At 39.3% G+C, this 288358-nt stretch overlaps 9 protein-coding genes across 10 annotated transcripts; 3 read left to right on the top strand and 6 right to left on the bottom strand.

The window, feature by feature from the left end:
- The first annotated feature begins 33592 nt into the window (after positions 1 to 33592).
- On the top strand, positions 33593 to 52644 carry myocd (myocardin). The gene is made up of 14 exons (XM_053341691.1): positions 33593 to 33614; positions 40229 to 40384; positions 44018 to 44202; positions 45556 to 45563; positions 45759 to 45852; positions 45976 to 46304; positions 47037 to 47193; positions 47301 to 47813; positions 48457 to 48954; positions 49579 to 49725; positions 50153 to 50281; positions 51769 to 51826; positions 52031 to 52320; positions 52372 to 52644. Exons 1-14 carry the CDS (start codon positions 33608 to 33610, stop codon positions 52642 to 52644), a joined length of 2844 nt encoding a protein of 947 aa, XP_053197666.1. The 5' UTR covers positions 33593 to 33607.
- A 2598-nt stretch (positions 52645 to 55242) lies between these two features.
- Positions 55243 to 69859, bottom strand: map2k4b (mitogen-activated protein kinase kinase 4b). 2 transcript variants are annotated; one of them, XM_053341693.1, is made up of 13 exons: positions 69663 to 69859; positions 67651 to 67686; positions 66199 to 66231; positions 64806 to 64908; positions 63619 to 63793; positions 62507 to 62626; positions 62280 to 62399; positions 62130 to 62181; positions 61720 to 61847; positions 60628 to 60705; positions 60361 to 60509; positions 60125 to 60170; positions 55243 to 59036 (listed from the first exon to the last, which is right to left on the bottom strand). In XM_053341693.1, exons 1-13 carry the CDS (start codon positions 69778 to 69780, stop codon positions 58923 to 58925), a joined length of 1272 nt encoding a protein of 423 aa, XP_053197668.1. In that variant the 5' UTR covers positions 69781 to 69859; the 3' UTR covers positions 55243 to 58922. The 2 variants fall into 2 exon arrangements, with proteins under 2 accessions (XP_053197668.1, XP_053197669.1); XM_053341694.1 differs by lacking the exon at positions 66199 to 66231.
- Positions 69860 to 71202: 1343 nt separating this feature from the next.
- On the bottom strand, positions 71203 to 74531 carry adprm (ADP-ribose/CDP-alcohol diphosphatase, manganese-dependent). The gene is made up of 3 exons (XM_053341695.1): positions 73679 to 74531; positions 72713 to 72835; positions 71203 to 72322 (listed from the first exon to the last, which is right to left on the bottom strand). The coding sequence occupies exons 1-3, from the start codon at positions 74250 to 74252 to the stop codon at positions 72030 to 72032; spliced, it is 990 nt and encodes a 329-aa protein (XP_053197670.1). The 5' UTR covers positions 74253 to 74531; the 3' UTR covers positions 71203 to 72029.
- Positions 74532 to 77184: 2653 nt separating this feature from the next.
- rsph1 (radial spoke head component 1) lies at positions 77185 to 80803 on the bottom strand. The gene is made up of 7 exons (XM_053341127.1): positions 80753 to 80803; positions 80495 to 80608; positions 80054 to 80159; positions 79776 to 79866; positions 79324 to 79459; positions 78042 to 78113; positions 77185 to 77328 (listed from the first exon to the last, which is right to left on the bottom strand). Exons 1-7 carry the CDS (start codon positions 80801 to 80803, stop codon positions 77185 to 77187), a joined length of 714 nt encoding a protein of 237 aa, XP_053197102.1.
- A 3283-nt stretch (positions 80804 to 84086) lies between these two features.
- Positions 84087 to 100043, top strand: LOC128381178 (myosin heavy chain, fast skeletal muscle-like). Its single transcript, XM_053341126.1, has 39 exons — positions 84087 to 84138; positions 84583 to 84788; positions 84880 to 85023; positions 85948 to 86104; positions 86201 to 86228; positions 86310 to 86418; positions 86533 to 86625; positions 86860 to 86923; positions 86999 to 87097; positions 87188 to 87291; positions 87377 to 87515; positions 87679 to 87797; positions 88208 to 88357; positions 88437 to 88607; positions 88702 to 89008; positions 89086 to 89168; positions 89285 to 89372; positions 89465 to 89582; positions 89648 to 89771; positions 90252 to 90388; positions 90522 to 90777; positions 90887 to 91129; positions 91209 to 91385; positions 91466 to 91611; positions 91694 to 91784; positions 91858 to 92247; positions 92331 to 92457; positions 92546 to 92664; positions 92931 to 93127; positions 93222 to 93405; positions 93692 to 93857; positions 93948 to 94072; positions 94177 to 94485; positions 94589 to 94792; positions 95890 to 96015; positions 96155 to 96325; positions 96420 to 96620; positions 96737 to 96868; positions 99990 to 100043. The coding sequence occupies exons 1-39, from the start codon at positions 84087 to 84089 to the stop codon at positions 100041 to 100043; spliced, it is 5910 nt and encodes a 1969-aa protein (XP_053197101.1).
- Positions 100044 to 107793: 7750 nt separating this feature from the next.
- On the top strand, positions 107794 to 180638 carry gas7b (growth arrest-specific 7b). The gene is made up of 14 exons (XM_053341692.1): positions 107794 to 108001; positions 129657 to 129774; positions 138160 to 138237; positions 139582 to 139670; positions 140835 to 140885; positions 143468 to 143557; positions 145919 to 146034; positions 146259 to 146333; positions 153286 to 153364; positions 157842 to 157970; positions 159278 to 159401; positions 165905 to 165984; positions 166242 to 166340; positions 179727 to 180638. The coding sequence occupies exons 1-14, from the start codon at positions 107822 to 107824 to the stop codon at positions 179838 to 179840; spliced, it is 1422 nt and encodes a 473-aa protein (XP_053197667.1). The 5' UTR covers positions 107794 to 107821; the 3' UTR covers positions 179841 to 180638.
- Positions 180639 to 184066: 3428 nt separating this feature from the next.
- Positions 184067 to 219643, bottom strand: LOC128381177 (putative uncharacterized protein MYH16). Its single transcript, XM_053341125.1, has 23 exons — positions 219494 to 219643; positions 216631 to 216858; positions 214253 to 214357; positions 212057 to 212143; positions 211449 to 211594; positions 209197 to 209287; positions 196629 to 196685; positions 191254 to 191340; positions 190634 to 190879; positions 190424 to 190541; positions 188969 to 189096; positions 188650 to 188846; positions 188429 to 188561; positions 188129 to 188345; positions 187903 to 188039; positions 186980 to 187083; positions 186597 to 186789; positions 186305 to 186508; positions 186094 to 186219; positions 185831 to 186001; positions 185492 to 185692; positions 185242 to 185388; positions 184067 to 184655 (listed from the first exon to the last, which is right to left on the bottom strand). Exons 1-23 carry the CDS (start codon positions 219641 to 219643, stop codon positions 184503 to 184505), a joined length of 3426 nt encoding a protein of 1141 aa, XP_053197100.1. The 3' UTR covers positions 184067 to 184502.
- A 29016-nt stretch (positions 219644 to 248659) lies between these two features.
- pts (6-pyruvoyltetrahydropterin synthase) lies at positions 248660 to 253531 on the bottom strand. The gene is made up of 6 exons (XM_053341758.1): positions 253348 to 253531; positions 252266 to 252345; positions 252132 to 252154; positions 251380 to 251436; positions 249164 to 249234; positions 248660 to 249080 (listed from the first exon to the last, which is right to left on the bottom strand). Exons 1-6 carry the CDS (start codon positions 253422 to 253424, stop codon positions 248957 to 248959), a joined length of 432 nt encoding a protein of 143 aa, XP_053197733.1. The 5' UTR covers positions 253425 to 253531; the 3' UTR covers positions 248660 to 248956.
- A 1769-nt stretch (positions 253532 to 255300) lies between these two features.
- Positions 255301 to 264841, bottom strand: LOC128381367 (glucagon-like peptide 2 receptor). The gene is made up of 13 exons (XM_053341373.1): positions 264464 to 264841; positions 262148 to 262244; positions 261957 to 262061; positions 261277 to 261398; positions 260996 to 261102; positions 260035 to 260191; positions 259763 to 259922; positions 258343 to 258403; positions 258184 to 258250; positions 257771 to 257859; positions 257253 to 257391; positions 257111 to 257152; positions 255301 to 256225 (listed from the first exon to the last, which is right to left on the bottom strand). Exons 1-13 carry the CDS (start codon positions 264548 to 264550, stop codon positions 255857 to 255859), a joined length of 1602 nt encoding a protein of 533 aa, XP_053197348.1. The 5' UTR covers positions 264551 to 264841; the 3' UTR covers positions 255301 to 255856.
- Positions 264842 to 288358: the final 23517 nt, after the last annotated feature.

The raw sequence follows: 288358 nt of genomic DNA, 5'->3' as shown, positions 1-288358 counted from the left end.
TATCTGGAATGTACAGTTAAAATTGCTTTGCAGCTAATATAAATACAGGCAGCGTCTGTTGTAGTGCAGAGGGATGGCAGGCCCTTGTGTGGAGTGAGAGCAATTCTTAGTCACAACCTCTTCCAGTGAAGTAAAAGGTGGTCATGTTCAGTTTTTATGTTGATGAATCTGCGAGTGTATGTGTGTATGCGTGTGTGTATATGTGTGTGTTCCACTCCTGCCCTCGATCACTGACAAGTAATTAAGAAAATGAGGTCACTGGCGAAAACGCACCAGTGTGTGTTTGTGATCGTGGATGACAAAGCGGCTGCTCCTCGGACACTCACACCTCCCAGAGAGCCATCGCTGCACTGCTTTTCTCTATTCTCCGAGCCCCAAAGTGCTCAGTATTACACAGATAAGTAACTTTTAAATAAATAACCACTTGAGTAGATTGTGTAATATGTAGAAATAATTTGTGAAATGATTTAAGAAAGAAAGAAGTCCAACACATTATGAAATCATTCTTATTTATTTTGCTGATAACTTTTATTATAGTTTATTTTTATTTCCTAAGAGCTCTTTTTTAAAGGCAATTTTTCAAGAGGCTATTTTAATAGTGTCATTTTTCCCTAACAACTATTTGCATGACAGTTGTGTTATTACCGCCCCCTCATCTTTTAGTCTATCACATGCCCTGCCTCTCTTAAATCAATGTAATCAATATTTTTTATATTACCAATGGATCACGTGATTACTCATATATAAAATTGGTCCCTTTTAGTCATGAACCCACAGAAAATAATCCCCCCACTCCTCAGTTCCACATTTTCAGCTCATTGTTGTGGTTTTCCAGCCTCCAACTTAACTGTTGTAGTTCACTCTCATCTAATATTGTCATTTTTTGGCAGCTTTTTCTATCTAAAAAAGTTCTCAAAACCTACTGTACACTACTTGCCTTATACCTCACAGCAGACACACTTTATTAGCAGCTAGCAGGGGAAGTAACACAGCTAACAGAGCCGTGTGAAGTTAGTGGAGACTAAGACAGGACTGAATGAATACTGGACTTCCAAACTCAAATATAATACTGATTATACATAATGTTGCTTTGTATCTGCTTAAAATCATTTAGACCTAATGCAACTTCGAGCAAGCTAAAGCAACAACTGCTATCAAGTTTACCACGTTAGTGCCTGTAAGCTAGAGCAACAATGGCGCCTGAATGCTGAATTATCCAAATAGAGTTAATTTAGAATTTTATTAGCTTAACAAGGCTGCACATGCTAGATAGGTAGCAAGTTAGCTTAACAGCAGCAGCCAGTTGGCTAATTGAGAATAAACTCAACAGCTTTTTTTTCTATAAATGTTCCTCACAGACCCAGTGACAGTCTTCCCCTGTGGAGAAGCTAGCTTACAACCTAGCCTAGCTACTTAGTTGGCTAAGGTAAGTGACGTGTGGAGCCATGTTTGTCAGGTTAGTCACTGTGTCTGTGTGCTGTTCATTTACAACTGCAGCCTCTAGTTGAGCCAGAATTATGTTGGCATAGTTGTTAGCAGTTGCCAAGGTTGCTTTCAAAGAGGCTGGCTATATGTGGCTAAAAGGCTAAAAGTGAGCTTCAAAAAGGGCATTTGAAAGTAAGAATATCTATAATGAAGTATAAGTGAACACTAAAACTCAACAATATGTTCAGGTTTAATCATTTTCTTGAATTATTTGTTCATTTAGATGTCTTGCACAGTTTATTCCTTTGATTATTTCTTTTATAATTAATTTAATTAACTTAATATCAACCACTTTGGGGCTCCATATTTAGTCAGCAGGAGAAATGACACTGTACAATCTCATCGGCTGACTCACAGTTGGACAGTTTTCGGCTGTTATTATGATTTCATGGCTTCCATTATTATGAGAAGGATTTTCAGATTTGAAGCTACTGTCCACTGGAAACAAAAACTCAGCTGGGCGGCTATTAAACTTTCCGTGATTGTCGCTAATATACGCTGTGGATATGAGCAAAGGACAAATGTAATATAGAGGGAATTAAAGGCTTACTTCAGAAGCTTCCATTCAAAGTTTTCATTATTTGGAAGAGTCTTCACGAAGGCAAGCAATTAAAGGAGTGCCCTCTATTATCTGTCACCACAGATACCAACCGTATTTATTATAAAAGCTTTAAAAGCTTCCCTGGGATTAATGTGGATACAGTAACACACACACACACACACACACTGAGGAGACAGAATAATAGAAAGTCTTCATAGTTTATTATATAGACTATATATTCTCAGAGGTGTCAGTAAACGAATGATTTAGCACTCTTAAGAACAACCTTGACAGTGATCAAATCTGTGGTCTTCTGTAATTATTCATTCATCAGCTGTTAGCCCTGAAGTTAAAGACCGTCTAGGATTATCTATTTCTCCTTAACTCCGGAAAAGATTAGGTCATTGCATCCATGGGGCTATTTTTAGAGCTCTTTAACGGTGGCATATTACACAAAAAACGCTTCAAAATTCAATTAAGAAACCACTCGGCCACAATGACCTGAAAATAACCCAGAGTTATTCTAAAACAAAGGCTCTGCCGACAAGCCGCTGTGCCGCCTCACATGTGGTCTGGAAACAGGAGTGCTTAAAACCACAGATTCTTAGGGGCTGCGGAGATTAATGAAGAGTTTCTTTTTCCAGGTGTTGTATTGTGGATACAAGAGATTTGGGCGATGAATTTTTAACCAAGGAGAGAAATCCTCACGGTAGAAATGAAAACAGTAACACAATATACAGCTCTGATCCGACTCACGGCTCAGATGCGAGAGCAGGAGCGCATTCCAGACTTTAGAGAGAAAAGGAAGCGAGAAAAGACAGATCTGGATTGTTCTCAGATATCGATCACATGTACTGTACGTCTTTTATGTGAGTGAGGGTCAGGCGATTCAATGCTATACATTCCCACAGGAACCATTGGAGTGTAGGGAAATGTTTTACTGGTTTTCACAACCTCTTTCCCCTTAAAACCTTTTAATAACACTGTCTGACACTGTGACATAAATATCAATTAAAGAGACATCGTAGACCATCCTGTAATTCTTTATGTTTTGGTCTGTCACCATCAACTTTTCTACAGGCTATAATTCATCTACTATTGCTTTCATTGGCAAAGCTTAAAGCTGCCACATACGTTTTAGATTTTTACGTAAAATTACACTCAGCCCACATAATTTTTCAGCTTAAATGACAAAGTGAAGCTGCAACTGTGAAAAGTTCATTTGTCATACTGGCATATGTTTAAGAATAATCATTATGAAACTGAAGTGCAAACAAATCAAATTCAATTTAAACGGCGGCATTCAGCCAAGCTTGACTTTTACTAATTTCACTCATTAGGGTAAAGTACAAGTGTACCTCGAGACGTGAATCTGGATCTGGAAGTGGGATACTGCTAGATGCCCAGATTGTGGTGTAGCAGTCAGCCTGTTGACACAGTTATCTCTGTTATACAGGAAAATCTACCTAAAGTTTGCTAATATTATCCACCATAAGCTACTTCTCATACCAAATAACGCTAAGAGTATTGAGCTGAACAGTATGTTTGTACTGCTTCTGAATTCAACTTTAAACATTGTCTTGTTTTAATGTGCCATCACACATCTCAACTGCATCTTTCGAAATGAAAGTTTTGTTGGAAATGTTGAATTCATATGCTGTACATTTAATGAGGGACCCAAAACTGGGTTTAGATTCAATCAAATAATCTCAACCCCCAACCCTACATAGAAATAATATACCAGGGTACACACGATCTATTACATGTTATTCAGTTGATTTGACAGCAGTACATATACATTTCTCTTAGTTTACCATATAAATTGGGTGAAGATGATGACTCCAAACACAACGTTTAGGACTTAGAGACTTGGCTGTCTTGACTCCAGACTTGATATGAAACATAACTGTCTTGACTTGAAACTTTGCATCCAAGAGTAGAGATGTGTGACTATAATGGCAATGAGCCTCCAGGTTTCATCAGTATGTTCTTACCTGGATTTGTTCTTATTCTGTGAACAAATTTAGAACTGGCTCAAACCATGCGTACAGTGTCTTAAAACATGATATAGTCAATATTTATTCAATGTTAATGGTATATTAGAACCACAATTATTTTAGAAAATGATTGTTACTATTTATAAAATAAACAGCAAAGATGTTGTAATCCATAAATCAATATCAGTTATATATGGGAACTTCCATATTGGAACATGACAGGAATCATTTCCCCATCAGATTTGGTTGTGATATATGCAGCAGGTTAACCAGCAGCAGCAGACAGCTCAGTATTGGCACACGGAGGCGCTCTGCTTTCATTGATGTGCACCTGGCTCAGCAGTAGAGATTTATTTAGATCATTTTCACAGATCTTCACATTTAGTTACTGACCTACTGTGTGGTAGTGGTGCAACAGGTCTGCAGGCTGTACACAGGATTCACTATCAGGCTCCAGACACTTGTGCCAATGACATGTTCACTATGCAAATCTGCCTTTTCTGACTTCTACTTCTGAAACTATTGTTTGCATTTTACTAGCAGTAAAGTTTTTCTACATTTTTACCCTCATGGCCTTCGTGGCAATGACTGACAGCCCTCTCCACTGCTGCACCACTCCAACAGAGCGTGGTAGTATGTTAAATACCTGTCAATTTAGAATGATTCTGATTAACTAACATACACGCAGTGGTAGGAACATAATTGGTCCATGTGCACGTGCCATGAGTCCAACAGTAATTTCTGCACACATATTAGTAAATGAGGCCCAGTGTCCCATCTCTCCACATTAAACTTTTCACCTTTCAGTGCCATTTGCAGCTGCTGGGGTGAAAAAACGCAGACTACATCTTTGTTTTTGTTGAACATACCTGTTTAACTGCAATCACAGATCATGAAAATATCACATTAAAGCCTTTCTGCTCATGTGTTATTGCACTCTTTCAAATACAACCAATAACCCAAATAACACACCAATGAAAAAAAAGAAAAGAAATTGGATCAGCCAAGTACAATAGGCCCTGCTTCTAATAACTGTGATTCCAGTCATGTATCAAGGTACACAATACCAGCAGAGGAGAGTTGCATGCAAGGTGAAATCATTCTCTGCTCTGTTCCACCTTGCTCTCTCTCAACCATCCTCATGTGTTGTGAATAATAAAAAAGAAGAATTCATTTTACGGTTTTACTAGTCAGCAACCCAGGTATGCATTTGTCAAAATAGAGGGAAAGTTAGAACCATATGTTAATTTGAATGGGAGACACCTGGTTGTTATTAGGGCCATGCCGCGGATGATAGAAACACACACTGGGCTGTATTCAGGGAGAACACAATGGACAGGACAACACTGATTCAAATCAGTACAAAAACATTAATGGGATCTAAAGGATTGATTTTAATGAACAGGCTGGCAGACAGGATTACTCAAGCCACATATGCCATGTTTATAAGCAGAGCAGTGTGATGATGGACAGCACAGAACCTCCACACAAAGAACACATTTTCCATAAATTATAATGTAATTAATTTTACTACTTCCTTCTCAGTATGTGGCCTTGTTTGAGCAGAGTTGTGTTCTTATTTCTTAGAGGCCTCCTCAGACTTTATTACAAAGTGTTTTTTTAGGTGTTGTTCATTTCAAATATCAGTATTTTTTGTCAGAGACAAAACTTTAAACAGGTGTTGGAAGTAAATAGCTTATGTCAAACATAAGCTTTTTGTTAAGCTGTTTGTTTTGTGGATCTAGGCAATCTCAAATAATAAGAAAGTAAGGTTAATACAGAACAAGCCATTGAGTTCATAGTGACATGTCATTCAGCCAGGTGTTTAAGTATCATGCCACATTTTTGGGGGATTTTGGGTTGTTGGTCCATTTAACCGATGAGTAATGAGAGCACAGACAGCAAAATCACCCATGTGTCTGTAGTTAAGCAGAGGCCTCAGTGCATACAGAAGCTGTTGACTTCACTGTAATGGAAATAGAGAGAAAAATTATGGAAAACTGCCCCCCCCCCCCCCCCCCATACTCAGGGATTAAAAAAGGGTGAAGTCTATGAAATCACATCTATTATGCTCATTTGTGGCTGTATATTTTTATTCTGGGACTCCAATAGATCAGATCTGCATGATTCATAGTTAAAAAAAACTCCCTTTATGCAGCCCCTCAGTTCAGCCTCTGTCTCTAACAGGCAGTGTTAGACCCCCCTGTGCTGACCACTGAGTTACTGCTGCCTTCTGTAGCTGTTTGCTGGGTTTAAAATTCAGTGATTGAACCGTAATCCATCCATGCTGGCAATGTAGACATGAATGACAACAGTATTTATCCACTTTATTTTCAATATAAAGGTTTAATAGAATGTAGGCGTGACTAGTTCTGGGCTAGTTCTGGTTCTATCAGGTGTGAAATACTGTATTTCCTCAATGTAATGGATGACTTCATTGGCAATGCTAACAAAATGTATGGTCCAAAAGGCACAAGGGTTGTTACACTCAGATCAGTTACTGTTCATTTTATGTCAAAATTTAGCAGAGGGGGAGAACTGTTTTTTCAGTGCCCAATAGCATCAAGAGTAAAGGCTATTGACTTGTTGGGTTCTGTAAAAGCTTCTTTAACTTGTTCTTTTTGGCTCCTTGAGGTCAAAGGAACTCTATAACAAGCTAACAGAGACTTAGCCGATATACTGAACTTGCAAACAATTTTCCGTCTTTACGCATTCAGCAAGCACAATATTAGCATTAATTTGAAGTCAAGTTTAGCCACCTTTAGAGTCATTGTCAGGGAAAATTTCATTTCATTTATTGTTAACATTTAAAAAATGGATTAATGAAGTGTTACGAATTACGCAGTGGAAACAACTGCTCTCACGTTGAACATTCCTGGAATTGTGTAACTTGGCAGTACAAGTGAAGTGGCATCCAGGTGCCTTATTACACCGACCGCCTGTAATTAAACAATGATATAAATTTAGTAACCCAAACACGTTGAACCAGAGCACCAAAAGATGAATTGTGCTCACCATGTGATAATATACTTTATGTACAGGTTCTGTACAAGTTGTTGCTAAGCCTTACCATGTATTGCTTAGATTCTGGCCTTTGCCCTCTTGTGCTGGGGTGAAGCAGAGAATCCATCCAACGTTGCCTCCAAACGTCTCCTAAATGCTGCCCATCCCAAGGCCAAGTATAACATGACACCGAGGGTCATATTTTTAAAGTTTTCAGTTGACATACCAGAAGCTATGGGAATCAGCTTCAGCAAAAACAACAAAATACCAACTTGTATATAGAGATCACGCTTGAGCCAATCATATGGAGATCCTATCACGGTCAAGTATGCCTTCGTTACAGATGTTCAATTAACAGTCAGGACAGCAATCTAGCTTGATCATTTTCTGTTTATGTACCTTGTTCTTCATTTTCAATACACCTTGGAAATTTCATTAAAATGAAGAAGAGCTAGAACAGGTATCTGGCTTTTGATCCACTGTTTGCTTTGGTTTGATGTGGACGGCTGTCGAATGATACTAAGCATTGTGCTAGTTGGCTTTACTGCAAAATTACAAACTGGAAAGACTGGGCTAAGAGACTTTGCACCTAATAAAAAAGGGAGAGTGGGGTGAAATGAGTCCACTTTATATTTAATGTTAATACAGAAAAATAAGTATATTCTTATTGAAACTCTGTCTACAATGTCTATTTATGGAATCTTTAGGGGGAGAATGTTAGGCTCCTTTACTTTCCATACAACCTTCCCAGCATGTGTCAGGTTGTCTTATTTACATTCACAGCATGGTTCTCTCAATGGGCAAATGTTCTTTCCGACCATGTCCATCTGTCTCCATCTCTCCATCCATTTTATAACCTCTTCCTGATACTTCTCTTTTTTCATTTGACAAAACGTATGCATAGCCAACCCTATCGCCTAACAGGAATGTTCATATTAGGTGATTTTGCAAAACCCAGAATTACAGTCAACTTCTTTCAACTTTCGTTTGCAAGTTTTAAAGGACATGTAATTGCTGCCTGAAGTATATTCTCTAGTAATGTTTTTCAGGTCAAGGAAGTGTTTTATCTTTGCCCTACACAGAGGTCAAAGCATTAAAAATCAGGACTTTGACACCAGTGACTAGACTTTCATGTCTCCTGAGGGAACTGGTTGAAATCTGACAAATTGCCTCAAGTGATGTCACTTGAGTCAACGTTGGTTGGGGCAAACAGTTTGAAAATGAAAAATCCGGGTGTGTGGAGTTACAAAAGAGTGAATTCACCAGACCTCTGTACACCACTCATCATCTCTGCTTAAGGCTAGCAGATCCAGGCTACAATAGCTGTTCCTAGCATAACACACATGACCCAATCGCTGACCAAACTGTTGTGGTCAAGTTGCATTGTAAGTAATGTAGGCGTCAGATTTTGCCCAGGAACGATTCCTATTTTAAACAGTGCTTTTTGAGTCTAACAGTTTTACAGGAGTGCAATGCAAAATTGTTGTAGTGATGTTAAGATTAATGCATGGTTTGCGTTAGGTAAAGATTGTGGTAATGGTTTTAAAAGAAGTGACCATTGATTGCAGGTTTCTGACAACTCGGAACTCCAATGTGAAGTTTGGATAAACATCCACCCATCCACCAGCCTGACCTCAACAACTTTCAATGGCTTCTATATGTTTGAAACATTTGCCTTCCAACATCTAAAGGCAAAAGTATTTATACCTATTCTGAATGGCACTCTAAGGCATGGTACATTGTGTCCCTGATGTCTCTACAAGAACTTTAAATCTATGCTCCACATACCTGTCTAATTTCTATGTGAAGTGAGCACACCTATGGGATTGTCAGTTTCTGAAAGTTACCATACTTGTCTAGATGTAAGGAGCGAGGGGTTTCAGACAAGTACTTCTTCATGAGCATACTGATACCCTAACTTTCCATTTGGCTACATAAAGGGCACACTACTTCCTCCAAAGGCACTGAACATTGGCACAAGCTGTATAGTGTAAGATGTGGAATCATTCAGTGTGAATTTCATTGGCAGGCATCAACAATCAGACCCAGAGTACGTCAAATGCATATGGAATTAGCTTCAAATGTACTTATAGTTATTCCAGCTCTCATACAGCATTGCCCAACCTTCTCTACATGAATATGCTGTCACCTGTCCAGTACATTTGAACAAGACATCTACTCCCAGTTTTTTTTTCCCTGTTCATGAAATTCCAACTGTGGCCAGGTAGTGCTTCCACAACCTCTACCCTCCTGTTTCCGCAGTACGTGGCCAGTGGCAGACATGATCTCTGACCTGAGGAGTCTGAGCCAACAGCAGACCGCTCCAGAGAATTTCAGGCAGCCATCCCCACAGGCCATGAGTGTTCCCGTCTCTGACAGACAGGAATGATAAGAGTCGCCAGGCAGCACGTTCCCAATCACCAGGCAGCCAAATCCTGCAGTACAATACAAGGTCACACTTGAAAAGGCTCCCTCGTTATATTCAGTCTGCTCATTTTTTCCTGTACAACCTCTGACATCCCACATGTTTCCTGCATTCCCTGCAGGTTAAATGTGAAGCTTCACAAAACAGCGAAATGAAGAAGTAATGTTTTTCTTCATCATGAAAGTGACACATAAAGAGGTGAAAACGCTCAGATTCTCAGAGAGAGAAAAAAACAAGCCGTCTGTTATCTGTTTCACTAATGGCCTGATTAGTGAAAAGGACACACTGACAGAGATAACACCAGCGATATGTCTGTTGCTTTCACTTTCCTCAACATGCTGTCTTCCGCCTATTCTTCTGACAAGCCAGTGGCTGTCTGCTTCTGAGAGTTGTTTATCTGACAAATTGCGCCCTCGGACATGTCAAGAAGCCCAAACATTTCCCAGCTGTCAGTCACGCTGATGAACAGTTGAGGAGTGCAGTGGACAGATTGCAGGCTCCTGTGAAGTATGCAGCAAGTTAAAGTCCTTCTTGTTAGTGCAGCAGTGAGATGTCCACCATCACACAGAAATACAGAGCACGACTGATGCTGGTGTTTAGGATATGTGTGTGTGTCTATGTGTCTATACATATGTAGAGCATCTGTGAGTGCAGATGTCTGTTTCTACCGAGCAACCACTCCACAGACAGCTGTCATTTATCAGAGGACTGGTTGATGGTAGAATAAACAAGTTCTCACTGGCAACCAATGAGTGCAAAATCTGTAGCCACAAACCCTTTTTCTGTGCCTACGAAATGATTTTAAAAGAGCAAGACAAAAGAAATAGAGGGTTTCAGCAGAGACAATGAAGGGCCACTTTGTGCAAACACTACTACTAGGAGAAATGACATTAGCAACACCTGTGTAATTACTGCTTACTGCTGCTTTGAGCTAAATGTTAAAAAATTAAAGTCAGCATGCTAACATGCTCACAAAGAATGCTTATATTGAGCGCCTATCTGAGTTTACCTGTTACCGTGCTAAAATGTGCTAATTAGCACTAAACAGCTAAGGCTAAGGTTGGTGGTAATGCCATTAGATTGGCATGTATTTGCTCATAACCCTAAGAATTTTGACCTGATGAAGGTGCTAGATGAAAAATTAGATGATCACCCACAATTTGTCTTGAGAGGAACATAAATTGTTATACCGTGCTTAATGGCATGTATCTAAAAGTAGTTGAAAGATTTTGCTCATAACCACAAATGTCAACTTGCTGGTGGAACTATAAGGCAAAGTTACATATAGAAAAGTCACTATAGTCATTAGGATTCATCTTCAAATGTCTGTACAAAACAGTTGATAAATTATTTTAGTCTGGGTCAAAGAGGTGGACCGACATTGTCATCTCTAGATGGTGTAAGTATATTTGAGTATTTACAGTATTTCCCGCCTTTTAAATTTATAAATAACATATATAACTCACATCCTGCACACCTAATCCATTACACCAAAACTGAATAGAGCACTTCAGGGAGCCCTGGTTTCAATTCATTCACCATGGCAGCAAATTCAAACATGTCTGAGAACATCTCTTACAGTGACGCTTTTGTTGATGTCATATCAGAGTTAATGTGCTTTTGTCATGTGAGACTGTTATAAACTGGGACTGTTCAAAAGATGATTCTTAACAAGCGTTTAATACAAGAAAAATCCAAATTTACATTATTTACATAATTCACAAGGTCTATCTAAATTGTTTGACCCTTGAGGGTTTGATTAAAGAGCTCAGCAGTAATGTCAATAGCTTAAAGTTACTTAAAATATGCAAAAGGGACAACAAGATGTGCTTATCAGTGCAATATTACAGTGTCAGTGAAATTCCCCAAAAGGCTGAATGAGGTAATGAGATGTTCCCTCCTGATTTGATAAGACATGTCTAAGATGTCATAAGTGATAAGGGAATGATAACAACCAGAAACTGTTTTAAGAGTAATCAGTGGAAGTCTCTCTGATTCGAGCATCATTTCTGTGGAGTTGTCTCTAGCATTTCTTTCCTGCCTTTTACCCTCCCTCCCCCTCGTCTCCTCCGGCTCGTGTGGAGCCTGTGAGTCGTACAGCCTGTGATCATGGCGCTAGTCCATGACTGAGTGGACAGGCAGCCAATGACATCATACTTCACTCTGTGTGTGTGTGTGTGTGTGTGTGTGTGGTGGTGGGGGGGGGGGGGGGATACAGAAAGTGACACCTCTGGTCACTGTGACACACTATCTGTCTCACCAAGTTTGTACAGTGAGTCAGATCTAATTGTGGTTATGAGAAGATCTGTGCAGTTTCTCTGCAAGACCTTTATGTTGACTTCACTGTTATGATGATACTTAAGTACTAGACTCACTCCGCTAAGTAGAGAGGGGAATAAATTATAGCGGCATTGAATGTAGCATGGAGAAAATTGAGCCGTTTGATGACAAGTGCTATAAAAAATCGAATGAAATATAATCTACTGAATACGTATTTCTTTGAACAGAATCCACATATTAAAAACTAATTTTCTTAAACTGAGTCTTGATGTTTGGAGCATTTCACTCCTCACCAGAGAGTGTATATACAAAGTAATAAATGAGACAACCCTCTCATCTCTGATCTGTGTGGCATTTAAAATAATTTGGACTGGAACTACTGTCATTTCAATGGAGCAAATCCATAGACGGAGTGTGGACACTATGACCGTACACAGGGTAATCATCAAGGGATATGGGAGCGTTATGTGTTTCAAAGCTGTCTGCGCTGCGATGAAATAAAGCTCAGTTGGGGGTAAAAGCTCAGACAAAACTCCTTTGGATCTCATAAAGTTAGCTGAACAGAGCTAAGACTTGCCATTGATGGTTACAGATTCAGTTATTTAGAAGTAGAGTAGAGGTTTCTGGCACAACTTCACCTACTTCCTTGGTGCATGGAGAAGGGAAAAAAAGCCTACAAAGGTCAAAGCTCTAGCAACACTTATAGTACACTTCACTGGGATGACCCCGATGAAGGCTGCAAGCTGAAATCCGTTGGTCTAACATTAAAGTTGTTGAGTATACTGAGTGTTGCCAGAGCTTTGACTTTGTTTTTTTTTTTTTTTTTTTTTACAGGTCTTTCGTGTGTTGTTGAGTTTTGGCATTCTCAATTAGCAGTGTTAAGTTAGACAAATGGAGTGGTTATCATCATCACGGCAGTCACATACTAGTTTATGCCATGTTTATGTTATTGGGATGGATGGTAGGAGACAGGTGGGAAAACAACTAGCTAGCATTTATGTTTTCGTCTTCGAACCACTCAAAATGGCTAGAAGAGTTATTTTGTGATGGTTAAAAGTATTCTGTATTTACATTATAGCAGTGTATCCATTAAATTTGGGTTTAATTTCCTTGAATATTTGCTTGATTTACAGGCACCCCTGGATTCCAAGAAGTGCCAAATCCATATACAGTATATCAGAGCATTTTGAAAAATTCAGGTTTCTCAGCCTTAATTATGCCTTGGCACATTGACGCTAACACTGTTTATAAGTCAGAAACTGGTAATTATGAACGTGGCCTTCATGCCGTAGTTTTGTTTTGGCAACAAACTTACATGCAACCATCTGGAATAATTCCTCCACCTGTGTTTCCAGGGAAACATTAAAAGGGGATTTCCAACTTAACTTTGGAAAATGACCATTGAATTTGGCTAACTCTTGACTACTAGTTCACTGCCAGTGTTTTTTCCCAGCAGCAATAAACCTATATGCCACTGCCAGAAAGCTTTCGTCCACCACAACTCAGCTCATCCCAAAGAAACTCTGTCTGGGGAAACACGAATAGAGAATGTTTGACAAAAATCTTGGAAAATACTCAAGCAATTAGGCTAGTTTGCACTGTTAAGGCCAGCAGCTACTAGCATTAAGAGCTGTGCGATTATTAGGCAGTATTCCTTCGGCATTATTAAGCAAGGAAACACCGTCTGGGTAAACATGTAAAATGGTCATTTGGGCCAAAAAAGTTAAATTGGTGTAGTTGCTATACAAAAGTATGGCCTTACAAGCGAAATAGTTACATCTACCAATAATGAAAAGGAGGCCCATGTGCTAAATTAGGCATTCGACTTGAGTCCCGTACTACAGTATCTCACGAAAGTGAGTACACCCCTCACTTTTTTGCAAATATTTTATTATATCTTTTCATGGGACAACACTATAGAGATGAAACTTTGATATAAGTGTACAGCTTGTATAGCTTATAGATTTACTGTTACATTGTATCAAAGTTTCATTTCTATAGTGTTGTCCCATGAAAAGATATAATAAAAGATTTGCAAAAATGTGAGGGGTGTACTCACTTTTGTGAGATACTGTATACTTGTATGGTATCCTCATCTTACTGCGGTATATGTATCCAACACACCTTCACAAACACTCACCTGAACACTATGCTGACACTTGCTGCTGTTCATGCATCATTTCATAAGCCCCCCCCCCCTTCCAACGCAACAACTACATGTACTGTAAGCTCTGGGTATACCTTCCCCATACTGGTACGTTTTATGGTCAGAGGTTGGTGTTTCCTTTTGGGGGTTAATGAGATCGGAGATAATCTATTCCACACTCCACCAATGGCATTTCAGTATTGTATCTCTTGAAAACATCAGAACCTGTACTTTACCATCATTGAGTTCTGTTTTAGTTTGGTTTGACTCTTTCATTTACTGTCTGGCCCTCGCTGTAGACCGCCCACCCTACTCCTTACCTAGCCTGCCTCCAGGGCATGAAAATTGCCATAAAATGAGGTAAAGGCAATAGTTTTCCACAGTTCATAATCCTGTTAGCGGCATCAAGAGCATCAGCTTCGGTTTATCCTATTACTTTCAATCATTTCCATGGAAAGGTGCGCTGGGGTTAACACTCACAGAGACCACAGAGATAGGAAAAAAGACAGCAAGAAACACACATATATGCATGTAGCCCCTTTCAGAACCCTAGAACAACATTTGATCATGACCCACTGAGCGTCCCTGGGGTGTTAAAAGCAAGCACGACCATGTAGCTGTTGGTGCCCCTTTGTTGTTTCAGCTTTCAGAATTGGGCAAAAGGAAGAAAGGAAGGTTTGTCCGTCTGAATTACCTATCGCAGGAAAAATAATAAAAAGGCAACGTACCGAATCAATGGGTCAGCGTGACGATAGGGTAATTTCTTACTGACAAGTCGCATAAGTCAGGCCTCTCAACATCCCGCAGGGCGGAGATAGCACATGTAGCCGTGTGTTTGCTTTGAACGGGGAATGGCAGAAAATGTCACCCCTGATGAATGCACCGTAGTGCTGATAAGACGTACTCCCCTCTGGGTGAGCGTGCAAATACATATGACACACGTGCACACACAGGCAGATAAACACGCGTACACACACAGAGAGACTTGGTCCTATAAATAAATCTTTGGTTCCTGAAGGGTCAAGTGGAGTCCAGCCCCAGCAGATACCAACCCTGTACCCAGAGATCAGTCTGCAGCCCCTGGCGACCCCTGTGTCTGCTCTCTGTCTGTCAACCATCTCAAACACTGTACCCAGATCAGATTACACAGCGGTGCAACCTCGTTGAAACTGTTTTTCATGTGAGGACTCAAATCTGATCTGGTATCAGTGTCTGGAGCAGCCATGCATGTTTTACGCTGTCAAATAGACGTCAGCGGGGGGGAAGGAGGGGTTTGCGGGGTTGTGGAGAGGACGGGAATGGGAGGGGTAGGGTCATACCAACAAAAACATGGCTCTGGTCGGTCCTCATTGGGAGAAAGAATGTGCCGGCTGACAGCCCATTTCAGTAAGGCCATTTGGAAGTGCTGGAGCAGCTCGGTAGATCCAGATAGCTAAATATTTGCACTGTTGGTTATTTTCTGTATGTCATCTATAAGTTCTGTAGTGATGTGGTGGTAGGCCTGCATCACAGTGACTCACTGTCAAAGTCATGTGACAGAAAAGCAGATTTATCCTTTGAAGCCCAGGCTGTTTTTTATATTAACAGTACATGGGCAGTATGTCGTACTTTTAGGAGCCACTAAGACAGCGTCTAGGCCTGCTAATTTCTAAAACACCATATTCGAGTAGAATGAAATGCCTTTACAGCACGAGTTTCAGCTCATTTCTGCAAATACCTTTGTCCATATTAGAACGACCAAAAAAAAAAGTTTGTTATTGTCAATGCGTTTCTTCTTCCACTTCTTCCAATGGAACACCTCATTACTGCCACCATCTGTTTTGTCGCAGATACAACAGCATTTATATAAAGCTCTGTTTTCACACACCAGAACCAAACCGGCATTTTCAGATTTACACACTCTGTGGAGAAAGGTGCTGTTTCGATCTTGACTGAGGGCCAAAACAAAGAGAAAAAGATGCTCATACGAATTTAGCTCATTTATTCATTTTCGTACGTTTTCATAAATTGTTCACTACTGTAAAACAATATGAGTAACACATTTAATGAAAGTTGTTTTCAGATGTTGCCACTAGTGTTCCCAACATGCTTACATCATACTTCATGTTTTGGTTGATGTAACAGGAAATAAAGAGCCTTACTGTGTTTTATCTAACTTTCTTTAGATTTTGACATTATTACATTTTGACATATTGGTGTCTAGCTGCTCTGGCTGGTAGTGGTGGTGTATTATACTGTATTGTAATTATAATTTTGAGGTTCTTATCTTCACTACATTTCACAGACAAATCAGTGACGTGTGGTCAGGGGAGGCAGGTGAGGCCGTGCCTCACCTGTTATCATGGAAAAAGACTTAAAAATGAAAAAAAAAAAAAAAAGTTATATTTGTCCAGTGATTTGCACTATAACGTTATTTTCTATCTAACTTTACCAGTTTCGGATTATTTTTAATTCAAAATCGCTGAATTTTCACATGTACTGATCAAACACTGAAAAGAGACGCGCAGTGAGGCAGCAGCGAGACGAGCCTCACCATGGATTGCGCAATGACTCGGCTTACTGCGCTGACATGCTATGCAGTGAGACAGTACAGCTGTCTCTCTGTATGTCGCTATTAACATGTTCAAACACTTTTACTATATGAACTAAATTTCCATAGTTTAGATGATGATATAATGTACAGTGTTTGTAGCGTGTTTCGTGTGCTGAGCATAAAACGGCTGCAAAAAGTCACTAAGTGAGGCACGCAGTTCTCCGGCCTCATGGCAGGGGGCGCTCCTGATCCCAGGGATTCTTATTACGACTCATTAGCTGCAGAATAAGTGACAGTAAGCTACAACTACAGTGAGCAAGTCAGCAAGTCATCCGTTTTTTTTCCTTCTTGTCTGGCCTTTTTTCAGTATGGAGGATTACATAGCAAAATTAAAACAGTCTTGTAAACTGGATTTTCAAGCGAAGCAGGAGGTCAAATATACTGGTGAATAAGCTACTCTGTAGGGTTCATATTTGTAAATCTGATTGTGATGAAGTCAGTGCCTCACCAGACATGAACCTCACCGCACGTCACTGAGACAAATGTAGTTTTAACTCCACTGTGTGTGTGTGTGTGTGTGTGAGTATGTATATTTATGTATATATATATATATATGTATATATATATATATATATATATATATATGTATAACATACAATATGTGCATTCAAAACCAGGCCTTTTGAGTGCAGTAATGATTTTTTTTTAAAACATTATCATATAAACACATACGAGGATAATTATGTCAGTTCCCACCTTTGGGTCAACTATGGATAATACAGCATTGTATTATGAAGCAAATAACTAAGACTTTTAATAATGACAATCACTATGAGTCCCTGCAAAACATGTAATACACTGGTAGATTAAACAGCCCAACAATATATAAAGCTGTTAAAATGGCCACCTCCACCAGCTTCAACATTCAATGCAATTTACATATTAATGCATTAGCATTAATAATCCAATAATGTATGACAATATAAAATTGAGGCAGGGATAGTAAATAATGTAATGACAGAGGAGAGGAGCTGTGAATCAGGTTCAGATGCAGTGCTGCTTTACTGTATGTCCACACAGCTGATCATCTCCGAACCTACCACTGTAACAAAACCAGGCTTGCAGCATGCCACAGTTTTATACACACTGTTTCCCCAGGAATTATTTCAGCCAATATTACGTCATTTTATTTCAGTTTTAATAATTATTTACTCAATTGGTTCCTCTTTTTAAATCTGTCAAGCATGATGAAAGACATTTGCCTGGCACGGATGACAGTTTCTCTCGATATGTCTTTCATCTGGCCCCGTTAGTCACGGACACACACATTAACAAAAACAAAGTAGACGTTGAGTTATTAAATTTCTGATAGTGAAGTTTTGGGAATACCACATAAAGCCGGCCCATAGCCCTTGGTAATAGGCAGGAGTTAGGACTTAAGCTGTGGTGATGCAGACCCGTCTCTGTGCTGAAGCCTCACAGACATGCATCCCCCCCCTCCTTCTCCTCCTCCTGCCCATGCTTCTGTGGCCCCCATCCAGCTGCTGCAGACTACAGCAGAGGCAAAGTCAATTGCCGAAATCTAAACAACCACAAAAACACAAAACAGTGTCTCCCCCCTGTGTTTTTGGTTTTTACATGATGTGGAGGCAAACCAATCTCCCTCGTGCTCTTACTGTGTTTTGGGATTCCATTTGGAATCGGCGGCAGACATGCGCCTCTCGGACCCCTTGGCCCACAGAGGCCTGAGGAGTGAATTCAGAGTGAAGGTGACCGAGCCACAGACAGAGCAGAAAAGGAGGGATGTAAGGGGAGACAAGAAGGGAGGCTTCTGGCTCGGGCTCGTCTTTCTGTCACTTCTGGTTTGGACTCTGCTTCCTCCCCCTGGAACTTCTTCATTATAAACCACAGCAAAACCTGACTCTGAACCTGACTCCACGTCTGGCTCGGTCCACGTCTCGCTCTCGCTTTCCCACCCTCCTTTAATTCTCCTTCTCCTCTCATAGAATATTTCTGGCTCTTGTTCATACACCATGCCCTCGCGCAATCTCGTTCTGTCCTCTTATATTTTTTATATTTCACTCGCTTTGTTTGGCTTCCATGATCCCCCCTTTTCTCTTGCGTCTTTTTGTTTGGAGCCAGCCGGCTTGTGTCGTGGGAAACCCCCGTGTTTTCTGATAAGACTGATTGGATGCTGATAAAGGACTCTCAAGTCTCTCTGATGACGAATCCAGCTTCCATCATCTAACCCCGCATTGCCCCAATGACTTCCTATTTTTTTTTACAGTGGAGCTAAATGACAAATGATAGCTTACAAAAACATAGCTTTAAGGTTGCTTTAACATTAATTCAAAATACATCAAGGAAACAGGCAGCAGGACGAAACCAAATGGCAGTTGACCACTTGCTGAGCTCTTCTTATTTCTTGCAGCACCTGTTATTTGCTGGCTGAAATGACAACTGCTGCTGGCAGATTTTATCAGCTTTACCTAGCTTTACTAATTAAGCTAACAATAGCTCCAAGAGCTGGCTTGGCCAGCCAACAGTTATGGTTGTTCAGCTTGATGTACCACCACTGTTTGGAGGAGGAATGTAGCTAACAGTCAGTACGGGTATGTAATGCTTTGGTCTGCATTCTCTTGAATTTTCATTTAAATGTCATTGCTTACCTGAGAGCAGAGGAGAGAGCTGCTATCTGAGGCAAAGCAGCGTGGCGGCACTCAGACTGATACGACACAGCTGTTGTAGCTGAGGCCACAGAGGCCACTATGTCTTCCTCTTAGCAGTTATAATCACACACACACACACACACGCACACACACCAGATATGCCCTCCAAGACCTCCCACCCATATCCTGTGCACTCCTGACCTGACAAGCTCATTTCTTGTCGTCAAACAAACTCTTTACCGGGGCTCTATCAACCCTCTATCTCCCATCTGCCTCCTCTTCAAGTGCAACCACCTCACACTCACACTCTCTCTCTCACACACACACACACACACACACACACACACACACACACACACACACACATACACCCCTCCTTACCAACTCTCCAGTCCATCATTTGCTTCCAGTACCTTCACTATCTACATTGTCTCCTTAAATCATCCCCCTCTCCACAGCCAGATTACATTTAGGGGCCCCATGACAAAAATGTACCCTAATCAACACCCCCCCCCCCCCCCCCCCCCGACACAGGGTACACAGTATATGACATGTGGCCACTTCATTATATACCCTAAAACCAACCAGTACTCCTATGCTAGGACAGTACCTGGCCCCAGTACCTGGCTAATTTGATGAAACACAACTTCAGAGCCACATGATAAGATAACAATGCAAAACTACTATTTAGCGTGCTTTAGGGATGCAAGTTTTCAAGGATATTTGGATTTGATCCAATGACCAAAACCCCACTGACATACTCTGTACTTAGACATTTTTGGGGACCCTGTTGGTCTCAGGGTTTGGGATTTGGGAGAAATCCCAATGGGCTGGTACCATTCCAGGCTGACTACTTACTTCTTACTGTATCCTCTTTTTCCCCTGTGGGACATAACGCCACAATGAACTCCCTTCATCGTTCTCTGTCCTTGGCTAACTGTTGAGCCATCCCCCAAGTGAGGTTCATTGGCGAGGATGTTCTTGCTTTTGGTTCTAATGTGTAATTCCATGGTTGTCATTTTGTTTGGCCAGAAGATACCACATAACCTTTTCAGGCATCCATTGCAAAATCTTTTTCATATTATCTTTGGTTTCCCACCACCATTCAGAGCTAGACATTAGGTTGGATTTGATGTGGCTGTTAGATAGATGCACCTTTGCTTTAGGCTGCATTGCTTGGACTTCCAGGTGTTGTGGAGTTGGAGGACACACCTTTGCAATTCTCCAATCTTGCCTTGACGTCCTCCTGTATACTGCTGTCCTCAGTAAATGAAGTTCTCCACACTAAACTGGCTCACCTTTGACTAAAACTTAAGCAGAAGGTGTTCTATTAATGTACATCACCTGGATTTTAGAGTAGATTGTGTTGAGATCTTCTGTCCTGTCTTCTCTTGTATTCTGTGGTAGTAGGTAGCAATTAAGGCACACTAGCACAGTCCAACTCTTCCAGGCTGATTATTGTGTGTTAATTTAGAGCAGTTCATTTTTTCCTCATATACAAAGACTCCATAAATGGAGCACTTGCATAAACAGTTGATGCTGACGTTTTTCTTGGGAGGACAATCTTCATGTTTTAGATAGCAGAGTTTCTGTTTTGTTTGTATTTTCTTGTGGTGACAGACGATGCGACTTGAGAGTTTAGTTGTAGGTTAAAGTTTAGTTGGGAAAGAACAATGTTTTTTTAAGAGTGTTTCTTTTTTTAAATATTTCTTTTTCTTTTTGCTTTGGAGATGTGTGAAGTACAAGGTTGTATTTGTGGTAGGATCTCTCTACTTTGACTAAAACATAATAGCACATTTATAGATTGTCAAAACCCTCACTGGTTAAAAAAATGCTCAGATCATAATTTACAGGCATCAGATGGGCACATTGGCCAGCCAAATTTTCCATTACTTCAGTACTGATTAAATATTGCTCCCTGTACACTCACTTCCAAAGAAAATTATACAATATGTGCAACCTCACATGAGAAAACTACCACAAAAATACCCTGTTGTGCCATGAGATAAAAACAGGATAATACAAAATAAAACAAACAATACATAAAGTGAACAAGAAACAATGGAGAGAGAGGATAGAGAGAGAGAATTACTTCCACTCTTTGGTCATCATACAGGTTGTGTATCTTCAACACTTTGGTGGCTCTCCATGTCGTTATTGGATGTGATCTGAATTATATTCACACACCCTCGTTCTTCATAATGTGAACTGGCCTGTAAACTGTAGCCACACATTTAGTTATTGCTGTTACAAGCTTGTTGCTGGTAGGTTTGCTGGTAGCTAACAAGGCTGCCAACAAGAGCATCACCTGTGTGTTTCGCTACCATTTATTCAAGACTATTTAAGACTATATGGACTCCAGTAACTACAAATAACTTTGGTCTTGTCAACAGAATGATCTGACAGGTCTTTGAAGCTTAACTTGTCATACTTGCTGTACTTTCATTATCCACTGTTCCTTGTTAGTTGCTATCCAATGTAATACTAGAGGAAACTACAGGTGAGGCAACAGGTCATCATAACAGAACCTTGGTGAATGCTGTCAAAAAGAGCATTGTAGGCCCCCGTAGGCCTCTGCCCTGGTTTACTAAGGCAACAAGGTGGCCCCTACCAGTAGCACCCCATCTTCTCCTCCTGACCACCATATATCGTTGAGTCACACGGCTCTGGATGTCTAGTACAAAATGGAGGCAGGCAGGGATGATGCAAAAACAGGAGGGATGAAATTGGCGAGATGAAGGAGGATAAAAACCATCCAGTTTCCTTTCATCTGCTGCAATATAACAGCTGAGCTTCATGGTGTCCAGCACATGCTCCAGTCATTCTACATGGAACAGTGCATTCCAGTCCACTTCCTCCTGTGACACTCTTTCAAGGCAAATGGCAGAGGGATAGCTAGATTCCACAGATGGCACATGAGTAGAGATATTCAAAGCATTTAAAATACGTGGCTGCTCCTATCAGCAGCCAGGGGAGCTTACATTCCTCTGATCCATCATTTACTGGAACCGATGGCAACAATGATACAATCTCGTTGAGAATTCCACACAAAACATATGTGATATTGTAGTGTTGTAACTGTTTGCAATTCTCTCGTTGAATTTGGATATCATTTTTATGATATTTTGAGCAGTTTGCCTATATCAGCGAGTCGCATCTGCTTCATTCAAAACACAAGAAATCACATAAAACAATAACAGTCATTTTTTGATATAGATGTCTGCACAGCCGGCCAATAAACAAGTTGTGCTGAGCTGTTGTATTATGAAATATGTGTTTTTTAACACAGTCTATGCAAAGCTGTATGACTTATTGCAATAGACAAGCATTGTTTTAAAATATGCATCATACAACGCAGTGAAAAGGCCTGTACCATGACACCCTGCTACATGCTTATTGTATATAATGTACAGACTGCACTCAGAACTGTCTAACTGGTATATGAGCATCAAGTTCTGTCTTTTTATCACGCACACACACACACACACACACACACACACACACACACACACACACACACACACACACACACACACATATACACACACATGTAAGGCTCCAGACAGTTCAGATGAGACTTGTCACGTCCATTGACAGAGGGCCCAATTAAAAGGGGAGGATTAAGCCAGGGCTGGGTGACCTCTTCAGGAATCTCTCTGAGACGCTGTGTGTACACTGTCAAACCCTCTGACAGACTTTCCCTTTAAGCACTTTCACCTGCTAATTAAGACGCCTGTGCACCGCTGTTTTTTTTTTTGCAAACGTGTGCATGTGCACCTGTGTGCCTACATGTGTAATTTGCACATGTGTGAGTGTATCTGTGCGAATGTTTTTTCGTTCACGGCGCGCACAAGACAAGACAAATGTACCAGCGAACGTCAGCCGTAGATTTGCAGCCCAAGAAGCTTCTATGTAAATATTTGACTTGAGCATTGTATGGGTTTTTGGGAGCTCGCTCCAGCACACGTCAGCTCACAGGCTAACAGCAAACAGAAAGGGCGTGTCATTTATTACATTAAATTATTGCGTTTTGGTGTGTGCATCTCTCTGGTGCGTGTGTGTGTATGTGTGTGTGTGTGTGTGTGTGTGTAGAGGCTCCTCGGCAACAAAAGCTGAGCAGTGTTTATGGTGTGGAGAGATTAAAATGGATAGGTGCAGTGAGCTGTTGCTGGACAAAGCTCTCTATGACTGATTAGTGCTGTGTCGCGGCACCTTTTCATAAAATGTGGCCTGCGGGAATCACACACTTCTCCTTTGGTTTTTATTTAGCAAACTGAAAAGATAAAGGGTCGGACGTTAGAGGAAATAATAACTTTGAGAACAAAGTCTGGCTCAAGGCTCAAACCAAGATGGAAAAAGTAAAAAGGGAGGAAGAAGAAGGAGACTGGAGACCAAACGGAGGGAAGTAGGACCTGAGGAGAGATTGCACTGCGAAGAAAATCCAAGAAAGTTGTTTAATTTAAACCAGTAAGAAGATTAAAATTCAAGAAAAAGTTGTTAAACATAGATGAGGTGAATTCATTAGACTTGTGTGCTTCTTTACATGTGATAATGAGGAGCTTCATTGATATTTTGCCATGCATACAGAGAGCCAGGAAATGAATCCTGTTCTCCAGAGATGTTGTTAGCATCCTCAGCCCAGCACAGAAACCTTTACATTTTCACCCATTCATTGCACCAGTTATTTCACAGTGAAATGAATATAAGGTGTGAGACACTGTACTCTACCAAAAGGTTAGGATGGCTCTCACAACATAGAGCTGTAACAGTCATATCAATCAATCAGACTACATTTGTATAGCACTTTTCATACGAATGCACATATGAAAAGTGACTCTCTTTCATCACTGTATGTGTCTATCTGAGACTCTCCTCTTCTTCACCCCCTCAGCTGCTCTTTTGTTAGCTTATCTATCTGTCTCCTCTTCCCATTCCTCCTCTTCTCTCATGTCCTGCTCATAAAAAAAGATGCAAGCAGTTTAGATTAGTTAAGTATATTGTGGTCATTAAACTCAAATACACATACTGTATATAAATAAAGTAAATAATCACATACCCTTGTTCCTTGTACTTCATCTCCATTAGAAATAGTGACAAGCCAAAAGGGAAAAATAATAGTATAAATAAATAAATAAAGCAGTTTCTGACTGAAAATGTGCAGGCTGAAGCATTTGCTTATAACACCGACCCTTTTTACATTAGTCATTCAATAGATCCCAATGTACATAACAAGTCAGCACATGCCAAACTAAATCTAACTTAATCTCTCATTTTGTGAAGTCAAATTTAGATCATGGACACGTTATTTATTGCTTTATTTTGTACATAATTATTTTCAACACGCTAATGTATATGAGATTATACTGAAGTAAACCTTAAGTGCACGATTCCATCCTACGGGTTGCAAAACAGTCTTCATATGTAAAGGTGTGCCTTGTGTCGAAAACATTTGAGGGGCACTGAGCTAGGCTAGCTAGCTAAAGAGCCTCTTTTTCATTGGTTTGCTTGTAGATGAGCAACAAATGGTAAATGGACTGTATTTATATAGCACTTATAGTCTTCTTGAACACTCTAAGCGCTTTTGCACTACATGTCACACCCTAAGCCTACTACGCAGAATGTCAGGATCTTGCTCAACGACATACCAACATGTGGACTGGACCGCTGATCTCCCAATTGGTGGACGACCACTCTACCTCCTGAGCTACAGCCACCCCAAACTTTAAGAAGGGAACTCTTCTTCATCTTCTCCATCCTCGCTTGTCCCTCATTGCCATCATCCTTTAATCTCTTTGAAAAACGACTTGTATCCAAAACTTCTCGTCTTGCCTTAGTGGATGTACTAACTAGCTACCACCAGATACCAGCAATGACAAGCCCTGCAAACAGTGCTCTCTCTTTCCCGCTCATTGACTGTGAAGTAGTTGAATGACACATGGAGGATCCAAAACCTCTTGACTTTGAAAACGTTCTTTGAGAAATGTACAGTGTATTGCAAAGTCAAGAGTTTGTGATATACAGCACAACAGGGTAGCAAAACACTGTAAACAGAAACCACTTTGCCTCATGCACAGAGGCGTCTGCCTTACACAAAACTACTCCTCAGAGACTGCAAATATGATTGCTGTTGTTAGTCTTTGGAACTGTTCCTAAGTAACTAATTTTTGTGGCAAAGAGCACGCAACAGTACATTTATTTAATAGTTTTTGGACGACAGTGACTCTACAGCACAGTGGAATAAGATATATCAGAGTTTTGATATACACTCAATATTTGTGAGTAGGATGAGATCATTGTTGGTTTTGGCTCTGCATGTATTTATTAAACACAGAAATATAGAAAATAGCCTTATCCTTCAAAACTACATTTTGGCCACTTGGGGAAAACATTAACATTCAAGGGTGTTTGGTGAAAGTTTAACATTCATTCTCTGTTTTGGTTTCCAATTTTTGAAAAAAAAGGTTGCAAAGGAAAAAAGCTCTTAAGAAAAATAGATTCAAATATCTTAGAAAAGTTAAAATGATCTGATTCTAATTTGAGATACTCTTACTTTCTTTAATTGCCTTGGCATTATACAGTTCAAGGACAGGAAGCCAGACGGACACATACTGTATTTCACCATTTAGCCTGTCCACATTCTCAGCTGTAACCATTGAACCCTTTAATCTGGTTTTAACGGAGACAGTAGCCCCCTCTGGAACAACAGCCATCACCGACTGTGACACCTGCTGTGCAACAAAAACAAGACACATACATGACATTCCCATGACAGCTCACTCAGTGGGATTTCTGGATTCATCCTCATGTTTTTTGGGGGTGTTTATGTTGTGTCTAGTTTACATTCACATTCCATATTCCGCTCAAATAAAGCCTCGAAGTAAACAACCACAGAGAAAGCCTTGGCACGGTCCAGCTGACGTCCTGTGTTGACGGACGGTTAGGAGGCTCTGCGACGTGCTACGGTAACAGAAGAGTGCGAGCAGAGAGACAGAGAGAGAGTGAGAGAGAGAGCGTAGTTCAACTCTGACAGATGTCCGACTGGTATGTGGGAGCTGGAGGAAGGGATGCCTTGTTGAATACAGGCTGGAGAATCTGCTATCATGCTGCTGATAAGATAAACCTCCTGCTTCTCAGTTGCTGGGTGATTGACTGGACTCAACTGATCACTTACCATACTGTCCATCGATGAACAGAGCATGACCGAGGTTTACTCAGAGTGAGGTTTTTACTGTTCACCAGTCATGTATAAGACAAATATCTATCAATATGAACAGAATCATTCATTTATGCTGTTATTCTCTTAATTAACATTGGTTTGATACTTAGCCCTCCAGTAATTATATATCTACTGATTCAACACATACAAGCACACTTTGTACTCAGCTGTACACATTCCCTTTAATACACTATAATAATGCAAAGGTTTTTAATTACACTTTAATGCTATATTAAATTTGAAGAAGTTATCAAGTTGTAAAACCTTGTAAATTTGCCTGTTTACACATTCAGTAGACACTGGCAGTCATTTGGCATTGTTACATAAAGGGCCAGTTCATCCAAATGATTGACTGTGTGAGATCTTTGTATGGGTCTCACCCAATGAATGTTTGTCTAGCATTCACTCTCCTTTGAGCTCTGTTTTGGTCTCCACCAACTACTGAGAAAAACTTCTTTAAAATATCCGCTCTGGATACTGTGTAGATAAAAGTATGAGAATAAACAAAAACATTAAAGGGTCAACAGGTGAAACTAAAACAATGAGTCAAAACTGTAGAAGCTGAGGGGAAGTTTTATAGACATGGGGCGACTTTCACAGTATGTGTAATAATTTGAGCCATTTTTAATATAAGACATATTTGAAATATAGAGTGCCATTAAATTACGAACTCAAGACTTAAGTTGGAAAGTTTTCCTGATTTATGTCAGGAAATATAATAACTGGAAACATTTGTGATACTAAATACTACATACACATTCTACTTAGTGGTCAAAATGTATTATTTTATACCCAGCTGTACTGTCTTCTAGAGTTATGACCATGAACTGTACATCCAATCTGCTTGTAGAAATGGATTCAAGTCAGAAACGATAAAATGTTTGGCATGTATAGCAGTCAGATGTACACTGATAGATCATTCATCAATCTTGTCAACAAAGTGAGCGAAACTTGTTGATTGTCCCTGCTTTTCCCGCTCTCTCCCTCCTGGCTGTACTGCTGCTCCACTATCTGTCCCTGCATCTCTATCTCAATCTAACTCTGCCTCCCTCTTCTCTAATGACAGTCGGCAGGGCTGATAGGCAGATATATTTACACTGGTGGCAAGGGAGGAAGAAGTGAGCAGCCAAACCCTGTCCAGCCTCCGGCTCTGGCAGGCGGGGCTTAGAGGAAACCCTGGCCCGGGTAGCCCCTCCCCGAGCAGGGCATATCTCTCTGTGCTTGTCCCTGGCCCTGCTCAGAGCTCTCAGCTAGATGGGACCAAAGCCTCGGCGGCCCGCAGACTTCACACACACTCCCACACCAGCCCCTGGGGGAGACAGCAGAGAAGAGAGAGCAGCATAGAAAGCTAGAAGGCTGCTGCTAGAGTACACACACTGGCTGAGAGAGATACAAGAAAGCCAAGTGTGTGTGTGTTTAGTTTTTTCTTTTTAGTTTTTTTTTTTTTTCTTACACTAGCTGTCTTGTAGAGCTGTTGATGAGGCAGGCTGGGTCAGCTCCATCTCATCTCAGTTTGGGGTCCAGAGGCGGCCGGCGGGGGGTCGAAGTGTGCGTGACATTATTTTGCAACTTGTGAACACTGGAACTGTACTGTAAGCATTATGACTCTTCTGGGCTCTGAACACTCCATACTGATACGAAGCAAGTTCAGATCAGGTAAGTCCACTGACAATGATGATGATGATTGACATGTCATGTGTGTTGCATCCCTGTCGAGGTTATTAGTGGACGTTTTCTGTGCACGGCTGTGTTTATTCTCAAGAGCCTCGCCAAACAGTTTGTCTGTCAACACTTGGCATTTATAGGCGACCCCGTGAGCATCATGTCATTCATCTGTCTTTCGGGGGATGAGTTGTGTTGACACTCGCGACGTGCTCTTCAGTAACACCAGCCAGAGTGACAGGTGTGCGTAATATACTGCGGGGCATGTGATGTGGTGCGAGGAATACCAGAGAGAGGCCAACATAAGTCAGAAATCCTCCCTCGTACCGAGCCCAACGACGCGGCCCATCACCGTGTGATGGATTTACCGCTGGGCGTGTTCTTTGATGTTCGTCCGCCTCCTCGTAAAAGCACGACATGTGAGGGTGATGTCTCGGGCAGGTTAGTGCACTTGTTCCGTGCCAGCCGCCAACCTGCTGCTGCTGCTGCTGAGGGAAGCCAGTGAGACTTTCTCACTGTGGCTCTGTACACACTGATAAAGAGAGATTAGACACTGGAGAGGGGTCGAAGGTTATCTTAATATGGCTGAATTGGAGCTCTGTGTGTGTGTGTGTGTGTGTACCTGGGCATATCAAAGAGGGAGGGAGGGTACGGACTACAGCACTGATTTAAACTCCCCTTAACACACAGCAGCTGTTGCAGCTTTGCATCCATCTATCTCCTCCACATACACACACACACCCTTTAATTCCATCACTCTCCCTTTTTTTCATTCTTACACACACACACACACACACACACACACACTTTCTTGTCTCATTTTGAAGATATTTGCTGTGAGCCTGAGCATGTGTGTTTGTACTACAGTGTGTGTAGTCTGACCAACACTGCCACCTCCCTGAGGAAAATGTAACTGATGGTGTCAGTGATCAGAGCTCGTATCCGTCTCTCTCTCTCCTCTGTAAACCCTGATGTACATGATCGCCCTCTCAAAGCAGCGCCTCACAGTGCTGCGAGCGCACAAACTGGTGACAGGAGTGGCTTTGGCCTCTTACTTACTGTTTTTGCCTCTGAGCTGTAATTGCGTTCCAGGAATGGCGGGGTAAATTACGCTTTTCCTTTGAGTTGTTTAGAGCTGATCGGCAGGGTGGGAAATGACCCCTGGTGCTCCGGGGAACATGGGAGGGTGGATGGCTGTGTTAAAAAAAAAAGAAAAAAAAGAAGCAGTTTCACCAGGGTGGCTCAGGTTTTTGTATTGCTCTAACCCACATGCTCTAGCTGGTTAATATAGCACAGATGTAGAGATGCTGTCTTTATTACCGTAAAGGTCATCGTCTTCCAAGTCTGCTTGATGTTACAGTCAGAGGGATTAATGCTGAGTGATACAAGTTACATCTGACAAGACTGCTCCAGCGAATTTATTATAAGTGCGTGAGTGAAATATTGTGCGTAAGCGAAGTAAGACAGCCTGTAAATCTCTGTGTGATAAACGCTGATGACAGGGGGAGTCTTGGTCGATCTGGTTGTTGTGGATTTACAGTTTTCTGTGAGCTGCAGCAGCTTCAGTTACACCGAGCGTTTGTGAAAAGCAACGGTCGCTCCGTTTTGCACCACGCTTCAACTACATTATCAAAGCCATGGGAACCGCTGCTGCATGGTTGAAGCTAAAAGGAAAGATACAGATCTCACTTAAGTGGTCCCCGCAGACCCGTCTGTTTTGGGAGTGTGTGTGTGTTGCTGACTGGTTCTCATGCCGATTTGATTAACAGCTCAAAGGGCTCTCAAGCCGACTGCCATTATCTAACAGTATGACAGAGGTGTCAAATATGAATTAAATCCATGCTACAAGGTGTCAACCACATGTTGAATGGTAAAACTAAACCACACACAGGCGACGTCTACAGAAAACACCTGCTTTGTATCAGCCACCACACCCAATCCAGAACGTATCACGCTAATGATGCTGGATAGTTTTACCTGAGTATCTGAGTCACAAAATGGAAAAATATGATAAATATATTATGCAGTGATTCTTGAAAACATTCTACATTTTATTTGCCCCAGGTTGCAATCACTTCTTACTCATAATTCAAGCTACCATTTGAATGTCGGAAAAACAAAAAACAATTGCATCTTTAATTATCTGCTCAAATTTCAAATTTTCCAGCAGGGGGCCACCGTCCATCTGATACACTGCACGCCCTATTGTCCTATCAAAAACTAGCAATGAGCATGCTGTGCTAAAAGTATAATGACACTTAACCATCTGAAAAATGATGCATGGAAGCATTTTGGGTTCGATGCTATACAGTAGACATAAAATCGTGAGTAAAAGATAAGGCCATTAGCTAACGTGAAATTCAACTGCCTTATCGTAACGTTAGCTAAAATTGTTACTCAAGTGAGCCAGTGACAGCACTGCAAATCGTCAATTTTACAACACAGTTTACTATTAGGCTACATGGCTGGTGTTCAGATTAATGTGAATAAATGCATGTTATTTTTAATTAGTTTTTACACAACTTTCTGAAGAAGAGACAGCCCTGTTGGACATTGCAACAAAGCTGTCACACTCAAAATGAAAAAGAAGCTGGTCCCACTCCATTTTTTATTTGATGTCAAGTCTATCATGTGGTGTTTATCATTATAATTGATTCTCTAATGAATAAAATAGGCTGTGAGACCAAATGTTATTCCAGCGATCCTGGCAGGCTCTGTATAGGCATTAATACTTCTACATTGGATGATAATAAGTAATAATATCAGAGACAAAACCTGGACATCCTCCACTGACAATGAATGGCACTCTGGCAACGGATAAAAAAACACTTACCAGCGTTCTTACACTCAAGTGAGCTTTTTTTCTTCTGCAACACAAATCCACATCACCAGAAAATCACCCTACTATCCCTCTGTTGACTATCAGTCACTGTCAATGGAGCAGCTCCAAAAACTGTATCTTAATGGCAAAATGTTGGCTCTTCTGCAATCTGGCTCTGGCTCGCTTTCACAAATCTGCTGCGAACTGTCCAAGACCATAGGAATAAAATATGAGAGTTCTGTTTTAAGGTGGATTTTCACTTTATGCAAAGGTATTAGACTAAAATAAACCTAATACTTCATTTAGGAATACCTGTTTATTAGAAGTTATACAGGCCTGCTCATACATCTGTCCTGAGCACATTCCTGCCTGTGCTGAAGGAAAGTTCAGGGGAATTGATGTAACAAATGCAATGCTCTTTAGCTAAGTTGTTGGAGTTTAAGTGTAAAAGCGAGGTGTTATTATTAGCTCGTTTCTTTTCTTGTATGGTGGCTGTGAGTGTGTGAGGCACAGGAGGACAATTAATCAGGATATCACTTCACTAGCTTGTGTAATTATCACCACTTCACCAGCGAAAAGCAGGCCAAATGATAATATATTTACACTATAAATCTGAAGGCTTGTAAATGTGGCTGTGCATTTGTATATTCTTTGTTGTCATGAAAGCTCGAGTTGAAAACCAATGTCTTGGATTTCAAAGTCAACAGTGAGAGAAGTAGAGTATCGTACGGTTCAGTGATCTGTGATTACACCACCTGGTCCTCTTTCTATAACGTGTACACTCTGCAATCAGGACAGACAACCCTCTGGTCCTTACGAAGCTTTTTAAAGAGAAAAGGCAGATTCTGTGGCAGCTGCTGTGTTTTCTCAGACAGAATTATTGATGACCCTGTCAGTAAAAGGCAAAATCAAAGACGCTCTGCAGAATTAGCGAGTGAGGCTGTTAGCGGATTCGAAATGCAACTGCACTACCGTGACGTTAGCTTGTCACTCAAGTTAGCAGAGGTACCGTAAATGGATGTAACAGCAGCAGTTCTACAGCATAGTTTAGAGTTAGGTTACGCTGGTTGCGTTATAATTAATGCATAGAGTCAGGATTTGTTGGAACTTTTTTCACTTGACAAGTCTGCCTTACTCGTTAGCGCTAGCAGGAAAACTTGTAACAATCAAATTGAGAAGCTACTGAGAAAAATAGATAATGTGATAGCTGCTGTGCTTTTTCAGGCAAAACTTTAATAATAATAATAATATATATCGCTATAAGGAGTTTCACACAAAGATGTTCCATAGAATTAGCAAAGTCAGACTGTTAGCTCACTCAAAATGCACTGCCTCACCATAACATTAGCTTGTCAGTAAAGTTAGCGGATGCACTGTGAATGCATGTAACAGCAGCAGTTCTACAGCATAGTTTAGAGTCTTGGTTACATTATAATTAATTAATAAAGTCAGGATTTGTTGGAACTTGATATTTTTTTGTCTGCTTTACTGGTTAGCCCGTGCAAGAAAAGTTGTAACAATCAAATTCAGAACCTTTTATGAAAAAAGAGATCATGTGGCAGCTGCTGTGCTTTTTCAGACAGAATTATTAATAATAATATTATATATGTTATTATAAGGAACTGTCCCTTGTGTTAAAGACAAAGATGCTCCACAGAATTAGCTAACATAACAGCTACATTCATGTTGTTGCCTTGTTTTTATCTGTAACCAAAGACACAAAGTTTGCATTTATGTGCCTGGATGCGTGTTGATTATTGGAAGGGATCAGAAAGACGAAAAATGATAGATGTTGTATCAATTACATGTTTTGGTCAGCTTTCAGTCAGCAACTAAATCCTACATTTGCTCTGTGTGATGTTGTAACCAGCAGGTCACAACCCCCCACTGTAAACTAAAGCAGATGTCAGATGAAGGGAAGGGCCTGCTGTTACATAATGGAGGTGATCTCCCACTAGAGCGCTATGATGCAGCAAAAAGTCATTACACCAAAGCCGGAGGATTTGAAGAAATTCATAAAACGCTCAAATGTAAACCACCTGAAGGAGATAATTAAGAGTCGGAAGACAGTTAGAAAGTGATTAGGGCTTTGCAGTAAAAGGAGGAACATTTCATACTTGTGCGTCAGGTCCAGGGTCTCACACAGAGACCTTGAGATAACAGCGGGGAGGAAAAACACAAAGACAAAGAAAAAGAAAGCAAAAGAGTCACAGACACAAGCAGACCAACAGACATGGAGGAGGATCTATGTTTATGACCCCGCACTCCCACCTCCACCGGCTTCTACACACACGCACATGCACACACACACATACACACTGAGTATGCAGAAACGTGCGCACACACTGCGGACCACACACTGCCGAGCAGATCTGTTTAAAAGCCAGGAGCTGTGTTTATCATTCCCTACATCCTGCTCGCAGAAATATTTGTGAGCAAGCAGCTTTGTTTTATTCTGTGTTTTCTGTATGCATATGTACATACGTATATTAAAACATACATGTGCTTGTGTGTCTGTCACTAGAAGTCACTAGAAGTTATCAGCTTTGTTTCTTAACAAAGCAAAGTAAAATGATGCTTAAACTAAACCTCTAGATCAAACTTGTAGTTAGTATTATGCAACAGCAGGTACGCTGCTTTATCAAAGTGAATTCTGAGTTTCTTCCTGCTTTTTTCTGTCCCGTACCTGTCTTTCCACATCTCTTTCTCATCTTTCCCCCTCTTTTTGCTCTTATTCTCCTCCTCCTCCTCCTCCACCCCCCAACTTCAGTCCTGCAGTTAAGACTTCAGCAGAGGAGGACACGAGAGCAGCTGGCAGACCAAGGCATCATGCCTCGTGAGTAACGCCTTCCAACACCGAGCTGACGCACATGCAGAGATATACACACACACACACACAAACACACACATCCACTAACATGCTGTCAGACTGCAGTTTAACAAAGACAGGGAGAAGAGTGTGAGAGACACAATGAACAAGCAAAGGAACATAAAATATAAGCTTTGGTCCAATGACTGATAAGATGAACGAGTATAAAATACTGTACGTATCTCTTTTTTTTTTTCCCGTTAGCATCACAAACAAAATTCCACTCACTTGAAGTGTATTGAGATGACAGATATCTCACACCTGGGTGAATAAAACCAAAACCATATTTATGGTCTGATACCAGATGAAAGAGAATGTTTTTGAAAATTGAGTTATTAGACATTTGTGTTTCACTACTCTGGCTTTCCCATTAAAATATGAGCATAGTTCTCCATATTTACTCAAGTTTGACCTCTCTGGGGACACTGTAACAATCTGTAAACACAACATGGACATATTAGCTTATAAAGTTCATATGGAAAGTGTATAGCATGGCCACCTGTTGAATGTAGGTCCAAAATTTACTCCTCTTTCCTTTTTTTTAGCTCTGTTTGGTCTCTTTATCTGATTCTTTAGTTGCTTATTGCTTCGCTGTACACTCACCAGCTACTTAATGATTTCTATCTGCTGTTTGGTGCTGAGCAAGTAGTGAGCTTTTTCACTGACACAGCTCCTTGTTAAGTGGGAACAGCTGCCTGCTGATGCTGGACAGTAAAGACAGTAAAGTTTCTGGCCTTAAAACCAAAACAATGAGCTGAAAGATGCTAAAACGCAACTGCAGAGCTGGGTAAGAATTATAACATTACACATTCATTTATTCCATTAAGAATTATAAAAAAGCAGCTACTAAGTCAAAAATAATGAGCTTAGTTACAAATGCAATATGTGTTGATATAAAGGATGTAAAGGTTCAAACAACCAGTGTGGGAAATATGAGCATTTATGACCTTTAATTGAGGGTCACCTTGGCTCAATCAGTAATCTGTGGAACATCTTGGACTGCATCATTTCAAGTTTGAAGCAGATCATTGAATCTGACATTGACTTGAATGAAAACAACTAAAGAACTGATTGGTGATCATCTGTTGTAGTTTTGAAACGAACCAATAAGATTAGATGCCAGCCAGCTTCCTGAAAACCACCAACCAATCAGCAGCCAGTCAGTCAGATCAGCTGCTACATGTTTTTTTTGTCTTGGAATCAAAGCTGCACTATTCTTCTCACACATGTCATGCCCACATTGTAAATGAGCGTAACCCGAGTCAAACTGTTCTAAGAAGTGGTGTCTCTCTTTACACTCCACATGAAAGCTTTAAGGACAGACGGAGAGAGAGACACAGGTAGGAAGAAAAGAAAACAGTTAAGATGACAGACGCTCTAAAGAGAAACAGACTCCACACTCCAGAGACGGATAAATCCACAAGGTACTGACAAGACACAAAGGTGGACGTAGAGGAAGCAGGTGGATATATGCACCCGGCAGTGAGAGAGAGAGAGAGACAGGCAGACAGTGCAGCCAGCGGGTAGGCAGACAGGTCGGTGAGTGACCGCAGAGGAATGCTCTCATGCTGGAAGAGGCTCAACGCAGCCAGATTTACATAGACAGTACCTGTTTACAGCATCAAAGCATGAGGCTCGCCCCCAAACACAACAACGTCCAGCCCGAGCTGCCATTTCTAAGACAGAGGCTTTGCACTTTTTAATGTCACGTAAGGCATAGCGACGAGAACATGAAGACCTGAACTACTGCACTGAGCGTACTCTTAAATCCTGAGGCTGTCCCTCAGATTAACAGCCTCTCATGTTCTGTAGGTCAGGGCAAACGCTTTGACTGCCAGCACACTACATGACACGGATGTTATACACCACTGAATATGTTCTGCATCAGCGGCTCATACAATGCTACAGTTCAGATAGTCATGAGAAAGCAAGAACGCTCACTTTGTTTGGAATGAGACGTTACACAGCAGACATCCACTTCTAAACTGAGATCTTATCGATTCCTCGTACTTTAAAGCAGCAATGTGTCGTCTTGGCAAACATTGGAGAAGTGAGCCATGCCAGTGTGTAGTTTTCTTTTTTTTTTTCTTTTCTTTCTTTTTTTTTCTTTTTGGGTCACTCGCCTGCAGGAACAACAAGAGAGGGCGACTTGGACACAGGCCAGGGATTTGTTGAATGATATCTCTGGCACCGTTTGCCATTTTCAGAGAGGCTCCAGCCTCCAGATAAAACTGCTGGTAAGTGTACGGGGGAACGGAATCCAGAGGCCCGGCGAGGCCCTATCAGTTTCTAGGAGTCTGTCACAGATAAGGCCAGCAAGGAGAAACGCAATTGGCCGACCGGGTTTTTTAAAAGAGAAATTTCAATTGGTTGTTTATCTCTTGATTGCAGGCGGTGGCGCAGATGGAAAGCGGCTCGCAAAGAGTTTGGTTTGTGCTGTTTGTTAGCACCCACGCACTCACCGTCTTATCACTCTCCAAAACATCATCCGTCCTCCCTGGCTCTTTGTGCCCCCCCCACACCACCCCCACCCCTCCATCCACCCCAACTATCAAACAATATTGGGGGGGCGACGCAGCGTCCTCCTCCGTGCTGCCGTAGATGTGATCCCTCACATGCTGGCTGGCTGTGCCTGGCTGTGTTATTCCTGCTGGGGAGATGGACACGGCACAGGGTCTGTGTATATATTACCCAGGGAACATCTGGTGTTTATTAGGCTATTCAAGAATCCACCCCAGCCTCTCAGGGCCGACTGGCGTGTGGCCTGCATAGGAGCACACTGTCTGCCTGCCGGCCACAGGTCTGCCTCTGCGCACACACACACACACACACACGTATGCTATCTAATATTTCCTCATAAAGATAATAGGGCTGTAGCTGCAGGTTTACTGTGCTTCTTCCTGCATGCTGCATAAAAACAGGCCATTTTCATTTCCACAGCAGCGGTGCTTTAATCCTCAGTGGATGGAAACACAAAGGGAATTATTCCTGCCTTAATGCACCATACGTCTTTCCTCTCACTGCACTGTTTATATTTGACAGATACAGTCAGCAGGTATATGTATTGCAATAGGTTTAAAGTGCGTTTGTGTGTTTTAATACTGCTGGAGAATGTTTAAAAGTGTTGTAAGCCAGCTTGGGACTCACAGGATCACATTACGTTATGAACGGCGCAGGGCCGGAGCGGCCGCGCTCAAAACACGTTTTCAAGCAGTTTGGTTACACAGTTTAAACACACTTAAAGCTCTATGTATGCCTGTGATGTCAAATCAGGTCTTAAATCAGGCCGGTCACTGACAGGAGGGGTGTTTGGGGGGAGGAGGGGAGGAGGGGCAGGGGACTGAGTGGGCAGCTCAGTTATAAACAGATGATGATGTCACCCTGCTGGTGGACAGAGACAGCGTGCCAACATGACCACTTCCCCTCTGAGGAAGAGCACACTGGACCATCCCCTCTGTCTGTCTGACTGTCTGTGTGGCCCTCAGTGCTGCACCGCTCTGTTACATCCCTCCATCCTCACTTCTCTTCTGTCTCCCTTCCTTCTTTCTTTCTTTCTTTCTTTCCTTCCTTCCTTTCTTCCTTCCTTATTTCCTTTTCCAGCATTTTTTTACTACTTTACTTGATCTGCCTACTTGATCTGCCTATCTTATTATTCTTTCAACCTTTCATTCTCTTTCTTTCATTCTTCTACTGTTCTTCTGTCCTTTTCTATCTTCGTTTTTCAACCTTCAACCATCTTTTTTATTATGCTTATTTTTTCTTTCTTACCTTTTTTTTATTTTCTCTTCCTTCCTTCCCTCCATGCTTTCTTTCTCTTTCTTTCTACTGTTCCTCCCTCCTTTTCTCCCTTCATATTAATACTTTCATATCTACTGTAAATATATCTATTTTATTATTGTGCTTATTTTTTCTGTTATCTCTTTTTTAATTCCTCTTCCTTTTTTCCTTACTCCATTTTTATTTTGACTGACTCAATCTTAATCTATACTTCCAAATTTTTCCTTTCCTTCCTTGTTTTCATTTTTCTATTTTTCTTCACTGTCTTATTTAAACCGTCATATCTATTCTAAATTTCTCTCTTTCTTTCTTTCTTTTGCACTCTTTGCTTCCTTTCTGCAACATCACATCTATCGTCCGTCCCATCTTCCTTTACTCTTTGTTCTTTAGCTCATTTCCACTGTATTAAAGCCACAGCAATCTTTAATTATTTCTTCTTCTATCCATCTATTATCTACCTGCTTATCTTGTTCACTGCATAGCTGGGTAGGAGCCTTTCCCAGCATGCATTGGGCAGACTGACACATTCCGACTCCTGCAAGTTATTTAGAATTCCCAAATCAAAAGGAATCCCCGTCTGTCTGTCTCTCTTCATCCCTTCTTCTTATCCATTTTTCCTTTCCTTCCTTAATTTGTTGTTTCATCCTCCTTCCCTAATAGTTATCCCTCCTTCTGTATTTTCCTCCATCCTTTCATCCTCTCATCTGTCTCTATTCCTGTGTTTCATAGAGAATGATGTGTAATGTGAGTATTTACTGTATTTGGAGATTAAAAGTGATTCATACTGAGCAATCTAAATTTAATTTTCCTGTAGGTTTTTTTTGTCTTTTAAAGCATTATTTTTCAGATCCATTTTTCATCAAGCAGTCTCTACCTGAGCTGTCCAGCACAAAGCTCCATATCATTCATTTCATTTTGGCTCTGAATCTTATTCCATCCCTCAGATTTGCCCTCTGAAAAATCTGACTCAAATTATATTTGACCAAATAAGTGCTGTTGCTCATTCTTGAACTCAGATAATCAAACTGATTTCGGTGTGCTCGGCTGGGTAATCAGTCCTGCGAGCGCTGCGGATAGATTTTAGGCCAGGCCAGGTTAGCTCTGGACATGATTATTTATACTGGATTTCACAGTGAGAGATTGTGGAAGGTAGAAAATCTCACCCGCTGGAGCCCTTTAATTACAGCCACTCCATTTATTTTTTTAGTGCTCAAAAGTGTCTGGCTGGACTGAGAGTAGAACAGCTGGACAGATATTAGAACAGCTCCAAACCTGAAATACTGGCTGAGGGTAGCAATGATGGAAACAACAGCTGAATGCTACACAGGGAGCTAATGGCTAGCTGTGCATCTAAATACATAGATTTTGTAGATTTAGAGTTTTTTGTTGAACACATTACCCAAAATATGAGACAAGAAATGACATTGACATCATTTAGTGTAAATGTAAATAAAAACATCATCTTGATTGATACACTTTGTAACTGAAGTAGCAGAAAACAAGATAAAACAAATACTGTATATAAATGATGATTCAGTCTTCTAGTTGAAATGTTATTATAGCAGTGAAAATACAGCATCCATGTCATTGGAAATAGAGTTTATCCACAGAGTACTGACAGCTTTGACAAAGGCTAACACATACAATATATCAGTGATGGATTCACAGTCTCTAGGGTGAGGTTCAGTAGAAGTTGTATATTTTTAAGCATTTTGTCCTGTATTTGATGGCAGATAGTAAATGAAGGGAGAGAAAGAGGGTACGACACGCAACATGAGTCCCTAGCTGGAATGTCTCAGTTATGTGCCTCAATTAGTCAGCTATCAGGCCACCCTCAATAAATACACAACATTTATTAAACTAAAAGTATTATCTGCAGACTGTTCTCAGAGTATCTCAGGTTGCTTTGCTACTCTGCTTATTTAAAAAAAACATTTGAATGTGGGAAAATATTTTTTTTTTTTATCAGTTAGTGTTAGTGATAAAGTGGATGCCGCGCGAATGAACAGAACATGTCTGATTGGATCCTGGGCCTGGTGAAATGTACTCGTTAATGAACTCAGAACTCAACAGAGTTCTTTCTGTTATTTCCCTCCAGTCTCCTTCTTCCTCCTTCCTTCTCGCCTCTTTGTATGTGCCTCCGTTGTAAGCACAAACTAGCAAAAGTATGTTAGCTGTAGGCTAGCTAGCAACTGACGCACTAGCCGTTTCTGTTATTTCCCACCACTCTCTCTCCTTCTGCCTACATGTACTGTTTGTGCCACAGTTGTACTCGAAAAAATACAGTGTATGTTAGCTGTAGGCTAGCTAGCAACAGAATAACTAACCATGTTGAGTTTAACTTCCGACTGAACTGAGAACTCAACAGAGACTCTGGTTCATTCTATTTACCTTCAGTCTCTCTCCTTCTACCCCTTGCCTCTGTATGTGCCACGGTTATCAGTGCAAAATACAGAGTGTATGTTAGCTGTAGGCTAGCTAGCAACAGGCCCACACTTCTCCCCTTAGCCTCTGTTTGTTTATGAAACAGTCATAAAGACCCGGAATATGCGCACATTTTTTGCTAATGTTTACCTCACGTGGACTCATCTTTATGCCGCGTCTTTTTTACTTCATATGAAGTAGTGCTGCCTAAAATATGGTTTTCCTTTAGTCTGAATGCAAACCAAATCACCTAAAGTTCCCCATAATTATAGCTAACTTTAGTAAATGTACTGACCCCCTCTATGTACAGACTTGTATATCAGTGTTTCCCTGGTGTGTCCCGTGTTGTTGATGGTGTGGTCCTGCTGTGTGTTATCCAGACCTGGTCTCAGACGGCTCCTCTCTAGAGGCCCAGATGAGGCTAAAGCGAGCCCGGCTCGCCGAGGACCTGAATGAGAAGCTGGCTCTCAGGCCGGGGCCCCTGGAGCTGGTCCAAAAGAATATCATTCCCCTAGACTCTGCCGTCACAATGACAGGTATCAGCAAAGAGATGCTACAGTGCAGTATAACACACCTTTATGCACATGCATCTCACCCTGCCAGACTCCGTGTGTGTGTGTGTGTGTGTGTGTGTGTGTGTGTGTGTGTGTGTGTGTGTGTGTGTTTGGTAATCCCACAGCGTTGGTTTGTTCTAAGTAGGAGAGCATGCCTCCTAATTGTGTGTGTGTGTATATTAACAAAACCATTGTTCAGGTCAGTTACTCAGCAGTACAAAGCACTCTGTTGGAGATAGTAATCTAACCAGCATGCACTTTAAAGACTGCACTGCTGGACTTCAACACAATCACGTCATTTTGTCAAACAAGCACCAACTAAAAGTAGAGTGTTTATTGTAGAGTCTTTTATAAACGTGATGTTCCTCCTTCACAGAGAGCTTTTTCTGACAACAGCATGAATTCTCTATCACTTGAAACCATTAATGCAAGTAAATATCGTTAAAGACTTTGATGATCCATTGCTGATATTGTTATAGTAACCAACAGGACCCTCAAATCCCCTACAGTACATCTCACTGTTAATGTCACCAAAACTACAGCTAAAAAAAGATTGAGTTTTTAACTGAATCTTAAATTGTATTGTAATCTAATTTTTTGCCTGTGGTTGCATTAGAACCATTGGTACCATTTTCTTATAATGCACCCTTTATAAAGGATTTATAAGCTGGAGCTATTGGCTTTGTTAAACCATTTAATAATGCTGTATAGGTCAATTATAAGCTATTAATAAACAACTTCAGGGTTCCTGAATCCCTCTGAGTGGTTGAACCATTTGATCACTTAGAAAGTGATTTATTACCACTTTAACATTTACAACTGCAGACTTTATGGATTAAAAACCCTTTGTTATTACAGTACTTCTTAGCATTCATAACTGCAGACCAGGTGACCTATCATAAAATAAGTAACTAATAAGCATCAATTAATGCTGCATGAGGAACACAAGCCAGCAGCCCCAAGTTTGTTTATATTCATGGATTAAAACTGATATAAAGCATTACAAGTTATTTATTAACCATTAATAAACTTAGAAATCCTTTGTAATGGGGGATTTATTTAAAAGTGTAACCAAACGACCAGTTTCCTGTTGTTCCCCTTCAGTGTGATTTACTTTTTCTTTTTTTTCTTTTTTTTTTGGCAAGGAAAGCTATTTATTTGTATCTCTTACTGAAAGAATGTTATTTGTATTTTTAGACTTTGTGCTCATTTCTAGAGATTACCAGAGGTTAGTTCAGATCTCTAAAAATGCACTTATTTTAGCTCAGTAAAGGCACATTTTCTTCAAAAAATAAAAGAGGTGTTTTGACATCAGGATTTATACAGAAAATGTATATTACAGATTGAAGTGTTTGGGGAGCCCTCTTGAAATATTCCACTTGTCCAGTGTTTGATGTCATGAGATATAAAGCTTGGACACTGCGTTGATTTACTGCCAAGCGGAGAGAGTCAGGCCTCGCACTGTTTGTCCTCTAGTGCCCAACATGTTACTCACTGTCTCTATATCATTCCTGGCAGTGCATGTAGTGTGTTTTTTTTAAGACTCGGGGTGTTTTAGCGGTTTTATGTTTGCCCCCTTGAGCTTCCAGTAAACATGTTGCGTAAAGGCTGCAGTCAGCTGGTTTACACTACCTCTGCAGGAGGAGGGGAACACGCTTTATTGAGATGAACAGCAGCTGTATTTGGTTCCACCCTTTTTCTTTAGAAGTGTGTTTGCAAGTAAGTGTGTGTTTGAGTTTTTGAGTGCATCCTCGTGTGTGTGTGTGTGTGTGTGGGTGTACCTGTGTGTATGTTTGTACCCTCTCTCTGCTTTGTGTCTCAGCTTTAACTGGGCCGTGCGGCTCCAGGCAGCCACCTACAAAGCTGCGTGACAGGACCAGGCTGCTGCCGTTCCCCCCTCGCCTGCAGCATTAACCCCTCACCTTAAAGCTCCATATCCTCCAACACAACACACACTCCCAACAATTGTTTCAACCCCTGTTCTGTACTTTTGGAAACTATGTGACCCGTCGTAACTCCTAAACCAGCCACTTGAAAAGCGGAAGTGTCCGCGGCTCGCAGATTTCCTGTAATTCTGCCAGCTCAATCTCCCGGTGACATCAAATTGACTTAAAGACTCGTGGAAAACAGCATGTACTGGACTGTATATAGCTGAGAGAAAATGCATGAGCCATCAGTGTGTGTGTATCTGTGTGTGTTGGTATGTATGTGTGTGACAGAGTGATAGGAGGGGAGAGGGAACCAGTGATTAAGGAGTTAAACATGAACAGGTGGGAGGAAATGGCATTTAGGACAATGATCTAGATTAAGCTGTGTGTTAAGCTTTGTGTGTGTGTGTGTGTGTGTGTGTGTGTGTGTGTGTGTGTGTGTGTGTGTGTGTGAGTGTGTGTGTGTGTGTGTGTGGAGGTCATTGAGTTGCACAGAATGGGGCTGGTGCTGTGATTGAAACCAGGGTCTGTTCCTGCCTGTCACATGTTTGGATGCAAAAAGAGAATCTTATACCTCTACACACACACACACATCAACACTCACACAACCCACACACCAATACACTCCAACCTTTACCACCTCCCTCTCCGGGCTCTCTCCCTCCGGCTCCGGTTTAGATAGGCGCTCTTAGCTCCTCCAATCGAAACTGTGCCCTCTATCAGTCCGGCCAATCAGGAGGTAAAGCGAACGTGTCGGTCTCTCACCCACACAGCGTAACACCTCTGTGCTGAGTGTCAGTGACAGACGGGCAGTGTGTGAATACCACTTCTCACATAGAGAACATACATCATAAACAACATGCATCCTTCAGTGACTGTGTACAAGAACATTTCATTCATTTCAGCTGTGCTCCGTTTTCATTTTACCTTCAAATAAAAAGCTTTAGATCATTTCATTCACATCCTGTCTGATATCATCCAACTGTTTGCGCTTCTTGCCCCATTGGACTTCTTTTTAGCAGTGTCAGCATGTTTTCACATATATCAATCAATCAGTTACACAATGTGGTGAGAACTTCATCATACTTATTAAAAATGATGTTTAAAACTACAGCTGGAACCATCAGTCGATTAACCAGTCAGCTGAATGGTATAAAAAATAAAATGGTTATTCATTTAATAATTAATCATCAGTTTTATTGGTCATAATTGAGTCTATTTGTGTTTTGGACCACTGGTCAGACCAAACATGCAATTTCAGTACTTTATATCACTATGGGCTTATTCATTTTCTTGCATTTTGCAGCCCAAAAACACAAGTAATCAAGATAATTTTCAAATGAAACAATTATTATAATCAGTAGTTGCAGCCCTAGTGGAAACTATGAGGTTCTTTAATTCATATTTATTGATTTTGAGATGCCACGTAATGATGAACCCTATAATGATGATTTCAGACAAGGTTAACTTCTAACTGACTAATCCAGGCTTTAACAAACCTGCTTCCTCACTGTTATATTAGTCTGGATTATACCTGCAGCTGTACAGTTATCTATTATTAGTGGCATGTATGTACACAGTCCTGGATTGAAGGAAAAGCCGATGTTATATTTGACTGGACTCGTCCTTTAAAAGCATGTTATGTGTTACTCCTCCTTCTCATCTCTCTCTTTTGTCCTCCTTACAGTAAATCATGGTAAGTTCCCCAAACAAGAGGACTCGTATGCGTTTGAGGAGGACAGCAGCAGTGAGAGTCTGTCTCCAGAGCAGCACCACAGCGATGAGTCTCAGGGCTCGGCCTGCCCTTCGTCCGAGGCCGTCGGCAGTACACCCTCCTCCTCTTCCTCACCTGCCCTCACCAGCACACGACAGGTAACCACCCCCTTGCCCCCAAATCCTCTTTTTTCCATCTGTTTCTCCCTCTATCTTCCTGTTGCACCTCTTGCAGATCTGTTTCACTGCTCCATCAATGCTTTGCTCGCTCTGCCCTCCGGTGGCGTCAAGCGTGAACTACACCTTCATCCTCAACGTCCTCTTGTTATCGGCTGACCGTTGGACTGAGTTGAACTAAGCAGGTGTCACATTCCAGCAGGCCGCGCCATCTTGCCGGCACAGCTGCCTTTATTTCCCTAACTCCTTACCTTTCACTCACGATGACCTCATTCCAACGGTCGCCGTCAGCAACGGTCACTCTTTAAAAATTTATGTTGTTTATATGTGTTAGACTGTTGCTCTCTGACTGGCTCCAACTGAATCATCCACTCACAGTTTCTAGTGTCGGTTTGAAATGTCTGGAGCTTTTTGGAACACTTTTTAGAAGCGAAGCGGCAATACATGTGCATTTTTTCCTGATAATTACTCCATTTGGATTACAAACCGTCTGTCTTACTACAGTCAACACCTCCATGCCTCAATTAAACAGAAACATTTAGACCAAAATACATAAAATCTAGGACAACAATAGCACTTTTATATGTCATTGTTTAGTTTTGTTTGGCACAAGTCATTCATCAGTGGGAGGAGATCATAAAACAGCTGGATGGATAAACCTGTTTCACTTCTAAACAGACCAGTTCATCAAATGTAGCGGGGGGGGGGGGGGGGGGGGGGGGTGTAAAATATACTCTTTGTGTGCAACTGGATGATGCATTCAGGTTGTATACTATATCTTTATTCTGATGTTTATGTGCAGTTGTAACTCGTCATTTTGGACATGCCAACAATTTTTGAGTAATTAATTGCAATTAGTTGAACTGCTGTTTCTGGTTCTAGTCTTATCCTGTTGTGTCTTTGTTGTTTGCATTTGTTCCATAATTTACAATTCAAACTTGAAGTAGACAGTGATATTCAGCATTTGCCTATGACCGAAACTGATGTTTATTGTTGTAACAGATTAATCCATCATTTTCTTTTCTACCCATGTTAGCAGTATGACCCTAGGGATGTCAATTTCAATCTGTCAGTCAGCTCACCCCTTTGGTACCAACTGAAATATCTCAACTATATATGGATAACATTCGGTTGCACATATAAACATATGTTCCCCACAGACAGTTGTGGAAATATGTTTTCTTTTAAGTCTTGCATTCCAAATGTTACTACAAGTAGAACATGCAACATGTGATTTTGATTCTGACAGAACCTCTGCACTGATATATTATAGTATTGGATTATAACCAATGCATGAACACCTGAGCACCATTTGAATGATACATCTGGTTGCAGTCGAGCCAGTTCTACCTATTGTATATAAACTGTGGTTTAATTTACTGCTTTAAAAAAAATGTCAGTAGAAATGTGAATGAACTCTCACTGGATATATTGGTTTAAACACTGTCTCATCACATACTCATTTTAAAAAGATACATTTGAGTGGATTGATAAGAAGAGACTAGAAATCATTGTTTTTGTGTACAGGGGGGCACAAGCAGAGACCCACCTGATCAAAGCCAAGATGAAGGACTGTCTGGAGCTAACAACAGCCAGGCGACTCCCCCAATACCTGTTCCTGCTATTGTCAAGGTCAGTCAGTCCTTAACTATTGATTGTTTTTTTACTTTAAACACATTGAAAACTAGTGTAAACGTCTTGTTAACACCATAACCTGCATATTTATTACTATTTCACCTTCCTTCCTCTGAACAGTCAAAGACGACAGACAAGAACCGACACAAGAAGCCCAAAGATGTGAAGCCCAAAGTGAAGAAGCTCAAGTACCACCAGTACATTCCTCCGGACCAGAAGGCCGAAAAGTCGCCTCCGCCCATGGACTCGGCCTACGCCCGACTCCTCCAGCAGCAGCAGCTCTTCCTGCAGCTGCAGATCCTCAGCCAGCAGAAACATGCTCACACACACTCACAGACGCAGCACTCGCAGCAGCATACACACACTCCACAGACACCGGCCCAGGTCCAGGCTCAGCAGAGGCAGCCCACTTTCAGCTACCAGCCCCACCCACCAGCACAGACCCAGAAGTGAGTCACACCACTGGACACATAATGACTCAAGATACACCTTACTCTCTTTTTTTAAGGGGCTTTCAATCTCATGATCTCATTATCTATCAAACTTTATATATATAGCATCTTTTATACAGGCTAATGTAGTTCAAAGTGCTTTGTAGTTGATTGACAAGCTGATAATAAGATAGAACAAGTGACAACATAAAGAAAAGGAATAAAAATGAAAAGGAATAAAAATAAGAAAAATAAGGATGATCAAATAATTAGAAAACTTAAATAAAATAAATTAAAGAGAATAATAGAAAATGTTTATTTAAAGTTAGAGTAAAAAAACAAAGTTAAAATAGATTAAAAAGACAAAATTAAAATGAAAGAAATGTCATTACAGCTTCACACTTTATAATACCAATTTTACAGAAAAAAGATGGATTAAAAAGTCTTATTTCTTTTTACACTGTATTTAAATTATTAACTGTTTAATTTATTGATTATATCTGTTCTCATTTGAGTCCTCCTTCTGTTTGTTTTCAAGTTGGATAATGGAGGATAAACTGAAACCAAAGAAACACCTCACTTCTTACTAATGTTAAAAAACTGATTTATAATGTATTAGTTAAAGTTTTAGTCCTTTATAAATGGTGCCTAATTCAAAAGTAGTGCTGAGCTGATGTATTTTATTGTTGTTGTTATTATTTTACTATGTGTTTCTATGAGAGACTGAACCATTGATTTGTCCCTCTGCAGAGGAAGCAGTGAGCAGATATCAGCTTGCAGCTCCAGTGTTCAATCCTGCACAGCCAACAGCAACTCGTCCTCTCCGGTCAAGAACACATATCCCAACCAAAGCAACATCTCACCGGTCAAACCTGGGCCCCTGCCAGCCAACCTGGACGACCTAAAAGTAGGTGTTGATGGAAAGAAATGTCAACTACAGTACACTAGAAATTACTGTATGTGTGTCCACGTGTTGTTGAAATCTAAGTAATGTTTTTGTTGTTGCTATGTAAGGTATCAGAGCTCAGACAGCACCTGCGTATCCGTGGCATGCCTGTCTCTGGCACCAAAACCGCCCTCATTGAGCGACTCCGACCCTTCAAGGACTCCAATGCAGGGTCCTCGCCCTCGGGCTCCTCTGACATCACCACTGTGACCTTCCCCGTGACTCCAACGGGCTCCCTGTCCTCCTACCAGTCCCCGTCCTCCTCCAGCGCCCTATCCCAGGGAGGCTACTACCCTTACCCCAGCACCTCCTCCACCCCTCCCATCTCGCCGGCTTCCTCCGAGCTGTCCCTCAGCGGCTCGCTCCCCGACAGCTTCAGCGACGTGCCCATGTCTTCGCCCACGCAGTTCGCCCTGCAGCCGTCTCCGGCCCAGCTCGGCATGGAGGACGGCCTGGGAGGACCGAGGGCAGGGGAGGGCGGAAGCATGGACGGCCTGGAAGCGGAAAAAGATAAAATGCTGGTGGAGAAGCAGAAGGTGATCGAGGAGCTGACGTGGAAACTGCACCAGGAGCAGAGACAGGTTGGTGACATCTGTGTGTCCGTCTAATAATAACCTATATTAAAGATTCTAACTTTAATAGGCTGTAACCCCAACACATAGACCTTTATGACGGAACACATTTGGGCACGTGACAGTTGGAAAATCACAGGTGTCAATACTAAAATGAATGATGACTGAATTCCACAACCACATGACGGCTTACTGTCATGGGACACTCAAATAGAAACATGTAAGCAGTGAGTAACACCTGTGATTTTACTGCTGTGTCAAGAAGTTATTTATGGCCCTCACATGTATCATATAAATTGACCATACTAGCACGATCATTTTCAGATATTTAGTTACATTAGTTTGTTAAAACTTTTAATATATAAGAGGAATATAGAATTTGCTTCTGAAGTTGCTCGTCTCATTTAATAAAACTGAATGTGAGACTTTTTCTCCTCCACCTAAAAAATGTTGTATCATTTATCAGTCTGACAATAATGACTAGGGATACTATTTACTGCACTACTGGAACTGGTCATCTACAGTGTCTCATTAAGGGGAAATAGGAATTCATGATACAAAATGATACATGTTGCCATTAACAAGCTAAAATCTTGCCAAGTGTTTGTAAGAAGTATATTAAAGTGCTTATTGGTATATTTATCTTTGCCAGGTTGAAGAGCTGAAGATGCAGCTCCACAAGAGGAAACGCTGCTATGGAGCAACGCAGGACACCGTTCCTCCTCCATCTCAGTCACACCACCCCTCCATGCACCACCAGCAGACTACAGCCATGATGGGCCAGCATTTTTTTGGGGTGACAATCAAACAAGAGCCCATGTCCCTCTCCTCCAGCTGCCCTCTCTCCTCTCCCAAACAGCTCAAGAGCCCTCCTGGGAGCTGCATGGAAGACATGGGACACTGCAACGCTTCACTCTCCAATATGGGGGGCCATGGCGGGCCACAATGTATGGACACGGCCCCTTCTTCCGGCAGCCCTTCCACTATGTCTGCTTTCCTCAGTCCACAGTGCTCACCGCAAGACTCGCCCATTGGAAAGCCCTCTAGTAGCCCCCAGCCTTCTTCTCCTAATAACCCCTACCTGCTATCACCTCCGCTGGGAAGGGACGGCTGCGGTCACCCCCAGCCCAACAGAGCACGTAACATGCAGGTATGAGCCTGCCTAATCTGACTTAAGTAATAAATTATGTAATAAAAATGTTTAAAAGGAAAACAAATGGGTAAATTACTATTTTACTTTTTAATACATTTAAAAGTGGCTATTATATTATTAAAGAGCAAAGACTGGGATACCATCAAAACAAACTAGTTTTCCCCTCTCAGTTCCAAAATATAAAAAAGGTGTGGCATGTGGAGGGTTCACACAATGTTTGACCATCCATCAGCTGAAGCATATTCATTCCTTAGAGGACTAGTGTGGAGGATTTAGTGGCATCAAGTGGTGAGGTTACAGATTACAACCAATTGAATACTCCCTCCATCCCCTTCCAAGCATGTAGGAGAACCTACAGGCACCACAAAACTTTGGTTTGTCCATTCTGGGCTACTGTAGAAACATGGCTTGCTCCATGGAAGAGGACCCACTCCCTATGTAGATATAAAGGGCTCCTTCTGAAGTGACGAAAACACCATTCTTATTTCCGGGGGTTTACACAAATGAAAACGTACTTATGAACATTACATTCCATTTCTGGATGTTGCCTTAATGTACTGTACATATCTCTTTATTATGTATGTTTTCTAACACGTTTCCATCACCTGTGGCTAACTACAGATGCAGCAGAAGAGTGGTGGCCAGCCACTGAACTGTTCTTATCCTTCTGACCAAAGAGGCCTTCAGGGAGTCTTTCCCAACTCAGCTGATTGTGGCCTTAACCACAACGGCTCAGCCAAGGCTGAGAACCCTAATATGCAACCAAAGGTAAATAAAACAGCAACAGATAAAAGCAATGTGTTGTTGTCATGTCAATGTCATGTACTTTATCTGAATCACCACACGTTCACATAACCATTTTTCTCCTTCTTCCATTAATTTGTGATCTGTCTCTGACCCTCAACAGTCGTCTTCTGTTTTGAGGTTCATGTCACTCTTGTCATATCTCTGCTCTTTGAGAAAGAGTTCATCTGTCTTTATCACACATTCCTTCACATGTCAGTGACTTTTCCTTTACAAGAACACAACGCCGAGCCTTTTCCTAAAATATAATGTAAAGGTGATGAGTTTATTCAATCACAAGGGCCTCATCAGTTGTTCTCCATGCTTTTGTTATCTGTAATATACTCACATTCAGTAAGCACCCTACTCTAATTGGTAGGCTAATGTCACTTCTCACCTATTTTTCATATAGATGTCAGTATTGCCCTCTCCTCGTCATGCTGGCCAAAAGTGCCAGGTCTCTACCCCTGCCTTCAGTAGCTCAGATTCAGCTGCATCTGACTTAAGACAGCCCCCATGCTATGAGGATGCAGTCAAGCAGGTAAATTCAAGTCCATGCTAAAATTCCCTAGATAATGGCTGGACATAGATTTTATTTTACCTATCGGCGTTGGTCTAATTCCACTTTTTTTCTGTCTTCTTTTTGGTCTCTTGAATTCCATCACCTGTATTGCACCTCTTTTTTTCACCCATCGCTTTGTCCACCGCACTGACTGTTTTCAACCTTTACCAAGCCTGAAGCAGATTGTTTTTTAGACATATAAACATTTCTTGAGGGCAGATAAACTATTGGTTGAGTTAAAAGAACAAATAAACAAATAAGTGTAACATACATTGGCTCGACTGATACTATAAGTATCAGTTTGTATGTTGGCTGATAAGCAATAATAAATGTGAGTATTGAAATGTCAAATGTACTATACAATGTCTCAATTGCATAGTTTGTCCAACAGGAGGCACTCATTTTCAGCTGTAAAATGTCCCAATTAATACACACCTTGGTCACAATTCTTAAAAGAATCCTTATCAAAAACGTGTGTCATGAACTTATCCAACATTACTGGTTTGTTGTTTTTCTGTCCAATATCAATATTGGTATCAATCTCACCTTAAGTTTTCTCCATAATAACTTGCTGGTAACATCACTCATTCTTTCAAAATATATAAAACACAATGAAAGCTACTTTTTTTACACTGACATTCATGATGTTGCAGTACACATTATAATAGTTACACTGTACCCATTTGAAACTGGACAGTAACCAAAGGTACTAGCTTGCTAGCTAACCTAGAAAAGCTAATGCAGAAAACCTGTCAAGACTGCATTTTTAATCAGTCAGTTCATGCAAATTAGAAGGTAGTTTTGGTAGAGGAGGTAGGCAGTTTGGGTGTTATCTGATATCTGGAGACCCAGTACATTTTACTAAGAGTTAACAGCCATGCTAGCAGCTAAGTGAGGCTGTACCTAGGCACAGCAGTGCTTTGACCTAAATGTCTCACCTAACATCCTCCTCAGACCCTCAGTGACTGAAAAGGGAGTTGGGTGATCACCAAAGGCAGTGGGATCCATCTAATAGATCCCTGATAAGAGCTATCCCTTTTTCTTCTTTTTTTTTCTTCAAAAAAATCTAATTTGAAAAAACACTCAATGCTCAATTCGAACATAACCTTCAGAGCATAATTCAAAAGTATGTTGTAGAATTAATGTCCTGTTCTATTGCAATGCCTCTACTGCCTCACTTTATTGACAAAGTAATGTTTCTGGAAGGCACACACATTTACTTGAAAATCTAGCTAACTAGTAGACAGTGGTATTGTTGACTTAGATTTATCTCAACCAATAAACTGGTCTGTCTCCAAAAAATGTTTGTATCACCAAAACACTGTTCTGCAAGTCTGAGCAGACTGCTTGAAAGCCTGCATCTTTTTATGTAAACTCTTTAAATGTAATTGGATTGTACTTTTTATTAAAACATTCTTCACTTAATAAAAATAGTCACTTTTTGTTTACTTTTATTACCATTACAGCAACTGACCAGAAGTCAGCAGATGGATGAACTTCTGGATGTGCTCATAGAGAGTGGAGGTAAGGTGAAATTTGACAAAATTTTAGCGTCCAGAAATAAAACTGTAGCTGGCACAGAACATGCAAGTTGGTTTAAAATCTACTCGTGAATCACCAAGTGGATCAGTTTATAATTTGACCTGTCAGTCACAGTCTTACCTCACACATGGGTATCAGATTCCGCCACCTTTTGTGACCCTCCCTCCTCTCCTCTTTCTCTTCAAGAGATGCCAGCTAACGCCAGAGAAGAGGGGGAGAGGTCCTCTCTAACCAAAGTTGTGCCTCACATTACTGTGTCCTCAGGGTGTCCCAGCCTCCTCGTCCCGAGGTTCCACCGACACTACGAACACCTGTCCCCCACCCAGCTCCCTTATGACCACTCGGCCAATCACATCGCTGACAGCCATCTGGAGACTCTGCTGGGCAGTCCCATTGGGCGGGGAGGAGAGGTAACCCTTCTTAAAATGGCCACAGAGGAGGGGGGCCAGGAAGACGAGGGGAACAGAGACAGCGAAGTGTACGGCAGCCCCCACAATCACCACCGCCACCCTCACCATCCACAACAGGACAAACTTCTGACCAACAGAGATCTGATGGACACTCCTCTGTCGCCCATCAGCAAGGTGTCCGCAGTACCCGAGGTGCAGGGGATGGTCAGCATGACCTTCAGTGAGACACCTTGGGAGACGATGGAGTGGCTGGACCTGACGCCACCCAGCTCAGCCACAGCCTTCAGTGTCGCTCCGCCCAGCGGGCCCAGCATTTTCAACACAGAGTTCCTGGATGTCACAGATATTAACTTGAACTCTGCCATGGACCTTCACTTGGAGCACTGGTGAAAGCAGCACCACTACCCAAGTGCCTGCTGACAATAATCAAGCCATCAGCAGCCAAATAAAATACACCAGCTTGCAAGTAACTGTACGGACAGCTGATATCAGCTATGACCATACCAAAGAACTATTGAATTCTACTCATAGCAGCTTCAGTCCAAGTGCCAGAATCTGCTCGTTTGAATCCAGTGGGAAATGACATTATGCATAGACTATTAGCTTACATCCAAAGATTTATGACATTTTACTACAAAATTTTATTTTGACATTGTCTCCACTTCACTGAACTGAGTTTCTTATGTTGCCGTCATACCCAGAATCCAAAGACTAGGTGCTTTTTGACATGATCTTTGTCCTTTTTGGACGATGATGCGCACAACCGCCAAATGTGTATGACAGAAGAGACATGAAGGATTTTCCAGATAATGGAAAGACATTATTACAGTGCTTTATACCAACACTTTATGCAATATCAGTGTTACGCCATCTAGACTTGAAGACAAATGTTGACAATCATTGTATACTTTCTGAGTCTATGTGTGTATTACTGGAAAAAAAGGAATTACAAAGTGAATTGGATTGCTTAGTACGGCCATTTTGTAAATATCATAACTGTACTGACAGAGACAAGTTGACGTCTGCATATTTTGTCAGTGGTGTGGGAGAAGACACAAACCACAAATCAAGTGTATTATGTAATCAGTTCATCATTTGATGTAAATATGGAAAAAAAAAATCTCACCGTGCACCTTTAGCTTAATACACATTTGTCACAGTTTGCTTGAGCTTAGAGTATGTTTGTAGAAATGGTTGTCATTCCTTTGAAGGGCCTTTTTTTATACATGTTTCTTTTCACTATTTGGCGTATTTATCCACAGAATGAGATTATGGAGAGACATTCATGTCTTTAAAAAATCTTTGGTCTTATTAGTTGTAATCGGCAGAAAAATGGTGCCTTAACAGCTTTCATCATACATTTTTTTATACCAATTCCCCCTTTTTAGTGTTAGTGATCTACCATTCCCTGGAAGATATTGATATATATTAATATAGGAAGCTTCAAGAAATGTCAGTTTTTCATTTTTGCGTTTACACAATTAAGATATTTTTGTGTTAATGCAAAGTCAGGCAAATGTTTAAGAAAAGTACATAAAATCTCATCTCTATTTTTTTCTCACCAAGTCCTTACAAATTGTCACCCTTTCTATTTCCAGGCCAATCACAGTTATTTATTCAGTGTTTTTATATTTGTACTTTATCCTGTATTTATACTGACATTCCTTTCTAATCGATTGGGGCTTTTTTTGATTTACCAGAAAACTCCAGTGCTACCATTTTGACCACGGACATTTCTTAGTAAATGAATTCTCTTTTTTTTCTTTTTTTTAAAAAATGTGACGCAAACTAAAGGAACCACTTTTTAAAAGCCATGCTTTCTTAAATCTACTTCTTTTCCTTTAAGAATAATAAGAAGCAGAAATGTCCATTATTAGCACTTGTGAATAGGAAAATGTAATATATTCAAATCTTTACTGTGAATACTGCCTTTTAACTCAGCACAAACTTGCACCAAAAGCCAGCCTATACACACAGTAGTTAAACTAAAAAAGTAGGTTTCAGTTTTGGTCAGTGAATGTTTTTAGCACATAACAAAATACTTTGACATTTTGGGAAATTGACTTTCTTGTTGCGGGATAAATAAGAAGATAGTTACTGCTCTCTTATCTGTCCGGTAAATATAAGTCGTTAATTTAGTTTAGCATGAAGACTGGAAACAGAGGGAAACGGCTAGCCTTCGTTGGAAGCTAATGGAAGCTAACGAAATCTGCCTACCATCAGCACCTCTTACTTAATCTTTCTTAACTGTGAGATATTAAGCCACAATGAGCTCCTACCGTTGTTCCCTATCCTTAGCAACATGTTTTTCCTCAAGTTAGTCTAGCTCTCTTAGCACTCATTAATATGTACGTTAAATCTAGCAAATAACCCCTCGTAAAATCGCAACTTGCTATTCTGTTCTTGTTCATGCTAGCAGCACTAGCCAAAAAATAACCCCGTTTCACCACAATGCTTCTACATTTTAGTTTTATATACATTAAACAAGTAACATATAAGGCATCAGCTGCTTCGCATTATTTCCAGTCTTTATGTTAAGTTAAAATAAGCTAGCTGTCTCCTAGCTTCAACTTCATACTTACTATACAGACATGAGAGTGGCATCAACTCTCAGAAAGAAAGCAAATGATGTCAAACTATTGCTTTAAGTGCTTTGGCCAATTCATTTCTTGCATTTACAATAATGTTCTCTGTACACATGGGTCTCACTCTCACTATGTGTTCTGTTTTGACCAAATACAGCTTATTTTCCTGTTAGCTATGAAGTGTTGCACTATGGGTTCCATTGCTACATGTAGTGATGCTCATTGTTTTGAGTATATGACAAAGCTGATGTTCTTTACTTTCTGTCTTCAGTTGTAAGAATATCTATCGGCCTTTTTAAAAATCTGTTTGGGTTCTTTTTTCAATCATTTTCCCCGTGGAAAAAAAAAACGTGACAGAAGCTTCCATGTTGCTTGGCCACCGACTTGCTTTACTATTGTTAAAAAAAAAAAAAAAAAAAACAGTATTTGCCTGCATCCCTGTATACTACAGAAAGAAGAGCAATAAACTTATCACAGCAAAATCATTTCCGCAGTTACCATTTTATTCATGTCTGATTCACAAGAAGCACACAATACAGGTTCTCAGTCTTTTCCATGGGAACTTTATTTGTAACCCTTGATAAAGATACAATATAATATTCATTGCCCTTAATATTATCTTATAATCTATTATGAACATTCTAGTAAATTGCAATTTGTACAACATGTACCCTGGAGATTCAGATTCACCAGTGGTAAGTTAGCTTCTTGGAAACATATCCCATGAGAGAAGAACAGATCTGGAGACGTGTCAAATGAGATTGTGGGCTTTCTCAGGGGTCTGCACCATTTCACATTACTGATAGAAACGGAAAGATCAGAGCTGACAGAATTCTCCTAATAAGCTAGACAGAGAATCGTGTCTGGTCTACAATACATCTCTACCAACTCTGTTGTAATGTTATAACCCTCCCAAATAAGCCACAAGTGTTCAACAAGTCTTGTTTTAATGAGTGACCCCAAAGCCCCCAACACACCCCAAAGATGGTGGCCATTTTTGCAACAACAGCTTACATCTGTAGTCATTGAAATTTAAGGAAAACATTAAGGGGAGCTCCACCGAAGTTCAGTTTTCTGATGATGTCAGTTTTGTTTCTTTAAGAATAGAATATCTTGGCCTCTACTGCATCAATTTTTATAATTCTTTTTTAAACATATTGCTCCCCACAACCTCAATGAAGTACAACACAGAATCGATAGAGTACCCCTTTAAATACAACAATACCTTTAATGTAATGAAACTAAATGTAATAATGCCTTACAGTCAAAGAAAATGCCAAAATACAATAAAAACCTGAATTGTGACTGTCGATCAAATTGATATATTTTTTTCCACATCAAGATATAAGAGTAACAATAACAGTAAATACTCTGGACAGTCCCATAAAATATCAACTGATCTTGTATTATGTGACAAAGTCAATAGCTGACTCATGTTACTATATATTCTTGGCTTATTCTTGTATAGGCTATATTACATTGGATTACTTTAGATTATTGGCATTTGCACATTTAAAGGATAAGACTGACTATAGTCTATTATTTTCATATTGTCAACTCACTTTGCTGTTGAAAACTACCCCTAACAAGTGCACTAGTTATGCTTGCTCAAAACTACCAACTGAAAAGATGATTGGTTTTGGTTTGGTCTTTTCAATGAATTTGTTGAATGTAAAAAAAAAAAAAAAACGGGGTGACCATTACTAGCCTTATCCTTTAAAATAATTACATTACAGGTCATTACAATGTCCCAACTTTGAAGGACCACCATCCATACAGTTTGGTTATGGAACTAACTCCTAGTTGTGTGATGTTTGTCCACTAACTTCCATTGTGCGGGTAGACGTGGCTTTCTGAGAGGGAATGAGAGTGGGTGAATCTCAATAGTCTCAAGTTGCAGCCTTTCCCTCGCCTGCCCCCTGAGGTCAGGCCAGAGGATGCCCTTTCAACTATAGGGACACATCCCAAAGTGTGATACATGTTTTAGCAGGGGGGGGGGGGACATTCTATCATCAGTGCAAGCCAGAAAAGAGACATGCCAAGTCACGGAGGAACATGCTGTGGTAACCTAAAAGGTCAAACAGCAGTAACCATGTGAGGAGTGGATCTTCTGTGTCGTTGGTACATAGGTGGACAGTTTGTCATTTAGCAGCATTTATAGGGTGTCATTTTTTAAAGATGTAGTTACTGCTGTTTGCCTTTGTATTGCAGCATGGTGGATCTGTGATCAGTGTGGATGAGCAGTTTAACTGTACAGTGCTATGACAGGCTGCTGGGGAGCATTAAGGCTCATTCTCAAACTGAAACCACATTATTATTCTGCGCCTAGCACTCTTAATTTGGTCACCACTTGATTTGATCATCTCCGTGTTTAGGAATGAGCCTTAACTGTCAAGCAGAACCTGCCAGGAACAGCAGATTAGATGTACTATATACATACACATTTACATCAGTGGAAATAATGTCCTGAAGTCACTTTACATCAGGCAAGGTAACATTGGATTAGCCCCAGTTTGTATCTCTCATGTATCGTCATGTCATTACATTTGAGCTACGGAAGTATCTTCTTTCCTAAAATATAAAACTATGATGCGGGATGTTTGAAAGTATTTTTAAAAAATTTTCAGACAGTCCATCTGGAATTATTATTTCCACTGCATAAGAGTTTTACTCGCATACCAAGTTCTGATTCCACGTCCAAACTAACTAACGTTAGCTTGAAGTGACATATCTCCTTGCCTATTCTGTATGTTTGAAAAGTTTTGTCAGGTATATTTATCTATATTAATGTTTTCATAATAACACATCTATGTTTTTGTACCGTAAAAAAATGAGAAAGGTCAGATAATTTCTGTAGCTGGGCCCAGTTAGCAAAATACCTGTATTCACTGAACTCCTATGCTAATGACACACTTCTATTCTCTCACTGAATCTACTGTTTACTTTTTATTAGTAATATAGAAAACATTTAGGTAGCAGGCATCATTCATCTTCATGCTAACTGAAGCTTTAACGGATGACGAACAGCTAATTATATCAGTTGTAGCTAATTAACGTTGATTTAGGAACAGCTAAAATGACACAATCTCCCAGTTGAACAACGTTCCTTCAGGTTCAGATTAGGTGGATATGACATAAAGCTAAAAAGAAAGCTAACCCTACATTTCCAGCTAAAAAAATTTTTTTTGATTAGGAAACAGGGTTACGATGTGGGACTCAATTTCCCCCCCAACCCTTAAAATCTTTAGTATTAGCTTTTTTGAATTAGGTTTGTGGCTCATGTAATGAAGTAACAAGAGAAGTGCAAACTGGGGCTAACATTGGAAGTGAGAATGTATATTGTCCTGTATCACGTGTCAAGACAAACTCTCACAGATTGCATATTGAAAACAAACCAAAAAAAAAAAAAGAAGTAAAGCCACGCTACCGAATCCATGAGCTTCCCAGATTCAAACATTTTTTGCATACTCATTCATTGACCATGAGTGAAGGTGCCCGCAACAAACTGCGTGATGATTAGAGTGTGTGTGTGTGTGTGTGTTTAGACAGTAGGTCTGTCGGCATACATCTGTACATGTCAACAATTCAGACGTGAACACACAAATGCATACACACAGTCCACAATGTACAATCCAATAAGTGTGTATTTTTGTTCATACGTCATGAGCATCACTGTCCAACATTTTATTTGGTAAATTCTGTTTGTGTACAACGAGTTCAAGTATATATATACATATACTCTGTTAATTTTTCCTCACATAAAAGGATGCATTGCATTTTACTAAGACAATGTTATGTCTTCAAGTTTTTCTGACTGAAGATGGATGATAATATTTTAGGTTTCACTGACTTTAAATGAGGTGATTGGAGGTGGAAGAGTTTGCTTAACAATATTCATCTCATTGCACTGGGCAATTTGGACTTAGTTCCTTTGTTCTTTGGAACATGTGATTAAACAGGTGATCCTACGTTAACTCTGAGGGCTAAGATGTCAAACGTCGCATCACAAAGCTTAGTGTCCCACCCACCACATGTTGGGTGACCCCGTCCCCCCACCCACCCACCCTTCCCTGCCAAACTCCCTCAGTCCACATACATAGGAGAGATGGGAGAGGCGGGGATCTGATCCAGGATGCGGCACACGTAACTGGCGACATCCACGAAACGCTCCTCATACATCAGAATGAAGGAGTGTTTCTGGAAGAGAAAGACAGGGCTTCAGGATGGATTGTGTGACATAAGGAACTTGAAATAAATGTTTAACTGGTTCACAGGAAAATAAGTAAAAAATACTGTATATATTCAACTGAAATACATTTTAACAATAGCAACATTCTGGAAAAGCCGGCATTTCCAACAATATATTTATCCTTGCTTCGTCTTGACTCATTTTCGCCACTTGGGGGCAGTGCAGCAAGCTGTAAACACAACACCTGATGTAACTTCACCTTATAAATTTCATATGGCAAATAGTTGCCTATTTACACATCCAACAGATGTCCAGGTTTCCAATATCCAATCCAATTCCAATATTCCTTTTAACTATAAAAATATATCGTTCTATCATTCTATTTTATTATATTCCATTATCTTTATGTTGTCTGGTGATGGGAAAATTTAGTAGTTTTAACGCTGAAAACTGCTGCTGCAAACTGCTGCTGCAAACTAAGAAGTTACAATGGAATTTATTTCTTAGCCAATCATATTTTAATTATTCATGTACTGCATTTTGATACACTGTTATACAGGAATGTCAAGTCGATGAGACTATTTCTTCATTTTGCTGACAGAAATATTTTGGGAAATAAGCTCATTAGCTTTCTTGCAGAGAGGTTAAGTTGGATACCACTTTCATATCTGTCCAATCAATACTGAAGCCAACAGCTGGTTAGCTTGGCATAAAGACTGAAAACATGGGAAAACAGCTAGCCTGGCTCTGTCCAAAGGTAACTAAATCTGCTTACAGCACTTCTAATCTAATCTCAACAAAAATGGATGTAAACTGAACTAACCACCTGCTGGCTGAAGCTTCATATTTAGCATACAGGCATGTGAGTGATATTGATCCTCTCAGCAGGAAAACGAATGCACAGTGCGCACCAACATTAAGAAGCTCTTTGCAAACAAATGCGTGCGTCCTGATTTGAGAAATTTCAGTTTAAAACACCTGGTATTAATGACACTTCATTGCATTGATATTTAACTTTCATCTGGGCATGTCAAAGGGACTGAAGAAAGGATCATTTTAATATAGTGTAAGAGTGTAGTGCGGTGTAAGAACTTACCAGAAGTTCCTTGTACTTTGGCCTTTTTGATTCATCCTTTGTAAGGCTGGACAGAAAAAGAAAGAAGTATTTAGTGGCAGATTAAACTCTACTTTAGATTAGCATGAAGAGAAGCACTGTGTGAAACACAGAGGGTCTCAAGGACCACTTAACTGAACTCCTAGGATTCTCTGAAACTACCTCTACTGATTGTATTTGTGAATATATGATGCAGTGTTTTATGTAATGGTGCTTACCATAGGTTAACAAAGTTGATGAACTTGGGGGAGAACTGCCTCTCCTCTGAGTTGCTGAGCTGAGGAGGCTCTCCTTTCACCACTTGTGTCAGCTGATCAAAAACACTGTTCCACTTGGGGTAAGGAAACCTTCCTGTGGCCAGTTCGTACTGAAAGCAAACACAAACCACGGACCTGTGATGGACTGACACGCTGGACTGTTGTAGTTCTGATGTTACAACTCTTTTAGACATAACAAAAGATGAAAGGCGACATTATTGGTCTTACCAGGGTGATTCCCAAGCTCCACACATCAGACCGGACATCGTAGCCTTGTCTGGAAGCACTGGGGTCTATCCTTTCAGGCTGAAAACACATAACAACAGACTCTGTGATACTGAGATACTTCACTGACCCCCACAGGGTAGGTTTTATGGCTTTCACCTTCCATGGGGAGGTCAGAGGTAAGGATCTACAAGGGAAAGATCTAACTTGTTGATTGATATGGGTGTTTAACTTAATCTAACACCCAAGACTTCTTGGAGTCAAGTGTTAGACAGCACTTGCCACTACTGTCATAAAACACCAAATGAGGGAATATCTTTTGGAAGAATGCTGTTCATCCCTCCAGGAGAATTCCACACATTTGAAGAATCTGTGCCATGGAGCGCTGAGCTGTTCTGAAGGCTCATGATGGAACATCTGACCCATAGTGTTGAGTGATTCTAGTATCTTTAAATTTCATCTTAGTCCTGAGATCAAAAGTCCATATGAGCTTCAGTTTTATTTAACCAAGGTCAACTTTTATTTTTTCAAATCAGTTTTTAATTGATGAAAACTGGATATTTCAGTCTCTTGGTAGTCAAAGAAAACGACAAACATTAACGTGACAACTACAAATGACGTTCTGTCTTAGAGCCTAAAACAAGACAAAGACAAAAACATTAAATCATTACATTAAAAAAGCGGACACCGCCTAATGCTTGGAAAATAGTGAAATTGTTTCCAATTAATTTTCAGTCGATCGACTAATTTATACCATTCTGAAAACAGTCTCAATGTGATATAACCTCCTTTTGATTTATCAATGGAAATATATCAAGACTTTGATTTAAGTTTCTTTCTTTCTATTTTATAACACATAAATTTTGTATGAGATTTATTCAGTTTTTGTTTCAATGGTCTGTTTCGTCTCATCGTCTTTGTCATGGAAAAAAAGATTGTTGCAAATATTTTTTCCCTGTTTATTTTGGGTTGTGAACAAATTTAAAACAACATAATTTTAGATTTTGTCACCAATTCTGTCTGACTTATCTGTGAAAAGCCTTGAAGCCTTGACCTGCAGTGACTGTGAAGAGTTATTTAGTGCTCATTACTTACCGCCATGTAAGGCCTGCAGCCTGCGTCTCTGGTCTTGGCTATGGAGTCCACCAGCTGACCGCTGATGCCGAAATCACACAGCTTGATATTTCCCCTTCGGTCCATTAGAATGTTGGAAGGTTTGATGTCTGAAATGGGAGAAAAAGGACAATTTTATTCAGTAACAGAGTAACATAAATGGAAATTGTGTTTGAAGGTAAATACCAACATGAATGTTTTGACATTTATAACCTTTGCAAGGATGTCAACATTAAAGCTTTTAGACGAGAGTACTCTATTCAAAGTCAATGAAATACTGAGGGACAGCACTACTACTCTACTACTATTAAAAGTACTAAAAATTATTAAAATTAAATATGTATGGGTGACACTCAAAATTCAGGTGTATAAAGTAAATGTGGTAATCTTACCTCTGTGAATTATTTTCAAGTTTTCTTTTAAGTGGTTCAGTGCTTTAACGGTCTGTTGTAGTAGAAATAAAACACATCATATTTAGTCAGGTTCTGATGGTACATGGTATGAAAATAAATGTGTCAATAAGAAGTGATTCATGTACTCACTGCTAATGTTATTTTGCCTAATATTTCCTCTGGAATGACATCATCTAATGCACAATATACATATTTGTAGAATTTGTCTAATGAGGTAGACATAAGCTCCATACAAATCCAACAGTCACCCTGAAACACAAAGAGGACAGTTAGTTTCTGATAACATCTGCTGGGTCAAATTATGATTGATCACATATCACTATAAAAAAGACTTGAGAATGCTGGGTGTGTCGGACCTCTCTGAAGAGAGCGCCGTAGAACTGAACGATGTAGGGACAGTCGCTACTCCTCATCACCACGTCGAGATCCATCAGCAGCTGTTTCTGCTCCTTCTCGTCCACAGTGGAGCGAATCCTCTGAAGGATGGAGAGCACACACAAGACATTCACATTTCCAAACACTGCACTCAACTCCATTATAGTATCTCTGGAGATCTGTTACAGCCATTAGTCCATTACAGTCATTAGTCCATGCATTCTTCTGTAATATAGGTACAAGAGGAAGGCAAAATTAATGTAACTTTTAGGACTTCTAATGCTTTTTAGAATGTTGATGTTAATACAGTCGAACTTCCTTACCCTGTCTGTGGCACTCAGCCTCAAGCCCATTGGTTCTTATTGAAGACAATCTTTTAATAACAACTCACAAATATAATTTCATTTTTTAATGAAATTGGCTCAGTAATTTTCTATTATCAGCTGGTCACTGTGGTTTTAAACAAATGTTACTCAAACAGCAAGAAAAAGCACATTTGTCGAGGACTATTTTCAGTGGCGGATTAATCCACATTTGTTGTTACTATGTGAACCTGTCCTTTGATTTTTTTGACAGTGAAAAAAAAACATCATCTGGGCCTTAATGGCATAACAACTATGGCAGTATGCACACTTTTCACTTCCCATCTTACTTCAAAAAAGAACCTGTCCTAGAAAGCTAAGACATTGTTACTTTCACTCTTCACTTCCTGAAACTACAGAACTCTGCTCTGAACATGACATAAAGATGAATAAAAGTGACAGTGAGCACCTCCTGAGTGATTTCACAGGAATCATTTAGACGAATTTTCAGGATTTCAGTATTCTGTGCTGCAGTATGGTTTAGTTTGCTTGGATGTAAACTCAAATAAGCAGTGTCTGATTCTATACGTTTATAAGTTTCCACACATAACAGATTGTGTCAATTTATCCAAAGCTAACACCATCCACCTGTCTTGCAGCTAATTTCCCTGAACTCAGTTTTGTCATAACTGTGCTTGGTGTGAGCATGCTTTCTGAACTGACAAATCTTCACGTTTTTGGTTGAAAAAAAATTACAAAAGCATGGAGTGTGTATTGGTGTAACGGGTCACCTTAACTGCCATGATCTGGCCCGTGGGCTTGTGGACCATCTTGTTGACGGAGCCATATGCCCCGCGACCAATCTCCCCGAGGTCTCTCAGGTCCTCTGCAGTGAAGTCACAATGCTGCTCTGGAGAGATCTTAAGCTTCCCCGACGACTCGATACTGTGTGTTCGCAGACGCTCTCTGGAGAATCGTGAGAAAGGACAGTGAGGGTTATGATCGAAGACAGAGCAGGAGGTAGGAAGAGAGAGAGAGAGAGAGACAGTGTGGAGCCATGATATGAACATTCATTACAGATTCGTGTCGATGTGTTAAATATTTTATCAGTAATTCCTGTGCTTTTTCTGAATGTGAAGCATTTAAAGGTTCCATGAAATTGTGGGACAGAGACAGTAAAATGGACAAAGACGCCACAGATTACAAAGGGCTTGAGGACACTATCATGTTTGAATCTCTGGCAGTACATACAGCAGGTGATAATGATGTGATTTTAATTTTAGGCTGCATTACCTACAATGCTGTAACAGTATGGACTGTTTTTTTTCACTCATGGGTGCAAGATTGGTAGATGAAATGAAGAAGGAAAAAAGTATACTAAACTGTTCTCTTAAATTAATGACAACCAACTGTAACAGCAGGAACTTAAGTTGGAGGTTAAAGGACCACCCTGAGTGTTAGCAGTAGGCTAGCAGCTGTTTGTTGTTGTTGAAACGCCTTCGGAATAGTAGTTTCATTCCTTGTATTTGTCCTGCATTTGTGATGCTAAATTGGACGTTGTTTCAGTGATACTGACCAGTTTTGGCTGCAATCAGTTAGCTATGCACGTGTTAATGCAGAACAAACCAATCAGGGACAGTGGTCAGACCATGAACAATATGATTTCAATGAGCTACTTGGATTTAATAATGTTTGTTTTTATTGTGAACAGAGCTACTTAAATATACTTTAGATTTTGCCTGATGAACAATGTTGCACATCTTCATCATCCCTTTAACATGTGTAACAAGTGGGTTAACCAAATTTCATGGCAATCCATCCAACAATCATTGAGACATTTTTACTAAAACTACTACTACTAATACAACTATTACTATTTTTTTCCTCTTGACACCTGCCTGGGTCTGTAGGATAGGGCTTACATGTAGTTCATTAAAGGTGTCTAGTAGGACTGTGATTGGAACCTATCTCTACTCACATGTGAGGGTTCTGAAAAGAGGGGGGCGTTGGATTGAGCGGGAGCCTGGAGGCCGGTTTCACTGGAGGGTTGGCGAAATTCAGCTTCAGAGCTTTACGTTTACCTGGCAGGACAAAGAAAGAAACAGATCCAAATTCCCACAACATGCACACCACACTGTGGGCTCTACCAGCTGGTGCAAACAGGGGCGGGGGGGGGGGGGGGGGGGGGGGCTATGTGAGGATATGCAGCAGACACAGTGTGATCAAATGCTCCTCTTACCTCCATATCTTCAATCTATATACACACTTGGGGTAAGCCTTCACATGTGCAATAGCTTAAGCAAAATTAATGATTTAAGGTGACTCCGCATGACTGTGAGATCTAGCAAACGAGTCTTTAAAGAATGATGAGGAGTAAACTGCTGTGGCATCAAGGTGATTTAATCTTCCCATGTTGGGGAAAAAAATCAAGCCTATAAGCGCCTCTATCACAAACAGAGTGACCTTTGGGTTATCTCAAGCTCTTATCAATATCAGAGGAAGCACAAAATGCATTTTGAACACAATCAAAGTGCCCACACAAGGGTACAAGGGTTCCCAATCATCAGACAAGACTACTGCTCCAGCTCTTTTAGCCATGTCGTTTACAATTTCTTCCCAATTATGTATTTGTGCAAGTTATTTGAATTGTTGGTTGCCAAAAAGAGCCTACTGCAGGGTAGTGATGTTGGGAATCCCTGTCCAAAACATTTCCATTGACAACTTTTTTTTTTTTTTTTTTAATGTGCAATTCAAACTTGAACAGTTCCCTTGAGGTATCAAAGTGACCCAACACTTAGCACTTCATTCAAAGTTAAGAATCAAGAGGAATTACACTCAATTACGTGACAGTTAAGATGATTCAGGTGCATTCTGACACCAGTGACACTATATCAAGACTATAATTGATGATCAGCTTTAGCTATTATGAAAAGTGCTGAGTTTAAGTATTGAGTCCACTTTGCCATGCCCCTGTTCAACCAGCTCAAAGTGCAAACAGATCCCTTAACCTTTAAAGCCCCGGTGCAAATTAATCTCTCTTGGCCATAACTGAATTGGTAACAGTTGATTAGCAGTGAACAGTGGACAGACTCCCCAACTACCAGAGCACCACACAGGCTATTTCAATAGTATACAGTGGCTTCCTTTCCCCTGTGTTACCCAATTAAATATGAGCATGATGAACACATCAATAATCTGGAGCTCATCATCATCATGGACCAGTCACCAGGCAACAGTACACCTAGCTGTCAGCCAATCAGTGAACAGGAGCTTAATGAAAGAGAGTGAGGGAATGAAACCACTGTAGACTACTGAGGTATACCCACAAAGAGTAGAGGTCGGTGTGCTTTGTGTGCGAGTCTATTGCTTACTTTGGGATACTCCAGACAGGCTTATCTGAAACCCTGAAGTAAAGAAAACACATACATTTTCTTAGGGTTTGTTTAAGTGTGAGTGCATTATTAGCAAGTGCCATCCCAGCATGTGTCTGAAAGTGGAATACAGGGCGGGTTACTTAGAAACTGATTTAATTGGTAAAAGAGGTCTGAGTCAGTGTGCTGCCAAGCTTCATTTGTGACCTCAGCACTGTGTACATTGAGGCCTCAGTATGCTGCAAATAAGCTGACTGTTGGACAGTCGAAAAGAGTGTGGCACCCCCTTTCCAATGGCATTATTAGGAGGAGCTATATTAGATCATTTCTGTAACTTTCTGAAACAGACAATCAACACAATCCCCAAGTAGGTAATATTTGAAGTTCTCTCATATTTTTTCCCCCCATTGTTTACACAATTACTTCCATAATTTGTTCCTGAGTACAACACCATGAACGCTTTCGTGAAAAAACTGTCCGAAAAATGTGTCATTATTCCAAACTGTCACAAACTAACATTTAATTCATACAAAGTTATTCAAACACATGTAGCTTAAACCCAAACTAATCCCTGAATTGTAAAATTGAAAGCATTTTGTTCATATTCGTTTCCCCCACTGCCTCACTTGAGTAACAAGCTAACGTTTCCGCACACTGGTTCTCAGATGGGTTGTTCCAGTGGTGATCTATTCAGCAAAGCTTGCAAACTTCCTCCGTTTGGCGTTAGCAAAGAAAACAACGATAACTGAGCACGAGGGGTAAAGTGGGTCAGACTGAAAATGAGCCTGTTGTGTTGCTTGTGGAGCACTGAACTCCTCAGTCATTGATTAGGTCATACATTTCTTATCTTTGGCAAATTGAGAATAAAAAAGAATCATCTGTAAAGTCACAAAAATATGTTTGTTTTTTCCTCCTAACATTTTCGTTTGGGATGCTACGTGACTGAATCACAACTGCAGAGTACTGAGGTCACAAAAGTGGGTTTTACACTGCAATTCAGCTTTACATGTGGTTTCATTGCATCCTGAGCAGAATGCTGCATAGTTATCTTTCAACATGTTTAATCAGTTCCAGCCAAATAACACAACACATTAAAATGACTATTTGATTATCTTGGCTCCTTACAGTTAGCACTTTAGTTGCGTTATTTATGAAACAACCAAAACACTCATAGAGGGGTTTGCTTGATGCGGTCTCATCAAATGGGGTCTGTCTACTGTGGACCTACACGGGTGTTTTTAATATATAAACATACTTAACATGCAGATATAGTGGATATAAATGCAGAATGAACAGAAATACAAAAAAAAATAAGTTTGAAACAAAAAAAGATAAGAGGGTGAATAGGGAACATTTCATTGGCCTCTTTGTAGAGATGTGGCCTAAACAAACACAATGTAAACAAATAACCTCCAACAGCAGAATAATACCTAGTAAAATAAATGTGAATACCTGTTTCATTTTGACATCTCCAGCAGGTGTTGGTTTCTGTAAGGTTTAGATAAAACATTTGATACTATACATCTGCCACAGAGTAAGAACATGCAACTCAGATCAGCTGACCACTGGATACACCACTGTGCTGCTGCTGTTATTAGGTTATAGGTGCTACAACTAAATCAATCAATGGAAAAGCCGTTACCCAGCAGCTATTAACACATCCATTATCGGACACGACCATGCCTGGCGTGCTCTTCGTCTGTTATTCACTACATTTTGAACACAAACGAAAAACCTACAGTATATCAACCGGTTTACCACAAACTAGATGTAATTTAGATGTGATTTATACATAGACCGTGTATGGAGATATAAAGATGGATACGGTCTACCACTAACGTTACACACACAATTTGATTCCAAATGGTCGTTAATGGTTAAATCAGCGACATGTGAAGGGTCCCTGCTGTTTACCATACTCCATTATGAGTCATATTAGCGGACATTACTGTGACTCACAGAATCTTATAGACAACTGCTGGGACAGAAATATCGTTTGTAAAAATATGATTTAACTTCTGGAGCTTTTGGCCGCGACGAGGCTTGGCTTCCTGTCCGATAATGGATTCAGAGTTTGGAGTCGGGAGGCTAGGTGTCTACACTAAAAACATGTCATGTAGCTAGAATTACAAAGCTGCAGTGTATCAATGAACACATGATAGACACACTGAAGGAGTCTTGTAATAAACACTGAGCTGTTTATTCTTTTACTCTCACTTCATGAAACGGGCACAAATCTCGACAGAACTAACAACAGTGACAGACGACTGAAGCCAATAATGAAAGCAGTGAACAATGAAGGTTAACACAGTGAATGTAGCAGTCATTACTGCAACACAGATAACGTTTATAGTCATATTTGAACACTTTCTTTACATTGACAGAGTAAATGTTAACAGTAGCAGGCTGAGGCCTGGCGTGCTGCTCGCTACTATACAAGACTAACTGTTCAACTGGTGCTTTTAATGTCGCTGAATAGACTTCAGTGAATGCATATTTACGGTGTAACACTTTTGGAGTTTGTTTCTAATGAAACTGAGGAAAGACAACACTTCACTATGCCACAACAGGCCCGGCTACACTCCAGCTACACTCCAGCTACACAGCAGCTACAGCATCACTGCTAACCTGGTAGCCTAATAGTTTCATGCAGTTGCTTCAAGCTCCACACAAGAAGATGCAGCGGCAGCGGAAACTGTCCCATTCTGCCTTCAGTATAAAAGCATAGAGCTGACATAAAGTTAATATATTACCAACACAAACACACATAATGTTTAAATAATAAACAACAGTTGTAGGTTGTGCGTGGCCTTACTTCTAAAACTGTAGTGCCCGTTCACAGTCTTGGTTAAGTTTCCATAAAAAGAGCCCACTACGTTTTCTAAAGCAGTGGTTCTCAAAGTGGGGTCTAGGGACACCCAGATAGGGTAATATAATTATATAATTATTTATCTATAATTAACCAGAATATCATTAAAAACAAGAGTAGTTGTTCCCAATCCTTTGTCTTGTGACCCCTTAAAATTAAACTAATTGTACCTGGGATCCTCATCATGTAGCATTGTCTACCTGTTAAAATGAAATAGGTCTGATTTCACTTTAAATTAATTGTAAAGGGTTAGAAATAAAGTACAGAAATTCATAAAAAATAAAGCAAAAAATGTGGGAAGGTTTCTTTTTACAAAGGTGTCTGAAACAGACATTTTTTTCTGTTGCCCTGTTATTTTACGACCCCTTAAGATCAATCCAGTGACAACTATTGGGGTCCGCCCCCCAAATTGGGAACCACTGACCGAGATCATGCAATGATTTTATTTTGAAATACTAACCGGAAGACTTGGGATTATTCTGCCTTTCTTGACTATAGTGTCTGCTTCTGGGAAGCTACAAGCTACCTTTTCTTACTAACTCCACAGTGTGGAGATAAAAGAGAAAAGTAGGAGATAAGGGCCGTGGCCGCCTACCTTGCATGCTGCTGCTTTGTGTCTGCTGGTGAAACTGATGCGACGTGGATCCTGCGGTGCTGCTACTGTTGGAGCTGCTGGAGCTGCTGGAGTTGCTGTCAGGACTGGGAGTCGCCATTGTTGTGTTGGATTCCGGCAGCAGCGCTCAGGCTGCAGTGCACACACTGAAACCGAGTGAAACTTCGCCCTCTCTGCCTGCGGACGGGACACTGCGCCACCTGAACGCAACAGCCGCACCACGGCCACGTCTGTGTCGGTGCTGCCTTCACGGGCTGTCGGAAACACACCTAATCACGATTTTTGCCTTCCGCTTAATTATAGACTGTACATAAATAATAAATACTTATATACAGTCTATGTGCTTAGTGCAAGATTGATCATATTTCTTTCATATGTGAAAATCAGCACATTCTACATATTATAACCCCATCTTTATCTGTGGTCACCACATTCCCATGTCTTACTATACTATACTGCACTTTGTCTTTCTTGGCTCATGTTCTCTTTCAATCATACAGCTAACATACTATACTTCATTTACACTTTAATCTATCTATCTATCTATTTATCTATCTATCTATCTTTTACCATCTTTTTAGATCTTATCTCACTATCTTCATTAGTGGATGGAGTTTGCTCAGTTGTCATGGAGATGGCTATATCTGATGTCTATATGTATTAGCTGAAACTCACCCATAATTATACATCATTCCAAACTTTCTGGCCTGACAAAGATCTGAATAAGATCAAAAACATCTTGATTTGATTACATTTTGTGGCTTGGGATAAGTGTGCAGACGTTACCTTTCATTGATACTGCTTTATAATAGCCTTGTATCTACATGATGTGTGAATAATTACTCAGCATACACAACTACCTGTTATAATGTGACCAAAGTTCAATATGTAGGTGACTCCATGCACTAATGAAGATTGTGAGATATGACGGAAAGTTCTGGAAAAAACTTGGACCATTAGTTGAACCAATTGCGTCTAGTATTGTTTTGCTTTTTGTTTTTTACTGTTCTTGACCTCTCCATTTTGCTAGTTGTATTTATTTCATTATATTTAGTACTGTCACAATAATTATGTCATCGACTTATTGCACAATAACACAATTATCAACATCGTGTCTAAATATGGACATGACCTTAATCATTTTTTGATGTCAGTATCACCACACTTCACATTAGCAGCTAAGAGGCTATTCATGTCACATTGGCTAAACAAGTAGTGTCCTCCATTCCTCACTGTGTACGTCTTGAGTGGAGACTGCAGAAGAATTAAAGGTAAATAACTCTGTCCCCAAACATAATAACCAGTCTGTGTTTTTACCTTTGTTTTATTATCATTATATCAGTGGTATAAAATTATCTTCATATGACAATTATGTTGTTTAAATATGTTCATTGTCAAGCTTCAAGCAACATTTCTCATCAAAACTCACAGAACGTGTCTTTGCTTTATTTCAGCTATAAATCTCTCTACCATTGTCTTGTGTATCTGCAATACTACATATGATGCCAGAGACGTGAATGTGACCTGCTGACACAATGATTTTTATTATTCATCATCATGTTTAACATTGTAAATCATACAGATTTGCACCTGGAAACTGGGTTATATATATAAATTATAAATGTCATATATTGCAATACACTGCACTGATCATATTTACCACTATGTTGTACAATGCTCAGCAAATAATGGTATAAGAAAGTCAGTTATGTGCAACATGCAAAAAAGGCAGTAATTCGGAATTAGAAAATAAAATTCCTAAAAAAAAAAAACATCTGCGTACAGATATGCAAACGTTATCATTCCACCTCCAGTTTAAAACACAACCAGTGCATAAGATAAGATATATTTCACACTTTCACTTCTTTTAAAAAGTAAAAACTCATAAGTGCCATAAATTACTTGAGGTACAGTATGTGTTCAACTGAGGTAAGTAGATGTGATATCTTGCATCTAAGAAACACATAGCAGACAGTCTGGGTTTTTGTAATAGTTGTTAATATTTTATCTTTTAGGTATTCTCACCTTGGCCTTTAAATATAACTAGTGTTGGTAACACAACTAATTCAGTGGTTCATTACTGGATACCTTTGGCTTGCTGACTACAGGGCTTGCTGTGGAAAACCTAAGCCCCCCAAAAAATTATGATGCAAGATAGTGGATGTACACATGTGCATTATTCTTATTCTCATAAAGTGACCTGTGTAAAATTCCCTGACTTACTTAGAGAATGGAATAAACATCCCCTAAATTTCCCAGTCTGGAATATACCTCTCAAAATGGCAATATATTCCATAAGTATTGCCTCCACAGCTAAAAAAGCCCTTTAGTAATAAATCTTGTGTGACATCATGGGAACAGAAACACTCTATCTGTGATCCTCCCCTTCCCTTTCAGAACCATCCTGTCCTCGTACACGGAGACCGTGCCGAAGGCATTGCTGCACGGTGGAGTCTCAATCACCCCCTCTAAGGTCAGGTGGTGCACTCCTGTCTGTTTATCCCGGGTGTATCCGCCATCGTGGTCGTGTCCAGCCATGAAACACACCACGCTGAAGTGGGACCGTATGATGTCCAGGAGCTCGTCGTGGTTCCAAGCTAGGCAGATTGGGTCTGTGGAGTCGGGGTGGACAGGAAGGTGACCTGACCAAAGAATAAAAAACATTATCAGCATTTTGACTCAGTCCTCAGTATCAGCACTTGCAGGACAGAATTATTATGTTATAGCATGTAACTAAAGGTTATTTTGATTTATGATCTACTGATTGGTGTTTTTTTTAAAAAGTTTGGTAGAAAAAAGGTAACCATTATGAAAATAGCTTGTGATTCATTTCCTGCTGATTTTGGCTTTGATACGGATATCCAAGGTAAACTGGACAATCCTTTATATTGGGCAATATTAGCTTATAGCAGAGAGTGTAGAACAGAAATGCTGAAGATATTTTTTTATGTAATTTGGTTTGCTGAGCTGACGAGCAAAGGGCCCATACCAAACAGCAAAATAGAATTCCTACAATAGACAGATTTACTTACTGACAATAGTGACTTTTTCCCCTTTCTCATCAGCAGAGGACAGAACAGAGTCTAGCCAGTCCAGCTGGTCCTTACTGAAGCCTCCATTGAACTTTGTAAACCTCTGCTCAAGACTCCAGCGTACTAAAACAAGAACACAAAATATGAAGGTCAACTTCATTTTTGAAAATAAAGAGGCAGATTCCCATTTAGAGAACTTTCGTGTTATGGTGTCATCGCTCAACCACTACTGCTGATTTAGAGTTTGCAATTGAGCAAGGCACTTAACATTAAGCTGCTCCAGTGGAGCTGCTTGGGACATGATGGTAAAAGATCATGATTTAACAGCTCCGGATCCATATGAAGCATATGTGACTTAAGTTAAAGTACATACGTATTATGAGTGATGTAGTTAAAATATTACAGTTAATGTACATAGCCTAAGTATTATGAGTGATATAGCTAAAGTATTACAGTACAAGTACATCAGTATTATGAGCTTGATGTTTGTCCCATATAAAATTCAAAATCCTACTCCTCACCTTCAAAGCCCTCCATAACCTGGCTCCTGTATACCTCAGTGAACTCCTGACCCCCTACTTTCCCTTTCGGCCTCTCAGATCTTCCGACTGCAACCTCCTCACTGTCCCACACACCAAACTGTCCACCTTGGGAGACTGGTCCTTCAACGCCATGGCCCCCAAGCTCTGGAATTCTCTCCCTCAATCCCTCTGTGACTGCCTGTCCTTCTACTGTAGGAGGTGGAGCTAGTTTCAGTTACTTATACAGTTATCAGTGCAGTCGTGAAAATAATGTAGTGAAATGTAGGCGGTTCAGATGATTTTCAGTCGGTTGCAAATTGCGACCTCGCCGCTAGGTGTCACTAAATCGTCCACACTGGACCTTTTAAATAGGGTATTATTATAGGGTAGAACTTCCAGGCTTCCCGGTGTGTCATCATAAAATAAAACAGTGACAACTACATACCTGGGGGACAGTTGAGGTCCTCGTTGCTGTTGTACAGCTTTATCAATTTCAAAGCAGTGGCATACTGTTCACTGGACTCTTCTCTACCCAGCAGACTCACGTCATAGGCATCCAGCACAACAAATCTAAACCCGGGGAACGGGCTGAAGTGGTAGGCGTATATTTCACCCCCGGCCTGGGCTCCAGTGAAGCTCCTGTCGACGTGGAGTGTGCTGTTAAGCTTTGAACGCAACAATACGCTCCTACTGAAGTTATAAAACTCGTGGTTACCCCACACATGATGGACCTCCATCGGGCTGGAGCTGAACTCTCTCAGCACGCTGTCCAGGGCCTGCTGGGACGCGTTGTGCTCCTTATTAAAGCCGTCGATAATGTCTCCCAGCTGGAGGATGAACTGAGGTTTGACAGCCGACTCGGTCCAACTTTCCCGGGCATTTCTCAGCAGTTCCAGGCTGCTCCGGTAGTAACGCTTCCTCGTCTTGGAGTAATTAAAGCCGTCGTCTATATCTGCGTACTGAATGTCAGCTATCACACCGAATGTAAACAGTGGGGTCTGCTGACAACAGTCGTCCATTCTCGGTGTTTGAGTGGAAGTAAGTGAAGCTGGAGAGTGCCGACTGTATCTAAAGAGAGAGCCCAACCTTCTCACATGATGACATCCAGCCAGGCCTCGTTGTTTGTTGAGGTGATTCACAAAGGGGACTTTTTGTGACAAGTAACGCAAAATACAAGCAACCACTTCCGGCTTTGTGCCTCAAAACAATGTTGTCAGCGAGCATGACAGTAAAGAGCATGAATCTTTAAAACACATGGATATGGAACAACAAAATGTCTGCGTATTCATTTAAACGCGATTTCCAAACCCGGCGTATGTGCAGAGGAAGTGCTTTTTCTCTTCCTGTTTGTTGTTCTTCTTTTTGGTTTTTAGTGGCGGCTGCTGTCCAAAATGTCGCATTACCGCCACCTACTGGATTGAAATAAAATCACTACTGGTAAAATAATAGTAACCCCTGCCTTCCTAGAGTGCCTAAAAGCACTCTACCTCTTCCCACCCATTTCCCACTCTGTTATAAATTCTCTATTTTTTAGGTGTCTAGCTGCTGCACACTTTCTCCAGACACTCCCACAACACCCACAAATCTTTCAAATTTCTTTCAACTTTTTTCCAAGGCCAAAAATGTCACTGGATTCTTGTAAAACTAAAAAAAAACTCATAATGCTTCCTGATTTATTTGTCCTCCTTAGCTTCTCATTACATTTCCTTCTTCCTCATGCTTAATCACCTTGCAAGGTTAGCTGGATTTGCTTCTCAGGCTTCAAGTTATGTGCTTGTATCAGAACCACTGATGGCTTGGACCAATCATTGAACAAATCCAACTACCTTACAAGGTAAGACAGTGTAGACAGTTATAGTTAGATGGTTGATCTGACTACCTGCTGGGTATTTTTGATACTCTCTGCCCTTTTCAAGCAGTTTCCAAAGATGGCTTCCCAGATGGTTCCATGTAACAAACCATCTGCTACATCAGGTAACATTTTTAAGTCATAGATCTGACCCTGATTATTTCTGCCTCCCTCCCTGTCTTTGGATAGTGATCCTCCCATGCTGCACGATTCCCTTTGCAAAGACACTGGATCCTTCACTCATTCTCCCCACATTAACCACATGTGGGGAGGGTGATTTTACTCATACATATAAACCATGACCAAAATTCCAACCATTCTTTCACTGGAAATGTGTTTGGGAACATACTGCTGCATATTACTTCGTACAATATTTGGTCCAAGAACACTATCAGGGAAGTACTCAAGATCAAAGTGAAGCATAACAGATTTAATTTCATAATTAAAAGAAAAACTTCTTTGTCAACTCTCTTCATTCTATAACTGTCTGTTATTACTTAACACTCTTTAAATCTACTTACATCCACTCTGTGTGAGACTCCATCAACAACACCCTACTATATATATATATATATATATCCATCCCAGAACCCAACACCAAGATTTTTAAGGCTTTTTCCATTTGTATCTTTGACATAGGTGACACTCAATGACTATCAACTGTTTAATGTTGATCAGCTTAACTTCATCCACTTTATTCTTAATCCATCTTGCCACAGTGTGCTTTTCTGACAGAGCTCCACATCCAGCACCTTCTCCCAAATCCAGAATCTTCATTCCAACCATGTAGGTTTCTTTTTCAAGACTCAATGAACCAACTTTCTTTTTCTTTCTGTTCCCTTTCTTCTAAATTCAAAATTACCATCCTTCCACTTGTCTTGTTCCTTTGCCATTTTCTGATTCAATTCCTCCATCCACCCTCTCTTCTTGTTTAGTTTCACATTAAGCAATTCATGATTTCTATAGCTGTGCGTGAGCCTAGGTTCTTACTTACATGTCGACAAATTAATGTAACACGGATCAAATTAAGTCAAAATAACCTCAAAGAAAACCAAAATGGTAACAGAGAACATTCTTAAATCTCCATAGACAAACAGAAAGACATGTTGACTTGTCACAATAGGAAACACAATAGAAAAATGTGAATTCCCTTTAGTGGTTTCAGTTTCAGGTTCCTGATATTGTGCACACTGGTTTTCTGGGACACTTGAATGGAACAGAGCTATAATTAATACTATGAGGAACATCTGTGATTTGGTTGTTGCATTTTTCTCCTTTTTTCCACTTAGTTGCATTATAGTTAGCCAAAAAAGGAATTTGTATTAGTAATTTGTACATTAGTAACACATGTGCTTTTCATGACAAGTAAAAATGTCAATGTGAAAATGCCTTTTTGTAGCATAGTAAATAAAAGTTTTCAGGAGTCCACCACAGAGAAGAACAAGAAGTGCTTCTGGAGCTAGTTACTGAAAAAAGCAAATAAGTGGACATGAGCTATGGTTTGTCAAATTACTGTTTCCAATAACTTTCATTACTCTAATCCATCATATGCAGGAATTTGTTTTTAGTCTGTAAGTGGCAGGGTCTGTTTTTATACTGCACTGTATGAAAACCATTAAACACACACGTTTAAGAGATCATATTCATACATTTATTCATTTTATTGTGCTGTTTAACCAGCGGCTTAAAGATAAAGGATTGTAGATTGATCACACCAGTCACTACAGTCAGTTGCCTGCCTCCCCTTCTGCTGAAGGCATTTCTGTTTCTGGGGCTGACAAAAGAAAGCAGACACACACACACACACACACACACACACACACACACACACACACACACACACACACACACACACTTCCTTTAATTCAGTGCAACAGATTTTCCTCCATTTTCCATTGTCATCTCACTGTCTGGCTGCTCCTAACCTCTTTATCAGAAGTATGTGACACTTGACTTAATTCCTCAGAAACTGCTAACAAACAATAAACTTCACCAGATTGGTATGACTAAAGAAAAGTGAGTTTGGTGGTTGGTTACACAAACATTCGTTTGGTGGATGGGGTTCTGTAGGACTTTGGATTTCTAAAATCTTGGCTACAGCCCTACATGACAGTCATTTTGGGTTGATAAAGTTCACCTGGAGTTTCTTTAACTGGAGTGCACAGTGTTAGGCCAGTGATACATTTGGGAATCCATTTGAGGATGGTGGTAGAGGCCAATTCACCCCACTCACCCTCAGCCCGGTCCTGCAAAGAGTGGATAAAGAGTTAGACAAATTAAAAAATGTACTATATTACTGTGACACTTTCAATCAAAATGTGGAAAGAAGTGTATTGCTTTCTTGCTGACAATTTCACTTTTTTAACCTCAGATAAACACAAATCTTGTAGATGAAACTCACTGCAACATCACCACACATTGCCGAGTTACTGACATGCACAGTCCCTCAAGATAACTGATTAGATCATGCTTGTACATTCAGAAATGCACTTAAAACAAGAAAAGAATACTTCTAGGGCTACTATCAACAATATGAGTTCAGTTTTATGTATGAAAAGACATTCTCATTACTGAAAAAATCCAAGATCATCATGCAAGAGTCTGATATGACTGAGTGATCAAGGCTTCTTGCAAACGGCACAGCACCAGCAGGTGTTCACAGACGCAAGCACCTCCTCTACGCCTCCTAATGCCCCAAAGTTGAGGTAACCTTCTCTGGAGCCCGGGTAGGGCGACTTCTGAGCTTTCATGTTTTTACCGTCCTCCTCAGCAGCCGCTGGCTGCAGTTTTAGTCGAAGAGAGTTATTATGGTTATGTTGCATCTCAGTGCACTATGTCAATGTCATGTAAGTCACTGCCTCCTGACAAACTTCCAGGCTTGGTAGTTGCACCGCAGCATTTTTACAGTAAAATGAGGAAGTAAAACCCATTGTATCAACTGGAAGTGTGTTGATGTTACCTGCTCTGTTTGGTGGTATCGACCATGCTGTTCACAGCCAATGTCAAACACATACTTCCCTGGACCAAACGGCTGTAAAATAAGAATGGGATGTTTACTTGATAATGACGATGTAACAAAAGGACAACGATATAAAAGTCACTATTGTAACCTACAGGTTCAAAGATATAATTGAGAAGAACTACATTGTAAGGCTGATACTGTTTAACTTACATTTTTATTTTTATTTGAACAGGGACACTGCGCAATAAAACATTAACCCTGTATAAAACAATGAGAGATGCATTGAACCAGATTTTAGCAAGTTGCTAATTTCCACCCGTAGTCCCTGGGCAGGTTGATGGAAAATATTTAATTTAAAATAAATTACAGATAATTTACATTCCCACATCATTAAAACAATTTGACCCCCACCAGCCAACTTTTATAAAGAAGAGGAGCAGCAGCATTATGAATGATTTTATGATTTGTGTGCATTATCAGATTTTCACAATTTTAAATACTTGGTATTTGGTGAGTATATGACAGTGTTGATACTGACATGTTTTTTGTTGTGGATCTTAAGGGCACTTTTATATAATGATTCTAGTGGTTTTTACGGCTGTTTTAGATGCCCGAGACCAACTTGTCATGCAATAGAAAAGATGTGGGAGAATCATTGCATTTAAATACGTGTGTGATGCTTCAATTGTAAGAGAGTTTCTTATGTGTCTGAAGTTTGTGAGGTTAACTTTCAGTGTGTTGCTCAGCTTTTTAACATGATTTTTAAAACTAAGAGTTTGATCAAAACTGGGCACTGTAGTTTTCAGCAGATTTTACTCAAACAGGAGGAAATAGTGAATTTGTTGGGAACTGTTTTCACTGGTGGATTAATACACAATTAGTGCACTGAAGATTACACATTTGATATTTTTTACGTCTTAGTTAATTGGCTGGTGTGTGGAGCAGCATTAACATTTATTTAGTCTCTATGCTATGTTCATCTGCTAGTTGCTAACTCTGCCTATCTGGTGCAGTGCCTTTATGACGGCTTGCTTGCTGAAAAAAGCTACCTGTTGAAATGAGGTGATGAGAGCTGTGAGACTCAGTCAAAACAGTGACATAGTCCATTGTACATATAAAATATTGATAAGTGTGGCTTTAAGATACTTTTGGGAAACAGTGTCTGGGCCAGTTAGACCGTCAAAGCCTACATACCCAGGTTTACCTTAAATAAAATATTCTATATCCAGTAACCACAAGCCAAGCCAAGATTTTTTATCGAATAAGTAGCATAACTTACATAATTGTTGATAAAATTACTCTTGTATCTGTGGTTAGAGTGGATGTACTCTCCAGCTGACTCCATCTTGCCATTCACCCATGAGCCCTTGAACTTAGAGCCAGTGTCGTGGTAGTGGTAAATGCCCTGGCCATGCCTGTCAATCAGACAACACAACAGACATGTGAGAAAAGATATCAATACCTACCATATTCACATTTACAGTAGTTATGGCCCAACTCTGGGTTTACACAACACAAACCAGAGTTACATTTTTCAACAGTTATTTCCTGACAGATAAGAGATAGATAAGACACACAGTATATGTGATTCAAATCAAGAAGGCACAGGAAAAAGAGGCTCCTTAATTCCAAGATTTGACACCAGCCAACCAGATGCATTTCATTAAAAAAAATCAAAGTTAAAAATCATCTTACTGACATGAACTTGTGATTATGAAGCTGCAGAAATACCTCATGTGTTGCAGCCACTGCCCATCATACGTGTCTCCGTTGGGGTAAGTGTAAACACCATGACCCTGTCTCAGGTCCTGAACCCATGACCCTGACAGACAAATGTAACATTAGGAGCCTGGTTTCTGAAGGTCTATGGTCAGACTCCAAGTGGACCTATGTATGGCTACAGATAAACTTTCACAGAATTGTGAACATATATGTTGATAGACACACTTAAATGAAATGCAGAAGTTGGGAACAATCTCATCTCACTTTTGTTCATGCTTTTATTATACCTTCATATTTAGACCCATCTGGATAGTAGAAGGTGCCTTGTCCATGTTTCATGTTCTGGTAATAGTCTCCCACATATCTTGCCCCATTCTTGAACCGATATGTCCCCTATGAGACAGAACAGTCAAAGACACAGTATATGAGTAAGTCAAAGAGGTGTTGTTACCAGTTAACATAAAGGCAACCTCTATGTCTATGACAATGATCAAAACACAATTTTCATCAGACATTGACATATGGATTTTTTAATTTATTTTTTTTCTCAGCAAGCATTGGCTGATTGACTGTGTGAATGTTTTGGATGGTAGAGAAGGCTGCAGAGACAAACTATTGTACAGTACAGACAGTATTGTTTGAATATGTACTTTTTAGAAAGGGATTTGGTTTGATCCCGCTGCTTTTTATATTCATTCAGCCCTATTTAAGCATTTCTAGTATCATACCTGTCCATGTCTTTTTCCAATCTCATACTTTCCCTGATAAACGTCTCCATTGGGCAGAACAGCTTTACCGACTCCATGCCTCTCTCCTGCTTCATTCCGGCCCCCTTCATATTCCTACACCAGTCCAATAAACAAAGAGAGACAATAAGACAGAACAGCAGGTATAACTATATACACAGGGAACGCAGCCAGCTAACTCTAACATTAACTACAAACCGAGTGTTTAACTGGCTGGCGTTACTTCTTATATTATCTCACCCCTAGTTTGCTGCGTTCATCATCAAACTCATCAGACCCTGCGTCCGACATTTCAATATGTGACGTGAAGTTGCGTGAGTTAGTCTGAAACGAAAGGTAAAAACCATAAAAACTGGAAAAATGGTGCTCTCTCGATAGTTTACAGTTGCCATGACAACCGTCAATCACACGTGACCAGTAGGCGGTTGTAGTGGATGCGCATCCTCTATGTGCTGATCACCACACCTGCTTAGATTAAATGTAACTTTTTAGTCTTAAAAAAAAAGTATAATGTAGGCCTATACAAAACTACAATAATTTCAATAGTACATGACAGCTTTTGTACTAGGCGTTTACATGAATGTACCACTTAGTGACTGAAGTTTTTGCTGAGAGAGGGAAAGGATATTTATATATTTATATGTCCTATATAGGCTACTAAAGGATATTTAACAAATACATATAGAATATATAGGTAGAGTATCAAGTATCAAGTTTATATGTATATATGATACTGATACTGATATATATATATATATATATATATATATATATATATATATATATATATATATATATATATCAGTATCAATTTTCAGAGGTGTACAAAAAAGTACCGTCTTATATCAAGATAACAAGGTGCCTGTAGATTCTAATCAGTGACACTGGGGGGCGCTGTGGTCTACCGCTCATTGGCAAGGAAAGGGACATTTCATTTTGTTTCATTTCGTTTCTTATGCATAATCACACAAGGACATACGGTTGCAATATTTGTATTGACTAATTTCCTAAATGCAATATCTAAAACAAATTTCTAATATAAAAATCTATTCAGTTTATAAAAACATGTTGCTTGCTGTGTGTTGTTCAGGCAGAAAAAATATGTTAATAGATGTCCATCAAATGGTATCAAAGAGCATTTCTGACAGATAATAGACTGTGACCTCTACTTAGCAGCCCTTTTTTTAGACAACTTGAACTTGACTTGACATTAACTTGTAAGCCATGAGATTTTGCCATCTGTTGCATTAAAGATTAGAATAAACTCTGGTTGCAATCCACTGCATTCAGATTGGCTTTCTCATACTCACGAGGAGGTGATATTGAAAATGTCTGGAGCAGTTATTCAATCAATAGAGACACACATACTAGTTGAAGGTTTGTGGCTGCGGTGATAATCCAAACTAAGTATCATTGTCCCTTTAAGGACAGTCCCTAAGAATATCTCACTCTAGATTAATTCCCTAAAGTAACCCATATTTAAGATGGAGGCAGTCTAAGGCAGAGGGTTCACTAGCTGCTTGTTCATGATTTAGCACCCCTCTTTTCAGTTTATGGCCATGTAATCTCCCTCTCATGACACTGACAGGAGATTTGAAATGAGTGACAGTTTGAAGACCTCAGCATGCTCAAAGTTGGCAGAGACGTCACCTTGGTACATGTAATTGTTGACTGGTGGCATCTGTCTGCTTGGGACACATTTTTTCCAATACTATTAAGTACTCTGTCTAAAAATTTTTAAAAACAACGACAAACTTAAATTTAAAGGGGACATGTCATGCATATTCCTAGTTCTATATTAGCAATCTCAACTGAAATATATTTACGTGATTTACGGTAAAAAAAAAAAAACAAAAAAAAAAACTCTCATTGTTCATCCTAAAGTGGTCCTTTGCACAGCCCCTCAGTTCAACCTCATTCTGAAACAAGCCATTTTAGCTGCTTTCTCTTTAAAGTGCCCCTCCTGTTCATCTGCTTTGTTGATGCAGGGCTCTGCTTGTTTACTTGCTAATCATTTTTGTCATTAGTCTTTTTTGTCAGGGATTACTTTTTCTCACCTTCTGTAAAAAACAAAGGGAACATAACTGTCGACTGTTAATTTCTCTGTTAAGTGATTGGTTTCCCAATAAACATATTTGAAACAATAAAGTGCCCCTCCTGATGGAATGCTATGATGGAAAGCAAGTCCATAATGCTTAGTTCCATTTAAATCAGACAATGTTGTTTAGATATTTATTTTGTGTATGGATTAAAGAAAGAAAGTTAATTATTTTATTTACCAAAATGTTTTCTTAATATCTTGAATAGGCCTATAAAAAAAACCTTCACTCTATTGAAAACAGAAAATCCTTATAGCAACTTTTCCCTGTGTGTTCCTGATTTTCTTTACTGTACACCAATATGTCCCTCAAAGTTAATCCTTTGGAAGATTAAGGCGGGAGAAAAAAGGGAACACAAAATGTCAAACAAGACCATTAGTCTTCTGTAATCTCTAAAGCCGCCCCAGGAGGATCCTGGAGGGAATTTCTATTGAGGGATTCATCAGACACGGCTTATTATTAAGCCTGTCAAACCAATCGCTAGGGTCCCAGATCCATTTTATCTAATATTTCAAAACAGTTTAATAAGCCTCTGAAGCAGTGGTATGTCCAACAGTGTTACAATGTGTATATGCACAAGGCATCCACATAATGTAGTGTCATATCTGAAATAACACAGACTATTAACCTGACAGTGATAGACAGCAATATTAACCTTTTTTAGTTTTATTGTTGTTGTATACATGTGTTTTTTAAAATTGTTTTTTCTCATATTGCTATCTTTTCTTTCCCCATTGTGGGATCAATAAAAGTTTATCTTATCTTAATAGAAATATTAGGCAGAATCTTTTTTAACTACTGTACACTACCCACTACCTGCAAACAGACACAGTTCACGTGTGTATAATGTGTGAATAAACATTTTTTGCAAACAAATTTATTATATAACTTAAAGGGTGATGATATGTCAGTGGTTCTGCTGTCTTCAAAATAGCAACAAACAAAAAAAAGTGCTTTCAGGTTCAAGTCTTTAAAGGAACCCTAGTTAGCCTAGCTTAGCATAAAGAGGCAGGGTGAAATGACTAGCCCAGCCAAAAGAACAAAACAAAACAACACAAAACACCATTACCTATCAACATCTCTAAAGCTAACTTATTAACATTTGTTTAAACAGGAATTTATAAAATTTGCAGTTTAAGAGTTTTGTGTTGGAACTATTTCTGGGCATGTACATTTGACAAAATAACCAATGTAAGTAATGAGCTTTTGGGGTAATCGTCAATCTCTCAGAAATAAATCTCCTTAAAACTGTTTCTTTTAATGACTGACTAATGACACTATGTTTGAATGGGAAAATGCAGTTGTTTTACTGTGTTAGTTCTTATTTGTTGAGCAATGTTGATTTTAAGGGACCATCCTGATTATATCAAGACCAAACATATAATCAAACTATATATATGTCAGTCTGAAATACCTACAGTCCTACAGTCCAGATGCATCCTTAACAGTATTGTCAGGTGATATTCAAGATCAAGATGCTTTACAATTACTCTATGTTGCCCTCTTGGAATATTACATCATCTACAAGTATGACTCTGGTAGTATCTCTGGCAGAGGTCATTCATTCTTTTCTTGAGTTGCAGTTGCTCCCGGCCAGGGGTTCATAACAAAAGCTCAGCAACATGTCCATGATATCACATGCCAAACTAATCACTTTTCTCCACCCACATTCATTGGGGGCTTTGACCTAAATATAGGTGTTTGCTGTCTTTCCTAATGTAACAAGAGGGGACCTTATAAAAGCAGTAAGGGTCAAAGCTGCCCACATATTTCTTCTGCTGGTGAGGACATTTCTCTGTTTCATTGTGTTGTTGTGACAGATCCTGTTTTAAAGTATCCTACTTCAGGTATTTCTTTAGTCAACAGAGATAAGAGTTAGCACAGATTTTAATGGTTGATATCTGTCCTGCAGTTATTAGAATCACAGTTCTGACATTTAACCCCGGACCTTTCAGTCCCCTCTGGGGTGAGTTGCAGAGATGGACTCTGAGATGGCTGTTTTCGGGGAGGCGGCCCCGTACCTGAGGAGACCTGAACGAGAGAGAATTGAAGCCCAAAACAGGGTGTTCGATGCCAAAACTGCAGTGTTTGTGTCAGATCCAAAGGAGCTCTTTGTCAAAGGCACTCTGCAAAGAAAAGAGGGTGGAAAAGCAACTGTTAAAACTGAAGCAGGACAGGTATAGTGTTAGCTGTCGAGGAGGCATATCAACCTCTCCATATCGTTTGGCTTTTGTTTAATGTAAGGCACGTCTGTCTTTACCTTTACAGGTTGTAACAGTGAAGGATGACGAAGTCTTCCCCATGAACCCGCCGAAGTTTGACAAGATTGAGGACATGGCCATGATGACCCACCTCAATGAGGCCGCTGTGCTGTATAATCTCAAAGAGCGCTACGCAGCATGGATGATCTATGTGAGTAATGCAACACTTACTGTAGTTGATGGTGGTCATTCTCACACAATGCCAGAGGAGCTGTTGCTCAACAGGAGCTATGCAAATCAACATAACATGCATGACAACAGAAAACATCAGTAACTGTTTTTAATGCACGTTAACAGACAAAGAAATTATCTTTAAATGTCAAGGAAAGTGTTCTTTTCTGCACAAGATAATTTCAGGATTGGAGATATTTTTTATTTTCATTTCTCATACAGCACTTCTCTTAGACATTATTTGGGAAGTATTGTACACCAATAAGCATTAATTTGGTGCAGTTCAAAAGATGTAGACATCCAGGTTAAAACCAGACTAAATTTGGCTGGAAAGTAGACCTTTTTATTTTAAATATTTTAGGAATGTTTCGTATATTTATTATTACTAATTTTTTTTAGAAGATAGTTTGAAGAGAGAAATAATTACAGGGAGTGGAGGGCATTAATTCAATAAAAGTTCATGGTCATAGTTGCCCTCCATTGAACACATTAAGATGGTGAAAATGTACACATAGACATGCTTTTAACATTTTATGAGGTCAGATTTGAACCTGTTTAGACAAAATATCCTGTTGAAGATGTAAAGATACTGTATAATAACACACATGATAGGGCACAAGTTTTGGACTGCAGTAAGTGCAACATCAACAAAACACTAAAAGGGGAAATATCTTTAGAAAGAATAGTATTCATCCCTTCAGGGTGACTGATTTCCTGAGACTTTAAGTATCAATAACACAAAATCTCCAGGAGGTTTGTGGAGTCAAAAGCTGTACAAAGACTCTAATTTGTCATCTGCATGCTGAAATAACTTTAATTTACCAACCAAATGTTGTCTTCTTTTAACCAACACGTCTTCACATCCATGCCTACTCAAAACATTTTTGATTTGATTTCATTGTAGACCTACTCTGGGTTGTTCTGTGTCACTGTGAACCCTTACAAGTGGCTCCCTGTGTACAACCAAGAGGTAGTGGTGGCCTACAGGGGCAAAAAGCGCATGGAGGCTCCACCACACATCTTCTCCATCTCTGACAACGCCTATCAGTTCATGCTCACTGGTAAACTGTGTCTGGAAAAACTTTGTTGATACAGTCAGTACTATGTTCTGATTTGATGGCTCTGTTCTAATATGACTGTGTTGTTATTTCTTTTAGATAGAGAAAACCAGTCCATCCTCATCACGTAAGCTACAAGTTTAAACAAATGCTACAGCCTATTTTTGCTACTTTTTATTAAAGTATGGGTGTTTCTTCTGTTGTTTAGTGGAGAATCCGGTGCAGGAAAGACTGTCAACACCAAACGTGTCATCCAGTACTTTGCGACAATCGCAGGGTGTGCAAAAAAAGATACTCCTTCCTCTGGCAAATTGCAGGTGACATTTCATACTTTTTCAAATGGTATTACTTATCCACTCATAACCTTCCAATGCATTTATTCGTGTCAAATCACTTTGCAATATCATATTTTGTTTGTTCTGTTGCTGTAGGGGAATCTGGAGGACCAGATTATCTCTGCTAACCCACTGCTGGAGGCTTTTGGAAATGCAAAAACTCTCAGAAATGATAACTCGTCACGTTTTGTAAGGGAAAAGATTGTGATTTTGTTAATATCAGATTTGGAATTTAGCACCAGCCACCAGCTAAAGCGACTGCTACTGTAAAACTATGAAAGTACCTGGTAGTTTTCAGACACAAAATAATGATTTACTACTAAGTGGCTGTTAGTTACTGTTAGTGGCTGGTGGATGTTCGTATTTTTCACAAGTCAATTTATTACATCTGGTTGACAATTAACTATCATCTTTCTATTACAGGGCAAATTCATAAGAATCCACTTTGGAACCACAGGAAAACTGTCTTCCGCTGATATTGAAACTTGTGAGTTAGAATACAATAGTGACATATAATGTTGCGTTTGCTTTGCTTTGGTGTCATCTTGTTTCTTTTTGCTAGATTTGTTGGAAAAATCCAGAGTAACGTTTCAACTGTCTGCAGAGAGGAGTTATCATATTTTCTACCAGATCATGTCTAACAAGAAGCCAGAGCTGATAGGTAAGATGCAGTATGTTAGTAATGTTCTGTACATAGTGTTGCTAATATTGTAAGGCTTGGATTTGACTGGTACATCGTTTTTTCTTCCAGAGACTCTCCTCATCACCAACAACCCCTTTGACTACCCATTTGTCAGCCAGGGGGAGATCAGCGTGGCCAGTATTGATGACAGTGAGGAGCTGATGGCCACGGATGTAAGTCAAATTTACAATCTTTTTTTTTTCATCCCCGCTAAGATGCTCTGGGACTGATACGAGCTCTGTCATAATGTGCTTTCAGAGTGCTATCGAGGTCCTAGGCTTCACTGGAGAGGAGAGGATTGGCATTTACAAGCTAATAGGTGCTGTGATGCATTATGGGAATATGAAGTTCAAACAGAAGCAGAGGGAGGAGCAGGCAGAGCCAGACGGCACAGAGGGTAATTGTTATTCATGAGATTCTACCTTAATCTTTTTATTTCTTTTTCTTCTTTTTATAATGATAATCTCAAAATGTTTGGTATATGTAAATATCTATCTTATCTTGTTTTTACCTCTTATCTATTAACATTTCTTCTCTCTTTTATCGTTGTTCTTTATCAGTGGCTGACAAAGCAGCTTACCTGATGGGTTTTAACTCTGCAGACCTGCTAAAGGTGCTGTGTTACCCCAGAGTGAAGGTCGGCAATGAGTATGTAACCAAAGGGCAGACTGTTCAACAGGTACAATTGTTTTGTAATAAAGTATTGTTAAGATTCCTATGCAACTAGATAGGTTTACATGTCTAAAATCTGTCTTAAAACAACACTCACATGTCCAGTGGTTATAATTGTTCCTATTTTCACAATGAGCTTGTGAAGAAGCCAAATATCTAGCAGCTAAAAAAGTGTTGGTAGACACCAAAACAGCAAAAAGGAGAATGAATGTGGGACATGGATTCATCAGGTGCACAGAAAAGCAACTGGTAGAATAACTTCATGATAATATGTCAAATGTTGTGGAGTTCTTCTGTCCCCAAGTGGCTAGAAATATGAATGGTAAATAATAATGGGTCATTTAATTTTTTGTTGTTGTTTGAAGATCGTACCCATCTAATATGTTGTGATTTGACTGCAACATATCATTATGTCAGGTCTACAATTCCATTGGTGCTTTGGCCAAATCAGTTTATGAGAAGATGTTTATGTGGATGGTCCTCCGCATAAACCAGATGCTGGACACCAAACAACCCAGGCAGTTCTTTATTGGAGTCCTGGATATTGCTGGGTTTGAAATCTTTGATGTAAGTTTTCACTAATCGCTGTATTCACTGGAATTGATATTGAATACTGTGGTCATGCTCAAATGGTTTTGTTTTGCAGTATAACAGTCTGGAACAACTGTGTATCAACTTTACCAACGAGAAACTGCAACAGTTTTTCAACCATCACATGTTTGTGCTGGAGCAAGAAGAGTACAAGAAGGAAGGCATTGAGTGGGAGTTTATTGACTTTGGGATGGACCTGGCTGCCTGTATAGAGCTCATTGAAAAGGTTAATTCATACAAATAAGATACACACATATACAAAATGTCTGAGATAAATGCATTTGAGTAAGTGAGATGTTTTGACTATCTGCCCTCAACAGCCAATGGGAATCTTTTCCATCCTTGAAGAGGAGTGTATGTTCCCCAAGGCGTCAGACATTACCTTCAAAAACAAGCTGTATGACCAACATCTTGGGAAATCCACCAATTTTCAGAAGCCCAAGCCTGTCAAAGGCAAGGCTGAGGCTCACTTCTCTCTGGTGCACTATGCTGGCACTGTGGACTACAGCATCACAGGCTGGTTGGATAAAAACAAGGACCCACTCAATGAAACTGTGGTCCAACTCTACCAGAAAGCAGGCCTCAAACTTCTGGCATTTCTCTATTGCTCCTATGCTTCAACAGATGGTAAAAACATGAGACAGGTGGTAAGCTGTTACAACTCTTTTAGCTTTATAATGCAGCTAAAAACATTGTTCTTTTAGAGACCACTGGAACTGGTGCTACTGCAAAGAAAGCAGCAAAGAAGAAGGGCTCATCCTTCCAGACTGTGTCAGCCCTCTTCAGGGTAACTGCTAAAAAATACTGTACAATCTTTAATTCGTAAGAGTAATTTAAAAAACAGATCAGCAACAACAGTTGAACCTTCTGTAACAAAGTAATGACACTGATTATCTCTGACAGGAGAACCTGGGAAAGCTAATGACAAATCTCAGAAGCACCCATCCTCATTTTGTCAGGTGTCTCATCCCAAATGAAAGTAAAACTCCAGGTATTACAGTGATATATCATTAACCTTCAACATCCAACCATGAATGGCATATCAGGCACCTTAATTGTAATATTGCTCTGGCTGACTTTTAGGGATTATGGAACACCATCTGGTTATCCATCAACTGCGATGTAACGGCGTGCTGGAAGGAATCAGGATCTGCAGGAAGGGCTTCCCCAGTAGGATCCTGTATGGGGATTTCAAGCAAAGGTAAGAAGCAAGGAGTACTTTTGAGAGAAATTTAAACTTTTCTCTAATGAGAGTTTTTCTTTTAGGTACAAAGTATTGAATGCTAGTGTGATCCCTGAAGGACAATTTATTGACAACAAGAAAGCTGCTGAGAAGCTCTTGGGATCTATTGATGTGGATCACACGCAATATAAGTTTGGGCATACAAAGGTAAACTACTTTGAGTATGACTAAGGGCCTCAGTGTGTTTCAAACTAAGTGCTTGTGAGACTGTTTGCCACGTCTGACTCCCCTTCCTACAGTAGGTTGGATTAATGGGTGGTATGCTCAACAATTCTTCTGGTCAGATGTGAAAGTAATCAGAGATTAAACTGCTCTTTCAAGCTTTCATTTATTTTTTTATATAATTACTACCATCACCTTGTGTGTGAACAACCAAAGATGTCTGAAAGTTTGTGCCAGTATCCCCATTTGTACGATTGTGGTGCTGTGGCTAAAGTATCCCAAAAGAGTATGATGCCTACAAATGTGACTACTTGAAATATGAGTATCCAGTGTTGCCTTTAGATGTAATACAAGCTAGTATGTTTAAAGCATACTGGGCCCTTTGTATTGTGAAAGTGATTTTAAAATGTTGTGGTTTATTGGTTTATCTGTAAGTATCTCAAGGTACATTTCTATTTCCTGTAGGTCTTCTTCAAGGCAGGGCTTTTGGGTCTACTAGAAGAGATGAGGGATGAAAAACTGGCCTCTCTGATCACCATTACTCAAGCCTTGTGTCGTGGCTTCCTCAGAAGGAAAGAGTTTCAGAAAATGATGGAGAGGAGGTAATCATAATTTGGTAGATTGATTGCAGATAATCTTACTAATGTCTGCTATATCATTACTGGTGTAGTATAATGCGAAATGTACTCATCACATTGAACCCAAGAACTAAACTTGAACCACATCACTTTCCAGAGAATCCATTTACATTGTCCAGTACAACATTCGCTCCTTCATGAATGTAAAGCATTGGCCATGGATGAAGCTCTACTTCAAGATCAAGCCACTCTTGAGGAGTGCTGAGACTGAAAAGGAGATGGCCATCATGAAAGAGGACTTTGCCAAGTGTAAAGAGGATTTAACAAAAGCTGAGAGCAAAAGGAAGGAGCTAGAAGCCAAAATGGTTTCACTGCTTCAGGAGAAGAATGACTTGTGCTTGCAGATTCAAACTGTGAGTAAAAAAAGACACAAGCACTTGACAATAGATACAGGCATTAATGTAAGTCATGATAAAGTAGAACAACATGCTACATAAATTAAATTTTTTTTTGGTTAAATAGGAAAGTGAGAGTCTGGCAGATGCAGAGGAAAGATGTGAGGGACTCATAAAGAACAAGATTTCGCTGGAGGCCAAGGCCAAAGAACTCAGTGAGAGACTGGAGGATGAGGAGGAGGTGAATGCCGAGCTTACCGCAAAGAAGAGGAAGCTTGAGGATGAGTGCTCTGAGCTGAAGAAAGACATTGATGACCTGGAGCTCACCTTGGCTAAAGTGGAGAAGGAAAAACATGCCACTGAAAACAAGGTGTGCCTTCTGGATGGTCATCTGAACATCAGGCTAAGAGACTCAAGGATTCACTTACACTTTTTGCTTCACACTTCAGGTTAAAAATCTGACTGAGGAGATGTCCTCTCAAGATGATACCATCGCCAAGTTATCCAAGGAGAAGTTGGCCCTGCAAGAGACGCACCAACAGACACTGGATGACCTACAAGCAGAGGAAGACAAAGTCAACACTCTGACCAAAGCCAAGGTTAAGCTAGAGCAACAAGTTGACGATGTAAGTCTATGGCCATTACCTTGTTAAAATCATAGCATGTAGTACTTGAGAATTTGACTGAAAATGTGTTTGTGGGTTAGCTTGAGGGCTCTCTGGAGCAAGAGAAAAAGATCCGGATGGATATTGAGAGGGCCAAAAGGAAGCTTGAAGGAGATCTGAAACTAACTCAAGAATCCATAATGGATTTGGAAAATGACAAGCAACAGATGGAGGAACGACTTAAAAAGTATGTATTGGTGCTGCAGTGTCTAGAAAATCTGATTAGTACTTTACACATGGTCTAATCACATTATGATTTTGCATATTAGAAAAGACTTTGAGCTGAATCAACTTGTATCTAAAATCGAGGATGAGCAGAGTGTGGCTGTGCAATCTCAGAAGAAGATCAAGGAACTTCAGGTAGTTCAAAAAATTTAAATTTAAATGAAAATGTTTCAAATCTATGGATCTTGAATTTTTGTTTCTTTGTCAGTCACGCATTGAAGAGCTGGAAGAGGAGATTGAGGTGGAGCGTGTTGGCAGGGCCAAAGTGGAAAAACAGAGGGCAGATCTCACCAGGGAGCTCGAGGAGATCAGTGAGAGGCTGGAGGAAGCTGGAGGAGCCACCACTGCTCAGATAGAAATGAACAAGAAGCGAGAGGCAGAGTTTCAGAAACTGAGACGAGACCTTGAAGAGTCGACCCTTCATTATGAGGCCATCGCTGCAGCTTTAAGAAAGAAACATGCTGACAGTATGGCTGAATTGGGAGAGCAGATTGACAATCTGCAGCGGGTCAAACAGAAGCTGGAGAAGGAGAAGAGTGAGTACAAGATGGAGATTGATGACCTCTCCAGCAACATAGAGGCCACGGTCAAGGCAAAGGTAAGATGGACTGGTGTAGAGAGTACATGCTATCAAAATATCATGGTTAACAGTTTCATCAACTATTTTATCAATGACATCAGATCAATTATGAGAAGCTGAGCCACTCTCTGGAAGACCAACTGAGTGAATACAAGGCGAAACAGGATGAGAACAACCGTCTGATTATTGAAATAACTGCTCAAAGGGCAAAACTCCAGAATGAAAATGGTAGGCAACTGAGTTAGACCTTGTTTAAATGACTAAAGAGTCAAGTGCTTCTCTGTTTTTAAATTTTTTGATGGAATCTCCTGACCAGGTGAGTTTTGTCGTCTTCTTGAGGAGAAAGAAGCAATACTCTCTCAGATGTCGAGGACCAAGCTTGCCTTCACTCAACAAATTGAGGAACTCAAGAGACAGGTTGAAGAGGAATCAAAGGTTTGTTACATTAAATGTCTGTAAGCTAACTGGCTAACGAGCCTATTGAATTGAATTGAATTGAATTGAATTGACTGTATTGTCCACCTTAGTGGAAATTTGTCTTTGGCTTCTTTCCAATACATTAAAAAAATACATTACATATCATGAAGACATTAAAAACATACACAGCATTCCCTTAATGAGAGGATTCAAAATAATAACAGAGAAATTTTGCCTTTAACAAATATTTATTTGACTACAAGCCAAATTTGCCTTTCTGTTAGGCTAAGAATGCCCTCGCCCATGCTCTCCAATCTGCCCGTCATGACTGTGATCTGCTGAGGGAGCAGTTTGAGGAGGAACAGGAGGCCAAGGCTGAGCTCCAGAGAGCAATGTCCAAATCTAATAGTGAGGTGGCCCAGTGGAGAACCAAATATGAGACTGATGCCATCCAACGTAATGATGAACTGGAGGAGGCAAAGTTAGAGTTGTTTTATATATATTTCAATTTTTTGACATATCTGCAATACGAGGAAATGACTGTCACTACTGATATGTTATTTTGTCATCCCCAGGAGAAAGCTTGCTCAACGTTTGCAAGAGGCTGAGGAGGCCATTGAGGCTGTGAATGCCAAGTGCTCATCTTTAGAGAAGACAAAGCAGAGGCTGCAAGGGGAGGTAGAGGACCTCATGGTTGATGTGGAAAGGGCAAATGCTCAAGCAGCTGCCCTGGATAAAAAGCAGAGAAGCTTTGATAAGGTGAGAGGGACAACCTGCAAGTCAAGTCAGTGTTGGTTGTTTGGAGCACTGTGATGTTTTATGGATGAATCAACTGCAGCTTGAACCTTGAAATATGAACAAAATATCTAACAGTCAAAGAACCAATCTTCATTTTCCTACTATCATTTTCTTTTAAATGATTGCAGCAACAGCAGTTTATGTAGAATCCATAGAAGAAGAAATAGATGACTATGTTTACAAATAATAAAGTAAAAGGTCTAAGATCGTAAGCGTTATACAATCCAATGTATTTTGTTACTTTTAGGTTCTTGCTGAGTGGAAGCAGAAGTATGAGGAGAGTCAGGCTGAGCTTGAAGGGTCACAGAAGGAGTGTCGCTCCCTCAGCACTGAGCTCTTCAAAGTGAAGAACTCTTATGAGGAAGCTCTGGAGCAACTTGAGGTCCTCAAACGAGAGAATAAAAACCTACAACGTATGTGTTTGATATCATAAGTATCGATTTATGTTTGTTTGATATGAGTGGTCATTCAAGAAGTGTGATTTTTGTTGTTGATGTTTGTAGAGGAAATCTCTGATCTGACTGAGCAACTTGGAGAGAATGGTAAAGCCATTCACGAGCTTGAGAAGACTAAGAAACAAACTGAGACTGAGAAGACAGAGATCCAGACAGCTTTGGAGGAAGCTGAGGTTGCTTAATGTGATAGAATTATTACTTACGTCTTTCAATCAGATGTCTTTTGGCACAATTTTATGTAATCTGTGAATTCCTTATATTTTCATTTTCCCCCTAGGCTTCTCTGGAGCATGAGGAATCCAAAATCCTTCGTATCCAGCTGGAGCTCACTCAAGTCAAGGGAGAGATTGACCGCAGGGTGGCTGAGAAGGATGAGGAGATTGAGCAGATGAAACGCAACCACCAGCGTGTTGTGGAAACGATGCAGTCTGCCTTGGATGCTGAGACACGCATCAAGAATGACGCCATGAGAATCAAGAAGAAGATGGAGGCTGACCTCAACGAGATGGAGGTCCAGCTGAGCCAAGCCAATCGGCAGGCCGCTGAAGCCCAGAAACAGCTGAAGAACCTGCAAGCCCACCTCAAAGTGAAATACTCTTCAAACAGCTTCAATACAAAAATATTAGTATTTGATTTCAAACCTTATTTTGGGAAAATCAAAAAACTTTCACCATGTTTTCTCTCTACAGGAACAAACCCATCACCTGGATGAGGCCCTGCGGAGCCAGGAGGACCTGAAGGAGCAGGTGGCCTTGGTGGAGCGCAGGTGCAGCCTGATGCAGGCAGAGGTGGAGGAGCTCAGAGCTGCTCTGGAACAATCAGACAGAAGCCGCAAATTAGCTGAACAGGAACTGACCGATGCCTGTGAGAGAGTCGGGCTGCTGCACTCTCAGGTCAGTAGCTTTATTACTGGCCATTGAAAATCTAACAGCCATCATCATGATGTGAGATATCTCAAATTCTCTCAAATTAAACAAATGTTAATAATATATCTGCACAGGCCTGATAGGGTTATTTATAATAGGGAATAATTAAGTATGCCATTATGGACCAGGACAGAGTTATTTACCTTTAATTCCATATAAGCGGTGCTCACTTCTGCAGTCTCCACTCACACTGAGGAATGGAGGCGACTACCTGCTTAGCCAATGTGACATAAATAGCCTCTTAGCTGCTGATGTGAAGTGTGGCAATACTGAGTAAAAAAAAAAAAAAAGGATGTCGATAATTACGTTATTGTATGACCATCAATCTCATTTCCAGCAGAGGCAGAAGATGGCTGCTTTTGTGGGAAAGCTCTGATGAACCAACTGTACACTACCTGCTCATCATCAAACAACAGAAAAACAATGTTAGCAAGTAGCTAAGGCATTTTAAAAGACAGATATTTTACTTGTGTCCATTTTTCTTAGGAGTTGGTGGAGACTAAAGCAGAGCCAAAATGACAAAGAATTTCATAATATAAATTGTAATAATTTGTCCAAATGAATGCTAATGTTGCTCTGTGTCTGTTGAATGTGTAAATAGGTTTGTTAATAGGAGTTTGCTAATAGTTAGCTATATGTGATGTTCTGGAGTTTTCCCACTAAAAGGTCAATACACCAATACAATTAATTAATTAATTAATTAAATGACAAATGCAGCTTTAATGACATTTTTGACAGAAGAGGACACAATTAGCAACATTTCAGCTAGATAGGCTATAAAATCTCAATATTGAGCCAAATGAGGGAATATTTGCATGGTAGTATTTCTTCTTCATTTGCCAAAATGAAAAAAATGATTGTGTTTTAAGAACAGAATGATGTAGTCCCATAAAGACAGGTGCATTTTGTTGGCAGCTCTGCTTGTGTCAGAAGAGATAAAGTAGATTCTGCTTGCTGTGAGAGTTGTGAAAGAGTTTGACTGTGCCTCTGAATCAATATTGCCCTTCTGTTTATGAGGATAACTCTGTAAATGATAGGCATAAGTTATTTTCATTTGGCTGCAGAACACTAGTCTTCTCAACTCCAAGAGGAAGCTGGATGCAGATGTCAGCCAGCTGCAGGGTGAAGTGGAGGATGCAATCCAAGAGGCCCGCAATGCAGAGGAGAAGGCCAAGAAGGCAATCACTGATGTAAATATTATACACTTTACATCTCTTCATATCCAGATATTATAGCTTTATATAATGTGATAAGTAACTGCAACAAATTAGTTACTTGCAGCTAAAAATGATAGAAGAAACATTAGCTTAACATGGCGTGTAAATGCAGGCAGCGATGATGGCAGAGGAGCTGAAGAAAGAGCAAGACGCCAGCAGCCACCTGGAGAGGATGAAGAAGAACCTGGAGGCCTCTGTAAAGGATCTGCAGCACCGCCTGGATGAGGCTGAGAACCTGGCTTTGAAAGGGGGCAAGAAACAGCTCCAGAAACTGGAGGCTCGGGTATCACACATTCGTTTATGTGAAATTTGAAAGTTGAGAACAAAAAAATCACATATGAGGATGGGTTTATGCAGTTTGGACTTTTATCTCATAGGTGCGTGAACTGGAAGGTGAAGTGGAGATTGAGCAACAAAGAGCTGCCGATGCCGTCAAGGGAATCCGTAAATACGAGCGGCGAGTCAAAGAGCTGACTTACCAGACTGAGGAAGACAAGAAGACTGTTCTGAGACTGCAGGACCTGGTGGACAAACTACAGCTTAAAGTGAAGGCGTATAAACGGCAGAATGAAGAAGCTGTAAGATCTTTTTCAACAGCCACAAAAACAAATGAGAGCTACTGTTTTTCATTATGATTGACATTGATATTTATGACATTATAGCTCATTATGTTTTGGGTTTTTTTCTGCTACAGGAGGAGCAGGCCAATGTTCATCTCACTAAGCTGAGGAAGGTGCAGCATGAGCTGGAGGAGGCGCAGGAGCGGGCAGACATTGCCGAGTCTCAAGTCAACAAGATGAGAACCAAGAGTAGAGAGTTTGGAAAGGTAACATTTAATCCATTTATAGTTTAATTTAAAGGTGCAGTGTGTAGAATTTAGTGGCATCTTATGGAAAGGACGTGGCAGAAATTTAATATAATATTCACAAGTATGTTTTAATTAATGTACAATCACCTGAAAATAAGAATTACCCTTTATGAACCCTTTATACCCATTTTTTACAGTGTTGCACCACCATGTTTTCTACATAAGCTCAGAATGGACAAATCAAACACTGGGTCTAGAGATGGCCATTCAGGGTTTTTTGCGAGTTTTGCGGCTACTTTAGGTTAACCTACACACTTAGAAGGGGAGGTGAAGAGGAGGGGTATTCAGTTGGTTGCAATTACCACACCACACCACAAGATGCCACTAAATTCTACACACTGCACCTTTAAAAAAATAATTTGAGTGTGAAAGTTCATTCTTGTCCTCAAGTAGGGGTTTGACATAATAATCTTCCACATGCATTCTTGCTCTTTCTGAAGCTTCCAATTACAGTCCTTACTCAGCTTGGTCAGATGTCATATAAAGGGAGTGTTCATCATTTTTCGAGTCTTTCTTAAAACAATAGTCAGGTACCTGACACATGTTTTTCTTGCTGTTTTGTGGGAAAATGTGTGCAAAAGTTTATCTGAAGCTAATATGAAGCTTCAACTGCCAAAATGAGTCAAATAAAGTAGATATCTTTCAATGTTACAGTCTTTTTATTGCCAAAGTCTTTCTTTTTGTTACTATACTTCCACCACAGTTGAACAGGGAAACATAAAGAGGCAATTTGATGCTAAATAGACTGTAAATGTGTCAGATATCCACTTGATATGACTAACTCAGACTGCTGAAGTCTCATATAAGCATCAGATATACCTTCAAATGCATTTTTCCTCAAAACAAGGACCGTGGACTTCATTTACATGGTAAGCACAGTGGGAGGAGTTGGATCTTCTAATGGTCAGTATGAGCAGGAGGAATGATTGCAGCAAGAATAACTTGTTTTGGTGTTCATTTGGGCTCCTGGCAGATTTGAAAAACTGTGTACATCTCCTTAAATTGCATTCTTTTAAAAATGAATAGAAACATATTACCAACATAACCAATAAAAATGAAATAAATTGAAACTGAATCAGTCAATCTGTGTTCACTAAAACAAACTCTTTAGTGCAGAAAACTAAATGGTTGCATCAATGCTACTTTTATAAATGACCATTACAAACTTTTGTCTGAGACTGCAAGTCGTTTTAATCATAAAAAAAGTGTGTAGATGTATTTTCCTTTAATTGTCTTTCCTTTCCTTGACTTCTATTTCCCTCTCTCTTTCCTGCTTTAGGTTGCTGAATCTGAGTAGACTTTGCAAGTAGAGGATGTCATCCTCTACTTCTTCAACTTCTTAGCATGAGAAAAACTCAAGAAAGTGAATAAGCCTTATTGTTTTGCTGTGAAACTGTAGCAGAATAAAGTGGTGTGAAGCATTAGTTCTGTCGTTTTGGTTTTTTTTTACTCTACATGGTGCGAGTTTATTGTGCGTCACATTGTGAGATCAATCAGCAAAATCTCTATATGAATCTATATTAATGTGGTCAGACTCTGGGATGAATGTGAGGTGAATCGTAGCACTCATATGTGTTTAAAATGCCCTTATCTATCTTTCATGACCATCTTTGTGACTAACAAAGCAGATGAAAGGATACTAAGCATTTATCTTAATTCTCGCTGTATTATCAGACTGGTATGAGCTTTGTAGTGCTAATTAGCGAGTCAGAGAACTCTCTGTGACACAGTTCTGTGGCAGGAGTATGCAGTTTATAGAAGCTCTAGCTGAACCCTCAGTGTGCAGTTTGCATCTAATTTGAGCAACTGTTTGCAGAGATCAGGGCAGATCCCCACAGAATGCCTGCTGACATTTACATTGTTGAGTTAAAATAGCTGTCCTCCTCAGTGTCACTCATCTACATACAATACCTAATGCTGGCATGAGAGCAGCGGATTAGCCATGATTAGACCAATATAATCAAAGGGCCATACGGGCCAATCAAAAAGCCTCCTGGGGATTCATTTAAGATGGTGCATGTATTTATCCATGCCACGCCATCCGTGAGCCCGTTTGTTTAGTGCACCAGACAGAGGGATTCTGTGCTGGCCTGTGTTGTTTTTTCAGTGACTCAAAGTCCTCATCATTACTGGAATTTCATTTGTCTGAGAGGCAGATTAGAAGTTGAAGTCTCTCATAGATCTGTGATGCTCATCAGCATGACTTTTATTCTTGCAGCTGTGCTAACTCGGAGTTTTAATTAGATTTCTGTCAAGATCACCAGCTTTTTGTCTGAGGAGGAAAAGCAGAAGCAAACATAAACAAACAGCTGATACATTTTGATGCTATGTTGTCTAATTCAACTCATTTAAACCAAAATACATAATAAAGAAGTTGATAAATTTGCAATTTTAACAGTTTTCCACATAGAAAATGTCCCCTTGCAGCCTCTGCTTTGTTCTTCAGAGGGGAAGTATTGATCTACAGGCTGTCCTATGGCTTTTCTGAGTCAACCATGAGCTAATATACAATTTATTACACATTGTTACAGCTGATAAAAGACATCAACAACTACAGAATAATATGAAATTTAATATATCTATAGTCAAATATGACAAAATAATCAGGGTGGTACAAATTCCCCAAAATGGTGATACATAGCAATCCAAAACCAGAATTACTGTAAATTAGCAGCCCTAATGAGTCATTTCAGCTGCTATTCAAGAGAGTAAATAGAATAAACAGGCAATCAAATAAAACATTAAATCTAGTCCCACATGTTAAGTAATCTGTTGAATACAATCAACCCCCTGACTGACTATTACAGCATATTATGTACTGTAGCCAACATAAAGTAGCTGTTATCAGTTTGTCTATGTACACTGTATCTGCCACAAACCTTGTGTACAGATTGTTTGTTCATCTGGGGTTTCCAAGGTCAAGAATGAACCTTCAAGATTAAGATGAGGCAAGTCCAGTGTTGGAGTGAGCAGAACATGTAAACCATGCTGCGGTGTGCTGTCAGTATGCAGCATATATATATCCAACACTGTATCAGTGAAGCATGGCAACGTGTGCTATGACCCCCCTGACCCTCAGTTTGACAGGTCGGAGGACACCTCTGTGAAGGCCAGGCTAGTCTCTCAGCCTTGAAAAGCATTATGAGCGATGATCTATGACAGCAGTGGTCGACCTTTGCTGTAAAGATGATCATGTGTGACAATGAGATTAATTGATGAGGTCGATTTATTGACCTCTCTGTGTGTATTCATGTGTATTTAGGCTCATACAAAGACCTTTCACGTTTTCTACATCTGTGGCAACCAGGTTGCTTTTACTCATAAAAACATAACTGAATAGAACTCATATTTATATGCATTTCTCACTGTCTCATAGTGCTACCCTTTAGCCTGGTGTCATCTGTAATAGTACAGTTACAGCAGCCAGAGGGCTCCCTTTAACAAGAGAAGCATGGATAGAGGAACAGAGAGTGAAATATGATATGTGTTCTGAAATGGAGACATCAAACTTAAAATACAGTCACTTACATGCAGCTCATATTTAATTTCTCTCCACAATGTGTATAATGTTGCTACTACCATTACATTATACTCATTCACAATCAGTCCAAACCCTATTTCTGGACACAACATAACAAATCAAGCAGAAATATGACTGTTTTCAATAAAGTATATATATCATTGTATGTTGCTACCAGTCAGAAAACAAACTAACGGCCATGACAATTCTATTAAAACAGTTTGGCATAAAGATGTTTCAGTGTGTTTGTAGGACTGGATTAATGTCTAAGGAACCACACAACAATCTGAGCTGTGGTGACCCGCCTGTTTCATCAGAAAATATATTGTGGTAGTGTGACAAAGAGAGCGAGACCGCAATATTTGTCCCTGTTACACTTGAATGTGTTTCTTCCCACACTTCTCATTTGTTTGTTTAGTCAGTTTAACATCTATTTGTAGCTTTCACATGCTATGCCAGATTTTGTTTGTGTTTAGCTTTGTTTTGTTATATTTACATCTGCATTTCTGGTTTATTCAAGAAAGACAAGTATTATTTAAGTTGTGACTATTCTGAGTCATAGATTATCTTAGGCCATAATACTTTCCAGGAGGCAAAGGGGAAGTCACCAAGTCACCATGTCATGGGTAGCACTAAGTTTGTCGGGGATTTCCTGTATTGAGTCAGATATTAGGTTTTTTAATGTATGTGGTTTGTACTTATTTTTGCTTATAGTATGGACTGTGCTGTGGATGATGTATGTGAATAATATTAACTGATTCAAGTGATTATTATATGCCAGTTGTTGGTATAAAGAAGAAAACCCCCTGAGAGAAATATGGTTCTGCTTAAATAGAATGGTCTATATGGGGAGGAGGGTGTTAATCAACTTTGTACAAGTCTCTGAGTCCGCCTCTCATCTCCTTCCTCTGGCTAAGCTACCACACAGATAACTTGATTTAACCTCCTGTAATTGACATCTGACATATTATTATCCTATAAAGTTGATTTAGCTAATATGTTAGCAGACTGTTGAGGTTATTACACATTCAGCAGTCACATAGCAACATTAGCATTCATTTAGTGTCATGTTTGGCCAACTCAAGTCCAATATTCACTCTCCTTTTAGCTCTGGTTTAGCCTTCTTTGTCACTTCAGCAGCTAAATGCTATGCTATGATCAGCAGCTAGTTGATAACTTTGTTTTTCTGCTGTTTGGTGTTGGCAGGCGGCTTTGTTATCTGTGCTTTTTCCTCTGAAGAAAGCTAACTGCTGCTGCTGAAGACAATGCTAACGAGAGCTGTGAGACTGAACCAAAACAGCAAAATATGTGTAAAACCAAAAAAATTAGCTGAAAGATTCTAAAATGTTCAGATTTTCACCGTAGCTTCATTATAACCATTGACCTCATTCAGTTACATGCAGTTTATTTCAGTTGGAAATATGAAAATACTTATTAGAGCACCCTTTGGGGCACCAGGGTAGCTGCCTGCTTTGTTATCAAGTCTTATAAATGACACATTAGTGTCATTCATTAGAGTCTTACAATGACTCATCGTGATGATAACACTCAAGCAAACTATATCCACCAATGAAGGCAGTAAAAAACAGTTGAAAGCTACAGAAAATGCTGCTACTACAGTTAATATTATGCTCCTTTTGAATTATTACAGAAAATTGCTTTTCAGTGGTTTTAGATTCACATTTAGTTGTTTGTCTCTTTTCTAACTTATATTTAACATCATTTCTGTGAAAATTAAACAGTAAATAATGACACAGCTGTTCCTTATACTTCTATTATTGTAATATAACATTTATTTAAATAAGTATGATTTATGATGTTGAGATTATTATAATCAGAGACCAGCTGGTGTGATTTACTCCTCAGTGGACAAGATTTTTTTCCACATTTGATTTAAGAAGGCCCACACTCCCTGCTTCTTCTTTCTGTCCTTATTTTCATCTGTAGAAGAGAAAACATGAGTATCAGTAGAAGTATTAGATGAGTCTGTCAAATTAGAACATTTATCCACAGCTTACCAGTTCTCTCTGCAGCAGCCACACTGCACACCTCTGGAGTCTGGAAAGATTATGTAGAAATCTCAAATTAAAGATTTAGAGACAAAGTATCTTGCTGTATCAGATATATAATTTGAGTATGATGTATTAAATACAATTACCACAGTGTACTTTACAGAAACCAGCTGATGCAGAGCCCGGCTGTACGCAGCAGCTCGCACTCTGTGGTCCATGTCCTGGACAACACAGATGATGCTCTCTCCAGCAATGACGAAGCTTTCATCAAAGTCCAGCATGTGGAAGGATTTGGAGCAGTCAACAAATCTTTTGTAAATGGCTTTGACCATGTTCTGGGCCACCGGCGTGCAGATACACAGGAGACGAGCTTTAGTGAAAGATGTAACCAGGCTGAAGCAAGAAGTTGTCGTGTCAGCCAGCTGTTTGACGATCTCAGATCTAGCAGCCTTGGCCCTGTTTCCCAGAGCGAGGGCCAAATTGGAGTCCCAGCTCGCAGTGGGACTCTGAGTCTGGGAAGGCTTGACCTCAGCAAGTGGCTCTGGCTTTTCCAGGAGGAACCTCAGAGCTAGTTCTACTATCGCTGGTGCCAGGGGTAAAGTGGTACGCTGGAGCTTGGTGAGCAGGGCTCGTTTGGAACGTCTGCTGAAGTGAGAGGCAGTGAAAGAGTTCAGCAGCTTGTTGGACAGGTGCCGGAGGAAGGCCCGTACATCCTCCTCTGCTTTTGGGTGGAAAATGGAGAGGAACATTCGAAAGCCCTCCAATGTGACCTTCATGTGAGAGAAAAGAGTTGAGTGACATTTTCTGAGTGAAACTGAGTGAAACTCAGAAAATGTAGGGATTTGTTCCTACCCTCCTCCTGAGCTGCAGTGAAATACATTCCTCCGCTTCAAGTTCCTCCTGGAGCTCCTGTTCCATCTGATTCAAACAGAGACGCCTCGCTGAGGTCCAAACCTGTACACATCAACTTCATCAGATATCACTTTATGTTGCAATTTCCCAGTCAGTTCTGAGGAGGACTCAGAAAGAACTATGCACTAAATGTACCAAAGAAATACAATACAATAAGTTGTTACTAATGGCTTTGTCAATGGTTAATAAAACATTTACTAATGCTTTATAGAGCAGCTGGAGCCTTTAATAAAAGAACTTCTGAGTTTTTTTTCTATTGATTTTTTCTTTTTAGCTTTCACATTCATCAGGAAGATTGTTTGGACACTTTGCTTTGACAAAAGTGCTGCAGACTTACTATAAGTTGTTTACATTTGCAGAATACTTATTTACTGACTAACTTTGGCTGTTGAAAATTCTAGGTGACATTACTACATGATTTATCAACTATTATTAAAGCCATTTCATACCACATAAAAAACCCTTTGCTATATTAGAAAAGTGATGCTTGTGTGACATCTAATGAGTTTAGTCAATAGTGTTGAGATTTTAAACATTAGGTTTTTATTTCCAGAGGAATTTACTTGAATGGACAATTTAAGGTAAATATTCATTAATTATTTATTAATTACCAGAAACTTTATTCTCTATATAAGTTGAATAGTATGATTGCTATGGGACACATTTGAAATGTTTAGACTTAAAAGACTCTTTAGGTTACGCAACCATCTGAATATATTAGTTAGAAGTGTACCAATCAAACAGTTCTTCTACTTTCCCATAATTTGTACCAAATTAATTTCTTGGGTATTACAAGACAAAATTGGACATGTAAAATAAAATAATGATATGTCACTGATAGAAAGATATATAATCTTTAAAGGCCCTATATGTAGGATTTACTGCTTTGGTGCCTCTAGTGGTAAGTCAGTCAGTGTTTACCAGCTCTGCCATGAGGAGCTTTCTCGCCTCTGTCTCTTCTGCTACTTCCTGAAACCTTAATGAAAAATGCCTCAGTTAGTCAACCATGTTGTCTACCTCTTGCAGCAAATTTTAATTTGACATATTTCTTCAATGACCAGTTTGCACTCACTCATCCAGGAAACTGCTTCTAGCCATCAGCCAGCCCTTCATTTCTTTAACAGATAGATAAATAGGAACTTGATGCTGCTGTTTCAGGAGCATAAACTGTCTCATGAGCATCTTCTACAAGACAGAGACACCACTATTCATAAGATTTCTCTATAGGAACAATGCACCTTTACATTTACATTCACATTTACAAAACTGACCTCTGCTCTGTAGTGAGGTTGCTCTCTCACTGAGAATGAGGGCGGTGTGCATTTTACTAGCTTAAGAATATCAGTGTCAGTGTCCATGTTGAACAGAGGTCAAACTCCTTTAAAAAAGCAGAAAACACTGTATTAGGTACTTCATTAAAGGAGCAGGTCTACCTTAAATATAAAGTACATCTTTTATTTGACATTTTTAAGAGAGAGGATCATGGAAAACAAGAATGATCTAGAGTTGGGATGGATGTTTGGATGTTGCCATTAGCAACAGTTTCATGGAAAAGCATCATTTGAACAAACCATTCTGAATTGCCCCTCAGTTTGATGCTCATTGCTTAGTAGTACTTTTTCATAATGAAATAAACAGCTTGATGTATTTGATGTTACTGTGTAGCACCAAATTAACTACAATCAAAACAGAACAACGCTTAGTAGAAAAAGGTCACCAGTATGTGTCAAATTGTAACAAAAAAACTTTAAGTTGAAGAAAAGGTTTAAAAGAGGCAATGAAGACAGAGACTTTACATACCTTCTACAAAGAGAAAGTTGCGGTTTGAGTGAAAGAAAAAGATGCTTTCAGATGGTTTCGAAAGCCGATTGTTCAGAGAGAAAAGATGAAGAATCTGAACTTGTTGACAGCGCGAGGAACGACCAGCACACTATCATCTGCATCATTCAGCTTCCTGTCAACAAAAAAGTCAAAACTAAACAGAATTATTATTATTCATCATAGCTGACCTTTTTTTTTCTTTACTGAAAGGAATCTGGGAGTTCACTGTCATGTTCTGTACAAACTTGGTTTAGTGAATATGTTTCTCCCTCTTGTGGAAGTTTTGAGTATTGCACTTATTTTCTCTTGCGTTTTCTAGCTTCAATGCTATCTGATGTATGTCAGGTGATGCTGCCAGGTCAGCCAGGTGTTTTCTTATTCTCTCCAGAAAGTTCCAGTCTTTTTCGTGATTGGTCTGCTCTGAGATTCAGTGACCTTTGTTTCATGTCCGTGCTTTGGAGATTAATGCTTGTAAGTGTTATTTGTATCATGTAAACATCATAGTATGCAGTTTGTTAAGTTGTGTTTATAATGTGTAATACTCAGCTAAATTCTCTGCTTAATCTTAGCTACACTGTTGTTACTGGGATACATTTATTAGCTCCTGGTTTCTGTTTCTATTTCATAGCTGAGTGAACTTTATAGATACTTTATATTATTTAAAGGGCACATTTGTATAATTAATGGGTTGCATTTGTCATTTGAACTTTTCTTTGTTATTTTGAAACTAAATTAAGACTTACAATGGCATTCATAATGTATGTGTAGCCTAACATACTACATACATAAATATTGTTTCAGAAATCTACAGTTTACTCTGTAATCCTGACTCGGGGTCAACAGATATTTTATTGTGGTGGAAAATGAGTTTGGTATTGAGTGTAATGATTTGGAACATTAACATTTAAAAAGTAAGCAAGACACAAGAAAGCAGTCAGTTAAAGTCGATTATGAGATTTCGCTAATGTTTTAGTGAGTAACACTGAATATAAACATAACCATTGTTTACAAGACAATGTAACAGGGGGAAAAATTGAGGTATCTTTTTATTTGATTCATTCTTGAGACTGGAACCAGCTGTTTTGACAGTAAATTGATAATTAATTGGGAACTTCAGTTCTTACAAAGAACAGATTTGTAGTGAACCTAGTGAACCCCTGTGGTGTTCTGAGAAAGTTGTGGTGTAATCCAAAACAGCCTCATTTGACACAGCATTTGCCTCATTCTAGTGGAGTTTATTAATCCCACATGGAAAGGGGGAAAGATTCTGCAGTATTACAAACCTCATTAGAGCCTCCTTATAAAAAAACTGATACGTGCAGCAGAGTCAACAGTGATGCGTCATAATACCAAGTAACACAAAAGGGGAACTATTCAAGTCAAACAAGAAGGATTGTATCCATTTTTAAATGAAGCTAATACTTCAGCTGTAAAGTAAAATGATAAATTGCCACTACTGTTATTTATGATTGTCATCATTATTCAGTATTATAATCACCCATTTCTTACTGTGATCAACTTGCCTGCAGGCAATAAAAGTAACACATTCCCCCTCACAAGGAGAAAGAAAAAAACATTAAAAGTGCCAAAAAGTAAACAGCAAAACAACTTATAAACCATGTGAGTAAAACAACATGAACAGACCATAAAACATACAGTGAACAAATGTTTCTACTTTAAATCATCATCGTATAAAAGTGAGGGAGTGTATGAAAAAGTAACAAGGAGCTGGAGGGGGTTGTGAGTTTTGACAATCCCACCAATGTCAAGCTTGTCACAATATTACACAACACTTCCGGATATTTATTTCAAATTAAAACTAAAAAGAACATAAAAATACCATTAATACAATATCACTGAAATGAGCCTAGATGTACTCATAAATTATTATAAATGGTATTGAACTATGGCATTTCAGTTCTGTGTAGCATGATTCTTACACCGAGGCAAAACGAAAAAGAAAACCACAAAATGAACTACAAGGAGGTAGTAAGGAGTAAAAATAGACTACTAATATAACTTTTTACAGTACTAATACTACAATATAACTTCTAGGCCTTCTGCTGACACCACTGTTGTTATTACCACTATATATTATATATAATATATTATTACCACAATAGTACTTTAATAATGGCAGTAGTAGTAATAGCTGGTGAAAGAAGAGTAATAATGTTGGTGTGAAAGTTTATTCTTGACTTTTATGATAAAAAAACAATCAAACAAAAATCTTAAAGATCCTCTTTCAAAAAAATAAATTACTATCAAGTGCCGCTTTGTGCTTTTACTTTGAAGGCAAACTGAATTGGTTTCCGTTCTGGGTGTGTTTAACCGTGCGTAGCTTAATAGCGGTCTGACCGGAGCCTCAGACCGAGCATGCAGGCTGGCAGGCGGGCTGCAGGAGCAGAGCAGAGCGCTGAGGGCCGTCCCGAGAACCTGTTCACCAACTTCACACAAGTTTCACTGCGCTCCTCAGCGGGCTGCTGCTTCCACACTAAACTCTCACCGGAGCTCAAAAGTTGTTGACTTTCTTCTGAGGAGCTGATCATCACCATCATTATCGTCATCATCATCACTGCTTGACTCTGAGTGTACGTGTATGTGCGTGTGTGTGTATGTGTGTGTGTGAGACAAGTTGCGCTGGCGATGTCTGGATCTTACTGCAAAAGTTTATACCCGTTCGGGGGAGAGCAGCACCAGCAGGGACTGAGCTTCGAAGTTGGGGAGATTATTAAGGTGGTGCAGCCTCTCCCTGGAGGCTGGTGGGAGGGAGAGAAGGATGGAGTCAGAGGATGGTTTCCCTCAAGCTACGTCCAGGTCCTGGAGGTAAGATTTGTAGTTGTAGAAGAATACATTTAATTGTTTAAATGTGTTAATTACTTGGACTGAATATTTGAACTCTAATGAACTCTTAATTGGTTCTTAATTGATTCTTCTTGATTTCTTTGTAAAAAAATCTTCTTATGGGAAACAAAGCAAAAAAAGAGTACATATTCTACTTTCTCTCTCATACACAATAACACACACACACATATACACACACTCTCTCTCTCTCACACACACACACACACACACACACACACACACACACTTGAAGATAAAGACTGCATTGACAGATGCACTAATGAATAGTTTTCCCGTGCTGCTCCTCTTATCAGATTAACTCTAACCTTCCCAGCAGTCATCTGGCTGCCTGGCTGAGTGTCTGCACACTTCCTCATTCCGCACACATTCCAGTCAAATTCTCAGGTCTCCTCTCAGTGCGCCCGAATGCACAGTGCAAGCTGCTCTCCCTCCTCATGGTCAACCCCTCCCATCCCCACCCACCCAGCCAGCCAGCCTCCCTCTCTGCCTCCTCATGTGAATTCAGACTCAGGCTCTGCTGCTGCAACTCAGAAAAACATCTTTTTTTGTGTGTATTTCTTTCTTTTAATTCAGTGGATTTGGCTCGCTGATTATGATATAGGAGCAGATTGAGTGTGTGGTGGAGTCAGTGCCACCACCCCGCATTCTGAGAGTTTGTCATAATCAGCTTGTATTGAAAGGGGATGGGCGCACTGCCAGCATTCTCAGCTATGGCACCAGTGCTGCCATTTTTATCACTTCTTCACTCTGAATGGGGGAAGAAGAACAACTTGTGACACAGTGACATCAGCATAATGACTCCCAAATCCGGGGTGTGCTGATTTAAGTGTGATAACAAGGAACAAAAGGGTAAAGATGTGAACTTGTGGCAGCAGACGGTTGAAGAACAACGTTTCTTATCTCTTCTCAGACCAGTTTAGGAATGGAGTTTGATGGGTGGGGCAGCTGGGAAGGTTTAAGCTTCAGGTTCATCAAGCATCCGCCCTGCTGCAGTGAACTTTAGAGGGCTACTATTGTGCAGGTTGACCTTTGACCTCTGTTCAGAGATTCTAATAGTAAAGTGTCTATCTTTTTAAGTAAACCTATTTTCCCGATGTATTCTTATTTGAATGATGCTTAACAGATTCTTGAAATACAGAGATCAATCTTTGCATTTGCTTCTAGTGTATCTTCATGTTGTGTGTATGCAGTGATTACTTGTTGTGAATGGTTCAGTTAGAGCCTCACAATGTGTAGAATGTCTACGTTGCGGAAACTGAGTCATTACAACATGCACACTAAGTGTATTTTTAGAAATTCATCGTATGGACAAAACAGCTCATCACTGAATCGAGAAAAGAAGCTTCAGATTACTCGATGTCCTACTAACTTTTTCCAGAGTTTTTAACCACATTTCACATTCTTCCTCTTTTCCGGTTAGGGTTAAGACAATATATCGTCCAACAAACGTGACACTTGTTAGTTGCAGCTGTAAAAGCAACAGAGATGGTAGAGTTTTTATGAATTAATAAGAGCAGGCACTCTCTGTTTAGTTAAATCACTGCCCTTCAGCAGGGTCCATGGACACTTTCTATAGAAACACTGATGGAAAACGAGATAACGGCTCAGCCCTTAAGCTCAGGCTAAATTAAGGCACAACAACACGCTTATCTGATGTTCAGTCTGACTTATCACAGTTCGATTCTCCGCGCTTTCATGCCAGCCCACATTAAGGGGAAAGTCTCTCTCAGCATCTGCCGCAGTCTGCAGTTCATGTCGGATGCTCGTCTGTGTTGTGGGTTTGAGTCTAGATCTAGATTCTCACCACTCACCCACTGTCACTGTCAGTCTCCTTCTCTTCTCTGCACTGGAGTGGAACCAGCCAAAAAGAACCATTAAAGATGAGGGAGGTGACACAGTAGTGAAGTAGGGGAAGAGTCAGGGTACTGTAGCTTGTTGATTTAGCTTGTTTTTTTTTTGGGGGGGGGGGGGGGGGTTTCTCGGCTTTACCTGTTTTACCAGGCTCTCCATTGATATGTGAATTGACTAGTTTCACTTCATTTACATTTAAAATGGTCAGAGGAAGTCAAGTACTGATTTTAGTCCTGGAATGTAGGAAATAGTTTACCAGTATTAGAGACATCTGATGTTGATACTTGAGAATACTAAATTATACTTTTTTTGTGATTAAGATATTTGTGAATAAAGGTATACATTACAAAAAATAAACGGGATGATCAGAGATGACATTTAAAACAGTAAATGTCATTAAAATATAAATGTTTTTAAATAATGATGATTCATAAAAACACATAAAACTATATTAATTCATTAGAAATTATGATTTAAATTGAAGCTAAATGCACATAAAGACACATTCCTCTTTATTTGCTGATATACAGTATATGTCAAATAACATGGATACATCTGATAATCAATATCTGTGAACATTATTACTTTTTGTATCATAGTATCAATATCAGTTTCAGTAAGATTTATCTGAGTGAAAATGAGTCACCTCCTACTACACATACGCTGAATAACACATATTGAAACTGAAGTTTTCCCCTAGTTCTCCTTGAATGGGTCATCTGTAGGTTGATCTGATGTATTACGGAGGCCACAGGATGGCAAAATGACTGATGGCGAAACAAAAAGCCACTTCTTATATCCTCTTTCTGGTCATTTATTATAAACAACACTAAGGAAGTCACCCTTGCTGCAGTTGACTCACTGTCATAATCTTAAAGGATCATCAACTTGGGCTGGTGTGCAGTAATCACCTCGACAAGGATTTCTATAACTGGGATAGTTGACAAGTTGAGAGCTCTGATGTGGCTTTGTTTTCATCTTCAGCATTGTGTCTTTGTTCTACAAACGGCTCCATTCTTCCAAGAATAATGAAACATTCAGAACCTGTTGCTGCCTGGTGCATCACACCCGTCTGTTTCTCAGACACCAACACTTAATGCTGCTTTAAAGTCAGATTATGGAGCTTTTGAAGGCAGAAATTACACCGTCTCCTTACAAATAGATCAAATTCATAAGCAGTAAACAGCTCTCATTCTTAGTTCACTTCTTCTGGTTTAGCCAGTAGCTTACGGTGGCTAATGGTAGCTAATGTTAGCAAAGTTTGGATAGATATTGCTGTTAAAATGACATTACTGAGTCACTCCTCTGATTGTATCTCTTTTTTACAAGCATTAGAGCCTTGACCACATTATTCTTCAATTGTCACTTAAGACTAAACTTTAGCCATTGCTAAACTGCTGTTCGTAAACAGTTACATAGTGTCTCTTTAAAGGATAGGTTCAAATGATAGATCTTAAGCAGTAAAAGGCTTTCATTCTTAGTTCAACTCAGAGACTACTATCACTACTCTTCATCTGGTTTAGCCCGTACCTTATGGTGGCTAATGGTAGCTAACGTTTGGACAGATATTGCTGGTAAACTGACATTGTTCAGTCACTCCTCTGATTGTATCTTTTCCTACCAGCATTAGCATTACCCACATTATTCCTCAATTGTCACTTAAGACCCTTTAAAGGATTTTTTTTTTGTTTTTTACAACTCTTATTTTTGTAGTTGTTTTTTGTAGCCATCATTTCAATCAATTAACTAAAGTAATTGCTACTTTGTGAACACAATAACAATGCCACACCACAGTCTGGTGGGATGAGAAACAAGCAGACACAAAATAAAACAGGTTGTAAATAAGCCAACAGGAAGTTGGTCTAGAGCAGTCGTCCACCAACTGAATGATTGGCAGCTCGATTCCTGGCTCCTCCAGTCCACATGTCGATGTGTCCTTGGGCAAGACACTTAACCCCAAATTGCTCCTGTTGCTGTGCCAACGGTGTATGAATGTGTATGAATGGTTAATTTCCTCTTGATGAGCAGGTTGGCACCCTGCGTGGTAGCTCCTGTCATCAGTGTATTAATTTGTGTGAATGGGTGAATGTGACATGTAGTGTAAAAGTGCTTTGAGTGGTCATAACGACTAGAAAAGCGCTATGTAAGTACAGTCCAGTTACTGTTTACCATGGCTGTTTATAACAGACAGTTTGGCTAATCATTAAACTTACTCTCTTAGCAATGTTGTTGTTCCCAGATTTGAGCAATTAACTTATTGAGTACAGTTTATTATGAGAGATGCAATGGTTAGAAAGGCCCAAGTTGTGATAAAGTTGAACATTTACAGTAGGGAAATACATGAAGACTGGAAGTTGAGTGAAACAGTAAGCCTGACTCTGGGAAGTCCCCGCAAATTGCTCATCAAGAAGAAGGAAGCCCTAGACTATTGTTTGTCTAAACTAAATAACAATAACAATGACATACAGCATGTTAATTTGTGAGCTTGTAAAGTTGTGGTTGTCATATTTTCGAACTTTAGACACAACCACAGTCTACAAAGTCTTTCTGCTATGCTAAGCTATTAGCCTCCTGGCTCCTGTTCTGAACACATACACATGACAGTGGTATAATCTTTTCATCTCACTCTCAAAAATGAGCCTGTCTTTTTTCTTTTAAAAAATTAGACATAAAAATGAGATTTTTAGAGTCTATAGTGTAATTTCCACATTATGAAAGGCTCCTTCATCCACTTCAGCAGAACACTGTATTTCTGCTGTGATTATGACAATCCAACAGGTCAAGAGCATCATGAATCATGAAGACAGTGAGTCATATCAGTGTTCACCTAATGAGGAGGAAATGAAAAGAAAGCATTATGAACAAAAGTGAGTTAAAGCGGCAGCTGAAAGCCGTCAACGATGACTCGGTTGCAATGAGTTTCTGCCTGATGACTCCATGAGGTCAGCTGGAGCAGTTCAATGGAAGATATTGTCCAAAGCAGACTTGAATGCTTTAATGTTTGAAAGCTTCTAAATGGACTGGTCTGATTCATTCATTCAACCTGCTGGCTTGAAAATGATTTGTCAGCCCCCCTGTGTTGTTTGGAGCTGTTAGCACTGTTTCCAGACAGATGTTTGAATATGTGCAGCCCTCCATGACCGAGTCTGAATCTGTGTTATTGTTGTGTTACTCCTTCATTCCATGGAGTAATGTCATATTACTGTGCTCCATCTTACTGTGCTTTATGTAATGTAGGAGCGCTTCCACTTTTACCTACGTCAAAAAGCTTCTTTTTCTCAGTTTTCATGACATTTTTGGGATAGATTGACCTTAGAAGAATATGGTCCCATGTAGGTGTTTACATTTTTCTAGAGTTTCTGTTTTTTAGCAACAACTGTGAAACAAATAGAAACCGGATTCTAAACCGTGAGGGATGGCTTCCTAGGGTCAATAAATAAATTCAGATTTATGTGATACAGCTGCGGTCTTTGGGTGCAGCAGCAACGTTTTGCATTCTCTGACTGCCATCTGGTTGCTGCTTTTTACTGAATCAACAGTGGCAGGTTTCTCAAAGCCTCTTGGCATTATAAATTACACCCTGCATTCTGCACTGCATGACTAAATGTGAACTACAGTATGTATCAAGACTGTGTTAACTGTTAAATATAAATGTCCTTCTGTAAGATGGCATTTTATATTTGTATTTTCTTCCTAAAGAAGTCCATTCCTGGCAAAAAAAAAGTAACAACATCAAGGAAAATTAGGAATAATAAAAATACAAAAAGGCAAAATGATGGGATACTCAGTCAGCATTGGGCTTTGTAAATCAAAATTGAGATACAAAGTGAAAATATGATATTACTACTTTAACTTTATAGTTTATACTATACTTTGTTTTTAACTTGGCATGTCTTAATTCAACTGCATTTTAATCTATTCTATATTGCATTAAACATTTTTTTTGATAAGTCATCATCTTAAGTAATTTTTCATTCAAAAATGCTCCAAAAGTCTCAAATGTCAGCATTTGATGTTTTTATGTATTTGTCTGTTGGTCTCTCTGCAATTTGAATGTGTTAGCTTGGTCTTTGGGATATTGTGAGTAGACTTAATAAACAAAAGATTATTATTAAAATTATTATTTGCAGCTCTAGCTTCCATATACTGTAAACATATGATTTAGATGTCACTCAACAACTAATGTCTCAATAAACACTGCACCGGCAGCTGGTGGGATAGAAACTGACAGGTCAAACTACAAGGCCATGCTTGAGGTTCCTAGTAAAACCAGTTTACTTCATTGAATTGGTGACACACACTGGGTTATAGCCTTTAACGACTGCCCAGAGAGCTGTTCTACAGTCTGGTTGCTCTGGGGCTACACATGACATTCCCATAACAAATCAGGACTCCCCAATAAGTGTTGAAACATCAACACGAGCAGTTGACATGTAATAGAAGCCTTGCAGCTGGGCCTGGCAGGGGCCATTATGGGGAAGGCTCCCCACCAACTCCATCACATGGAGGAAATAGGTTGGTGCAGTTTGCCACATAGAGTCAAGTGTGACTTTTTTCTTCCAGTTGAATTGAATTTGAAGTCAATTTGGTTATGATGTAATGTTGATTTTCCAAAATTTTAATACTGGCTTCACCTTATTATTATAACATCATGTATTCTCTCCTTTCACTGTGTCATTATGTCTTTGTGTAGCCAGGGGAACTACTGTAAGCAATTTGCAACGAGCTGTAAATTATGGAGAACCACTCTGTCTCCCTAATGCTTCTCCTGGTAGAGTGTCAGCTGTGTTTATAGTGAAACTGTAGAACTGAGAATGAGTGGGGTTGGGGGGCTTCTCGCAGAGGTTTGGATGGTGATTTAGCCTGGCATAATCCCTATAGTGAAAAGTTGTGGGTCAGATCACTGCTGTAGAGCCTCCAACACACAACCAGGTGCTTCCCCTGCTTACTGGAAAACTAACACCAACCCCTACTGTGCTGACGTCATACCAAAATAGTCATTTTTGTCATGGATGACAATCTGTGGGGAGCTGTGATACATCAGAGCACCCAGTGTGGTACATCAGAAAGCACCTTGTTAACCACAACCTGCTGTTTGTTTAGACAGCAAAAAATAGATTTGAGGTTTTCACACATCTACTTTCGGAGCTGTTTCCTTGGTACATAGCAACACGAAAGGAAAGGAGAAATGCTTTAAAAAGACTGGTGTTTCATGTTTTAGCAAGACAGCTGAGTAACCTTTTTAGTTTTAAGATAATTTTGTTACCAAATTTAGGTTATAGAGGCTAATGGGACCTTAATCTCTGTGGCCTGGTCTATGCCAGTGTGGCTATTTTGAGTTACAGCTTGAAAAATATTAGCTCAGTTAAAGGGTAATTACAGTTATTTTCATCATGAGCCTCATTTTCCCAGTTTTTTCACCAGGATACCAGTGGAATTTGGCCAAAATTTAGTGAATTATTCCCCTATAGTGCTGCATAAATCTTGGAGGAAGTGACAAAAAAAATCACCCCTGTGTATTCATCTCGGGTTGAGTTGAGTTGAACTGTGGATCTACAACAGCAGTGGTCTATTAATAAGAGTATTTACCAGTACAACGGATGTGAGCTGATAATGGTGCCCACACCCACATGGAAGTCTGGCTTGGGTGGTATCGGAGAGAATGAGTATCAATTGTGTGTCGCCCACCTCTGATGTTTGGTTAAAGGGTAGATCTAGAAATTGTGTGGTGAGGTTAAAAAAACGTTTGCTAACTGTTGTGTATGGGGACAGGTTTAAGGCCCGGTTTTGTTTAGGATCAGCCATTCCTACATGGTAAGATTGTCCACCAAACACTTTAATTTTGACAAGCCTCTATTGGAATACACATCCTTCCATCTATCTGTTTTCGGACACTCATTTTGTGCAAGCCATGGTGGTAGAAGGCTATGCAATCTAACTGTATCCTTTAGCTCCTCCAAATGAGGTATACTGTAAACCCTCAAATGGATTTTGGGTCTATTCCAGCATCTATTCCTCCTCTCAATTGGATGTGAGAAGGCATCCTTATCAGATGTCTAACCATGTTAGCTGCCTCCCTTCAAAATGAAGACTCAGCGGTTTTACTCTGAGAAAACAAAGTTCAGAATGTCCAAACTCCTCATAGTGTCCCTGAAGGTGAACGCTAGTACTTTGCAAAGGAAACCCATTTTGCTTGAATGTTAGATCTTATTCTCTTGGTCACTACCCAAAACTCTTGACCATAAATGAGAGTCAGAAACATGGACAAACATGAAGCATTGTCTCACATCCCATATTACCCTCAATTGTAGATGCCCTTAGACTTGGATGTGCTTAAGGCTAGGATAAGGTTAAAACAATGTTGTTCTCTTCCACTTCCTCTATCTGGTCCATATAATGATCACACCTGAAGGCCAGGTGAAAAGCCTGCCTATTCTAGTGTTGGAAAGGTGTAGGGTAGGTGGTGGTTTCATAAACATACTGATGCCTTAAAGCAGTGGTTCTCAAAGTGGGGTCCAGTAACCCCCAGAATTCCTTGAAGGGGTTGAAGGGGTTCAAGGTTGTCGCTAGCAAAAAGGGGAATCATTTACTTTCACTATAATTCCATACATAAGTAACACAATGACAGAATGTATGTATGACTGTTCTGGCCATGGGTTTCATACACTTTCTGTAAGTAATCAACAACAAAAGTCTTATCAGATAGGGGACCCTGGCACAGAATCTTTTCAAATAGGAGGTCTATTGTCTCATTTGTGTCAGTTTAGGGCTCCCTGATGTGAAAAAAATTGAGGACCACTGCCTAAAACAACACCCTGTGTAGGAAAACCCTTTAGTTTTCTTCTATGCATGATCTCTTGCATCAGTCTCTACCCAAAGGTGAGCCCACAGGTGAGGATTGGAATGTACTTGTGACTACTAATAACTTCACCTCCAGGCTTGGCTCGTTGCACCAATCTCATGCTTCATGTTACCTGAACATGTGAACAAGACCTTGAGTTACTTTTGGCAGCTTGTTCCGAACCCGAAGTGAGCAATCAGCAGTTTTTCTTCCAGTGTGCCATGGCCTCAGACTTAGAGGCAGTGACTCTTATCCCAGCTATTTCACACTCTGCTGCAAACTGCACACTGGAGGTCAAAGGTTGACGATGCTGGCAGCATCCCATCATCTGCAAGACTGTTGACTCATGTATAAGATCTAAATCTACAATGAACATCAGTCCAAGAGTGCAGACATTTAAGCTTGTGATTCATTACTTACAACAAGCTTGGATGTTTGGGAAGGATTGGGGTGTTTGGAGGGGAAATCCAAATCAGGTGGAAAAACCCAGATCAATGTAACCACAGAGGCTTACCACTTTATATTTCCCAACCGTATATACACAGTCTTAACCACTGGTATGCACGTTCAAGAATTAGGCTGCATCTTCTTAAACGAGGCTGACATGTTTTAGGGGAGGACAGAATGCATTAAGCTTACAACCTGGGCTTCTGGTGTTGAAAAGTTCTGCAGTCAGGCCTTTTAAAAGTGTTTGCTGTGTTGTCCCGCAGTGTCTATTTACAGGTCACAGCGAGAAATGAATTAGTTACTGTGGAGAGCTCAGTGAGTTTAGTACTGTAGTGGAAAGCAGAACAGCTGATTGACATGCTGTCTTATCTGATCCTGAGAACATAAGCAGGCCTGTGCAGATAAGATCTGCGCACTGGAGAGCACGCTCCTTCATATGCAGTGCACATGGTGTGTCATAGTGGTCCTGTCTTAGTCACGTCATTTGTATGGTTTGAGTAGAAGCTTAAAGGAGAGACAGACCAGCAAGGCTTGAGAAATTCACATAAACTGGAGTGGGCGGGATGTAACAAAACAGGCTTTGTTAGCTGTAGGGACCACTGCAGCCTGTACACACACACACACACACTCATATACTCAGTGCAGAGGCACTGAGCGGACAATAATGACAGTTTGTTTGAGCATATGTGTACATGTTCAGTATCTGTGTCTGACTGTGTGCTGAGTGCATGCTTATACTCGCATGTTCATCCCTCCTCCTTCTCCTCTCCGAGTGTCTGAAGTGTCTCTACATCTGGGAATGTGGCTTCGCTTTAGGTTCCCACATCTGCCCAAACCAAAACAATGTCTCCCAAATAAAGATATGGTCCATAGCCCCCGTCGCTCTTGTTCCCTCTCCCCGTCTAACTCTTTCTCCCTCCGTGGACTGTTCCTTCACTCCTCCTCCTCCTCCTCCTCCTCCTCCTCCTCCAACGTATCCAGCTCAGTCTTGCCATATCTTGGTCTTGTAGTTAGCAGCCAGGCGTACATGTGAGAAATTTCTCCCCAGCTGTATTCGTCACAAGAGGTCTAAATGGCCGTTGAGTGATCCCATAGGGTTGGGAATTCTCTGCTTGGCTTCAGAACTCAAGCAAGAAATTAGCATTTCTGTCCCCACTGGGGTCTATTGATACTGTAACAGTGGTGATGAGATGTAGTTACGTCGCTCTCAAGGCTTTGAGTAGGAGTTAGTGTGTGAGTGTGTCCTTGTTTTGTGTGGGTCACTGGACTGAGTTTGAGCGCTGATGATGAGATTTTGGGCTGAAGCGGCAGAAATGCATTTGTTGTGGTGATAATGTTATCTTAACTTCTGAATTTCTAAAGAAGGAAAAGCCTCTGGAATAATGTTTGTACCTCATGAATCAATGGCAAATCGAACTGAAAATTAATTTACATTTTTAAGAGATTAGACTCTTACTGACCTTCAAAAAACAACTTGTGGTAGATTATATATGAGCTGTTTAGATAATTGATTACCTGAATGATTTGTTCATTTTTGTAAAAAAGGGAGTGGTGAAGTATGATAAAGTAGTGTTTCAGTAGCACAAGGAGATAAGAGTCATAAAGTCAGTCAACTGACTTAGAAATGCTATTTTTATACAGCAGCATCTATTAAAAGTTTGCGATGAGTCAAGATTAGCTGATGTAAGTTACTGGTTATAACAGACCAAGTAAAGCTGTTGCTGCAAACCTTCTGGGTGTATTGAACTGATCAGGAGTGTATTTTATTGCGTATCAATTCAAGTGTTTTTTTTTTGGTAAGAAAAGTCATTTTTTCTCTTTCAAAATTCCACTTTAATATTTTTAGACAAATAGGAAACAAATCCAAAATGGAACCAGCTTTGGGATACCTATTTAGGACCACAAATGGGGTTGTGTGGTATAAAAATATGATCCTGAAATTTCTAAATATCATCAATTATATTTTAGTACATAGTTCTCATGAAATAAATAGTTTTAAATGCATCATTTAGTATTTGTGAGTAATCCATTTGGAGCCTCGTGCTTACATGGAAACTTGCCAGCTCTCTAATTGCTGGAATCTGGAAAACTTTAAGACTCAAAAGCAGACTTGTGGCCCAGGAACAGCATATAAACGTGGTTGTATAACATATACAGTATATATCTGTAGTTATTATTCCTGTCAAACCTCCTGTAATGATTAAGACTGATATTTACTGCAGCAACAAGGAGACACTCCGTCATATGTGACGTGCACGGCATGAACTGACAGACCTCAGATTTTTATGAAAAAGTCAACTGATAATGTCCAACCCAGTGTTGCACTGGTCCATCAACAGTTCTATGTGAACTTTCCAGTAACCCAGGGTGTGCAGACATGACAGTGCTGCCCTAGAAAGGGAAGGTGGAGGTACTCATGAGTGAATAATAGGAAACAGACACTTCCCCAGTCTGTCACAGCTCTGTTCCCATGCTCCTCTGACATGACAAGGTAGGAGAGGGAGCGAGCGCGGGGGGGCCTCACAGTATACACATCCACTGTGTACCTCGCCTCTATTTTTGTAGAAACTCCAGACTAGAGATGGCCCACACTCCCCGTCTGCATCTCATCATGAAAAAGACTGTGCTGCCTTGTGTTTGTGGCTGTGTGCTTTGCTTGTGGCTGTTTACAGCTCTGCTCCAGTATGTATACAGCTGGAATTTGTTTGGTTTTTCTTCTAGACATGCCCATATACAGTATTGAAATTCCTTGAAAATGTAGTAAAATAGACACGCATGATTCTCAGTTTTTTTTTCAGGATGAACTAATTGGAGTGAAGTGAAGACGAAGAACGTCTTTCAGCTTCATTTGAACATTTTCATCTTAGTTAATGACTAAAGCGGAATATGATCAGGCAGTTACATAGGGAGCGCTCAGCATGTTAATAAAGGGAACAATTTAGCATCAATTTCATTGGATAGAATAATCAGTTAAAGCTGTGTGGAATTAAAATTCAAACAGAATGAGCCACGCTGTGCCTCAGTTATAGTTTGAACTTACTACAAGATGTTTTTCGATGATTTTATGCTGGTAACATGCTATTTTTGTCTTTTGGGATGATATTATTGCTGTTAACTCGGCAGAGAAACAGCACAGTAGACCAAACCAGGTTGCAATTTGTGACTTGAAAGATATAAAGGGTTACCAGGAATGTGGTGCCAGTGGTTGTTCTACTTGACAGCACCAACACTATTGTTGCTTTGAGATGTCTATAGCTACAGTTTTTGTTATCTTGAGGTGTCCTTGATGCTGCTTGTGTTGTTTTCAACTGTCAGACCACATGGGATAAGATGAACAACCAAACAGGCCCAATACTCATTTTTGTTAATCTGTTGTTTGGCTGATATCATATAGTCTACTGCCAGCAATAGAGTTAGGAAAGACTCATTTGGCTGTGATGAGTCATTTTGAACTCCCAATAGTAAGTACTCTCTGCTCCCCACATGTGGTTAGGCGAGTCAAACATCACAGGTTCTAAAAACATTTAGGGCTAGAATTTTGCAAGATTCCACCTTTACAGCTGTAGTCAACTTGGGTTCAAGACGTTTACATCGGTTTCCAACCAATATGTACTAATCAACTGTCAATTCAGAAATTGCTAAACAAGTATGTTACTTCCAGTTGAGTTTTGCGGTTAGGAGGAAGTGAATGTTTCACAGAAGTAGCATATTGTAAGATTTACTTACAAATGTTGTGATACCTTTTATACCTCTTATTCTCTCACAATGCTAATTTCAATACCTCAACTCAAGGTATCTGCTGCTATTGATCGCCTGTAGTTAGGAACAAATAAACAATATTTACTGTGGAGCAGTCATGTCATGGTCAATACAAGGTTGTTTCATAAAGTATATGGCATATCAGATGGTGCATATTTAGTTTTTTATTTGACTCTGGGTTTCCATTGGAATCCATTGTAATTGTACTGAATTTATGCTGACTAAAGCCCTTGTGCTCTGTAAACTAACCTTTTCAGATCTACTTTTGAAGTCTGCAGGCTTTAGCTGAAGTATTCCTTTAATATAACCTTTCGCAGCTTTAATAGAAACTCATATAAAGATTCTTATACATAGACCCTGGACCATTTCCACGTCATTTACAGCTTGCATATCACTTCACGTTCATGTCCAGGATCCTCTCTGCCTCTGAATCTTTCCAGCTGGAAACCGGACAGCTGCTCTGACAGACCTTCACCCCTACAGACTCTCCTCTTCCCGAGTCCAGATGTTTCCACGGGGGTGACCAGAGGTCAGGTTCAGTTTACACACATAGCAGGGACATACAGCACAGTAATACGTGGCAACAACTCTTTTTCACACATACTTGCACCTTCAGCACACCCTGTCACAAGTCAGGAGGTAGTGAGTCACTCAGGCATGAGTGAGGACAGCTAAAAGTTGGTCTTGTCCAGTAATCCGCTCTGTTGATACTCTGGAGCAGTGAGCCTGCACATTCGTCCTCCTCCACGCAGCCAATGAGTGGGTAACCAGCATTTCACAAAACATGTGATTTCAGACAGTGACAGTTGCATCTGATGACTCACCTCTTCTGGACAATCAATGTCTGTGTTGTAACATTGCTAACCTTTTGAAAGCTCAGAATCTTTATGGCTAAAAATAATTTTTTGTCTGACGTCAGTGGAAGACTGAACTTGAGGTCATTCTGTACTGTTATAGTAACACAACATGGTGATTACCTATTTTATTACATGGATTTTCAAAATAAAATAGTTGCTCACAAGCTATGTCTATGTATGAACCCGTTCAACTATTTAAAGAATCATTTAGGATCCAATTATTTGTTTTTAATGTCAGCATGCCTGCTTCTCTATTTCTAAGTAAATTACTTTATTAAACCACATATAAGGTAAGGCTCTGGATTTCAACTTCCTGAAATTTAGAGGAAACAAACAGAATACATCCTACAAGTCTAACCTCAGCCTGTTAAAATGCAGGTGAAGGGCTAACAACTAAAATTTACTACGCTATTATTCTATAATTGACCTCAAAACAAAGCAGGCTATTTGTTTAAAGGCATTTTCCAAGGGAATTCAACAAATTATTCTTGGTTTTCCAGGCAGAGAGCCAGCGTCACTGAAATACAGAGACTATGAGGTATTTTGTTTTCCATAATAAGAGATGCTGCCTGTGTTTTTTGGGGGTGTGTGGGAAACATCTGTAATCTGAGGAAGAAAACGCTGAGATCTGTTTATAGTACCAGGAAGACCAGCGTAGTATTGGGTCATTTTTAGCATCATAAACATTTGACATGTTACAGTTTTTCTGCTACAAAAGTTCATAGCCAAAACAGCTTTAATCACAATGTTTAAAAAAAGGATTAATATATTTAAATGTAAAATATAAGTGGACTAAAGTCATGACTTTTGCTTTGGGTTTTTACGTTTTAAATTTACAATTTGAACCTTTAGTCATTTTGGCCACTAGGGGGGCAGCGCTACATGTATCACCATTTACTCTCCTTTAACTCTGTTTTGGTCTCCACCAGTTCCTGAAGGAAAATCTGGCTCTTCAGCCTCTAAATGTTCACCAGCTAGTCAGTAACTTTGTCTTTGCTGTTTTGCATTTCATACACAGTGCACATTGGGTTTATTGGACCTTTTTAAATGAAAACAGTTGTTTGCGAGCAGTGACATAGGCTGAGTAAAGCTGCGGGCTATGGAACCAAAACAATAAGCTGAAAGATGCTAAAACACTGAAAGCTGACAAGAACTGCAGATGCCAGTTAATATATTGTTAAGATAAATACTCCTTTTTCTTTTAAAAATGCTGAAATGCACTCAAGATTTTCTCATCTCTTTGTAAATAAATGTAGTAATCAAAATATTGAGCAAAATAATCATAGTTATGTAGTCATATCGGACATGCACCTCGTGTTTCTTGGCCCATTATGTTTGGTAATATTCTTGTCTGTATTTACAGAGCAGAAGAGGAATTCAGTCACAAAGAATGTCTCTATTATCAGCAGTAAACACCAATTTTCAGAGTGAGTCCGTCAGAATCAAAGAGTAAGGGTCTTATTAACATCAGTTTGCTTTAAACTAAGTGCTTTTGTGGTCATTGAACGTTTCTAAAACCCCATCCCTCCAAGTTAGTTTTTTCAAGTTTTGTAACTTCCTGAAACCAATAATCATAGAGTGATTGGCCAGGTGTGAGGAGGTAAGAAAGTAAGCAGGATTTCTCTCTCAAACTCTCTTTTTTCTCTGTTTATACAACTACCTCTGTCTCTGGACATTCATACAAACCCATCAATGCTTATGGGTAGAGTCTGCTCTTTATGTTCTTTGCATGGTTTAATAGTGCTGTACTGGAGAATTAGCACCACCAACTGTTCACGATGAGACCAGCTCTAAATATTTGAGTTGAAGTAGTAGAAGGAAACGTGCATATTTTCAGGAAATGCATGCTACATTTATGATGGCAGGCTTTTCTTCTTGCCTTTGAACGAGACCATTTGGGTGGAAACAGTTTTACCTTCAGATGTGTTTGAATGACACCTCATACAAAGAAATTTGTTCTGAACCCTTAACTGATCCCACATATGAGAGGCAAATTGACCAGTAATTCAGCCTTAGTATTGCATATTCAGGAAGGGATTTGATTGCAAACAGAAGCATCATTGTTTGAAATTGGTTTGAAAGCAACAAGTTGACACTCAGTCACTGAAAGTTTTGGAAAGTCATTGTGGGAAATGAATGAAATCACTGACAGATGTAGAAGTAAACCTGACAGTTTTAAACCAACAGGACATTAAAAAAAACAAAAAAAACAATGAACATTGTAATTCTTGGTATTAAATGACTTATCATTCATTGATTGTCCGCTCCAGTGTCACTTCAATTAAACCACTTTAACTTACAATTAAATTCCCACTTATTTTATCATTGTGTTTTTAGATGACAGCACTAGTGATTAATGAATGTTAAATTAAAAATGGAATCATACTGGAGGATAGACACGAGGAGAGCGTCTGCAGGGCTCACAGACAGCAGCAGTGATTGTTGTGGTCGCTCCTCAGTCATCGCAGCCCGGGATGAGTCCTTGTGTTCTCTGCCAGGGGCTCTTCTGGCATGCTGTGAATGTGGAGCCAAAGGCAGTCTGGGGTTTAGAAGGTTAACCATCTGGAATGGTGCATTATTTAATGTTGCATATGCCGAGACAAGCTGGCTCTGAGATTCGTCATACTTCCCACCACCAAGGTGTTATCATTCTCCTTTTTTCTTAAACTACACTACAGGACTGTCATGTCTATCTCAAACTTCTGTGAGAGAAGAGGATTTTAACTTGTGGCTCAGAATACTGTTCAGTCAAAGTTTTGCGCAGGTTTGAGACTCAGTTTGAGACAGATCTTCAAGAGACAGAAACTTACACCGGAGCTTCAGAGGAACTCTGAGTTTATTTGAAATTGTTGTTCTGGAAATGAACCATGTCAACAACCTGAAGCGTTTTCATGGCCAAGATTTTTGCATATTATCCACGTCTTTCCGACCACAACAGCCCACTCCCATCTGTCTTTTCCTGCTTCTGAGAGCCATATCTGCTTTACTCAGAGAAAAACAATACTGTGGTATCATTTTAGTGATAATGAACATGTGACCACACAGCACAACAGTGTGAAGGACACCAGCAGTAAAGCAGTCAAGGCATATAGAGAAATCCTAAGTGGCACAACATGGATCTGAGTAGCCCTGATTGTGGATGGAACCCTGACATTTCAGTTTCTCAGGCATTTGAAATGTGTTACAGGAAAAATGTTGAAAATATAAACCCACAGGATGGAAGGGATAATTTTCAGTGGCTTCCAGTGTGGGAGAAAACTGAAAACATGATTTGGTTTAACAGAGTAATCGGTGCAAATCATCTAAAATCACTGGTGGCAGGAAACTATGTTGAAACAGTGCTTTTGTTAAGTATCAGATACACTTATTGTTTTTTTTTTGCAACACTAGATCAATATCAATCTCATGTCAGTATTTTAAATCGAGAACTGGAGCCAGCATGTGATTAGCATAGGTTAGCATAGACTTGAAACACCTCTAAACATGTTGTATTGCGTTTGTTTACACCAAACAAAAATGTAAAAATGATCATTTGTGATTTTTATAGTGAGTGGCCACTGCCTGTATCTGCAACCTGTGCTGAAGCTGAGGAAGCTGCATAGTAACGCTTGGTGGATGGATACTGTTGTTCATCAAGAAATAGTGTCAGCACTTAACCTTTCCTGAAGCCACAAATTATATTTGTTACCTTTCTGTTTGTGTATGGATTAAACAAATGAGTTGGTAGAAGTGTTGGTGCAAGTATTTTTATTATGTTTTGGTTGGTCATAGCTGGGCTAGTTCTTTCCCCCTGCTTTATATCTTGATGCTAATCTAACCACAGACATAAGATTGATATCAATCTTCTCATCTCTAGCTCAATAAAAAAATCAATTTAATGTGACACGTGATTAGCCCACTGCCACAACACTACAACCTGTCTGTGGTGGTGAAGTCATGATGAATTTGAGCAGTTCAGTGATCAAGATGCCAGCCTCTAAAGAGCGGCTACACTACACTCATTTTTCTTAAAGTATGGGGAGCCTTGAGCTCACGATTTACCATGTTTTGATCGGCTGTCAGTCAGAATGTGTCATGTCTGAGTTTTTCACCATCATCGAAGTTGCTAAGAAGTCTGGTCACCATCCAACAAGTTCATATATCATTCCTCAAAGAACACATTTGATGTACACCAATTAAACATCCAGGTTATATTAGATAGTCCAGGACTGCCATGCGTACAATGATGGAATGATCAGTTAAAAGTTTCTTTCCCTTGTTGCCTGCTGTTGCTTTTTCACTAGTTACACATTTGAAGTTTAAAAATGAATGTCATACCCCATGTTTTTTTATTTAAGAACAACTTGTGGAACAACTAAAGGATAACTTGCCTCTGCATGCTACTACATACTGGAGCACCTAGCTGTACTGTAACTGTATCTGTGGTTTGGCTGTCATATTGACTTCTTTCTCCTTCAATTTCTTTTGCACTACATTAACATGCGATCCTGTGTCACCACCATGATTGGAAATAGCTCAGATTTTCTTTCATGGCATATTGGAGGTTTATCCATTGTTACATCCATGACCGCTTTTCATTGCTGTAGGAAATTACTGGACTGTTAAAGCAAAATCTGTTTCTTAAAGGCACACGAAGGACAAATATAACCGTGACCACCGAGACCATCAAAGGGAAAACATCCCGGCGATGCTGTTGAAGACTTTGTAATTACTTGCAGTTATAAGTCATCCGGGGCTGACATGGATTCATACTCTCCAGTCCTGCGGGACTAGAGGGTTTCTTCTCTTCTCCTCTTCCAGCGGCAGCAGTTACATGTAATGGCTTCATTCTTTGAGGTGATGCAGCGTTTATCTCCAGGGACAGTTTATGCTTAAGTCAATACTTAGTACTTCTTGATTACCACTAAAAAATGGGTGATGAGATTGTAAATATCTATGACGAAATGTTTACCGTACTTGAGAGGGCATATAGTCTCTTCCCTGGTGCATAGCAGTAAATAATGATAATGTATCCTTACATCTGCCTGGATCCAAATGCATCTCCACAGTGGCCTTCTAGATGTAGAGATAAGGCCTATCAGTCTCACTGATTACTGACCTCGTCGATAGCAACGCTTTCTTGTTGTCGTTCTCTTACATGTAAACAACTGAATTGACCCATACTGATTAGTGTAGCAATGCCAGATAACTTGCACTTGGTTGAACCTTCGTCTGGTGCTGAAATCACCTATTTGCCTTAGTAACTGTTACTATGTCTGTCTGTCACGGTTTCCGTTTTCTTATGGTAGAGGTATAAATTATGAATCAATTTGCTGATTTGAATCGTTTCGTTCAGTTCAGTTCAAAGATATGTGGTCGCTGTGGTTAGATCACTTTTTTCTAAGCTAAGTGAAGTCACTATCAAATGATCAACGGTGCATGCAACAGTAAGTGAATACGTCAATGTTCGCCATTGATTCTGACAGAGTTGGTACAGTAGGGCGTTCACTCTGTTGGTAGTTCAAGCAGTTCACTAAAAACAGTGTATAGATTGAAGGACAGGTTCACAATTTTTCACATCTGTCTTGAAACAACCGTCTATATGAACAGTGAAAGAGGTTTTTGTTATAATAATTCCTTCTGTTCATACTAGGGCTGGGCGATATATCGAGTATACTCGATGTATCGCGGCTTGTTCTCTGTGGGATGTAGAAAATTACTGTATCGTGAATACTCGAGTATACATTCAATTTACACGCAGTTTGTTTTTAGTCGCGGCCCGTTGAACTACAGGTTTTTCTCACTCTCTCATCTCTCCGCACAGAGAGATAAAACAAGCGCACCTAGTTACGTACATCACATTCTGTTGTGCGTGCAACGTCATATGCCCGGCAGCATGTAGCAGCAGTAGCAGCGATCTCAGGTCGCGGGAGCAGCAGGTGATATGGACAAGTGGAGGAAGGAGATTAATTCCCAAAAAAACAATTCAGGATCCATCATCTGGCAGTGGTTTGGGTACAAGAGGGAGGACGTTGAACAACAAACCGTAATATGTAAAGTACGCCATAAAAGCGTCACCCAGTGAGTGTGGTTAAAAGCCCGGTTTCAGAAAGATCATCGACACACTTGATCCAAGATATAATCTACCTAGCAGAGACGGCTTTACCTTTATATCCTAGTGGCATTATGCACAAAATGTGCACTTTAATTTAGTGTTATTTTGATGTGTCATATTAGTTACATCATGCATAAAAGACACTTTATTTGTTTTGAAATGACATGTTTGTGCCACTGCTTAATAGCTGTTTAATAAATACAGTTTTGATGAATTTGTTTAGATTTACGCTTTTGGCATGAATGTTTAAAATCAGCATATATTAATGCAGTATGAACAATGTTGTAATGTAGAATCATCATACTGGCATAATTGTATGCATCAAAGTGTTAATTCAAGGCTAAGGCAAAATATCGAGATATATATCGTGTATCGTGACATAGCTTAAAAATATCGGGATATTAGTAAAAGGCCATATCGCCCAGCCCTAGTTCATACTGGCTATTAAAAGATCCCCTTCAAATATGCTTTCAATAGAAGTGATAGAGGCCATAATCCAGTGTGTCCACATGGTCATTTTGTGCAATAATCTATTTAAAAGATGATCTGAAGCATATATATGAGACTGTGTGAACTCATCCTTTAATAGCCCAGCATCCTCTCATTTTTAACAATTATCGCCTCATGATTGTTTCTGTCTTTTGTTGTCTTTTATTAAGCTTTTAACAAAGAAGTGACACACTGTTTATATGAGCTGACAACAGTGCTCTCTCTTAATCACTAGTGAGGAGCTCTAATGCTAGAAGCTACTTGTCAATGAGTGATTCAGTAGTTGGTTTAACTTTATTTGGTGTCAAATATTTGTTCATACATAACTTCTTAATTCACTTCTTACAGTTTTGTTCATGTGTTTTTGCTTTCGGAAAGGCTTAAAAAAGACACCACCCTTCATGTGCCCTAAGAGCAGAGTATCTCTTAATTCAGTTCAATGTGTACCACTTGAGCATGTGGAGAAATCCAAAACTTTAAAGACCTGCTGTGCCTAGTTACTGTTGCTACGTTATTATTGGACAATTGCTGTTCGGGTATGAGGTTTAGTGAACCGTCAGTTATGTCCATAAATGACCCAAAGCCTCCTCTTTCTACTGTTTTGTATTGAACACTTATCTAGCCTTCAGAGGCCGGATCATGTTTCCTTGGAGTTACTAAAAGTAACATCTACTACATGCTCGAATGACTTGGTGTAGACTTCAGTAACAAAACTGTGGCCGATATGGAATTTCATCTGGCTCTCTCAAAGTCTCCAAACAGCATCTCCATAATGTGTTACAATGGTCTTTGCTTGTTGTTTTCCTGCTAATCAGTAGCAGATGTGTGCAGTTTGCCTACATGTTCTCTAGTGTTCTTCAGCTGTATGTTGTGTGCACATACACTGACTGTGAAACTCTAGCTCTCGCTCCAACTGCAGAGCTGCGCCAGTTTGTTGTTCTTTGTGTGGCAGCAGCAGCAGCAACAAGGTTCAGCCTGCTCCACTATGATGTCATTGGTTGCTGGTTGTGAAATACTTGAGGAAATGAGAACCTTACTGAACTCAAGCTGAGTGCTGCACATATCAACTGCATCTCTAGTGTTGCCTGTTCTTCAATGAGGTTTTTTTAATTTTTCTTTTATCTGTTTATCTCCAGTAATTACAAAAGACCCCTGAGTAATAAATCTTTGTCTAGGAGCAAACACACTGTTTATATGTGCATCTCCAAGGTGCTGATGAGCCTGTCTGTGATTGTTGACACGTACTAATGTCTTTATTTCTTTCCTTTGTCTTGACAGAGGACAGCATCACTGAGTCAGCTCCCTATGGAGGACCTCAGAGACCCCCTGCCTCCTCACTGGAGATGCTACATGTCACCACAAGGGCGGCGATACTACGTCAATACTGCAAGCAATGGTAAGAGAAACCAAAAGCTCGGGAAACATTTTATATCACATCTATGATCACTTTTAAGGAACTATTTAACATTTTGGGAAATGCACTTCCTCTACTATCTTTCTGAGAAGGAGATAAGAAGATAGTTTCCAATTTCATGTCTTTATGTTTAATACAGAGCTGGAGTCAGGGCATGGTTAGCCACCCTTCCAGGTAGAACCAGTTTCAAACCTTAGCTGGTCACTTGCTGGTCTTGCTGGATTTACCTGCTGAATCAGCTTGCTCAGGCAGTTTTAACTGATGTTTTTTGTTTTGTGTAGCTTTTGTGTGTAAGATGGTTTGAGCTAGGTTTTTCACAGCTGGTAAACCAATAACCAACTTATTGCTAGTAGTTGGTGTACCCACTGTCAAAAAACTAACTCAAACCAGCTGTTCTGAGCTAGCAGCTGGTTTAAGCTGGTTTGAGCAGGTTTTTCACGGTGGGTAGGCCAGTAACCATCTCAGTGCCGGTAAATGACTTACTAGCTGTCAAAAACCTAGCTCAAACCAGCTACCAGTTCTGAGCTAGTATCTAGGCTAACCATATCCTGACTTAATACACAGACAGGGGCTCATACACGACAAGCTGCATGTTCTATGATTGTAATTGATTATGTGGAGGCTAAGAACCACCCAAAGTGAAGCTGACAGTAATAACATCTCTCTTTATCCCTCTGGGTATTTTGTAGCTTAGCATAAGAGCCGCCTTAAATCCTGAACAGCTCTTAGGTTTTTAGCTCTTAAGATTTGAAAAGAAATGCTCTTTAGTTTGGATTTGGTGCTTCCTTTGTGTGGAAACCAGACTCCAGAATTTAACTGGATGATATTATATAACATGTAGTGCAACCTTCAGGGCTGTGATTTGGCAGGGCTGCCCTGTGATTACTTTATTCGTCAGAGTGACTAAGAGACCAAGAGGCAAAAGATGAAATATGTTATTAACAAAAAGTTAAAATATGTTTCTACTGATGACACCTGAGTGCTTTTATCTATCTGTGATGGAGTGACACATAGATGTCCATAGCAGTAATGGTACCAGAGCGAGACAGAGCACATCAGGGCCTTGTAGAACTGATACTGTTGATAGTCCCTTGTTTCTGTCAACACAATTCCCACTCAGTTTCTCCCTGAACACACACACACATACACTGGCCTGGAGACAGCTTAATACCCTCCTCTGTTCCACAGTCATAGCAACATAGCCTGCTGTTACTATCCCTGACTAACTGATGACTAATAACTAGTGTTGGCGACTCTCTTGCGCCTTTGGCTTGAGGATGTAATGAATTTTGGAAACTACGGGTTTCTCAGATTCAGTTCTCAACAATCACACAGACACATTGACAATTGGACAATCATACAAGAACATTGTTGTATACTTATATTTTTAGCCACTATTGCACTAACCAGCATGACTCTATGTAGGTCTGTCTGTCAGTTGGCCAATCAATCAACCATTGGATGGACTGCATGACATGTGCAACATATAACAAACATTCATTTGTTCAGTGTTTGGTTTATGACTATATACCTGCAAAACAAATTACATTCCCATCAGTCTCAGTTATACATTGTGTTCAGTGCTAATTAGCGAATGTTCGCATGCTAACACTAAGCTACGATGATGAACATTGTAAACACAGCTGCTAGACATCAGCAAGTTAGCAGTGTAGATGTAGACTCTTAGTGGTATTTCAGACTACGTCCTGCTGTTGGAAACCACATATTGTAGACTTTTTGACAAAAATGAAGAAGGAATGATTTGACATGAAATTGAGTGTTAAAGCAAAACGGTCCATGACTTAGGTGTTTTTACAGAGGATATTCACCTGGGCAACAGCCTGCATAAAGACCCTGAGGCAGCTGTTGGAGTGCGACGATGTTCCTGACAACTACTGAATTGTTGACGTTGTCATGCCAGTAAAAATAGGGGGAAAAAAAGTAAATCTCCTTAAATTGGCAACCATGATACACATTGACAGTGAGAGTAGAATATTACTTTGACTACGTTTTATTTAGTTTTTGCTTTTTGTCAGATTTTTGTAAAACTCCCAAGTTTATTTAGATGAAACATTATAAACATTATAATTACAACAGAGTGCACTCCAACGATTTCAGTTGCCTTACTTTCCGTCTGTGAAAACAGTTGTATAATGTCTTCTTTGGCTCTGGAGGGAGCTTTTTAAAGCCTGATGATGTCATCATGGTCATCTCTGCGTAGGCTTGGGATTTACATTTAGCCTGTGTAAGAAGCTGGAGGTGTGGGACTTGACAGAAGAGGCATTTATAAAGGAATGAATGACTGTTTATTTGCATTATGGGAAATGTAGGAGTCAGTTTTTTTTTCTGAGCTTGTCCCGTACTGTAGACTTCAATACTTACTTTACTCAATTTCTTGCGAACGATCCAGGCCTGTTAAACTACATCTGTTCGTGTAACTGCTCGTTGCATGAGGCCCAATGACTGTTCACCTGCATCCTTCATACTGGATAACCAGGATTGTGGATTAGTGGCCACTTAAGAGAGAAATCAGTTTCACATCAGATATGTTTACATCTTGTACGGCTCTGATCATGGTCGCAGTGGTTGAGTTGTGGCCACGAGAGGGAATCTAAAATTAGCCGAGGGCTCCACCCAGGCACGAGACCAGGGGGAGTCTTTCCACCTCTTCCTCTTCTCCTTCTCTTTCCAGATCAAATTAGGTGGTTAACGTGTTAATGTGAAAAAGCTGGAAACAAACCGCACTCTCTTTTGCTTTTGACCATCTTGAATGTGTGATTAGAAGATGCTTAAACGGTTAAAATAACATCAAACCTTTTTATTTTTCCCTTTTGTCTCTGTGATATTCCAGCTGGAATTCAACAGATCTGTTTTGTCTTCATGTGACAGGATTTTCAAAGCTTATCTCCAGTAGTAAAACTGTTCATACTCCGGAGGGACAGAGCCAGGAATGACAAGAGCGGTGCTGGAACAAAAGACATATTTCCTGAGAGAGAAAACGATAAATTTTTCATAACTTTTTCCATATAAAAAACACATCAACAGAATGGACAGTATGTCTTGGCTCATAAAGAAAGCAGTATTGTTGCTGTGGTGTTGTAAAACTGGCCTCTGAGGATAGAGAAAACCTCCAGGACTCACTTTCTGTGTCTTTGCAGCTCAGTCCTGACATACACTCATTCATCATTGTACTGCAGGCGTGTGGCTCTTTCATATTCACCACCACAGCAACTGTTTCCAAACAAATCCATCTGATAACATTTTTACTGAAACATTCATTATTTATAGCATCGCTTCTATTATCACTGGACCTCCCTCTCGTCATACTAAAGTTCAGCAAGATTAGATACTTTCCTGTGTGTGTGTATATGTGTATGTGTGTGTGTGCGTTTGTGTTCCTGCATTGCCATAGTAACAGAGCTGTGTGCGTGGGTGAGGGCTGCATGTCCTTGTGTCAGGGCTCGTTGTTTTGTAGGTTTTCCTTCCTGTGTTGCTGGGTGCAGCGGTGCAGGGTGCTGTGGTTTGTACCAGTCGTCTCCTAAGAGTCTCCACTCATCCCAGCCTGACCAGTGGGCTGCTTAATAAACACACCAAAGCAAACACTCCACAGTCCCAGCACACACACACACACACACATACACAGACACACACACAGACACACACACACACACACACACACAGACACACACACACACACACTTTGTAGATTCACCACAGACAGACAGACAGACACAGCCCACACGGTTTTCCAGGTATTTTTGAATGAAGTCGATTCATACTAAACTATAAATAACTTCTCATCTGTTTTATAAATGGAATGAAATCCATTTTTCTTCTGCGTCAGCATACTGATCTGCTCTGTAAATCACATCCTTCTGTCTTTTTAAAGTAAATATCAGAATTCAAAATATGTTTTACATCACATAGACCTCTTCGCATACAGTCAACCATATAATTTCAATGTAACCTAATATTAACATAAAGCAGTAATGTCATCATTCTATCATGTGATACTGACTTAAAGCCACAGACTTTGAACCACAATGCATATTATCTTTCTAGATTATCCCTGAAGCTGCTACAAATGATATGTTTTATAATAGACAATATATCAAATGACAATGTAAGAGATATCACCCATAGTGATGACCCTACAAAGAATTACTAGTGACTCTGTAGCTCCCCTTTATAGCAAGTTTTAGCTCATAGATAGATAGATAGATAGATAGATAGATAGATAGAGACTTTACAGTTTTGGTTTACAGCAGTTACATCCACACTTCAGACAGCCACAAATAACATCACATAGAAACACATCTCTAACTATCCAATGGAAAAAACTAAAAACTAAACTAAAAATACCCAAAAGTTAAAATAAATAAATAAAATAAATACATGATGTAATAAATAATAATAAAATAAAAGTGCATTGTATTATCTAAAAAATAAAAATCTAAATCTAAAAAAAAATCTCGATGCTGGATGTATAACTAAGCTACTGTTTGTTACCAATTTCAACATATCAACGTAAAAAGGTGAAGATATGTTATTATTGTGCTTACAATGTGTTCCTGCTGCTAGTCCTCTAAATGTTCTTTTATACCTATACCACAGCTAACAAAATGAAGTGTGTCCATGGCTTTTGAGCTATAGTATCCAGCAGGTTATTTTTTCATTGTGTCTCAAAGCCCCTGCTAGTTCAGCTGTCAATCAAACACATACACTGACCTGCCCACCTAAAGGCCTGGAAACTAAAGATCATTCATGACAAAGCATACATATTAAAAATCACTTCATTATGATTTTTCAGTGCAAATATCCAGTTAAACAGCAACAGGAAGTGTACTATAAATGCTAACTTATTTCTAGTAACAGTGCATCTTCAGCTCTTTCCTTGTTTGTCTTATCGCTATAAGATGAGATCTTGCAAGCATCTGTCACTGCTTTCCTCCTCAGGATAATATGAGTGTGAATGGGCTTTTCTGATTGATAAAAAAAAACAAAACAAAAAACAGAGACAGGAGGTAGCTAATGCATCAGGGACCAATGTCATATGGTTATAAATAAAACATAGCAGTGTCAAAGCTAACTAGGCCATTTCCCCCTTCTCCCCGTTCAGAATCAGGGATGTATCGCATCGCTTTTGGCATTGTCGGCGGACAGTAAGCTGATGCTGGGTTATTATTGTTTTTTAGACCTGCTGTTGACTATTTCCATTCATGCATTTACTTATACACATCTGTTTCACTCTACAACCGCTGTCCTCTGCTGTCAGCCTCTGAGTTGCTACACTTTGGTGAGTCTGAATCAGTGATGTGTGCGAAGTCAAAATGTGGTTATGACTGTGTTTTAGGAGACAGAAAGGCCTTGATTTTTGCTTTTATGCTTTTATTTTGCATAAAAGACCCTTTCCTCATGTAGCTTCTATCATTAAAGGGCTGCATTATATCATTGAAGTCATGAAATAACATCATTAAGACCTCTGGCAGGACTGAAAAGGGCGGAAGAACTATTTCATAAAAGTGGTTAAACTGAGCTGACTCGGGTCTATAAAGACTATTAAAGCAATTTATGAAGATTGACGACTTTTAGACTTCAGCTTGGCTGTGACAAGGCGGCTGATGAGAACTACTCCTGGTGCTGCTGCATATGTATCACTGTATCTGGGGGCATGAATCTGGCAGGTGCCGAAGCTGATCTCTCACCTGTGTAAAAACATGCTTGACGGAAATGATCGGCAATCTGCATTTCAAGAGGCTGTTGACTGGAAACCCAACCTGCTCCACTCAGAGTCAGACATTATAGTAAATATGCATGATTTCAGACCTCTTCATCATTATTTATAACAAACAGGAGTTTAGTGAGGTGGTGGGGGGGGCTCTGTCATGGGGTCACCTTCATGCCTTATTTTTACTCTTGAGAATAGTGTTAGACAAAGTACTCCACTTTACTTTAAACTTTAACACTGCACAGTCAATACTCTCTTTATAGAAGAAGTTCTGCAGTCTCCACTCAGGACATACACAGTGAGGAATGGAGGACACTACTTGCGTAGCCAATGTGACATGAATAGCCTCTTAGCTGCTAAGTGTGGCAATATTGAGGTCAAAAAATGATCAAGGTCATGTCCATGTATCATATGACTAATCCATATATAGACATGATGATGTAGATAATTGTGTGATAAGTTGATATATAGACATGATGATGTTGATAATTACGTTATTATATGATAAATCGACAACGTAATTACTGTGACAGGCCTAGATGGAGCTCATCTTAGCTGCTTTATATGCTACAGGATAGATTCATCTATAATAACAGATATCATTGCAGATTTTTTCTGTATTACACATCTTGTGTGTAAAATCTCTGTAACCAGAAACAAGCTGTCAGATATATGTAGTGGAATAATGAGTGTCTGAAATAGATGGAACTGAATCCCTCCCAGTAGAAGAGGAGTAGAAGTATACAGTTTCATAAAATGGAAAAGTAAAGTTTGTCATTTTACTTTAGCTTCCTGGCTTTGCAGTGGCAAACTGGGCATTATCCACATATTTAATGTAATATAAATGGTAAATGGTGTTTTGACTGCCACAATAAACAGCAATTTCCCTTAGCTAAGTAGACAATGCTATATTTATTTGCATTAATAGTATCGATTTGTTTATGACAGGCTATGTGATGGGAGAGAAATTGAGGCTTTTAGGACCCACAAGTGCAGGTTTTACACTTGTGTTGTACATCAAACATGAAGGCACAGCCTCTCTCCATAAGCCTGCTGCCAGTTATCCTCTCCATGCGTGTCATTTGAGCTGATGGGCTTTGCTCAGTTGTCTCTTCTGCTAAGCAGCGCCAAATGGAGCAGAGCCAGCCAAAAAAACCCAAATGAAATAAGAGCTCTTTACATGTCTGTGCCTCTTCTTTCTATGCTGACAGTAAACGGCTAATTGAGCTCAGTGCTGTGGTGAGAATGGACATAGAGGAGTAAATATCAAAGAGAGCCCCCTTCCATATTACGGTCTTTGTCGGTCAAGCTTTTTGTAATTTTTTGTACTTTGTTGCCCCCCCAGCATCTCAACCAGTAGATGTGAAATGGGGACAGATGATGAAAAGTAATAGTGCCTCCGTGGAGCTCAGTTTAACTTTAGAAACCACCAAAAGAAATGTTTGCAACATTGTGAAAGCACATTTCTCCTTTTTATGTGGTTAATAAAAGCTGGTACCAGTTGTATTTAATGGGTATGAATGTAAAGACAACAAATGACTGATAGATTCATGGTTGTAGAACAAGGCAAGCTAACAACAAACCTAGTATACCCTCCACATTTCAGAAAATAGGATGTTTCCTGATGGGATTGTGGTCAAATTCTAATCCTTGATAAGATAAAAGTAACTTCATGCAGAACTCTTCATACTGAAGATACAAAATCCAAATTTGCCACAGTATTGTATATGATTCTCAAAATTGATTAGAAGAAGTGAACTAACTCCTTCCTTGCCATGACGGCAACCACATGTTTTCACAATGTTACGCAACTGGTGGCATAATAAAGACATTTGTGGGTAAATTGTGCGTGCTGTTAGCTGCGTTTGCTAATGCTAACGTTAGCCCACAAGCAAGTTAGCATAAGTTTATTGTAGAAAAGAAGAAGACAGTTGAGCTACAGAACTATTGACATTAGCGAGTGATAATTATATTGACAATTTATTGAGCAATTTAAATACTATAGGTTTGGTGTTGCGGAGAAACATTCAACCACTCAGAGCTTTGTAGAGCATTAAGAAAGTTGACATAATCTTTGTACGTAGCTCGCTAGCGTAGGAAAAATATGTAACTTGTATCAAATAATTTGCCAGAATATTTTTTATGAGTAGTCAATTAATTATGTATTGTATAAAATGCCAGAAAATTGTGATTTTTTTTTTTAAATGTCTGAAATGTTTTATTAATGAGTGAAACAGTTATCAATTCATTGTCTTTCAGTTGACTAATAAGCTGAACCATCATAATTTAGAAATAACTCTTTTTGATAATTCGACTGGAAAGAATTTCAGCAATACATAAAACATGATTTCAGGCTGTGTGACACAAACTGGCAGTTGTTTGCTTATGGTGCTTACGGACTGGTTATCATTACAAATGTACAGTAACCCTGGACACGATATATATTCTATATTTCTTTCATTTGTTCATTTGTAACTGCTGACTGCAATAAATGTGCAGCTGTGGATAGAATCACTTCTTCTTACTGTTGCCCACAAATAGTCGCACCATGTACAACAATGTGACAAAAATAAAAGCGCAGCTGGAACTCTTCTCCTAATGTCATTGTGTTCTTCCTCTTCTCCTGAACACTCTATCAGAGACAACATGGGAGAGACCGTCCAGTGCACCTGGTACCCCCAAAACCTCCATCCGACACAAGAACTCCCTGCCAGCAGGTACTACAACTCTATTTCTCCATCTGAAGTCTCTATCACTTCAACTTCCTCAAGTTCTAGTGCCCTGAGGCTATGAATTCTCCTAAAATTCCACCGTGGCACAAAGCACCCGCTCATGCACACCAAACACAGACACACAGACACTTCCTGTGACTAATTTTATCTGTAGTCTCAACTGCAGAACTAAGAGCCTCTCTGTCTTCTGGGTCTTCTCTAAAAGGCAGATAAATAGAAAGAGTCAGGAAGGTTTGTGAGGTGTTTCTTACTCAAATGTTGGAAGTAGCTATCATTCATTTGTATCACCTGTATTATAAATGACTGTTTTAGTTTTGCTTCAAACCGAAGAGTACGGCATAAAACCCTCACATACACTTTGATTCTCTCAATTAAAAGACATTTTTTCTCATTTCGGCTGCGTCAACATTCTCTTAACACATTTCTTTTACGTTCAGGAACTGGCTGCACCCACTGTTCGAAAGTTCGCTTAAATGTGTGGAGATGTTTGCAGCACGAAATTAGAATGAGTTCTTTTGTAGAGATTAGTTGCCACTAAATATTTATACCCAGTTACTTAACTATTTTGTATTCATATGTTATTTTGTAGTTGACTGAACCAACTGACAAAACTAACGTTAGCTTGCTGCTATATGACCTGTTGTTGCTATGTTTAGATTGCAGTGTAAGAGATAATATAAAATGTGATCAAGATATCTAACAATTCGTCAACATGCTGTTCAAGAATTAAATAAACTGAGTTTTTACACACAATTACTTAAATTAGGAATGTTATGGTAATAACGTTAGCATGAGACCAAATAGCTGAATAAAATTGGTTACACTGCAACGTTTCCCAATCATTCCTATTTGCTATTTATTATGTTACGTCATGTTATGCTAGATTATGTTACATTATTAAGTTTAATATGTAGCTTGGCCCATAAAATTGGTATTTTTAAGAGAGTACAGCTTTTGCTCCAGTGTTTTTCTCTTTAAATAAGCAATTGCTTTTAGTTGAATGGCACTTTACACACTACTAAGGTCTTTACTATCTTCTGTAAAACTTGTCTTATGCTTTAAATATAGAACTTGATTCATGAAATCGGTAATTTAAAAGTAGTAGTCGTGGTACACAAAAATACCAGGAACATATACACAAACATTGTTTTGGATTTACCCAATCCAGACAAGTCAGCACTGGTTTGCTTGGCTCATAAAGATAAGTGAATCCCTCCTGGATCAAATAAAGTTTACAGCATTGCAGCTAATCTGCACACATCAGAGAACTAATTAAATCTCTCTGTCTGTCTTTATCTCTCGCTCTCTTTCTCTCATCTGTCTCCCCAGTTAATGGATTTCACTCAGGTGGTAGTCCCTTGCATCATTTGGAGCATCCGCACAACAATCTGGTCAGGAAGAGCAGTACAGAGCCACAGGTAAAGCTCTCCCATGACAACTTCACACACGGTTCAGTCTGAAAAGCTGCGCTGATTGAAAGTAAAGTTTGTATTGTGCTGTCTGGTTCTTTTTGCGCGGAGAGAACATTTGCATTTCAAATACGTCTGGGGAGCTGCGCATAATAAAATGACACTGTCACTCATTATCTCTGTGACAGGACAAAAATTATGAATATTAAAAATGGAGTTTGTTCCAGGATCCCCCACAAACTTTTCATCAATTCCTACAGTATGTGTGATTGTCTAAATTATTAGTATGTGTTATATTATGATTCAACTGTAATGAACACATAAAATTGTGGAATCAACAGCCTCACCTCTAATAGCATCATTATACAGATATAAAAATGAATTAGTTCTAAATAACAATAATGATGCATGATGTCAGTCCACATTTCAGATGATCAAACCTCCTCTCCCCTTCCTCACTCATTATTATCCTCATGGAAGAGGCTGATGGCAGTTAGAGAGGATTAATCCCGCCTACAGTATCTGCTCCCTTGATCATAATTAACCAGGCAGTCAGGGTGCAGTTATACAGGATCCACCCACTACTTATTCACTCAGTCTCTTCATTTCTCTCCTTTCCTGCATCTCACACTCATGCACACACCCAGTCATTGAAAAAAAATATAAACACACTTCTGCTACTGATGATTTAAGGTCCTGTTCCCTTTGAATGTGTAATTATTTTTAGCAGGAGAGGAGTTTCTATACTTTTTGTCTCACTTCTTACCTAATTTCTGCCCCCTTAACACACTCACACACTGCTGATTTATCACAGGAGACTGGAAATTACTCTATTCTAAGCTTAAGTGTTAGAAATCGCACACACACACACACACACACACACATACATCCACACTCCACACACAAAGAGAGAGAAAGCTTTGCTTTGCTCTGCAGAACTATCCTCCCCGCTCTGCACAGCAACACACACAGTAACACACATGCATGCATACACACAGCACCAGCAGCAGCAGCAGCAGGAGCACAGAGAACACCAGACAGACGCTTAACAGAGCTCGCCAGGAAAACAACTGTGTTTGTGTGCGTGTGCGAGTGACAGTGTGTGTATGTTGAGCAGTCATGTCTGACATGGAGGACGGAGGTTTTGACGGAGCGTCCTTCTTCTCCCTGCAGAGCCCAGGATCAACGTCGCCCACCAGGAAACAGAAGGAGACCACGGTTACGGTGAGTGGGGCAACTAATGGGAACTCTTAACTAAACCATGAACTAAACCAGACTCTGTACAGAAGCCCTGAAGAACCACATGTGATACCAGCAGGAACCAGCTAAAGTATATTTTATACCTCAATTTGAAAATGATGATATAGGAAAATACAGTTCAATGTTTATTTCACTGGGGAAATATACAAGTAAAACTTTGACTATATGACAGCTGTAAATGTTTTTTAATGTCTTGTTCAGTGTTGTTGTTCAGTTGCTAGTATACAGATTCACAGTGACATCATCCTATCCAGCATCCAGATCTCCTCCGTTGTTAGGTCATTGCATCCTGTTGGGCCTCACACTTGGTGGTGCTGGTGTGAGGCTTTGGAGTTCACTATGACTTTTTATTTTCTCATATTTTTTTTCTTTTTTTCTTACATTCTATTTGAAATCACAAGCTTTGGAGGGAGATAGGGCATGTCTGTGCTTCCATAGCAACCAGGGTGATGCTATTGATAAACAGATGGTTATAACAGGAAATGAGAGAAAGACGTGCAAGAAGGGCTACACGTGTCAATGTAACACCTGCAGATATTCTATATGCAGAAGGTCAAGACCTAAACCTACTGTTGTCTTCCTAATGACCATCCAACTTTTGTCCTCCTGGGTCAAAATTGACCTAGTCTGGTTTGGCTGTTTATAAAGCATAAGGTATAAATTATCATCCAATTAGAGCAGGACAGAGCTATTAAAGTTAGCCTAAAAGCTACAGTACTAATATCAGGACCGGCTCCCAATCAGTGGGAATTGAGCATTTATATATTGTAACCACACAAAATAACGTAGTTAGCTGATGATATGCTCATTTTTGGCTGTGAAAGTAACACTTGATCACATGGTAATTTTTGCAGCTTATTTTATAGCAGATAAATATATTGTTAAATCCATGCCAGTTCCAATTTTAATCTTAAATTCTTGGTTTTGGAAGGGAAAAAACTCTTAACTCTTTGGATAGTCAATATAGCTCGATTGAGCATGTGGAGATATCCAATGCTAGGCCCATCATACCTAGCTGTGAGTGCTAAGCTATGACCGGACAATCACTGTTTGGCGAAGTGATTCAGCAAACTGTCAATTGAGCTGTAGGCCACCAAAGGTCAGGAAAGAAAGTTCTGGGAGCAGTTTGTGTGTGTGAATGCAAACAAACTAAACCATTTATTGAAGTGTTGGAAGTAGCCTTGCCCTCATCTTCACCAAAAGGAAGCGGGGGTCACTCTAAAGCCCTGCTAACTGTCAACCTCTGGACCTCCACAGTGATTAAATAGGAAGCCATTCCCTCAAACAAATTATAAGCTTCCTAAGCCAAGATAAGGTTGAATTAGAGGCCCTTTTTTCTCCTTCCCCTCCATCCTGCCATTTCAATCTGACTATTTGCTCTGTAAAAGTCATCAGCAGTAACTGTATTTGTCTATTTGCTCTCAAAGGCGAGGCTTTGGCATTAGACGAGCGTGCTCTCTGGTGCCACTGAAGTTTAAAAAAAAAAAAAAAAAAGGGAACAGTGCATCCTCGCTGCTGGTTGTTTACCTCCTGAGGTTAATTGGAATGAATGTGGGAGAATATAAAGCTCTTTTTGTCTGCCTGGGAGTCTTTGCTAAACCTGGGTCTGTTTGTATCTCTAGTGAAGACATGCCACTTCATTTATTTCCTTTTCTACATGTGGTTTCTTCCCCCTTTCCTTTTGTCTCTTTCTTCCCTCGTCATGAAAAATTGAATTGGCGGTTGAGAAATCTGCAGAGTAACATTTGAAAGACCATCTTCCACTGTACCTTCTCCACCAACATAATGCTTTAAAAGAAGCTTAAAAGAAAAATATAAGAGAAAAAGTCCCCAAGCACCAAAAGCGCCATAGTAACACATTGCATAGAATCCTATTGAGTGAAACCCCAGAGCAATACTGAGTAGCTCGCAGCAGGGAGCCCTCCAGCCAACACATTCAACAACATCACCGCTGCTGGGAGAGAGACAATTAACTGCACCGAGATAATTAAAGGCAATCTTTGGGAATCCATTTTGCTGATTGCTCTGGGCCAAAGCAGAGGTTCAGAGAGTTGTGGTAGAGGGTTGGAACGATGAATCCCAAAAAGGGCTGAGAACCACAAATGCTCTATATTGACGATACTGTCTCCAAGGACGGGGTGAATACAGAAAATTGAATGAACAATGCTGGGTCGATTAGAAGTGCCTTCTTTACATTGGTGTATTCTGTGAGCTGCTGAGATGAGAGTGTTGCCAAAGCAACAGAGTGCAGACTACTTTGAATACCAGAGTACAAGTCTGTGTGTGTGTGTTTGTGTGTGTGTACTTCTGTAAAATGTATACTAACATGGCTACAGTGACATTAAAGCAAATTGTCTGTCATGATGCAATAAACTGCCCTCCTTGTGATGATCCTTTCTTTCTCTCTCTCTTGCTTTTTCTCTCCCTCTCTTTCTCTCCCCCCCTCTCTCTCTCTCTCTCTCTCTCTCTCTCTCTCTCTCTCTCTCTCTCTCTCTCTCTCTCTCTCTCTCTCTCCCTCTCCCTCTCCCTCTCCCTCTCTTTCTCAGATTAACTGTGTGACGTTCCCATCGCCTTTGTGCATGCCGGAGCAACAGCTGCTGAAACCAGACGAATGGAGTTACTGTGACTATTTCTGGGTAAATTCACCTCAAATTTTAAGAGGCTATAAATGTGTATTCTGTTGCCTGCTGTGTATTCTGTTGATCAGAATGTGCACACACAACCAGCAACTTTCCAGTTTTATCCATTTATCAAATTCAGACTCTTATCCAGTTGATTGTTGGCTGTACATCCATGTTTACAGTGCAAACAGCTCATTTTTCAGTCGCAGCTAACTTACACCACAGCATAGTTATGGTTCATAGTTCAAATACTGTCTCTTCGACATCACCCACTGCATGATGACAAACATTAATGCGTAAAAGTCATCCATATTCAATATACTTCTCATAAATGGAAACACAAAAACAGAATAGAAAATAGAAAAGTTGGAATGGAAAATAACAATCATAACCATTTTGGCATATGAGAAGGGTTCAAATATTCAAAGAAAGCCTGAAAAAACAGGATTTCGTGTAGCAGCAAATGTCTTTTTATGCCTTTCATTGCTGTTTATCACCTTGTTTTTATCTTTTGACCTGTTTCGGCTGGCCTAGTACCACTCAGATACCAAATTATGGCGTTTCTGAGTTGCCGCATTTATCTTGAAAATAACTACATGTGCATGCCAAGTGAAAGTGCCAAATTCCTGTAAATAAAGTGAGTGAAAACAGAGTGTATTTAGCCAAGGTTTGAAAGTGTGAATCATTATAGTGCTTCACCAGGTGCAGATATTTCTCTCCTTAAAAAAAACTAACTTTCTATTCCTTTCCTCACACTTAGTTTACTGATTTGATAATTCAAACCATGAAGGAGAGGATTAAACAGAGGAAAGAGAAAGGGAAAGATTTAGGTGGAATTCCTGAATGAGAATAACTAGCAACCAAAGTAAGAAAAAACTATCCTTTTGAAAAGCCATCCTCCCTCTGTTGACATTGCCGCTCTCTCCAGTAAATCTCTAAATGAACATCCCGGAGAGTGGGATCCTTTTCATCTTTCAAGATGACTCCATATTTCATCTCATCCTAGCTGCGCCGCACGCTGAGAATCAGCGTTGGCTTTAATAAGATCCGACCGACAGCGCTGCTGGATAATACATTACATGTAACTGGCTGGACTGCAGCGAGCCAGCTGGCCTCTGCTGTTCTCCCACCCCTGCAGCGTAATCTCTACCAGGTGTGATGTGTGGGGCTAACACACTGTAGTCAAACACACAGAGGTAACAACACAGTGGGAAGACAGAGTTTGTAGGGAAAGTGGACACCAGAGCCTGGCAGCTTTGGATAAAAGCAAGTCAGATTTTATGATCGACGCAGCTCTCACACCTCCTAGTTTTGGCCTCAGTTCTCAGGACTTTGATTAATGTGAGTTAATGAACCAGCAATTAGTGATTTAACAGGCACTTAAGTAACCACTTTGCTGTCTGCTTTCTGCTGGAGCCTGATCTCTTAAACATAAAAAACACTCGTGAGTGCGGCGCCCGTACAAAAGGTTGATTCTGCTGGCGATACCTGATTTCTTGGCCATGTATACATGCAATCAGGTTTCTAACTTAAGAAAGGTTTGACATTGAAAGTGCCAAACAAACAGAACATCCATGTAGCAGTGCATTTGTGAATAAAGTGAGTCCAAATGCTCTGACTTAAAAAAAAAAAAAAAACCTTAAGGAAGCAGCACACCAATATATCAAAACTGCAGTCAAGATTTTTGGCCACCTGGGGGCAGTGGAACAAGCGAATAACACAACATCTGAGATATTATAACCTTTAAAAGTTTTTACGGCTACTGTGTTAGCAAACCTATTGCCTATTTACACCAGCAAACATAGAATAATGTTAGCATTCATTTGTAGTCATGTTTCTGGCCTCCTTTTCACTCACTTTCCACTTTTAGCTCTGTTTTGGTCACCACCAGCTGCTTTATGCTCCACAGTGTTCACCAGCTAGTTGCAAACTCTATATGCCTCCTATATATATTTTGTGGTTCATTTTACATATCCCGCAGACACAACAGAGCAACATTAGCATTCATTCGGGGTCATGTTTCTGGCCAGTGTTCACTCACAATTATGTTTTGCTCTCTATTGACTCCTGTGGGAAATATGTAGGTCTTTAGTTGCTAAATGCTCCATTGCGTGCACCTGCTAGTCCCTAACCTTTTTTGTTATTGCTCAGAGAAGTCAGAGTGAACCAGAAGAGCAAAGTTTCAGGCCATAAAACCAAAACAATGAGCTTAAAAGACACAAAAAGACACTACATCATGGACATGCCTGATTCCTGAATTCCAGCAGCAACTGATTTGATTCACTCAGTGGGTCGAGGTGTGATGTTTTCGTGTTTGTTGCTAAGTGTTCGTTTGTTCAATGTGTTTCTCGTGTGCTTGCTGTGTTTATCTCATAGACCGATAAGAAGGATCCCCAGGGCAACGGCTACATCACAGGATTTGAGGTTTTGCTGCAGAAACAGCTAAAGGGGAAACAGATGCAGAAAGAGATGGCCGAGTTCATTCGAGAGAGGTATCAGCTTTTTAATCAGAAACCGCCCTCTTTTTTATTCTTTTTCATCCTTTATGCTCAAATCACCATGAATACCATACAGCTGTCATTTAAACAAAGTGTTTCCCCTTTTTTTGCGCTCATTCATGTTCGTCACTGTGTTGCACAAGACAGGAAACGAGCATGGAAACGGCCAGAGTTGCATAAAGGCTATGTGGTAATGAAACTCTCTACTTCCCTCTCAGGATAAAGATAGAAGAGGAGTACGCCAAGAATCTCTCCAAGCTTTCCCAGATCCCTCTAGCCAACCAGGAAGAAGGGTGAGTGACCTTCCTCCTCGTAGGATTGTTTGAAGACATCGAAGCCTCCTCTCATCATACGGCCTGTCACATATGGCTGCATGGAAGATATGAATCAATATTAAAAGATTAAACAAAAGTCACGTCATCCCTTGAAAAGCAGCCTGCCAGACTTTCCACTTATGGACATGAGGAGGCTATAAACTATTGTGTTTTTGGGCTCCTTTCTCCACAGCATATTTTACAACAATAATAATATGATACTTTATGATACCATAGAGGACATATTTCTTCCCAGGGAGGTCAAAGGTCAGGGTCAGCTCCAAAACAAAACTCATCCTGCTTGTATAGAGTCAATGTCAGATGATTGGCAGTCTGGAAAAACATATGAATTTAAAAATACACTTTTTAATTAAGCTAGAGGCAATATTAACAATCCCCAGATGTGGTGACTATTTGCAAATAAGCAATGAAATGATTAATCCATTAATCAGTTAGTTGAATGATAGGAAATCAATACTCCACAATTATGATAATGGTTGAAGTCATTCCACCTACTCAAATGTGAGAATTTGCTTGTTTTTCTGTTTTACATAATTGAAAATTCAATATAATTTGAGAAAGATTAAAATATTTTTCTAGGGCTGTTGGGAACTTATTTCTGACAAAATTAACAGATTGATCATGAAAACATTTTCAGTGCTAAAAGTAGCAGCAATTGCAGTATAGTAGACAAAGTTTCTTATTTACACTTTAAGTAAGCAGATTTAATTTGGGGTGAACAATGGTCACTACAGTCACATTACAATGATAAGATAATGCTTACACATACTGTAACAGTGGGAGAAAAAATACAGTATGCTCCTTTTTACATGATCAAAGTACTATATTTAGAATTTCTGCAGGGAATGAATACTACACTACTACTACTATAGGATACTACAAGATTTTTACAATAGTCATACCATGTATTTAAAAGAAAATAAGAAATGTGTGTAAAAACAGGCTTTATCTGTAGGAAGTTCGTGACACTTGTTACTCTTTCAATGTTAAGTATGCTGAACGTAGCAGGAAGGTGTCAAAAGCAAAAATTTGGGGTGTCCATCTTGAGCGACATTAATGCTAGCTTGTTGTAGCTAGGTGTTGTAGCCATTTCTTTTGTTTAGCTATATACTAATGTTAGCTTGATCAGGGTGCTCTAAGTACTAACATTAGCTCTGCATTTAGCACTAGTTGGGTAGACTATTATGTCCTTGCCCTTTTGGAGCCAAGCTAGCGTTAGTAAGTTACTAATGTTATGTAGTATAGATTTTTAGTTACCAAGAGTGAAAGCAAGCAGGCAAGAGCAGAAACAGATGAAACAGATGGCCCACTTGTTGTTAACTAGCGCTATCATTAAATGCACAGTGAATCTGATTTGAAAGCTCATAAAAGCAGTGACTGTTTGCAAGAGTCACAGTATACACAATACTTATATAAAACTGTCAATATCACTCAGAGCTCTAGTTACACAGCAATATATAGTTTTGTGACGTTAGCCAACATTAGCCACCATAAGCCCCTAGTTGTACCATCAACAAAACCTGAGTGTATTAAATATAGAGCAAGGGTCTGTGTTTTTGCTTATGAATACAACTTTTCATTTGTATGTAGAAGAATCTGTTATTTTGCATATTTGAAGTAACGTAACGTATTTAAAGTGTGTCTCTTTAAAGTCTTAGAGACTTTGGTATATGCAAATAAACACTAATGTCCAATCAGCCAGCCATGTGGACTGCTACTCAGGCAGATCGCCAGTCAACTAGCCAGCCAGGCGAGACATCCCGGTGTGAGTCTGGGTCTGTAGGGCCTGTCAGTGATGCTTTAAAAAAGTATGACCTTCCTGTAAATCACTAGGTGCTTTGATCTCCATCCTGCAGCATACTTCAGCTATTAAGAGAGAGCGAAGGAGAGGAGAGGAGAGGAGAGGAGGGAGGGAAGGAAGGAGCTAGGGGGAGAAGGTACAGATGTAAGGGGGAGGAGGGTAAGAGTGAAGATGAGGGCAAGGAGATTTGAGGAGACAGAATGTTACGTTGTGCGTGTTTGGGGTTTGGAGGGGAAGGGGGATGTGAGGGAAACCCTGCAGGGAGAAAGAGTTTGCAGCCACTCCTCTTTTCTTCAGTCCAACAGCAGAGGGGACATCATGCTGAGGGCAGTGCTTTGTCTCATTCTCAGAAGGGACACAGGAACATGGAAACTTAAGTAACAGGAAGCTGAGAGGTGCACGGCCGGCTAAAGACACCCACAAAGAGAAGCAGCTGTGATTTGTACGGGCGCCGCATGGCATCGTTATTAAACTCATCTTTATTAAGAGATTCCACAAGGAAACTGTCAGAACGCATAGCAACCATTCTAAAAAAACATGTGAAAACACATCATCTAAGCATAATATGTCAGTGCCCCATTGGTAGTATCATTGTGCTATTACATTAGTAATGATCTGGAATTGGTTGCAAAAGCTATTCATAAATCCATTCTTAAACATCCCCTCCAGGCATGTTTTAAGAAATTTCTTCTACATCCTCTCTCATTAAAATGTATGAATATGCAAATGTTGTTCATTACAAAAGTTTAACAGCTGGACACAAGATGTCTCCTACTTCTCTGTGAAGTCCATTCTCAGTGTATGTGTGCACTGGAGGTTCGTGTTTCCTCATCATAGCAAACTGGACCAGGACTAGCCTCTAAACTACAGTAGTAATGATGTTGCATACCATGCTTGTAGGTACATGCTTTAAACTTGGCGAGAAACTTTCCTCCTTCAGCAGATGAATGTAAAAACAAACTCAGCACAAACATCATTCTGCATAGTGAAGCTCAAACATCCAACTGAAGGAACGAGAAGAAAAACACATTTTTGAGTGAAGGGGGACTATGTGTAGCTCTAAAGTTCTTAGTGACTATCTTGTTTGAAACAGGCAATAACTAAACTGTGTTGCAAAAATAGATTCAAGACATAAAGACGTTAGTAGACGGACATTTCTGTAGTACCAGTGTTACTCCTAAATATAAGGCCCATCAGATTCTGTGACATAGAATGGGTTGACCAAATATTGAGTGAGAGTGAGACTTTCACTTTCTGCTCTCAGAGATATTAAAAATTCGTGGCACTATAATACTGTATGGGATGGAAAAAAAACATCAACAGCCATTTGTGACCTTATGATGTTATCTATGTCACTATGATAAAACATTATATTCCTCTGATGATAAGTCACAGAATTGGGCGTAATTCTCCCCAATCAGCAGTGAAAACGGGAAGTCAAAATATAACGTAACTTTCGAAGAAAACTGTTGAAAGTGGCAGAGTAATAAATGAAACATCAATGCCAGCCCAGCGTAGTTTACTTTGTTTTATTTATTTGTTTTAATATATGCTTCAGAATAAAAAGAATTCATGCTGTGAGATGATGAGATATCCAGTTATGCTACCTTGCCAAACATAATTTTGGGTTATTTGGTCTAATATTTTAGTTATATAATTTTGTAATATGATTCATATTGTGTTTGGGAAAAGCAATTAGCATAATATTTGCCAGGTTTATTGATATTCTAGGCAGATTACATTTGATCTAGTCAAAATCTGCAATGATGGTTGATTAACCATTGCTCATAATCGTTTAAAATGCTAGCAATTTAGCTACTTTGTAAACTCTTTCATGATAACTACGCTACATTTGAACGTTTCCTTTTCTGAGAAATAAAACATTCTATCTATCTATCTTTCATATTAAAACTGAATTCATAAGCAATAAAATACACGCTCAATCTCAATTCATTACACAACAGGAGTTTTGCATCTACAGCCTTTCTTCATCTTCTAATATTGGTAGCTAATGGTGGCTAGTGTTAGCTTTGTTGGCCTGTTATTACTAGAGCCCCTGCAGTAGGGGCAAGACTGTCTTTGCAAAAGTAAACACATATCACAGGGCATTTAAACACATAGTCACATGACATACATTTTTTGTTCAGAAGAAGCATGGCTACTAACCTAGAGTAAACATTTCTAGCTAAATTAAACACAAGTCAAACACCAAGACTGAGTGAGTAGCAAAAAGCAGATTCCTAAAGATTAGAGGTTAATGTTATATAGATATTAATGTACAACTGACATTAGTGAGTTCTCTACTTGTGATACTGTGACACTACATTTTTTGCAATATCCCATTATCACCATGCCCCATAGGCTCATTTTAATAGAAAATTACGGTATTAGTTTGTACACTCAGTTTAATATTAAAAAACTTTTTATCAGACCAAGAAAATGGTGCAAACAAGGTTTCTTGTATGCTTACCCTCCCTTGCACTGTTTACATGCATATAAGATAACCCCTCTTCATATTAGCATGGTAATAGAGGGCCAGGGTGGGATGGAATTGTCCCATATAGGATCCAGATTATGCCAGCCGGGTCGGTCTGCCCACACCCAGAAAAGTGCAACACAATACTTTCATTATGCTCTCCGTCAGGCCAGCTCTGTTGTCAGACAGGACAATCGCTGTTTTGTTGCTCAGTTCCTACCATCCGAGTGGCCGCAGCCCAGAACCAGCCGTCTATTTTTTCCTGAATTTACCATTTGTTTGGTAGAGATGTGGCCACAAGGCACGTGACTTTTTATATTGCCACCAATCGTGCAGTGTATCTGTTCTGTTGAATGGAGGGAGTGCACGGCAGGAGATTCATTCTCCCTGAGATTCAGTATGTTTTTGGCTTGATCATCTGTCATTGGACGCTTTAAGACTGTTGGAACAGGACAGATGTAATGTACTGAGTGCGAATAACATGTGGCGTGGTGAAACCTTTGCAGACTGAAATAATGAGATATGAATAAAAGTTTTCTCCAGCTTCTCATTTGTTTTTGAGGAGAACATACAGTATAATAATGAGCTTTCAGTCTGGCCTGGCTTGAGGTCACTATGTTAAACACACCATGAAATAGCCTCTTAACTTGCTTAAAATGTTGAAATCCTGTTTAAACATGTTATGATGGGACATGGGACAATGCAGCAAGCAAAAATGTTAACCAATAAAATTAAAAATAAAATATAAATACAATATTTGAACTTAGCGCCCTCCAGTGGTAGCATGAAAAAAGACCCCAGAGCCAAATCCAATCACCAGATGTGTCAGATCAGGGATGGGCTGAATGCAAGTATGATATATAATAAAATAAAGACAAATAATAAACAAAAAATAATGATGTGAGAATAACTTGATAGATGCTACATAAAAAATGCATATGTTCATTGTTTATTGACCATTGTTGTTACGTTTTTTCACTGAATTTCTTTTTCCTTGAATTATTAATTAATTAAAGGTACCCTGTAAAGTTTTGTCACACTATTCCGCTGACCTACAAGTGGCAGTAATGACATAGCATTGCACAAAGGCAAGGAAAAAGAAAACTGATAGCAAGCAAACATGGATGTAAACAATGCAGGTTTCAAACTTTTAAGAAAAAGCGCTTAACACATTTGTTAAACGTTGGGGATACCCCTTGTGTGTTATGGTAAGTAACACAGAATGTAAACATAAACTTTGTTTGTTTACCAAAAAAAACTCCAAGGGTACCTTTAATAAAGCTGCTTTCTTTGTTCGGCCATGGTGGCTGTTTTAGTCTTGCTTTACAACTCTCTTCATTCCAGTCAAACCACTGTTGCTGCGGCTTCAAATACAAAACATGTCATTTGAAGCCACATCAGCCATCCATTATCATACGCAAGTCTCTCATCTGACTGCTCGTCTTTTGCTGTGTAAGCAGTTTATGGCATCTCAAAAGGGGTCTAAAAGATTTTGAGCTTTTGATGTGATGTTCACAAGTAATTTCACATTCATGCAGTTGTGCAACACTTTTGCGAGACTGAAAAAATGATAATTGTATCTCAATGTGTTAAGAATACTTGGAGTAATATGTCTAAAATGATCAAATATTTGTGGTTAAATGGTTTGTGTGTATTTGAGTAAATCTTCAAAACAGCAACCTCATTGAACATGCATTGAACACTCAAGCATGTATTGTGACACTGAAGTTACAAGCCTATTTGAATGATACCTTAATTGGTCTGGACAGTTTAATTTAGTCTAATAGTATTGTAAAACATGTCCGGAAATTCTTTATCAGCAAGAAAAGTTTTTAAAATCTTGATCTTTTTGACCATTTTTGATGCCATAGAGGGGCAAGAGTACCAGACTTTACCCTCATAGTGTCAGGAATGTGTTGGATGTCAGTCTGAGGGAATTCCACACATGTCTTCCATTCAGAGAGATGCTTTGAAGTGACCCACTTACCCATAAAGACTGTCAGTTCCTGGACCTAGAGCCTCGTGGCTGTGACTGTCTGCTGCTAGATGATTGTTTTACTCTCCTCAGCTTGAAGAACAATGAAGAGAGCTGTCAGTGCTAATTATGAATAATTCCCTTTCTTTAAATCATAAATCTGGCGTATCAGAAAGACTCATTTTTGCATAATTATTACATAACAAGCATCAGCACTTAATATTAACTTTAAACTTAATATTAATGTTGATTCCTCACTGTGTTATTGCCCCCAGCTGTGTTGAAAAGCTGAGCTCATAGCGGAGTGAATAAGCTGAGCCATATCTCATGTCCCATACATCCTAATCATCTGCTGACCTGGCTGTGGACCTCAGCTCAGCTCTCTAGATTTACTGGTTACTTGTGTATCCGTTGAACTTTTGCACTGGCTCTTCTGTTGAACCCCATCTGTGTGTGTGCGTGTGTGTGATAGGATTCACCCAGCCCCCCTTACGATCTCCGCCTCACTACCCCCCCCCCCCCCCCCCCCACACACACACACACACTTTTCCCCAACACTTTCTGGAAGAGTGTGTGTGGTCTGTCCTTGTGTAACATATTAAACACACCCTCTCTCTCTCGCGCTCTCTTTCTTACCCTCCTTCTTATCTTTTTGCAGGACTCTAGGGGAAGCCTGGGCCCAACTGAAGAAGAGTCTGACTGACGAAGCTGAGGTTCACCTCAAGTTCTCCTCAAAAGTAATTAATGGCACTATTCTCTAAACTTTAATTACCTGCAGCCTGCTTGATACCCATACCTGAAGTTATATATATATCTCTTAAAAACTGATGAATTTCCTGATATTTAAATGGATTGTTTTCGAGTCCATTTGTTCATCCCAAAAAGCCAACTGTACATATATTAGCTGGAGCCATGCACCATTTTCCTCCAAAATAAAAGCATTGACATAATATGCAATTATGTTGACACTGAAATTAGCTTCACATTCAGTCACTTTACTGTATGTTTGGATGCAAAGAAGAGTACATTGGAGCTATGGTGGTGAGTAGTGGTGCTATCATTAGTTGATAAATCAATTAGTTGAGCGACAGGTTGACAGCTTTTTAAGAGAAAAAAATGTATTCCAGTTTCTCAAATATAAGTATGTTTTGGTTTTGTTAGTCCTCTATGATAGTAAACTGAATATGTTTGGGTTTTGGACTGTTGGTCAGGACAAAAGAAGGCATTTGAAGACATCTTCTTGAGCTTTGGGAATCTGTGATCAACATTTTCACCATTTTCTGACATTTTATAAACCAAAATACTAACCAATTAATGGAGAAAATAATAAACAGATTAATCAATAATGAAAATAATCATTAGTTACACCCTTAATGGTGATATCATGTTCAGCATCTGTTTTATTTCGTCAGTTGGGGGACCAATTTGATATGTGGCATACAGTAAAGGTATTAACACAACTGATTTACATATGTCTGAAATTTCCTTATCCCTCTTGCCACTTTGCACATCATGTAGAGCATGCAACTTGAATTAATGATCTATTCTTAAACAAACTTTTGCAGCATATGCTGTTCAAGTTACATGCAGCTTTTACCTCAATCAGCAGCTTCCTTAATGTAGTTGTTTCCTTGAGGACAGCCATTAATTAGAAGATAGACCCAGTTTAATAACATTGTACTCACCAAGTTAATTGCTGGGATCTTGGAACATGGTGAAATTGCTACAGTAAAGTCTGACATCTGGCAGGAAACATGAACAGTCAAGGTTATTTGGTAGAGAAAACAAACAATGAAATTATTACCCAAAATGTCTGATTTAAATATCTAATCACAGTTTACTTACTGACTTATTCCGCTTTGATCTATCGTGCTTTAGCTTGATTTATGGTTGTTAAGATGTAGCTGAGGAGTCCGTGCATGTAGCTGCAGAAGCTAGCTGAAGTTATCTAATGCACTCTTTCCAAAAAATACCTGGAGTGGGGCTACAGAGGCATAACCCACTGTCACTTTATATCACAGTGTAAAGTGAGTGTTACTGTGAGGACTATAAGTATGCTGTGGCCCATTTACCTCAGAAATTGGGAGTAGGAGCTGGGATCGACGTCACTCCTGAGTTTGAATCATACCAGTTTAGAAGTCAGAAAACCAGTTTGAGCCAATTTAACCATTGATAGCAGTACCGGTTGAAAAAAGTGCATTTCGCTGTATTTTGCACATAGAAACAGCGTAGCAACACTTCTACAGGTAGAAGTTGGACAGTGCTGTGTGTATGACTGATTTAATGAGACACAAATAATACATAACTACTAAAAAAAACCCTGGATATTACTACAACTTTCACAATGTTGATGGGCCTGGTAGACATCTTGGATTTTGAGGTCAAGGCTGGTGAGGTTCTTCTGACCTTCCAAGTCGGATATCCGACTTCAGGGGGCATTCCAAGGCATTTCCTTGAAATTCAGACTTCTGACTAAAACAGTCCATGGCTGATACATCTAGTGTTGCAGCATTGCCAACGACAGCTGAACTAAAACACTAAAACAATTAACTGAAAGTCAAAACCTATCTTCTACAACAGGACTCTATTTAAACCATTGCATTAGCATAGATCTGTCTTTATTGTAGTTACATACTTGTGCTCCAAATAAAGTGGTTTCAGTTATCTGAATGATCTGAATGCACTGTTGGCTTGTTTACAACCTGTCTGAACACTCATTTCAAGATATAAAATCTCAGTCTTGTACAGGACAACATGCTGGGACATTGTAGAACATTATGAAATTGGAGTACAAAACTGATAAGCAGTGAGGAACCTTTATGTCTTACAGTACATGATGCCATATTGACTGTGGTCTGTGCAATGTACAGTATGTGAGTGACGAAGCAGAGAGACTGCTTTCAAATGTAATTAGAACACATTAAAAGACTTCCTGATGGCTCTGTGGGTTGAAAGATGTACATATGACACCCAGGCTTTGAATCAGCATCTATCACATGCTGTCTCCCACCAGCTTCCTCTCATTCTAGTCAATGACCTCAATCCCAGTGTTTGCACCTTCTTCTTGAGCGCTCAGTCTGGGAATTAAGTTAAAGATAAGCTCCTCTAAAAATGCACGGAACACTTTCCACCTTCTTCACCGGCTTCTTCGAGGGACATTGCTCTTCATTTTCAGGGTCGTAAAGTGCAAGTGTGAGATGTCACGGGAGGTAAGAAGACGAAAGATATAGACCAGGATTACAGCCGGGCCGACAGAGGAAATCAAGTCGGTGATGTTATCCACCAGAGATGCGCAGATGTGCGGCGGCGCTCCAGGTTCTTGCAGGAGAAGGAAGGATTTGAGTGGAAATTAACTTTGAATGATGGTTTCCAATGTGGATACTGGAGGGGAGTGTAGATCTCATTCATCACTGACAGCTTGGACAGTGAACAGCACACTGCTCAAGTTCATATTACCAGAAAAGAGCTTGTCACTCAAAGGCCATATTATCATATTATCATATCCTACTCCTCGGGAAATACGTTCCCACTAAATTTAGTTTAAGTCCATGTCTTGCATTCAGAAATGAAGAGAAATAAGACTGGGAAGCGAAGAAAAGTTGATATTTAATGTCCCAGTTGTTGTTCAGCTCCATAAAAATCAAACCATTTCTCATCTTAATTAGCTGAGTCTGAGAGGATGATGACACAATGTTGAAAACCACTACAGGGAATGAAGCTAATTATGTTTTTTAGGATAATGAAATCAGATATACAGAGCAGGACTAAAGTGATTTCCTTTTTTCGACTGATAACTATAATTATTGAAATTGAAATAGTGTAATTCTTTTCATGACTTGCTTCTGGGAAAAAAATGAATAATTTTGCTTCGGCGCCTCTTTATATGCATGAAGAGTTACAGTATCTGCGTCTGGATTTATATTGTCGTTCTATTTTAAAGCTGTCTATCAGAAATCTGAAAGTAATCAAAAGTTGTGCATGCTTTTGCACAGTGAACACAATAATCAAAAGGATCACTGAGTGACATCGAATTGAAATTCAGCTGCGCACCATCCCTGATTTATTAATTTTTTTTCCAACCCACCACAGGCTGATGTTGGGGAAATACACAAGAATTGGTTGGAAATTAGTTTCTTTTCTATATTTGTCACACAGCAAACTTACCCTCGTCACATGACACTGAATAAGCTGGCCTACTTTATTTCAGGATCAGTATGAGCCTGTCAAATGAACACGCTCATAGTGTTTCTTTTCAGTATGCAAAGCTTTGATCGACATATACCAGCAAGTCACATACCTCACTGCTATGGGTAAACAGTCTGTGAGGCAATAGGAAGAGTGTTGGGATCCCAGGAGTGTGACATGGATGTATTCAAGAACTAGATACTATGTTCCAAAATGGCACCTCATTCATTTCAGTGAAAGTTACTCACTCGCTGCATAAGCTGAAAAAGTTTTACAAGCTTTTAGTTACCTCTCTGGCTAAGCTAGCTAAATTGCTTCTAGCTTCTCACCAGAAGGCTAGCTGTGTTTTACCTAACCAGTCTAGCCTTGTGTTTATTTAATGAATATATAATATAGCAATATTATTTCTTTCACACAGTTCATGACACAGTACAACAAACATTATTTTGGTAGCTTGTGGGATTGGCCTGCTTGCTTTGGTATTTGTTCGACTGCAGTATGATCAACAAAAAAGCTCTGTACACCACCTGCTCAACACCAAATGGCAAACGCACACAGTTAGCAATTAGCCAGTAAAAATAACAGAACATTTAGCAGGTAAAGAGCCGGATATTTCCGTCAGAAGTTGATGGAGATCCAAAACAGCTAAAAGGAGAGTGACTATAGAACTGACATTGGTCAGGTGGACAGAAACTCGACTCCAACTTATTGCTAATGTTGCTGTGTTTGTTTTTCCTGTACCCAAGTAGCCGAACAAATCAGTTCATGCAGACTTAAAATCTTTTACTGAATGTATATAATAATAATTATTAGTAATAATAATGATGTTGAATAAAGTTCTTGAGAAAAAATGGACACTAAAGCAAGTGAGGTTCTTCACTCCTGGAGACCCCAAAGAATGTTGCACCTCATTCCTGGGGTTTGAAAACCTGGTCTCCTGGAATAGTTCTGCAATTGAATCCACTCAAATGTAAAATGTTCTCCTCTGGTGGTCAGTGTTGAACAGTTTGTTGTTTTTTGTTTGAGCAGCTCCAGAGTGAAGTGGAGAAGCCTTTTCTGACCTTCAGGGAGAACTTTAAGAAGGACATGAAGAGGTTTGACCATCACATCGCTGACTTGCGGAAGCAGCTGGTTGGACGCTATGCAGCAGTGGAAAAGGTACGCATACACACACAAATACATCAACAAGCACGTCAACTCTAATGTAACACAGTCTCTCCTTGCATTTGGCAGCAACAGATTTTCAGGAATCATCTCGCTGGTGGTTAACATTCCACATTTCTACCATAACCAGACGGCTGTTTCCCGTCTCTGGAATGTTTCCTCCTTTTTGTATACGTACAATGAAAAGCAATTGGCTAAAGCCTGGGGTGACTGCAAATCTGTCTCACATCATCTGTCATCTGAGCGCTCTTTGCTTTGAGAAGGAATAAAACAGTTTTTCTCTGATAAACTCATCCGATAGAGAATTGAACATTAAAACCAGGACAGGAAAAAGGGAAAAAGGATGCTGGCTGTGTTGGCTTGTCATAAGGAGGCTTTAAGACTGTATGATGGATGAATTCTCAGAAAGTTTGCAGCAGACTGCTTCATCTCTATGATGAACTGAAGCAGACTAACATTATAAAAGCTGCAAAAGTTTGACTTTATTAGCACTAGAACCACCAAAAAATGTACATTTCAATTTTTTTTTTCAATTGTACATTTATTGTTGTTGTGATGTTTTAATAAAATATTTATCTCCCCCAGTCTTTGACTTTTGCAAAAACCTATATATGACATTCATTTCTTGCACTTTATGTTTAAACATTCTAAGTTGCTAGTGATGAATGTCATTTTATAATAATATCACTCCAGCCAAATACGCAAATATCTTTCTAATACCAATTTGAGTGTAATTTTAGATGGCCAAAGATAGATTATAAAACAACAGGACCAAAACACAGCTGACTAAACAACCTCATTTCGTGACTTTAGATATTACTTTGTGAAGACCTTAATACAATGACAGAGTACATTTTTTAGTATCAGAAACACAGTAGGTAGACCAGGCATGTCCAAACTATTCCATGAAGGGCCATGTACCTACAGGTTTTTGTTCCTAACAATCAAAAGCATACAATTCAACCAATCATCTCTCTGAAGACTGAGATCAGTTGATTAAATGAGTCAATCCTGGTGTGCTCCTGCTTGTTTGGAATGAAAACCTGCAGCCACATGGCCCTTAATGGGATAGTGGACATCCCTGAGGTAGGCAAACAGGTAAATTATACCTGTTGGTGGTTTGCGGTATATGAGCAACCCTTTCAACCCTGTTATAGTATTAGAATGATGTTTGTCTTCAGAAAAAGTCTGCTCCCTGAAAATAAACCATATGTTTTTCTTGCTATAGAATAAAAAGTTCTCTATACGTGCAGCTGTGAGATCTGAGCGTTTCTCTAACTGTGGTCCCTTATTACTGTCAGGCCCGTAAGGCTCTAGCTGACAGACAGAAGGAGTTGGAGTTGAAGACTCAGCAGTTGGAGATCAAACTCAGCAACAAGATTGAAGAAGACATCAAGAAGGCCCGCAGGAAATCTACGCAAGCAGGTCAGAGTCAAAAGTCAAAGGTTCAAACTGCAGGTCACTATGGGGTCATGGTCTCATTCCAGTGTTTGTTGTTTTAGGTAAAAGGAAGTGCTGGTCAGTGTACTTGTATTGCAAGCTCTCCCATGCCTGTGGCTGTGATTGATAAGACTGAATATTTTTAACTTAGTGCTGCTTATGTAGTGGCTATAGTATGGATGTATTTTACCATTTTCTATTCTTGGAAAAAAAAACACTAAAGTTTCTCCAAAGCATTTAAATCACATACAACACAAAAACCATTAGGTTACTTTTTGGCTTAATCGAGGTAGACAAAAAAGATTTCTGTTTTTAATTTAAAAAGACTGAGGCATCCAGTGTTACAGCTGTAAACTGGTAGTAACAATCTATAAAACCACAGTGGTATGTGTGTGTGTTTGCACTGGTACACAACTGGGCTTGGTGTATTGATTGATGCAGGTGGGTTAACAATATTCCCTGTCTTACTTTACTGATATACAGTACAAAACCAGTACAAAAGTTTGGGCACACTTTTTAATTCAAAAGATGGGACTCAAGGTAATGGTAAGATGTGTCCAAACTTTTGACTGGTACTGTGTAAGTCAAAAATATCATAAATTCCCTGTTTAGTGGCTATAACAGATGTTAGTATATGATAAATTAAAACTGTGTAAGATAAATGTGGATACATTCACAAAGTATAAATACAATATTGACAACAGAGAAGGAGAATATGATTACATACATTTACATACAAGGATGTAAAGTGTGTTTAGCTCACTAACAAGTCATTGAAGTCTAGCAGATATTCCCAATTGAGTTATTATTGGAATATTCCAGCACTTGAAAGGATAAACTAAATCAAATGGTGCTCCAGATTTTTAAGCATAGCATTTTTAGCCTGAGCAAAGAAATGAAATGCAAACTGATTGTTACTTTGTGTGCATTTGGAATTCGGAATTGGTTAAAAAAAGTTGTAAAGTTAGAAGACACATTCTCTTATTTTCAAGAGGACAGAATGAGATAAGTATTTCTCTTCAAATGACAACATGTAATGATGTTTTGTTTGTGAGAAGGCTGATTGATCTATGTAAAGTTCTGCCAGTGGTTCATGATATTAGCAGAGAAAATGACAACCGCTCATTATTTTTAATTAGCACTTTTTCAGTCTTGTGAAACTGAGAAACTAAAGACCTGGAAGTTTAATAGCAATGCTACGGTCCCTTAGAGGCTATAATGTTCTTTACACCCAATAAAAAGAGACAGAACAAACATACTGATGACTAAGCTGTTCATCATTAGAATCAAAAGGGTTCATTCTCAGGGGTGCATGAATGTGCTCAATTTCATAGCATTGGAATATAAGATATCTTGTTTACAGGTTTTGTAAGAGGGTAACACTTGCATTGATTGTTTATATATTTTGTACAGTTGCAAATTTTGGCTTGATTCGAGTGCTTAAAGAAAAGATCAGGAGGTCAGCAAAATCGTTAGGGATCATGCACTGGGGACTACGAGTATCCACAGCAGTGTTTGAGATACCTAAATATAGAGGAAAATAAGTGAGGGCAGAGGGGCATTTTGACCTGACAGTGGTGCTAGCTATAAGGTTAAAGCAGTCATTAAAATGATTGGAGGTCACCTTCTGAGGACCATGAATATCCAAACTAAACTTAATGTCAGTCTGGTGAACAGTTGCCAAGATATGTTCGTTTTAAACAAAGAGTCGGACAGGCTATTGTTCGACCTTGCTTCTAAATGAGTTTGCATAAGAATTTGTGTTTGATCTCTGCAAACAATATGTGGATCTTGATTTAATCATTCATTCATTCCCTCCCTGCCAGATGCAATATTTTCCCATGTAAGAGGTCATCTGAGGTTGATCAGCAGTGGTTGGTGTCAGCGCTGCCCTCAATTTAGTTACAGCTCAGATACCACTGACTTATACAGCAGAACTCATATAGTTTAGTAAATTTTTAACTTACTGGACGTTAAATCTGCATCTTCCTCCAGTGTTTATTTAGCCCTTCATTTGAGCGGTCACTGGCTGTGAACCAAGATGCTGTGTTTGTCTTGGTACATGACGCATGAGCTTTATCAGCATTTTCGAGCCAGACAGGGGAGTATTTAATAGAAGGGATGGGAGAGGAGAGAAGAAAAGGGGGTGAGAAACTCTAGTCTGTGTTCACACCAGACTGGCAGAAAGGCGTGGGTGTGAACTAACTCCAGAGCGCCTGGGAGGGGGTGGCTACACACACACACACACACACACACACACACACATGCATGCACACACATACATGCACATAAATAATCTGAACATCCACCCAACATAGTAATTTAATTTATAATGGAGATTGTTGTTTTCTCTTGAATTAGTGGAAAGATTTCAACCTACTCTACTGTTTCCAAATGTTTGAGACTGAATGTGAGACTGAACTGCTAGTTAAAGCTAGGCTATGGCTATTGAAAGACAACACTTTCTCTTACAAATGAAAAGTTGAATTCACAAGCAATAAAACTAATCCTTGCTCAGGTCAATACCTCTGCTACAGCCTTACTTTGTACATATATCAGTAGCGTGTGTTAGCTAATGTATCCCAACTTCAGATGGATACAAATGTGTTGCTGACATTACTGAGACAGTTTGCTAACTTTACGACTTCACAGTTCTTCTCTGCTGTTTAAGTACGTTTTAGGATTAATCATTATCCCGTTATTGTCACTTGTGGTCACAGCTGTCACAAGGATGAAAGATTGGCTATGTCCTACATAAGAAAATTAGAAACTTTGAGACAGTTTGCTAACTTTACGACTTTACAGTTCTTCTCTACTGTTAAAGTAAATTTTAGCATTAGCCTGTTATTGTCACTTGTAGTTACAATTGTCACAGGTTTAGAGCTTAGCTATAGTAACTTGTCTTTCATAAGAAAATTAGAAACTTTAAATTGGGAACAGTTTGTTAACTTTATGATATAACAACTAACACTTTTAAAGTAAGTTTTAACATTATTCTGTTATTGTCAGTTGTGGTCACAACTGTCACAGGTTACAGCTTGGCTATAGTAACATGTCCTGCATAAGAAAATGAGAAACTTTGATACACTGTTAATTAATGACAGTTGCTTTTTACTCATTTTACTAACAACCAATCATATCCCAGAAACCATGCTAAAATAGGCACAGCAGGTTATTGCAGTAAGGAGATAAACCACTGGAGGGCAGAAAAAACAAGATATCTGGCATGTGTTAAATTACTCCTTAAAGTAATCTGTAAGCTTAACAGAAGTAATGACTATATATATATATGAATTAATTTATAGTTATATACAGTATATTTATATTGATCCATCTGAGAAAAAAACATTATACTGTACATGTTTTTTTGCTATCATTTGCTATTGGTTATGTCAGCTGAATGTGACCACAGACCGCTCTATGCCCACATCTAAGAATTTTTCTGCTGTACAGATCTATGTAAATTGACTCACAGATACAACAACTTTTAAATCGACATATGTTTCCAGTTGACATTTTAAAACTCAAGTAACCATTAATGCAGCTCTTGTTTCAGCTGAATAACTCGCCCTCAGAAAACAGCACACATGAACAGAGTGTCAGACTAAATAATGCAGTGAAGTCAGGTTATATTCACACACGCACACACACGCCTGTCTCATTGGCAACATGGGGTCTGTGCTTGCAGCCTGGTCAGTAGCGACAAACAGTGAAAACAAAGCACATGTGCATGTCAGGAGGGTGTGAGAGGAAAAAGAGGCGTGGTGGAGAGGTAGCATTTAGCAGAAGCCAGGTTGCTTTATAAAAGTTTTTTTTTTTTAATAGCCGAGCGACCTGAGGAAAAGTGACCGGCTAAGAGTAAACAGATGTAGACTCTCCGCCAGGGGTGTGATGTCATGACTCAACCAGACACAACCACATGCTGTCACACACAAGTACCGAGCCTCTGTCCAAACTGGCTCTCCTCGTGCACGCACAATTCACACACACACATACACAGCCATCCCTCCTCCATGCTGCTTATGCAACCGGGGGAGAAAAACAGCAGCAGTTGTTGACGGCGCTCATGGCGTCTGGCTGCCAGTGATGACTGCAGTGTGAGGGAAGCAGCGAGGAGACTGATGCCAAAACAACTAAAGCGGAGCATCTGTCTGCTCATAACAAAGGCTCATTATCGCTCCATGCTCTCGCTGCCTTTCATACCAGAAATTTCTTTTATATCAACCACCTAAGACCATGATCAACCTTTTATCGAGCCCATTATTCTTATTTAAAGGGATTTATTGGAGTGTAGAAGTGTGGGCTTATCTGCAGCATAATCAGCAACTCTTTTGCATTTTCTTTCACATTTTTTTCCTTCCCTTTCTATTTATAGAAGCATTATTTTGAGTTGACCTGAAGACCCTATTTACTGTAAACTGGGCTGAACGGTGGCAGCCATAAACACTACAACTTTTTGATGTGCCAAAACATAGAACCTAGATAAAATGGTGTTTGAAGAGCTCTCTTTTTAAATCCCACTGACCTTGTATGCTGAGCAGACAAACATTGTTCAAAGCCACAAAGTTTTCTTCTAAATTCTAGTAGCGGTACCTTGGGGAAATGTGTATGAAATGAGGCAAAATACATTTTAAGTATTTTCACTGAATCAAAGTCTTAACACCACATAGTTTCAATGGATATACATATAATACTGTGAGACAGAGTGGAATAGGATGATTTGACCAAACTTTAAGCTATTTACAGAATAATTGAACAGCAGGATGAAAAGCAGTGTTTTGCTACCCTCACTGTTTGACAGCTGTAATCAGTTTTTTCCCCCAATTTTTCTTTACAATAACAATAGGTGACGGTGAAGACTATGAAGCCTCAGAGGATTACAACCAACTTTGTAGTTCCCTTCTGTTTTACAGAGTCTTAGAGTATTGCAGGCTAATGTTGTGTTGCTCTTTGTCTACAGAAGGTGTAAATAGGCAACTGCCTGCTTAACTTTACTCGTGATAATATCTCAGTATTGTTTTTTTAGCCTGTTACACTTCCCCCAAAAGGCAACATGTTCAGTTATTGCAGGTTTAAGATTTAGTGGCATCCAGCTGTGAAGTTGTAGAGTGCAACCAACTGAAAACCCCTCCTCTTCCAAGAGATACTTGAAAGCCTTCTTGCAAGAAACACAGAAGGCTGTCTCTAGTCTGTAGTCTAGCCAGTGTTTGGTTTGTCCATTCTGGGCTACTGTAGAAACATGGTGTGCTCCATAGAGGAGGACCCACTCCCTGTGTAGATGTAAAGGGCTCATTGTAAGGTAACGAAAACACAATAATTCATTTTCGAGTGATTATACACAAATTGAAACACATTTATGAATACTATATTCATGTCATTTGCACTAGATGCCACTAAATCTTACACACTGGTCCTTTAAGATGCAATACAACTGAAAAACTAAGGGTTAAGGTTGTATAATGTTTTTGTTTAATTGTAAAAGCAGCAAACCATCTAGTCTGATAATCATTTAGTCTGATGTTTATGCTTGCTGATTTCTGTTATGGTGTTAATACCAATCAGTAATGAGTGATCTACCCATTTAATGTAAATGTCAGTTATCATTGAAGATGTGGCAGCAGTTGCTAGGAGTAGCTGACAATTGATGAAGTATGACTGATTAGCTTAAGCCATGTACAGCTGAGCTAAACTTTGTCTCAATTTTTCCATTATTTTTGGAGACTGTAGCAATGAATCCAGTTGGCTTGGAAGCTATTAGACAGGTAGACTCCTCATTCATAATCCCTCCTACAAAGCTGGTCAATTGTTTCTATAACCAGGTTAACAGGCAGCAAACTATTTATAGGCTTGCCCTTTTAAATAAATGTTAAATACAAGTAAAGTGTTCATCCCAAGAACTCCATCTTGTCTCATTAGACATAACTTTTTCAGAGAATCGAACTGTCTATACTGTAGGTGGATGTGGACAGTGAGTGAAACAAACTCCCCTCAAGGATCCTCATCAGACCCCAGAGTCCACTTTGAGAAACACTGTCCTGCATTAGCTGCAAGCTATTTAGCATTCACAGCATTAACATGGACATAAAGTATCAGATATCTCAGCAGACATTCACCACAGAAGATTGAGAGTCATTTGTTAAGGAACTGAATGATTTGCATCATTTCCTCTCTGATCTAATCTTCCTCATGATTAGTGTTTGTTTTTGTTGCCAGCAGGATACAGACAGTAACATTAATGAAAAGACAGATTAGACCTTTCTTTTTTATTCTTGCTTATGGCATCATAATGAAATCTATTATCAGTCCAGATTGTCTGCACTGTTTGGGATAATCGTATCAGATGGAAGAGGTGGAACGAACACTGGGCATGTCAATATTTGGGCAGTAGCACCATCTAGTGGTAATATTGTCCATTACACATTTGGATGTACAATATATTGAGAGAAACGGACACTTTGTTAATGGCTTCTTTTCATTCACTGTCACAGGAGATGATCTGATGCGCTGTGTCGACCTTTACAACCAGTGCCAGTCCAAGTGGTTTGAGGAGATGGTCACCACGAGCCTGGTAAGAAACCATGTGTTTAATGAGTATGGGTGTGAAATGTGGGAAAGTTGTGTTGCTGTGGTAGTTTGAGAGATTGTTTAGTGACTGGAGCCCTGAAATGTGTCTAAGGGCAAAGATAGCTTCTAAAAGCCCTTTTGACACATGTAAATATGTCAACTGAAGAATATAAATCCCTGTAGATCCGTGTTTCTTCTGAGTGCAGACAGATGGAATGCGTAGAGATGCCTCTATGACTCACAGACTGGTTTTGTGTTCAGGAACTGGAGCGGCTGGAGGTGGAGCGGGTGGAGATGATCAGACAGCACCTGTGTCAGTACACCACCCTTCGACATGAGACAGATATGTTCAACCAAAGTGTAAGTACAAACCAAGTCAGAGCTGCAACTAACAGTTACTCTGTGTTCAGAAGTAAGAAAACTAACTAAAACTTTAAACTTAATTGTTTTAATCATATGCAGCCAAGGAATTTATTAGGATTACAGGGTTTCCCACAGCACTTTACAGCTAAGGCGGCCGCCTAAGCAACACACGCCTGCCGCCTTAACTAACGTCTTCAAAAAATAAAATAAAATAAAAAAAATAAATAAAATGCAGCGGGCCGGTGTTGTGCCGTATTAAGCACCCCTGCCGTGAAAAGCACCCCCTCGTCGCGGGAACGCGCATGTGAAGACAGACGCGTTAAACTACTACCAAACGGACATATATTACCCACAGATCTCTTATTCACGAGTAAATGTCAAAAAGGACTAAATGCTCATGTTTAATTTACTACAAATGACAACGTACACACAATGACAACAATTATATTCTCATTCCATGTCACGTTCTGTTTAGCGTCCAGTTTTGTGTTAATGATTCATGTTTAAATGCGCTCATGGATTCCACAATAGTCATACTTTCCCACAACCACAGTCACAGATAACAAAAATCGGGTATATGGTTATTGATGTCATTAATTAATAGCCTGCTTACCGTGTTGTCTTCCATAATATTTGTAAATATATATAAAATAAACTCCTAAGTATGTGTTTGTGTGAGTATATATATATATAGATAGATAGATAGATAGAAGTGTCAGTGTGTTTTTTTTTTTCTTGGTCTACTTATCATTGAATATAAACTCCTAAGTATGTGTTTATGTGAGTGTGTGTGTGTATACATATATATATATATATATATATATATATATATATATATATATATATATATATATATATGTATAGGAAATGCACCCCCTGCTATCTCCCACCAGGAAAGTGTGACATCCATGAAACTTACTCCACTTATCAACACCTGTCCTATGACTATACTCTCAAAAGTATTTGATGCTGGGACCACCAGAAAGGGCTTTTTTGGGGGGGGTGCATTTCCTGGCAGGTCAGTCTGCCAGGAAATGCACCCCCTGCTATCTCCCACCAGGAAAGTGTCACATCCATGAAACTTACTCCACTTATCAACACCTGTCCTATGACTATACTCTCAAAAGTATTTGATGCTGGGACCACCAGAAACTATCTTGTAATAGGTTAGTGTAAGTTGTTCACCTCAACTCTTCTTTTGGGATATGTGTATACAAACTCATTAATTGAGAGCATTTACAGATTTATTGTCATAAAACCAACATGTTGAAAACACTCAACAACATCACACGAAACAAAAACATTTTTTAAATTGAGTCTTGCTAGAAAAAACATAAATAAAATAAATATATCAATAATAAAGTAAATATTCAAACAATAATATAGAAAATAACCAATAACATAAATAGAAGGAAATAATAAATAATAATAAGAAAATAATAAATAATAAGAAGAAAATAATAAATACTTTCAAAACCAGAAGGGTTTTGATACCTGCATATCTATCACAAAATGTAAAAACAACGTTTTTTAAAGACAGAATGCACCCTTTGAACAGACAAACAAATCAACAGATGTGGGTGAAAACACAATCTCCTTGGCAGAGGTCACAAGGGACACCTTACTTGCATGCAAGGCATAAGTACTGCTCATCAACTGGAGGCCTCTGTACACATTCATGGTGGTACCACCTCTGACACATGTCACAGCAAATCTGGAAAACAGGGACATCTATGTGTTACATAAGTTTTGCATTATGGGGTATCCCTAAAGATAGGATATCTCTAAATTAATTGACTGCTAATTCATACGAATGCTTCAATTTTTGGAAGTTCTCCCCACATAAATGTTGTATTATAACTAGAATTGAATTAATCCTGAAATATATTAAAGTAATCTTAGTTGTAAGGTAAGGTGTAAAATGAGCACAATATTAATTGTTAGTAGATGCTGAGGATGCAGAAGATTATTGTGATTACCACTCCAAATCTAATGTTGACCAAGTCTGAAAAAACTATTTCTTTTCATTTTTTACATTTTTAATGTCAAGAAATTACCCATTGTGTTTCATCCTGGTCCTCCATCCCACAATAAAAGCAGAGGCTGCTTAGATCATCTGTTAAAACAAACAGTATTCAATGAATATGTTCAGATTAACCTTTATGTAATGTTCAGGTCAAAATGAACCATTTCAAATTTTTACAAAAAGAAAAATGATACAAAGATTACAATTTTCAACCTGAAACTTCACAGCCTTGTCTTATTTTACCCTTTGCAGAGTGGGAACCTGCAGAATGTTATTCCAAAAAATCTCTACAGTTTTAAAGAGTACAGAAGTGAATGACAATGTAGAGCAAAAAGGAAACACACCAGATTCTCTGAGGAGGGAAGTGGCTATGTCCAGCCTCATCTTATCCACTGCCTTCTTTGATGTGTCACAATCTATGGCTAACCCCTGTAAAATTTTCTCTGCAAACTGAAGAGACATTTGATAAGTGGAATGGCATAAGGATTGAATGGTCTATGATATTTTTCTCTCATCAATTACACACAAATCAAACAGCAAATGTAGAGAATTACATTCAGTACATGTACAGTATTACCAAATTAAATAAAACCTACATCATGATGTATAAAAGCAGGTCGATTGCTACTCAATTTGAGTTTGACATTTATCTTTAGGTAACTGCATTTCACTCACTTTTAAGGCCAGGACACCACAGGATGTGCCATCTTGTTGACGATGATGAGGGAGAGTGCTGCATGTCCACCTCGAAACATTGCAGCCTTTTTTCCTCATGAATGCTCTAAAGTATGTAAGTAGTACATGTAAGTATGTGTAAACTGCTGCACATAATCATTTAACAATTCACAGAACACAAGGACAATTACATTTTTGAGTCAAATTTACCTTGTAGACTCCAGGCACACCTTCATCTTTTCTCTACTTTCCCCGAGTGGATCCATGAAAAGTGTCCTCTTCTCATGTGGGTACATAACCTTTTATTATTCACATGGAAACACAACATACATTAGGCAAGAACCCATGATATTATTGAAATTCTACAATGTAGGGTATTGTGTAGACCTTTTTTATAATAACTGTGAGTACGTATGCTTCGCCAAATTTATCAAGTAAATGGCTTATTATGTTGAGTGTATACACTGTAGATACAGAGCTTGTTCTCACAACCAACATCCAGTGATGATTCTCATTCACAATCCCCATGACGATTTTGTATGCAGCTGGATCAATCTGAAAGTAGTCAAAAAAAATCCCTGTTAATTAAAAAATGCATATTTTCAGCATTTACACAATGCCAAGTCATAACAATACAATACATACCCGGATTTTTCCAAATCTTTTTTTCCAGATTGCCGTCATGGCATATGTGTCAATATAAGCTGCTTCATTGGACTGGTTGTATTTTTTTAGAAGCAGCATCAGATATGCGTTGATCACCTATAAAAAATGTCACAAAGATGGCATTAATTATTGCACAGAGGCAGTTTGACTGTACTACTACCAAGTGCATTGTTTTGAAGTTGTGCAGTTCTCTTATTTTCTGGAGAACATGTTAATTAATTTTTACTCTTTAACAGTTGTTACGTTGTAAATCATATCCTCAGGTGTTATTAGTAGTTACTCCTGACTTATTATTTGTATTTGAGTTTTCATAATTATTTGTGTCGATATTAATCTATATAGCTCCGTTACAGACCGTTACGTCAGAAGTGCCTGGCTCATGGCAAATGGCGCTACTGTACTAGCTTAGGTGGCATAGTATGTGGAAATTGTATGAATTTGAATGTTAATAAACCTGTGAACTACATTAAGAAATTGTCGGAGCCTGAGTGAGACACTGTTCACCAGTTAAAACACCCCTTACGGTGGGAGTTATTAAATTATGGGGTAGATCGTTTAATAAAACCGTACAATAGTGTTACTGAATGTCCTTGCATGATTTAAGGCAATTGTATTGCAATGTATTTTAACAGTCATTGTTGAAATATTAGCAATTAGGGATTGGAAAGGAGTGATTTCATACAATAATGAGAAAACTATACCTCACTCTCCAGCTCTTTGTTGGGACCAGTGTTCTCAATATCCCAATAGAACATTTTGTATGGCCCCACTTTGGATAGAAGAACATGTATGTCCTTCCCTGCCCATGCCTCCTGTACATCTGAAAAAAATGTAATACTATGTTATATGACATTATTACCATCTTATACTACACAATTTACTGCATTTTGTAAAAATTACCATTCAAACAAAAAAGGTATACAATAAACTACCTACATTTTTCAAGTGAAGTGTGTGTGTACATTGGAGCTGGTGAGGTAACTGCTGGAGCTGCTGTGGAGGCTGCGGCGGCAGGTGCTGCTGGTGGGGCTGGTGCTGATGGAGAGGGTGAGGATGCTGGTGCTGAAGGTGAGGCTAGGGCACCTGGTGAAGCTAGTGAGGATGGGATTGATGATGCTGATGGTGAGACGGGGGCTGCTGCTGAGGCAACGTCAGCAGGCACTGCTAGTGAAGCTGGCGCTGAAGGTGAGGCTGGGGCTGATGGAGCGGCTGGGGCTGCTGGTGAAGCTGGTGAGGCTGGGGCTGATGGAGCGGCTGGGGCTGCTGGTGAAGCTGGTGAGGCTGGGGCTGCTGGTGAAGCTGGGGCTGCTGGTGAAGCTGGTGAGGCTGGGGCTGATGGAGCGGCTGGGGCTGCTGGTGAAGCTGGTGAGGCTGGGGCTGCTGGTGAAGCTGGGGCTGCTGGTGAAGCTGGTGAGGCTGGGGCTGATGGTGAAGCTGGGGCTGCTGGTGAAGCTGGTGAGGCTGGGGCTGATGGAGCGGCTGGGGCTGCTGGTGAAGCTGGTGAAGCTGGTGAGGATGGGGCTGATGGTGCTGAAGGTGAAGTTGGTACTGTAGCCGATTTTTTAATTTTGTGAGGGATGCGAGGCACCTCCTCTTTCGCAATTTTTAAATGATCTATGTTTACTTTTTTAAGCAATGTACCGTCTTCTGCCAGAATATCCACACTTTTCCCCTGTAATGCCATTACAGTAAAAGGGCCAAGGAAGTTTGCCTCGAGTTTGCCACCTTTCCTCTGCTGGCTCCTCACATTTTGTCTCCACACCTTATCCCCTATTTTGAAGCCCGGTTTAGCAGCACCCTGCTTCTTCATAGTCTTCTCCTGCTGTTTGGTGACATTTTTATGCACAATATCCATAATCTCATCCAAGCGCTTTACCTCGTCTGAGACAGCCTCTTCAGCCACAACATTCTCAACACTGCTGTCTACCTGTGAACAAATGTTTTTACATTCTTTCAGTCTATATTTTCAACACTGCATCTATCAACCTTAAAATTTATTGTGACATGTGTTTACCAACCATGAAGTCTTCTGGCACCTCTGTTGGATACCGAGCCTCGCGGCCAAACATCAAGAAAAATGGGGAGAACTTGGTGGTTATCTGTGTTTTTGTCCTCAACCCAAACATTACCGCATCCAAATACTCGTCCCAGTTTTCTGGTTTTTGGGCCACCAGCTTGCTGAGAGCTCTAAAATAATAACAGAACTTTAACTGACAATAGGCATCTCCCAAAACAATATATTTATGGTCCAACTGGCATTGCAGCTGTAAGTTGAAGAGTCTATGGTACACATGATGATAATGTACATAAAGTATATCATGATTTTTTATAAATTAACCAATTGCCTCACCTTTGTATGGTGCCATTCATCCTCTCTACCAGCCCGTTTGTTTGAGGGTGGTAAGGAGAACAAAGACTCCTTTTTATCCCCAACTTCGCACATACATTCTTGTTTATCTGTTAAAATAAAGAACTTATTGTTTATAGATCAAAACACAATAAAAATATTTCAGCAACATTTTTTAAATGTATTTTCAAAATTACCTCATTCACAAACTCTCTTCCTTGATCAGTAAGTATCCTTTTTGGAGCCTCAAACTGATGGAAGAACTTCACTATGCATCCAGTCACCTCAGCTGCGGTTTTATTATGGAGAGAATAGGCCTGTGGCCACTTTGTCAGGTAGTCCACCATGACACAGATGTACTGATGGCCTGTTTTGGTGGTTTTCAGTTTGCCAATCAGGTCCATACCAATAAGTTCGAATGGATGTTTTACCTGAAAAAGCAGCACAAAATAAATATATACATTTCATTCTGGATAAAATGTTTGTGAGCATGGTGACATTTAAGGAAAATAGTTCAGCTTCAGTCAATCAGAGCTTAATTCCTTTCCACATGCTCTGCTGAAGATATGTTAAAATTATGTAAAAATTTATATCAGTAAGGTAAATATGTTTTGTGAAAAAAACAGACACTGATTATGAGAATGTGTCAACAGTTACCTTTATGGGGGTATACTCCACCTCCTGTTTTATTACATGAGCAGCTGACTGGCACACTGCACATTCTGACACCTGTTTAAAACACATATACATGAGGAAGTTAACTATCTGCTGGCATTTGTCTGTCACTTCATATTAAATTCAACCATGTACAAACACATTTTAAAGTTTCTATAATTAAATGAAAATAAACATATTCCTCCATGCAAGTAATTATGTAATCTGCTGAAACTCATTAAAAAGCAAAGTGCTCAATTGTTCCTCAATTGCAGTGCTTACTTACCCATTTATCTATGTCAGCAGACATACCAGGCCAGAAAAACCTTTTTGAAATAGCATCTCTGGTCTTCTTTTGACCGGTGTGAGCACCTGTGGGGCTGTCGTGGAAGTCCCTAAAAATGGCGTTGGCCTCCTCCGTGCCTCTTACCACTTTAGCTTTGGTGACCTTACCAGGATCTTTCCAATAATACAGTGCTCCATCTAGGAGATAAATTGAAACGTCCATTAACATCAAATATATTATACAGCAAATACATTAAACATTACAGTGTCGGCATGTACACGAGTAAAAAAACATAAACGCGTGAAGTCTATATTTAAAACAGAAATCCTTAACTCACCTTCGACGACAAACTTTGATGCCTTTCGACGTACTTCATTTTTCTCTGCTTTTGAAATCTGTGCAGGATACTGGCCTTTAGTTTTATAAACTAGAATAGTTTGATATAAGACTGTATCCATTTTGCTGTTAATATACCTGTCGCTCTCGATTTCTGGGTCCTTAAAGGGGCCCCCACAAATTTGGGGTGGCGCAGTGGTGTAACGTCATTTGCATAATTGATTATTATTATTATTATATGATTATTGCAAAATTGGAAAATAGAGCTAAACGCATTTAGCATCACATGCTGTTTGTATGTATATAATTTATAATTAAATGGCTTGATCTAATATTTAAACATGTAGTCTTGATCATATTCAGTTACACTAAAAGTTGGGACAAATGCAGTTAATATACATCTCCATTTACTTTTTATACAGAGATGCTGATGCAATTCAGTGTAAAACAAAATGCATTAACTAATGTTGATAATACTCTCATGAAAGTGATGTGTTTCATGGATGTGACACTTTCCTGGTGGGAGATAGCAGGGGGTGCATTTCCTGGCAGACTGACCTGCCAGGAAATGCACCCCCCCCCAAAAAGCCCTTTCTGGTGGTCCCAGCATCAAATACTTTTGAGAGTATAGTCATAGGACAGGTGTTGATAAGTGGAGTAAGTTTCATGGATGTGACACTTTCCTGGTGGGAGATAGCAGGGGGTGCATTTCCTGGCAGACTGACCTGCCAGGAAATGCACCCCCCCAAAAAAGCCCTTTCTGGTGGTCCCAGCATCAAATACTTTTGAGAGTATAGTCATAGGACAGGTGTTGATAAGTGGAGTAAGTTTCATGGATGTGACACTTTCCTGGTGGGAGATAGCAGGGGGTGCATTTCCTGGCAGACTGACCTGCCAGGAAATGCACCCCCCCCAAAAAGCCCTTTCTGGTGGTCCCAGCATCAAATACTTTTGAGAGTATAGTCATAGGACAGGTGTTGATAAGTGGAGTAAGTTTCATGGATGTGACACTTTCCTGGTGGGAGATAGCAGGGGGTGCATTTCCTGGCAGACTGACCTGCCAGGAAATGCACTCCCCCCCAAAAAAGCCCTTTCTGGTGGTCCCAGCATCAAATACTTTTGAGAGTATAGTCATAGGACAGGTGTTGATAAGTGGAGTAAGTTTCATGGATGTCACACTTTCCTGGTGGGAGATAGCAGGGGGTGCATTTCCTGGCAGACTGACCTGCCAGGAAATGCACCCCCCCCAAAAAGCCCTTTCTGGTGGTCCCAGCATCAAATACTTTTGAGAGTATAGTCATAGGACAGGTGTTGATAAGTGGAGTAAGTTTCATGGATGTGACACTTTCCTGGTGGGAGATAGCAGGGGGTGCATTTCCTGGCAGACTGACCTGCCAGGAAATGCACCCCCCCCCAAAAAAGCCCTTTCTGGTGGTCCCAGCATCAAATACTTTTGAGAGTATAGTCATAGGACAGGTGTTGATAAGTGGAGTAAGTTTCATGGATGTCACACTTTCCTGGTGGGAGATAGCAGGGGGTGCATTTCCTATACATATATATATATATATATATATATATATATATATATATATATATATATATATATATGTATACACACACACACTCACATAAACACATACTTAGGAGTTTATATTCAATGATAAGTAGACCAAGAAAAAAAAAAACACACTGACACTTCTATCTATCTATCTATCTATATATATATATACTCACACAAACACATACTTAGGAGTTTATTTTATATATATTTACAAATATTATGGAAGACAACACGGTAAGCAGGCTATTAATTAATGACATCAATAACCATATACCCGATTTTTGTTATCTGTGACTGTGGTTGTGGGAAAGTATGACTATTGTGGAATCCATGAGCGCATTTAAACATGAATCATTAACACTAAACTGGACGCTAAACAGAACGTGACATGGAATGAGAATATAATTGTTGTCATTGTGTGTACGTTGTCATTTGTAGTAAATTAAACATGAGCATTTAGTCCTTTTTGACATTTACTCGTGAATAAGAGATCTGTGGGTAATATATGTCCGTTTGGTAGTAGTTTAACGCGTCTGTCTTCACATGCGCGTTCCCGCGACGAGGGGGTGCTTTTCACGGCAGGGGTGCTTAATACGGCACAACACCGGAACCGCTGTGTCCGACTATCTGACTTCGACCCTGAACACACCTGTAGCTCTCTGTACCTCCCGCTAGCATAACACAGACACGCTAAGAGTGATATTAAGTTTAAGTAAACAAACACAGACCGCTGGTTAAAACATAAATCTACATCATCGGAGACAGAACCTGCTCAGAAAAAAACAGCGGAGCCCGAAAAACTAATGACATCTGAGGCCTGTACTACGAAGCTGGATTAACCTATCCAGGATCTCTCTCCGTTACCTGGATTGACTTAACCAGATCTTCGCAGTCCAGGATAAGCGGTACTACGAAGCTGGATATCAACTCGGTAAATCAACCCAGGGTTTTCCAATCTGGATCTCTGCGCGTTCACATAAAGGGGAGGTGTTTGCAGCGTCTGACCAATCACAAACATGCAGAAACCCTGCAAAGCAGACTACTTTACCATGGAAGAGCAGACAATTATTATTCATAAATATGAAGAATTCAAACATCATCCAGGCCAAAAGCAACACTGTTGCTGCAGCAAAAGCCAGGAAGCAATGCTGGCAGAAAATTGCCGACTCTGTTAATGTGTAAATTCATGAGATCATACAATATTAATTTATCAGACAATATAAACGGACAGCACTCTGATCACACAATGCCACTTTATTACGGCACAGACGTTTGGGGCAGAGCGCTTCCTCAGTGCCCTTCCTTTCATAAGAGACATTAAGTTAGTTTAATATTCAACATTCAAAATACAAACCTATTATGCGCTTCAACCATTTGACTGAATGATTTCAAACCAACTGTATAACATACAGAATAATATCCCCCACGTGCCTCAATGATTATTTTTTAAATATATATTTTGGCCAATTAAAAAATTGCATCTATCCCTAAAAACTCTTTCTCTCCTAAGCGCTCCTCTCGCGATCCGCGCACCAATGTTGACAGCCAGGATCTTTTAAGAATGGGCAGGTCATTTTCTAAGAGAGCTGATTGGTCAGGAGGTGGTGCTTTTGTACTCGCTGATCTCTTATCCAGAACATTAACCTGCTCCGGAGCAGGTTAGCCGTTCAGCATAAGTTACCATGGTGATTTATCCCGGTAAGAAGTGAACCAGCTTCGTAGTACGGAAAACCCAGAGTTAACCCTGAAGTTACCTCGATAAGAGAAAATCCAGCTTCGTAGTACAGGCCTCGGTAGCGCCATGTGATGTCAACATTAACAACGTTAATCATCAGACAGCTACCTGTAACGTTACCATAGTAACACGTTTCAGGCTAACCGGCTCAGAGTAAATGAACGGCTCCAACTAAACAGGTGATATTAGCGGCGCAATGTGTAAAATGCTGCGGTGCTGCGCGTTTTATCAGCGGATGTTACAAAACCTCAATTTTAAGTCACTTAGATGTTTCTTATTCAGCAGATCTGAAGAGAGAGAGAGAGTGAGGCAGATTCAACAAAAATATGACGCTAATGCTACTGAAGCTGAATATCACTACTTAACTGTATAATACTATATAACTTGTAATTACTATAAAATATAGTTCAGAGAATAAGGTAACTATATAAAAATAGAGTCAATGGCTTAACCTGTGCAATCTAATTTAATCCAAAAAGGGGACAAGTGGATCCAAACCATGCCAGAAAATGACCCCAACAGCATAACAGAGCCACCAGAGGCTGTACTACGAAACTGGATTAACCTATCCAGGATATCTCTCCGTTACCTGGGTTGATTTATCCAGATATTCGCAGTCCAGAGGCCTGTACTACGAAGCTGGATTAACCTATCCGGGATCTCTCTCCGTTACCTGGGTTGACTCAACCAGATCTTCGCAGTCCAGGATAAGCGGTACTACGAAGCTGGTTATCAACTCGGTAAATCAACCCAGGGTTTTCCAATCTGGATCTCTGCGCGTTCACATAAAGGGGAGGTGTTTGCAGCGTCTGACCAATCACAAACATGCAGAAACCCTGCAGAGCAGCCTACTTTACCATGGAGGAGCAGACAATTATTCTTCATAAATATGAAGAATTCAATCACATCATCCAGGCCAAAAGCAACTCTGATGCAGCAAAAGCCAGGAAGGAATGCTGGCAGAAAATTGCCGACTCTGTTAATGTGTAAATTCACGAGATCATACAATATTAATATATCAGACAATATAAACGGACAGCACTCTGATCACACAATGTCACTTTATTACGGCACAGACGTTTGGGGCAGATCGCTTCCTCAGTGCCCTTCCTTTCATAGACACATTAAGTTAGTTTAATATTCAACATTCAAAATACAAACCTATTATGCGCTACAACCATTTGACTGAATGATTTCAAACCAACTGTATAACATACAGAATAATATCCCTCATGTGCCTCAAGGATTATTTTACAAATATATATTTTCGTCAATTTTTTACAATTACAATAAATAAATACAGTTATTATGCTCCCTGACACTTTGATCTCAGGATGTCAAACCTACAGAATAATATCCCCCACGTGCCTCAATGATTATTTTTTAAATATATATTTTGGCCAATTAAAAAATTACATCTATCACTAAAAACTCTTTCTCTCCTAAGCGCTCCTCTCATGATCCGCGCACCAATGTTGACAGCCAGGATCTTTTAAGAATGGGCAGGTCATTTTCTAAGAGAACTGATCGGTCAGGAGGTGGTGCTTTTGTACTCATTGATCTCTTATCCAGAACATAACCTGCTCCGGAGCAGGTTAGCCATTCAGCATAAGTTACCATGGTGATTTACCCCGGTAAGAAGTGAACCAGCTTCGTAGCACGGAAAACCCAGAGTTAACCCTGAAGTTACCTCGATAAGAGAAAATCCAGCTTCGTAGTACAGGCCTCTGATCCCTTCACTCTAGGATCAAGTATTCAGACCCGATTTTATCCTTTAATTTGTCACCCGTCTAATGTAAAATTAGTAAGTAGTATCCAGCCATATGAATGAATATGAAACTCTGGAACTGGAGAGGGGAAGAAAAGTCTGTTAATGATAGGGAAGGTAGATATAAAGGAAAGTGCTCATGCTCACAGATGTGCATTTGGAGGTAGCTTCCTGAAAACAGCAGATTCCCCAAGAATAAATTAAACTAAAATATGATGTCACAAATCATCCTTAAACTCAGATTTAAGATGAGCACTTAGAAACTTTCCTCTTTCAGCAGATGAATGTGAAAACAAACTCTGCACATATATCATTCTGCACAGTGAGTCAAACATCAACAACAACAAGTGAAGTAAAAATAAGCAAAACACATTTTTGAGTGGAGATTAACTTTAAGTTTGCGGTAGGATTAAAAGTAGATAACACCTAAGAAAAAGTTTATCATAAGTGCTGATTCTACCTCTGGAGATGTTTCATTTTCCTCAGTGAAACCCACCTGGGATCCAACTCCTTCATTATTAAGCAGACATTCTATTTTCTTACTTGTAGGTCAAGATGTCTTGAGTACAGTGACTGGTTACGGACGAAACTGACTGCTTTCTTCTCCCTTGATCTAAGAATTCATTTAAGTTTACTTTCACCAATTACATAACCACGCCTATTGAGCAGTAATGGCACATCAGCATACATAATGTGCAGTTCAAAGTAAAATTCAATGAACTGCACATTATTCAATGAAAGAAAAAAATCTACGTGACCCTCGTAGATTCACACAATCGGGCCACCGATTTGCTGCAGAAAATAACGTGATGCTGACAGAATGAAAAAGGCAGAACTCACTGAGGGAGTTATCTTACAGTTCATCTTCAAAAGAGGCAGCTGTTGCAGGCATGTTTTGATTTCATGACTAAATAATTACTTTTGCGAGACAAACTTAAGTATATTATAAACACTCTCGACCCGTTTCTAGAGCAGAGCGGTGAACCCCAGCAATAACATACGAGACCGGCTGGCCGACACACACTGCAGCACTAAAACAACTAAAGAAAATAACTTGGGTGTTCACTGTGTGTAAAGAAAACAGCTGTCAGTTTCATCTATGATCAGAATGGTATCCATAGCAACAGAATCTGCTAATCAGAAGTCACCTATTGTTGAATTTCATGACTAATCAATCAGAAACAAAGTTTTGTTCAAGTAGAGGGAGCCAAACAGACATTTTACAAGCCCTATGAAAGAGGCATCATCTAAACACATACTGTACGAGTAAAAGACATTTGAATTTCCATTTCGATGCTGCAGCTGATTGTTATTCCTTTCTTTGTCCAGACGATGGAGCCGGTGGACCAGCTCCTCCAGTGTGTGGACCCATCCAAAGACAGAGAGCTGTGGGTGCGGGAGAATAAGACTGGAGACATCAGGCCAGTGGACATAGAGATTTAACCACAGTGCTGTCCGCCAGCTCTGCTTATGCACACTTTAACCTCCCCCCTCCCCGAGCTCACAGACGGACACACTGATCCAGAGGCAATGCGCCTAAAGACTGAGTGGGAAATTGAATGTGTGTTGGGATCATCTCTCGCCCGCTGATCCATGTGTGACTCCTAACAGACTGAAGGGGTGATCAGTCAGTGCTCACTGGCTCTTAACATCCCAACGACAAATCTGCTGAGGATGATGATGTCAGTGTTTGGGGAGTTTTGTGATGACCCCAACAGATGAGTGAAGATGTCAGGTAGTGGCGGGTCTTGGTGTTCTGGTATGCAAGCTGGTGCTCAGCTAAACAGCACAGGAGAATGAGAGTGTGAATTCTGTTGAAAAAAGGATACTCAGGTGAGGCAAATGATGAAGAAGCATCTACAATGAACATTTAACATCTGTAAATGTTGAATAGCTTTATGTCGTGCAGCAGTATGCTGCTGTTTTATGTGCTTTTGCTCTGTGAGGTCATTCTCGGAATCACGTGTGTTGATGCACACGTGATTTCAGAACTGCGAGTTGTTGGCAAAAATGATTTAATGAAAGCTGCTAGGCAAAATGCATTCTGACCTAAGAGTGTTATATTACTGAGTACCAGAATAAGGCTAAAGTATTGTAATATTGATATCTATATTGACCCTTTGCAAAGCTCCGCCCCACCTTAGTTACTGTAGCTACACATGTAAAACCTACATATTAGGTGGGCACATATGCAGTTTACAGTTATAATAGTGGTAGATTTATCATCAAAATTCCTAATATTTTTTTAAACAGTGTATCACAATTTAAAACATATGTAGATCAAAGCAGCTTGTAATGTCTCGTCAAGGAGTGTAGAACTAAAATAACAGCAGTTAGCATTAGTAACAGTTAAATGCTAATGCACCAACTCCGTGATGTAGTTGAAAATACTGTCATGTGACATTTAGATTTTTTTAAAGTTTCCAGAAGATTAGTTTCCAAACTAGAACCATGGAAGAGTCTTAAATATTTGCTTGCTGACGGCATACATTGTGTTATACTAACAGATTAGGCTAACGCTAAAGCATACAGTCTGTCGATCTAGTTAGTCTTATAAAATAGTAAAAATAAAGTAGTATTATAGAGTAGTAAAAATTAAAATGTTACTTGTTTTAGCAAAGCCCTTTTTGAATGCTTAGAAAAAAATATGTCGGCTATTAAGCAACAGTGTTCATGTATTAAGACCAGTGTTTGTGTTTTTTAGAAGTATGCTTCACTTTTTCAAGAGAAAAGGATTTTGAAAATGAAGAATACCCAACATATATATAACACTATGTAACATACAAGACAAGTTTGTCTGGTCTCTAAACTTCCCCAAGCCAAATAAAAAGCACTATCAATACCCTAAACTCTAATACGGTAGCATCTTAGCTTCACAAAAAACACACAAGTTAATGACATTCTACTTGCCTTTGGAAATAAAACTAGGCTACCATTGAAGATAGTAAGCTAATTAGCCAGAAATGTTCATGTTTGTAGCTTATGCTGGAGAAGATAAACACACATTTCGTTCATTCCTTACGCTTTTGTTTTTCAGAAACAAAGACTTAAAAAAAGACACCACCATCCAAATTCTTGAAATAACAGGCAGAATTACTCTTAATCGAAGCGAATGCACATTGTAGTACGATAGGAAATCCAAAGTTTGACAGGCCCACCTAGCTACAGTCGCTAAGCTATGATTGACAGCAGTTGACATTCGTTTGGGGGCGGGGTTTAGTGAAGGGTCAGTTGCTAACTAAAATGACAAATCTGGCCAAAAAACAAAAAAACTGAAGTCTTAAGTTCATCAACAGTTTTAAATTCCTCCTTTTGTTGTTACTTCATTCCTAATACGAAATTAAAAAATCAGCCAATTGCACTTTATACCCAAATGATTTTTAATAAATATACTGTAAGTTGCTGTTGATATGGAAAGCATTATAAAGAGAACTTACTTGTTACACATTTTATTACTAATGGAAGTGAAGTGTTTTGATTGTGTTCTGGGGGTCTGGTGTAAATACATGAGATGTGTGATTTGATATGAAAGGAGACAGTAGTGCAAAGGATGTAAAATACAGTAAATAGTAGAATCTTTCAGTAAAACATCAGACATTTGGTACGGCTAATATATGAAACACAAAGTGTTTTATATGCAATAGAAATGACAGCTCTCAAAAATATTCTACAGTTTTGGAAATAGTTGCTTCAGTTGGGATTCAAGCTAAATGTACAAAATGCTCTTTTACAACCATGTCTTGTCCAGTATTAGTATTACTTGACCACCGAGAGAAGAGACGTTTTTGTACATTAACAGCAAAAGGTTGGCATTGTCATTAATAAAAATGAATATATGTATCATATGTCACAACATGCTCCTTTCTTGTTTGTTCTTGCTCTACTGTGCAATATGGCATTTAAGTAAGGCAATAGCCTTACTTTGAGATCAATGTGTGGATGACAAAATCACAACAACTGATTAGCTTACATCTAAGTGAGGCCTTACTACAGCCCATACTTTTAAGTAAGGCTTACCACAGCCCAGGGGCAGTCTTACCACAGTCCCTACATCTAAGTAAGGCTATAGCCTTACCTTGATGAGATCAATGTGTGGATGACTCATAAAATCACAACAACTGATTAGCCTATATCTAAGTGAGCTGCAGCCTTACTACAGCCCCTACATCCAAGTAAGGCTATAGCCTTACTTTGATGAGATCAATGTGTGGATGACTCACAAAATCACAAGAACTGATTAGCCAATATCTAAGTGAGGCTACAGCCTTACTATAGCCCCTACATCTAAGTAAGGCTACAGCCATACCTTGATGATATCAATGTGTGGATCACTCATAAAATCACAACTGATTAGTCTACATCTAAGTAAGGCCTTACCTTGATGAGATCAATGTGTGGATGACTCACAAAATCACAAGAACTGCTTAGTCTACATCTAAGTAAGGCTACAGCCTTAACTTGATGAGATCAATGTGTGGATGACTCATAAAATAACAACAATGCACATAGTTAATGGTACATTCATTGGTACATACAATGACACAAATAAATGGCACAGAGCCAAAGTTGACCTTGTATTGAGTTTTATAGGCAAAATATAGTGTGTCAACCACTTAGGGATAGGGGGGGAAACATAAAGTTCTGTAGCCCAGGGGCCTCCAGTGACTTTAATGCGCCCCTGATCATAAGTGCTGAGTTTGATGAGATAATGAAATAATGAGGAAAACATGATAAATGTAAAAGTCTTTTATTTCCTAAAAAATAAAAACAAAAAACAAAACACATTTTCACATTCAATAATAAAATGGTTTGTCCAAGCCTTGTTACAGTTGAAGGCAGCGATAATAGTAAAGATGTGGTTAAAAGTTCAGACAGAGATAAACCTGACATAGTTTAGGTAGAATACATTGACATTGCATTTCATATTTGACCTAAATAACCCACACATGATGGCACCTAGTTGCATCTTGGTAACACACAAAAAAAATCTTGTTATATGTCATTTATAAGCCATTAGTTTAGCTCTATAATCATTTAGACAGTAGTAAATATTTTATCTGTTGACTTTAAAACTGCAGCTGCTGCAAGATTTACCAGTTTGATCCAGTCTGAACAGGTTTGAACCTAACCCAAGATGGCTGCTGTTGTAGTAAACTATATTAATCTATTTTGATTTATTTTGCTTGCGAATGAGAAAGTATTAGTTACATGCAGTATTCAGTGGTAGAATAGTTGATTAAACTGCGTAAAGAGTCGTTTGGTAGTTTTTATATTCAGCCAGTTGGGGATGAACAAAGCTCACCAAGGTTTCTTGGCTAACCTGCTAGCTTAGCATTAATGCCTGAAAATCCTCATATTTTGCCTAATGTTAGTAGCATGTTATAAAAGTTAGTAGTAACAGGGTGCTTATTTGGAGGATAATATACATCTATACCATTTAACAGTTAGCTAACTAGCGTACAAATGAAGTCTTATCCGTAGACTGTCTGAATTAGCATTACTGCAGTTTCAGCTTTTGAACACTATTCATTTAAAGTACAGCATTATTCAATAAATAGTATATTTAGTGTATTAAATTTGTTTTGCCTCATTGTTTCTGAATATGAGTAGAGACAACACTGTTTCAACTGGCAGCCTCGTGAGTCTGTAAACACAAAATATTAAGCGTATATATAATTATTTTTGGATTGTTCTTTAAAAGGCTTAAAAATGACTTATAACTGATTCATAAAGTGCCACCTTTAACTTGAGTGGGAATTTAGAAACATCCATCCATACTTAGTCTGTTTTACATACAAATATTACACTATGCAGTGGATATAAAATTTGTGTTGGATTAAAGCTGGAGTGTGTTATTAGAGGTGTGATCTGACAGACTGCAGTTATTACACAAACAGGAAGGTGTGAATACATTTCAGATCAATTCAATGGGAGCATACAGTGTACACAAACACTATTGGATGTGTTTGTAACCTGAATGTGTAGTGAAAATACAGTTTCAGCCCCTGTGATGCTTCAAATTTCATACTGTTTCTTCAGATGACATCAGAGCTGGATTGATGTCAGGCATGTAAATAGTTGGAGCTGATGTGATCGCTTGTCTTCCTAATCGATCATGAGCTTCTTGAGGGAGTTGAGATAGGCCGGGATGAGGGAGCTGACGGACTCGTTGTCATCGTTGAGGATCTTCTCTCCTCTTCCCTCTGAGCCCACAGAGCTGGGTGACCTGACCAGGCCTGGATACGGTGTGCTATAACCCTAAAGGAACATAGACACACATCACAGTCATCATTCAGAAAAAAAAACTCACACAAAATCTACCTCTGGTATTTTCAAAGGTTCACTTATGTTTCCTTTGTCTCCCCACCTACACCCTGTAAGACTGTAGAAGAATTTAGTAATTATATAATACAAATTAATTTCAGATGTTTTTACAACAGAATTAAAAAAAAAAAATTGTGAGTCAAAGTAACTGGCAGCAACAGTAAAATAATAGACAAACTAAAAGTTTGACCAGCTGATGGCACTAGATGAAAAGATAAGGTTGCACCAATCATCCTGAGGCAGACATGAATGTATGTACCAGCAGTCCATCCAATAGTTGTTGAGTAAAGATTAAGATTAAAGATTAAATGTATGAGTCATGTATATATGTACAATATCTAACTCCAGTATTTGCCATTAAATTTTGTCAGCAGCACGTGTGATGATAGTGAAAAAAATGAACTATTGACCATATTTGTCACATCAGAATCCCACCAGGATGTAGTAGATGATGTCCTAATCCACATACAGCTCTCTGACAGATGAGCAGTTTGCCTGTGAACAGGCCCAGGCTACTTACAGAGGAGTATCCTTTGCCAAAGCTGCCCCTATTCTTGGTCCTGATCTTGGTGAGAGCTGACTCAGCGATGTCAGCTCGCTCCTCAGCATCATCCAGCTCATGGACTGTCTTCCTATACTTTGCTAAGTTCATGTTAGCTTGCTCCTCCTGCAATATAAATAGATTGTGTGTGATTAAAACATCAAGTAATATGTACTGTAAGTCAAATGTGGTGTAGGTGTGTTTTGTGTCAGACGATGAGGTGACGTACGGCCTCTTCCACTTGTCTCTTGTAGGCCTTCATCTTGTTCTGCAGCCTCTCCACCAGCTCCTGCATCCTCTGCTGGTTCTTCTGGTCCTCCTCGGACTGGAACAGCAGCTCCTTCAGCCGCCGCTCGTTCTTCCTCAGCGTCTTCACCGTCTCAGAGTGTCGCTTCTGCTCCGAGTCCAGCTCCAGCTCCAGCTCCTTCACCTGCACACACAAACACACACATATCACAGTGTGGAAGGAGCACACATGCAGACATAGCAGAGGAGTGTATTACAACTCATTTCGGTTGTGTTTAGTTTACAGAACCAGCGTGCTGACAGTATCTTTATGACTCAGTACCTTTGCCTCCAGCTTCTGGATGATCTTCTTGCCTCCTTTCAGAGCCATCTGCTCAGCCTCGTCCAGCCTGCTGCTCATGTCTTTGATCTGGGCCTCCAGACCTTTCTTCACTCTTTCCAGGTGAAGCGTGTGCTCCTGCTCCAGACGCAGCTCCTCCCCAACTCGTGCCAACTGACACAATCACACCACCCAATCAAAACATTAGCTCACAAAACTTGAATGAAACTCTGCTGAATTCATATCAGGCATCTGCTGTGTTTTACCTCACAGCTGGCCTTCTTGGCCTTGTCTATGGATCCTCTGAGCTCCCCCTGCAGCTCCTCGTGCTCCTGCTGCAGAGCCTGAAGATCCACCTCCAGTTTCCTCCTCCCGCTCAGAGCTGACTGGAACTAAACACACAGATATAAAGAAGACATGATCAGATCAGGTTTTCGGTCTCTGCTAGAACGCCACAGCAAAGACACCACATATCACCTGGTTGTTGAGGTCGCTGTATTTCTCGTTAGCATCCTGCAGCTCTGTCTCTAAGACCTTGCGGGCCCTCTCTGCGCACTCCAGGGCCGAGCGTGTCTCCTCACCCTCGCCGACCAACAGAGCGCAGCGTCGTTCCAGGGCTGCCTGATCCTCCCTGCGTTCTTCATGGCTCCGCACCTCCTCCTCCAGCTGAACCTGCAGCTCCTGGGACAGAGGCGAACACATTCTAGTGAGTGTCTCTATGAAGAGCAGACCTGCTGTAGAAGAAAAAAGCTCATGATATCAATCCAACCTTGATCTGCTGCTGCGCCTTCTTGCTGTTCTTGCTGAACTCTGTGTTGTTCTTGGTGAGCAGGTCCACCTGCAGCTCCAGCTCATTGATGTCGGCCTCCAGCTTCTTCTTCAGCTTCAGCCCCTCTGCTCTGCCTTTCACCTCCACATCCAGACTGGCCTGCAGGGACTCCAGTGCCCTCTGGTGGCTTTTTCTAACAGAGCAGGAGGAAAGAAGCATTACAAACTCTGCATATGTGTTGTGGCAAAGCCGGGTTTGAAGGAGGGAAAAGTCTTACCTCTAAAGATAAAGTGCTTTATTGAAGGAATAAAGGGAAACAGAGGACAGGAAGAGAAGCGTTAGTGCTGTTGATGAGAAAAGCATCACTGAGAGAGATGAGGTACCTCGCAGCTTCCATCTCTTCCTCCTTCTCCTGAAGTCTGCGCTCTAGGTCTCCTTTAGCCTGAGATAGCTCCAGCTGCAGCCTCAGAACCTTAGTCTCCTCAGCCTGGAGAAAACAGGGAAATAATTAATCATGATAATATTAATGACTGAGCCAGAAATGAATGATACTGTCTGCCAAGGCCATGGAAATATTTGTCTATCCCCAAATATGGATGTTTTTTTCAGAAAACTGAACAATGATTTAGGTACATCAGGGGAAAGATAGAGGGTGGGGAAGATGAGTTTTTACTGAGAAAATGTGTCAGACTAATAAGAATAAATACACATCTGGTAACTGTAGGTGTAGAGAGGGGTGTAGCGTGAAGAGACAATAATTCAATATAAATATAAACCATTTGCCAACCATCAATACATCATATACAAAAGAACAAACATCAACATATGTGTATTTAGTTAAAAAAATTCTTATGTCTGTAAAGCATGTGTAGTCTGTCCTTTTCCCAGGTCGCCATGGTGATGGAGGTCATGTGGCTCAGGTCTTATCCTGGAAGCTGCTCAACATCCTCCACACCACATTCTTCATACATGTTATTAATTTATCTATAATTTTGTCATCCTGTTCATCCATGATGTATTCCTGTAATTTTGCTTTCTTGGTTTATTCTGTACACTCAACATCTGTTACACATCTGTCCTTCTTGGGAGTTTTTTCTCCTTTAAATTGATAGTGTAAGGATAGACGATGTTGCATTGTTGTACGGACTGTACATAGGCCTGTTTCAATAATTATCGACCTATTATACAATGACGTAATTATTGACATCATCATGGCTATATATGGACTGGCGATCGTATGATACATGGACATGTCCTTGATAATTTTTTTGAAAAGTGATTTCTTTGAATTATTAAAGTTGTGTACCTCTAAAGCCGCCTCAGACTCTTCCAGTGAGGCCTGTAACTCCTCTTTCTCCATCTCGATCTTCTTTTTCGCTTTCTGGAGCTCGTGGACACTCTTACCACCATCTGACAGCTGGTCTGTGAGATCAGCTATCTCCTCTGTAAGACAAAGCCAAGCCACACACATTAATTGAACTGTGGTTACAATCATTCTGCTATTAGTGAGGTTAAAATAAGTATTCTTATACCCTGGAAGGCCTTGTTCTCCCTGCGTAGAGCCTCCAGCTGCTCCAGAGACTCCTCATGGGTTGTCTTGAGTTTGAAGAGCTCGCTGGCGTGTTGCCTGCTCTCCTTCTGGCAGCCCTCCACCTCAGCCACCAGCTCCTCACACTTCTGCCTCCAGTCTCCGAGCTGCTTCTCCAGCACCCGCTGCTTCTTATCCAGAGCCTGCCCACAGCTGCTGGCCTGAGAAAAGGAACATGATGCTCAAACACAACAACTAAAGGGGAGTTTATAGAGAGGTAATGCTCATATAAAGGCTGCTCTACCTTCTCCAGGTCCATGCAGAGCTCCTCCACTTCTCCTTGCAGCCTCTGTTTGGTTTTCTCCAGGGAGGAGCATTTGGCTTGGGTGGCTTCCACGGCCTCCTCTGCCTCCTGAAGCCGTGATGCCAGCTTCTTCCTGCAGCACACACATTATTTGGACCACTGAGATACATTCAGATTTTTTAGGTACCACATATGCTCAAACGAGGCCAGTATCAACTTACTTGGTGTCCTCAAGCTCGTCAGCATGCTGGATGGCGTCGGCCTCGTGTTTGGTCCTCCAGTGCGTCACCTCGCTGTTGAGTTTGGAGACGAGGCGCTGGAGCTCCTGCTTGCTCTCCTGCTCCTCCTCCAGCTGCTCCTTCAGCACCTCGCACTCCTGCCGCACTAAACTCAAGCTGCTACTGACCGCCTGCTTACACTGCCAACCACCACAAAGCGAATATGTTACATTTTGTGGGAAAACGACCACATTAAAGACTTTGTATTTAGACGCTGAATGTTTTCTATTTCATATTTCCATACTGAGTTCAAAACACTGACCTTGACCTCCTCATCCAACTGTTTCTTGAGTTCCTCCAGTTGGGATTGGAGCAGAGTCTTGGAGCGGCTCAGCTGGCTGGCTCTGCCCTCCGCCTCCTCCATCTGTCGACTCACGTCTGCGTTATCCGCTGACAGAACACGCAGAGCGCTGATTAACAACACATTGTAACATACTTTGAAGCACTAAATGTAAAAAATAGCAAACAATGTGATTTTTTGTGTGTTTTGTCTTTTGATTATTTGTTTGGTTACAACAGCAGATGTGGATTACATTGTGTGCTAACTGAGAAAGATACAGTATAAAATAGCAAGGACGTCTGAGAACATTTTCTTCTACCAAACAGAGCATCAAGAACTCATCATCCAGTAGATTATGAACATATCTGTGTCTGTTCCATTTCTCCGTGGGGGCTGAAAAAAAATATTTCTTACCATTTGAAACAAAGTAAAAGCCAAACTATACTGATTTTAAATGAATACAGTTGTACAATGTCTTATGTAGGTCTGCAGCAGCTTTCTGAAGTTTGAGAAACTTCCTAAGTTGACATCACTTGAGTTTTCTTGGCTTCAGGTAGGAGATTGCAAAATGTTATTGGAAATCTTGCGTTACGACCTGGGAGTGTGGTGTTTGAAAGAAATGGGCCTTCATTAGACAAACAGGGTCTAATCAAGAGGTTCTCATGAGTTGCATTATCAGAACTGGAGAATCAGCACCAGTTTTGGAGCTTGAAGAATATTAGGGACATAAAGTTAGCCATTTTTGACATACTTTTAAATGCATATTGTTGGGGGAAATTGTTTATTCACTTTTTTGCAGAGAGTTTGATGACAGGACCATACCTCTCTCATGTCTGTTATTAAAGTTTGAAGCTAGAGCCAACAGGTGATAAGCTTAACTTAGTATAGAAGTTGAAAACATTGGGAAACAGCTAGCTTGGATCTGTCCAAAGCTTAAAAATATACCTACTAACACATTTAAAACTCATTAATCAACAGGTTTTATTTTGTGTGTTTGATATGGACATAAAATGAATCACTGCATCTGGAAAGTTACAGTTTGTAACTCCCTGTAAAACCACTCAGATTTTTACATTGATCAAAAACAAGATGCATCATGAGAAATAGTGACCTTTGATAGGCACTCTTTTAGTTTTGGTGAGAGTTACGCTAATAGAATTCCGGCTCCAGCTCAATAGTTATCTTACAACTATGAGAGTGGTATCAATCTACTCAACTAACTCTCAGCAGGACAGTGAATTACTGTAATCCCCAAAATGTCAAACTATTCTTTCAAGATCTCACGTTACACTGCAGCACTATTAAGTTTCTGTACATCTTCACTCATACCCAGTGAATCTGTTTAATGGCAAGAACAAATATAATATTAACATTGAATGTGATTGCCTTAGGAACACTGGTAAAAATCAATGTTTAATGAGTTTGATATTCGTGTACCTGTGAGTCTGTTCTTGGCCACGCTAAGCTCAGTGAGCGTCCTCTGCAGGTCATCTCCTCTCCTGTTGGAGTCAGACAACTGTTCCTCCAGCTTCTTTATCTGGCTGTCTGAGGAGGTCTGCAGCACAACAGAGACACAAGTTCTGTTACAGCTTGACGTTAATGGTTTGTTAGAAATCTAACTCTTGTCCAAATGACTAACTTCCTGACCTTGGCTTTCGTCAGACTGTCCAGTGAAGCAGACAGCTCGTCCACCTCCATCCTCAGCTTCTGTTTCTCCTTCTCCAGTTTGGCCCTGGCCCGCTGCAGAGCCTCGCACTGGTCGCTCAGCTCCACCATGGCATCACTGTGGCGTTTCCTCAGCATCACGGCCAGTGCTTCAGACTGGACAGAGGTCTCCTCCAGGTCTCGCCTCAGACGCTGGAGCTCGGCCTCTCGCTTCTTGTTCACCTCTATCTGTTAATCACAATCACAAGCATCTCTGTAGACTGAGCTCTCAGCAGAATCAGACTAAATATGCAATGCAGCTATGTGCTTGCTGAAAAACAAAACGTAATTATCCATCTCTGGCAATAGTGCTTGTTGCCTGGCAACCTTACTGCTCTAGCACGCAACTCCCCATAAAACCAACAATTATCAGTTTACATCTCTGTACGGAGAGTGGTATTAATCTTCTCATCTAAGTCTTGGAAAGAAATTTAATATGTGTTTTTCCCATTCCTTAAGGGATGAAAAGTGTGTGTGTGTGTGTGTGTGTGTGTGTGTGTGTGTGTGTGTATGTGTGTGTGTGCATGTGTGTGTGTGTTTCTGTTAGAATGTGTGTAGTTTACCTGCGAGGCGGTGACCCCCCCTTCTTCCTCCAGTCGGTCAGTGAGATCATCCAGTTCTCTGGATAGATCTGCTCTCTGCTTCTCCACCTGCCAAACATAAGCCAGTTCAAAAGTCTACACGTGTTCAAATGTACTAGAATCTTCCAAGATGTTGTATGTCAGGATACAGGAGATTCATGTTAATGTAAAATTGTAAAATCTGATATTAAAGTTTAAATGGACAGTGAGATAAACCGGCAAAGGACTGCTTTGTTCATCTATTTTGACCCTAAAGGAGTCCCACCTCCTTGGACAGGATATGTAACCACCAGGGGATCAGCTTGACTGACAGCTCACAATAGGAAGTGATCTTTCTAGAGGTCAGCGGTCAGGAGAATAGCTTGTATGCAGTCAGAGCAATACAGGGGTTAACTGCTGTCACATAGTCTAAATATTATCTATAAGATTCTCTTTCCTGTGTATGTGATTCAGTGCTTCCTTCACTGCCAAATATCCTATAAAGTCGAGCCCGGGTTCTTTCAGTCTTTAACAAGCTAAGAAATATATGGTCTATACTGAAAATCACCTTAAAGCTGTATTTTTCTTGTCAACACATGGCAGTACTGTAACTGCTTGCATAGTAACTGCTTGCATAACAAGTAACACAACAGTGACATTTTATGGCCTTATAAAAATGTTACGGCTAAGATGTTAGCATTTACAGCTGCCTATTTACACAGCTAGCAGACCAATGATAGCATTCATATAGAGTTGTGCTTTTCCAATATTCACTCTTTTTTAAACTGTTTTTGGTTTCCACAAACTTCAGAGAGGAATATCTACCTTTTCAGCAGGTAAATGCTCCACTGTGTACTAAAAAAATATAAAAGGCTTGTGAGGTTGCTATCAGAGCTAACCTGTTAGCAAACTACTGCCTGGTGGTTGTCTGCTACACACCTAGCAGACATGAAGTAATTTATTTAGTCATGTTTCTGGCCACTTCACAAATGTAAATCTAATATTCACTCACTTTTAGCTGTTTCATCTCCAACTCATGAGAAAAACTATGTATTTCAATCCTAAATTACTAAACTTTCCGCTACATTCATGTGCTAATAGCTAACTTTTTGATCACTTTTATCTGTCTCCTGTTTGGTGCTCAGCAAGTCTTTTTTTATTTGCTATTGTTCCCTGTGGCTTGAAATGAGTTTAATCAGAGTGGTGATGCTGAACCAAACAATAAATAATACAATAAATAATAATAAATAGTATTACTACAGTATAGTAATGTTAACCAAAACAATTAGTTAAAAGACGCTAAAAAGCTCTATTTAACTGGGAAAGGCAAAGTTGTATGATCATTTTCTGTTGATTTGACACTACGGTTGACCCCTTCAAGATGACACACGGTTAATATAAATTATTGATTAGTGCAACTTTAACTAAAAACTAAATGGAGGTCAGAACATGTATATGAGCTTTAAATGTATTATTACATATATTAATTGTTAATACTACACAAAGACCTTGAACTTTAACTTTACTCATGAAGTCATATCATATATCAGATGTAATTTTTAAACAGTGGCTAACAATAGTAATAGTTTTAGAATAAGAATTATCACTATTATTAATTCTGTACCTACTTTCATGGATTTATAGTGAGCGTTTTATATACTGTATATATTTAATACTTCATGGATAAAATACACCTGGGATTGTTTTTAATATATGTATGATTTTATTGTAATATAATACTGGCTATCCACACTGTAAAGATAGAAATAGCTACAGGCAATCACCCTCAAAATCAACACTGTCTCCATCAATTTAATGGAACCTGATATCATATAAAACACATGTAAAACTTCATAAGCTACATCAAAAGAAATACAAAATACATGTGTTGCATAGAAATTCAAAACAAATATGTAAAGCTGCAAAAATGGTATGATGTATGAGTGATAAACTCCTTCTCACGCTCAAACAGAGAACAGCACACATGGGGAGAATTTATAATGTCGGGGCCATTACACACACAAACAGCCAGCGCCCTGGAGTTAAAAGCACTCGTTGTTTTTACACCGATCTTTTACAGCTGCCTTAAAGACAGCCGTAGATGTTGAGACTGGTCTGTAAAAAGCTGCAGTCAGGCCTCCCTGATAGCATCAATGAGCCACAACCGTCAACGCACCTCAGGCACAACAAGGGAAAACAGATGATACTCATTGGGGGCCTCCTCCTCCTTCTAGCCCTCTGCCCCCAGCCCCACCCTCTGTGTCTACAACCTGGCTGTGTGTGAGGGGTTCACTCAACGCTCTCCTCCGCACTACTGACTGAGTCAACAGCTCCTCCGGATCAGCACCACCCGACCCCACTCACTCCCATTTACTTGCTAATGGAGGGTCAGCGCACCCTAAAGTTGCCCGGTGGAGGTAGAAGGGAGATTCATCTTGGTTTGTACAAGAGTGTGATGGAGTAGTGGAGTAGTGGAGTAGTAGATGGAGAGTGTGTCCAGTATGTGCACACATGCTTTCTTGTATCCTGTCAGTCTGTGCATGTCCTCAGCTTCCTGTATGATGGAGGTCCTTTCTTGAACATATCTACACTACAACAGAGTTCATTATGGAACTAACATTTTAATTTAATGCTGGTGACCAACAGTAAATGTGTACTGTCACATCCAAACAATTGGTTTAGATGAAGCCCATAACTTAAAGAAGGCATCATTTTAATAAAATTACTAATTGACACAATTACTAAAACTGAAAGTTCATTTTGTATGAAAATTACACACAAGAATACATAAGTCTATTTGAGTTCAGTCTTCCTCTGTGTACCACTAAAATATGTAGAGAAAGAACTCTTAACAAGGTCTCAAAAAGTCAAGGTTTGGTACTGTATAAGTGGTATTCAGGTAACATAAGGGTTGAGTAGTTAAAGGGTTGTTTCACCCTAATCATGAGCAAAAAAAGTCACATGTTTAGTGGTATCTAACTGCAGATACAGTTGTTTGGGCAATGAAATCTGTAATCAGAGTAACCAATACAATGTTCCTGGATACTCATCCACTGTATTCTGTTGGAGGCAGAAATCTCAGAGGTGCCAATGAAATTACAGCTATATGCATGGCTAGTTTTTCATTCATTTCGATGAACTAACCCTTTAATGACAACATTTTGACTTTGTGATCAGTCACTTAATGGATTGTTATAGCAGGACTGCTGATCTGCTGCTCCTGGAGGTACCAAGGTCAAAGTGGAAGCTCAGAGGGGATAGAGCCTTTTCTGTAGCTGCTCCTAAATTATGGAACGAGCTTCCTTTAAATATTAGACAAGCGTCCTCAATGCCCATTTTTAAAACTCGTTTTAAAACCCATTTTTATTCCTTGGATTCTAACCATGCATGAGACTCTGCTCCTGTTTTAGTGTTTTATGGTTTGTTTGTTTGTTTGTTTGTTTTTATTGTTTTATTGTTTTTAATTCGTTTTAAAAACAATAAACAATTATTTTAGTATTTATTTCCTGTTAATTGTTTTATGTTCCTGTGTTGTTTTATCTATTTATGTACAGCACTTTGTTTCAGCTGTGGTTGTTTTTGAGTTGAGAGACTAATCAATATTTTTGTATTAACAATGGATCAAATGACTATGTGTTATGTGAAAAAGGTCGCTCATAGTGACATACCCACAGAGATTTGTGACTATCTGCAGTTCCCTCAACTCTACTGACTGTTTTAGCATTTTTTAACTCATTGTCTTCACTGTTTTGATTGAGTCTCACCAGTCTCATCATTAGCCTTGTTTCCAGCAGCAACAGGCAGCTGTTTTCAGTGTGATGAACCCACTTTACACCACTTGTTCTTCACCAAACAGCAAACAACTCCACATGAATGCTAACGTGGTTGTGTAAACAGGCAATACTTTGCTAATGCTAACCTGAGTATCAACTATCAACAAGACCGTATCATGTTAAAAGTGTGTTATATCAAACTTTTCCATAAAATCTCTCTTTAGTTTGAGTTTAAATGGAAACTTTTTGGTAATAACTGAGTGTTTCAGAGACTTTCCCATCTTGTCAAAACTGATGTCATAACTGTGTTTTCTTACAGATCACATCCTTTTTTATCACTATTAGTGTGTTTGCTTGTTGTGTGTGTGTTCCTTAGAGAGTGAGAGACTCTACTGTACATGTGTGCATCTGTGTGTGTCTATGTGTGTGTGAACCGGCTGGCATTCCATTTGGGAGAAGATCCTTCGGAAAATAGCGCTGTCTGTCAGCCTCTATCTGCAGATGATATCTCCTGTGCACGACCTGAGGAGCTGAGCCTAACAATAGCCAGCCTGTCTGCTGCAGAGGTATGTCGTATTTGAGCTCCTCTGAAGACGCAGGCTGCCGAACAGATAAAGACCCGCATGTCACTGCTTGCCTCTTTCACCGCTCTGTGGCTTTTTGGGGGGTGAAGCGAGGAGGGGGGGAAGGGGAAGGAGAAGGGGGGGTACCATCAGAAATACCACCCAGAGTGGGGAGAAGTGTTCAAAACACGCCCTCAGGCCCGCTGTCACTCTATTCAACACTCTGGGTGAAATATGTACCTTCACATTTCTGCCTTTACCTACTGTAACATGGAAACTCTCAGTCTTTTTAAGAGGGGCGACCAGATTCTACAACTTAAATACACACACACACACACACACACACACACACACACACACACACATGCTTTAAGAGCGTCTTGTCTGAAACAACAAGCACTTAAAGTGCCCACCTTGAGAGATTAGCGTCATATAAACCAGGGATGCTGTCTGAAAAAGCTTTTATGTTATCAAGAATCTGTCTTCTGTGGTGAAAAGGAAGGTCCCGTTCTTCCGATTTGCTTCAAGGAGCAGGGCGAGGGGGATTACAAGAAACAGAAGGTGCACTAGTGTATGTGTATGGGTGTGTATGTGTGTGTGTAGAGAGTGAAAGATTGGGAAAAAATAAGAAATAAAGAGGAAAAAGGATGTTGGGGCTCCCTCTACGCCTCTGGGGTTACCCTGTATGTTAATCAGAAACACAAGGTCTCTCCCCCCTTGAGTTTATTATCACAGGTGCAGATGGTTTGGGGTGACCAGAGGCGCAGCAGCACCGACACACGTACCCCACCGGCTGCCAACACATCAGCAAAAAACTTTTTTTTTTCGCCTTTCTTTTTAAATTTTTTTATGTTCCTCACAGTCCCACAAACAGCTCTCAACACCACAGACAGCAGAGCTCATTCCACAGCTGCTGGCATCTTCTTATCTAACCCTGCAGCCTGACACATATTTTAAAGCTCATCTGCTCTTTGTTTAGGGAGAGGAGAGAAGAGTGTCTTTATGTTACACAGTGACTTATAGATGTGTATATATACCATACCTTCGCTCTCATGGCCCGCTCTGCCTCCAGCTCCTCCTCCAGCTCTTCGATGCGCGCCTGGAAGAGAGACAAGAGAGGGTAAGGGTTCACGATGAGATGGATTCGGAAAGAAGAAGAAAAATAACAGTCACTGAAATATAAAATACGAGCAGAACATCGGAGGTGGAGCTGTTACCCTCTGGTTTTCACAGTGCCTATATCATTCAGACAGAGAACACACGGGGCGTCATCTCCGCACATTGTTTGCTATTTCAGGGCAGCTCTTGTGTGGTGAGGCCCGCTTCATGCGCTCTGCTTTTACCCCAGGGGATTTGACAACGCCTCTGGCTTTTTCCTCAGGTAGCAATTTAGAGAAAGAATGTCTGTAGCCACCGTCATTATCTGTATTCTGACCCAGGGCTGGTTTGCTATGTCTGGTCAGCGAGACAAAAAAGCATCAACGGCGTTTTCCTGACATTCAAAGAAACTGTTTTATGTTTTTTGGTTTTCCTTTTTGGGTTTGAAATTCCTGGCTGATGTTTTCCAGAAGCAGCATCACAATCTGAATTTACAATGCAGGAGTTATCATAATCTGCTCATAATGATCATAACTCATTCATTATCAGTATGAACTATGTTTTATGTTGTAAGTGATGCTGCTATCTTTGCCTGGACACTCCTGTAAAAAGACCTTGCTGCTTAAATACAGTCATAAAAGTTGTATACGTGACATAAAAAGTTAAATAAAATATTAAATAATTAAATTTTACATATTTCTACATGTTGATATCATTCAAACGTGCATTTAAATTGTTTAAAAATGTGTTTATGTCATCAATTTATGACATTGTTATTCTGCTATACTGTCTTTAATGCATGTTATATAAAGTTCGATAAAGGTTTAATAAATGCACTTATAGCTGCTTGTAACTACTTTATAATGTTTGATAAACAATCCATTACTTGTTTATTAACTGCTTGTAAATGCTGAATAGTGGGGTTATGATAAAATGTTAATAACATGGTTGTAAAGCAGAAACTGACTAAACTAAAACATTTCATTTTATTTCCCAAGGTGTTATTAACGTGTTATTAACAGTTTATACACCTTAAAGATGTTTAATAGGAGGTGTACTAAATGTTTATAACCAACATTTAAAACACTTGATAAGTGTCCTAGCTGCTTATAACTACGTTATAATGCTTCGTAAGCAATTCAGTACTTGTTTATTCACTGCTTATGAAAGCTGACTAGTGGCATTATGATAAAATGTTAACATGTTTGTAAGGCAGAAACCAAACTGAAAAATACAATATTATTTCCCATAGTGAACAAAAAGACACTGATGCTGAACTATAAATAAAAGTTCTGGTAATGTAACTAATGACATTTACTCAAATACAGCAATAAAGTAAAAGTTAAGATGCTAATTAAGATTTTACATACAAAACATAACATCTTACAAAATATGATGCAGTGTTACATATTAAAAGACCCAACAGCATGTAAAGTAGTTCAATTTAGCCCCATCTAATGCAATTTAGCTCTAGTTACATGCTACTTACACATGAATACATTTGTAATAGTGATCAAATAACAATCTATAACAGTATACAACACTCATAGGCGCCTTTTTGAAATAATTTTCAATCCAGGATTTTGGCTTGTAATGGATATTTTGATGTTGCTACATTGAATCAAGTAAAGGGTGTAAAAACTTCCTATAATAATAACAATATTTTTATAACCACTTGTGTGACACATACAAAGCTGCACCTGAAGTGTGACCACATCCTCTAAATATTATTTTAATTGGCCTCTGCTAAGACACTCAAATCAATCATTGTGATGAAACATAACTAAATCAACCGCAGCACATTTTCTGTTAGCCTCCTCTCTCCACTCATCTCATGCCAAAGCCGCGTTTTGTACCGCTAATAAAAATTTATTGCTGCTTTCTCAACATGGCTGCATCCCACCAAGTTGTGTCATGTTGTGGCGCTATCTCCAGCTTCTATCTGTGTCTCTATCTGTGTCAGGAAGTGTGTCTGACATGGCGTGCAGCCCAGGGCCATTCACAGCCAACAACACCTACACTCACTGATGTGGTGAAAGTCATTCAGCAGCTACATGGCACTCAAAGCTCCCCAGAAAGACAAGTTAGGGTAAAATAAGCACATATGGGCAATGAATTATCTTGCAGTAGTGCTATATTTGATTCATTATCAATGAAAGAGGACTTAATGAGAATACTTATCTTAAAAATTCAGACATCCATAAAAAATAACATAAAATAATCAGCTGCTTTTCTCAACTTTTTTTTTTAAAGGTTAAGCTTAAACTGAAAGAAGGGAATAAAATGACTCACATGCCAGCGCAGGACCTCTGCAGAGAGAACAGCCATGGTGAGGCAGCAGCAGCCCAACTGACTGACTGACTGACTGAGTGTCCCCCCCACACACACACTCTCTCACACACACACACACACACATTCAGCCACACACATACACACACACACACACACACACACACACACACACACACACACATACAGAAACACTGTTGATCCCCTAAGGCATTTTACTGTCCACACCCCCTTATGCATGCACAGCCTCTTTCTCCCTTTCTCTCTCTCTCTCTCTCACACACACACACACACACACACACACACACACACTGTTATCCACTCACATATCTGTTTCTTGTTAAATTTCTGCTTTCCACAGCCTCAAACCAGCCTCAAAATAAATATTGTGGCTCTAATACAATTGTAGAAAACATAGTGTACTAACAGTGTGGAGAGCTAGACTGCATGGGCAAATGCAATTTGGACTATTTATCTATGGCAGGAAGAGTTTATGTATTGATTTTATAAACACTTGTGCACTTTTCTAAATGAAATTTACTTTAAATTATCCCGCACCGACTTTTCTTCTCTGGAGCGCTAACGGAGCAATGTGAGGGAAATAACAAAATTTGCCCATCATTGCCGAGAATGGTTGGCGGGTTTGATCTCCATAATTGTATGTGCTTAAAGTTTTAGCTTTCTTTTCCCCCCGTCTGCACTCTAAAAACCATCATAATTGTCGATAAATTACAATCAGATGTGGCCTCAAAGCTGATGTCTCCTAGTTTTTATCAGAGGGGATAGGCAGCGGCGTGGGCAGTTATATCCTGTGAGATCTCCCCAGTCGGTCATAGGGGGGGGAAAAACAAGAGCCAAACATTGCGAGCCCTGCCTCTGCACCAGCTGAGGTTTTTCAGACCCCCTGCTGATGCAAGTCCACCATACTGTCCACACATGCTCGCATAATTCAGGTCCCTGCATCAATGCTGGAATCTGCTTTGTTCTTTTAAATGCCTTCAGATGGCAGTGTACGACTTCCAGCGGCAAATCATGATTGTTTGATTGGCTGGAGAGATCGCCAGGTGACGACATGTCCGTTTGACCTGGTCAAAGCCTTGCGATGTAGGTGATGACGCAGGTTAAATCAGCGGTATCGGAAATGACGTGATGCCTGCTCAGCACATGTGCGTGTTTTACAAGAGAGATAAAGACATTTTAATATGCTAGATAAGCTTTAACCATCACCCGTGGCCTTTAAATAAGACTGGAAATGGCGGCCAAGGACGTTGTAACTACAGTGAACATTGCTGCATTATAAAAACGCATTATACATTTTGTACTTTTTGTACTAAGCACCACTATACTGTTGTCACATATAAGTCATCAGTAGATTTATTGGGTTAATTTAGCAGTCTGTAATGATTTAGTACCACAAATGATAATGCAAATGGTAATGCTAGCTTGCAAACGCTAGCTTACTCATGCTAGCGTGGTTACTAGCTAACCATCATTTCCGGTAAGTGCGCAATGGACGTGTTTGATTTGTTGAAATTTGCACACTGCACAATTAAGTACATAGCGTACACAGTGTACTACAGAAGTATGTGATTTGAGACACAGTACTGGTCGACAGTCTTGCTAGCAGCTCTGTGCGATTGTACTTAGGCAAAGTGGCACTCTAACATCATCATGTTCACAATAACCATACTAATATGCTAAATATAATCAGGCATGATTTTTACAATGTTCACCAAGTCAGTTGAGTCACTAAGCATGTTAACATTGTCCAATTAGCATGAAACACAAAGTACAGCTGAGACTGATGGGAATGTTACTAGTTTTGCACGTATCTGGACAAAGTTATGATGGCGAGATGAAAAGTCAGGAGATAACAAAAGTTATTGCAACAATTGGACCAAATTTTATATTAATTTATCCAATAGTTGTTGACATGTCTCACTGAAAAACAGAAATGTCAACCTGCAGGGGGCACCAATGAAAAAGTCAGAGCATCACCAAGATTATGCTTCATCCTCTGGGGACCATGAGTATCTGTAACAAATTTAATGGCAATCCATCATATAGTTGTTGAGATATTTCAGTTTGGAAACACTTTGTGGTCCAATCGACTGACATCACCATTCTGAGAAATATGCATAACATATTTTAACACCAGCTGAAAGTTGTGAGGACAGTTAGTCAATTGCAGAAAGTATTTGGCACACAAACCAAATCAGGGCGTGGACCTTTACTGTGGCTGATGTTGTCTGGGATTGTCTTCTCTCATTAGAGAATAACTTGTTCCCATTCCAGGCCATTTTACAATTTAGCTAACACACCACTCAAGTAAGTAGCTAATGCTCAATGTGAAGGGTTCAATGTGTGTGAGAACATGTTTATACTGAATTAAAGGAATAGGTCAACTTCCATAAGATCAAGATCCATACCACTTTAGTGTCTGCGGAAGCAGTGTGAAATAGCTAGCCTGACTCACTAATTATCACGTTGTATCTCGTTTGATCTGTACTCACAAACACGAATATAAAAACAACAATTTGTGGTTTTAAGGGAAGTTACTGTAACTATTTCTTGATGAATGGTTATCCAAGAATTCCAGCTGTTTCTTCCTGATTCCAGTTTTTATGCTAAGCTAGGCTAACCACGCCCTGGCTCACAGAGATTGTCACTCTTTTAATCTCAACCTCTGCAAGGAGGTGAATAAGCATATTTCCAAAATATTGAACAATTTCTTGTAACTTATGAGGGGGATATTTTTTTTTTTTTTTTTTTTTTTTTTTTTTACTGTAGAGTAGTATTTAAGAAAGAGATAAACAAATGACAAAGTTCCACTTCATAAGTTTTCACTGCAGTGTGAAAGCTATCAAGCAAATATTTTAACCTCCTGCTTGAGTTGACCTGAAGGAAGAAAAAGCTTTCTCTTGCGAGCAAGTACAGACACTTCTCTAGTCTGCATATACTAGATTGTGTTTTAAAAATTGATATTTTCTGAAGCACATGTAAGGTAAGGTAAGGTAAGGTAAGGTAAAACTTTGATGTCCCTGTAGTGCTATTTGGTTTACAGCCAGTAGTCAATGAATACACAAACAATGACAACACTAAAATGGCATAAATGTACAGCATACATCCCACAGAACACCCAACAACATTCAAGACAGAGCAACTTGACCTGGCAATCAGTGCCCATTAAGACCAGCTATAGCAGATGGAACAAAGGAATATCTATACCTGTTAGTGCAGCATTTGGGAAAGCTAAACCTTCGCCCTGAGGGAAGCAGCTGAAACTCAGTATGTAAAGGGTGCAGTGGTTCAGACACAATGAGCCGAGCCTTAAATATGAGCTTCTCTTCATGTAGCTGTTGAAGATTTTTTTAGGCTAACACCAGTAATCTTACAACACAGTCCGACCAGCTTTTCCAGTTTCTTCTTATTTTGAAGACTAAGATTACCAAACCAGCAAATTACATTAAAACATAGAACAGATTCAATAAAAGCAGAATAAAACATTAAAACTGTGCAACTTCCTTAAAAAAACAAAACAAGCGCTGGTTAACCTTTTTATATAGGCCATCAGAATTTGCATCAAACTTCAGCTTATCATCCAGGACAGTACCCAGATATTTATAGTGCTGCACTGACATCACCGACTCTCCATTAATCACACAGGGTGCAAGAGGGGGGCTCCTCCGAAAATCCACAAACATCTCCTTGGTTTTAGCCACATTTATCAGGAGGTCACACCAGTCAACGAATTCATCCAGTACTGGGCCATGGTTTTGTTCAGAACCATGAGGAAGACTAACTATATCTGTCATCCGTGTACTTAAGGATGAAACAAGATGCATTTTTACTCCAACATTCATTAGTATGTAGCACAAATAAAAGAGAGGACAGAACACAGCCCTGTGGGGATCCAGTGGAAGTAAAAACATGCAAAACTTGAAAAAAGCTGCACTAATCAATGTTTTCATATTAATAGTGGAAAAATGATTATGAGTAATATAAAAGTGGTTGCTCGTGGTAATAAATCTACAGATTCATCACTATACTCTACATTTCCCCTCAGCTATGTGGAGTGTTTTAATATCTTTCAGCCCATTGTTTTGGTTTCAGTTCAATATACGACATCAACAATGTTTCCAGCCACAACTGGCAACTTGTCGGATGGTTAGAAAGAGTCCAAATGAGGATTCGAATCACTTGTGCAGTATAGTTCATTCATTGTCTGTTGTAGTTTGTTCACTGGTTGGACAATTTTGTTTAATTATTCACTTAACATATTGAATTTTACTTTATTTTATATATTCTATTTATTCTATGTTGTAGCTACTTAAATGTTACTATTTACTGTCTTTACTATTTTCCTATCATTACAATGTTTATTTTCCATCTTACAGTATTTTTTTTTTCTTATTTTTTTTACATGTTTTTATGTTTTATCCTTTTAATATAAAGCATTTGGTGTATGCAATTTATTTGTTGTAAAGCACAATGACCTGCATTTCTTGCCATACAAATAAAGTTATAATAATAATTATTATTATTAGTATTATCATTATTATTGTTATACTACTGCTACCATTATATGTTTTATCATGTTACCAGTTCAGTAGATGTTTCATTCTGTTTTTGCTTCAACCTGTTTCCTTGACTTCAGTGCAAAACTAGGCTTGTAAAATTGCTGTTTATAAGGTTATAGCTGTGGCTTCCACTGTCTTTTAATACGCTTTTAATGAGGAACTAACATACTGTGTAACATCACTGAGCTGACAACAGTACTCTCAGTGAGGGGCGCTCCACTGTTAAAAGCTACTGATCTGTTTGGTGACCATGGTGATACAGTACAGTAAGTTCATTTATAAGATTCAATGTTGAAAGCCTCTACTCCAAATGAATGCTAATGTGATATGTGTGTGCTGAATGTGTAAATATGTTTTCTAACTGTTTCTGGAAAGGGATGTTTATATCACTAGACAAAATCTGTAACACCTCCAGTCAAACATCTGGAATAAACCAAACAGCCAGCAGGGTGAGACTGAACTTTATCTTTTCAGAACCTGATGACCCTTTACAGCACACTTGTAGTCCATAACAGCTTTATGGCCATGTAATAAAACCACTAAGAGTATGGGGCAGTTGTAAGAAAGTAACCATGAGGATTGCAGGCCTGTGACCCTCTAAACACTCCCTTTGAGCAAACTGCTTTGAATTGCAGTACACTAGAGAGGGAGAGGCGGCTTCATCACAAGATGGACAAAGCTATCTCTTTGATTAAAGTTTGTAGACATATTCATGTGACCTTTACGTCAAAAACCAGACTTGAGTGGGTGGCAGACAAATTGGTCCGTCCACTCAGCTGGCCTGCTCGTCCACCTGCATTTTCATCAGTAGGAGGACACATACACACACACACGCATACACACAAACATGTGTACACACACATATAAAGGCCTCATTGTGAGATAGGGAGAATGCCAAAGCTACAGTAAATGTGAAAACATGTCCACCCTCAAAGATGCACGGATCGCCTTTCACTCCTCCGATCAGAGACAAAGAGGCTATTTATTTTTCCCTCGGCGAACCTCTGGACGAAACATCAGGTTCCCAGAGGCATCATCAGAGTGAGGGGGTAACACCTGAAACTTTGGAATCACAATCTCCCAATGTCTCTCTATCTCTTTCTCTTTCTGAATCCTTCTCTCGCTCTTTGTCGCACTCAGAAGCTTTACAAAACACTTTATCTGCTACATGCACCAGTGACACAGATAAAAGCTCTCAGACTTGCTTGATTCTAACTGGATGACACAGTAAGATACACAAGAAAAGCCTCAGAATAAACTTCTTCTGCTCAGAGGAAGACACAGTAAATAGAGCGTTAAAACCAATATAATCTAAATAAATAATGCTGTCTTAATCTCAATTATTAAGGCCTTTCAAAAATCCCAAAGATGGCCTTTTAAATGGCAATGTCTTTAGTGGTTGGCCGGTCATTGCTGTGGTGATTTTCCACATGCATTTCCCAAAAATGACTTCTTAATAATCACTGTGGCCAATGTGGATTTTTCCTTAGTCTTGTGGCAATTTAAGATTCAGTCAGTGGCACTCTTTTGTTCCACTGTTTAGGCCTCAGTGGTTCTAACCAGTATACCAGTCATGGTCACTGATAACTCCATGAAGCTGTGGGTTTCTCCACATGCAGAAGTGGTGTAACAGAGGCTCTGGTAAGAATGAGACTCAGTATCCAAACTGTTTGGAGGGTCTTGTCTTTTCTGATTTATGTTTCCCAAATCAAAAACACATGCTCTTACAGGAGCTGCATGACTGGCTAACTACTGTACTAGTAGTAACTGAGCTTTACTTCCAAGACCAAACATTGCAATAGCTAACAATATTTATTTATATGAGGTTATAGTTTGTGTTAGAAAAAGCATTGTTCAAGACTGACACATCAACTGTGTAGAAGACAACTACTAGAGTTAAGAGGCACGTTAGCAGCTAGTCCTGCTCTGTATTAGATTTGGTGTCCAATACATAAATATATTGTTTCAAGATAGCCTATGTATGTAACACAAAAATCTGTAACCACTTGTCCAAATGACATGTTTTCTTATGATACTGTACACTAGGTATATTCAGCCCTCCATTTCAAAAACATTGCTGCTCCTTGATTTCCATGTTTTCCATTTTTTTGTATCATTACATGCTGCTGAATTCGCAGTATCCATATATCTGTGTATTTATGTATGTAGCCTTCTGTGGGGTTATCATATTTGTACGCATCAGATGTTAAACAGTAATAAAAAGTCAGTCGTTGAAAGGGTTTTCAACCAACCCATTGAGCTAACGTTCTTCTAGCTAGCTATCAAAAATACGCTACCCTCAAAATCAATGGTCACTGACTAAGAAGCCTTTGTTTGTCTACTTCTATATGAACTCAAGGAACTCTTGTGTCAAATATTAGCATACATTTCAAATGGTAAATGCTCCACTGTAATTGGAAACATGCAGTGCTGCTATGTAAAGCCTAAGAGGTTTAGCACTGTATCTTAGAGATGTTTAGCAAGGAGTCAACTGAGTCAATAGCTAGCTTAACTGTAGGTTTGTTTAAGTAATTTGCAGTGACAATATAATCTCATTGAAATCTGAACATACAAAACATTTTGTTTATTATTATTTTTTTGTTTCTTGAGTACACGCTTTTACATGTCCACACCAACAGCTCAACAGACTCAACAGCTGAGGTTGTTCATATCAGGCTTGATATATACTTGGATGGTTTAGAGCTGTCTAGAAATAAAGACATTTTGTATGGAAAATTATCAAATGTACCTACATTTTGAAAGGGTTGCTCACACTGCCAACAACTGGATAGTTTGTTGCCATGATAATCCTTGCAACCTCTTTAAATGAGATTAGCAGAAGATGTAAAATCATACTATCAGTCATATCTATATCATTCACATAAATCTGTATGCTTTCGTTCTGCCTATTTCTGTTTGTGTTTCACTGTCAGTGCCCTGGTACGCTGGCTCCCTGACAGGATTTATTGGCACATCTAAATGGAACAGATCCATTGATATTGTTATTAGTTACACCTGTGTTTTTCCTGCTCTTACAAGTCCAAACGTCTGACATGAGAGGAATCTATATCGGCTAGGACAGGTTCACTATGTGATAACGTTCCATCACCGAAGGATAAAGGAGAGGCAACACAATCTCTTGTTGAGAAATACTGTTTGGAGTGTTGAGCAACCAAGCATAAATCAATTTTATAGGGCTCCGGAGTTAAGTAAAATCATCACAACTGGAGTTTTTAGTTCTTCCACATTCAGCAAAACACTACCTTACCACCATAAAAAAGTTTCCAACTGCTGGACTTCATCAACAATTGACATCATCAGAAATGAATTAATAAGTAAATGGACAATAAAGTTACAACCACATAACACACCACATGTTAAGAAATGATATCATTCTAGCTATTTGTTGTATACAGTATTGTACTATCAGCATCTTCAGCATCACACCACATCCTTTTTAACTTTCATGTTGTCTTTGGGTCAATTTTGACAACAGGAATTAACTAAAAACGAGGTATAGTTTCTTTAAATGAGGCCTTTTTACCATAATTTCCAAAAAAATAACGTGTAAAACATGTGGCAATAAGTTGAAATGAAGTTAAAAAGGCTAAAAAGGTCTAACACAGAATTGGGTAATAATTTATACCATATGCTTTATAAACAGTCAAACCAGACCAGGTCCATTTTGACCCAGGAGGACAAACGGTAATAAAAGTGTAAGCATATACTGAATACAAAAAATGGATGTGACTTCCAGTTGGTCATCACCCATTGGTTTGTGTACTTGTGTTTTGAACATGGATATACTATAAGTGCTGGATATGGTGCCTCTGCTCTGCCTTGCTGCAACATGCACTAATGGTTTCGCAGCAAAAAAATCCCCCTGATTTGTGGTTTTATATTTGTAAAACTTTCCTTGAGCCGAGAAAAGTGATTCATTCATTCGATCGTATGGATAATTTAATGACACTGAGCAAAACAAATTGAAGCATGTAAAAAAGTAAAAAAGAAGCCTATGTAAATAAGTATAAGTAAGTATAAGCAGTAAGTAGTAGAAGTAATAAAAACTTATCATAAGTAAGCATGGTAGGTAGAGTTGGTCCGACCAGCGGTGAGATGTCATCAGGTAGGTTTGATTGATCAAAGATGCTAGCAAAGCAACAGAGTAGATAAAATAACAGCAGAAACATCTGATAGGTCAATCTACTGTTTCTTTAGATGTTACAGTTACAGCTGAAAATGACAACAGAAAGAAACAAGTTTGCACATATATCCGCAATTCAATCAACTGCCAGTTGTCTACCCGGAAGCAACTGTTGTAGTTAGCACAATGCCACGATGATTCAATCTATTCGTGAACTGATGCCATTGTAGACAAAGGATAATACCAGCTGCGATATAGATATCAATCAGATGAAGCACATAAATGAAACATTAAGTCGTTTATTCCAACATCAACACATCCTCTGACGTGTAAACTTCAAAATGAGAAACAGAACTGAATGTTTGAGTCTTAAAATAAGAGAGAACTGCTGCTGACTCCAGCATCTGCTCCTAGTCACACCATCGGAGGAGGGACGCAGCAGATGGTTATCAGTTTGGATGGAGGTGGTATGTTTTAACCATCTCGTGACAGGCATGGAGCTGTGGAGTGACTGCTCCAATCACAGAGCAGAGCCCAGCAGCTCTGTTGAAAGGCAGGAATGCATCTTTCTGCTGTTCTGTGAGCTACAGCTGAGTTTCCTGCATGACCTTATAGAAAACCAACCTCTAGTCATGTGCTGGAGGTTCCACATAAACGCTGCAGGTTGTCATTCCAATTAAATAGCCTATTATACGGTTTTACTTATCAGTTACTGTTCTTGGTTTCAAATTAAAACTGAAACCCCCAAAACTTATTGACAGTGTTACTTTAATGGCTTTTCCTGGAATGTGTCCTGTATATCCTCACATGTAACTATCACTCCTCCTGTGCTGTTGATGATCTGCATTGATTAACCCTGAAAGCCAGCTGCAGGCTGAGCAAGATTTCATCAAGGAACCCGTATTGGATGAGACATGCATAATTGCGCAGGCCTTTGAAATTTTTCACTGCATCTCTCAAATTAGAGAATGCAGATGGAAGGCACGTACCAGACCTGACTACCAAGCAATCCCTTAGACCAATAATGAACGTGCTGACCTTGTATTAAAGTTCTTTCTAAATGAACTATTTTTGTATTGTTTTGTATTCAGTATGGGTATAAACTAACTCAAAGCTGATGTTAGAGGTGGCATGATTACATAGATAGTCAATGGAAAATGAGATTACATGTGAATTCACACAGGACAGCACGAACTGACACAAAGATGCATCCACATGAGTTGAAAATGTTTCAACTTGGCCAAAAAAAAAAAACTTGAAAATTGTGTATATCCCATGTGGCAGAAATTCTCATTTTCTATCCCAGCACAACATGGAATTAGTAACCTGGTCTAATATTCAATTTCACTCATCCTTGACACCATATTTGCACTCTCCTTCTTTAGTATACAGTATTGCCATTTTGCTGATGCAAAGTCTTCGCCATACCCCAAATACCATCACAGAGACATATACACACCCGATGAATATCATGTATACTGTACAATCAGCAGTCTGACCTGCAGCTCTTTGCTCTTCCTCTGCAGCCCGATGTTGAGGGCCTCCTCTGCTTCTAGCTTGGAGCTGGTACTGGTGATCTCCAGGTCCTTCCTTCAGAGAGAAAAGGCATGATTATGAGCTAAAATTATATTACCCAAACAAATCCACACAGGTCAAAAATCATCACTTTTTCTTCACACAATTTCAACAAGCCCAATTTGAAATCCAAATTAATACTTTGTGCACAACCATAGTTTAATGAATACAAGTTTGAACTGGATTTATACTTCACACAAAGGGTTAATGGCAGTCCCACTATAAATACCTAAAGGCACAGATTTAGATTTATAGTTTACTGTCAGATTTCCCCTTGATACACCACCACACTAGATGAATGTAATATAACTCACAGTTATATCCCTCACAGTCAATCTCTGTTGGCACATCACAAACTTGTAGGAGCTAACAGTCCAAATTGACCAATCACAGCTCGAACAGTCTTCACAGGATATAACTGTATAGTAGCTACCATGTAACCCATTAAAGAGATAATTCACATATTTTTCAAGTGGGGTTTTAGGTGATACTTGTATGTAATACTCAGTGTATTTCCTGTTGCAGCCCCCAATTTTAACCACTTCTTTTAAAAAAGGCTTATTTGAAGTGAATGCTATATTTGGAATATTTTAAGCACTTTACCTTGCTGTCAGACAGTGGTTTCCTTTGGCACTACATTTTCTCAACCACAGAACTTCCGTATTCCTACGCATGTCATGTACTGTATTACGCCTTAGATCAGCTGTTTGGGTCAGAAAGTGCTGTTGCGGTGTAATACAGCACAGTACAGGAATGTATGACGTATGTGCGGAGTTTGTATTCACATTTATCCGCTGACAGTAGAAAGTTTCTCTGTGCTCATTGAAAAGGTCATTTTAAATTATGCCTACAAGCAGGATTTGTGACATCACTAGTTTTGAAGTAAGTTAATGTGGAAACTCGAAGCCTCCAGTGCACAAACACTGAGAACAGACTTTATAATGTAGAAGGAGACATCTTGTATCCAGCTGTTAAAGATTCGGGAATTTTTAATAAGTGGCTGTAATTTAATGGAATGATACTTTTTTGGGTGGAAAAACATTGTTATATGTCTTTCTACATGTCTGGAGGGGATTTCTAAGTTAATTTAAACTTTTGCTTAACTTGACACTTGTCTTGAGCAAATTAGCTTCGAGCTACTAGCAGCAATGACAGTGTCTTGCTACAAGTCTGAGGAAGACCTTTCTCAATTAAATTAAATTCCTCCTGAGGCATATTCAGTAAATTCAGTGTTTTTCAAGACCTGCAGATACTCTACAATGTAGTTTCATAGAATTGAAGGAGTTGAGGTGAGTGACAGTTTTTATATTTGCTCCCGTTATAGACAGTTTGAAAAACACAGCATCTTAGCAACCAGGTGAGTGACTCACTTTATTAGTGATCACAGTGAAAGAGGGTCATGTAACAACTGATGCCAAAGACAGCAGATTTTATCTTCATAATGCACATCATATTGTTCAGTTATTTGTGTGTGTGTGTGTGTGTGTGTGTGTGTGTGTGTGTGTGTGTGTGTTTTATGGCAGTTGCTTCTTGTCTTCAGTTGATTATTGCTGCAAGGTAAACCACAGTGAATTATTCCATTTGCTCTCATATTACTGAAGACAGATTGCAACATGTTGGGGTGTCAGCGAGTGCCTGTGGGGGCATTCACCTCAAAGACGAGACAACTGGACCGCGGAGCAGCTATATAACATATATTACAGCCTCCCAGGGTCCAAGCTGCTCTGCCTCAGGACAGCAGCATCATATCAAAATGTCAAGAAATCCATCAGTGTGTCTTCTTCCCCGGGGTTAATATGATATGATCAGGGCGGTTGGAAGAGCTACTGACAGACGTTGTCACATGAGTTAAAGTGGGGGTAGAATTCTTTCACCATGTTTTTTCTCTTGGGTTTTAAACCTTTATAGTCTACATCATAGTTGGCATAAATGTATACTTGTAGTTAGTTACTAGACCCGTCCTTTAAGACTTTATTACATGTTACAGAGAATTCTACAGAATTTGATCTGAACTTCAATAAACTGCATCATAACATGCTCATATTTACAAAACCAATCTGTTATCATTAATAAGAAAAACAAACTAAAAGAAAAGGGGCAAAAAACCGATTTGACATTTTGACCAATAATCTTTAAAAGCATAAAAGCATTACTAGCAAATGAACCTTTGACCAACCTTTTGATGAGGTCTTCTAGCCCATTCCTCATCTTCTCCATCTCTCCAAGACTCTCCTGAGTGGATCTGCTATCACCTTCCAGCTTCCTCCTGCTCTTTTCTAGCTCACCACGCTGACGGCGTTCCTGATCCAGCTGGTACTCCAACTGAACGTCAGTGACGTCACCGGAAAGGCCAAAGACATAAGATATGGTGATAACCATAGGTTCAAGATCGGGGTCAGATGTTTTCTGAGGTTTTGAAGGCTACAGACTGACTATATTTGCCAATAGTGAAATATTTAGTGCCTGTAATCGATATCTTTTATATCGACTGTTGACCATATTCATTAGATTGGCCTTTTTGGGGCAATTTTTATGCATGAAATTACATGTTTTCACACTCACTGGCAAACAGGGTTACAATTAAGTCAAATAACCTTGAGTTTCCATGATTTAAACATTACTACAGTATTTCATGTGTGCTTCTGTTGGTTTCCAGGGTTTGACCAACACATCAGTTTATCAATACAATAATTAGACTTTATTTGATAGATTTAAGGTTCAAATAGAAGAAGAAATACTTCATATTATAATTATGAACAATAGATAAACCAAATATGTGGTTACCTCTTCAGCTTGCATCTGTAGCTTGGTGTTCTGTTTGGTCAGCAGGTTCACCTTCTCCTCTTCGCTCTGCAGGTCCTCGATGGCCTGCTGCTGGGGTAAAACAAGATGTCTAAGCCTGTGCTTCATATATGTCCTTAAAATCACTTCATCATCCTTCATCACACTGCCTCACATCCATCTGTCTGCCACATTGAGGTTGGGAAAGATAAGGAGTCATTTGGTTTTATCTGACGGATCGGTTGTTTTATCTCTGTCTTTCGGTCCAAAAGTGTTGCAACACTAAACCAAACAGTGACTCTGCGCCTAAACTCACTGCAACAGCTGTAAGACCTCTTATAATGTCAAGATGATCCATCTTCCCCCTATTTTTCTCTTTGTATTCCAAACTAAATCCATAATCTGAGACATGTTCAACAAATAATAGGAAGATAATGAAGCTTGATGCTAAATTGTTCCCACAGATTACACAACGACACCGACTGCTACTGTTGGTTGAAACATCTGGGAGAAATTAGCCAACAAGGGCCTCTTATAGCTGCCATAGCTTACGATGAGGTTGTCGAGGGTTAAGATTTCTTTCGATTTCAAAGCATCTGCTCCACTTTAGAAAGCACAGTTCACAGTGTGTCTGATGGGGAGCACATTTATCATGAGTGCCACTTTTGGCAGCTCCACAGGCCATATGGTTCTGTTTTCATAAAATGATGTTTCGGCCCCAGTCGAGCAGCGAGCGAGGCATCAACTCTGTAGTCTGATAAATGTAGCGAGGCTATCCATTACGCTAATAAACAATCATCGATAAAGCCAAAAAGCATGACATATCATTTAAGTATGTGTGTAGTTTACGCAGCCTACACAAAGCCTGACATGAATCTTTATCTTACCTGACTTCAGACATTGAAACGATAAGGAATTTGAAGGAGGGATGAGTGTAAATATAAGAATTTGGAACTAGTTTGACAGTACAATCCCCAACTCAAAGTCCACTCACTAGCTTTTCCTAGAGCTTCTAGGATATAGCATGGGTTTCATCTGCAAGTTTGTGGATTAATTGGAACTAGAATAAATTTAAGTTTAAGTCTTAAGATTTAAGACTTTTACTTGCAGTATTAAATGGCATATTATGTGCAACTTCAAAGTCAAGCACAGTGTGTGAAGTTTGAGTTTTAACCTTAATTTGAGTCCACAGAGAAGTTTTAAGGAGCTTACAGGTCAACAGAACCACTGAGCAAACTCCATTTAGAGATGAAGACCATGTGGTATGGTTGAAAGCTCCGTAACAAATGGGTAAGGGGACCTTGAGTTGGGATTGTCTTCGGGAATTGTAATTTCTTTATACTGCTGATTGTTTCGATTACGGTGATCGTCAACAGTGGATCAAGCTAAGCTTAATTTAAAGGGAAATTCCACAATTTTTACACATGAAGACCATGTGATACGGTTGAAAGCCCCAGAATTAGTAAATGGACCTTGAGTTGGGATTGTCTTTATCAAGCTTATTATAATTTCTTCATACTGCTGGTTACTGTGACCATCAACAACCGATCAACTAATGCTTCATTTAAACCACCATTTTTACAAAAGAAGGCTAGTTTACTCACAATGGGGAGTACGACTTAATCTTGGATAACTTGCTGGATTATCAGGGCTACCTCAGTTCGGGCTCAGAGACTACAAAACAGTCTGTTTTATAAACTGGAAACGATATGATACGATACGCAATACTTTAATGTCACTGTAGGGAAATTTGTCTTGGACTCAAAGGCTAGCTCCACAGTTACAGTAAAACAAACTATATATGAACAAAAGAGCACCAGCTGTTTCAATCACAACAACACATTGTACATAACAAAATATTGCACTCATCCCCATGATAAAACACATGCACACCCATGATAAAACACATGCACACCCATGATAAAACACATGCACATTGCTCGTCGTAACACATATTGCACACACAGTAGTAAGAAATATATATGTGTGGGTAAATGCTCTGCTGGGTAAAATATGTTATCGTTTTCTATAATGGGTAATGTAGGATCCAGTATTTGACCATTGTTTTTTCAACCCTATCTCTGGCAAGTTCCCCAACTTTACTTCAGTGAAATACTAAATCACTGGAGTGGCCATTTAATACTGTACATTGCATATCCTGTATATCATGAACCTTTACAACGCTCACTGTACTCTCACCTCACTGAGCTCCACCAGATGTTCTTTCTCTTTTCTGAGCTTCTGCACCGCCTCGTCCTTCTGAAAGAGATGATCTGACAGCCTCCTCACCTCGCTGTCCGATGACTAGAGAGAGAAAAAGAAAAAGATAAAGTCATCATATTAGATAACTGACTTTCTGCAAAGTATCATTCTCCTGCACATGCTAGATTTTGTGTCTATCCAGCCATCCACCATGGCTTGTGAAAACAGTTTCATTCTGAAGGCTTGGACTTTGCAGCCGCACCGTAAAACAATTATCTCCTGTCATGACAGAAACAGATGTCATGAATTTGCCTCTTTCTTGTGGACATCAAAGCTTTTCGATTTGCATGCGGATTCCTGGTTCCTATTGAAGACATGGAGACCTAATGAGACAAGTGTGAAAGTTCAGAATGCGTCGAGGCATTGGACTGTAAATGTGAGCCAGCAGACTGGGATATATGGTGGTGGTGTCAATTTGTATGCCTGTTCTTTAGAAAAGGGTCACAAATATCCATATGGGGTAAATTTCAGAACAGACAGATGATTGAATTCAGCTTAAAACTTTTGCTCCTTTCGTTCAAACACATCATGTCCAATCATAATAACTGATATGAAAACATACCACAAACATTAGACATCCTTACATCATTTTTTTTTTCAAAGCTCTGTGTCAACTCTGCTATAAAACAAGCCCGGTCTTGTTGCATTCACTGTGCTGGAGTCCTCTCACAGTTCTCTCTTACATTATCTTTACCACACAAGAGGAGATCAGCCAAAGAAACCCTCATAATAAATAGAGGATGTGTTTAAAAAACAAGCTCTAAAATCAGATTGAATTAATCAGGGTAAATTTGTAGTGGCTGAATCAACACCATCCTACACCGTTTTCTTTCCATTGAGACACACAGTGATGTAAGTACAGTACATTCTTGTGGCATTCTTGAACAAAGATAGCATCTTAATCCTATAATACACCTCAGTGAGACAGATAAAGGGGTTTTGGTGAGGGGCTGTAATGGAGATGTTAGAGCAGCCTTAGCCAGTGTCTACACAGAGGAGACGGCTCTTCATAACAACAGAGAAAAAACTTCTTCTCCGATAAGAGTTCAAGTAGGATTCAGTAAGAAATGTGACCTGAGATTTATATCACAGAAATAGGTTAAAGTGAGACAGATAGCTGTTCTATAATGTTTGAGTAAAAAACCCACTCATCTTGGTGAGTGTTAGGGTTACAGATTGTACACAAATGGACTAAACTTGCAATTGTTTTTGTTGTGTGGTAATTGGGTCAAAACTGTATAACCTACAGTAGCTAACGGAAACATTTTTAATTATCATGTTACTTGTTACTGATACACTACACTACACTACGCTTTTACACCCACTCATTTTTGGAGAAAAAACACCTTCACACAATATCATGTCCTATTTGACCTAAGACATGAAAATATAACACAGCAATAATGATGGAAATGTATTTTAGGAACTTTATGGAAGTGTGGGGTTTATTGTAGAAATGTATAACATTTTAAAATATTTTAATTTCTGTGCATTAAGGCCACTTTAGGGGAGGGTAATAGACATTTGGGGTGTTTTTACAGATGCCAAATGTCAAAATGGGTCAAATGTGACCCAAACAGTATTTAAGAGTTAAGTGCTACATCCATGATATGTACAAAAAGCTAACCCACCATTGTGAGTTTGGACAGTTTGGTAATTTTCCATCACAACAACTTGGACCCATTATGAGAGACAGCTCGTCCTTTAAAACAATGGACGCTAAATGTGCAGGAGCGGCCAGCAACTCAGCAGGTGTTGAAACAACTTCAAGAGGGAATCAGTGCCAGCGTTAGCAAGCTAGCCTGACTAGCTTTTATTTAGAAAGTGCTTCCACTTGCTGAGTAGAATACAATATATCACATATGTTAAATGTTAAAAAGCAGCACATAGCCAATGCAATCTGGGATAGTTGAAATAGGGGAAATAAATGTCTCATATAAAAGTTTGCGGGATATTAAGGGCTACTCATGCTCCAGTGGAAGTTGGATATTATCAGATGTCAATCAACTGATGCTATGAAATGCCCACCCGGAGGTTTGATACTTAGATGCTGTTTCCACTAATGTAAACCAAAATGGTTTCATCCCCTTTTGAAAAGTGGAAGAATATGCACAATAACTATAGTATAGTTGTAGTTTAGTTTGACTTTAACACTATGTTGAAATTCCGGTATAATATAGTATAATAAAGAATAAACCTGCTGTCTGTGGTTTTTAATGTACTCTGACATGTAACATTCTGTCTGTGCTATCACTGTAGCAGCCATCAATCAGTCTCCACCTCCATCCTGTGATGAAGATCCCATAATGCTCTACCTGTTTATCCCGTTCAGCCGCAGTAAGGGCGCTCTCCAGTTCCTCCAGGTCTCGTCTGAGGTTGCCGCACTCGGTCTCCAGCCTGTCCCTGTGGAGGCCTAGCTGGTTGGAACAGGCCTCCTCCTCCTCCAGACGGTCTGACAGGCCTGATAGCTGCCGTTCCAGCTCACGCCGGGACTTCTCCAGCTGGACGCAGCGTTGCTCCGATGCCTGGGCGCTCTCTTGCTCCTGGAGGTTTGCAAACAAAGATATTTCTTTTTTTCCACTATTTTTTCATCTTCATGCACCATATATATCAAACTTGAGATTGGCTGGAATACATTTGATGCAAGACATACTATCATTTATTTTTCTTTATCCAGCTGTACTGCTGTATTTAACACAACATTATGACCTTTGTATAACTTTGTGTTGCATTGATTCTGTGGATCCTGGTACCTTCATTCATGTTTAGTTTTATCAGACACTGAAGGGATAAATTCTGTAATGAATTCTTTAATATTTTCAATGTACAATTAATTAGAAATTAACCCTAACCCCTTTAGTTTTTTCCCCAAAACATTTTTCTTTTATGCTTTTTAAACGATTAAAATTGCTACAGTAATCACATTGCGTTTCATTTAGATGACTCAGCAGTAACATGCATTGACCCATACTGTGGTTTTGGTAAGCAGGTTAACTAGTTAAATGAGTTAAAAGAAAGAAAAGGGGTGAGGTCCAATGTGATAAGAAAAACAGAGAACAGACACTGAGTGATTAAAAGTAAATTAGATGGGATTAAATGAATAATAGGAGCTGAAGGAAAGAAAGAATATTAGTTCAGAGGGTCTTACCGCAGATTATGCCTTAAAATGCGACTTTCCTCCCTCCAGTCAGAAGAACCCTTTCCTTTGTTAGTCTAGATTGTTTCCTTAATATAGTACAGCTGAAAAGGCAACACAATGACGCACAGTGCTGGCGTGATAAGCAAGTTGTACCAAACACCAGATCTCTTAGTCAACAGCAACCCATAACAGGAGAGAGGAGATCTTATAGTCAGAGTCTGCTCTGGGTTCTGTTACTTTCTTATGGACCAGGCATCATGGGCAAGGCATCTGGAACGAGCCAATAGCATACCCAAATATCTGGGCATTTGTGAAAAGATCAGGCGACCACATTTCCATCTGCATTTATTTCCATAAAAGTCCTTGGTTTGCTCTCTCTCCCTGCCTCTTCTGACTATCATCACATCATTTTATTCCTTGTGCTAAGCTGTTTGCACCTTTAACACTTTGACCTAGTGGTGGCTGAACAGGTGTTAGCAGGTATGACAAGACAAGATCGATAACAGTTTCAACACACAAAGGACATGTATACACAGAGCACAAGTGTCTGCACATACGTTCCTTGCACGTGCATCCATCTCTCAAACACACACACAAACGCACACACACACACACACACACACACACACACACACACACACACACACACACACACACAAATGCACACAGGTTAGCGTTGTACAAACACTATGTAGGATGTAGGACTGCTCTAGAGGCAGAAATTTTAAGTCCTGCTTGATTGAGAAGAGTCAAACAATGACTGAAAAGGTTCATGACAGTCAAAGGGTAGCCAAAGGCTAGCTATAGCTTATAAGACAAGCTATCATTATTTGTACTGAAAAAACACAGTATGAGAAAACTTCTCTCTTAGCGTTAGCATTGCCTGAACACATACTAAATTAGTTTGTTTTGTGATATAGGTATACTTTTTATTGTAAATAGTGAAAAAACTGTAAGTGTAGCAATTGAAAAGACATTTTATTACCACGCCCTACAAAGTATTGTTGAACATTGCGTTTACGTTTTGTTTTTGTACTATGTTTTCATTGTTTAGCAGAATGTCCTTTACTTAGCTACTTATCTGCTAACTCGTAGCAGGTTAAATCTGTCTCTCTCCTCTGCTCCGCTCTACTCTCTGTCTGTGTATCATGGATGTATAAAGAGCAGCAGGCCTGTATGTCTGTTTGACCGAGGTTGGGCTAAGCTACATCCACAGAGCAGAGAGGCCACAGCGGACAAGATTAAGCTCTGGATTAACACAAAATCTGATAATGAGGCACCTTCACGTAGGGTTGTGTGGAGGTGTGGGTGTGTTTATTTGTGTTCTGAAATAAACCAAAAATGTTTTATTTATCTCATTCACAGCTTTCTTCTCGCCAGCGTCACCCTTTCTTCAATCTCTTTCTCTCTGCTCTTAGCTAGCTTGTTGATCTGGGGAGGATGGGCTAGTTTTGAATGGTGTGTTTACAAACACCAACCGACAAATCCTGCACAGTGCACCTTTAAGATGTAGTAGCCAAATCATTTTCAGGGGACAAACTAAACAAAGTCTAAGCAGGAATGTGAACGTAGGGTTGAATCTTTCTAGGTTGAAGAGTCTAATTATCCTGGTAATACTAATTGTCACATTATTTTACAGTTAACTAGGTTTTTACAACCTGCTGGTTTTGTGCCATATAGTAATGAAACAAAAAGTCCTTACCATTCATATTTTGACCAGATATTAAATACTTTTAGCTAACATGATAAAACCTTTCGCATTTTGGCTCCATACATAGGCCTTTTTCAAAGAATACATTTGTACATGTCACAGCAGGAAAGGCACACGTGTAAATAGTAAAAGTAATTATATATGACTTCCTTTTAGCTGTTTCAGTATTAGGGTTCTGCTTACTGGTACATTTTTATATAACAGTGGAACGTTAATTAGCAACATCTGTACTACACGTGCACCTATTACAAGTCAAAATATCAAGATATATGTAAACTCCACAATAATCCACACATAATTTATGTACAAACCATCAAAATTTACCCACAGCTGCTAATCTGTGCTCCAGCATGGTGCTAAAGCTATCCCAATCCAGTTCTTCTGGTTCTGGTTCTGGTCCAGGTTCCACATGGTTCCCATTGGCTTCTTCAGAGTCAACAGAGAGGGAGTGGCAGTGCTGGATGCGCCTTACAGACATTATCTAGATCCCTTCCTCCAGTCAGTATGCAGCCTTGCTGTGTGCACTTCACCTGTATGTCAATGTAGCAACTTGCCCACCTTGGTTCTGACAGTGCTTCCGCGCTCCTGCAAAGAGGTGTGATTGCTTCTTTCTCTCTTTTTTTGCTTCTCTTCTTTTGCTTGGCATACAGCTGTTCTTGTTCCAGGTGGGTTTCAGCAGGGAGAACAGGGACAGTAGTAATTCACTCACAGATGGTGCTCCAGTCTGTACTTTCCCAGCTCTGCTCACCTTTCTTTTCCTTCCTCACACTACTTAATCTGCCAATCTCTTTCTTTCTTTCTTTCTTTCTCAATCCTCTTTGTCAGCCTATGGTTTTTTCCCCCTCTCTCACTCCTCTCAATCAACCATTCATCTACTTTTTATAGTAGGCTGTGCTGGTGTACACTACTAAAATCCAAACATTCCTCCGTACATTCTTCCAACATGCCCACAGCCGGCTGCTGCTCGTAACCCAATGCAGGTAGCCAGTACTCTGTCCAGTCTTAGACTGTGATTCACAATAAAGACCACCTCTCCAGTCTTCTTTCCCCACTGTAGTCTCCTCCCCTAGAAACAGGTGCCTGTCCACAGTCTCGGGGGATCCAGGGGTGTCCCACAAGGTTGGTGTTTGGTGTAGGATATCAGGTCAGGAAAAAGCCCTTTAACGATCTGCCGTTCTGCCTCAGAATATCCAGCCCTCAGCTACATCATCAAAACCACTCCGCAGAAAGACACGAAAACAAGGGCAGGATTCCAGAGTAAAAAATGCCTTTTGTGCCCTCAGTCTACATTATAATTGACATAAATGTCTTGTACGTCTACGCCCACATGGTCCCCCACAATGCCAGAGCATTCATATGAGCAAGAACAATGGGGCATATTGTGCTTAAGATTCAAGTGTGGAAGTTTTTCTTGAATGAAACCACCAAGCCCCACAAAGACTAAGCATTTCCCTATCTAGAGTTAACATCAAGTATTATGGTTGCGGGCTGAGGTGATGATGAAGATAGTGGTGAACTTCAGTAATCCCAGGAGAAACTAGACCCTTGCAATAAAGGTATAGTAAGAAAGGGGTATTTAATGATTCATAGATAACTGGCACCTTCAGTACTAGAACATGCATGTATAGGACACTATACACCTGTTATAAGTATACTTATAATATTATATTATATACTTATATGTCGTCTTAAATGTCTTATGTTATAAGTATACTTATTGGTTTATCTTTACCTAAGTATGGCATCACTGTGAGATGCAGTTGAAACCTCAGGAAAAAGTAAGTGAAATTTGAATTAAGAATATTTTTTGTGAACAACAAATGCAGTGTGTAACCATTTAAAGTAACACAAAAGGCAATTTACAAGTAAGTGTACCATAAATACTGTGTATTGTATGTATTCTTACATGTAATGTAATGTCATGTAAAAATAAGAGCATTTTAAATGGAGGTATGTTAAAAGCATACTAGATTTAGTACAACTGCTCCTGCCATCAAAACAAATTCCTGCATATTTATTGTATGAATATGTATTGTATTGTATTGTATTGTATTGTATTATTGTATTGTCTGTAACATTATGATTCACATTCATATTGTAGAAATGTGACCATAGATGACCTTTCCATCTTACATAAAGCTGCAATAACACTGAATCTAAAACTGCCCAAAAGTGGACACAGTTATATGAGGAAGGATAAGCACTCTGCCAATGCCACTGAGCCGTGGACGACATCCAGACACCAAAAAAACACATGTTAAAGCAGGATTTCTGAGAATTCAGATTGTTTTATTTTGACAATGTGGTCTGGGTTCTTGTGCGGGGAGGAAGCACAGAGAGATCTGTTCATGTAACTCCCACTTGAGCTGGAGAAGCCAGAGACACTGAACTCTCCACAGCTGTCTCTTCAGACACCACTCATGTCCAACACCAACACTCTCATATCTGACTAGACAGCTGCCAAAGAATCAGATATACAAATAACTCCAAAGCATATCAGGTTTTTATTGTTGTACCAACTCAGGCCTGGAACAAAGAAATGAAGAAATGCTATGAAGGAGAGCCAGTTTCTTGTTTACTCTGCTATTCTTAAATTTCATTCATTGATTCATTCATCTAGAGATCTGAATTGCAGTTGATACTGATTACAGAGTTATCAGGTACTCTAAGGACACAGTTACTGTGGCAAGTCCTCTGGATACACAGATGATCTATGACTGTTTGAATGCTGGCCAAATGCACTCCGTATTCCCAATGTCTAAGAGTTCAAACTTCAAGTTTATGTTGACCCCAAGAAGAATAGCTATTGCTTAGTGGCTAATGGGGATCCTATTAGCTTGAGTCCACCAGTGGAAACCTCGGATAATAAACTAAACTAAGCTCAACTAAACTGATGGCTTCATGAGGTAGAAAACCTGGCATTTGTCAGCTGCCTTGTTATCATCCTAAGACAAGATGAGTGATAACACCCAGGGGAAAAGGATGTTGCGGGCTGAGCTGCTGGATGCTTTTAACGTAAGATAGTTATCACAAAAAAACAACACTAAAGTCAACAGTTACACCAGCAGATCTGTGAGGTATGCTAAAGTGCTAACTATAACAATGCTAACATGCTGATGTTTAGCCGGTATAATTTATAGCATGTTCTCCAACATCCTACAATTTGAAAACGAGCCCTAAAGTACAAATGATGGAGAAGTCATCAGTTTGGCAGGTATTGTCTATACACCTTCTATGTGACACCTGATTGCCTGTTGTGAGTGTGTTTTTGTTCATTTCAGGCTTTTTAGTATGAGTGGTGTGTGCTTGGTGTGTTTCAGTTTTATCTTATCTATCTATCTTTTCAGTCTGTTCATTCCCTTCTACCTCTGTCTTTGCACAGCAGACCTGCCTGATCAAGCCACCACCACTTCCTTAGGAGAAACCTACACCGACAGCCAATTCCTATTGGATCATTGTGACATTCACGGTTGGTTGGTTGGTTGGTTGGTCAGCCATGCTTTTAGTGCTCAATCATCGATTTGCCAGCTTCCCTTAAACCTATTCTCCCTATCTCCAGAATTACCCTTATGCCTGCCTAACCCATCTGGCTGCCAAGTCCACCAGCCAGCTTACATCCTTGCAATTGTCTTTGTAAAGCCTCCTCTTAGATTTTTTCCTCTCATCTCAGCCCAAACACCAGCCAAACCACCATCTCGCCATCGCTGCTTGTTTCAACAATAAAATACTTGTTTTACACCTTAGCTGTTTGTTAGGTGTCTGTATTTAGGTTCAGCCTTGATACAAGACAGGTATTTAGTCATACAATAAATACCATTATTGGGTCCGATATATTGCACAAGTGAACTTTCAAGCTAATGATGCATTTGATGTAAAAGTCACCAAAGTTATTACAAGTAAAGGACAGGTTCACATGCTCTTAAAACAACAGTCAGGTGTCTACATGAAAAGTAAAAGAGGTTTTTCATCACTGTTATCATTCCTCCCGTTCATACTGGCTGTTAAAAGATCCCATTCAAATGCGCTTTCAATGTAATTGATGGGGGCTAAAATCAACAGTGTCCACAGTCATTCGTGCAAAAAATGCATTTTAAAGCTGAAGTTTATATGAGGCGTCAGCAGTCTGAGTTAGTCATATCAAGTGGATATCTGACACAGTTCCAGTCTTTTTAGCATCAAATTCCCCCTTTGAGTTTCCTCAGACAGTGTTTCTCTGTTGAGCTGTGGTGGGTGTATAGTAACAAAAAGAGGGACTTTGGCACTAAAATGACTCTAACGTTGAAAGATAGCTACTTGATTTGACTCATTTGGATGGCTGAAGCTTAATATGAGCTTCAGATCAACTTTTAGATACATTTTTACACAGGAGGAGGACTGTGGATTTTGTCCCCCATCACTTCCATTGTGAGTGCATTCTGAAGGGATCTTTTAATGACCAGTATGAAAATCACTGTGGAAATATAAGAAGCATCCTTTTCTCTGGAATTCATGGATTTTTTATCCTGGACAAACATTGGAGACTCTACTATTCATCTAAAATGCAAGGGGCATTGAATCTAGGAGTCTCTGTTTTATGTCTGTATACAGATAATGACTCTGTGAAGAAGTGGGGAAAGGGTGGCACTAAGCAGTTTTCTCCCTTCTCCATGCACCGCTTAAGCAATTGCCTTTCTTTGCCTTTTGCCACAAACTGCCACTGGATCAACATGGCCATGAGTATTAATCCTCTTGGGAGTATGAACATTGGTACTAAACTGTGTGCCAATCCATCCAGTAAATGTTGATAGATTTCACTACATAAACTAAATCTTCAACATGCTAGTGGTGCTAAATAATTCAGGATTAACAAAGTTGGAATATGTGGAGCTCTCAATATCTGTATAGTTATCAAGACATTTCACTCAAAACAAAAAATGTCAACTTATGGTAGCACCAGAGGAAAGTTCAGGAGGACTCCAAATAATTTGGATTTATCCTTTCATGGAAACCCATCTGATATTTGTTGAGATATTTCAGTCTGGGTTAATGACTGATCAACCTACATTACTGCCCCCAGAGAAAAACGTAAAATTAGATGCTAAATAATATACAATCTGTGGTATTACTCACCTAAAAAGAAGCTTTCTTAGAAAGTAGAAAATAAAAGGTTTGGAGAACTGAAACCTCAGATATTGTCTTAAGTAACATCTTATTACTCAAGCAGTCCATCTGACATCTCTAATATTATTTCTCGGCCTGGACTTTCAGCCAAAACTCACCTCAAAGTTTATCTCCCCTCACCAATTTGTTCATACATTCATTTTCTTCCTTCCCACTTGCCCTTGAGCATCATGTCAGTCTTCAATTCCCTTGCCTCTCTTCACCCTCCTCTCTCCACTCTCATTCATTTTCCCTGCCAGTCTTTTGTCCCACAGTTTGCCGTGGGCCCCAGAAATTTCAGAGCCAGTCCAGACTGAAAGTTTTTCCACATGCAGAACTGGGGCATCTGGATAGCTCAACAGGAATGCTCCACATTTATTTCCCATTAGCAGTAATTGAGGGGTAAACATTGGACTTTACTCAATTTATATCCATTTATACCAAAGAGTGGGAACTATGGCAGAAGCAAAGAAAAACCTTTTGTCTCCACCCCCACCTTGGAGTGGTAATCCCACATTTACATCATAAACACTTGGATTTTATAGTCTGTGTTTTCATTTGTGTTCTTGCACTTTTCTCTAGATGTTTTCAATTACAGTGTGAGTGGTACTGTCACATCTTTTTCCTGTTTCTGCTTATGATGGGTCTTCTGTTCATGGCACTTGAAGCCACACTAGCAACGTGGCTTTAAAGATGGTAATGTTCTTCTGTCAGTCAATCGACATCTTTAGTCCAGATAGAAACATTGGATATTTCTTCCAGCGCTACCATCAGGTTTACATTTTTGGTTTCAACAACTATCAGATAGCCATTAACTTTTTTTAAAACAATCATGATTCCCAGAGGATGAATCCTAGCTACTGATTTCATTGATCGGTTGACTGTTCTTGCAGCATTACCATGAGGTTGACATTTGTTGCTTTAATCTAGCGCAATCATTAGGTCAAAACTTTGGCTAATGACCAAACTCACAAAACTACTGAAATTCCCATCAGAATTAACTTTGCTTTGCTAGTGCTACTAATTCTGTGCTACAATGCTAATTAGCAAATGTTAACATGCTAACATTCTGAACTAATGGTGCATTCCAGCCAAATAGAAGCATAAAACCTGTTAAGCATATAAGAGTGTTAGCATTGTCATTGTGAGCATGCTAAAATTAGCATTTAGCTCAAAGCACCACTGTGCCTTAGTCTAACAGTGCTGCTAGCATGGCTGTAGATCCTCGTCTTGTTGCATCATGCTAATTATAAACCTATTCTTCTTGAATTATACAATGGGACTCATGAAGATGCTTCCACTGAATCAGACACATACAAACCTAAAAAGCAGCTTTAAAAAAAAAAGAGAAAAAAGTAGGCCTTCATAGCCTGTATCGGATTGCAATATCCTAATATCAATAAAATACTGAGAAAAATAATGTGGAAAAAAGTCTTCTTTCTCTTTTTTTTGGTTTTCTTAGAAATCAATTACTTTTCAAGAATTTCAAAAGCACTTCAAAAAATTCAGTCGCTTAAACCAGATAGTTGTTCATTCAGGTTGATTAAGAAGCAGGAATTCATCATACTCCTGATGAAAGATGGATGAGGTGTCCCTCCAGCTTCAGCAAACAATGGGATAATGAGGAGAGGGACAAACTTCCCCCTGGAAAACTGGAAGGCTTCCTACAGGCAGCAGCAGCAGCAGCAGCAGCACTAAATAGCTCTGACAAGGGGTCATATTTCCCTCTGCAGTCAAATCAGAAAGGCTCCAAGGTATGAATTATGTTGGCTGATCTGTCTCCTCTACAGATTAACTTCATTATTTATGGTTGGCTAATCTTTGTAGTGAAGAAAAGACACAGTTGGAGCCAGAACACACCTGGAGATATCAATAAAAAAAGTTATTTCTGTCTGTCAAAGGTGATGTAAAAAAAAGAGTGAGAGGCTATAGACTTAATACGTGAATAAAAGACTTAATAAAAGAAGGACTTGGAAGATTATGGACTCCAGAGGAAAAACAGACTAGCAGGGATTTTAAACCCACTTGAACCCAGATTTCCACTTTTTGAGGCCGAATTTAGTTCAAGTTTTTCAGATTAAATCAAACTGATTTACAAACTGAGCAGATGATAGCTAAAGGTTACAGTATTCAAGACACATACAGACAATGATCAACAGTGACATATGAGATTGTCATATCCAGACAGCAGTAAAAAAACAGTGACAAAAACTGCAGTCCAACTCTTCAAGGCGGTTTACGATGTGTTCCATCAAAGCCATGTGAAGAGTCTGTTAAGGCACTCAGCAACAGTAATGACTGAATTCTGTGGGCAACCCTGGAGCGCTTTCCACAAACATTGGCAATGGCAGTGCCGCTCCACACTCTCACACTAAATCCCTGCCTCCAGGAGAGCTTCACTCCCATATCTGACATCCAGCCACGTTTGAAAAAAGGGTAGTGCAACTCAAACAGGACGGTGCTGGCATCAAAGTTGAAGTTATGGCAAAGCTGCACTATATGCAACTGTGGGAGGTTACAGTGTGAAAATTGAAATCGGAAATCATACAGTAGCATGATGTCACTAAACTGATCACAGCTTGCCAGTGCTTACTAATCTATTTGGTCTGTCTGTCTCTATACCAAAGATAACTACATCAACAAGCATTTCAATGAGTCTCTGAATGAAGCATTCACTCACCGCCATTAAAAGTATTTACTTCTGAGTTTTAATTCTTCACTTCCAAGGAACAGTAAAGTGTACACACCAAGAGACTATTTAATTTTAGAAAAAAAGGATCTCCCTGGTTTCATTTAGCAAAGATTTCATTGCTTTTCTCTGTTAGAACAACACAGAAGTAAGCTGGTTAGACAGGCGCTGTAACTATAGGTTGTATGATTAGATGGAATTGTTTATTGATGGTTCAATATTGAAACATATTTTTTTACTTTTGGAGCATGAAAGCTCATTCTTGACCTTTGGGAAAAGTATGTTACGAACTAATGTAAGCCAAACGGTCAACTTACTACCTTTTAGAGCTTTTAAACACAACTCAGGGTCTTCATTCAGCTAATGGAGCTAGCTTAGGTAACAACTTTCTGGCTAGGGTTCTAGTGAATGAAGGCTGTGCAATCCAGTTGAATGCTCTGAAAGCTAGTAAGTGGAACTTTCCATTGGTTCCCACTGAGGACATACATCTTTTAAACCAGGTCACAAATATATCATTTTTAAAAAGGCATCCCAGAACACTTTACCTGTAGTTTTTAGCTAACTTTATTTTAAGTGATAAGCAGCAGTCAGAACAGTACTTTCAGTCTACTTGGGGTCAGTGGGGAAAAAGCTTAAAACATTAACAATCTTAGCAATATATTGCATTAATTGTAACTCAGTTTTGGTTGATCTGGCTTGTCAGCTGCTAAATGCAGCTGGATGCTAGCATGGTCTGTCTGCTATTTGGTGGCAGCCAGGTAGAGAACAGTGGGTTTATAAGAACTTTTTCACTAAATTCGTTGCCTGCTGCTGCAGGAAACAATTTTGACGAGAGCCGTGAGAGTTAACCAAAACAGTAAAGTTGCAGGTTGTAAAACCAAAACTCTGAAAGATGTTCGGAAGCTCTGTGGAACTCAAGGGAACTGCAAAGCTGGGTGATAATTCTCTGTAGGTTGGTCAATACCATCAACTCCTTTCGTATTACTCGTAGTCATTTAATTTATTGTTAACATAAAAATATTAGTAAGCGCAGCTTTAAAGGACCAATGTGTACGATTTAGTGGCATCTAACAGCGATGTGGCAGATTGCAACCAACTGAATACACCTCCAATTTCAAGCATGTAGGAGAACTGAGAGATGTTGCAAAACTCATGAAAAAACATGAAAGTCCCTCTCTAGAACCAGTGTTTGGTTTGTCCATGCTGGGCTACTGTAGAAACATGGCAGTGCAACATGGCAGGCTTAATGGACAAATACCTGGTCTCATGTAGATATAAAGGGCTCATTCTAGAAAACACAACAACTCTTATTTTCAGGTTATTATACAGTAATTAAAAGATACTTATGAATATTACATTCCATTTTTGACCACCATAAATCTAAACATTGGTCCTTTAAGTTCTCATCATAATGTACTGTTTTGCCATTGCTCTCAAAAGTAAGTGGCAGACTGATTAAATTACATGTATTTATGGCGTGAGTACTTTTACATGAGAATGCTGGTTGTATTTCTCACAATAAAATATTTGTGGCAACGCAAGGGGATGTGCCACTCAAACAGTCCTTCTCGCAGTAAACCAATCAGTCATACAGCGAGCCTCAGGCCAGGAAACAGCATGGTGCCTCAGAGCACTGTGACAGCAGTCTCAGTAAAAACACACTCTGTACATGCTCTCTCAATAAAATGATCAGCTGGAAAATGGTCAACACAGCAGTAAAAACCCACAGAGAGAAAGGAGGCATGAAAACAAGCTTGAGCTCAGTGACTGCCATAGTGGCTGCATCTCTCTTCCCTTTGCTAGGGTATCATTATCCACTTAATTTCATCCACCCGGGGTTGGTATAATGACCACGTTCAAAATCCCTTATCGAGCAGAAATTCAGACCTAATCACAAATCATGTGAGCTCTAAAATATCAAGTTGGTGAAACAAAAGAGGAAGAACTTTTTTTTTTAAATGAAAGAGAGAAGGAGAAGCAAGAGGGAGATGCATCAGAGCAGAGCAGCAGACTTACAGCTCGGTATTTAGTGGCCACTTCATTCTTTTCCTTGTTAAGCTGAGTGTTCTGTTCCTCTAGCTCGCGGACCTTTGAGAGGAGTCGGTCACTCTGCTCTATGGCTCTCCTCAGCTCCTCTCTCTCCCTCATCCCTGTCTCCTGTGTGTGTGAATGTGCTGCTGCAACGACAGAGACCCGACCTGGAGTGTACGCTCACACACACACATGCAGAACTTCACACACATACACACAGGGGGAAAGCCTGATATTTCAGCTTGGCTGGCTGTTGCTGTCTGTTTGTCTGTCTGACTGAGTCGCACTCACTTCACTTCACTGTCTGGAGTTTGAACTGTAGCCTCTCTCTCCTCCATCAACATCTGACACACATGTACCCACTCTGCCTCTGCTGATGTGCTTTGTCCTCTGCAAGACATCCGCATGCATATATGAAGAGACGCACATGTGCCCACATTTCCTCCCCTCTCTCTGGATTGACTTCCTGCTGGTCCCCTTACAATAAAACATGCTAAATCTATCTAATATTTCTCTCTGTCAGCATTGAATTATGGGCAGATATTTGCAACCACAGGCCACATTAAAGGCGCAACATGTGGTACTTCAACATAGTTATATCAATGTCAAATTGATATATTTACCAGTAACCCCCCATATATCTCATGCTTGTTGTGTTTTAGAAGTAGTAGCATCTCTCAAAATGATGACAATCTGACAAGTCATAACACTTAAAGCTGCATACATTTTTTCGGTCACTTCGAGGTAGCACAACAACTTACAAACATAGCAGTTGTGCTCTCTGTTCTGGTTTGGTCTTTTCCAACTCTTAAGGGAAATATCTGATGTTTTAGCAGCTAGCTAGCTCCACCATGTTCACCATGCTAGTTGCTAACCTTGCCTGCTGTTTGGTGCTGAGCAATTTAGCATACAGTAGGTATATCCGCTACTTGCTGTGGCTAGGAATTACACTGATGAGAGCTGTGAGACTTAACCAAAACAATAAAGTTGCATCCTGTAAAACAATGAGCTAAAAAAGCTCTGTAAGGCAGAGGGAAACTGCTGGGTTGAGTGCTAATTCTTTCCTTTCATGTCATTTGATTCATTGCTAGTATAAAATATTGATCTTGCAGCTGTAAAGTCATACATTAGAAATTCATGTAGAAAGACACAGTGGCTGATAGCAATTCATGCTGCTGGAAACATGGGTCATTTTATGCTTACTGAGCAAACCACTAGCTCTTCTACAGTTACTATGTGTGCCATAAAGTGACCTAGCAGATTTACCCCCCCCAAAACTGATCTAGTAACACAAACTGTACACATTGGCTGCCATTGACCTCATTCAGGGTCATTTATAGTTACCATACAAATAATAACATTAACTAAACAAAAATCTAAACTTTATAATAATTATATATATGAGGTGTAATTTGGGCTCATTTGTTGCAAAAAAAGTGTTTTTGGTGACTGAGTAATTTAAAAATGAATTGCTTATTCTATATATAGGCTACTTTCATTCCGTTTTAACGAATGACAAAATACTCAGTTGTTGCTGTTATTTATCATTATTTTTTAAATTTGAGGTCAGTGGCTTGATAGTTTTAAAATGGTATAATTATGTAGTATATAATTACATTGGATTCCAGAAGCCGCTATGTGGGGATAGCCGCACTCTCATAACATCAAATGCTTTGAGTACGAGGAAACAACGAAACAAGCACCTAAAGCCTAAAAAGCAGGTGCTAAGTGAGAATGATTTGTTGTTGCCCAGATGCTTTTTGATTAGCCATTTTTATTCAGTGATTTGAAATCATTCGCTTGTAGTTAGCGGTTAGCAAAAGTTGTATTTCTTCTGGAAAACAACTGCTATTGTGAACAAAGCAAAGTGAAGAACTCCTCAGTGCACACCAGCTACAGTACCAAACCACAGACAAAAAATAAACAGGGACTCAATGTGGAGTGGTATCCAGGAAGAAATGGCTTACTGCTAGCTTGTCCAAGAAAGTGCTTTTCGCTTTCTGTGTGTGTTATTGAAGGGGATGGCACCTAGTCAAGAGGTTTTCAAGCATCTTTACCAAACATAAAGCAGCAGGAGTCATCTGGACAGTGTGGTAAAGGTGTTCTTGCTTGGTTGAGCTAACATTACCCAAATACCAGCACATACAAACAGCAGCTACAAGATTCTAACACCAGTCACTGAACAGTTTACCCAGAGGAAGAACCATCATGCTTTCCTTCTCTTCAAGTGAACTTTAATAATTTTTTCATTGTTGAATGAAAAAAATATAATTTATCTTCCTAGTTCTTATAAACCCACTATTCCTGTTATAATGGGATTCCATCAGGCCAAATGGCCATGGCTGCATTTTATGGAAAATCAAAGGCTCAATGCCAAACTCACTCCTGCTGAACTGTTTCATTCTGTGAATAGCGACACACTTAATTGCATTTACTCATGCGGGCCTCTACCTCTGTTCCCCTTCTTCCTCCAGTTATCTTTTGCTCTCCTTCCTGCATTTACTATATCATGCATTCCCCAGTATGACCCTCCCCTCCACCTCCTACTGCTATTCATCAGCCTACAAACAGCTTTTCTATTTATTTTTCTATTGACATTGTCATATTTTATCTAATCCTGTAGTTCTGCTTTATTAGAGCCAAAACAGTAATATTTCAGGAGGGATAGGAAGCGTTACGTCAAATTGTAAAATCATGTAATTTTCTGGTTGTGCATCTATGCAGTACAGTAGTTGTTGCCCTACCTAAAAACACCACTATACTGCACAGTACTGTGCAAAAGTCTTCGGCCACCATCATCATACAGACAGAAAATACAGGAACTATGTACACAAAATGTAACATGAATTATTAATTATTATTATTAATTAAGGTTCCATTCCATGTAGGTTTAAGAGAGCCAGGTCTCTACTATTGCTCAAGTGTGAAGGGAGGAGATACTAAATACTTGCCACTCTGTTTTTTTAATACTGCACACACATTTCCTGTATTTTCTGGTTGTATTCTATTAAAGTGACACATAATTATATATGGTCATTAAATCATTGCTAAAACAAGTAAGACTTTTGCACAGTACTGTATATCTGCAGACTATAAGCAAAGTGATGAGGGACTCTGAGGTGTGCCACCTGAAAAAGATGATGTCAGATTTTTAACTGAATTTGACAGATAATGGGGGCCGAAGACACACAGTCCTTTCTGACAAGTCTTAGGCCATCATTAGATTTATTGTTTTAGCAATGCTATAATGATCACATATAATTATTTCTCAGTCGCTTAATTAGAATACAGCTATAAAATACAGGAAATGTGTATGCAGTATTAAAAAATCGAAAAGGAAACTTGTATAGGTTAAAGTGTGTAAGTATTCAGACCTCCCCTTACACTTGAGCAATAGTAGGAACCTGGCTCTCTTAAATCTAAATGGAATGGAGCCACAATTAATAATAATATTTAATAATTAATTCATGTTCAGTTTTGTGTACATATTTCCTGTATTTTCTGTTTGTATGATGGTGGCGGCCTAAGACTTTTGCACAGTACTGTACATATGTATATATATATATATATATACATGCATGTGACAAAGCAAAATGCAAAGTGGAATGCAAAAACAGACCCCTAACCTTTTTCAGTGCTTTCTTGCAAAACTCCAGGTAGAGTTCCTGTAATATCAGACCTTGGCTGGATTATGTTCATGGTTTATTATAACATAAACCCTATAGTTAACACCAGATGACTGTGGTTTGTCAAAAAGGACAAGACAAATAATTCAAAAACATTTCAACACTGTGCATAGTTTGAAAGTCAGTTTGATGCTTTATGAAATCAAAAGCACTCCCTGGGCAGTTAACACCACCTCTCTGGTACCTCCAGCCAGTTAAAACAAACACTATGAGCTGCGAATTTCATACAGGCCTGATCACTACATGGTACAGAGGCTAAAGATCAGAGGTAGACTTCAGCCAGCAGATTTGGGCTGTATTGTAAAGATGTTGATGGTATTTGCACAGGCTGCACTTTATTACAGGATAGAACTGGTCCGAGTCCCTACTCCCTTTCAGCGGCACCTCAACGGTCGACCAGACCTCATCGTACCAGACTCACAGGCTAAACAGACGTCTGCCAGCCCCTGACAGACTGATGTAAACACAATAATGTTCTGTACATGCTGTGACAGAAACCAAATCTAAACTTTTAAACAGGAATTCAGCTCAACATGAGAATAAAATCTGCCTGGTCTCTCCATGATAATATTCAAGACAACTGATGGTGATTTCATTGCTTTGTTTCTGTGGAGTATAGAAGCATAAAACATTAACCTGTGCATCAAATGAGTCACCATGTTTTTTAAATGTTGTAGTATTTGGAGTCATGAGTTGGTAAAGGTCAACATCTCTTTTTCAACACATAAATTAGAGCAAGAAGAATTCATAGCCAGACAATCACAATAATAGTAAAGCTAAAGAGGAATTAAAGAATCTCATCTAAGGGCAGTTTGCAGTTCATCCATTTAAAATGGTGCATAACTTAAATTAGTCCTTCTAACAGAAGTGTGCAACATGACAGCACAGAATTATTCTGAACAATAGTCTTACAGTTTAGAAAAGATAAATTCCCCTTTAAGCTGCTCTAATCAGTATTTTTATATTGGATCACATGACTAATGTGTGATTTGCACATGATGATGAACCAGCAGAGAATTATGTCTCAACTCTGCAGTTTCCATCAGATGTACAGAGCATTTTAGCATCTTTCAGCACACTGTCTTGGTTTATGGCTCACAACTTTTTACTGCTATGATTCAGTCTCAGTGTTGTTTCCAGCTGCAACAAGCAGCTGTCAATGAACACAGTGGAGCATTTAGCAGCTAAAGAGATATATATTTTTCTAAATAGCTGGTGGAGACCAAAAACAGAGCTAAAATGAGATTGTCACATTCATTTGGTGGCCAGAAACACACAGCCACTGTTTGCTAACATGTCAGTCATATGAACCTTATATTGCAATAATATGTCAATGTTGTGTGTACAGCTTGTTTCTGTTGATAGTGTCCATCAGTTAATGCATGTTATATTTTATACAGAAAGTCTTGTTTCCTGTCAAGCCAAAAGTCAGTAAAAGTGATATGGGTAATAATTATAGTTTTAATGACAGAGAGACACGGGTAGATGTAGAGCATACCATGTGGTTGGTCTTATCTGCATTTAAAACAAGTGTATTATTAAGAAAGGATATTTTAAAAGCATCGCAGACAGACTGAAGGTGAGTAAGACTGAAGGTGAGAAAATGGTGTCATCGGCATAAAAACAGATAATGTATTGATTAGGAAGAATAATGTTATTTGTATAATAGGTAGGTATTAATATCAGAAGGGTGTTCTTATACAAAGTCTTTGAATGTCAATGAACACCTGAAATTAATGCATCACACATAGCAGATGACCTCGACCTGAAGACACCTTCCACAACAACTAATGTGTTTAGCAGAGAGCAATTTGTGTATTTACACTTCATGCCAGAGTCAATCAGTCTTCTTTTATTTTCTATCCACACCAAACAAGATTCTACAAGTCACTTTGGCTTCCAAAGCAAAAAAAAGTAGTTTCCTTCCCTGGAAAAACAGATGTGAGCTGATTTTCCACTGTGAGATCTGAAGAAGAAGAGTTTTAAAAGGGAAAACTGTGTTACAGAAAGACAGACCGAACACACACACACACACACGCACACGCACACACACACTCACACTCACACACAGAAAAACCTGTTGCTGCTTGAGCGCAGTATCTTTGTAAAAGAGCTGTCATTAGCTCATCTCTCTGAACCCCCGACTGTGAGTTTACCTCTCAAAACTGACACATTGTACAGTTTGTCAGCTGGAAATTAGACAGGGAAATGTGCTATCATCTTTCTTAAGTGTGCACAGGTAATTGCCATGTTGTCCAAACAAGATTTAGAACATTTGTGTGTTTTAACCACCAAGAGGATATACCTGCTGACACACCTGAACTTCCTTTGCCTAGAGTCAGTTTAACACACAATATATTTACCTGTCAGTGCAGGATTTAGCATCGCACTCAAGATCAATCTGCACAGCCATGCCAAATAAGCAGAGGGAGATAAATGCGACACATCAATGGTTCACCTTTAACATGATCACAGGGCTCAGTCTCTTAAGCTGGCACTATTGTTGAAAATGCTCCAGCAAACCAAAATTAAATGCTCTCTTTGTTGCAGCACAATTTGTCTTTGTATGATGAACAGTGAGTTACACTTTTGCAGAAGTTTTCGTGTTTTGACTTGAAGCTCAGAGATGTTTGTTCGATCAAACCAGACACACTGCACCTCTCCTCCCAGTAAAACAAACTTTACAACTTTCCATCTGATTCGTGGCACTGTGAAAACAGTTTCTAGTGACCCCCTTTTTCAGATTTTTCCTACACAATGCAACAATTTCCCAAGTATTCCCCCTCTTCTTCTGATTCCAAACATTCCTTGTCTGAGTGGAGGTGACTGGGATATTAATCCCATGATTCCTTTCTTTATTTGAACAGCTGTTCACCATCTCAACTCTGATTCACACCTGCAGCAAGGTTCAGATGCTACTGGCTAAAGCCTCACATCCAATGCACATTATCCAAGTCAACACACTACTCAAACATTTAACTTTCAACAAGCCCAAACTACTTTTCAACAAATAAAATGAAAATGTGATGTTAATACAACAGCCTTGCAAAGTCTGGACCCTGCTTCAAAGCCATGCAACAACAAAGTGCTTGCAGATTGTAGTTTGATTTGGAGGCAGAGCTGCTGTGGAGGAAGAAATCCTCTTATTGGTTTAGTTAAACCTCATTGAAGACTTATAGAGGGAGAGATTTTCCAGTACAAGTTGGTTTACTGGCAAGCTTGGATAACAGAGTAGGTGATGCTCAATATAGTCTCAGTGACCAGGAAAATAGAACAGCATGTACAATGTAATATAATCCAATACAAAAGCACTAAATGCTGCATTTGTCAAACTTAGAATGCTCAAATGTGTGGGGTTGGTAGGGGATTTGGTGGGTAATTGAATGTTCTAATACTGAATGATTGGTTGTTCCCCAAATCATGTTAAATCAAAGTTAAATTAAGAAAAATTTTAGACACTTATGGAACTGGATTGTTTCTTACAAACATCCAAACCCACACATTCATATTAAGTAGACTGCAGATTCTGTACACGAAGGAGCTATTCAGGAGGAGTTCCATGGGACCATGTGGCCCATAAAGCATGTGCAGTATGTTTTAAGTAAGTGGCTTCTTGGCTTCATGCGGCACTGAGCAATTTTCTTGGGAATCAACGGGGCCCCACCTTCAATGCTGTATTCAATTCTCTTTATACATCCATAGTGTAGACCTGCAGACATTCACCACTTCAAGACAATGATGCATTAGCATGGATCCCACTGCTTTTCAGTGAATTCCAATCTCAATGGCTCTCCCAGCTAGCTTGCAGCTTTCAGTTAGAAAGCTAGTTCTGTTGCTAACTAGACAATAAGTTAACATTGATCTTCTTCATAGACATAAACTCCTGTCCCTACAAACAGTGCTGCTTTTGTTGGGCAGTTTACATCCCATTAAAAATGAACTAATATAAAAGTTGAGCTAAACTAACAGGCTATGATAATTAATCCCTTCACTGATCTTGATAATTCCACTGAAATGAAATGATTTCACTCTAAAATGTTGGTACAATCGGGCTATAACACCTGTACCTATCACCTGTTAGCTAAACAACCAACAATAACCTTTATATTCTCAAAAGGCTGTAGAACACCAAATGTTTCTGTTTAGATTTTGTAGATTTATTCTAAATGATGTGCCTTTATAATCATCCATAACTGGGGATTCACATTAAATTTATTATGGCACTTGACTTGAGTTTTCAAATCAAATGTGCAAGAGCTAATACTTTTTTTGGAGGTAGTGTATAGAATAAAGAGCACGTAGGCTAAGCATAGACAGCTGCTAACTAGGACGCTATGGACTACATGTAAAATGTAATATTAAGAACCACAACATATATTTTCTCACCTGGCACTCTTGTTTTCAGTAATGCTTTACATTATATAACCAGAGAGTAGGGTTATACAAAGTTTGAAGTTTAGCAATGCTCTAAATTAACTGTTCTCCCATTCTTCTTTGTCAGTATCATAACTCCTGCTTCTTGCCAGAGCCCCATTGGACGGAAACATATTGTAAGGGTCATTGCTGTTGGGCTCAAAGTTCAAGAGACACAAACAGCAGCTTCAAAAACAGTATAATTTAAAGTGGCAAAAGCAAGTCCACAGCAGGTCACAAAACTGTCAAGGTTGTAGGAGTTAATATTTTCATTAGCATCTCTTCATCTCCGGTTCTAAACTGCTGCTTTTACTGCTGAGAGGTCTTGCAGGTTGACCTGTAAGCACTGACTCAGAACTGAAGTCTGGTACTTCACATCAAACACTTTGACTCTCACATCAAACTGTTGTGTTCTTGTTTCTGTTCAGGTGCTGTTCTGCATTTTTGCAAAACAGCAGTTTGTGTACTGTATAACTGAAAAGTGTTTCCAGGTGAATGGACTGTGTGGCCTCTGGCTGAACTCTGGATGCAGGTCACGGAGGAACGCATAATCAGCCTTTGATCATCGAAGCACCTCGCAGTTCACCAACACTCATGTGGTCGACTGGCTGCAGGTCCAGTACAATAATACCAGCTCATAAATCATATCAATGACATGATTGTTGGCAGGTAATTACATTGGAGAGATAACTGTTGACATTATAAAAGCAGTGGAGGATTTTTCTTCTCTTGAGTACCGGGTATTGCTGTGATAGGGCTGATTGAATTACCTGACATTGTTGGACAACAGTAGACAACACTGACTTTGGTTGTATTGAATTGGATAGACATAAACATGACATTATCTAGAAATCACCAGGATTCCTTTCAATCTAGCTCCTTTCACATCTATCGGAAGAGGAAACACACACAAAGGTACAAAGTATTCTCCTTTTAACTGTTAAGATGACCCACATGGAGTATCATCAAAGGAGGAAACCATGTAACTTTCCATGTCTCTGTTGGTTGACCCACCTGTGTGTGTGTGTGTGTGTGTGTGTGTGTGTGTGTGTGTGTGTGTGTGTGTGTGTGTGTGTGTGCATACGTGCGTGCTGCATATGTGTACTGGTGTGAAAATACAGAGGAAGACAAGAACAAGAGATCAGACTAGACTACTGAAAGAGCCATCATGGTCTGCTATGGAGAGAAGGTCATACATCTGTTATAGATAGATACGAAGCAGGTTTTTCCCAGGATTTTTTCTAGACAAAGGTGGCAACGGGTGAAGAATGTGTGCAGTGCAGCGTGCACAGTTTGCATGTGCTCCATTACAGTGTTGTGCGCTTAAATGAAAACAAAAAAAAAACATCTGATAGATTTAATAGACAAAACTGTCCCTAGGGATTTAAATTTTATACCAAGATGGAACAAAAAGATGAACAAAAGATGACAAATACAGTGTTTATTTTATAGGCTTGGAACAATATACTTGTTTGCTAATTCGATACTATCATGATACTTGGATGCCGATTCAATTCAGAATTGATTCTCAATTTAATGAATAGAAAAGGGGGCACTATTTTCACACATACTGGCAATTAAGATAAATGGTCCAAAGCAGTGTTATTGTAAAAGTTAAGTCTATTCATTAATCTATAAATTTGAAAGCATCTTACACTCTCCTGCCTGTATGACAGTAACAAACTGAGCAGGGGGTGGGGTGCTCCGCTGTGTTATTTATTACATCTCCAGGAGTGGAACTGTTAGCTCCAGGGAAAAGACACAGACTGAGCACTCAGTTATTCTCTTTACCTCTTTACCGAAGTTGTTTAATGCTGCAGTGTGTGTTGGTTAGCCAATCTTGTTACTGTTATTACTGCTCCACTGTACTAACATTTACCTCTAAGTGATGGCATAGAAAGTTCTTAATCTCCTTCACATTCATCTCACAAAGGTAATTATTTAGTCATTAATTTAAAAAAAATGTGTGCAACTCAGCCTTTTTTAAGATGAACTACAAAATAACTGCAAATGCATTTTTTATTCCATCAACATCAAATGCTGGAAATGACACAAAGGTATGAGTTAGATAGGCTAGAGTAAACCCTGGCAAGCCAAAATGCACTCTACAGCAGTGAGTTAAACTACACAGTGCTTTGTCACTGAATACTGGTCTATGAAATACATGATATAAGTCATGTATGACTGCAATGGAGGTTATTCTTTTTTAACATAGTGGTTCCGAACTCTGTCATGTGTTGCATATGTCTAAATGTTGTGAGGAGTTGATCCATTTGAGTAAAGAGGTGAAATAAATCAGTATGGTACAAAACTCAACAAAGATTAGCAAAAGTACCAATATATGAGCAAACTTTGGGTGGAAGAATGAGGTTTATCTTGTTTTCAACTATGATGGCCATTTCAGGTAACCTTAGATTCCTTTCAATATACTAGCTCCATGCACAAGAGGTGTTTTTAATAATCTTGTACATTGTGTTAACTGACACTAAACAACTTCCATGCTACACCACACTGTACAAATGCAACTGAAGGTAAGCATGGAACTCCTTGTCCCTTTTGTCCACTCCAATATTCAGACAGGACAATTGCCTCAATCTACAATGAACAGAAAGTAAGAAGAAAGTAGAGGAAATGGTGCTCCTTCGAATTGGAGCTACAGATGATTGGAACAAACAGACAATACTACCTGGCTGTCCTGCTATGAAATTCACTTTTATATCACAGCTGTCTAGTTTTAGCCACAATATATAAAATATTATCCAATAATATTAAAACAAGCTAACTATAGTTTAATGCTCCCATAATGCTGCACCATTAGAAAGGTGTCTGATTGGCTCCTGCAGCACGACAATGAGCCCAAACATCCAGCCAGAGTCATAAAGAACTATCTTCAAGCAACAAGAGCAAGGAGTCCTTCAACAGATGGTTTGGCCCCAATAGAGCCCTGATCTTAGCATCATGGAGTCAGTCTGGGATTACATGACGAGACAGACGCAGCTGAGACGCCAAAATCCACAGAAGAAGTACTGTGGCGACTTCTCCAAGATGCAAGTACCTAGGTGCCAAGTACCTAAAAAAAAACTATGTGCAGGTGCACCAAGGAGAATGGCTGCTGTTTTAAAGGCAACGCTGCTCACAACAAAATATTGATTTCTTTGCCCTTTCCTCATCTTTGAATGAAGTTAACAGATAAATGAAAATAATTAATGGCATTATTTTTGAAAGCATCCTCACTTACTTAGTGCCTCAAACTTTGCTGCCCATATACACTCACTGGCCTCTTTATTAGGTACACATGGCAAAATAGAATTTATAGCAGAGCTGTATAGGTGCATAGGTGTACCTAATGAAGAGACCGGTGACTGTAAATGTATTTCCTACCAAAAATGTACATGATGCAAATGTTTCTTCTCATATACAGCAGGTTCGCCTTGATATTCTTGTCAGGTTATAAAGACATCTGAAAACAGCTCAACCCAAAATGTAAAAAAAAACTTAACTCATGGTCCATTTAAATTACATCCCACATTATAACACCTGATCGTACTTTTTCTGCTCCGTTATGGACTTCGTCTCCATCACAACTAACCAGACTTAATCAGCTGAACAAGACTGCAAAAGATATAGCAGAAATCAGGAAAAGCTAGTATTACATTTATTGTTGGCGTTGTTGTTTTGGTCTTCGGCTATTCCAAAGAGAATGGAAACTCACAATCAATCTAAAAGTGTTTAGATCATCATGTGACACTAGAATCTCCAGGTAAACAAGAGATAAGGAAGCTAATTGAAATGGAAAAACATTTCTAAAAACTTTTTAAAAATCAGTGTGTTTACACAGTTGTAGCCTTATGGGCAATGGACCATATGACTTGTAGATATTTATTAGTCTGTGAGGTCAGTGTGTGACCCTCCTCTCAGCTGTACCTCAAATCTGTCTGCAAGCAGATAAAATTTACTGTTTTAGTGTTTTCAGCCTGTCTGATGCTTGTCTGTGTTTGCATTCTTTTGCAATGTGTGTGTATGTGTGTGTATGGGTGTGTGTGTGGGGGGAGAAGGAGAGAGACAGAGTACCATAACATATTTGCAACCCTATAAAACTGATTTACAATTAGCTGGAAGTATAAGAATTGGACTTATCCAGAAACATAGAAAACTGACAGCTTTAACAGACCCACATACTGCATGTACCAACACACAGTCACCACATGATCCCGTGCACTCTGACGCCCCCTGTTGAATGAGGAGCTCCTCTTTCTCAGAGGAGTGGGCCTTCAGTGAGGAGGAGCCCTAGTGTCTGTTATAGTAATGCAAAATGCTGGAGAACAGTGACAGACAGAAGCAGACTGGAATCACTCGTACAGACCTGAAGAATAAGAGAGAGAGAAACAAGATAGAATGACAGAAAGAAGAGGACAGGCAGGTTTCTTACATGTACCAGAGGTCTGCTGATGGTGGCTCTGTATTGGTGGAAGTCAGTCTGGATCACACACACTCTCTTCTCCATCCTCACAGCTCACAGCCGCCCATGCTGTCTTCACCCAAGCGGGCTCTGGGGAGGAAGTGAATCATGTGCGTGTGTGTGTGCTGTCTTGGGGCTGTGGGAGTGTATATGTGTGTGTGTGTGTGTGTGTGTTATGGAGAGAGAGAGCGAAGAGATAGAGAGAGAGAGGGAGAGAGAGGGTGTGTAAGTGTGTGTGAAAGTGTGTTACGCCTGCTACCTGACCCTGAGGAGAGGGAGGGAGGCGACGAGCAAAAAGAAAACACGAACGAGCTTGAACAGTCCCCCCTACATCACACTCATACACACACACACACGCAGACACACATCACCACCAACTGACAGCAGTGCAACACAGCGAGACAGACTGCAAGCCTCACCTCATGTTACACACACCTCGAGTTAAAAAAAAAAGTACATTCCTGTGCAAGAAAATAATACTCCTAAGCAGGCTAATTTGCAACCACAATATGTCAAGCACGATTAATAAGAACATGAGTACATCCCAAATCACTGACGTCTGTTTGAGATTATAGGAAAGAGACCAAGTCAAGTCACTTGTGCTAATGTTTAGAGATTTCTGGTTTTCTCTGATAGCTAAAAAAGGGAAAATGAAAATTGTTCGCAAATTTTACACAGAAATATAACTGCCTCATGTTTCCAGTTCTTAAATATCAAATGTTAAGTCTGGGAAGACAAAACAATTCATGGGTAAAACATGAATTTATGTACTTTTCTAATGTACTGTAAATGTGGAAACACTACAGTGAAAAAATATTGTATTACAAGTAACAGTCCTGCATTCAAAATTAAACTTAAGTAAAATAAACAGTAATAGTAAGTATTATCAGCAAACTGAATTTCAAAAGTTTATAAAATATATTATTGGTTAATTATTACTGATGCATTGACACGTGAGCAGCATTTGTATGCTGTAACTGAAGTAGAACCAGTTTTAACTGATTTTCACATTATTGTCAGCATTGATCCATAACACGTCATGTGAAAATGTAATGCACAAAGAAACTAATAACTTCAGCTGTCAGATACTGATAAGTATCGAGTGACTGATTGGTTGAGAAAGACACAGTGTCTTCAGCTGAAATGTAGTGTAAAGCATAAAATAGCAGATAATACTGATGTCCTTTGAATGTACCTCAGAACTTAGTACAGAACTTAAGAACAGCACTCAAGTAAAAGTGCTTAATAATTTTCCACCCTTGATAAAATTCATAGTTAAGTACTGTTGATAATGTAATCTAGTAATATTGTAATGAACCTTCACAGTAAAGTCTACAGCCATGCCAGTAGATCTTGTGAGGCTGTTCTTACACACTCAGAGTGAAATGCTAACATTAGTATACTTACTAAACCCTTAATGGACTAGAAACAAGCTACATGGCTAATTCCCTTGTTAACTATTTGCCTTCAAGAATACTGTGATCATCTGCTGCTGGTTCACAGTAAAGTAATTTTTAATTCTATCCGTCACTATAGCACTCTTATAGTAGCTACTTTTACTATGTACTATTTTTAATATTTTCAATTATTACAATTTTTATTTTCTGTATCATTTTCCTTTTTTAAAACAGTAGTAGTTGTAGTAGTAGTAGAAGTAGTAGTATTAGTAGTAGTAGTAATGGTAGTATATCATGATAAAATAATAATATATCATGTTTCCCATGCTCACCATCTTAGTTTAGTGTGATAGCATGCTAACATTTACTAATCAGCACTAAAAACAGTACACTCGAGGCTGATGGGATTAGCTTTGCAGGCATTTGGAATGTAATGGACAACTAACATTTTTCAGCAGATTATGTTGCTAGAGGAAAAGTTAAGAGATTGCCAAAGTTGTCATTGGGATTCTTTGTGTGGGGAACCATGAACCAGTTGTCAAGGTTCTTTCAGCCTTTCAAAGAGATTGATTAACTGACTGACTGACCCACACATCAACTAAAACATGTCATCTGTAGAGTCACTTCCTCTACTATCCCTTTGAAAAGTACTGTAATTTGCTTTGGTTTACAATCTGTCAATCATATTACAGCCAAATAGAATGATGCACTGATAACAAGTCTTGAAAAGCAAATTCCAATACAAATACATTCGTTTCGAGAAGGCTCTGGAAAGTGTGAGTGATTGTATCTAAGACGATCTAAGAAGATCTGCACTAGTATCAAGAAAAATGACTGTATATTCTATACAATTTAGGAATAATTATAATGATAAGGAATAATCTTACAATACTGGGAGATTTTCTACAAATTTTTATTAAAACATGGTTTACATGGAGATGTTTTTGAATGATGTTCCAAAACTGACACCTAAACCTGCTTTAAAGCTCTTACTACACAAATTCCAACTTTTTGGACGGATTCACGATTTTTCAAGTCTTTCTTGAAACAATAGTCAGGTGCCAAAGTGAACATTGATAGAGGTTTTGTTGGATCATGGTAATCATTCCTCCTGTTCTTATTGACCAATGAAAGATACCCTCCAAATGCACTTACAATACAAGTGATGGCTGACAAAATCTACAGGCCTCATTGGGGAAAAAATGTATCTAAAACTTTATCTGAAGATAATACTGTATGAGGTTCCAGCTCTCTGAGTAAGTCAAATCAAATGGATATCCTCCAAACTTTAAGTCTTTTGAGTCTGAAATTTCCTTGTGTTTCTCAGGATAGTGTTTCCCTGTTGAGCTGTGGTGAAAGGATGCAACAAAAAAGTTCCACAGTATCATGAAATCACTTTGTAGCAGCCACATGGGTAAGTTGTGCAGCCAGGCAGAACCAGCTGAAGCAGTATTTTATTAAACCCTGTGAAATCAAATTATTCATGTGGAATTAGCAGGTCTCAGAAAGGATTCATCAAATAATAAGTTGTCCTTAATTCTTAACACAAAGCCTTTCATTTCCCTGCTTTTTTGCCTGCTTGTGTCAATGGTAGTTAGTCATCTCCTTGCTAAAGATCTGCGGCATCCACTGGCTTGCTGCAGGAGGAAATCATGCACAAAATGATATGTTTACCTTGCAACATTGGAAAAATGACAGCAAGGGTAATTTATCTTGTTTCATCTCGGCGGTATGAGGAGAACAGGTCATTTAAGTTTTTAATCAGCCTGGCAGTGGATTTTTTACAGGCTTATTGTCTGACGGGGGATCAGATGACAGGCGGTTTCTGGCTTGTGTTTTCCAGAGCGCCAAGTCGAGCGGATGTCAGCATGAGTGCCGAGCTCAAGAATTTGACCTTGTCCTTGTGAAAAACATGCTGTACGTCAAAGTCAATTTATACTTAAAGTGAATATACAGTATGGAGTCCCGCCAGGCAGTGTCATGCCACTGCAGGTCATATTTACAGATTTACATTTACATTAGCTATAGTTTAAGTAGAACTGGAAAATCTGAGATTTCCCCGTGATTTTTAGATGTTTCTTTGATGTACTTTGTCATCTCTGACGATTGAATAATCATTGTCTATTTAAAAATCAAATATTTTTATATTAAACGCAAAATATGTCTCTCTCAGCATTAAACAGAATTCAGTTAAATTAGTGACTAGTTTGTGAACATAGTGGAGTATTTAGCAATAAAAGCAATTATTCCGACAATTGGAGGAGATATCTGGTCTGTACGAATGTTCAGCCCAGATTATCTGGTAATGTGAACGGTTAACAGATCCAGTCTTAACCATCTAGAACTGCTTGCAGACTCATTGGGTCCTCTCTGATCATTTTAAACATGTTTGATATATATGATTTAAAATCTTGATGATTACGTCATTACTTCCTGAGCAGGAAGTATTGCCAAGCAACGGTAAACATTTTGACCCTTGAGGCTTCTGCTTTTGTTTTATCTAACTGCAAAGCACTACTAAAGCAAGATGTTTGCACCATGTCTGACTCCATTTTGTTTACATCTGTGTCCCCATGAGGTCACATGAGGTGGTTAAGAATCTTAATAACATCCTGTAGTATGTGATGTGCCATGTGCATGTGTGAGAACATTTATTAAATTTCTTCTTATGTGTGTGATGCAACCCGATTTCAAAATTGGTTAGGGATTTAATCTGAGCTTTAACAGAACCAACTCTATAAGGTTATAATACGTCAATGTTGTGTTTGCAGCTTGTTCCACTGCCCCCAAGTGGCCAGAAAATCAATTAATGCAGCTTCAAACAATACATTCAGAAAAATGGTGCTCTCTGCTTCCACTCAAATGAAATAAGACCAATATCATGTCATGTACTGTGATTTTAGGATCTTTCAGTCATATCTGACAAGTAAACACTCTCTGCTTCTATTTAAACATTATGTCAGTACTGGGGAAAAAGTAGGTGTGGCACAGAGAAAATGCTGACAGTTTCCCAGCTTGTCTTTTCCAAATCCTTATCCCCTTAACAACTAATGACCTAACAAAATATCAATCAAGTCATTCTTTTCCAAAACCCTTTCACAGAGCCCTTGTGTCTATGAGAGCTCTTCAGATTGAAGAGGAATTGCTATGTTGCGCCCTTAACGTTCTTGTAGAGTTTATCTTTGGCCGGGATTTAGTTTGGCACTGTGCCATGTCTCTAAGAGACCCACCTAATGTTGTAGGGAGACACAGTCGGGTGGTCAGCCATGCATGGTTGTCTGCACAGCCACAGACAAAATTATCACATTTGAAATTATCAGCATAACCAAAACATAATGTAAAGCTTTGACTCTCAGCTTTGACAATCTGTAAGAGTGTAATGTTTGTGTTTGAGATACAGTTATATGTGTGGATACATTTGCCAAGACAATTAGAGGATGTAATCTTACCCATCTGCTTTGCTACGGGCTAAACACACAAAACAGTAGAGTACAGAGTTTCTCCTCTCAGAACATAAAAGCTAAGTTATTTCAGGATCATAAGATGGAGTGAAAATACTCTTCCATGAAGCAGCAGGATAAACACTGGCTTTTACCTGTTAATTGCAGTAATCCAAGGTCCTTCTATTATAGTGTAATTATAGAGTTTTATTTGTTGTGTATCTACACACTGCTATAAAAAAAGGTACCTTGTTGCTGACCTGGGATCAGTCAACCAGAGCTGGAGCCAGAAGAGGAGACGAAGGAGCAAAAAGGCTGATTTTGATCTGGAGTCAGAGTTTAGACGTGGCATCCCTGCTTTCTCTGTCTTGCTCCAGCTTGTTGGTGGCAGGTTGTCTGCCTGTGCGTGACACAAGTTTATGGAATTTGATTAATTAAAGGTTTGAGTTGGCAGCCGAAACTCAGGAAAAAAACAAGCCCCCTTGTTATCAGCCATGTATGTGCATCCACTGACATTTCATGTATGTTGTGGACTTTATTCAGTAAAGTATTAAAGTGATCACATTACAGTCTATCAGGCAATGCTTTCTTGCTGAGAGTCAGATGAGAAGATTATGACCACCCTTGTGCAGAGAATGGTGTCAATTTTCTCATCTAGCTTTCTGCAGGAAAACCAACAAGTACATTTCCTAAAATGTTGAACTTTTGCTTGAAATACAGGTATGATTTTGTGAAAAAATATGCACATCCAAAAGGTCAAAGTTCATATTATTGTAAGGCTGAGAAATGGCCTACGCTAACCTATCAGCAATAACACTGCTTCAGTTAATGCATCGTACACTCGATGATGAGTTGTATTTACATTGTGATTCGTCACTGGAGTTTTTCAAATCCCTCAGAGACAGCAGCAGAGCTATACGTCTGCTACAGTGAACCCTGGGTAATGAATCAGAATGCATTTGTTATCTTATGTCGGGGGAGACAGAGTGCCTGCCTACTGCTACTGAACGCTCTGCTACAGTTTTACATAGCCGTGAGAATTATCTCCATAAATCATATGGATCTGGAATATGTATGTGTAGAAACAGCTGGGAAATATGGAAAATGACATAAACATCTCTAGAGGAGGAGCACATTACCGCTGATAAAGAATGAAGCATTATATGTTGTGTCAGTGCTGCTACATGAGTTATCTGGTCTTATTCACTTAACATGGAAGTCTGAGGTCATTTGTATATGGAGGGGAAGTTCTTGTCAATAATGCCTGGATCACTAATGCAAATGTAGAGTTTACCTAGAAGTAATACGTCGCCCTCCAGTGGCAACACATCCACAAATTTGGCAGGCTCACTTTCAGGTCTATTTAGTAGCTGTTCTACAGCTTGTGATCATTTGAAATTTATTTTAGATTGTAAGTAATAAGAAGAACAATTTGAGATAAAGACCAACAAAACAGCATAGTAGAAAACGGTGGCGCTGAAATGTTTTTTTTCTGGAAAGTGTGTAGGCTGAAGCTTCGGTTTATTGTGCAGACATCAAATGTAATATCAGACCAAATTTTACACTATCCCTACTTTTATAATGATTATCAGTCAATTTTATTGTTTAAACATTAAACATGTATAGCACACTTTGAACTAAACATTTGGAATCACATTTTCAGCTCCTTAACATCTGGATTTTCAGCTCCTCACTACAGCTGTTCTATAAATTCACATGTATAATATAATACAATGTTCTGAAACTTATATAAATGTTCCTTTTTCAACATTTAAAAAAATACTCTGTTTATGACATTATGCATGATTTGAGCTGTTTTAATATATTATTTTAAAGCCTTATATACAATTCTTGTTTCTCCTTTGAATTACTGGATTTATTTGATATGTTTTCACCATGTTTCAACACAAACAATATATAGGAGTATAACAAATAGTGTGTAATGAAGTTTTATAGAGGTCTTCCGTTAAACTTCATATGCATTAATTTAATTGTAAAATGTCCAACAAATAATTAATTCACTCATTTTCAAGAATCACCCTTTGCTTTTATTGTAAGAAACAATTTCTTCACACAGTGTCAGCACTGACAAAACTGCTACATAACCACATTTAAGTTGAGATGTATGATTTTCTGCCACTAGGTGTCACTATTTAGCACCATCACAGCAATGCTTGTGTCTCATACACTCAAATTCTGATGACTGTTTTCAGAGTTGAAATGATAGTCAGGAAAAAACATTTCTGCCACTAAAATTATATTTAATCATCAATGTTCCATATCAATGCACACTGTGGTTATAGGAGGCAACTAGTTGGGAATCACTAAATAATGTTTTACACCTCTACAAGACTGAACATTTAAATTTCTGAAAAAAGTATTTGGTATAAAAGAGTAAGGTAAAACACTATCATCCTGAAAATATAATCTCTCATTCTTCATAAACCTGCATCATCAGTAACTAACCAGAGACTGAGTTCACAGTAGGCAAACAGTGAAGTTAAGTAAACAGCCATAAATGGCACTTGTACTATGTTCTACTCTCCTCGATACACAACAATATTGTTATCCGTCTCGTAAATCTTGATCTCGTACAGCAGGCCGGATGGGAGGGCCTTCACCATGTTGTCCCATATGTAAACAGCCACGTTTTCAGTTGTGCTAATGAACGGACACAAGTAGTCAGTGAAACAAATGCACACACAGACTAATTCGTAGTAACTGTTATGAGAGCAGATTCATACCTGGCAACAGTGCTAAAGTACTGGACGTCCTTATCCAGGTTTTTATGGTCCAGTGGAACCATAATGACTTCCTGCAGGAGGGAATCAATCAATCAATCAATCAATCAATTAATTGTAAATCAGCTGAAACATTAAGCGCAAAACTAGCACAAATACAGCAGTGGGACACTAAGTGCAGTCATAAGCTAGTTGTTCCGGTTGGACCAGGCATGTCCAAACTATTCCATTAAGGGTCATGAGGCTACAGGTGTTCATTCCAACCCAGCAGGAGCACACCAGGCTTGACTAATTTAATCAACTGAGTCTTCAGACAATTGATTGGGCAAATCATTTGTGCTCTTGATTGGTTGGAACAAAAAATTGCAGACACATGATCCTTAATGGAAAAGATTGGACATGCCTGGATTAGATGATTCACAGAAAAGCAATTAGCGACCATTTTCATAGTTGAATAATTGTTTTGAGTCATTGAATCATTTCAAGTAAAAAAAATGCTTAAAAAGGTTCTAACTACACCTTCTTAAATGTTTTCTGGTCTGTTTAGTTCTCTCTGATAATAAACTGAATATCTTTGGATTGTATACAACTGGAGCAAAAGAAGACATTTTAGGTTGCATCTTGGGCTTTGGGAAACAGTGATAGTCATTCTTTGTCATTTTATAGACCAAACAACAATTGATTGATTGAGAAAATTATTAACAGATGACTTAATAATGTAAATAATTGTTAGTTGCAGCTCTAATGAAAACCAACACTGGCCATTTTGAATAAACTTGGTAATAAATCTAGGAATGCTAATACTTCCATTCTGACAATACTTGCATGAACTGTAAAAACACTTCTTTATTAAGCAAACAGGGTGACATTCAAACATGTTGTGCTTTCCAGGCTTGTGGTCCACATGGATCCAGTAGCACGATAAACAATTAGCTAGTGTTCCATCAAAGCCTGACAAACAAAACTGCAAAACATCTGGCCAGACCTGTGATTTAATGAGGAACACATGAGACACACAAATCAGACACTTCCAGACAGCAAGCCTGCAGGAAACAGAAAGCATGCAACCCGACAGTCTGCACAGTGTTTCTCTTCTCATGTGTGGCATGAGAGCTGGATCATTAGAGAAATTGTCATTAGTGACACGCTATTTCAACTATCAAAAATGAAGTTATCCAAATACTTCAGCATTACCTTGACAATCCAGTATTGACTGGGCTTGAGTACAGATATTATGTAAACTTGACTAAAGAAAGATTCTCCATTTGGCTAGATATGACATATCTTGTCAATGTGACGGAGGGTCAAAACTAAAACAAAATCACAAAAAAACAATCTATGCAACCACCTCCAGCATTGACAGAATAAGTATTCCATATTCCTCCACACAAAGCACTAACTCCCTGATGTGTAGCAATTGAAACCCCCTTTGCTGCTGCCATTAACAACTTCAGTTCATCACTTCCTGTGGACAGAGATATGTTCTACCAACAGGATATCCTTTGTACATACTGTTGCCAGCAGTGTGCATTCTATAGAGGAGTCATGGTAGAAAAATATACATTATAATATGATGTACATAAATATAAATACTGTGCAAATGAACTGCTAAATCTGACAAGAAATTATGTGTTATGTGTTGTTCATGACGTGTATGAATGGATTTCTACATCAATATTCTATTTCTAACAATGAAGCTTCTAAGCATTTATGTTCTGAGAGAGATTTTGGGTTAAGCCTTACCATATTTATCATATTGTTACTAATTTGATCCATTTTTACATTTGAGAGATGAAAAAACGTCTTAAAAACGTTTGTTTTAACCAGAAATGCAATGACGTACCACGTGACCCAGAATGCTGTTTTTATGCAGATGACACACATTTTTGTTGAGTGTCTGACTCATATTTATTCAAAAACCACCATTCAATATAAATCCTTGTGTATGTTCTCCTGTGTTTGTAATGTTGGACCATTTTATAGTGATTGTAAATGTATGTGTTTTTTTACATCAACAAAAAGTGTACAAACCAAAGAATACACTCACTCTGCTATCTGAAAGCTTCATTAAGGATTAATCACCAATTTATTAATGACTGATGAGGTATTCAAGTGTCCAAAATTATGTATGCAGACTAATTATGAGGGGATACTTTAAATTGCCCAAATATGAACAGTATGCAAGGGTTAAGAAAACTTAATGTTGTTGAATTTCTTACCTCAATGTTCTTCTTCAAGTCTGTCAGGTTCATAACCATACCAGTGTGACGATCGATCTATGGGCATATACAAGAGGAGGGTTAAAAACATGTTGATGTGAGTATATTTTTTTTCATATTAGTTTATCATTTAAATCTGGAGTGCGAAGAATTTAGTGGCATCTTACAGACGTGGCAGAAATGTAATATGAAATAAGTATGTTTCCATAAGTGTATAATCCCATTAAATAAGAATTATTGTGTTTTTCTTACCTTAGAATGAACCGTTTATATCTACATAGAGAGCAGGTCCTCTCCATGGAGGCTGCTATGTTTCTACAGTAGCCCAGAATGGACAAACCAAACACTGGCTCTAGAGAAGATTTTCACGTGTTTTGAAGCCACTATGAGTTCTCGTACATGCTTGGTGGGGGAAGGTGAAAAGAGGTTTATTTAGTCGTTTGTAATCTGCAACCTCACCACTAGATGCCATTAAATCCTACACACTGCTCCTTTAAAATGTTCAGTTATATTTTTGTGAATCAGTAACATTATAATGTAAATACTGAATTCAACTGAATACTAACCACTATACTAATTCATTTCATAAATATCAGACACTAAATGTCTAATTCAGAGAATAAAGAACAAATATAACAGCTAGCTGATGAAGTGATGAAGCCTGTTCAGTAAAATGTCTTCAACGACTACAACATCAACTCCACTTGAAGATAATGTATCTTATGACCTGGAGTCTTCTGATAGATACTTACATTTCCACGCACTGTTACCTCCACTGTGGAACACAAATGAGAGCATTGAATGAATGAGAGACATGGAAGTAGCAGCGGTTCAGTATCACATTATTATGTAAAATAACAAGGGTGAATGAAAGATTGTGACAAACCTTTGTAGTTGTGTCCGTGGCCGTTGGGATTGTTGCATTTTCCAAAGACTCTTTTATTCTCTTCATCGCTCAGGTGAATGCTTGACAGGAGAGGAAGAAAAGTGTTTGATTAAAAGCTGCTGCACTGACTCTCTTTTTGTTTTCATGCCATTATTAAACAAGTCACACATGGAAAATGTGCCAAAGGGTTTATTGACACATGCTGCCTTCAGGTACAATACGATTTCCAAGTTTAAAAATGGTAGCTAAAACTTGTCAAGAGTTTAAGTGTGTTTGATTACCAACTAGTTGAATTAGTTGAAAATACTAAAATAGTAATCATTGTTTTTTGTTTGTTTGAGTCTTTTAGCAAATCAATGAAAGCATAAACAACTACTTCCATAGATTATCCATCAAACCAATATTGACAATACAAAAATCAACTTTATGTAGGATAGTAGGAAAATTCATACTGCCATTTAGTGCATGCATGATCTACAGCAGTGTTTTACATGGGTCACTGGAAGATTAAATCCAGTCCCAAAATTATTAGGCTACATAATATGAAGCCAACATCCTCTCAATCCATTTAAATATTGACATGTCAAATAAAACACTGTAAAATGTAAACCGATAATACAGCCTGACTATTGGTTTATATCAATTTATTTAGCGTTTCTGCCTGTATCATTACTTCATCTTTAACCCCAGGTTGTTTATTACACAAAATGACAGACTAATGGTAACCATGGTAGCTCATTCTCCCTTTTCCGACATCACCGACAACACGTGAACGTAGCATTAGTCATTGCAATAAGACGTGTTTGGATACAGCCGAACTACAAATCCCATGATGCTAACGTTAACGTCATTGGTTTCATTAAGTTAAACACACAACACAGGCGGCTATGAGTGATACATACACACCGCTCTGCATGCACTGTATGTCGGATCAGACATGTTTGTCATATCGGTGCTCATCTATCTTTTGGTTATTTAACACTTTCCCATGCACATAAATGAAAAAAACTACAACCAGATCGCAGCCAGTGTACGACAGCTGTAGGAATAGTAGGAAGAGGATGATCAGCTGATTAGACTACCTGTGGAGTCGGTGGCAGGCGCTGAAGCTCTGCACCCGGGTGATGTATCCGATACGCTCCGCAGAGGATCCAGCCATTGTCAACAGCTGATAGACACGGGCAATAATCTGCTGAGAGCCCGGAAAGAGTGGGGATCAAATAGGCTGCTGTAAGCATGGCTGTAAGAGCTCCAGCCCCCGTGACTCATGCAGCCTGGCTATTGGTTGAAATCTGGGCGTAAATACACCTCACATGTCACAGATGCATATCAAAACCTATCAAGCTCAATATTGCTCTCAGCCTGTAACAACCGTCTTCTTTAAGGCTACTTTTTTCACTTTAGAGTCCACCAGAACACCTTTTCTGTGATATAGAGGACAATGTGAACACAGTTTGTCAAATAATTACCACTGACACCAGTGAATAGGCCAGAAAGTTATAATTTGTGTATTATGTGTTATGATGTATTAATGATTACATATTTGCACCACCCTCTAATAATTACATCATCCATAAAAAGTGTGTGAAAAGGTCCCAAATTTAAGTGATTTTTTGTTTCATGGTTAAGCCTCTAACTTATACCTTTAGCTCATCTGCTTTTATGTTAATTATCTTTTCTGTTTCCATAAGTTTACATGGGGGGAAAAGGGTAAAAACACACACTTTGTGTGAGTGATTGTGTTGTGCTACACATTCAAAAGATTTCATGAGCTGTACTGATGGGTGGGAGAGAGGGGCGTGGGGAGTAATATAATTTAGTAGCCAAACCCAACAAAAACAAAAACATATTTTTCTTCACTCGCTCCAAGTGATATCCATGCTTTTGATTTTTAAGGTTTTAAGATAACCAACAATACAGAGGAGTTTAAAGTCCCCTTCCACTCAAAAATGTGTTTTATTTATGCTTAGTTCATTCAGTGTTTTTAAAATGGGTGTAATTAACCTATTTGGCACGTTTAGCTGCTGTTGTTGGTCCATGCGGAGAAAGAGGGACACAAGAAGACAATCTGTTGTTTTATTTGTGCACATACATTGTTGTGAGACTACATGTACAAATCATGTGACAGTTTTGACTGCACAACAACGCCTTCGATACATTTGAAGCTTCATAAGAATAGAAAACAGGAAAAGCTGTAAAACCTGCTGCACATGGAGCCTTCTGCATTCTGCATTATTCACATTCAGACAACAAATACATTGTATTTATATATGCATGGTTCAATCCAGATGTTGTGCCATATGGATATTTATAACTGGCCTGACATAGTAAGATGTTATATTTTACATGGTAAATAAAACACAACTCTGTGAAAAAAATACTTAACACTGTTGCTGCATTTGTATAGTATGAGGTTCACTGTGAGGTTTACTGTACGTACGAATATGTAAAATGTGTTTCATATGACTGCAAGAAGAATGTATTCTATGTTTATACTGTAACTGTAGAGCACTTGTCATAGATACATGTTTATAGCCTTTGAATAAAGAACCTATACTGTAGAGGACTGGCCTGGGTTTTTGCAAAAAGAAATAATTATATAATTTATAGTGGAAAATACCTCAACTTTCCATTTATAATTCAGATTCTTTGGTAAATATACAGTAAACATTTTATTCATATTTACAAAAAGTTGTAAACTATATTCTGGTAAATTAATGTAAAATTCTCAGAAACGTCTTATATTCTCAACGTCCCCAGTTTGGAGTAGACCTCACCAAATTGATGATGTTTCGGAGATTCCATGACCAATGGGCAGTATGCATGACTGGATTAACCTTTTAGGGGGCAATGGGCCAAAAACTTGTCCATGGGCCCCTCTTGACACCACTCCACCGCCTTGAAACCTCCTCTTCTGTGCAATGCGTATCTACCCTGTTGTCTCCAAGTTCTGGTTTAAGATACCATGAAAATGGTGCTTAATCCTCCTGGAAAAATATGACTTTCTGGAAAATAATGCATTGACAGTGGTGCTCTCATGCTACGAGTTGGTGTACCCAAAAGGTCCAATTAATAAAGTCATCTACTCCATTCTGTCAAATCAAATTGATTTTCTCTCAGTAACTAACAACCCGTTGGTTAATGCCTACAATCAATTCCTTGCTGTCGTAATGAAGCAGGAAATACATTATCTTAAAGTAATGATACCATGTCATTGGAACTTTAGGTACAGCAAACACAGTGGACTACACATGGCAGCTTCAGTGTCTTGTGCTGGGCCTTCAGTCCTGCTCATACCAGCATTTAAAACAGTCGATTTTGTGGTGAAATCAGTTCATTTCAGAGGAATCACAGGATCAGGGGTGAAAGTAAACCCACACCTATCTTTTGCGCCTAGTTCGTGAACTTAGACACATGAATTTGCACCACTGACCAATATCACACGGTCCTGATGGTGCTCATGTGTGTGAGAACACTTCGAGCTGGAGAGTCCAAAATGGCTCAGTAGCTGTGTTGCATGATGTACTGTTTGAAGTTTAAGTTAACCCTCCTCTGTTGAGGGTGTAAAAAAACTCTTCCACTAAAGAGGGATCAAAACTCGCTTTCCTCCAGAATCTCCTCCATGGTCTCCCCGAGTGTTATCTCCCCATCACTACTGGACAGGCTCTTCCTAGTGAGAAAGTCAAGCCCTGTTGCGTCACAGCCCCTCATCCCATGACCTTTAACCTCTCCCAGTCTATTTGCTCCACCTCCACCTTGTACAGCCACCTGTAGCAAGTGTGGGTGTATCACAGAGGTGCCTCCCTCGTCGTAGGACTCGCTCTGCCGAGAACACTGTTGGCGGTGCCCTCGAGTGCACTTAAACAAGTGCTTGAGGGGAGCTCCCCGGAAACAGCTCCTGACCTGGAAGTGGTTGGTGAACAGGAAAAGCTGCCAGCGCTTCTTCAGTTCAGCTTGGACCTAAATACAGACAAACACAAAATAAATTCAAGCTATACTGAGCCTGAATTGCCGTTTCCTTTTATTTGATCCATTCAGCCTAGCTCAGCTGGCAACAACCTGTGCAGCAATGACGATGTCCAAGCTTGTTGCAATGAGGCTAAATTACTTTGGATGTAGCAACATAGCAAGGAAGAAGATGTAGACATTCTTAATACCACCTACAAAGCTCTAACTGGGTGATTGTTTCTCCAACCTGTAAAGTCTACCACATTATATGAGTGGCTGAACAAATCAGACACATGGGTGGACATTCTGAGCTCTAACCAGGCTAATTTACCAAAACATGTACATGTATAGGTATATATGGGTATAGATCTGGACATGTTCCTTACATTTATATGCTGATCCCTACATTTCCACAGATTTTAGAATTGTCACTGTTGCTGTTATGGCAAAGGTTTTATCAAACAATTGCCTATTTACACATCCAGCAGAACAGAAGTAACATTCTAATAATTTTGAAGTTGTGTTTCTGACCATAATGCAGAGTTAACTATTGTTTAGCTCTGGCTTTAGCTTCCATCTGCCTCTGTAGCTACTAAATTCTCCACTCTGCTACTTGCTAGTTGCTAACCTTTGCTGCCATTTGGTGCTGAGCAGGTACCATACAGTGGGTTACAGGACTGCTTTTACTGAACAGGTTAACTGTTTTTGCTGCAACTAGGAAATCAGAAATATATATATATAGTGCTGCTTTAAAGTTCCAAATAGGTGACATAAGACCAAGTCCTAAGCTTCTGATTCATTGTATGCACTTTTCCTGAGATACTGATTCAGATTCTCCAACATGGTCATACATGAAAATCACAGTTATTACACTATACTGACAGAAAAAAAACATACCTCTCCATTAGCAAAACAGTACAGCACAGCAACCAAGAAGCCCTGAAAAAAAAGATACACATTACAAATCAAGTCAGATATGGATGTAGAACAAACAACAACAAACCTTTGTCAGGTACATAATCAGTATTATTGATCGGACCTGGAAAGAGCTGAGGGTGAGGTTGATGAAGTTCCTGGCATAACGACTGTCGCCCTCCATGCACTCATCTATCAGCACGGTGAAGACCACTTCATGGATTCCCAGCAGAGGAATCAGTACCAGTGTTGCTCTGGCCAAGCTGACAAACAAAATACAGTGGATGCTATAGTTAATGAGCCAGACAACAAGCCAGAAAAAAGGCTGTTAAATGTATACTGGCACATATTTCAAATAGCAAAAGACAAAATAGAAGCGAGGGCAGAGATTTGTAAATGTATGCATGAGATTCCCTCCTCTGGTGACATTTATGGAAGAGTTAAGAGGCAAAGCTTACAGGGGTGACATTTGAATTCGTGCTGTACATGGGAGTGATTAACATTTAAATGTTAAACCAGAGACCTCCTGTCTTGTTTTTCGGATGCTACTTTGGAAATAACGCTCAAAGTCAAACTTGTTTTCTGCCATTTGGTTACATATTGTAAATCAGTGAAGAGAAAGGAAGAGGAAGAGAAACATACCTGTATCTGTAGTCGGTAAATTTCACCTGATCCGCTTTCAGCTTGGACAGCAGTAGCATCAGAATCTTGATGAATATAAAGAAAATGACCTGCAAAACACATCATAAATCAAGACAAAGACTCAATTGAATGAACTCATATCTGAGAATCCCTCTGTCAGTGTGAATTTGTGTACTGAGACATCAGTGATCAGTCATGCTTGTGACTGCTACGAAATACAACAGCCTTAATATCACAAGGCCCCACAAGACATGAAGCGTTAAACGTGGTATGAAATCAGAATGAAAATGACTCAACGTGGAGCTCCCACAAGCATCATGATGTGTCTGTAACTAATGTAGACTTCAAGTTGAATAACTGTGCTGTTGTTCTTAGAAAGGCTTTAAAATAATGAGTTCAGATACTACACTTACCAGCACTGATAAAGTAATGGGGCCCCTTAGGATCCACCAGAAACCTCTGTTCACAATTGACCAGCATCTTGGGAATAAAATGTTTTTAAAAGTCATGCAAATGAAAAAACATAATATCATTTTAGTATATTATATTTTAGCATGTATTCAAACACTCACCCTGTGTTTTCATATAAAATCTTAACTACTGTCCAGGGTGTCACGAACAAGACAGGTGTTCCTGAAAAGTAACAATAGCACATGAAACAATATAAATTCACTGTAAAATAATCATACATCTTATTTATAGTCTATACTAGTACCACTAAGCAGAGTTAGTTAATTGTTTTCATTATTGATTGATCTGCAGATTATTTTCTCGATCAATAGAAAAGTCGGCTGATCGATAAAATATCTGAAAACTGTGAATTGTAACAGTTTTCTATAACCCAAGGTGATGTCTTTATTACATTACTCATTTTTGCGCAACCAACAGTCTAAAAAGCACAAAGATATTCTATTTACTACAACGTTAACATGAGGAAAAGTAGCTGAAACAATTAAATGGCCTTTTTTTCTTGACTGTTCTACAGTATATATTGAATTCATATGAACAATAGGTGGTTTCATTTAGCAGTTTGTGTGTGATAGCTATGAAAAGACAAAATCATATTGATGATCAGATTAAAAGTGATGTTAGAGATATTTTATTAAATGCACAAGGGACCATTACAGGACCACACCAGAGCTAACGCAACACAAAGACTAACAACACCAGATACAGAAACACAAATCAAAATATTGATTTATTGAAAATAAGAAGTGTAGGTTGTGGTATTGAAATAACAGTATGATTAATAACTGATTAGTAATACCTATTATTAGTAGCATTATAACTGAAGATAAAAACCTTTAAAATGGAAATATAATCTATAGAAATATGTTGTTTCATAATCATAACTCATGATAGTTTTAATAGTTGTTGGACAAGGAAAGAGATCTATAGAGCAGAAGAATAAGCTATCATATCATCACATCAAATCAATTTTAAGCACTTTTAAAAGCAGATCAAAGTAGGCTAGGAGTGACTCAGCCTCACTTTTCTAATATTGACAAAGAAACATACTGATCTGAAAGTTATTTTTCTGTTTGTCACTCTCAATCCCCCCCTATTAAGCTCTGATTGGTTAATTATGTCTTTAACCAGAGGAAATAGCTATCAATGAACACATCAAAAATAATTTATATTTTAATATAATTCATTTAGAGGTCTAGAATATGGCTGTAACTAATTTTTAATGTAATTATCGATGAATCTGTCAATTATTTTCTCAATTAATTGAGTAGTTGTTCTATAAAATGGTGAAAAATGTTGATCACTGCTTCCCAAAGCCCAAAATGGAGTGTCTTTTTTCTTTGTCCAAATAGTTCACGACCCAGTTTACTATCAAACAGGACTTAAGAAAACATTCACATTTAAGACACTGAAATCAGAGAATTGGGACAAGGTGCACCTCTAGTCTGGAACCAGGCTATTTCCCAAAACCTCAGTATGCATACAAACACACACTCACAAAGAAACAAATCATTCCTGACATACCCCATCCTAACAGCATGTACTTCTTCAGCAGACATCGTTTGGTCAGCACAGCGGTGAAGAGCAGCGTGTGGAGAAAAACAGCCTCCACCAAGAGCCAGAAGTAGTTACAGGCCACAAAGTACTCCATGGCCACTTTGCAGAATTTGCACAAGACCATTGTCTGTTGAGGAATATGTTTAGGTTGATTTAGTCGTGTAAATTCACTACATCAAAAGCAATAGCAAACAATCTGCTAATATGTGAATAATAGAGCAGTGGTGAGTAGGCTATACCGTAGAGCTCGAGTAGGAGTTCCATCCAAGATCGTCTTTGGGCAGGTTAGAATACATGATGTGTAACATAATTTCCTTAGAGATGATAGCCAGGGCTCTCAGGATAAATGACACAAATAGATTCATGTGAATGTAGTTCCGGGTACAGTGGAGCTTCCTGGTAAGCAGATACAGAAGCAATTTGAGGAAGGCATTGATCCATAGTTCCATAGTTCCTGTGTCACTGTAGAAGGCTTACTGAGGCCATATATCATTTATCGTTTAAGTTTTCATTCTGGTTTATTGTATTTTTGGCCATTGTCATTAATAACAACATTGTACTTCTCATCTGGGAATGTGTGGCATCTTTAATAAGAAGTATGACATGACAAGAAACACCATTCAAACAGATAAAATTATTATATAATTAATTATTACTCAAACTGTCTAATTACAGCAAAGCTCCAACAACACTTGTAGTACACAGAACAACTTCATTGCTAGACCAATGTTTTTTGGTTTGCAGCCTTCATCAGGGTCATCAATGATGAAATGCATTGGTCTAACAATAACGTTGTTTGGTATACTACAAGTATTGATTGAGATTTGTCCTTTTTCCCTTCTCCATGCACCTTAAAAGTAGGTGAAGTTGTGCCAGAAACCTCTACTCTGCTTCTACCAAACTGTCCAATTTAAATATCTATCACAGTAAACGTGAACTTCAAATAATTAGCAGCATTCACATTAGGTTTTCCTTTCAAGTAGAGTGGTTTCGATGATTTCAATAAATTCTTGGCTTGTTTACAAGCTGTTAGTCTTTGTTGCAGTAAGTACTCTGATTGTAACTGTAAGAAAAAAGGCCACATTTATGGAAATAAGACCCAAGTTGTAATAAACTAGAATTATCCTTTAAATTCTCCACACATAATTGACAAATTAGGCTATTTGACCATCAGATACTTGTCTACCCACAACCACTGACCTCAACATGCCCATCAGGAGAGTGGCCAGCGTGAGGGAGAACAGGGAGACGGAATAGCCAATGACAGAGATGAGCCTGAGGGCTGTCTGGCGAGGTATTTTATCTTCCTGAATACACACAAGGAAATGGGCACATGTCTTCAGTGTTACTAATAAAGACAGACATTCTAGGGCAGTAACGTCATGAGAACAATCCCTGATGGTTTTCGTGGAACAGGTATCATAAGTCATTTACTCCAAGGGACAGTATATACCAGCCTTTCAGCTCCTCTTCATCCTCACCTCAGCTTTAAAGTAATGGTGTTCCTGACACTCAGAATCATCCCTCCAGGGCTCTGACGAGTTCTCCTTCTGTCGCCATGTCCCATTTTCCAAACATTCTCTATGCACCCTCCTGGAGCCATCTGTGGGTAATTGAAAGTCACATTGATATGCATGGTTTCTTCTGTCATTACAGTCTGACTGACTGGGCGGGTAATCACTTTAACCTGCACTAGAAAGATGTTTTTACATTATTATACGGCTAAATCCCAAATTGGATGGTGATATTTAAACTTTCATTTTGGAATGGCAGATTAAACACAGTTTCTTATTTTTTTTTTCTAACACACTTTACATTATTTCTGATACTTAAACCCATTAGAGATCTTGGGTAGTTTTCCAATTACTAGCCTATCATTTAGCAAAGTTTTAAAAGCAAATCAGTAATAGCAGAGTAGATTAAATTAATCTCAATAATTGATAGCTGGCATGGTCAGTGCCAAATGACAAAGGACTATTTAACCTTTATAATTAGGCCATTCAACTGCACTGTTCAACACTTATACCAGTCTGTCAGTTGTAGTGTCAAAGAAAGTCTGAGGCGCACAAAGGGACATTCAAGTAATGGTTCAAGCTATAATTACTCTCAATTAGCGATACCATAAATTAGTTGTTAGTCAAGTGCTAAAACATGGCATTACCCTCGCTGATCCACGGTAAGTAAGAAGGACAGGGGACCGACACGTTCCCAGGAGATGAATGGGGCCAGCACACGAACATGTCAAATGTTCCATTGCAGTAGATTCCTACAAAACAAGAATAATGTCTCACATTTATCAAAGGTGATAACAATGGAAATAATTTGTATTTGAACAATCGGCAAGAGGCTCACCAGTTTTTGAGAGAGCACTTTTTGCCAGAGTACTGTTGCAGGTGTCCAAATATTCGGTCCGTTTAGCGATCAGACTTTCGAGCACTGAGCCTGTTACCTTCCATGTGACAGAAATGTGGTCAGAAAGTGAGATGGTAGTTCAAATTCATCCTACAAACACTGATCATTTGATATATAGCCACACAACACAACATATGCCTTATTTATCATCCAGCAGACACACAGCAACATTAGCATTCATCTGGCCACATGATGAATTTCAGTCCAATATTAACTTTCTTATCAGGTCTGTTTTGGTCTTCACTAGCTCCTGAGGGAAATACGTGGCTCTATACTTGATTCTCCACGATGTTCACCAGTCACGAACTGTCTGTCTGTTGTTTGGCGCTGCATAGGTAATGTATCATAGTTTTATTAGCAATGAGGAAATGCAAGTCCCAAAAAAGTTAAATTATTGGCCGTACAACCAAAACAATGAGCTAAAAGACAGTAAAACGCATCATAGAACTGAGGGGAACTGCAGTTAGGTGATAATTCTCAGTGGGATCTCTCACATTACTCAATTAGTCATTTGATTAATTATTTACATAAAAATATTGACTGGTACAGCTTCAACATTTTGACCTAACTGAATTAGTAGTGAATTCAATTTGTCAATTTGTCAATTCAATTAGTTGTCTCAGTTTAATCAATAATATTTTGTTATATTGTCTGGAGTTACTAATTAAGCTTGATTTAATGATTAGTTTTAGCTACAGTGTTTGCTATTGAGATCAAAGCAGATAGTAAATATACAGTATATCAGTCATCTATTTATCTGTGCATATCATGTGACTTATTAGAAACATACATAAAAGGCTACAAAACAGCCTGATTATAATGATGCAGGGACATTATGTAAATAAGCTAACAAAGCTATCAAATTCCTTAATATAACTATTTTGATATGATGAGTGCGCAATAACAGTACTGTATGTGACATCATTCAATTTATGACTTGAGAATGAAAATCCTACTTATATACAATTAAGTTAATGATGAAACTGCTGATTATGATAATATTTACAGTGCTTTTACTCATAAACCTGTTACACACTATCTGCAGCTTTTCTTTACATGTGTTGTAGTGTGCAGTGGATGTTGCAGTATTTATACTTATCCACTTGGTGGGAGTATTTAACCAGACACACCTTCACTTACTGCGGGAACATTCTCACCTGTGTGTAATCTGTAATTCATGCAGGCAATTTATCAGCCTGAGTCACTGCATTAATGTTGTGCCTGCAGCAACGCAAACACACCTCTCTATTAATTCTTCGTTTAAATGGTATGGACAGAGTATGGGTGTGTCCTGAACGAAAGGTTATTGCATTTGACAGCAATCATGTTAATTAATGCTCAGGCATAAATTATGAATCCTCCGTAATATGCTGTCATTACTGAGACAAATAAGCCTTTAGACAGTGTGAGAAGCAAACTGAAGAGCACAGTCGTCCATGTCTGTCTTTTATCACTCAGTGTCGGGGCTGAGGACAGTAGGCTTCCTATCTCGGCCAAACACTCACGACCTTCACACCCCAGTGAGAAAGCAGCTGAACTTTGCAACCCTTTACGTGTCCATTTGGCTGGTTGGTGGCATATAGACCACCTGTGTCGTGAAGATTTCTCATGTGAGCTGGCTGACAGACAACGTTTCAATTCACCAAGGCTTGACTTATCAAGACCTCGTCCAGAGCGGCATCGCCAATAAAGGAGAGACAAGAGCTGCTGTCTCACTACTCTCTCTGTTGTCTCCCATGGGACTGAACCTATTTTAAATCCAGCCACAGAGCTTTATCTCCCCTGATAATTCATTTTTATACAATGCTGGAGATGAAAGTGAATCTGGACTAAAACTACAAAAAGTCTCTGAGGTTTTATATGTCTCGTATTTTAAGTGTTCCTCTACTTTTAACTCTTTTATTTCTTTGAGAAAACCTTTGTCACTTAACGTTTTACTAATTTATTGAGGCAATAATAGTATCTTCTGTAGCCCAAACTCACTGTGAAAAAAGAATAATTGAAGATTAAAAGAATCGACTAAAAATTGGATTCTCATTTCTCCACAGTCTACTGTGTTTCATGAGAAATATGTTACTGTATAAGGCAATCTTGCCTTATACAGTAAATCGGACTGAGGATGCTTTTGTGTGGCCAAGTTTTGTTGGAAAAAATATTGAAGAAAATTCGGAGGATTTAGACTAAGTAGCACAAGACAGACATAATCTAAGACTAAAACCTTATGTGTGCACATGGATGTATGAGGTATTAAAGTACCTGGTGGTTGAAGATGACAAAGAGGAGTAAGAGCAGATGTGTGTCCCTTGTTGTGGCCCAGGTCCTCTTGTGCCAGGTCGGCAACATGGTGCTGTATGTTTACATTGAAAGCGGTTGGTTTGTAGTTTGTTGGCTGGTTTGCCACCTCATACCTGACTTGCTAGGCCTCTCGCTCATCTTCTCTTCACCTCAGCAAGGCTCTCCTTGATGCCTCCTTTGAACTTCTCGGGTACAGTAGCTCCAAGAAGGTCTATTCAGTACATTGAGTTATTTTACAGGATGATCTGCAGGTAAAGTATCCAGTTTCTGATGTAGGTAGCCCACAGTTTCTCTGATATTCCTTAAAGCTACTTGAAGTTGTTCTTGATCTTTCCAGCCGGTTTCTTAGAAGCCAAGCAACTTCATGGTCCTTTCAATAAACTGATCTTTGACCTGTCAAAAGAACGTTACCACCTAATTATTCATAGTAATTGGGTGTAGAAGTCCTTGTCTGCAGTTCCACTCTTCTAGTCCATGAAGAACTCTGAGGCTGTGAAGGCGGTGGATCTGTCTGTGCTCCCTATAGACAGAGTGCAACTGAGCCAGGGCCTGTGGATCCTCACTGACAGATCGCCTCTCCCACCCCGTCCTCCCCTAACCAATCAAGATAAGGCGAAGGAGAGCCGGCTACATAACGGGACTAACTCTGTTGTCCAGGAAAACAGATCACGCAGGAACAAATGGGCATACTGACTTGCTCTAATGTACTTACTGCTGGTGAGTATATATGCATATTTAAATATGCACATACTGTACATTAAAATCTTTGGAAATACATACACGCACCCTCAGATACCACCTGTACTGTAGGAAAAGAAAAGATAAAACACTGACCCCTCCTTTCTGTTTAGCTATCTCCTACAGTAAATGGGCATCCACCAGGATGTCTGACACTAATGGGGCGCTAGTGTAAACTAACAGGACTGAAGCCAAACACAGGCAGAGCAGGGAGCCAATGTTGCTTGCTGTGTGAGCCTTTCTCACCACATTACGAGCAAATCTTTGTGATTTCAAAGTTTATTAGCATGGAATAAAACTGAAATATTTACAAATTGACAATGTTTGTGACCACAATGAAAGTAATAAAACCATTATTAGACATGTTAAATTTAATATTTTTTAAAAGCTACATTAATTACTTTATTTTGCCACAAAGTGATGGCAAAAAAAGCTGAAACCACATCTGACATATTATCATATTATGAAGTTGTTAAGGCTATGTTATGTTGCAGTTGCATATTAACACATTTTAGCAGTCTTACCAACATTCATTTGGAGTCTCCTCTTAACTCTTTTTTATTCGGTTTCCAAAAACGAGCGCTAAGAGAGGCTAAATAGCTTTGTAGAGCTGCAGTTGTGGAGGTAGTTGTGGAATCATTACTACATTTCACATTACACTTATTTATTTGATATAAATATAATTTACTGCAGCATTAAGTAACAGTAAGCTTTTACAGTAGAATTGTGTAGGGACAAACAATGTTTTAAACAAGTCTCAAAGTTAAATGAGCAGTGAAAAGCTAACAACAGATAATTATCACTATCTTGAACTCTACATTAATCCTCTCAGTGTAACTCAATAAAGAGGGTGAGGATGAAGGCACAATTATAAGAAGACAAAAGCGACATGCAATAAGAAGAGGCAGGTGAAATGGAGAGACATACTTCTCTGTTTTGAAGTGAAGGAGCAAACCACAGCAATGCATCATGTGGAATAGTAATTGTGTTTTATTACATGGTGATGTTGCTTTCAAATGTCCTTGTGGTATGAATGTGACAGAATCCATTGCAGGGAAAATATATGGAATATTATTGTGTTTCAGGACCACATAGTTCACCAGCTTTGCCATTATTCCTGACTGTAATGTACGAAGGAACCGGTAAAATTAAATTTTTTCCCCTCTCCATAAGCCTGGCAATATACAGCTTTGACGGGGCTGTATGCCCCGCGTTGTGTGCCTAACTAAGAGACAGTAAAGATGAAGCTCAGAGCAGAGAGAAAATACATGTATCAAAATATTCCATTGCAATTTAGGAAGATTTAAAGGGCAGTAAAGCAGTTTGCAGGCAGGTAAAGCAGACATGTCCTCGGGGCGCTGGGTATGATGGGATTCTCATTTAAAGCTTGACTTGCTTTTGGGAGGAAGGGAAGAAGCTGTTGAGGGGGCGATGTGTGAGTTCCAGTGTGCCCATTTGTAACCCTAATGGTTTTGATGGTCTCAACCTCCCCCCAAATAGATGCCACGTCTAACCAGTTAGGAAGGTTGCATTCATCAGCGCTCTTTCTCTGTGAGCCTAAATAACGTTTAGAAACTATCTGGTGAACACAGTAGGTTGGTTGGAAATTTTCAACAGAAGTTGGAGGAGATCAAAACAGAGTTAAAAATAAGTATAAAATAGAATATTATATTTGTCAGCTGTCTATAAAGATGACATCTAAATGAATGCAAATGATTCTCTGTCTTTTGGATTAGTAGCTAAATAAGCAACTTTTTATGAAAATGTTTGCCATAGCAACTTTAAGAGGTGATATCATGCTAATGTAGTGTTTATAGCTGATATATGATACAGGTAGTCATTAGCTGTTCACATGCTATCACATACAGTAGCACTAGCAAACTATTTTATATTCTGCTTTACATGTTTAATTAAAAGTTTCATGTGAAAAAAGTGGAGTGTTTAGCAGGTTAAGAGCCAGAAATTTTCATCAGAAGCAAAACAGAGTTAAAAAGCTAAACGCAAATATTTCTCTGCGTCTTCTGGATTTGTAAATAAGCATTTTTTTTACGAACATATTTGCATTAGCAACTTTAAGAGGTGATAACATGCTAAAGTACTGTTTATAGCTATATATATATATATATATATGTATATATATATATATATATATATATATATATATATATATATATATATATATATATATATATATATATATATAGTTATATAGGTAGTCATTAGCTGCTCATACAGCAACATCCAGTCGCACTAGCTAACAAAGCTACTTCTGCTTTGTTTTGTTTGATTAAAAGTTTCACAGCAGTGAAACAGTATAATATATGCCTGAATTGAACATGAAAATCATATAATGATAAAGGTGGCACCTTTGCTTTCTATGCACTCTATGTTGCACCTTTGTTGCATCAGACTCAAACTTAGATTTACTTGTGTTTTTCTCTCCTGACTAGATCCCTGCTTGGGTTGTATCAATTCTCAAATGTATGTCACTTAGGGTAAAAGCATCTGGTAAATGAAATTGTAAATCTTTGAGTTGAGGCCTATGGTAGCAAACTATAAGTAAAGAGAATATATTTCTTTCTACATAAGATTTCATGTCACAGTATCGTATGTTCATAGTACAAGCTAACTGCTTGTTACCAAATGCATATCATTCAATAAGGTGACCATGAAAACAACAAAACTGCAATTGGACTTGCTGTGATACATGCACATCAATCCACAAGGCCATCTTGAGTATGTTTGGCTAGACAGCGACATACTGTGTGGAGGTCAGGTAGCTATTCTACAACAGACAATGACACAACTCTTTATTTCTAGTCATTACAGCACCCTGCGACCCATAAAGAATACCGTCTGAGAAAGGCAGTCCTCAGTGATAGTGTAGTAAAAAGAGCAAATGGTTTGGCAGCATGCCCGGACAAAGTGTTTTGTCATTACAAAAGAATGAGGAGCAGAAGCAATATTTGTCTCATTTAATATTTAACCAGCTGCAGAGTCGATTTTTAACTTCTCAAGTTAGAAGATGCAGTAGCAGGCACATGCTTTGTGGAATAAGCCTGTGTGTTCTCATAATTATGACTGTAATAACCTCTGTTTGTCACATTTAAAACTTACTGGCAGAATCCACAAATGAATAAAACTGAGTTATTGGAAGCTAAAACTGTCCAGTCTCATACACTTCTACGATATACGCTACGTCCACACTCACAAGTCAGTCTCTAAACGCTTCTCGTGTATGGGGAATGCTCTCCCAGTGTTCATTGTTAAAACTGTCTGGAAACAATTGGAGTTTTAGAACCAATCCAAAGTGTTTTGTGCAGCCCTTCATATCGAGACATGCGAGCAATAGTTCATATAGCGATAAATGGCAAGAGAACATCAATTCTCTGTAAAATGTGTCCTTGACGGACCGTCCTGGTGGTGGAGCAGCTAGCGCACATGCCATAATTGCAGCGTCCCTGGTTTGAATCCTGCAAGGGGACCTATCCCCTTTCTCCCTGTTTCCTGTCAACCTCTCTGCCAGCTACTGTATAAATTAAAGGCAAAAAAGCACCCCCCAAAAATAATCTTTAAATGTGTCCTTGACAAAATGTAAGGGGCGCAGGTTGGTTCTCCATGCCGTTCAAACAACTACCGTGCATTTAGAAATCAATACTCTTCAGTTGGCAGGGATATCTCAGATTGTCTGATATTGCAAGAGTACACAAATGGCAATGCTCAGATTCACCTTAATCAGGATAAATGTGCACAGTTGAACATTTGTGCTCTACAACATCAACAAAATTTTGGACTACTGGAGAAGTGCACGTAGACAACCCCACCAATCCCATCTTGTTTGTTTCATACCAAACAGTATTTCATTCATTAGTGTGTTCCCAAGATTTCTAAGATTACATTATTGTCATAAAAGATAAACACACAACCAAAACAACAGAATAAAAGTAAAGCCAAAGACCCTACATCATTTTTCTGGCCACTTTGGGCCAGTGGAACAAGCTGTTCACATATATTTGACACATTATCGCTGCATAAAGTTCTCAATGTGAAGTTAGCTTGTTACGCCTACTTACACTTCCAGCTGATTTTGACCAACATCGGTTTTCATTTGGAGTCTTGATGAGCTTGATGAGAGCTGTGAGACTCAACTAAAACAATGACAAATCCTGGCCGTTAAAATCTGCTCCAAAGAATTTCCGTAAAGATAATAAACAAATCTGTAGCGGTGAGAGGAACTGCAAATTAATTGAAAAAATGAATCAGTGCAGCTTTAAATTTTAAGCTTTTTTTAAAAGAAGACTTTTTGTTAGTTGAGAAAACATGTCAAGTCTTAAACTCCATCTACAAATGCCTCAGAATGAACGATGGACATCCCAGGGGGGTTACTGAAGAGTGCTTTACATTAGAAATAGAGTACATAGAAAAATCTACCTTCAGATAGTTCACTCTGGATATGTATCATCTGTAACTGATATTCACAGCATTCCAGAGGGTAACTCTCAGATTAAATGCTGCCTGATACACCTTGATTAACTACTATTTCCTAGAAAATGGTTTTGACAACCCCCACCGGAGGGCTGGAAACATTGTTTTCAATTATGGCCCGACATATGGACTCATAAATAAAGCTAGTTATCCAACTAGATTCTCAACACGTTAGAAATACCACTTATCTTCTGGCTGTGCTGCTCTCTGGTCTGTGAGGGGTTCTTGGTGGTGAGGAAATTGATATCAGTATAATTTAAAAAATGGGACTCCATGTGAGATTGCAATTTTTTTATGGTGTTAGAGAATTTAGATTTTACCTTTAAAGGTCTGGTTACACCACCATAAACATCAGGTGACAGTGTTCATGAAGCTGAAATATAATTATGTAATACCTTCTGTTTTCCCACCAATCAAACTGACTCTCTGTTATGAAATGTTACATAAATTTTTACCCGAGCCCACACAAATAGCCATAAATTTCAGGGAGTGAGTTTCAAGTGAAAGTTGAAAGAGGTCAGTCACATTAATGTGCTTGCATGTATCTTCTCACTGCCCCCCCACCTCTGCGGGGGTCAGCTTTCAGCTAGCATAGAGATTGGTGTTCTTACACATATTGGGTAAACACAGCACTGCAATTGTTTATAATCTCCTGCAAATGGGTTAGAAAGTGTTTAGTGGACAGGACAGGTGCTATGCGGAAGGTTAAACAGGTTGCAGTGCCGGTGCATAAACTGTTTGGGTCTCTGATGCCTGCAGGCCTGCCCTGCTGTTTGGGAGTTGGAGCTTTGACCATTTTTCAGGTGAAGAGTACAAACATTTCTTGGTAAAGAGGCAGCCTGGTGTTAATATGCTGTAAAGGCATTAGCGGGCTATGGCAACCAGACCACCAAACATGTTTAATATCTGTGCATACAGGATAGTACGATCAGGGTTGGATCAAACCTGTTAAGTATTCATGGAATGACAAATAATTACATCATTTTAATATTACTATCAGTAAAGTGTAGGATTAATGAAGCAAACCTTCATGCAGGTGCAGCAGGATACCAAGAAATTCGTTATCATTTTGTAAACAGAGCACAGACGTGTTGCACATACTACAAAATACTTAATACTACTAAATGCACAGTGTACATTTGTTTGTAAATGTACAAATACATATACAGCACATACAAAGTATGTGCACGTATCCTCCATGTGTTTACATTCTTGCTGAGGCAGAGTGATGGTGGAGGGGGAGGAAGGGAGGGGAATGGCAGCTCTCAGCCGGAAAAACAAACAAGCTGAGGGCCACGGCGAGAGCCCAGAGCCCGGGGACGCTGAGGAACATCCTGTCCACTGGTCTGCCTGGGTCAACACCAGACACAGCTCCAGGCATCGCATCGCTCTGTAGCCAAATAACAGCATCAGCACCACGTCAAGGTGCTTGTTTGACCCTGAGGGCCAAGGTTGTGCAAGGGGCAAATCACTGTTTTCTGTCTGATTCTGAGCAAACAGCAACGTAGAGGAAAAATACAAGGAAGGATTAGGATTTTTAAATATTTAAAGGGATACTCCAGCGATTTAGTATTGCATTTTCATAAAGTTGGAGAATTAATGACAAACAGCTTTAAAAAATATGTGTCGGTAGAGGTTGAGATTTCTGTCTTTTATTTCCTTGTAAGCTCAAAAAATGTTGCATCCTATATTTACCTGGTGAATACACGTCTTTTAATCTTTTTACCCCCAGTTCATAATGGGGACCCTCCCAAATTGAGAAAACTCTGATGATTTCATTAGGTTTTATTATCTCATATCAACAGAGCACCTCCAGAGCCACAGCAAACATTATATACAACCATCTTCATAGGATGAAAAATCTCCATACGAGTGGTAAATGGGTAAATAATTATATATATGTGTGAGCGTGGGTGGATGGATGATAGATAGATAGATAGATAGATAGATAGATAGATAGATAGATAGATAGATAGATAGATAGATGGATAGATATTAACATATGAGAAACAACAAATTAAAGAAAAAAACATTAAATGAGTGGAGAAACATGATGAATGCAGATGCTTCCACACAGCTGCACTACATGGTACAGTTAAGCAGTGTGTGGCAAATATAAAAATGCTGAGCTGAGAGGAAAAGATCTAAGTGATTTTGGTTTCAATAGGAACAGTGACTACAGTGACATCTGCATTCAGATCTAAGGGAAATACATCATGGAAACTGTGGTCGACAACACACGTTTGATGCATTGGTGTGACTGGCATTGTCAATGCAGGACTTGATCAGACTGTCAGCAAGAGCAGGCTGTTGGCAATTACATAGAGAATGATATTATACAGTAGGAGGGTTGCAGTGCATAAACCCCTCATGACTTCTTCTCAAGAAGAATGTACATTTGAAAGTTCAGTGGTGCAAAGATTATAGGCACTGATCTACACAGATGTAGAAAATGGTGATATGATCAGAGGAATCATCCTTCACCATATTCTTGACAAGTGGGCATATGTGGCGTTCACCTAGAGAACAGTACAGGTCAGCTTGACCCGTACAGTTTGCAGGCATGGTTTGAGTCCACTTGTCCTGTTAGAGGACATCAATCCATCCAATCAATCTATCTATCTATCTATCTATCTATCTATCTATCTATCATCTATAGCAATATTTCAGACTAAAATCAATGTAAATAAATAGTATTGCCACCATCAGTGGCTCAGTGGGAGTTATTGACACATTGATCTAGTGTACAGTTCAACTGTGGCGGTCTTAGTGAAATATGTAACCACCACCTTGACAATTCTGACTTTTGAAGGAACATTAAGAACCGGTAAATCTAATAAAATGTAGTAAGCTATCATATAGTAGCTTTGTCACACAACTGCTTATTACAGTCACCAAACTTTTAAACATTTTACAGAACCTGTTGATTTTGTCACATACTTAATTAGATGGTAGCTTTGTATCCTTCAAAGTGGTTTGACATTAGTTACTGGTATGCAAGCTAATGTTGCTAGCTAGATATGCTTGAAGAGAAAGAAAGTTTGTACAATGTGTTGTCCAAAACTGTGGAAAGCAAAAGCTTTATAGCTGTTTCAAACAGCTATACTCAAAGGTAAAGTGGATGGATTATAGTGCTTCACTTGTATACACAAAAAAGAGAAATAAATAGTTGGGGAAGAATAAAAAAGGATAGCTTGAAGTTGAAGTTCTAAACCTGCTGATCCTCTCACCTTCATACACCTGGCCAATCACTACATCTAGAGGGCATCAATGTCAGATTGTCGGTTTTGGAAAGTCACAGAAACTTTAGACTTTTCAAACAGCCGGCAAGCACTTCTGTTGGCGTACACTGGCACTGAAAGTATAAGTACTATATTTTGAGCTGAACATGCTTTTAGACACCAGATGATTCCGTGTTACAATATATTTATACACTTTCAAAGTACTGTGATGGGGCTCCAAGGTGTTCCCAAATGTACTAACTGAAATTCTTAGTGCATGAGCCACAGTTTCCTCCACAGAAACATTACAAAGCACTTTGTACGACTGGGCAATGATTTGTCATCTCTGTTTTTGTCTTAATATAGAAGGATGTACTGTACAGCCTGCGAGTTTCAGTGCAAAGAGCTGATGGAGATAAAGGGCTAAGCAAACACAGATATCCTTGACTCGGGTAGTCATGACACCACACTTCCTGGTCTGACTCATTAGCGACTCAGGATAAGTAAATATAAAGCATACTGTCGGAAGAATAAGGAAGATCAAAATATACAGATCGGTCAGGACTTTTCCTACGTTGATGTAAACAGCTGTCAAGTTTCGGTATGGTACGGTAGTAGTTTGGGTGTAATAATGGCTGTTTTGGACAATTTCTCAAGCGACTTTGCCTCTTTTTCTTAATTATGGACAGCATTTTCCAAACCAACTGGCTGAAGGCACTTTCCAATTGTAGCCAGGGTCCTGCAGCGGGACATAACAGCAACCATTGAGGAGGTTAACAGGGCTGTGACACAGGACTCAACCCTCTAATTCCTTTTCAACTGCTCTATATGTCCTCGGGCTCGGATGAAGCAGAATGAAAAAAGCCTCTCGCCCGACACATCAATCAACCACCTTCCCCCCCCTCATCATTTACCTCTTCTGTACAAGACGTTTAATCAGATTTTTCTCTATGTTTAGAAAAAAATGTACGAATTTAAGTATTTTTTAAATATGTCACTATAACATGTGATGCACATTCACATTATTAATAGACATGTTTTCCTGGGAGGCCGGCAAGAGATGGAGAGAGAGATTAGCTCTGCTGGAGGAAAACAGAGAAGCGGGAGGATTTGTCAGACCAGCGCTCCAAAGATTTATCACTCATTTACATTCTCCCAAACACACACTCAGCACCACAGTCTAAACACAGGGCAAAGACCCCTAAATAACCTCACATGGTCACATATACTGTACGATAGAACTTTTCCACTATAACTTTTGATCAGCTTATTGTCAGGCATGAACAAATGTGTGAATAAAGCAGGAACTTGTTTAAATTACAGCTTCTATGAGTTGGGTTAAAAAGGCATTTAGAGGTTCAATAGCCTTAATGATCAGTTATTAGCACTGGGAATGATTGTAATCAAATATGTTTATTGGTCCCAGCAGTTTATATTTAGGAAAGAGGTCATGCAAAGTTGCTGAATGGTTTATGTAGAGAAAGTATAACTAGGACATGTTCAAGCAGGTGAAAAGGTTTAGTTTGGATAAGAAAGAAATATTAAGAAACATTAAGTTAAATAGTCTTCATACTTTGTTGAAAAATCATATTTCCAATGTAAAATCACACGTGATTCATCATGCGTCCTGTTGCCTTGTGTATCTCCAGTTCCTCTGAAGTATGTCTCCTTCTCCCTCCATTAGCGTGCTTTCGCGCTTTTAGCTTGACATTGTTTTGCTCCAACCGATAGATAGCGATCAAGTAATTAATATTTCAACCGTTTATCTACTCTTGGTGGCAGCTCTGTATACACACACTCTACAGAGCATTTTTTGGCCGCTGCATCATCACAGAGAGTTGCTTGGTTTTTGTTTGTTCTTAAAGCCGAGCGAAGAGATAACAACACTCATACCAGAGCGTGAGGACGCATCGTTACACGACTCTGAAGGAGGACACAGTCAAACAGACACAAATAAGACATCAAGTGATCTGGAGCCAGAGATCACTGAGGTTTGGTGTGTGCTAGAACTATAATTATGTCTCATAATTCATGTTCTCTAATCGAAGGTATGGATCTGCTCAGGGTTGGATGAACCCACTTGGATGCCCTGAGGATAAAATGTAGCATGTGCCCCATTGACCCCCCCTATACACTTAACATTACATACACAGAAATGTCAAAATGTTAAGTTGTGGTTTGACAGTGACCTCTTACATTTATTGTTTGTGTACTGATTGAACTAACCTTCCTGTTTTTTCAGGCCTGTTTGAGTGGGTGTGCGTTTGTGTATTTGTAGTTCAACCTATTACAAAGTGTGACTGCTGCTCTGTGGGATCTTGCTTGAGTATGTGTGTGCACATGTGTATACAGTAGGTTGTGTGTTGTTTCTTTCTAATATTATTTATCTATTACTCTCCTTTTTCGTTCTTTTTTCTACCACTGCATTGCATATGCTTGTAAATGTAAAGCACATTCAGTTTCCTTGTAATGAAATGTGCTCTACAAATAAAATCGCCTTGCTAAACAATATATAAAATGTTCATTAGAAAAATTTAGAGATGCTGGTTGCTGATACTGACTTTTTCTTTTAAATAAAACTTTGGATAGAGCCAGGCTAGCTGTTTCCCTCTTCTTCCAGTCTTTATGCTAAGCTACACTAATTACCTCCTTTGCATTTGGTACACAGCCAAACCTAAGTAAGTAAAAATTTACTTTTATAGCACTTTTCAAAACCAGCAATATATGTACATACAGCAATGCAAAACTAAATATTTCAGTAAAAGACAAGACAAGACAAATGTACAAAGAGAGCAAATCAATAGAGTGCCTTTGAGAAAAAGTGGATCTTGAGATAAGATTTAAAACCCTCCATAGTTTGATAACCAGACACCCCGAGGGACACTGTTCCAGCAAAAGCTCAGTCACCACAAGCCTTTAGATCTATTCATCTTAAGGCAGCTGTAAACTCCAACGGAAGTGTTTGACAGAGTACAGCATCTAATACTTCCTCCCCCAATTGAAAGGGCTGCATCCAATAATTTCTGAATCAAGACAATCCAACTTTCACTTGAATTTCCACCAGGAGAGGTTGTCCGCAAGTGTTGCCATTATCTCTGTATTAAAATGATGACCAAGTCAAAAAAAGTGCATCTTCTCCCATTGTGGAGGGCTCCTTTATGCTCAAGGGCCCCTGGGCACATGCCCATATTGCCTGTATGGTATATCCGGCCATGTCAGGGTCTGGGGTCCAGAGATGTTGCCTGATTTGCCCTAATGAAAGGTTCAATCTAAAGAGTTCTGTATGAAGTTAAAGCCAATGTTACATAATATACATTTCTCAGCTTCAGATATATTTTGCCACTTTAACAGCAAATTCACTGCAACACCAGTGAACATATTCATTTTAATGTCAGAAAACAAAAAAATACATATTTTCTGTCTGAATAAATAAGCAGATTCCTCACATTTTGAACATGACCTAGATGAAGTCATGTTGGCATGCTCTGCTTAAGATAAAACAGTCTCTCTCTGCTAGCTTAAATAAGCATGCGAGTGTCGTGCCCCAGCAGTCGCTTCCATGCTAATGATTAAAACCATTCCATGCTCCTCCATCTCCACGGCCAATGAACTCCACTGAGTGGGGAGCGTGTGCGAGCGGCAGTGGGTTTAGTGCTAAGAGCGATGGTGGAGCATCTGCCTGGAGTTGCTTTTAGCAATGAGAGAGACCAGAAGCTCTGTCAAACACAGGGATCAGAGAGTTGTAATCACAGTGTCAGCAGGGATGCATCCAAAGGTCTGGATGCTATTGTAAGCACAAGGTGGTGGCTGTGTTTTACCTTGCCAAGTTTACTCAGTTTGGTTTTATTTTATTACCTTAACATTCCACAGAGGCAAGACATTAAAGCTGCACACAGTAATATCTCAAATTGACAGCGCCAAATAGGAGCTAGAAGTAGCTACTGGTGTTTTTTAAAGGTTTCAGTGCCCAGTGGTTATTTAATGGGACACCAGTAATCAGTTTTTTCAAGTGGCTTATGAGGGTGGAAGTGTTGAAGGTTCAGATACTGTATGTACATAAAAGTTGTATTATGAATAGGGAGTTTGCTCATTGTAACAAAGCACTGTACTGTATTTGACTATATATATATAGAATATATATAGAATCGCCTCATCAAGTAACGTGTATCTAGCAGACACGGAGCAACAGTAACATTCATGTGGAGTGTTTCTGGTAACCTGATTCCCCTATGAACTTTGTTTTGGTCTCCACCAACTCCTGAGTGCAATATATGACACTTCAACTGCTATAAGCTACTGTTGTTTACCAGTACGTTACTAACTTTGTCATTTGGTGTCGGGCAGATGGCAGATATCAGAGCTGTGAAACTCAACCAAAACCAAAGATGAGCTGAAGAAACGTATGTTTCGTAGAGCTGCGTGAAACACAGTTGGGTGGTAATTATCAATGGGTTTGTCACCGCTTCAACCCACTTCATATTAAACATAATAATTTGATCATTGTAAATATAAAAAAATATTGATTAGTGCAACTTCAACTAAAGCCAAAACAGATTTGATCTGAACTTTGATCAAAATAAATACAAAACAATGGGTGTGTATTGCTACGGTGTTATGGTGACTAGAATGAGTAAGAGATGTGAAAAGGAAGACTGGAACACACAACCTGAGTCACTCGATTCTGATACATACCAGACATCTGAATTTACTCAGCTGCGGTTAGATTTACATCATATTCATTACTTATCCTTAGTGCCATCTATCTTAGTAGTTTTAATTTTATGCAGCAGAGGATTTCTGATATCCACCTCTGCTTCTATCTCAAAACAAAGGATGAAGTATTGAAAAGGGCATTTGAAAAGTCTTCAGCAATGTTTCTGTCTAGTGACAGTCTCCTGGTTACTTTGCTGTCAACACTTTTGATAGAGACTACTTTGTAGCTCCAATGAAAACCTTCCACAGGGAGGTCTGTGGATTATCCAGAGTAACAGAGACATTTTTTCAGAGAGTTGCTGCTAAGTTTTGTGCATCACCACAAACAAATTGAATTCACCTCCATTGTATTGAGGGCAAAAGTACAACTGTAGAATGCGATATCTCAGAATCTCAAATAGAGAACCCCCCATATCTATCTGCATTACTAGATACTGTATCAGTGTAGTGATGTGGGTGAGCTAACTCTACAATATCATATTTGAGATTAAACTATCTCTATATTTTAGTATGTATGTTTCAGATATTTGTTCCCCACCAGAATATCATCCATTTCATCTCTATAAATCAAGACATGAAATACAACATCCTCTAATTTTAGCCAAAGTGATCACAATGGACTTTTTGCCTTTGTGTTGGAGTTTCTGTCACCATTACATGTTCTCGTTTGATTAGCTCTCCAACGCCGTCACTGGAGATGGATCCAACACTCTGTGAAGAATGCTTTAGGAAAAAATGTTGATACATATCAACACACATCCTGCATCCCCTCAGAATTCCCCTGCAGTGAATTCCCCAGCATAAACACTATCAATTTAGTCTCCGTTTTCGGGCCGTGGTCCAAACCCCGTGTTCATGCTCTGTTTGTGTCGTTTCTCCCATCCTGCCCAGATTTGGCCACAAGTGTCTCCCACTTGGAAACAGGAAGACTGCTTCTTTTTCTCCCTCTCTTTACCCCATTTCCTAACCCCAGTTTGTCCCAGTGTGTGACCTTTCTTGCAAACATGACTAAGGACGTGTCTCCTTGCAGGAATCCCTTCATTTACCCTGGAAGGTGTGGCTAAGCTTCAGCTGACTCCACGTCATTTTTCTTAGAAGGATTATAGACTGATGATCCAGTGAAGCCATTTCCCATTACATAATGGCAAGGTTCTTTCCCCTCCTAAAGAAGTAAAAGATAAGATTCCACGCCAAAGGAGACGATGAGCAGACCTGTAACGGTGTCAAATGTCAGTGGTAGACCCTCCCCAACAGTCCCCTGGTACTGCACTGCATCAGCCATCATCACCACTGTGTCAATTTAGCTAAGAGCAGTGCGGTAGGTCTCACTGTTTGTTCCCCGTGCTCTTGTTTTTCACACGATATTGCTCAAGTGGAAAATGACGTACTTCAAACAAAACTTTACGGGATGCTCAACATCAATTGAGAAGACATTCCCATGACATCACTTAAAGGACCAGTGTGTAAGATTAAAGGGCATATATTATTCCATTACCTTAAAACAGACATATCTAAACTATTTCATAAAGGGCCGTGTCTCTGCAGGTTTTTGTTCCTGCCAAATAACACACATGATTTGACCAATCAGCTGTCTGACTGAAATCAGTTGATTAAATGAGTCAAGCCTGGTGTACTTGGAATGAAAACCTGCAGCCACATGAACCTTTGTGCGTTAGTTTGGTAAAGCCTTTTATGTCTACAAAGGGAGTGGATCCTCTTCCACATAGGCCTCCATGTTTCTGCAGTAGTCTAGATCTTCTAAACCAAAAACTGGCTCTAGAGTTTGTGAGTTTTGTGGCCATCGTAGGTTCTACTGCTTGAAAGGGTTGTAAGGGTGAGGGGTGGGGTATTTATTTGGTTGCAATCTGAAACTTGACTCCTAGATGCCACTAAATCCTTCACACTGGTTCCTTAAAGGTCAGCCAGATGTGTCCTATTTACTTCGCGCGGCTCTCAAACCCTGTGATGACGTCTGTCTTAGTTATATGAGGGACCCCAGTGCCACCTGCTGTACTGTGGATGGGTCCGTCACTAAAGAATACATCATGGTAGATAAACAAAGTGGATGAAAAATGCTTTGCAGATCTGTAGCAGCATACAAACATACAAAGAAATACACTATGAGGTATTTGTAAGTTCATATGGTTATTAACAAACAGTACCAGTCAAATGTCTGGACACACCTTCTCATTCTCTTTAAGTAGAAAGGATGTCTAAGACTGGTACTGTATGTCCACAACTATACCTGCTGTGGGCTCCCATGAATGAGACTGCTGTACAAATAGATCATGAATGACAATGTAGTAAAACATAGCTGTAATGATTAACCAATTATAAATGCTGCCAAATATTGTAAATAAAGGCTTAAAATGTCTTTGTTTCTGCATATAAATACATTACAGAGTGTTATAAACCATGTAATAACAGTTGTTTTAAAAGAGAGACTTGAAGGAAAATGTGTTTCTCATATTAATTGGTGGAACATCATGCTGCTGCCAGTGTTGGTGTTCTCTTTTTATTTGGGTCTGATCAGACACTCCAACACTTCAGATCAAGTCTGATTTACCTTCAGTCTGTATTCGAAATGAACTCATTTTCTTTGAAAATTAATGTAGGATTGCAACCAATTTATTCTCATTTTCAATTAATCTTCTGATTATTTTCTCAGTCCAGTAATCACAGACTGTACAAAAAAAGCACAAAGTCACTGTTTCACTGAATCAAAAGTGACTTCATTTTGCTTTGACCAACACTGCACATTGGCTATAAGACGCTGGAACAGGTGAAGGTTGGTATTTATGCTTGAAAAGTCAAATTAGTTAAATTACTCCGTTAAGTAGTTGATTGATTCACTAGTTGTTTCAGCTCTTAACTCATTCACTGCACATATGTCAGGTTGATGTAGGTTTTTCCACAGTTCAGTTTCAGAACTCTATCATATTGTCTGTAGACACCAGTATCCATTTACATTTGTTTCTTTTTAGTCTAGTGTTGTTTTACATGGAATAGACCTGTTACTTCCAATTAATGTGAATCTTAAAGCTACAGCATACAATTATATTTTAGATAATAGTGCTTTTCCAACTTTGAAGCAAATGTCCCTTTCCTTTTTCAACATGATATCACCCCTATGTACAAAGCCATATGGTGTGGAAGAACTCAAACTGGCTTGACTTGACCTTTAGATGACTTGGAACACTGACTTCAAGCCAGACCTTATCATCCCAACATCAGTGCCCAACCTACAGTATGTCATATGTAATAGAGTCATTCACATTTGAGTCAGAGCTGAGGGTCAGCAGTGAGGTCTTTAAACAATATTTGCAACAGTTTTCAAGGTATTTATAAAACTCAAAATAGGTTTTTAATCAGATGTTCAACTGTCACAAAGATTATTTGGGTCACCTCATACTTTACTTGTAAAATCTGATGTGTGGACTACTATCATTGTTCACAGTTTGTTTACATTGTAGAAATAAGCAAGTATAGAAATAGTTGGATGGATTGGGTGTCCCAAAAGTCTCTGCTTTCTCTCTCTTTTCTTTTTTGCTGCAAGACAAACATTTCAAAGTGGAAAAAAAACACTGAAAAAGAAACTCTAATGCAACCAAAACCATCCAGTCAAATGAATGTTTGAGAGCTCCTTTACTGCCTGCAGTCAACTAGTATGAGATGTGATCTGAAGGGGGCAGTGTTGTATCTGTTGTCTCGCATCTGAACAGAGGATGGGGGTGTGTGTGTCTGTGTAACTGTGACACACACACACACATGCATCTCGACTTGATACAGCCTGTGTTGACGTCGCAGAGCACAGTGCCTCAAAACTGTCACTCCTCCAAATGTTTAAGAATAAAATGATCATTTCTTCCCCCTGCCCTTCATTTTTTGACATTTAAATCACCAGTACTTGATTATGTCCTAATTAGCTGGCTTAATGAGTAATTATACACTGATTCAGAAAGTTATCAAAGGCAATGTCATCAGTGACACAGGCTGTGAGTTTACTGAAACCGTAGCGTGAATTCATTCCCTCCCCCTGCTTTAATTGTAGCTATTACAATTAGCTGGCAAGGCTTCTTAAACACTCCTCAAAATACAAGTGATGACTCAGTAAATATACAAACAGATAGTAAAGAGGCAATTTCAACACGAGCTGAGTAAACAGACTGAAAGACAATGCATACTTGTGTTGGGAAGCAAAGCCCTGGAGCACGTACACTAATTAAATATCCCTTCAGTGTAAGCTTATTGTATTTGATAAAGAGTTAAAGGTTGACACTTGATGAATCAACTGAGGTTGAGGTGAAGTATCTAGGGGGCGTTAAGACGCTGCCCCGAAGGTGTAATTGCTTGATCTCCGGGTGGCTTCAGGGATAATAAATGAGGCAGTGATGACAGATGTGTGTGATGTGAGTTCTTCCAGTTTATCGGGAGTCCAGTTGCATCTTCTTGTATCATATGACCACAGTGATGCGAACACTGCCACAGAGTTTGTCAGAGGTTCAGAAATAACTTTTTTTTCATGTAAAGACAGAAATTAAAATACAAGACATGAGCCCAAAACCACTGCAAGACCTTCTAAGCAAAGGTTAGTTGCAAGTATATAGGTAAATGGGTATATTGACTAGAGCCCAACCGATATATTGGTCAACTAATATTGGCCTATCACAGATATATCAGATATATCATCTGCTAATGATATATAGGCCACATGTTATGTATATTTAATCATTTTTCCTAATTAAAGTTTAATATATACATATTAAATTCCCAGTGAAGTTTCAGTGCGCTGATGTCATTTTGTAAAAATTAAGTTTATTTTTAAATATCATAGCATATCATGCCTTCATTACATATCATGTGTTTATGTAAATGTTCTGTATATATTTAACATTATCAGCTGATAAATCAATATCAGAATTTTAAAATTTCCTAATATAGGTATCAGCCCAAAAAAGCCAGTATTGGTCAGGCTCTCACAATCATCAACAAAATAAGCATTATTTTGCACTGATCAATGGTGAGCCAGGGTTAAGAAGCTTTGTCCAATGAGAAAAGCAGTGGGTCCACAGGGGATGTCAGTTCCTAACATTTTCTCCATTTCTTCCTTGATGTCTTTCCAAAATGTCTGTATTTTGGGGCAGTCCCAGAAAATATGAGTATGATCCCCAACCATACCACAGTTTCTCCAACATTGTGGGTAGATTATGGGGTAGATCAGATCAATATGTCTGATCTTCCAAGAAATTCTGCTTGTACAATAACAGTGTCCTCATGTCACCACTATATTCCTCAAAATGTAACTCATAACCATTCGTGACCTTTTTCATGCAGAAGACATTTTGACATGTCACAGAAGAAAAGCACAGGGCTGGATAATAAAATTAATGATGGCTGCATTCCATTTAGCTGCCTCAGTTTTTTACGGGTCCTGATACTGCACATGCTAGATTACTGTTACTGTCACGGCTTACTGAGACTTGAGGCTTGAAAAGAGCTATTGTTAATGTGATTAGTAACACCTGTGACAAGTCAAAGGCTTACAGTCACATGTTCTGGTTTTGGTTCCACTCTTTTCTGGTCACTTTAAAGGACCAATGATGGATTTCAGTCAGGAGGTGATGCTAAAATGCTCCATAAGGTTCCAGGTACTTTCTGATCGTGATAGGTCAAGCATAAGGGTCATCACATAACAATAAGAACAACTACAACAAATAGAACATCTGGCAGAAGTGGGGATACAAACAGCCAATCAGAGCAGAGAGAACACAAAGCTGGAACAAGATTTAGAAAAGAAGTTGCCTGGATTCTCTCGTGGGATACAAACTTATATATAATGTTCACCTAAACATGAAAGAACAGTATTAACTCATTATATTTCAACCACTTTCTCACTTCACTTACCAACTCTGTTTCCTACAAATTATGTTCATATACAACTAAATTGCAACAGCTGATATGTTTGCTAGAAACTTATTACTGGCTGAATGAAATTTTCTCTCAACATAATTGCAAAATCTTGTTAATTAACATATTTGACAAGTTGCAAAAATTGGACAGATGAGCTAAATGTGCCTAGACTTGTGCCTAGTGTGGGTCCCCCTCCCCAATAAAATATCTAATATTGCAGTACAGTATCCACAAGAGGACACTACAGTAAGTTTTTATGGTTATGTTAATACTCTTTCAGCAGGTTAAGTTTAGGGAAAGGTCTTGGTCTCTGTTTAATATAGAAAATTGTCTGCAGTGACTTGAAGCACAACATTATTAACATTTAAGCCACGCCATGATCTTTCACTAAGCTTAACCAAAGTGCTTTTGTTGCCTAAATCTGAATACATGTGGGACCCGGTATGTAAACTCTGGTTTCTGTTGCCATAATCCTTCTTCTTGTACGCCTACCATCCACCCAGAGCTCAGAGTAATAGCTATACAAATATAGCCTTATTCATTTGAAAAAATGTTGCCTGTGAGCATAATCCAGACAGTAATTACTTTTGCCCACAATGAAATTGGGGAAACTATTTAGTTTTATGTGGAATTAATTAGGAGACAGGCTAAACAAACTTACTCATACTTTTGAAACTTTAGAACTAAATCCTCACAAGTTTCCTAAACGTTCTTCTTATTGGAAACTCCAGATTATGGATTATGGGAGATCATTAGTATTTTTATATTAACCACTGATCACATGATAATGTATAATGTCAAAGGCGTTGCTTGCAGGGACAAACTCAGTTCGCTTCAGCTTTATAATGTTTCTTAATGTTAAAGTTAGTGACCAGCCGGTAATAGTAATAGTGGAGCAATTAGCGGCTAAAGAACTAGTTATTTGGTGGTGGACCAAAACAGAGCTAATCAGCTAGACACAAACAATCAACAATTCTACCTGAATTCAATAATGCAGCCTTGGACATGTATGTGTGAATCAAGATTAGTAACAATCTGCTGGATTTTATGTTAGTTCTCAATGTAAAGTCCTTTGTCTATGTATTTATAACTGAGTTAATAGAGGAGTAGTGCTAAAGGAGTAAAGTAAATCAATAAATATCTGATTTATATGAAATGTATAAATATGTGCAAAATAAGTCAAGGTTCAATCACTATCTTTTTCAGAGCTTTCATCTCATATTGTTTCATCTCAGCAACAGGAACTGACTCAGGTTTCATCTTCATCTTCATCTTCAAAGATAGCAAGTGAACCTTCAGTTTCATTTTGTCCCTTCTTCATACTTAAATGCATGAAAGATATATTAGTCAGATACCACGCATGCATGAATATTGCTTATAATTATAATTATTATAAGACCAGGCCTTCTGTCTGGGATTTTAATAGCAGGTTTTAACACCAACTATATTTTTCCCCTGTCTGACAAGGACAAGCTTATGAATATTTGTAAGTCTGCCATGAAAAGTATTAGATTTAAATATATTGAATAACAAGCACAAATTATTTGCCAGTGGCAGTAAGTCTGATATCAGTACACCAGCACAGTTAACTGAGGTGAAAGTCTTAGATTCCCCCAGTGGTACAAAACACCAGACAAGAGGAATAAATCCTGTCACAAATTCATTTCCTGTCCCAGAAATCATTTGTGATTACAGGTGTCTCTTTCTCCATTATCCTTTCAATCATCATGCACAAATAAGAGAGGAGGGGCAGGGTGGTGGGGGAGTGAAATCAGACCACATTGTGCTGGAGGTACAGAGACAATCAGGGAACTCTGACTCACAGAGGTTAGATTGGAAAATGGGTCATTCATTCATTTGTCATCCAGCTTTTTCTCATACAAACCCACAACTATCTCTTCAATCACTCCTAATTTCCCCCCAACTACTGATATCTGATATCTGCAGGTTTATGAATAAGACAAGATGAGATGTGACTGTGTTTATGCTCAACGTTCAACACAGAGAATCTCGACATGTTTTGAGACGCTTGACACAAGGAAATTATTGATGTCATCTGCACTCTTTGAATGGGAGATCATAAAATGTAACACAGATTAGAAATGGCATTCCCCAAAGCTTTCACCACCTCTGAAACTCTTCTTAATATTACATCATTCATTTCATAAGTTTCACACAGAGAGACGTATGAGCCCAGCTCAAACATTTGTCAGTTTTTATGAGTTCCATATCCCTGCCTCTGTATTTGATGTCATTAATTTTGCATAGTGGCAAAGCACCATGCCAGTAATGAAGCAACTTCCATGAGAGAAGAACAGCTCCTCGTAACAGCAGAGGAGAGGAACTTTAGATTGCTTCATCAAATATTAATTTGTTCTTTGTGAAGGCAGCTTCTGTGCAGTACATCTTTCACATTTACACTAATTATCACAATGGAAAAGTTCCCCGACTCAGTGGTTTGAATTACAATTGGTTCAGGCGACTAAGTTCGACCAATTAGCATGCATGTACTTCTATCTCTTTCTCAGTTCAGCTGTCGAAGAAGTCATCCAAAGTCTGTTAATGTACACGGTTTTACAAAATTCAATAATTGACAGATAATAACTGAGCAGCTGATAAAGAGCAGCGTGTTTGTTGAGGCAATGACTCGCAATCTTGACAGGAAATTACCTTCGAAGATCAATAAAATCCACTGACAAGGACAGAACAAACAGAGCTACAGATGATTAGAACTGGCAGAATGAGCTGTCAGAATGTGACAAATCAACTGTGTCGTCAGTTTAGGTCAATGCTGTTAATATTCAGGGGAGATTCACTTGATTCTTTTTTTATGTCTGACAATGTGTGTTGCATTGCTTGTTGCTTTTTCTGTGTTGGATGATTCCACGCCTCGCAATTTACATCCAACACCAAAAGTAGGAAGTAGTTTGCCTTTTATGTAGCGAGGTGGAAAGGGTGTGGAGGTGTGGACGACTTTCGAATCCAACTTTCATGTAGGAGACAGGAGTTTCTATTAATGTTCACTTACTATATTAAGCCTAACCTTAAAGAAGATCTCCACTTTACACATCAAAAGTCTGTTTTCTGGATGTCAGGGAGTAAAACTGTTTATGTGAAAAAGGTTCCAGACAGTGTTTTGTGGCTCCAGATGGGGGCCGTGTGAAATCTCATAATTTGCCAGTGTCGGTTTGGGCTGAAGACTACAAAAATCTGGTGGTGTGGAGGTAAAACATCTGTAGCCAACTCCTCATCTTAATCTGCTCCACCCACATTAGCTAAAACACCCACATCTGTGCAGGCAAACACATTGAGTGGAATTGACTTGTGGGTCCTGCATATTTCTTGTTAAAAGGAGTTTTGGAGCAATGATAAATCAATCATCAAATTGATAATGTATTGCAACTCAAGTTTTCTGGGGTCAATTTCTCTGCTATGTATCATCATATGCCTCATGTATCTATACATACAAACATTGTCAATTTCTTCCAATGGCGCCAACATGCAAACTCTTTTGCTTCAGTAAACTCTGCTGTCAGTCAGTCTGGCCTCTGTCCCTCAGCTCACCAGAACCTGCAGCTGACAGATGGCAGCTTCTGTGGACAGAGACGCTGAACGCAGGTGGTAGAACATCATCATCATTATCACTGGATGAGGTTGACATGCAGTGATGATAATCTTGTCAAACTCCATGTTAACTCCCCAAATTTAAAACTACAGGAGATGAGGGGAGTAACAAGACAAAGACAAAAACAAAGTAAACAGAGTTAGAGTAGAGTAGATAATAAAGTTTGATATTGTTACTGCACAGATTTTAAAGTGAAAAAAAATACCTGAAATACTAATATTGAACAGTAATATAAACTGGTGAATCTTTAAAGATTCACCCTCACCCCGGATGAGATGCCATCATTTAGAACAATAAAAAAATAATCACTTGCAACTAGTTTTGCAACACCACACAGCTCGAAGCTGTCGGGGGGGGGGGGTAATTGAACAAAATGTTCAATTATCCAAATCCTTTACATTAAACCTATTCCTTCGCCTTCATTAAAATCTATGAATATGCCATTCAAAAAGACTCCTGGATGCAGGAGCTCTTCTTCTATTAGAAAGTCTCCCTGACGTAATACAGTGATGGGTGGAGCGGGGATCCAGTCTCTTCATCCTGTTGTCACCCAGTGCCATTCCTTCTGGCAGGACATTACAATCCTCATCAGTCGTGGTGCCCAAGGTTTAAGTGGGGAACATTTGTACCAAGTTTTGTCCTTGTCACTCTCCCCATCACTCATGAGACTGGCATCCATTCCCTTCAAATATGCCAAGATGTCACATCTGAGAAGCTTTTCCCCAACCTTCACCCTCTACTGTTCTAAGGCTATAAAAGAGAGACAGAGAGAGGGGAAAGAAAGATTTGTGAGCTGGTAGCATTGGTCAAATCATATTTATCATACTGACTTTGACATGTTAACTCCCCAGCATTACCCAAAAGAAAATATGGGGGACACAATCCACAATTCTTATTCCATCCACAACTTTGCTCAGCCATACCAAGCACCACATTGTCTTTTTTTTGGCTGAAATTAGTGATGTGTTTAATGTAGTAAAATTGGATTTTGTGCCATATTTCTTACAGTGTGCTCCCACTGGAGGAAGGATTGCTGCACCTAAGAACATACATAACTTACTGAGGTTGAACATAAAATCCAAACAGACTTAAATGGTTCCTCACTTACACTTTTATACACATTCCATCCTTTACAGATGTCAAGCAGAGAGGCCAATTTAGCCA

This window comes from Scomber japonicus, chromosome 20, assembly GCF_027409825.1.
Source record: "Scomber japonicus isolate fScoJap1 chromosome 20, fScoJap1.pri, whole genome shotgun sequence".
In the NCBI taxonomy this organism is placed as follows: domain Eukaryota; kingdom Metazoa; phylum Chordata; class Actinopteri; order Scombriformes; family Scombridae; genus Scomber; species Scomber japonicus.
This window is presented reverse-complemented; position numbering and strand designations above follow the sequence as displayed.

Bases quoted from the DNA above. Each gene is read 5' to 3' on its own strand.
- rsph1 (XM_053341127.1), bottom strand. From the start codon at position 80,803: ATGTCGGACGCAGGGTCTGATGAGTTTGATGATGAACGCAGCAAACTA. The intron at 80,609-80,752 runs GTGAGATAATAT...GGACTGGTGTAG, and splicing joins ATGAACGCAGCAAACTAGGG to GAATATGAAGGGGGCCGGAA. The intron at 77,329-78,041 runs GTAACATCAACA...CACTCTTTGCAG, and splicing joins GATACCACCAAACAGAGCAG to GACCGGGCTGAGGGTGAGTG.
- LOC128381177 (XM_053341125.1), bottom strand. From the start codon at position 219,643: ATGTCTGTAAGGCGCATCCAGCACTGCCACTCCCTCTCTGTTGACTCT. The intron at 186,790-186,979 runs GTACCTCATCTC...CTGCTCTGTTAG, and splicing joins GAAGAGATGGAAGCTGCGAG to AAAAAGCCACCAGAGGGCAC. The intron at 185,693-185,830 runs GTACTGAGTCAT...TTGTGTGTGCAG, and splicing joins TCCAGAAGCTGGAGGCAAAG to GTGAAGGAGCTGGAGCTGGA.
- gas7b (XM_053341692.1), top strand. From the start codon at position 107,822: ATGTCTGGATCTTACTGCAAAAGTTTATACCCGTTCGGGGGAGAGCAG. The intron at 139,671-140,834 runs GTAAAGCTCTCC...TTCTCCCTGCAG, and splicing joins AGAGCAGTACAGAGCCACAG to AGCCCAGGATCAACGTCGCC. The intron at 153,365-157,841 runs GTAATTAATGGC...TTGTTTGAGCAG, and splicing joins ACCTCAAGTTCTCCTCAAAA to CTCCAGAGTGAAGTGGAGAA.
- pts (XM_053341758.1), bottom strand. From the start codon at position 253,424: ATGGCTGGATCCTCTGCGGAGCGTATCGGATACATCACCCGGGTGCAG. The intron at 251,437-252,131 runs GTAAGTATCTAT...ATATGCCCATAG, and splicing joins AGGTAACAGTGCGTGGAAAT to ATCGATCGTCACACTGGTAT. The intron at 249,235-251,379 runs GTAAGAAATTCA...TCCCTCCTGCAG, and splicing joins ACTTGAAGAAGAACATTGAG to GAAGTCATTATGGTTCCACT.
- map2k4b (XM_053341693.1), bottom strand. From the start codon at position 69,780: ATGGCGACTCCCAGTCCTGACAGCAACTCCAGCAGCTCCAGCAGCTCC. The intron at 66,232-67,650 runs GTATTCACATTT...TCTTTACTTCAG, and splicing joins GAGATGTCAAAATGAAACAG to GGTTTCAGATAAGCCTGTCT. The intron at 62,182-62,279 runs GTGAGTACATGA...CTACTACAACAG, and splicing joins TAGGCAAAATAACATTAGCA to ACCGTTAAAGCACTGAACCA.
- adprm (XM_053341695.1), bottom strand. From the start codon at position 74,252: ATGGACGACTGTTGTCAGCAGACCCCACTGTTTACATTCGGTGTGATA. The intron at 72,836-73,678 runs GTATGTAGTTGT...TTCTTGTTTTAG, and splicing joins GGACCTCAACTGTCCCCCAG to TACGCTGGAGTCTTGAGCAG. The intron at 72,323-72,712 runs GTAAGTAAATCT...TTCTTTGGTCAG, and splicing joins GGAAAAAGTCACTATTGTCA to GTCACCTTCCTGTCCACCCC.
- LOC128381178 (XM_053341126.1), top strand. From the start codon at position 84,087: ATGCTTTACAATTACTCTATGTTGCCCTCTTGGAATATTACATCATCT. The intron at 87,516-87,678 runs GTAATTGTTATT...GTTCTTTATCAG, and splicing joins AGAGCCAGACGGCACAGAGG to TGGCTGACAAAGCAGCTTAC. The intron at 91,130-91,208 runs GTGTGCCTTCTG...TTCACACTTCAG, and splicing joins AACATGCCACTGAAAACAAG to GTTAAAAATCTGACTGAGGA.
- LOC128381367 (XM_053341373.1), bottom strand. From the start codon at position 264,550: ATGTTGCCGACCTGGCACAAGAGGACCTGGGCCACAACAAGGGACACA. The intron at 259,923-260,034 runs GTATAGCCTACT...ATTCCTCAACAG, and splicing joins ACTCCTACTCGAGCTCTACG to ACAATGGTCTTGTGCAAATT. The intron at 257,153-257,252 runs GTCCGATCAATA...CTTTTTTTTCAG, and splicing joins TCACCCTCAGCTCTTTCCAG to GGCTTCTTGGTTGCTGTGCT.
- myocd (XM_053341691.1), top strand. The intron at 49,726-50,152 runs GTAAATAAAACA...TTTTTCATATAG, and splicing joins ACCCTAATATGCAACCAAAG to ATGTCAGTATTGCCCTCTCC. The intron at 51,827-52,030 runs GTAAGGTGAAAT...TTTCTCTTCAAG, and splicing joins TGTGCTCATAGAGAGTGGAG to AGATGCCAGCTAACGCCAGA.